We start from the raw sequence: 288,358 nt of genomic DNA, 5'->3' as shown, positions 1-288,358 counted from the left end.
CCACTGTTGAAATCAGCAGTGCATTTTGCATAGGAAAATAATGTTATAATATGCTAGTTATGCCCCTAGACCAGTTGGACAGACCTGAAGCAACTGAAGTCTGAGGGTCCTGGCCCCTCAGGGCCAGTAGTGCAGAGGCTGCTGTCACCATTGTCCCTGTGTCTCATTTGCTGCCACTTCTCCCCGCCATCCCTCCCACCGCCATCTCACCTCTGTCATGCCTCCCTGGTGTGACATTAATCACAGCATGCCTAGTGGCTTTCTGGAGAAACCACACTCTATGAAATGTAATTTATGACCTCAATACTGTTAACCGCATGGCATCTTTTATATTATTACAACTGATTAGGCAGTAGCCATAATGAAACTATATATAAATTTAAAATATATATAACATATATATACAAATTTAAAAATATATAACTTAAATATATGTAAATTTAAAATATATACACATAAATATGGTGTGTGTGTGTGTGTGTGTGTGAATGGAATAACTTTTTTTTTTTTTTTTGAGACAGAGTTTCACTCTTGTTGCCCAGGCTGGAGTGCAATGGCGCTCACAGCAACCTCCGCCCCTCAGGTTCAGGGAATTCTCCTGCCTCAGCCTCCCGAGTAGCTGGGGATTACAGGCATGCGCCACAGGCCTGGCTAATTTTGTATTTTTAGTATAGATGGGGTTTCTCCATGTTAGTCAGGCTGGTCTCGAACTCCTGACCTCAGGTGATCCGCCCGTCTCAGCCTCCCAAAGTGTTGGGATTGATTACAGGCGTGAGCCACCGCACCCAGCTGGAATAACTTATTCTTATTTGAGTTTCCCTTTTATCAAGGCAAAATGATCACTGGCCTCCTCAAATGCGATTATGTTTTTTTTTTTTTTTTTTTTTTTTTTTTAGACAGCGTCTCACTCCATCACCCAAGCTGGAGTGCAGTGATGCAATCACAGCTCACTGCAGCCTCTACCTCCTGGGCTCAGATGTGTGCCACCACACTTGGCTAATTTTTTTGCATACTTTTGTAGAAATGGGGTTTTACCATGTTGCCCAGGCTGGTCTTGAGTTACTGAGCTCCACCAATCCACCCGCCTCAGCCTCCCAAAGTGCTGGGATTACATGCATGAGCCACCCTGCTCAGCCAATATATTGTTTTTTTCTCTAAGACATATAACCAAATTTTCTTCCCTCTAAAAGTCTCATTTAATAGTTTTCCTCTGACTCAATATCCAAATAATGAAGCCAGAGCTGAAAGGCTCAAGGACCTTGGAGATGGTGGTTGGTGATGACAGAGATTGAATCTAAGCTCACATCAGCCTATTACAAGAACTGGAAGACTTCAGTAAACATCATTAGCTTTGTTTTAGCTGTTCCCTGAAGGTGACAGTAGAGTCAGTTGACAATGAGAATGTAATGCAATTTGGGCTGGAACGGGATCCTAAATGAAAAGCATTGATGTGAAAACAGGTGATGCTAAGTCCTGTTTAGGAATCAGGTTCAGGTTTAAAGAACCCTCCTCCCCACTGTAACAGATTTAGGCTGAGCACATCCTTGAAGACTTGGTCCAGACACCATTCATAGTGCAGATGACAGTCAGTTCTTCCACTATGCTTATTAGCACTTACCATCTCAAACGGTACTCATTTGTTTTTGCAGTCTCTCTGCTCCCACTAACCTTTGATATCTGGGAAGGCACAACCCCCACTGACCATAACTTTATGGCCTAGTTTAAAGCCTGGTGTACAAGGTGCTCACATAGAAGCCGCATGTTTTATTGATGAGCAGAGAAGTAACTCAGCAGGGTTTCCTAGGAAGATTTAACCTTCTTTTACATTTGTTTCCTCATTAAGAGAAAGCTTTGCCTGGGCATGGTGGCTCACGCCTGTCATCCCAGTACTTTGGGAGGCCGAGGTGGGTGGATCACGATGTCAGGAGTTCGAGGCCAGCTTGGCCAAGATGGTGAAACCCCGTCTTTACTAAAAATACAAAAATTAGCTGGGTGTGGTGACAGGTGCCTGTTATCCCAGCTACTCAGGAGGCTGAGGCAGGAGAATAGCTTGAACCCAGGAGACAGAGGTTGCAGTGAGCTAAGATTGCACCACTGCACTCCAGCCTGGGTGACAGAGCGAGACTTCGTCTCAAAAAAAAAAAAAAAAAAAAAAAAAAAGAAGAGAGAGAGAGAGATAAAGCTTTTTTATTATGGAGATTTTTGAAAATACACAAACTAGATTATTATATTATACATCCACTCAAGCTAAGCCTAACCAATCCACACCCCATCTTCTTCCTCCCTCACATTGCTTTTTTCCCCATAAGTTATTGGGGGTACAGGTGGTATTTGCTTACATAAGTTCTTTAGCGGTGATTTGTGAGATTTTGATGTACCCATCACCAAAGTATACACTGCACCGTATTTGTAGTCTTTTATCCCTCGACTCCCTCCCACTCTTCCCAAGTCCCCAAAGTCCACTGTATCATTTTTATGCCTATGTGTCCTCATAGCTTAGCTCCCACATATCAGTGAGAACATACAATGTTTGGCTTTCCATTCCTGAGTTACTTCACTTAGAATAATAGTCTCTAATCTCATCCAGGTCATTGCAAATGCTGTTAATTCATTCCTTTATATGGCTGAGTAGTATTCCATCATATGTATTTTTCATAGTTTCTTTATCCACTCACTGATTGATGGGCATTTGGGTTGGTTCCACAATTTTGCAATTGTGAATTGCCTCTCATTGCTTTTTCTTTTTATTTTTTTGAAATAGGGTCTCACTCTGTCACCCAGGCTGGAGTGCAGTGGCACAATCGCAGCTCACTGCAGCCTCTACCTTCTGGGCTCAAGCGATCCTCCTGTGTCAGCCTCCTTAGTAGCTGTGACTACAGGCATGCACCACTATGCCCAGCTAGTTTGTTTTATTGTTTTTTTAACTTTATTTTTTGCACAGATGGAGTCTTGCCATGTTGCTCAGGCTGGTCTCTAACTCCTGGCTTTAAGTGATTCTCCCACCTTGGCCTCCCAAAGTGGTGGGATTACAGGCATGATGAGCCACTGAGCCTGGTCTGTTCACATTGTTTTGAAGCACTTACAGATATCATATGACTTCATCCCTAAATATTTTGGTTTGGGTCTCTAAAAGATAAGGACAGATTTTAAAAAATGCCCACAATAACCTCCATCATCACATCTAAAACTAAAAACCTACAATCCTACAATTTCTTAATAGCATCAACTATTGAGCCAGCGTTCAAATCTGTAGTGTCGTGTGTTTTTGTAGATTGAATCAGGATCCCAATCAGATGCACATATTGCAATCTTTTCTATTTCTTTTATTTTTAACTTTTTGAGATAATTGCAGGTTCATATGCAGTTGTAAAAACTAATGCAGAGAGATCCCTATGCCTTTCACCCAGTTTCTCTCAATGTTAATACCTTGCCTAAAAGAAGTACAATATCACAACCAGGAAATTGACATTGATATAATCTACCAACCTTACTCACATTTCAACAGTTCTACACATGCTAATTTGTATATGTGTTTAGTTCTATGCATTTCTAATCATGTGCAGATTTGTGTGACCACTACCACAGTCAAGACACAGAACAGTTCCATCACAAAGGTCCCTCCTGCACAGGCACCTTCTTCCTGCCTCTCCTTCCTAACCCATTCACCTGTTCCCCATCTCTATAATTTTGTCATTTCAAGAATGTCATATACATGGAATCATGCAGAACATAATCTTTCAAGATGGACCTTTTTCACTCAGCATAATTCCCTGAGATCTATCCAAGTTATAGCATGTATGAATAGCTTGTTCCATTTGATTGCTAAGTAGTATTCCATGGAATAGATGTATCACAGTTAAACAGTCAACCATTCACTCACTGAAGGACATCTAGGTTGTTTCCAATTTGGGGCTATTATTAACAAAGCTGCTATGAACATTCATGCATAGGTTCTTGTGTGAACATAAGTTATTATTTCTCTGGGATAAATGCACAAGAGTGCAGTTGCTGGGTTGTTTGATAAGTACATATGTTGTAAGAAATTGCCATATTCTCTTCTGAATGGGTGTACCATTTTACATTCCCACTAGTAATGGATGAGTGATTAGTTTCTCTGCATCCTTACTAGCATTTGGTTTTAGTATTTTTTAGTTTAGCTATTTTGGTAGGTGTGTAGTGACATCTTGTTGTAGTTCTTTTTTAGTTTTAGTATAAAAGCTCACTTTTGTCCTAATAGAAAAGTTTATTGTAAAAAACATGGATAACAAGACAATCATAAAAAGCAAAATAAAAACCATCCATAATTCTCTTCATTCAGATATAACTACAGTTAATATGTTAGTATATATTTTTCTAGTATTTTTCTGCAGACTTATCTATTCATCTAGCTATTTACATTTGATGAAACTAGAAACACAAGATACAATTTTGCATTCTATTCTTTCTCATAACGTTATGTGGGGAATATTCTTATGTATTCTATGGAATATTATTTGAAAACTTTTTTTTTTTTTTTTTTTTTTTGAGACGGCATCTCACTCTGTTGCCCAGGCTGGAGTGCAGTGGCACGATCTCGGCTCACTGCAAGCTCTGCCTCCCGGGTTCACGCCATTCTCCTGCCTCAGCCTCCCGAGCAGCTGGGACTACAGGTGCCCACTACCACGCCCAGCTACCTTTTTTTGTAATTTTAGTAGAGACGGGGTTTCAACGTGTTAGCCAGGATGGTCTGGATTTCCTGATCTCGTGATCCACCCGCCTCGGCCTCCCAAAGTGCTGGGATTACAGGCGTGAGCCACCGCACCCAGCCAAAAACATGTTTTTAATGTCTGTATGACACTCTATTTTATGGGGCTAATTTTTAACTATTATTTTTGGACATTTATGTTATTTTCAATTTGGATATTATAAATATTTCTTTGAATGTCATACATATACATGGATTTTAACTTACATCTCTAGTTAGTTCTTTATAATAGATTGTATAACTGGGATTATAGGTCAAAGTGTATAAACATTTTTAAGACTTTTGGCACATACATACACATGTCCAGAGTGCTTTCCAGGAAGATTACATTTTTTACTCACCAGAGTGCATATCTCACCAGATCCTCAATAACAGTAAACATTTTTCAACTTTGCTTTTGTCTTTTTAATTTTGTTTTTAATCTTTTTATCTTTGCCAAGTTGATAGAGAAATTAATTTGCATCGTTTGTTAGTAAATGAAGTTGAAATCTGTTCATAAATTTTCTTATCTATTTGTATTTCTTCCTTCATTGTCAGTGTTTGCCCTTGGCCTGGTTTTCATTGGTATGTTCATCTTTTTCTTATTAATTTGAAAAAAATCTTTATATATTATGGATAGTAATTATTCTTTTCTTGTATTTGTAGAAAATATTTTTCTTTGTTGGTCAGTTCCCATTTTTCTGGCTGTGAGTTTTTTTCATTCATTTCTTTATTCTAGAAGCATTTATTGGATGTATTTTACATGCCAAAGAGTGTGCTAGTAACAGAATTTTTTTTAAAAAATTGAATATCAAAGTTCACATCCTCAGGGAATTCAGAATTTAGTGAGAAACACACACACATAAATAAATGTTTTCATTATGCCTATTTCAAAAGGAATAGATATGGAATTCCATGGGACACAGAAAAAGGATATATAACTGGGCAGGCTTCTTAGAGGAGGTAATGTTTCAGTTGGACCCAAAGAATGAGCAGGAACTGGCTAAGTGCAGAGGTGGGAGAGGAAGTCCCAGGCAGGAGGAGCATATGCATAAAAGCACAGAGTCAAGATGGTGCCTGGTGGGAGCAGTGTAGCTGAGCAGGGATGGGAAATGAGATAATGAAAAAACTCATCTTGTTTCTGAAAATACAGAAACTAAAGATATTGGAGCAAAACAGGAAGTTATTCTACATCAAGGATCTGGTCAGGGTCTGTGTTTTTCATCTGTGGAGTAACAAGCCCAAGGGAGACTTATTGCCCAGGAACAACCCACTTCTGCGCTCACCCCCACACCCCACCTTAGCCAAGGGGGTCAAGGGCTGAAAAGCCCCGAAAGATCTTGCTAAAATCACAGCAATAGGCTCTGCTGCATGGCCTTCTCTTTCTCTCATGGTTAAAGGATTTGGGATAGACTGGAAGATGGATAATGGGAAGGTGAAATGGAATCTGGCTATGGGTTTCTTCTCGAATGTTCCTACTCTTGGCCACACACCTGCCTTGAACTCAGGTTGAAGAACCCTAGAGGTTGCTGATCTTCATAAGTGCAATGAGTGGCAGACATGCTCTTTCTCTGGTGACAGCTGAGACTGTAAGTAGCTAGGCTGTCTCAATCCTCATTCCATGGTGAAGCATTCCAGAGAAGGCAGGACATCTGAGGGGCGTGACATCCTTGCCTGCTTGCTTTCTTCCTGCTTGTAGCCTGAAGCTCAAATAGGTAGCCTGATACCAAAGATGTCAGCATTCTCTCTTTCCTCTAAATTAATTCCTTTATAAATCAAGGTGGAGCAGGTTAACATTGGCAAAAACAAAAACAAAAACTACACTGATCCAAGCTTGTTATTCTGTATGGCCAAACATAAAGGGTATATTCAAAGTATTAAAAATATACAGTATCTATCTCTGCTTATTTCATGTCTTTGTCCTCTGTACTCAGACATGTCAAAGGTGACAGCATTCAGGATGTTAACGAAGAGAGCCAGGAGAGGAAAAGGTGGATCAACTCTCAACAATCCACTTGTTAGAATCAACAATCCTTTCCTGACCTCCTTGTCTCATCTACCTTTAAAAAATCTTCAGGATTCACCCAATCCACTGTCCTCGATTTGAAGGTGACTTTTTTAAAGTTGCCCTTTCTATGGTTTTTAGACATCCAAGTAGCTGTAACTGTTTATCTGGTGATTTTTTTTTCCTATGGCAATGGTCACACATTGATAGACTGGCTCTTGAGTGGGCAGATTGCTGAGTGATATTTACCTGCCTGGTGGATGATTCTAACATATTTTGCGTGTACATCTCTTGGGAATCTGGAACTCAATGTATCTATCAGAGAAATTGGCTAGGGCAAGGGAGCACTGCATAATCTCTAAACTCACCCCCACACTCCCCCAGCTTCCCCAGCTCTAACCATTCTCAGAATCTGTGAATCTCAATGACGGCTTTTTCTGGGAACTTTTGGAAACATAATGCTATCTCACAAAAGCCTCCAGGGATGCCTATTGGAGCTCCTTCACTTCAAAGGAGAGGTCCTTGGTCATTTTGATAACAGTTGAAAAAGCACACACCCAGCAGTTTCAGGCTTTTCTCCTTTACAGTAGCTATGTTTTTAGACCACTATCCTTCTCAGAAATTTAAACGCAGGATGTCAATTGCAAGATGGTGGAATAGAAAGACAGCTGCATTGAAATCTGGGGTTTGAAAAATAATCTAAGGTCTTTTTCTCTCTCTCTCTTTTTTTTTTAAATTTGAGTTTCCCCCTGAGAAACCTTGGCTTTTGAAAATAAGGCCTCCTCCCATGGAATGTTGTTTCATAGGTGGGATGCAGCCCTCATGATTCTTCACTGAAAACATGGAAAGCAAATAGGACAATCCCAACAGCTCTGAATTGGAAACAGTAATTCAACGTGTTGGTATTTCTGGAGCTTATGAGAAAGAAAATCTAGGCTGAAGGAAGAAAAGAAACAAAAAATATAAAAATTAGCCCAGTGTGGTGGCACATGCCTGTAGTCCCAGCTACTTGGGAGGCTGAGGCAGGAGAGTCACTTGAACCCAGGAGGCACAGGTTGCAGTGAGCCGAGATCATGCCACTGCATTCCAACCTGGTCTACAGAGCCAGACCCTATATCAAAAAAAAAAAAAAAAAGTTAATTTAGATGAGAATCATGTGTGCTAAAGAAAATTTAAAAATAAAAACTAAGTCTCTTCACACGTGTAAAGTTATCTAATAGTTTTCTGCTTTGTATATTTTAATTTTTATACAATTTTTTTGTCCCAATCTATAAAGGGTTTTAAAAGATTGTGCAGGTGATGATGGCTTCTGAGGAGACTTTAAAAGTTCCTTTAAATTTGTGATAAAAATGTATTTATTGGCAGTCTTTGTCATTGTCATGTTTTTAATTAAATTTTTTAATTAAAAAATGTCCTAATTGAAACAAAAATAAGGACGAGTTAAAGGTATGTGACGTGAATGTTATTCTTAAGGACACATTTTAGTTTGATGACCATTTACTTTATTTTTGGATATTAAGTGTCTGTCTATTAAACTTTGGACACTAAGATGGTAATTCATGGATTTCAAAAGTTTCATAGAGATTTTAAAATTCAGCATTAAGAATATAAACCAGGCTGAGTAGTATTCAATGGGACATATGTCTCCAAAGAGTAGATAAAGACAATGTTGTGTATATATGTTGTGGGCATTTGGGCTGGTTCCACATTTTTGCAGTTGTGAATTGTGCTGCTATAAACATTCATGTGCGATGTATTTTTCGTTTAAGGACTTCTTTTTCCTCTGGGGAGATACTCAGTAGTGGGATTTCTGGATCAAATGGTAGATATACTTTTAGTTCTTCAAGGAACCTCCACACTGTTTTTCATAGTGGTTGTGCTAGTTTACATTGCCTCCAGCAGGGTAAAAGTGTTCCCTTTTCACCACATCATGCCAACATCTATTATTTTCTGATTTCTTGGTTATGTCTATTCTTGCAGGAGTAAGGTGGTATCACACTGTGGTTTTGATTTGCATTTTCCTGATCATTAGAGATGTTGAGCATTTTTTTCCTATGTTTGTTGGTTGTTTGTATATCTTTTTTGAGAATTGTCTAGTCATGTCCTTAGCCCACTTTTTGATGAGATTTTTTTTTTCTTGATATGCTTGAGTTCCTTGTAGATTCTGGATATTAGCCATTTGTCAGGTGAAGATTTTCTCCAATTCTGTGGTTTGTTTGTTTACTCTGCTGATTGTATCTATTGCTATGCAGAAGCTTTTTAGCTTAATTAAGTCCCACTTATTTATCTTTGTTTTAGTTGCATTTGCTTTTGGGTTCTTGGTCACAAAATCTTTGTCTAATCCAATGTCTAAAGTTTTTATGGTTTCAGTTCTTAGATTTAAGACTTTGATACATCTTAAGTTGATTTTCATTTAAGGGGAAAGTTGAGGATTCAGTTTCATTTTTTTATATGTGGCTTGCCAGTTACCCTAGCACCATTTGTTGAATAGGGTTTTTTTCCCCCCACTTTATGTTTTGGTTTGGTTTGTAAATGCTCAGTTCACTTTAAGCATTTGGATTTATTTCTGTTCTCTATTCTGTTCCATTGGTCTATGTACCTATTTTTATACCAGTACCACACTGTTTCAGTGACTATGGCCTTATAGTATAGTTTGAAGTTGGGTAATGTGATGCCTCCAGATTTGTTCCTTTTGCTTAGTCTTGCTTTGGCTGTGTGGGTTCCTTTTTGGTTTCATATGAGTTTTAGGGTTTTTTTTTTTTAAGTTATGTGAAGAATGATGGTGGCATTTTGATGGGAATTGCATTGAATTTGTAGATTGCTTTTGGCAGTATGGTCATTTTCACAATATTGATTCTACCCATCCTTGAGTGTAAGATGTGTTTCCATTTGCTTGTATCATCTGTTTCTTTCAGTAGTGTTTTGTTGTTTTCCTGGTAGAGGTCTTTCACCTCCTTGGTTAGGCACTACCATAAAAAGGAATAAAATAATGGTGTTTGTAGCATCCTGGATAGAATTGGAGACCATTTTTCTAAGTGAAGTAACTCCAGAATGGAAAACTAAACATAATATATTTTCACTCATAAGTAGGAGCTAAGCTATAAGGATGGAAAGGCATAAGAATGATACAATGGTTTTGAGGGACTTGAGGGAAAGCGTGGGATGGAGGTGAGGAATAAAAGACTATACACTGGGTACAGTATACACTGCTCAGGTGATGGGTGCACCAAAATCTCAGAAATCACCACTAAATAACTTATTCATGTAACCAAACACCACCTGTTTCTCAAAACCTATTGACATAAAAAAAAATTCTACGAACACCATTTAGTTACTGTCAACAAGAAATTCACTTGTTTTTAAAAAATCCAGGGACACGTGTGGTAGCTCCCACCTGTAATCCCAGCACTTTGGGTAGCTCATGAAGAGGATGGCTTGAGCCCAGGAGTTTGAGACTGCAGTGAGCCATTATATATATACACACACACACACATATATATATATATACACACATATATATACACATACATGTATACACATATATACACATATACACACACACACACACACACATATATATATATATACAGACACACACACAGGCTAACTGCAATTGCAAATGTATACAGGCTAACTGCACATGTAGCTGGAATTAAATCTGTTGTATTGTGTGCCCTCCTTACCCAGCACTTTCATGCAGGTTATAACGAGCATCAAGCACAACTTCGAATTTATATATAAAATTTCTAAACATATCTGATTGCCTGCAATGAACATGATCTATTCTATGTGCTTAAGATACAAAGATGACTAAAACAGGATCCCTGCAGCCTGAAAGGTTCGTATGAGAGAGACAAAATTTGAAATCTTTCTTTTCTTTCTTTCTATGTGTTTGGAGCTGATAAGCAATGAATGAAAAAGGAGACAGAGAAAGGAAAAAAGGACTAACAAAGGGTAATTAATTGCATGCTTGTGGTTGCATATTGTTTTCATAAGCAATAAATAAAAGACCCACAATCTTTTTCTCTTCAATCAATTTTGCCGTTAGGAAACTTGTTGGCAAAACTTGAGACATTGCCCAACCCAAGGTTAAAGCAAGAGGAGATGAGTAAGGGATAACTTCCAAAACATACATAGTTGATCCTTGAGCAACAAGGGTTTGAACTGTGCGGGCCCAGTTATTTGTGGAGTTTTTCAGCCAAATGCAGACCAAAAATACAGTATTTACAGGATTCAACATCCATATATTTGGAGGGCCAGCCTTTCATGACTGTGTATACCAAGGGACAAGTAGAGTGTACCTCACCTTGACTATCTTTCTTTGCACCCTACCCGAGCTAAATAGTTGCAAGAGACGAATTGACACATGGTTTAAACCACTCCAGACTTAAGTTTCAAATGACTACTGTGGTGCCTTGGGCAATAATTAATGAAGTTTGGAGATTTACAGAATAAATGGAAAAAAACCAGGTAGAAAAGTATGGTCATGATGTTTTGGATCAACTTGTGAGACACTCTGTTTCTTAAACCAAAACCAGAAGAATGAATTAGTTAAATTATATAATTTAACATAGGGGACTAATAACAAATTCTAGCTGTGATATTATTATTTTATACTCTGTACCTATAGATTTTAACAATTTGTCTCATTATTTTACTTAGTTTAGATGAAATTTGGAAATCTGCTTTGCTGCAACTGAAGAATACAAAATTTAATTTATCAATTTTTTTCTAAAAAGTTCATACAATACCAACTTACTCAATGAGTCCAAAAGGCAGATAAAATAATAACTACCTGCCTGTTTATATTTAGCCAAAATTCATCTCTTTTAAATTTAGAAAATCTTTCACAAAAATTGGAAAATTTATTTTTTAATATTTTAAATTTCTGATTTTATTTCCTCAGTGTTTTTCTTAATGTGTTTATTGCTGCCACATTAGAAAGAAAGGCTAGAACAGGGTATTTTTTAATGAGATAAAACATTTTATCCATGGAGACTTAAACCTTGAACACATAAACACTGAAAATTCATCACTGTTTAGTTTTGGGACAAACCATTCAATATGGCTTTAATTAGCTTTCAAAGTTTCCGATACAAAATAGAGTGGTAGCAGAAAGAAATTGTTTAAAGGAAAAGTACAGACTGTGCTAAAATGCAAAGCCTAATCTTCAAAAAAATGCTATATTCTAAACACAACATAGTGTTGTCTTCATATGGCCTTTGTCTCATTTTGATTTAAAAATGTGTTTCTTTCATTTTCCATAGAATATAAACAGATTTAGAAATTTGGTTAACTTTGAAAGTTGTAGCCAACAATGCTTTTTCTGCAAGAGTTCAAATGTGTTATTTAAAGGAAAAGAGAGCTCATAAAAGTTTCTTTATCACTCATCAAAATCTTTGCTGTGGTGTTTATTCACAAGTTATTGAAAATAGGGTATAAGGATGTGAATCTCAAATGAAAAAACAGTGCTATCAAGAGGACTGTTGGTCATCTCCACATTGGATCTAAGGTGATGTCCATCTCTAAATATCCATGTTGAAAAGGGCAAATAACATTGGGAGCTTTGATTAAGAAAAAAATGAAACAGGTGCTTGAAGAGTAATTGAAATATGCTTTAGAAAATCATAGGTTTTGGTTTGTAGATTTGTATGAGACTATCTATCTGATTCTCTTGCATTGTTCCTAAGTTTATGAAGAGACAAATATGCCAAAAAACCCAGTTGGACTGGAGAACTTTGTGGCCATAAGGATATTAGGTAGCCAGGTGAATGGGACAGGTTAATACAGGAACACCTTTCAACAAAGATCTGTAGTAATTGAAAACTCAATTATTTAATTCACTTCTGAGAAATGTTTTTTGTGACTATTATGACTTAAGCTTTTCCTCAAGCTATATAACTGTCCTCTGAGACACAGAAAAACTGTATTCCTCTTCTTCCCCTATTCCCTATTAGTTTAGTTATATATCTCAGCAGTCATACTGTCATATTATAAATTACACATTTTAATATTTCAGTAAAAATTTGACATGTTGCACAATTTGAAAGCCTCTGCACTAGCACTATTCAGTCCTGATTTTTAAAAGTCTGATAAATGTTACTATATATTGGTGAAATTATACTGCAGTGGGCTTACTCCCTTTCATATCAAGTTGTCTATGATCATGACTAAGAAAATTATTGTGTGAATTTTCTATATTGTTATATCTACTTCAAATCTAGGATAAAATCTTACTATGTCATTGGAAGAATATTTCATCTCATTTAAAACACAAGGGACAAAAGATACTGTATTACAACTGGGAAGCAGAAAGTTAAAGCTCCTTCAGTATCATCTGAATTAAAACAGAAAGATAGCTTCAATAATTTAGCATTTTTCACTATTTTTAAAGCAAAATAAGATCGTGATGCTAGAAAATTATATTTGAAAATCTATTTACATAGCATATGCTAAGCATATATTTTGAGTTATATGAATTTACTTTATTTAGAATTCCTGTTTGGGAATTATTATTAGACTATCAGTGTTCAGTTACTTTTGCCCCCCTTGCTAATTGATGAGTCCCATAAATATTGAACCACATGAATTGTACTGATTATAGACTCTGTGCTCAGAATTTGTACTCTTAATGAAGTGATGAGGATCATAAATTTTGGACCACAAATTGTCCAGGAAGACAAAGTTTAGAATATTTATCAACCAATCACATCTTTTAATTTATTTTCTTGTTTTACGAAATGAAATGTGGTTTCTATATGGCTTTAAATGTGATAAATACAGAATGTTTGTTAGTTTGGCCTTCTTTGCTTTTGTAAGCACTAATATTTTGAAAGATGAATAGTACTTGGTGCTTCATTTACTTTGATTGTTTTTAATCTCAAGATACTTTAGAAAATTTATTATGCTATAAACCCTGAGTTAGCTACAGCTTTCCTATTCTGATCCAAATAAATAACAATCATCAAAACTTCCATAATTCAGAAACACGGTGTCATGGTTATAACAACAAAATCATTTCTGACGAAACTAATTATTGATTATCCCTAGGGCTTCTGAGATCAAGTATGCCTCAGTATAGCTAATTATGCCCTCAGCCCTGCAGTTTTTGCAATGGCAGGTTCAATTTACTTAGTAAAAGTATTGCCATGTAAGATTTGCACATGAGTCAATTAGACAGTCATTAATTAGGTGGCCGTGGGAAATGTGGTGTTACGCAGTTGGGAAATGGTCTACTCCAATGACTAATGTATATTAATGCCAGCATTAATGACCTTTGAGTCCTTCCCCATGTATCTACGGGAAAACAAATTAAAGAACCATTCAAGGAAACATAGATTTTGCTGAACTGCTATATTTTCCAGGAGAAAGATTAAAATTGTTCATTAAGTGTACTAAAACCACAAGTTTTCAGAGTAACATAAACAGATATCTTTAACTGAATAAAACTAAATGCTAGAAATGCCATAAGAAATTTTCATAGTGTTGTATTTTAAATATTTTTAGAGCAAGTTTTTTTTGCTAATAACCTTAAAATTATTAAAAACAGAATGATAGCATTTCCCAGTTTTAAACAAATTATATAAATAGTATTAAGGAGCTTACAGAAATAAAACATCTAATTTCTTACGGGTTAATTGGAAAATTAGAGAATGTTTACTTTTCTTCTTGGAGCAAATAATAATTAAACTAACAGAATTATGCCATGTCCTTATTTATGAAACTTATCCCAAATTGCTAATATACTTTGTTGAGTAAATTGTAATCTCTATATTACCAATACTAATTTAAATTAGCGTGGAAGTAGCATTACCTCACTTTCAAGAAAAATCTATGTATTTAGTAAGCTTTATACAAAGATTTTTTTCAAGAAAAACCTCTGTATTAGTAAATCTATGTATTTAGTTTTGATTATGTAGTTTGGTTAAGAGAATCATATAAAAAAAGAGTTAGAAGAAAACACATCTAGATAAAAATTTGGCAGCCCGAAATACAGTAAAAATTGACTTAAAAAAATCCACCCTGTGTGTCTCGCAATCTGTGTTAGTCCCTTCTTACATTGCTATAAAAAATACTGGAGACTGGGTAATTTATAAAGAAAAGACATTTAATTGGCTCACAGTTCTGCAGGCTGTACAGGAGGTGTAATGCTAGCATCTGTTTAACTTCTGGGGAGGCCTCAGGAAACTTACAATCATGGTGGAAGACAAAGCAGGAGCAGACACATCACATGGCCAGAATGGAAGCAAAAGAATGAAGTGGGGAGGTGCTACACACTTTTAAACTACCAGCTCTCACGAGAATTCACTCACTATTGCAAGAACAGTCCCAAGGGGATGGTGCTAAACAGTTCATGAGAAATAACCCGCATGATCCAATCAACTTCCAGCAGGCCCCACCTTCTTCAACATTGGGGATTACATTTCAATGTGAGATTTGGGCAGGGACACACATCAGGATCTTTATTCCTATTTCTTTGTGGGATGTAAAAGAAATAATTTTCATATACATGATCCAGCAATCTTATATAAATCTAATATATGTTACACCCTCACATGGGTAAAAAAAAATTAGAAAATTTAGAGCACAATATATGATTGAGTCAGTATTAATGTCTCATGAAAATCATTTATGCTGAACGGACAGAGAATCGAGACACAATCTCCCTGCATAAAGCAAGGTCTACCTAATTGGTCTGAAAGATTGTTCCTAACATCATTCATAATTTCTTTAAGATTTTATTTTTTCCTCATAGATTCCAAATCTATCAGATTTATAGCAACCCTGATAAATTTTGCATCAATGTTTCCTGAAGTATGCTCTATTGAATGCTAGTTCCAAGAATAAGTGATGGAAGAAAATGATGTATTCAAATACGTTTGAGAAACATTTACTGTAAAATAATCAAACAAATTTATGTACAGAAGGGCTTATTCAGGCCTATGCAGATGTGTATTGAGAATAATCAACAAGGAGATATGTTGGATAGTCTATCACAAAATGATTTGGTCCTGTAACTTTTTGTATTTATCATGTACATTTCTTTATAAAAGTGTTCCAGGGAAGATATTTTGAAGACAACATGAGGTTAATTTTGAAGGCCTATTTTAACTGAATGTATAGAACTCAGCTCATGACATTAACCCATGTCCCTAGAATCTCTAAAAGTTTAAATTGTGGGTAATTTATAGAATGTTTGTTACATAGTAAATATTAAAAACAAAGCATAATGTGAGTTTTGAAATGTAATAGTAAAATGAACTTTTGTGAATTCACCAGTCAGATTTAGAATGCAAATACTGCCAATATACTATATCTAACAGTATGCTCCATCCTTATCGCATTCCCTGCTTAATCCTGGAGATGAATCTCCTGACTCTAATGCCACTTTTTTCTTTTCAAATTATTTTTTACTATACATGCGAATAAATGATATATTATTTTCCTTTTTTTTTTGCTTTACTAAAAATATATGTGGACATTTAAGACAAAATCCTTGATCATTATTTTTAAGACACATAAATGTTTCTGTTGTGTATCTATAATTTATTCCTTTTCCTTGTTATATAGATTCCATTGTGAGAATAATTATTCTTATTTATCAGTCTTCATATCTTCAAATCTTGAGCTATCCACATTTCTTTTAAGAATATTAAAGGCAGGATTTTGTTTAATTACTTTATATTTCCTACTGTTTATAAATGGCTTTATTGAGAGTATAATATCAGATGGAACAACAAATATATCCTTCCTGAAGGATCCTATAATTTTGTAGACAATAGTGTCATGCTGATAATTGGCATGATATAATGGAATTTCTCTCTTACCTGCAGTACCATGATGGAAGAGTGATTTATTCTAATTTAAGAAAAAATAAATAACAACATGGCAGGTGAGCTCAATCTTAAAGAGAAGTTGCATTATACCAGATGGAAAAGGATGAAGTAAATAGACGATAGGAAGAACTGCGATTAGTTCTGTAGAGCGGATAGCTAGACAAGTTGTGAAAGATAAATTGGAGTGGAGATAACTCAAAAAGGAAATTGTACTCATGAGAGAAAGCACATGTAAAACAACACTGAAGCCTTTAAAGCACTATAGAAACTAATTTTTGTTGTGATTCTAATATAAAATAATTTTACTAATCTTTAAATTTAAATTTATCTTAGTCCAGTGTTTCAGCCTTGGCACTATCAACAATTTGGGTCTGACTTTTTTTTTTTTGCGGGGGGGGGGGGTGGCATACAAAAACCTATCTTGTTGATTATATTGTTTTACAGAATGCTTTGCCTCTATCCACTGTATACCAGGAACACCCTTTTTCCTCAGTTGTGACAAGTAAATGTATCCACATCTTGCTAAATATATACCATTCTTGGAAAGACATAATTGCCTCAGTTGATAACTGAGAAATATTTGAACATAGCCTTGAAGGAAGGATAGAACTGACCAATTCATATATGTAAATAGAGGGATATTTGTATATCAACTTCCAGCAGGCCCCACCTTCTTCAACATTGGGGATTACATTTCAATGTGAGATTTGGGCAGGGACACACATCAGGATCTTTATTCCTATTTCTTTGTGGGATGTAAAAGAAATAATTTTCATATACATGATCCAGCAATCTTATATAAATCTAATATATGTTATACCCTCACATGGGTAAAAAAAATTAGAAAATTTAGAGCACAATATATGATTGAGTCAGTATTAATGTCCCATGAAAATCATTTATGCTGAACGGACAGAGAATCGAGACACAATCTCCCTGCATAAAGCAAGGTCTACCTAATTGGTCTGAAAGATTATTCCTAACTTCATTCATAATTTCTTTAAGATTTTATTTTTTCCTCATAGATTCCAAATCTATCAGATTTATAGCAACCCTGATAAATTTTGCATCAGTGTTTCCTGAAGTATGCTCTATTGAATGCTAGTTCCAGGAATAAGTGTTGGAAGAAAATGATGTATTCAAATAAGTTTGAGAAACATTTACTGTAAAATAATCAAACAAATTTATGTACAGAAGGGCTTATTCAGGCCTATGCAGATGTGTATTGAGAATAATCAACAAGGAGATATGTTGGATAGTCTATCACAAAATGATTTGGCCCTGTAACTTTGGCAGAGCCAAAGCCAAAGCCAGCACAATCTACAGCTAAAGTGTACCTGACATATACTTGAGTCATTCAGGCCTGTGAGACAGCAAGGGTGTGAAAAGGATAGTAGTTGAGACCACTGATGTCATGAACGAAAACCACATAGGGCATTCAGGTCATTGCAATGACTTTGGCTTTTACTCTGTAAGCAAGGAAATGCATTTGGAAGTTTTGAACAGAGCAATGTGATGAGCTGACATATTTCAGTAGAAAATGCTGTATCGAGAATACTATGGGATAGAAAAGAGTAACAACATGGACATAAAAACGTGGTAGTCTAGGTGAGAGCTGTTGATGAATCAAGCCTAGGTAGTAACAGGGGAATAAATAAGGGATAGTTAAATTCTGAATAGATTTTTATCATTCAGAAACTATCATTCCATTTTACACTTTAATTAGCTGACTGGTTATATGTTTTAAATTATTTTTATTAATTTCAGTGGAGATTACAATATACATCTTTAGTTTATTAAAGTCTACTATTAATTAGCAGTGTTGTTGCTTCTCAGACTTAGAGCAAGGACTTAGAACTATTTAATTCCATATATTACCTCCTATTATTTGTCTAATGTATTTATGTATTTTATTTTACATATATTTTAAACTTTCAAAACATTATTATTGTTTTAATCAATGTTCTTTTTTTTTTTTTTTGGACACAGTTTCACTCTGTCTCCCAGGCTGCAGTGCAGTGGCTTGATCTTGGTGCACTGCAACTTCCGCTTCTGGGGTTCAAGCCATTCTTTAGCCTCAGCCTCCTGAGTAGCTGGGATTACAGATGCCTGACACCACGCCCAGTGAATTTTTGTATTATCAGTAGAAACAGCATTTTGCCATATCGGCCAAGCTGGTCTCGAACTCCTGACTTTAAGTGATCTGCCTGCCTCAGCCTCCCAAAGTGTTGGGACACAGGCGTGAGCCACCGTGCCCGGGCAATGTTACTTCTTATTTGTGTCTTCTTTCCAGTACTCTTCCTCCCTTCCTGCATTGCCATATTTTCACCTGGGATAATATTCCTTTTGTTTAAGAATTCCCTTAGATATTTCTATTAAGTCTGTTGTCAGAATAGTCTTTTGGGTTTTTTAGATCTACAAATATCTTTACATAGTTATCATTTTTGAGGAATAATTTTCAAGAAATTTAGAAGCTAAGTTGTCAGGTATTTTCTTTCAGGACTCACTCTACTTTCTTTTGATTTCCATTGTTTCTATTAAACAACCTCTAGTTTTACTCTTCTTATTAAACAGTATTATTCCTTGATTTTTCTTTGGCTGCTTTTAATTTTTAACTTTGTCATTTTTAGCAGTTTTACTGATATATCCAGGAGTGGAAATCTCTTTATATCCATTTCTTGTTTTTATAGAGCTTTCTTAATTTGTAGTTTTATCTTTTTATGAAGTTTTGTCAATTGTGACAATTCCTAGTTTCTTTTCTAATATTGCTCCTGCCTTTCTCTTATCCCCTTCAAAGACTGAAATTACACATACATACGTTACAACATTTGCCCTTATCCCACATATTACTTGTTTCTCATACTTCTTTTTCTTACTGTGTTTCACATTACATATTTATACTGAACTAAAGACTAGTTTACAAATGCTAAATTTTACTGTGTCATATGTATGGATAAATCTATATTTTTTAGTTGTTTACTGCAATTATTGTATTTTTTGTTCCAGAATATTGCATTTTATTTTTCAGTACAGTTTTTATTCTCTGGTGAGTTTCTCTATCCTGTCATCTATTTTATTGAAGATAAAGTCACAATCATAATCATTTTAAAATCTAATTGTGATAATTCAAATACTCGAATCACTGGAAAACCTATTCGATTCATTTGGATTTTGTCATTTGTTTCTGTTTTTTGGTTGGTTCGTTGTCATTTTTCTTCTGTGTGTTTGTATGTGTATGTTTCATGCCTGGGAAGTTTTTACTACATGCTAGACATTGTGGTGGAAAAATTTAGATTTACCATAATGTTATCTTCCTCCAGAAATAACATAATTTCTGTTGGTTTGTTTGTTTCTGTTATGCAGTTAGAGAAAAGCAGATCATCTTCATCCAGTCAGGATTTAATATGACTGGAGACTGGATTTCAGACATCCTGGGATTTGTCTGTTTTCAATGTGACTTTCTTTTTAGAGGACTTTAGGATTCTCAAATAAAAATCAGTGGTGTTTCCAAATGTCTCTTATTGGTAGGCCTTAAACACATTTTTGCTTCCCTTCCTTAAACTGATGAAATTCCCCCAAATTCTGAGCTGCTGTTTTCTGTTTGTTTCTTCAGCCCCTTGAAAGAGATGTAGACCTGAGCCATCCATGTAGATGAAGGATTAATATTCCAGGTAAAGCCAAAGCCAGTGCCAAGACAGTAAAGCTTAAGTGTGCCTGGATTCTATCTAACTATATTTTGTACCCAATAAACTATTCCTCTTTATTACCCACTTTCCACTACACTTCCCAGCTTCTGGTAACCACCATTTTATTTACTACCTCCATGAGATCAAGTGTTTTAGCTCCCATATGTGAATGAATACTTGCAACATTTCTCTTTCTGTGACTTTTATTTATTTATTTATTTATTTATTTATTATACTTTAAGTTTTAGGGTACATGTGCACAACCTGCAGGTTTGTTACATATGTATACATGTGCCATGTTGGTGTGCTGAACCCATTAACTCATCATTTAACGTTAGGTATTTCTCCTACTGCTATCCCTCCCTCACTCCCCACCCCACGACAGGCCCCGGTGTGTGATGTTCCACACCCTGTGTCCAAGTGTTTTCATTGTTCAATTCCCACCTATGAGTAAGAACATGCAGTGTTTGGTTTTCTGTCCTTATGAGAGTTTACTCAGAATGATGGTTTCCAGCTTCATCCATGTCCCTACAAAAGACATGAACTCATCCTTTTTTATGGCTGCATAGTATTCCATGGTGTATATGTGCCACATTTTCTTAATCCAGTCTATCACTGATGGATATTTGGGGTGGTTCCCAGTCTTTGCTATTGTGAATAGTGCCACAATAAACATACGTGTGCATGTGTCTTTTTAGTAGCATGATTTACAATCCTTCAGATATATAGCGAGTAATGGGATCGCTGGGTCAAATGGTATTTCCAGGTCTAGATCCTTGAGAAATCGCCACACTGTCTTCCACAATGGTTGAACTAGTTTACACCCCCACCAACAGTGTAAAAGTGTTCTTATTTCTCCACATCCTCTCCAGCATCTGCTGTTTCCTGACTTTTTAATGATCACCATTCTAACTGGTATGAGATGGTATCTCATTGTGGTTTTGATTTGCATTTCTCTGATGGCTAGTGATGATGAGCATTTTTTTCATGTGTCTGTTGACTGCATAAATGTCTTCTTTTGAGAAGTGTCAGTTCATATCCTTCGCCCACTTTTTTGATTTTTTAAAAAATTTTTTTCTAGTAAATTTGTTTAAGTTATTTGTAGATTCTGGATATTAGCCCTTTGTCAGATGGGTAGATTGCAAAAATTTTCTCCCATTCTGTAGGTTGCCTGTTCACTCTGTTGGTAGTTTCTTTTGCTGTGCAGAAGCTCTTTAGTTTAATTAGATCCCATTTGTCAATTTTGGCTTTTGTTGCCATTACTTTTGGTGTTTTAATCATGAAGTCCTTGCCCATGCCTATGTCCTGAATGGTAATGCCTAGGTTTTCTTCCAGGGTTTTTTAGAGTTTTAGGTAAAACATTTAAGACTTTAATTCATCTTGAATTAATTTTTGTATTAGGTGTAAGGAAGGGATCCAGTTTCAGCTTTCTACATATAACTAGCCAGTTTTCCCAGCACCATTTAGTAAATAGGGAATCCTTTCCCCATTTCTTGTTTTTGTCACGTTTGCCAAAGATCAGATGGTTGTTGATGTGTGGTATTATTTCTGAGGGCTCTGTTCTGTTCCACTGGTCTGTATCTCTGTTTTGGTACCAGTACCATGATGTTTTGGTTACTTTAGCCTTGTAGTATAGTTTGAAGTAAGGTAGTGTGATGCCTCCAGCTTTGTTCTTTTTGCTTAGGATTGTCTCGGCAATGCAGGCTCTTTTTTGGTTCCATATGAACTTTAAAGTAGTTTTTTTCCAATTCTGTGAAAAAAGTCATCCGTAGCTTGAAGGGGATGGCACTGAATCTATAAATTACCTTGGGCAGTATGGCCATTTTCACAATATTAATTCTTCCTGTCCATGAGCATAGAATGTTCTTCCATTTGTTTGTGTCCTGTTTTATTTCATTGAGCAGTGGTTTGTAGTTCTCCTTGAAGAGGTCTTTCACATCTCTTTTAAGTTGGATTCCTAGGTATTTTATTCTCTTTGAAACGATTGTGAATGGGAGTTCACTCATGATTTGCTCTCTGTTTGTCTGTTATTGCTGCATAGGAATGCTTTTGATTTTTGCACATTGATTTTGTATCCTGAGAGTTTGCTGAATTTGCTTATCAGCTTAAGGAGACTTTGGGCTGAGAGGATGGGGTTTTCTAAATATACAATCATGTCATCTGCAAACAGGGACAATTTGACTTCATTTTTTCCTAATTGAATACCTTTTATTTCTTTCTCCTGCCTGACTGCCCCGGCCAGAACTTCCAACACTATGTTGAATAGGAGTGGTGAGAGAGGGCATCCCTGTCTTGTGGCAGTTTTCAAAGGGAATTCTTCCAGTTTTTCCCATTCAGTTTGATGTTGGCTGTGGGTTTTTCATAAACAGCTCTTATTATTTTGGGATACATTCCATCAATAGCTTGTTTATTGAGAGTTTTTAGCATGAAGGGCTGTTGAATTTTGTCAAAGGTCTTCTCTGTATCTATTGAGATAATCATGTGGTTTTTGTCTTTGGTTCTGTTTATATGATGGATTACGTTTATTGATTTATGTATGTTGAACCAGCCTTGCATCCCAGGGATGAAGCCAACGTGATTGTGGTGGATAAGCTTTTTGATGTGCTGCTGGATTCAGTTTGCCAGTATTTTATTGAGGATTTTCACATTGATGTTCATCAGGGATATTGGTCTAAAATTCTTTTTTTTTTTTTTTTTTTTTTTTTTTTGCTGTATCTCTGTCAGGGTTTAGTATCAGAATGATGCTGTCCTCATAAAATGAGTTAGGGAGGATTCTCTCTTTTTCTATTGATTAGAATAGTTTCAGAAGGAATGGTACCAGCTGCTCTTTGTACCTCTAGTAGAATTTGTCTGTGAATCTATCTGGTCCTGGGCTTTTCTTGGTTGGTAGGCTATTAATTATTGCCTCAATTTCAGAGCCTGTTATTGGTCTATTCAGGGATTCAACTTCTTCCTGGTTTAGTCTTGGAAGGGTGTATGTGTCCACGAATTCATCCATTTCTTCTACATTTTCTAGTTTATTTGCATAGAGGTGTTTACATTATTCTCTGATGGTAGTTTGTATTCCTGTGGGATTGGTGGTGATATCCCCTTTATCATTTTTTATTGCATCTATTTGATTCTTTTCTCTTTTCTTCTTTATTAGTCTTGCTAGGGGTCTATCTGTTTTGTTGATCTTTTCAAAAAACCGGCTCCTGGATTAATTGATTTTTTTAAAGTGTTTTTCGTGTCTCTGTCTCCTTCAGTTCTGCTCTGATCTTAGTTGTTTCTTGCCTTCTGCTAGCTTTTGAATGTGTTTGCTCTTGCTTCTCTAGTTCTTTTAATTATGAAGTTAGGTTGTTGATTTTAGATCTTTCCTGCTTTCTCTTGTGGGAATTTAGTGCTATAAATTTCCCTCTACACACTGCTTTAAATGTGTCTCAGAGATTCTGGTACTTTGTGTCTTTGTTCTCATTGGTTTCAAAGAACATCTTTATTTCTGCCTTCATTTTATTATTTACCCAGTAGTCATTCAGGAGCAGGTTGTTCAGTTTCCATGTAGTTGTGTGGTTTTGAGTAAGTTTCTTAATCTTGAATTCCAATTTGATTGCATTGTGGTCTGAGAGACACTTTGTTATAATTTCTGTCCTTTTCCATTTGCTGAGGAGTGCTTTACTTCCAACTATGTGGTCAATTTTGGAATAAGTGCAATGTGGTACTGAGAAGAATGTATGTTCTGTTGATTTGGGATGGAGAGTTCTGTAGATGTCTATTAGGTCCGCTTGGTGCAGAGCTGACTTCAAGTCCTGGATATCCTTGTTAAGTTTCTATCTCGTTGATCTGTCTAATATTGACAGTGGGGTGTTAAAGTCTCCCATTATTATTGTGTGGGAGTCTAAGTCTCTTTGTAGGTCTCTGAGGACTTGCTTTATTAATTTGGGTGCTCCTGTATTGGGTGCATATATATTTAGCATAGTTAGCTCTTCTTGTTGAATTGATCCCTTTACCATTATGTAATGGCCTTCTTTGTCTCTTTTGATCTTTGTTGGTTTAAAGTCTGTTTTATCAGAGACTAGTATTGGCAGCCCTGCTTTTTTTTTGTTTTGTTTTCCATTTGGTTGGTAGATCTTCCTCCATCCCTTTATTTTGAGCCTATGTATGTCTCTGCATATGAGATGCGTCTCCTGAATACAGCACACTGATGGGTCTTGACTCTTTATCAAATTTGCCTGTCTGTGTCTTTTAATGGGGGCATTTAGCCCATTTACATTTATGGTTAATATTGTTATGTGTGAATTTGATTCTGTTGTTATGATGTTAGCTGGTTATTTTGCTCATTAGTTGATGCAGTTTCTTCCTCGCATTGATGGTCTTTACAATTTGGCATATTTTTGCACTGGCTGGTACTGGTTGTTCCTTTCCATGTTCAGTGCTTCCTTCAGGAGCTCTTGTAAGGCAGGCCTGGTGGTGACAAAATGTCTCAGCATTTTTTTGTCTGTAAAGGATTTTACTTCTCCTTCACTTATGAAGCTTAGTTTGGCTGGATATGAAATTCTGGGTTGAAAATTCTTTTCTTTAAGAATGTTGAATATTGGCCCCCACTCTCTTCTGGCTTGTAGAGTTTTTGCCAAGAGATCAGCTGTTAGTCTGATGGGCTTTCCTTTGTGCATAACCTGCCCTTTCTCTCTGGCTGCCCTTAACATTTTTTCCTTCATTTCAACCTTGATGAATCTGACAATTATGTGTCTTGGGGTTGCTCTTCCCAAGGAGTATCTTTGTGGTGTTCTCTGTATTTCCTGAATTTGAATGTTGGCCTGCCTTGCTAGGTTGGGGAAGTTCTCTTGAATAACATCCTGAAGAGTGTTTTCCAGCTTGGTGCCATTCTCCCCGTCACTTTCTTTCTTTTTTTTTTTTTTTGTTTTTTTGAGATGGAGTCTTGCTCTGTCGCCCAGAGACTGGAGTGCAGTGGCGCCATCTCAGCTTACTGCAAGCTCCGCCTCCCAGGTTCAGGCCATTCTCCTGCCTCAGCCTCCTGAGTAGCTGGGACTACAAGCGCCCGCCACCACGCCTGGCTATTTTTTTGTATTTTTAGTAGAGACGGGGTTATAACGCGTTATCCAGGATGGTCTCGATCTCCTGACCTCGTGATCTGCCCACCTTGGCCTCCCAAAGTGCTGGGATTACAGGCCTGAGCCACTGTGCCCGGCCTCCCCATCACTTTCAAGTACACCAATCAAATGTAGATTTGGTCTTTTCACATTGTCCCATATTTCTTGGAGGCTTTGTTCATTTCTTTTTACTCTTTTTTCTCTAATCTTCTCTTCTCTCTTCATTTCATTCATTTGAATTTCAATCACTGATACCCTTTCTTCTACTTGTTCGAATTGGCTACTGAAGCTTGTGCCTGCATCAGATAGTTCTCATGCCATGGTTTTCAGCTCTATCAGGTCATTTAAGGTCTTCTCTACACTGTTTATTCTAGTTAGCGATTTGTCCAATCTTTTATCAAGGTTTTTAGCTTCCTTGCAATGGGTTCAAACTTCCTCCTATAGCTCGGAGAAGTTTGTTATTACCAATCTTCTGAAGCCTACTTCTGTCAACTCATCAAAGTCATTCTCTGTCCAGCTTTGTTCCATTGTCGGCAGGGAGCTGCAATCCTTTGGAGGAGAAGAGATGCTCAGGTTTTTAGAATTTTCAGCTTTTCTGCTATGTTTTCTCCCTATCTTTGTGGTTTTACCTACCTTTGGTCTTTGATGATGGTGACCTACAGATGGGGTTTTGGTGTGGATGTCCTTTTTGTTGATGTTGATGCTATTTCTTTCTGTTTGTTAGTTTTCCTTCCAACAGTCAGGACCTTCAGCTGCAGGTCTGTTGGAGTTTGCTGGAGGTCCACTCCAGACCCTGTTTGACTGGGTATCACCAGCAGAGGCTACAGAACAGCAAATATTGCAGAACAGCAAATGTGGCTGCCTGATCCTTCCTCTGGAAGCTTCATCTCAGAGGGGCACCCAGCTGTGTGAGGTGTCAGTCGGCCCCTACAGGGAGGTGCCTCCCAGTTAGGTTACTCAGAGGTCAGGGACCCACTTGAGGAGGCAGTGTGTCCATTCTCAGATCTCAACCTCCATGCTGGGAGAACCACTGCTCTCTTCAAAGCTGGCAGACAGGGACGTTTATGTCTGCAGAAGTTTCTGCTGCCTTTTGTTCAGCCATGCCCTGCCCCCAGAGGTGGAGTCTACAGAGGCAGGCAGGCCTCGCTGAGCTGTGGTGGGCTCCACCCAGTTCGAGCTTCCTGGCCACTTTGTTTATCTAGTTAAGCCTCAGCAATGGTGGACAGCCCTCCCTCAGCCTCGTTGCCACCTTGCAGTTAGATCTTGGACTGCTGTGCTAGCAGTGAGCAAGGCTCCCTGGACGTGGGACCCGCTGAGCCAGACAGAAGATATAATCTCCTGGTATGCCATTTACTAAGACTGTTGGAAAAGTGCAGTATTAGGGTGGAAGTGTCCTGATTTTCCAGGTACCATCTGTCATGGCTCCCCTTGGCTAAGAAAGGGAATTCCCCAACCTCTTGTGCTTCCCAGGTTAGGCGATGCCCCGCCCTGCTTCAGCTCACATTCTGTGGGCTACACCCAGTGTCCAACCAATCTCAATGGGATGAACCTGGTACCTCAGTTGGAAATGCAGAAATCACATGTCTTTTGTGTGGCTCACCCTGGGAGCTGCAGACTGGAGCTGTTCCTATTCAGCCATCTTAAAACCACCCCAGCCTGTCTTATTTCATTTAACATAATGTCCTCCATTTCCATACTGCAAATGACAGGATTTTATTCTTTTTGATGGCTAGGTAATATTTCATTATATATACCCATACCACATTTTCTTTATCCGTTAATTCATTGATGAACACTTAGGTTGATTTTATATCTTGGCTATTGTGAATAATGATGCAGTAAACATGAGAGTACAGATATCTCTCCAATATCCTAATTTTCTTTCTTTTAGATATATGACTAGTGGAATTGCCCTATCCTAAGGTAGTTCTATTCATAGTTTTTTGAGGGACATCAATACTGTTTTCCATGGTCACTGTACAAATTAGCATTTCCAACAAAAATGTCTGAGTGTTCCTCTTTTTTTGCATTCTCACCATCATTTGTTAGTTTCTGTCCTTTTGATTGTAGCCATTTTAACTGGGGTGGAGTGATAATGTCAATATAGTTTTGAATTGTGTTTCCCAGATGATTAGTGATGGTAAACATATTTTCATATGCCCATTGGCCATTTGTATGTCATCTTTTGAGAAATGTCTATTCAGATGTTTTGCTCATCAATATTTAATTAGAATTTAGATAGATAGGCAGATAGATGATAGATAGATACATTGCTGTTGAGTTTCCTATTCTGTTATTCATCTCTTGTCAGTTGAATACTTTGCAAATATTATCTACTATTTTGGGTTTTGTAGATGTCCTCTTCTCCTGTTTGATTGTTTCCTTTGCTATGCAGAAGCTGTTTAGTGTGGTGTGATTCCATTTGTCCATTTTGATTTGTTTTCCCATGCTTTTGAGGTCTTACTCAAGAAATCTTTCTCAAACTAATGTCCTAAAACAATTCCTGAATGTTTGTTTCTAGTATTTTTGAAGGTTATACATCTTAAATTTAAGACTTTAATCCACTTTGATTTGATTTTTGTATATGGTAAGAAATAGGAGTCTGGTGATCTAGAGTGGTAAAATAGGGCAATTGTGGTTATCAATAATTTATTATAAATTTCAAAATAAGTGGAAGAGTAGATATGGAATATTCCCAAGACAACAAAATAATCATTATTGTGAATATCCAAGTACCCAAATCTGATAATTACATAGTGTATGCTTGTATGAAAATATCATATGTACCTAAAAGATATGTGCAATTATTATGTATCTATTAAACTAAAAACACAAAAGTAAAGTATGCATGACATGTACATGTGCCGGTCAGGACTATAAGGCAAGAAAATGTAAAAAAGAATAGTAGATGAGACCATTATGGCAATGAGTGAAGATCACATAGGAACTGCAAATTGGCTTTTTTATGTTTACAAACTTGCAGATTCCTCAAGATAAATAATGCAATATTACGTTTCCTTTTTTGGAGGAATCTTAGCTTCTCTCTCAGATTCCAGCTGACTTAGTTTGCTGTGAAGCCTACTTGTGTATGTTTGTTTGTGTGTGTGTACATTCTGTTTTTTATTATGTTTTTAGTTGTTATTATTGGAAGCCATCATCTATTAAGTTGTTATTATTGGAAAGGTTATTTTATGATATAAGCTACTTTTTCATAGCTGGGAGAAGCCAGTTTGGGGAATATTTATAATGTAAATCCAACAAGGCTTGATATTGGTTTGGAGATAGAGTGTCAGAAAGTAAAGGAATCAAAGATGATTTTAAGATTTTTGGCTTCAGCCACTTAAAGAATGGATTTACCATTAAGTGAGATGGGGGAAAACAGCAGATGCTGAAAGTTTTGAGAAGAGAATTTATTATATAAATTCCAAATCAATATTGGGAACTGGAAAATAGACATAAATAGAAGAGTCATTAACCTATACAAATATTTTAATACATGTGGCTAGTCCAAGATCAGATGGGTATAGATGTGTGGCATTATTTCTGAGGTCTCGGTTCTGTTTCATTGTCCTATATGTCTATTTTGGTACCAGTACCATGAAATTTTGGTTACTGTAGCCTTGTAGTATAGTTTGAAGTCAGGTAGCATGATGACTCCAGCTTTGTTCTTTTTGATAAGGATTGTCTTGGCTATGTGGGCTCTTTTTGGTTCCATATGAAATTTAAAGCAGTTTTTTTCTAATTCTGTGAAGAAAGTAAATGTTAGCTTGATGGGGATAGCATTTAATCTACAAATTACTTTGGGCAGTATGGCCATTTTTGTGATATTGATTCTTGCTATCCATGAGCATGGAATGTTTTTCCATTTCTTTTTGTCCTCTCTTATTTTCTTGCTCAGTGGTTTGTAGCTCTCCTTGAAGAGGTCCTTCACATCTCTTGTAAGTTGTATTCCTAGTTATTTTATTCTCTTTGTGCCAATTGTGAATGGGAGTTAACTCATGATAAATACAAGCAATGGGTAAAGGATTCCCTATTTAATAAATGGTGTTGGGAAAACTGGCTAGCCATATGTAGAAAACTGAAACTGGATGCCTTCCTTACACTTTATACAAAAATTAACTCAAGATCGGTTAAAGACTTAAACATAAGACCTAAAACCATAAAAACCCTAGAAGAAAACCTAGGCAATATCATTCAGGACATAGGCATGGGCAAAGACTTCACAACTAAAACACCAAAAGCAATGGCAACAAAAGCCAAAATTGACAAATGGGATCTAATTAAACTAAAGAGCTTCTGCACAGCAAAAGTAACCATCATCAGAGTGAACAGGCAATGTACAGAATGGGAGAAATTTTTTTGCAATCTATCCATCTGACAAAGGGCTGATATCCAGAATCTATAAGGAACTTAAACAAATTTACAAGAAAAAAACAACCCATCGAAAAGTGGCTAGAGGGTATGGATACTTCGCAAAAGAAGACATTTATGCAGCCAAAAACCTTATGAAAAAAATCTCATCATCACTGGTCATTACAGAAATACAAATCAAAACCACAATGAGATACCATCTCACACCAGTTAGAATGTTGATCATTAAAACGTCAGGAAACAACAGATGCTGAAGAGGATGTGGAGAAATAGTAACGCTCTTACACTGTTGGTGGGAGTGTAAATTAGTTCAATCATTGTGGAAGACAGTGTGGCAATTCCTCAAGGATCTAGAATCAGAAATGCATTTGACCCAGCAATCCCATTCCTGGGTATATACCTACAGGATTATAAATCATTCTACTATAAAGACACATGCACATGTATGTTTATTGCAGCACTATTCACAATAGCAAAAGCTTGGACTCAACCCAAATACTTATCAATGATAGACTGGATAAAGAAAATGTAGCTCATATACACCATGGAATACTATGCAGCCATTAAAAATGATGAGTCCATGTGTTTTGCAGGGACATGGATGAAGCTGGAAACCACCATCCTCAGCAAACTAACACAGGAACAGAAAACCAAGTACCACATGTTCTCACTCATAAGTGGGAATTGAACAATGAGAACCCATGGACATAGGGAGGGAACATCTCACACTGGGGCTTGTCATGGGGTGGGGGCTGAGGGAGGGATAGCATTAGGAGAAATACCTAATGTAGGTGACAGGTTGATGGGTGCAGCAAACCACCACGGAACGTATATATCTATGTAACAAACCTGTATGTTCTGCACATGTATCTCAGAACTTAAAGCATAATAAATAAATAAATAAATAAATAAATAAATAAATAAATAAATAAATAAAACGTGGCTAGAACAGATCACAAATGATGTAAGGATAAATAGGGAAGGGAAGAGGAACACAGGCTGAATTCTGGGGCACCCCAATATTTATAGGTTAAGGAGTAAAGATCATGAGAATGAGCACCAAAATGAGAAGATAAATAGAATGTGGTGTCTAAGACACCAAATGTGAAAATATTTCAAGAAGAGAATGAATAGGATTAAGGATTAATGAGCAGAATTAAGTGCTCTTTCTAGGTAACAATGATGAAAACTTTGTCATTGATTTAGAAACATAAAGAATATTGATGACCTTGACAAAAGCAGTTTCAAGGGGAAAAAACTTTATTTGAAGTGGGTTTTAAAAAGAAAAGACAAATTATTTGGAGACAATAAATATAGATGATCTGCTAGGAATTTTGCCTCAATAAGAAACGAAAGTAATCTAAGCTATGACAAACAAATACAGATGGACTAGAAATAAAAATAATGATAAAGTCGTATGTGGGCCAAAGGGGAACAGTTTGCTTTTTAAATAGGAGAAATAAAAACATGTATTGAAGCTAATAATAGTGTAGGAAAAAGATAATGTTAGACAAGAGAGAACTGCTGAAATAATTCCTTATGGAGCTTTTTACAGACATAATGTTTACTTATTTAATGCTCAAATGAGGTCTTAGCATCATTATTATTTTCTAATTAATAATGATATTATTATTTATTATTACTATTACTTCAATTTTATATATGGGAAAAGAGAACTTTTAGTAATTTATTCAAATTCTACAGGTTCATTTGGAAACTACATTTGAGCTTTGAGAGCCCAGCCTGCCTCCGGAGTCCACCATTTTAAACACCAATTCCACATTGAGCTCACTTTCACTCTTGTTTTCATTTATTCCTGTCATAATTCCTGGAGGTTCTATGGCCACTTAATTAGTGCCTCCATGATCTTTTATTTTCTTGACCTCCTTTTCTGTAATGATCTTTTTCTTAACAACATTTTAGTGACTTACTCCAATGGTCATGATCTAGACATCAATATTCTCAATCACTCTCCAGTCCATAATCTTATATTCAAGCTTTCTAGCCTCTGGCAACCCCTCTTATCTCTCCAGCTCTCATTCTTAGAACTTTAACTCCCACAATTATCTGATATAAAAGCGACTTACTCTTATGTTCTTAACCAACAATTTTTTTAAACTTTCTGTCAATCTTCATGTTCTTCCTTCCCTCACTCCCCATCTTAGATTCAATAGTCCACTATTTCAATTATTCCCACACATGCAACCTCTATTTCCTTACATTTCTCAACTCAGTAAGAAAAATCTCATCCATGATTAAATCCAGCTTTACAACCTTTAATTTGCACCCTCATACCTATATATGGCTATAGAAAAAATGCAACCATAAAGATTAACCACAGTTTAAATTACTGAAACTTAAACTTAAGTGGAATCTCAAGTTAGTCCAGTAATACTGTTACAGTTTTCTATGACATTTTCTCCTTCATTCTCTGAGATAACCATTTCTTACTTTATCCCCTCAAATATTAAGCATGCCATTCTTTCTCCTCGTTTTTAGTTAATGATCTAATTTCCTATTTCACTGGGAAAAGTAACAGAAATCAAATAAAAACTTCCACACTTTCCTACCAACAATTATTTCCTGTTTGTTTCTGTACTCATACAATCCACAATCCCTTATTTTCCAACTAATGGATTACACATGCCTTGAAATACAAAGGACTCTATTTGTGCACTGAATTCCAGCACTTCTAGTCTTTCCAAGAATATTCCTATAGAATTGTCACTGTAATATCTCTATATCATCAGGGTTATATTTTCTCTCTCTCGTGTCTCATTTATCCTCGCCATTATTCAAGTAATATGATATTCCTTATCTTAAAAATTATCTCAACTCACACACTCCAGCAACTATCGTTCAATGTGTTATGTCCTTTCTTCTTTATAACAAAATACCTTGAAAGAGCCCTCTATATTCATTGTCTATATTTCTCCTCCTATTCTTTCCTAAATGCTTTCTATCCTTCAACATTTCATCAGGAGTTTTTTTGAGAAGATCAGCAATAACTTGGATATTGTGAAATTCAAAGATTAATTCTCAGTGTCTGTGTTATTTGGCCTATCTGGAAAGCAGGTCTCAACTTTTTGAAGTCCATTTTTTACCTGGCCTTTGGAATCTCATTCTCTCTTCATTATCCTCCACCTTCACTGATTAGTGTTAGTGCTTGCAGTTTCTTTTGCTGGCTCTTCATTTCTAATCAAATGATCTGGTCTTACTATTCATCCTTCTTCTCTTCTAGTCTCCCATTTAAATCACTGCATACATCTAGGTGTAGGGAGCAGAATATTTCATTTACACTCCTTCATGGAATGCCAATGACACTGTTGAACTTGCTACTCGTGATGGCTGACTCAGCGCAGTGCCACTATAATCTTGGTAGGCCTTTTGTCCACAGACTGACTGGATATGACGCTTTCTTCCTTTGGGTAGAAGTTGCATTTCCCGTGGTTCCCAACGGCTTCTTTGAAAAAGATTTTAATTGGCAACAAGGAACTTTTTTAAGAACGCAAAGAAGACAATAAGTTAATTTCCTCTCTGTCTATATTTTATTTTACTAAACTATGAAAATGGATATAGGAAAGAAATGTAAATTGGTAAGGTAAATTGAAGGCACTACTTAAATTTCTTAATTATGGAATTTTTCTTTGAAAGTGCAGAAGCATGAGCTTTAGGATTGCACTTTTTTGAAGGGAGGATGATGTGTGTATAGTCTATGAGGGATTGTGAAATAGCTTTGAGTAAATCTTCTAGGGGTGTTATAATTTTTATACCTCATTGCTCACAGTGGTTGGTGCAATAGTTTATTTTTTATGGCACTGCATTTATGGTGGCCCAGAATAAAATTTTCAAACTTATCTTTTCTCCTAGCGGATTTTTTCTTTATAGCTTAGATTCTTAAATACAATGCTCAACATTACAGTCATTTACCATGCTTTTTCTTCTGACATATGAAAAGTCTGGTATTGTAATCATATTTAACAGTTATAAGTTTTCAGTTATTAACACGCTCCTTATTTAACCATGTATAACGTAACAAATGGTTGGATGAAATTTGTGTGTTTTTAATATGTAGCTGTTTTCTTAACAATGTATTTACCTTTTTATTTTGACTATGTCTTTACCTGGTTTTATAATAGGTACAGCTGAACAAGCATGCCCGAATGAACACACATACCAATTGATGAAAAAGCTTTTCACAGCACACATGCCCGAACTATGCTTGTTTCAGTTAGATAGATTTGGCTATTCATGCAACAGGTCACTATGCAATTTAGAAGCAATTAAAAGGTAATGAATGTGCTGAACTGAACACTCTGCCTAGAAGGTTTTTTCTGTGTATACTGAGAAAGTAGATTTGCGTGTCTCTATTGTCCCCTGCGGTAATATTTTCAGCAAAATTTCAATGTCAAGAGTCTACAGACACCTGCCTAAAATAAGTAAAGGGCAATCTTGATTTTTTTCTGCAATGATTATTACACAGAGAGTTGCAAATATTTCATTGGTGCAATAGCATGAATCATCCTACAAATAGTTATTGGGCGTAAGCTAATGTAAAAGTCAAATTTCCATTGTGCATATATATATATATATTTTTTGTTCTGAGAAATGTTAGGACATTTATTCATTTACTGAGAAAACTTATCAGCTTTGCCTCTTAGAAAGTGTATCTTTGGACATATTAATTTTCACACAGTGATGAATACAGAGTAATATTCTTTTTTCTTTTGATAAAATAAAAACAGTAAAATGCAATGCTTGAGAGCATTAACATTAATGATCTTGACAGAAATTAATTTATATACCAAGTGTTTTAACCTCGCCAAATTGAATTTCTTCATATGAAAGATAGAGACAATAATATTTATAACTCATAGGGGCATTAGAAGATTAAAGAAGTTAATAAGTTACATACCTTGTTCCTGATAACTTTTATTGTTCGTTTGGTGTTATTATTTTCATCTGGAAATAAGTGGCAGCTGGGCGTGTTGTTGTTGTTGTTGTTGATGGAGTCTTCGTCTGTGGCCAGGCTGGAGTGCGGTGGTGCGATCTCGGGTCACTGCAACCTCCGCCTCCCGGGTTCAAGCTATTCCCCTGCCTCAGCCTCCCGAGTAGCTGGGACTATAGGCGCGCGCCACCAGTTAGTAGAGGTGGGGTTTCACCATGTTGGCCAGGATGGTCTCAATCTCCTGACCTCGTGATCTGCCCGCCTCGGGCTGCCTTTCTCTTTTAATACTACATGCTGCATACCTCCTGCTGTGCATATTATTTCATCAGACAAGGTACTATCCAATTGTCATAGGTATAGTTTTGAATGCAATTGGTCAGTGAGTTAATTTCCCCATACCTCACCTGCTCATCTATTTTGTAATGTACAAATCTTCAAAATTGTTCTACGAATTCCTGTATAATATGGTTTGGGAAGAAGATATCTTCACCAGGGTGCTTAGTCCAAATAGAAATCCTTATCCAACTAAATCTGAAAAAATTCTGAAGTTTATTCCTGCTTTAGAATGACACAAAATGAAGTAGCATAAAAAATATTTGAAAAGTCCAGAAGAAAGCTTTTTTTACACTTTATTAAAGTTTTTGATAACTAGAAATGAGCTGGTTTGGGGATTATTGACCTAGATTGAATCATCGAAGTGTGCTTAACTTCTCTTGTCCTCAACATCAAATATTACTTAGCTGATGTCCTTTACTGAAATCCCCAGAATTATGTATCTCTAAATTAAGATATTATATTTCTAAAGAATATTAGTTAAAATGCAAATATTTACTTGAAATATTTCCTTTAGTAAGCATTTTTATTATTATTTTTTAGAAAGCAGCAAAGCCATTAAATATTAACACATTTGGTTTCTCAGAATGGAAATCTGGGATTTATATACAATTTTTTTCTATCAACACTGTATTCCATCGACCTCCACATTTTATTGATTGCAACTCAGAAATGTCTAGTGGTGCTCTGGAGTTGGTTGGTATGAGCTCAGGAGAGCTGACTGTGCACATCTCTTCCCAATTTTGCATTCAGTGATAAAAGCATTGGCAGTTTGAAATTGGCCGTGGTAGGAGCATTCATATACCACAGATCTGGCAAATGGTACTCATCAGGTACTGTTTGTTTTGAACTAGATGTGAAATATTTACCAGCATATCACTATAAATACCTTTGCATGTTGATCCCCCTTTATATTCTTCTAGCTCAGTGTTAGTTCTGGCCACCTGATTTCTTACCTGGAATATTGCAACTTGGACCTGATCACTTGAGTATATTCTCTACATAAGTGTCATATGTTGCTTCACAATAATATAATAAATGAATAAATAAATACATAAATAAAACATGTCTTAATATTTTTATATTCTGTTTAAACTCCTCAATCTCCCTGTAGTCTGCAGATAGTATGTAACTTGCTTTATAGGTCTTTAGAAGGCCCTTTATATTCTGTTAATTCATTCATTTCCAGTTTTGTAATTTTCTTTATTGACTTTGAAATTCTCATCATTCCTGAAATGGCCCTGCTTGCTTTACATATTTCTCCAACAGCAGGATTTTTATCTTTCTAAAAGCTTGAAATATCACTTTTCTGTGAAATATTTTCTAAATAGCCTGATTGCCTTAGTTAAAATCGTCTTTCTGTCTCTACAAATTTATATATAATTTTAACTCTCATATAAAATTGATTACACTGAATCAGACTTACCTATTAATATAGTTGTCCTTTACACTAGTTTCTGGGTTTATTGACACCTTGATAGGTGTTTGCTTTTAAATTGATGATTTCAAAAACAAGCTGAGGGTAGTAAGCTGAAGACACAGAGAGGAAGTGCAGAGGACAAACCTGAGGGAGCTCTCTACAGTTTCATCCAGTACTCTTTACACCACATGATGAAACACAGAAAATGTGGACCATCAAACATTCCTTCATAAAATAAGCAATCTCATTTAAAAGCATAGGCATTTAAACATAGTTTATGAGAGATTGTGAAGTGAGAGTTATTAATGCAGAACCAAATTACTTTAGAGCAGGCAAAACAGTGGATGCTTATAATGGATTCTTCCACTCATATGTCATTTGAAAAACTCATATTTTCAAGAAGAGAAGGGAAAGTGGGCTGGAGAGAAAATTAGGAATGGATTTCTCTTTTTAATCCAGAATTAATCCCATTGTATGGCTAGGATATATATTATAGCACATGGATATTGATTCATAACCCCATTTAATGTGATACGACACACATGTTTTTAAAAGCCATTTATTTTAGCTGCTTCCACAAGCTGCCTGAAATCCTATTAAGAAAGAGAGCTCTGAAGAAATATGTCTTACTTGTTGTTAAGGGCTTACAAATACAGATATCTCAGAGTAATCCTGCCTTTACAACAAATGTTATCTGTAATGCAATGTTATGCTAAATAGTCATAATCTTTTTTACCTTCAATTCTACAGAAGATATATTAAAAGAAATGCAGTATACCTGTGTCTGTGATACTTTTGACTAAATACAAAGTTGTGTATGAAGAGAAGAAAGATCATTATCTACAGTTATGCTCATTCATCCAGTAAATGTTTACTTGACACTCCTGTTAAGCCTGATAGTGTTTCAGGCCCTTAGGATAAAATGGTGACTATAAAGAGACAGAATTCTTACTCTCTCTGGGAGACAGATATTAAATAATAATGATAAAGATGCCCTAGGAGGAAAATAAGGATTCTTTGAAGGCAAAAATAGACTTAGGTGTCATAGGCCTGAAACTATTGTATTAATAATTTGACAGTCGTTTCAAGAAAAAAAAAAAATACAAAGTACAGGTACAAACAAAACCTAAGGTAAAGGAAATTAGAAGGCGTGCCAGGAAGTGAGGGATCTCAAATCTTACGTTTCATCCACATCACTATCCACCACTGTTTGAGTGTTTCTTTGAGGCCCTCCATATCGGATTCAACCAACCAGATAGAAAATACAATTGGCCCTTGAAAAGCACAGGTTTGAACTGGACAGATTCACTTATACTTGGATTTTCTTCCACCTCTGCCACCCCGGAGACAGCAAGACAAACTCTTCTTCTTCCTTCTCCTCCTTAGCCTACTCAACCTGAGACATGATGAGGATGAAGACCTTTATGATAAACCAATTCCACCTAATGAATAGTAAATGTATTTTCCCTTCCTCATGATTTTATTAATAACATTTGCCAGCTTTCTTTATTGTAAGAATATCATATTTAATACATATAACATACAAAATGTGTGTTAATTCACTGTTTATTTTATTAGTAAGCCTTTCAGATAACAATAAGATATTAGTAGTTGTGTTTTGGGGGAGATAAAAGTTGTATGCAATTTGTGACTGGGCCCCTAAGTCCTGCCTTGTTCAAGGGTCAATTGTCTTCCAAAAATACAGTAATAATAATATTAATAATACAATACAAATTATACAAATTTTAAAATATAGGATAGCAACTATTTACATTGCATTATGTATTATAAGCAATATAGAATTTATTTAAAGTATATGGGAGAATGTGTGTAGGTTATATGCAAATACTATGTCATTTTATATTAGGAACTTGAGTGTCCACATTTTGGGATCTGTAGGGGTTGGGGAAGAGATGTACAGGAAGCAAACCCATGTGGATACCAAGGGACAACTGTATGTAACAAAGCAACTGGAATTAGAGAGTATCACCTATTGTACCAGGGACGGTATCAGGAAAAGTATCCCTGAGAAGGTGACTTATGATCTGAAACAAAAGACATATATTATGTTTAGTAGTTAACTAGTTAGCCTGAAAGAGAGAGAAGGGTTGAACATTCCAGAACATGCAGCTCAGGCAAAGGCACTATGATATTTGAGATCATGGTATTTTCTGATAACTAATTATTGGACAATTTGACTAGGCCAGAGAGAGTAGAGGAATGGTACTGCCCAGGGAGCTGGAATACAGACAGTGGCTGAAACATGGCATCCTAAATTATAGCATCATTTCTAACTCTTCAGCCTACTCTTAATAACGTTTGTTTAAAATATAACTGGTGTAGGCATAAGCAGGCAAGATGGTTCATGCTTGTAATTCCAGCACTTTGGGAGGCCAAGGCAAGAGGATTTGTTGAGCCCAGGAGTTTGAGACCAGCCTGGGCAACATAGGGAGACCCTGTCTCTACAAAAAAATTTAAAAATTAGCAGGTTGTGGTGGCACCCGCCTGTATTCCCAGCTATTCAGGGGGCTGAGGTGGGAGGATCACTTAAGCCTTAGAGGTCCAAGCTGTAGTGAGCCATGTTCCCGCCACTGCACTCCAACCTGGGCAAAAAAAGAAGAAAAAAAGCGGTTTAAGTCTCTACTTCTCTGTGTCCCTTTCTTTAATCCCCAGGTATGTAGATGTTTTGAATTGCATTTTTTCTTTTTATTGAGACTGAGTTTTTTGCTCTGTCGCCCAGGCTGGAGTGCAGTGGCGCTATCTCAGCTCACTGAAACCTCTGCCTCCTGGGTTCAAGTGTTTCCCCTGCCTTAGCTCCCCTGTTTCCCCACCACCCTGGCCTTGAGTAACTGGGATTACAGGTGCCCGCCACCATGCCTGAATATTTAATTGCATTTTTCTTTTTTATTCTTTCATTCCTATTTTCATTTAAGTGATTATGTGTGTGTGTGTATGTGTGTGTGTGCACCTTTTATACAAATTTGGCTTGTACTGTTTGAAGAATATTTTATCTTGATATCAGTGGTTTTGATGCTCATATTTTCTGATCATTTTCTGACTTAGTAAAGTGTCATTTATTTTCATTCTGTAAGTTTCAGAAAAATGAACTTCACCTTCCTTGATAGAACAAAGCATTATGACTTATCCATTTAATTCCCTAACTACTACTGTTTGAAAAAATAGGCATAGATTTAGTCTCTCCCTATAGTAGTGAATTTAAAGTTAAATGATTTTATTTTCATATATCCTGGAAATATCCTCTAACTGTAATAGTTATCAGGATTATTTAAACTGCACAGCTTTTTTTTTTTTAACTCAACTCTTAAATATGAGCTTTTCTTTTTTTTTCTTTTTTTGCTTTATTATTATTATTTTTTTCACTCCCAGGCTGGAGTGCAGTGGCACGATCTTGGCTCACTGCAACCTATGCCTCCCAGGCTCAAGCCATCATCCCACCTCAGCCTCTCGAGTAGCTGGGATTACAAGTGTGTGCCACCATGCCTGGCTAATTTTTCTATTTATGGTAGAGACAGGGCTTTGCCATGTTACCCAGGTTTGTCTGGAACTGCTAGACTCAAGCAATACACCCGCCTTGGCCTCCCGAAGTGCTGAGATTACAGATGTGAGCCACCACACCCTGCCCAAATATGAGAATTCATAGCTTCCAAACACTAAAAGGGTTTTGATGAGGTTCAATGAAACTAAACCATTCATTCAATATTAGTGAAAAGTTATACATTTTCTTTTTACTATGTTACATAGAATTGAATACATATACTCTAAAAATTATTGTGTTGTATGCCAGTAATTTTTTTAAATGCTTGCAATTATAATTTTAAGATTTTACTAAATGCAAAAGGCAACCATATTTTAGAGATGTTAGAACGTGAAAATAATATAGCATACAGTAGATGTAATAGTATACTATTGGTTTCTGGGATATAAAAAACAATGCCTTACATTTTTGATGCTTGCATAGCAACATCCTAGATTCAAACTGAGCCAGTAATTGTCCTCAAAACCAGAGATTACAATGAAGGGATTTAAAATAAAACAAAAATGCAAATTTATTTAAAACGCCTTTTTTAAAAAGCTAACAAATTTATGTACTCTATATGTATATGACCAATAACTAAATACAGCAGAACCAACAGCAAAAACTGAAGAGGTAAAGGACGTTTGGTGGGAATGGTCAGGGAAAGCATAAGACAGATCTTGGAAATTATATCAAATATGCACATCCAGAAGGAGATGGCCCAACACTGAAGGAAAACTGATATGAAACAAACAGAGTACAGGTAGAGTAGTAGGCAAAATCAAGATATGATTGGGCTAGAGATGGAGATGGGGAGCAGGTTCCTAGGGAGCATGGACATGGTAAATTTAACAAACTACCACTTATGAAAGAGAAGTTCCATCCTTTGAAAGTGGGAATAGTATCCCTTACCGTCTCTTCAGTGGTCAATCATGAAGAACTCAGACAATTTCCAACCCCTGAGTAGAAGCTATCATTAGCTGTATTCTGTCCTGAGAGAATCAGAGGTGGCTTGGCCACACAGAAGCACCGTTTGCAAAGAACCTGTTCCTTATTTTAGCTACACAAAGAGCCCATTTGATTTGCCAAGAGATGGCACAAACTGCACTGTTCCTTTACTCACTTCTCAGGACTTGGCGTTGCTTAATAGGAAGATCCACCTTCGATATAAGTGACAAAAAAGCCTAAGGAATGTTTCAATCAAATATACTATTAATACAAGTAATATCCAGAAGAAAAGGGGGGATAACTAAGTAAAGGCAGTAAAATACCTCTGACGATGACAAATTCACCTAAGAAAAAAGTGACACAGGAAATTCATGAGCCAAATATACACCACTTTTTATTATCTTAATATTTCAATAAAAAATAAAGAAAATCAGAAAACAGAAAGAAATTCCACAAGCATACAGCAAAATATGGCCAGATAACATAAGACTGTGGCCAAATGTTGAACCTGGTAGAACTGGTTAAATTTTGATAGAAGTAGAAGAAAATACAAAGTAATTGGAAAGTAAAGGCTAAGCGACAAAGAACAAAATGAAAAATAGATGCAAAAAATGTGCAAAAAAGAATGTAAAATTTATAATAAAAATTATGATCAGAATGAATCACAAAGAGACATAAACAAAATTTTAAAGCAATAGCTAGATAAGACCTCAGAGAAGTGGCAACATATTCATATTAAAATCCCTGCAAAAGATAATCAAAACTAAATGTTCAAAAATAAAATTCAAAACACACTTTATAAAATAATAGAGAATATTAGTGTACGTGCTTCAAAAATAAAATACATTGCATTCCAGGAAAAATTAACCCAGAATGAAAATATTTTAGTAAACTGGTTGGATTATAAATAAAAAGAAAAAAAATCCTTTGGCGGTCTAAGTAAAAGATCTTTTTACTTTAAGGAGAATAACTCCACATTTTGGTTGTCCTGGGCCTTTGCTGATTTATACTTTGAGTGCCATCCAAATTTTTTTCTTATTTTTTTCTCTCAAAAGAGTTTCCCCTTGGAAATAAACTGTAAAATCACATTTCTCACAACTTCTAATGTCTGTAGAGAGTAGAAATCTAGTTCTAAGAAGTCTATTAGAAGAGCGAGCCCAGTGTTTTATATTCAGTAAAGCTCTTCTAGTGTGAAGCTTACAAACACCTCATTTTGAAGTTCCAGGAAGTCAGAGAATATATTTATTATAATGACTTTCTGACTGGTTTCCAAGATTATGATCAGCAACATGTGGCCTGCAAGCTAATTCAGGTCTCTTGTCTATTTTTGTAAATAGTTTTATTGGAACATACATTTACATATTGTGTATGGTTTCCTTTGCAATACACCACGAGAGTTAAATACTTACATCAGACATTATATAGTTGACAAAGCCTAAAAGATTTACTATCTAACCTTTACCAAAAAAAATTTTCCAGCTGCAACAGAATAGGACCACTATTCTACAGTATTCTATACTAATAGCTTCACACTAGCATTCGGGAATCCTTGAAGTGAGTTGAAAGTAATCTTTTAAAATATTATGTTAATCAAATAATTGTATTATTCATAATCTTGAATAATCAGAATGTTAACTACCAAGCCATACAAAAATTATACTTTATTAGCTTGTAAGGTTGTGCACAATATAGTAATATTTTCTCTTTCTAATTTGGTATAAACTCATTTAATTGTATTAAAACATTGAAATGCATATTTTACCACAATCTGATACAATGGAAGTTTCCTTAAAGTTAAGCCTCTTTCCAAAGGTTATAAATTGGCTGAACAGCTGCTGCCAAATGATGAAAAGCAATTTTTGTTTGCACTCCCACCAATTGCGAGACCAAAAACAAAGCTTCAAAAATCAAAATCAAAATAAAGCAAAACAAAAATAAAGCTTCAGCAGCAGCAGCATTATCACCTGCTGGCTCAGGAGTAGAAAATAGGTTTTAGTAAATATCTCCCATCTAAGCTACTTTATGCTAGGACCAGCCTGCTGAATCAGCTTCAAGAATACATGTTTTATATAACCCTTAAGTTTTATGTTTCAGCAATAGTGTATGAATAGTAACTTAACTTTCCAAAATAAATATCTTGAGCATATCAAAGTGCTACATTTTCTTATTATTTTTCTTTTTGTGTTTATGATATAACTACATAAAACCAAGGTAGCACCTCTGTATTAGTCTGTTCTCATACTGCTAATAAATGCATACCTGAGATTGGGTAATTTATAAAGTAAAGAGGTTTAATGGATTTACAGTTCCACATGGCTGGAGAAGCCTCACAATCATGGTGGAAGGTGAAGAAGAATCAAAGGAATGTCTTACATGGTGGCAGGCAAGAGAGCATGCGCAGGAATACTCTTCTTTATAAAAGCATCAGAGCTCATGAAACTTATTCACTATCATGAGAACGGCATGGGAAAAAATCTGTCCTTATGATTCAATTACCTCACAACAGGTTCCTCCCACAACATGTGGAGATTATGGGAGATAAAATTCAAGATGAGATTTGGGTAGGAACACAGCCAAATCATATCAACCTCCTATTCAAAACTGAGTCACCATTTTAAAGTGGTCTTCTACATTTGATTGTAATACAGGGAACACAGAAAGTGTCAGTATCATGCCTTGGAATAACAAACTTTGAGCTATCAGATGAGAGGCAAAGAGAACCAAAGTTTTTAATTTAAAAGATAATTTTAAACTTCTTCAAAAAATTAGAATTTCTAGATAAAATTTAGAAAAATTCATTTTCCCTAATTTCCATCAATATGAGCTTTATTGTTTCTTTATGGTGGCCTTTGTTTTTAATAAACATATATGTGGCTACTTGTATCATGGAATTATTACTCAACTTGTAAGTGTTTTATATATAAAAAATTAAGAGTATATTTCTATTAGTTTTTGAGTCTACCTTACAAACAAATTATACTATTCTGTTTGGAAATGTAAACCTTAAATAATTATTTAAGCTAATTAAATTTTGTTATATATTAAGGTACATTAAATAGTTAAGGACATATATTGTTTGTCTAAAAATTAAATTTTCCAAAATATGACTTCTCTAAATTGGATATATTAAATTATAAATATGAAAAATATTTTTCTTTAAATTTTTGATATTGTTTCATACATAAGTTAGAAATTAAAAAGGTAAATTAAAGTTAAGAAACTAATCAATTAGATATTCTAACATGCCAAATTATTTTTTTAAATCATCGTCAGTTAAAATAAATATGTAACATGAATGTCCTCCTTAGAATATTTCCATAGTTAACATCTCCTTGACAGCACAGTCCAACTCTTTTGAGTTCATGTGAAACACTTACCTAATATTTTGTGTGTAATAGCCACATTTCATAGAATGTAACTCTCTCAAGATAACATCTTAAGCCAGATCAGAAGAAATATATAATTCCATTCCCAAATCTCAATATGAGTTGCACAACAAAATAAATGTTACATACAAAATGTAACTTGTAGAAATTGGAATCATGTGCCCTGAAAAACATCTTTCAAGTACCAATAGATATCCTCTCAGCTGTCGAGCTGACAATATTAACTTACTACTAACCACAATATTAGCACTAATGACAATATTGCTAACTACAATATTAGCACTTTGATTATCAAGAAGCAATATTTTCGGTGATCAACAAAATTTTCCCCATTTTATCCTACTATGACAGTTTATTATTTATACCTAAGTATGTCCTGTGGTTTAACCAAGTTTTAAGAAATTTTCAGACAGCATTGGGTTAATAGGCAGTACACTACAATAGGGTCTTATTAGAAATAATGGGGCATACATTCTCAGTTATTCTTTTTATGTAGGACATGGGATTTCAGGAACAGATCATTTGAGTTTCAATGAAAGAGCCTGTGTTCATTTCTTTCATCATGTATACCTAATTACAAGCATTCTCATGGTAAAGGCATTTTTTTCATAAGAATAACATTATACTTTCCAAGATAATTGGGTTTTCTATGCTAAGCAAATTTGAATTTATTTTCACAGTTGATTGAGGTTGCTTATTAAAAAAAAATTGGTCAAGGAATGAATTCTAGAGGCACAAGGGTAATTATAACATTCAGCCCCTTTAAAAGGCTGTAAATGAGGTTGGCAGGACAGTCCAAGTCTCTAGAGTTCAAGTGACGTCCTTACCTAATTCCTGGGTAACTTCCTTCAAATTCATGTTCTGTATTAACCTGAGAAAACTGTTATTGTTAATAACAAAGAAATAATAATAAGAAAGACATAGTACTGAAACAGTTTTATCAAATTATAGACAGATAGAAATTTGTTTAAAGTGAAATGAGTAAGAATGGAGTATCATACAGTTACATGGAGGATCTGAACCACTTTGACAGAGAAAAGCCCTCAATTTTTAGACCATGTTTAGAGCTTTAGAAAAGGAGTTTCTAAACCCAATACTGTATATCTAGTTTACTTTGTAATTTCTTAATGAGTATACTTCTCAGCCAAGGTCTGATGTGCTACGTTTTCACACAGCCCAGTCACACATTGCACCTATCAAAATACTGCTTTGTTTAGATTTTACCTGAATTCCACTCTTCCCCTTAACACTATGAGGTGATATCTTTGTTTGTGAAGTAGAAGACATTCTAGATTAATGCCAAAGAGTTTTAGAAGATGAAATTCTGTGATATATTTACTGATTACTTCACCACTTGATTGAGCTCAACTATATTTAAATTTGATTATTTTCTGCATTTTTTACGTTTTTCTGAAAACAGTACAGTGTTTACCAATATTTAAATTACACTCAATTGAATTATTCATATTTGCTAAGTTAATTGGTTTTAGAATAAGATATATTTATGGTCATTTTAAGAGTTCTCTGTAATGAATTTAACAAGTTATTTTAGCAAACGTCATTTAACGTATATTGAACATATGGAAGGCACAGCTTTATATATTTCACGTACATTTAAAAGAGTGATTATTTTCAACAAATAAATTTTAATTTGTGAATATAGACGCAATCTGATGAAAAATTAAGACGCAGTTCTTTGAATAATTTTAATGTTGTTCTTTGAAATAACAAAGTAATAGTAAGTTTAAGAATTAAAGAAAAGAACACACTTAAATCCAAATTACTATTAAATCATGGAACTTACCTATAGCAGAAAAACTGGCACACAGATATACAGCATTCTCATTAATTAATTCATTTATTTACCTTGAATAACTCACAGCTAAGTTTTAATTCTTAACATAAATATTTTCAGAAAAACTAGCCCTTTTTTGTCTTGCATGTTGCAAAGAATTAGTAAGATTATAGCAATAATAAATTATAATTTATGTTCAATTTTATTTACTGTAATCACCACTTATTTATTTTTAAAGGGACTTTTTATTAAAAAATAATATTACTACCTCATAATGATTAGAAAATCATAAACAGAGTATGGCTTATATTGTTTTCAATAGAGAAATACTATTACTATGAAAATTACTAAAATATGAGATAAAATTGTCATTAATACCTATGTTACATAACACTGAGAGATACCTGAATGGCTGTGATTTTTATGCTGTTATGGAAATTGCAATGCCCCAAAGCCTTAATCTGTTTTAGTCACAAGAGTTGACCTGGTACTGCTTCTGTCACAGGTTGATTCAAGTAGAAGAGTCTGGTCTGCCAGCTCTTTTCTTGTTCGAACTGGAACATATCAGAGAATGAATGGTGAATTCTTCATCCATCAAATGTGTCTCCATCCCTGTATATGAAACTGTGAGTGTGCATTTTAATGTATTCTCTACAGTGTACTGTAAACTGTAGACATATTTTATAACATGCTAGCAGCCTAGAAGAGAATATAGTTGCTGAAGTGAGAATTTTTTGTGGAAAATTATGCTTAGTTCTCTGTATTACCATTTCCATCAACCTTAGGGAAGGAAGTAAATTGTATTTAACCCTCTTGAGTCATTCAGTATTAATCTTACAAAAACATGATCCTCCTAAGAGAGAAAGGAACACACAGCTTATGAAACAAAAGGCTTTGTCTCTCTTTCTTTTAAATTTATGCTCAAAGCATTTTTATTAAAAGTAGAAAAACATTAATAGGCATCATTGTAAAAATATCATGTTATGCCAAATGCCTGAACTTTTATTCAGATTATTTTGTGGAACGTGACTCATTTTTTTTCCTAAGATTTCAACTTGATTCTTCTTTCAAAATACATCTGTACAAGACAAAGTTCTTATTCAAACATGTAGCTTTGTAAGGGTCATCATTTCCTTTTTCAGTTGAATCTCAACTATCATGCAGCTCTTCAGAGAGGATTGTCTCTAGCACATTACTTTCCTAGAACAAGACAACCTTATAATATCACCACTTAACCATCAGTTAGATCTGTAACAGAGTCTGATAGGGCATTAATGGCTTTAGACATTTTACTTAGATACTTTGTATGTACAAGAACTTTAAAATTTTTTCTAGTAGAAATTACATTAGAAAATCATAGATTTTTATATCTAAACACATTTTTAAAAAATATTAAGACATGGTAAGAAAATGATATGATTGAAATTTCTATTCTTGGTTAATGTTTTGATTTGCACATGCCTAGCCTGTTTCATTTAGAATTTCCATAAAAATTATATCCTCATGCAATGTGCTTAGAATAATGCATTTAGTGTAGTTAGTGGTAACTCTGAAAAAAATGAAGATGACTAACATTTAAAAAGGAATAATGGAAGCTTCAAGGTGAATGAATGCATTTATGAGCTGGGAGGTTGTTATGCCCCGACTCCATGGGAAAATAAGCTCCTGTGCTTGAGATTCTCCCAGATCTTATTCCACATAACTCTCCATCTGGCTATGTGACAGATGTCCCTATGTGACACAGTAGTGGACCTGGAAAAGAAAATATATGATATTTTAAAAATTAAGTTAAAAAGAAAATATTAAAATGTCAGTGCTATTAAGAAAAGAAGGAGATTGGCATAAAGAATTATAAATTTGTGGATCCCTGCATATGCTTTCCTACATGTATATAAACAGTTACTAACTTCTTAGAACTGCCACTGAACAATGTTTGTTTGAAGTGACATCAGCAACATGGCACATGAGAAGTTGCAGCCGTCATCCCCTTGAAGAAACACTAATGAAACAATCTCAAAATACCTGTATGTGAACTCCAGAATCCATTTTAAAAGTTACAACCCTTCAGGCAAGCACCAAACCAAGAAAAATGACTTTGAAAATGCATATAAAGAACAGTTTGATTTTATTTATGTTAGTGCCTCTTTTAAGCTGACACAGCTTAGCACCTACTGAGATCCAGGCTTGGGATGTCTCTCTTGGGAGAAAGAGTGAGGGCAGCATGCCTCTTATATCCCTCAGCATTTCAGGGCATTATTCACCAGTTCTACTTTTGTCTCACCTCACTCAGAACACTGAGGCCAGCAGCATATGAAAAACACCATGGGGCAGCTAAGAATGAAGGGAGGGGTCAGGGACCCTCAGCAGCCTGCACAGTGCTGCAGGATTGAGAGAAGATGTACAACTCTAATATTCTTACTTTAAGAAGAAGGGAGAAAACTGTAGCTTGGATTTAGCCTTTCAGCATTCTGGTACACTTTCCTAAGGAAAAGGGGAAGGGGGATGAATCTGCTTCATTGAAAGAAGGTACACAATCCTGAGAGTTCTCCTTCAGGAGGAAGAAACGTAAGTGAAACTTGCACCTAATGTCCTGGCATTTCAGTCCCTGCCTGAAGGAAATGGGTGAGCAGCTCTTAGCAGCTGACAAAGCTCTGCAGGATGAGGGGAAGAAGACAGGCAACCCATAAACTTATCCTTCAGGAGGAAGAAAGAGAAGTAGAGCTTGTGTCCAGTGTCTCATAATTTTGGCACACTTTCACAAAGTAAATGAAATGGAGTTTTATGGAGGTTCACATAGCTGTGCATGATTGGAAAAAAGGCACACAACCCAGACATTTTCCTCCAGCAGCAAGGCAAAGCAATGGAATGTATATGCAGTACTCAAGCCTATCAGTGCACTGCATTTGGGTAAAGATGAGGGCAGCATGGCTCTGTGATATTGGGAAAAGGCATATGACTATGAAACTTCTCTCCCATGAGGGAGAGACAGAAGTGGAACAGAAAGCTTATCTAAAGAAATAACATTCAAAACATCATAAAAATGGGTACCAAGATTATTGAAGCTTTATTTTTTTTTGAAACAGGGTCTTGCTGTGTTGCCCAGGCTGGAGTACAGTCACACAGTCACAACTCATTGCAGTCTTCACCTACCAGGCTCAAGTGCTCCTCCCACCTTAGCCTTCTGAGTAGCTAGAGTCACAGGCACACACCCCAACACTTAGCTAATTTTTCTATTTTTTGTAGGATGGGATTTTACCATGTTGCCCAGGATGGTCTCAAACTCCTGGGCTCAAGTGATCTCCTGCCTTAGCCTCCCAAAGTGCTGAGATTACAGGTGTGAAGCACTGCACCTGGCCTTTTGAAGATTTAAAGACCCAGATAAGGACCTAATGAAATCCACATGGAGACATATTATATCAAATTGTCAAAAGTCAAAAATGAAAAAGATAATTTTGAAAACAGCAAGAAAAAAATGACTTATACTGTAGAAGAGAGCCTCTCTAAGCTAATGAGTGGATGTATCAGCAGAAACCTTGTAGACCAGAAGAGAGTTGAATGATGTAGTCGAAGCACTAAATGAAAACATCTGCCAACCAAGATATTATATTTGGCAAAATTGTCCCTCAAAAATGAAGGAGAGATAAAAACTTTCCAGGATAAACAACAGCTAAAAGAGCTCATCACCACTAGACCTGCTTTACAAGAAATGGCGAAGTGAATTATTCAATTAAAAATGAAGGACTACTAACAGCAAGTCAAAACATTTCAAAGTATAAAACTCATTAGTAAAGGTAAATTTATCAACAAGTACAGAATAATGTAATACAGTAATGGTGGTATGTAAATCACTTAAAAATTCTTAGAATAAAAGTTCTAAAACAAAAAATTTGGGAATAACTATAAATACAAACATTTCCTAATGTATTCACTATATTAAATGATGCAAATTGTGACATCAATAACATGAAGCATGTGTTGGGGGAGACGTAATAGTGTAGAGTTTTCATATGCAATTAAAGTCATCAGCTTAAAATAAACCATCATAATTATAAGATGTTTAATATATGTCTCTTGATAACCACAACAAAAAGAATACTAAATACAAATAAACAAACAAAAAACAGACAGAAATCAAAGAATACCATTACAAAAACAATCTAAGAAGCATAAAGAAAGACAGGAGAAGAGGGGGGAAAGAATTTCAAAAAAGACAAAAAAAATTAAAAATGGCAATGGTAAGTCATTTATACCAGACAAAACAGACTTTAAGCCAAAAATAGTCACAAGGGACAAAGAAGGGCATTATATAATGATAAAAAGTTAATTCATTAGGAAGCTATAACAATTGTAAATACATATGTACCAAACATCAGAGCATCTAAATAAATAAAGCAAATATTCACAGAATTAAAGAGAGAAAAATACAACAATACAAAAATGGTAAGAGATATCAATCACCCACTTTCACAAATAGAATATCCAGACAGAAAATTAGTAGGGAAACAATGAACAACCTAATAGACCAAATAGACCCAAAAGACATATAAAGAATATCTCACCTGAAGCAGAATATGCCTTCTTCTGAAGTGCATTGGAACATTCTCCAGTATACTTCACATGATAAAACAAGTCATAAAAAATTTTAACATTGAAATAATACCACATATTATTTCCAACCAAAAGTGTATGAACTTAGAAATCAGTAATGAGAAGAAAATTGAAAATCTTATATATGGGGAAATTAAACAATACAACCCTAAACAATCAATTGATCAAAGAAGTGACAAAGAAAGTCAGAAAATGTTTTGAAACAAATGAAAACACAACACACCAAAATATATGAGATACAACAAAAGCCTACTAAGAATGATGTTTACAGCAATAACACAAACATTTTTAAAATGACTTCACATAAAGGCCGGGCGTGGTGGCTCATGCCTGTAACCTCAACACTTTTGGGGGCGAAGGTGGTTGAATCCCTGAGGTCAGGAGTTTGAGACCAGCCTGGCCAACATGGCAAAACCCTGTCTCTACTAAAAATAAAAAAAAAATAGATAGGCGTGGTGGCAGGCGCCTGTAATCCCTGCTACTCAGGAGGCTGAAGCACGAGAATCACTTGAACCTGGGAGGAGGAGGTTGCAGTGAGCAAGATCGCGCCACTGCACTCCAGCTTGGGTGAGAGGGTGAGACTCTGTCTTGAAAAAAAAAAAAAAAAGACTCCACATAAACAACCTAACTTTACACTTCAAGCCAGGAAAAGAAGAGAAACTAAACTCAAAGTAGAATAAAGAAGATAATAAAGATCAGAACACAAATACATGAAATAGAGACTAGAAAAACAACAGGGGCAAAAGAATGAAACCAAGAGTTTGTTTTTTTGGAAAGATATACAAAATGAATAAAACTTTAGCTGCACACACGCACAAAAACGGGAAAACGCACATAAGTAAATAAGTTCAGAAATGGAAGAGTAGAAATTATAACTGATGCCACAGAAATGCAAAGGATCATAAGAGATTACTCTGAACAATTTATACCAAGAAATTGAATAACCTAGAATAAATGGATACATTTGTAGATACATACAACATATCAAGACTGAATCATGAAGAAGTAGATACATTTGAAGGGATCAATAATGACTAATTGATTAAATCAGCTTTCAAAAACTTCTCAACAAACGAAAGCCCAAGACTAGACGACTTCACTAGTGAATTGTTTGAAGCATTTAAATAATTAACAACAATGCTTCTTAAATCCTTCCAAAAATTTAAGAGAATACTTTTAAATTCATTTTATGAGGCCAACATTATTCTGATACGATAGCCAGAAAAAGACATTACAATAAAAATTATAGTCTAATATCCCTGATCAACACAGATGCAAAACATTCTCATCAAAATATTAGCAAACCAAATTCAACAGCACATTAAAAATATGATTCACCATGATGAGTAGCATTTATCCCTGGGATGCAAAGATGGCTCAACACATGCAAATCAATAAATGCAATACATCATATTAACAGAATTAACATTAATATAGCATGATCATCTGAGAAGCTGTGAAAAATGCACATGACAAAATCCAATATTAATTTATGATAAAATTTCTCAACAAATTAAGTATAGAAGGAATGCACCTCAACATAGTAAAGGTAATATATGACAAACCCTCTGCCAATATCTTCTTCAATGGTGAAAATTTCAAAGCTTTCCCCTTAGACCAGTGAAACTCTAGCCAGAGCAACTAGTTGAGAAAAATAAATAAAAGGAATCCAAATCAGAAGGAAATAAATAAAATCATTTCTGTTTATAGATGACATATTCTATATGTAGAAAACTTTGAAGACACCGTAAAACCCTGTTAGTAGTGAAAAAATTCAGTAAAGTTATACTATACAAAATCAAGATATAAAAATTAACTGTTTTTATACACCAACAACAAACCATCCAAAAAGGCAATTAAAAAAAAACTCATTTAAAATATAAAAAAGGAATAAATTAAAACAAGGACGTGAAAGACTTATACACTGAAAACTACAAAGCCAAACCAAAGCACTGATAAAGTATGTATAAAAAGAAATAAAAGAAAACAAAAATAAATGAAAAGACACAGTGTGTTCATAGATTAGAAGACAATATTGTTAAAATATTACCAAGTTGATCGACAGATTCAATGCTGTCTCCATAAAATGCCAATGAGATTTTTTAACAGAAATTAAAATAAAACCATTTTTAAATTTATGTGGAACCACAAAGAAAGAAGAACAAAGCAGAAGGCATCACATTTTCTGATTTCAAAATATATTACCAAGTTACAGAAAATAACTCAGTATGGTACCAACTTAAAGAAGATGTGTACACCAATGCAACATAATAAAAGCCCCAGAAATAAAACCATGCATATAAAGTCACCTAATTTCCATCAAAGCTGCCAAGAATACAGAATAGAAAATGAATAATGTCTTCAACAAATAGTTTTTGGAAAACTCTATATCAGCATGCAAAAACATAAAACTGGACCTCCAATATTAAACCATACACAATATTAACTAAAAATAGATTAAAGACTTAAATGTAAGAACTTAAACTGTAAAATTCCTAGCAGAAGGATAAAAACCCCTAGTTGAAAACAAGGAAACAACTTATTGACATTAGTTGAAGCAATGAAATTTGGATATGACCTCAGAAGCAGTTAACAAAAGCAAAAATGTACAAGTGTAACTACGTCAAACTACAAAGCTTCTCAGCAGCAAAATAAACAATAAACAGAATGAAAAGGAAACCTTTGGAATGGGAGAAAATATTCTCAAACCATATATCTCATAAGGGGTTAATTTCCAAAACATAAAAGAAACTCTTACAACTCAACAACACGACACCCCCCCCCAAAAAAAAAATTGGCAAAAGACTTGAACAGCTATATCAAAGAAGACATACAAATGGCTACCAGATATATGAAGTGATACTCAATATCATTAATTATCAAAGAAAGAGAAATCAAAACTATGAGATACCTCTTTACACCTGTTAACAATGGTTATTATAAAAAATAAAACAAAATAAAAGAAATCAAGTGTTGTCAAGGATGTGGAGAAATTGAAACTCTTGTACACTGTTGGTGGGAATGTAAAATGGCACAACGGATATGTAGAACAGTACTGAGGTTCTTCGAAAAATTGAAAATACGGGCCAGGCACGGAGGCTCATGCCTGTAATACCAGCACTTTGAGAGGCCGAGGCACGTGGATCACGAGGTCAGGAGATCGAAGCCGTCCTAGCTAACACGGTGAAACCCCGTCTCTACTAAAAAATACAAAAAATTAGCCATGCGTGGTGGCACGTGCCTGTAGTCCCAGCTACTCGGGAGGCTGAGGTAGGAGAACTGCTTGAATCTGGGAGGCAGAGTTTGCAGTGAGCCGAGATCGCGCCACTGCACTCCAGCATGGGCGACAGAGTGAGACTCCATTTAAAAATATATATACATATATATAGAACTATCATATAATCCAGTGATTTCACATATGGATATATATCAAAAACAATTGAAGTTAGGATTTCAAAGATATATCTGTATTTCCTCGTTTATTGCAACGTTATTCACAATATCAAAGAAATGGAAGTAACTCAAATTTCCTTTAACAGATGAACAGATAAGAAAATGTGGTATAGAGGGAGAAGAAAATATTGCTCGGTCTCAAAAAGGGAAGAAATCCTGTCATATGCACAAAATGGATGAACATAAAGGACATTTTGTAACACAAAATAAGCCAATCACAGAAGAACAAATACTGCATGAGTCCAGTTATCTGAGGTATATAAAATAGCTAAACTCTTAGAAGTATACCATATAACGGTGGTTGTCGGGGGCTGACAGTAGGGGAAATGGGGAGTTATTCAATGGATTTGAAGTTTTAGTTATGAAAGATAAGTTCTAGAGGTCTGCTTTACAACATAGTGTCTAAAGTTATATTATATATTGTGCACTTCAAAATTTAAGAAGGTAGATCTCAAGTTAAGTGTTCTTACCACAGAAGATAAAACAAACAAACAAACAAAAGGCACAAGGAAGTTTGGGAGGTATTGGATATGTCTTTTACCTCAATTGTAATGACAGTGCCATTGATATTTATATATGTCCAAATTTAGCAAATTTCATATATTAAATGCACGCAGTTCTTTGTAAGTCAATTATACCTCAATTCAGTGGCTACAAATAAATAATAGATAAAAAAGAAAGTGGAGCATGGTTTCAATCAAAATATTAATACTGACAGTTTCCCAAAGCAACAACTGTATTACACATCTTACTGTTTCTCTTCCTTTATCATCATCTAGAAATTATTTCATATCCCAAAGCTGATTTTTGATTCAGCTCACAAATCATTTCCTAGAAGACCCTGACCATACCATACGCGTATTATGGGAAAAAAAAATAAAATAATATATACTGGTGCCTTCTGCCGGCATTTACTATGCTAGGTGTTTTATATACATTTTCCTGTAGAAACTTTACCATCTTCTAGCCATCCTATGAAGTTGTTTGTATCTATTCTTTGTTTACAATGAGTCAATAGAGTCACTGGTGGTTTAAGTGACTAGTCCATGATTTTGTTTAGTAACTGATCTAAATCATAACGATGTGTCTATTTAATTTCAGAGGTATGCTCTTTATACTGTTCTCAGTGCTGAGCACATACTAAGATGATGGAGACACTGTACACGTATATCCAAAACAAGCCTTTTCTTTTTCAGTTAAACTGTGCATTATGTAGAGTAAATGAGTGAATAAATTAATGGAAATTCTATACATAATGAGAATATTTTTTTCTTTTTCAATTGGTCTGTATGGGTATCTGTTTTTGTTAATTCCCAGTGTCTTTCTAACTCTGGGATGTTACCTGGCCCTTTACAGGCACTTTTCTTGCAAGATGAAATCTTGCTAGGCAACTGTGTTTCCCATAGTTTTGGATTGTTAAATGCCTGAGTTCGTAAAGTTAACTTAAATCTCCCATTTCTACATTGCCCCATTGGTTGAGTTATTCTATTACTTATTGTATTTAGACTGGCCTTTGCTTGGGTAATTTCTGAAACAGATCATTTATCTTTAACCCCAAGAACTTTAGAAAAATTCTCCTTTTTGTTTATATAAACACATCTGTGAAGACTACAGATTTCTCTGAGTTGTCAGCTCCTAATTATCATTGCATTTCCATGTTACTAACTACCAAGCTTTGGTTGTAAATGGTTCATGCTATCACTATTAGTTGTTTATTCTGCATAGTCTTTTTTGCATTTCAACAATTGAAAACCCTTTAATTTGGGGATAGTTTGACATCATTGTTTGAAATCCTGCTGTATCATTTAACTTGTTACAACAGTGAAAGTATCTTGACATTTTTTGCTTTAATTGAATGGTTCAAAATATCATGGTACAATAAGTTTTACTATTTTACTGACCATTGTCTGAATATCTAACTTACATGTTATGCATTATCTTAACTTTGATCAAAATTAGTTAATAGGTACTGAAAGCTAACAAAATTGGATGCAAACAAAGACCATTTTTAAAGCTAAACATTCCTGCTGGAGAATGGAAAAACAAAGGGACTCTCATAAAAGATAGGTGCATCATTTCTTGAACATGCATCACAATCCTCACTGTATACTTGGATACCTTTACTATGGTGGCATATTTCATTCAATGAAAAAGAATTAAGGCCCATGGGCTTTGAGCTCACTGAGCTTATATTCAAGACAGAGAGATACACAGAAGAAAGAGAAATTACATATTCATGTGTGTGTACATGTGTATGTGTTCAGATATATTTGTGATGATTATTGTGAAGTTAAATAAAAATAAGCTAGAGAGTCTCTGATAGTTAATGATAATTCCTAATAGTCTTGCTACTCTTTAGATAGATGATCTAACTAATCTGTCATATCACAAATTGTTATAATTACTTTTCATAGAAGCTTGAGGAAAGTTTGTTAGAAATGGCATTGTTACTAAAAGGCTATTGGTAAAAACATAAACATAAATTTCAACAACAGCAAAAACAAAGTCACTAATATTTTTTCAATAATTTTCTCTAGTTCTATAACTGCCTACAAACATAATAAAAGACATCTTAGCAATACAAATGGGTGTTTCAACTTGCTAAACTAGCATATGAATTCCAGCTCTGCAGCTGAAAGATGGAAGAATAATCTGTTATGAAAGCTAAAATTCATTCATTAACTTTTCAGATTTATGTCTAGATAATTGGGGAAAATAATTTTAATAACACAAAATTAGAGGTTGATTTTTTGAATTTAAGGACTGAATATATCAAAAAATAATCGCCATTGATTTTCCTTTCCAAGAAATTGAACACTCTAAAAGTCATATCTATTATTCTTATCATTTTGAGGGCTATCACTGATTGGATCTAAATCAACATTTTTTGTTTGTTTGTTTGTTTGTTTGTTTGCTATGGTGTCAGGCACTGTGCTCATTTGTAGTAACACATGACTCCTGTCCTTTCTGAGTTCAGTGGAAGACAATATGTAAACTAATAATTATAACACGATGTGATAAAACAATAATAGAAATGCCTGTAACCTGATGCTTCCCTTCTCACCTGCCTCCAAAATTATATAAAATTTATTACAGAAGCAGAACTTTCTGATGATTACTTTTAATGGCAAATTCATTACAAATGGAATCTACATCCTAGAAAAATTCTAGTCTTCTCAATTCTGTTAATCAATAACAGAAAACCTCCAAATCAATCATAACAAGTCACACTCTTTCTATCCCTTATGAGCCTTTCAGTTCCCATGCTTATGAGGCAACAGTGGCACAATTTCAATCCCCCACTGTGTTCCAGAATGTAACAAATACATAGAAAAGAGGAACAGTGTGTTAGTAGTTTTAAGCATTAACAGTAGATCTGGGAAAAACTGGTACGTCCACTTGTATAAAATCTGAAATGCGTTATATTGTATTAACACGTTGATATGAATGTGTATTATATTGGGCATGATGAAATCACCCAAAGGCATTTATACTCTCATAACAATGCCAGGGACATAGTAGATGCTAATTACATTCTCCTGGAAGTAAATGTCATTTCTTTCTGCATTGATTTAACTGGACCTTGTCCTGATACCATGCCTTCTAAAATGGTTGTATACACACACACACACACACACACACACACACACACACAACATATACAAAGAGAGAGAGAGGGAAAAATTGATTCATACAGAATCTTTGAACAGAATAAAATTATATGATTGGAGAAAATAAACTCCTACCTTATAATTTGTTTTTTATTGTTTAATAGGTCATGCTATTTTATCCTATGGCAAAAATAAAATCTCCAGAGGAAATTTATATATAATAAAGGAATGTATATGCCTTATTCAAGAAGTCATAAAAACCTTTTACTAACATATCTAATTTTTTTGTTCTGTGTCCTGAGTTTAAATACATTTTTTAACTCAAATAATGTTTGTTTAACAACTCTTTCTTTGATTCTTTCATGAAAATAAGATGTTTACTTATGGGACCGTACAGTGAGCAGATAACCAAAACCACAAAACAAAACTGAATAATAAATTGGCCTATGGAACTGAATAGAGCACTAGTTATTCTGCTGTGGATATAACTGCATAATAAAAGTAAAATGCCAGGGAGGCTTTGGAGAACAACTTCATTATTGAACATAGGAGAGAAAATTCAAGCTTAGTAGTTGAGAATTATTTTCAGAGCTGCAGGTAGCCACCATGCAGCAATGTCAGTCATTTTTATTATGTTTACACATTCCTTTAAAGATTTCCCTGAAACCCCATTAATAATTTCTATGACCAATATTTAATTCGTTTTTATACTTAATAATATTTTGTATTTATTGATTTGATTTTGCCTTAAAAATTGTGTGTGTATATATATATATATATACATATCAACACAAGATAATATAAATATGCATCTACACATATATGTCAGATTTCTGACTTCTATTTTATTGGTTTTATTTTCATTTTTGGAGAAAAGAAACTTAATCAGGGTTAGCAGACATTTGGTGTTTCATCAAAGGATGTTTATGTGCATTTTCTCATTTGACAGAGATGAACTCTTATCTTCCTCATCCAGAGTTCTGTGTACTCTGCACAAAGCAGTGAGAGGCTGAATGCTGTCATTGCTGTGTATCTCTGCCTTTGTATTTTGTCACTTTTACAATTATGTTATCAAATCAATACAATCTTATCAAAATGTATTGCTAGTATGATCATAGTTATAGATAAATAGGCACCGTGTACCACCAGATAGCAAGTGTTATTTATTCTTGAATAATGAAGATTATAGTATGTGTCTGTCTAATGTTCTTTATAAGTCTGCAGAGTTGATGTGTTTATATAAAGGAATTAGTCAAGAAGACTATGTTCTCCAAAGTTAAAAATATTTTATGCCCTGAGTATAGGAAGGCTGTTTCTTGGCTTCCCATAATTCATAATAAAACCTTGTTATACTTACTACTATAAATAAAAAGTAATTCATTTCCTTAAAGTCACTAATTATGTTAACACTAAGTATAGCCTAAAATACATGGTTCACTATTATATGGTTGTTTTCTAAGCCAAATCAATTTTTTGTTGAAATATTTATTTTATAATAAGATTGTATACTGTTTGATTTTAGGTAAGAGGTTAAAAAAACACAGTCACAAGAAAAAAATCATATCTGTCCCTATAATTTTTTTAATTTTGAGATTTTTCATTCTATATGTTATTGATATCTATAATGTATACATACAAAATTTTTCTCCCTTAAAAGCATCAAACTATACAAATGTTCTAAAAATTGCTTGTGTGGTTAATAATATACACACTTTTATGTCAATAAATATTCTTTTACTTTATTTTAAAAGCAAAAAAACATTCTCCAAAGACATGGGCTATATTAGTTTCTTCCCTCTGTGGTGTTTCTCTTTGCCTTTATTCCTTCCTTCCTTCCTACTTCTTTTCTTCCTTCTGTTCACCTCCTTCCCTTCCTTTCTTTCTTTTTTTCTACTTTATTTATTTATGAAAACGTGAACATAATATAAAAATCAAAAGAAAAAAGAGGAAAACTTAAAAAGCTCTGTTTCACAGCCTTTTTCCTTAGCCTTACCTGTGGTAACCACTCTTCCAACTTACTGCAAATCCTTTTAGAGATATTATTAGCATTTACATATATTTATGTATATTAAAGACAATTGCACTTACTTGGGTAGAATAGTATATGAATTAACAGCATGGACTCTAGAACAAGACTGACATCAATATCCCATTTTCCACAATGAACAGATCATCTAGGCATAAAATATATGAGGAAATAATGGAATCAAATAGTACTTTAGACAAAATAGACCAAAAGTACAACTTTCCATCCAACAGCAGCAGAATACACATTCTTTTCTTGTGCACAGAGAACATTCTCCAGGATCGACCATGTAGTATAGTACAAAACTAGTCTTAATAAATTAAAAAAAAAAAAACTCTGAAGTTATATCAACTGTTGTTTTCAAACACAATGGCATGAAACTGGAAATCAATAACAAGAGGATCTCTAGAAACTGTACAAATATATGGAAAGTAAATCCTTGAAAAACCAATGGGTCAATTTAGAAATTAAAATTCCTTTTTAAATAATCCCCTAAGGACAAATGTAAATCATAACAGAACATGCAAACACCCACAGGATACAGTCAAAGCAGTAATCAGAAGGAAATAAACACCTACATCAAAAAAGAAGAAAGATCTCAAACAACCTAATGTTGCACCTCAATAAATTAAAAGAACAGGAACAAGATAAACAAAAAATAATATAAGGAAACAATGAAGACCAAAGCAGAAATAAATCAAATGAAGCCCCTCTCCAAAAATAATAAGACAATAGCACTAGAATAAGACAAAAATGCCCACTTTCACCACTTCTATTCAACATAGTACTGGAAGTTCTAGCCAGAGCAATCAGAAAAAAGAAAGAAAGAAATAACATCCACATTGGAAAAGAGGAAGCCAAACCGTTGCTGTTCATTGATGATATGATTGTATACCTAGAAAACCCTAAACTGATCCAAAAAGCTCCTAGATCTGAAAAAATGAATTCAGTAAACTCTCAGGATACAAATCAATGTACAGAAATAAATCAGTAGCACTACTATACCCCAAAAACTACTAAGCCGAGAATCAAATCAAGAACTCAATGATATTTACAACAGCTGCAGAATATAAATAAGTAAATAATTTACAGGCAAGCAAAGGTTGAGAGATTTTGTCACCACCAGGCCTGCCCTAAAAGAGCTCCTGAGGGAAGCACTAAACATGGAAAGGAACAACCGGTACCAGCCACTGCAAAAACATGCCAAATTGTAAAGACCATCGAGGCTAGGAAGAAACTGCATCAACTAATGAGCAAAATAACCAGCTAACATCATAATGACAGGAACAAATTCACACATAACAATATTAACCTTAAATGTAAATGGGCTAAATGCTCCAATTAAAAAGACACAGACTGGCAAATTGGATAAAGAGTCAAGACCCATTAGAGTGCTGTATTCAGGAAACCCATCTCATGTGCAGAGACACACATAGGCTCAAAATAAAGGGATGGAGGAAGATCTACCAACCAAATGGAAAACAAAAAAAGGCAGGAGTTGCAATCCTAGTCTCTGATAAAACAGACTTTAAACTAACAAAGATCAAAGAGACAAAGAAGGCCATTACATAATGATAAAGGGATCAATTCAACAAGAGGAGCTAACTATCCTAAATATATATGTACCCAATACAGGAGCACCCAGATTCATAAAGCAAGTCCTTAGAGACCTACAAAGAGACTTAGACTCCCACACAATAATAATGGGAGACTTTAACGCCCCACTGTCCACATTAGACAGATCAGCGAGACAGAAAGTTAACAAGATATCCAGCAACTGAACTCAGCTCTGCACCAAGCGGACCTAACAGACATCTACAGAACTCTCCACCCCAAGTCAACAGAATATACATTCTTTTCAGCACCACAACACACCTATTCCAAAATTGACCACATAGTTGGAAGTAAAGCTCTCCTCAGCAAATGGAAAAGGACAGAAATTATAACAAATTCTCTCTCAGACCACAGTGCAATCAAACTAGAACTCAGGATTAAGAAACCCACTCAAAACCACTCAACTACATGGAAACTAAACAACCTGCTCCTGAATGACTACTGGGTATATAACGAAATGAAGGCAGAAAAAAAGATGTCCTTTGAAACCAATGAGAACAAAGACACAACATACCAGAATCTCTGGGATACATTCAAAGCAGTGTGTAGAGGGAAATTTATAACACTAAATGCCCACAAGAGAAAGCAGGAAAGATCTAAAATTGACACCCTAACAACCCTATTAAAAGAACTAGGGAAGCAAGAACAAACACATTCAAAAGGTAGCAGAAGGCAAGAAATAACTAAGATCAGAGCAGAACTGAAGGAAATAGAGACACAAAAAAACCTTCAAAAAATCAATGAATACAGGAGCTGGTTTTTTGAAAAGATCAACAAAATTTATAGAACACTAGCAAGACTAATAAAGAAGAAAAGAGAGAAGAATCAAATAGACACAATAAAAAATGATAAAGGGGATATCACCACTGATCCCACAGAAATACAAACTACCAACAGAGAATACTATGAACATCTCTATGCAAATAAACTAGAAAATCTAGAAGAAATGGATAAATTCCTAGACACATACACCCTCCTGAGACTAAACCAGGAAGAAGCTGAATCTCTGAATAGACCAATAACAGGCTCTGAAATTGAGGCAATAATTAATAGCTTACCAACCAAAAAAAGTCCAAGACCAGATGGATTCACAACCGAATTCTACCAGAGGTACAAGGAGGAGTTGGTTCCATTACTTCTGAAACTATTCCAATCAATAGAAAAAGAGGGAATCCTCCCTAACTCATTTTATGAGGCCAGCATCATCCTGATACCAAAGCCTGGCAGAGACACAACCAAAAAAGAGAATTTTAGACCAATATCCCTAATGAACATCGATTCAAAAATCCTCAATAAAATACTGGCAAACAGAATCCAGCAACACATCAAAAAGCTTATCCACCATGATCAAGGGGTCTTCATCTCTGGGATGCGAGGTTGGTTCAACATACACAAATCAAAAAATGTAATCCAGCATATAAACAGAACCAATGACACAAACCACATGATTATCTCAATAGATGCAGAAAAGGCCTTTGACAAAATTTAACAACTCTTCATGCTAAAAACTCTCAATAAATTAGGCATTGATGAGACATACCTCAAAATAATAAGAGCTGTCTCTGACAAACCTATAGCCAATATCATACTGAATGGGCAAAAACTGGAAGCATTCCCTTTGAAAATTGGCACAAGACAGGGATGCCCTCTCTCACCACTCCTATTCAACATAGTGTTGGAAGCTCTGGCCAGGGCAATCAGGCAGGAGAAGGAAATAAAGGGCATTCAGTTAGGAAAAGAGGAAGTCAAATTGTTCCTCTTTGCAGATGACATGATTGTATATCTAGAAAACCCCATCGTCTCAGCCCAAAATTTCCTTAAGCTGATAAGCAACTTCAGCAAAGTCCCAGGATACAAAATCAATGTGCAAAAATCACAGGCATTCTTATACAACAATAACAGACAAACAGAGAGCCAAATCATGAATGAACTCCCATTCAAAATTGCTTCAAGGAGAATAAAATACCTAGGAATCCAATTACAACGGACTTGAAAGACCTCTTCAAGGAGTACTACAAGCACTGCTCAATGAAATAAAAGAGGATACAAACAAATGGAAGAACATTCCATGCTCATGGGTAGGAAGAATCAATATTGTGAAAATGGCCATACTCCCCAAGGTAATTTATAGATTCAATGCCATCCCCATCAAGCTAGCAATGATTTTCTTCACAGAATTGGAAAAAGCTACTTTAAAGTTCATGTTCAACCAAAAAAGAGCCCGCATCACCAAGTCAATCCTAAGCCAAAAGAACAAAGCTGGAGGCATCAGGCTACCTGACTTCAAACTATACTACAAGGCTACAGTAACCAAAACAGCATGGTACTGGTACCAAAACAGAGATATAGACCAATGGAACAGAATAGAGTCCTCAGAAATAATGCCACATATCTACAACTATCTGATCTTTGACAAACCTGACAAAAACAAGAAATGGGGAAAGGATTCCCTATTTAATAAATGGGGCTGGCAAAACTGGCTAGCCATATGTAGAAAGCTGAAACTGGATCCCTTCCTTACATCTTACACAAAAATTAATTCAAGATGGATTAAAGACTTAAATATTAGACCTAAAACCATAAAAACCCTAGAAGAAAACCTAGGCAATACCATTCAGGACATAGGCATGGGCAAGGACTTCATGTCTAAAACACCAAAAGCAATGGCAACAAAAGCCAAAATTGACGAATAGGATCTAATTAAACTAAAGAGCTTCTGCACAGCAAAAGAAACTACCATCAGAGTGAAAAGGCAACCTACAGAATGGGAGAAAATGTTTGCAATCTACTCATCTGACAAAGGGCTAATATCCAGAATCTACAATGAACTCCAACAAATTTACAAGAAAAAAACAAACAACCCCATCAAAAAGTGGGCAAAGGATATGAGCAGACACTTCTCAAAAGAAGACATTTATGCAGCCAAAAGACACATGAAGAAATGCTCATCATCACTAGCCATCAGAGAAATGCAAATCAAAACCACAATGAGATACCATCCCACACCAGTTAGAATGGCAATCATTATAAAGTCAGGAAACAACAGATGCTGGAGAGGATGTGGAGAAATAGGAACACTTTTACACTGTTGGTGGGACTGTAAACTAGTTCAACCCTTGTGGAAGTCAGTGTGGCGATTCCTCAGGGATCTAGAACTAGAAATACCATTTGACCCAGCAATCCCATTACTGGGTATATACCCAAAGGATTATAAAACGTGCTGCTATAAAGACATATGCACATGTATGTTTATTGTGGCACTATTCACAATAGCAAAGACTTGGAACCACCCAAATGTCCAACAACAATAGACTGGATTTAGAAAATGTGGCACATATACACCATGGAATACTATGCAGCCATAAAAAATGATGAGTTCATGTCCTTTGTAGGGGCATGGATGAAGCTGGAAATCATCATTCTCAGCAAACTATCGCAAGGACAAAAACACTGCATGTTCTCACTCATAGGTGGGAATTGAACAATGAGAACACATGGACACAGGAAGGGGAACATCACACACCAGGGCCTGTTATGGGGTGGGGGGAGGGTGGAGGGATAGCATCAGGAGATACACCTAATGATAAATGACGAGTTAATGGGTGCAGCACACCAACATGGCACATGTATACATATGTAACAAACCTGCACGTTGTGCACATGTACCCTAAAACTTAAATTATAATAAAAAAATAAACAAATAAATAAAAATACTTACGAATATACTTGCCCAAGGAAGTGAGATATCTCTACATGAAAAACTACAAAACACTGTTGAAGGAAATCATAGACGATACAAACAAATGGAAACACATCCCATGCTCATGGATATGTAGAATCAGTATTGTGAAAATGACCATACAGCCTAAAGCAATCTACAGATTCAATGTAATTCCCATGAAAATGTCATCGTCATTCTTGAGAGAACTAGAAAAATAAATTTTAATTTTATATGGAACCAAAAAAGAGCCCACATGGACAAAGCAAGACTAAGCAATATGAACAAATCTGGAGGCATCGCATTACCTGACTTCATTACTATGAGGTAATAGTTACCAAAAAAACATGATACTAGTATAAAAATAGGCATGTAGATCAATGGAACAGATTAGATAACCCAGATATAAAGCCAAATACATACAGCAAAGTGATCTTCTACAAAACATACAAAAACATAAAGTGGTGAAAGTACACTTTATTCAATAAATCATGCTGAGAAAACTGGCAAGTCACATGTAGAATTAAACCTAATCCTCATCTCTCACCTTATGCAAAAATGAACTCAAGGTGGATCAAAGACTTGAATCTAAGATTGAAACCACAAAATTTCTAGAAGATAACATTCAAAAAACTTTTCTAGACATTGGCCTAGGCAAAAAAAAAAAAAAAAAGAACTATGACTAAGAACAAAGAAACAAATGGAATAAACACAAAAATAAATGGGACTTAATGAAACTAATAAGCTTCTACACAGCAAAAGAAATAATTAGCAGAGTAAACAGACAATGCACAGAGTGGGAGAAAATTTTTGCAAACCATGCATCTGACAAAGGACTAATATCCAGAATCTACAAAGAATTCAAATAAATCAGAAAAAGCAAATAAACAATCTCATCAAAAAGTGGGCAAAATACGTGAATAGATAATTCTCAAAGGAAATATACAAATGGTCAACAAACATGAAAAAAATGTTCAACATAACTAATTGTTAGGGAAATGCAAATTAAAACCATAATAAAATACCACCTTACTCTGGCAAAATTGTCCATAATTAAAAGGTCAAAATATAATAGATGTTGGTGTGGATGTAGTGAAAAGGGAACACCTTTACAATTCTGATGGGAATGTAAACTAGTACTACCATTATGGAAAACAGTATTGAGATTCCTTATAGAACTAAAAGTAGAATTACCTTTCAATCTAGCAATCCCACTACTGGTACTGGATATCTTTCCAGATGAAAAGAAGTCATCATATGAAAAAGAAGCCTGCACATACATCTTTATAGCAGCACAATTCAAAATTGTAAAAATATGAAACCAACCTAAACGCCCATCAACCAATGAGTGGTTTAAAAAAATGTGGTATATATACACATCACAATCTATTCAGCCATAAAATGAAACAAAACAATGGCCTTTGCAGCAACTTGGATAGAGCTGGATGCCATTATTCTAAGTGAAGTAACTCAGGAATGAAAAACCAAATATTGTATGTTTTCACTTATAAGTAGCAGCTAAGGTAAGAGGATGCAAAGGCATAAGAATAATATAATGAACTTTGTGGACTTGGGGGGAAGGATCAGAGGGGGGTGAGAAATAAAAGACTACATATTGGGTAGAATGTACACTGCTCAGAAAATGGGTGTACCAAAATCTCAGAAATCACTGCTAAATAACCTAACCATGTAACCAAAAACTACCTAAAAACTATTGAAATTTTAAAAAATTAATAAATGTTGAGGTGGCACATATGCTAATTACCTTGTGTGAAAAGAAAATAAATTTGGGGGCACCCAAATCACTAAGCTAAAGGAAAATGTCAAGCTGGGAACTGCTTACAGCAAACCTGCATTCCATTCTATTCAAAGTCACCTCTCTTTTCACTCAGATAAATGCAGACCTGAATGCCTCCTTTGGACAGGCTAAGCAGAAACTCAAAATAATGCAACCACTTCTCTCACCTATCTGTGACCTGGAAGCCCCCTACCTGCTTTGAATTGTCCCACCTTTCTGGATGGAACCAATAACATCTCACATGTATTGATTGATGTCTCAAGTCCCCCTAAAATGTATAAAACCAATCTTGTTCCTGACCATCATATGCCTATGTCATCAGGCTCTCTGAGGCTGTGTCAAGAATGCACTTTCTCCACCTTGGCAACATAAACTTTCTAAATTAACTGAGTCTGTCTCAGATATTCAGGTTTCACACTTGATTTGATCATTATATATTGTATACAGGCATTGAAATGTCACTCTCTATCCCATAAATATGTACAATTATTATGTGTCAATTAATTATATAGTAAAAAAATTCTATGAAATGAATAGCTGGATTTTTGAGAAGATAAACAAAAATGACAAGCTTTAGGTCAGACTTACAAAGGAAAAGCAGGAGAAAATTCAAATAAAATCAGAGATGAAATAGGAGACAGTACTGATTCAGAAAAACAAAGGATTATAAGAGATTATTGTGAATGACTATATGCCAACACATTGGAAAACCTATAAGAAAAACAAATTCCTGGACACGTACTGCCTACAAATTCTGAATCAAAAAAGGAAATATAAACAGAATAATAATAAGTAATAAGATTGAATCTGTAACAAAATATCTCCCATCAAAGAAAAGCCGAACACCTAAAATATTAATTGTAGAATTCTACCAAATATTTAAAGAAGAACTAACATATTTTTTCTCAAATGTTCCAGAAAATTAAAAGGAAGAAAACCTTTCAAACTTATTCTATGAGGCCAATATTATTCCAATACCAAAACCAGACAAGAAAAAAAGAAATTTATAGGCCAAAATATCTGATAAACATTGATGCAAACATCAACAAAATATTAGCAAACTAAATTTATTTAACAAAATGTTAAAAATAGCATTTACCATGATCAAGTGAGATTTATCTCAGCAATGCAAAGATGGATCAACCTATGCAAATCAGTAAGTGCAAGTCATTACTTTAATAGAATGAAGGGCAAAAACTGTATTATTTCAATAAATACAGAAAAAGTATTTGATATTATTCAACATCCTTCATAATAAAAACTCTTAACAAGTTAGGCATAGAAGGTACATACCTCAACACAATTAAAGCCATATGTGCCAACCTCACAGTTTGGGGAAAAGTTGAATGCTTTTCGTCTAAGATCTGGAATGAGACAAAGATTCCATTTGCATAACTTTTATTCCATAATACCGGAATTCCTAACAAGATCAATTAGGCAAGAAAGAGAAATAAAAGTCATCTGAATTGAAAAAGAGGAAATCAAATTATTCATATGTGCAGATTACATAATTTTATATATAGAAAACCTTAAAGACTCCATCATAAACAGTTAGAACCAATAAACTTGGTTTATTTACAGTATATGAAGTAACATGCCAAAATCAGTAGTGTCAGGCCTCTGAGCCCAAGCCTGCAAGTATACTTCCAGATGGCCTGAGGCAACCAAAAACTACAAAGGAAGTGAAACAGTCAGCTCCTGTCTTAACTGATTGACCACCCTTAGGACATTCCATTATGATTTGTTCCTGCCCTGCCCCAACTGATCGATCCACCTCGTGACATTCTTCTTCTGGACAATGAGCCTTATGATCTCCCCACCATGCACCTTGTGACCCCCCTCCTCTTCTGACAATAGATAACCACCTTTAACTGTAACTTTCTACTGTCCCAGTCTTATAAAGCTACCCCACCCCCATCTCCCTTGGCTGACTCTCTTTTCGGACTCAGCCCACTTGCCCCCAAGTGAAATAAACAGCCTTGTTGCTCACACAAAGCCTGTTGGTGGTCTCTTTACACGGATGTGCTTGACATTTGGTGTCATGACTTGGATCAGGAGGCCTCCCTTGGGAGATCAATCCCCTGTCCTCCTGTACTTTGCTCCATGACAAAATCCCCCTATGACCTAGGGTCCTCAGATCGGCCCAAAAAACACCTCATCAATTTTAAATCGGGTAAGTGGTCTCTTTTTACTTTCTTCTCCAACCTCTCTCACTATCCCTCAACCTCTTTCTCCTTTCAATTTCAGTGCCACCCTTCAATCTCTCCCTTCCCTTAATTTCAGTTCCTTTCCTTTTCTGGTAGAGACACGTTTTATCCATGGGCCCAAAACCCCGGTGCTTGTCATGGACTCAGGAAGACAGTCTTCTCTTGGTAATTAAGCACTGCAGGGACACCTGCCTGATAATTCACCCACATTTCAGAGGTGTTCGATCACCGTGGGGACACCTGCCTTGATCCTTCACCTTGGTGGCAAGTACCACCTCCTCTGGGTGGCAAATACCACCCCCCTCTCTCCGTGTCTCTACCCCTCCTTTCTCTAAACTTACATTTTTACTATGGGCAACCTTCCGCCCTCCATTGCTCTTTCTTCTCCCTTAGCCTGTGTTCTAAAAAATGTAAAACCTCTTCAACTCTTGCCTGACCTAAAACCTAAGCATCTTATTTTCTTCTGCAACACTGCTTGGCCCCAATACAAACTTGATAATGGCTCCAAATAGCCAGAAAACAGCACTTATGATTTCTCCATCCTAGAAGATCTAGATAATTTTTGTCAAAAAAATGAGCAAATGGTCTGAGGTGCCTGACATCCAGACATTCTTTTACACATTGGTTCCTCCCTAGCCTCTGCTCCAATGCAACTAGTCCCAAATCTTCCTTCTTTTCCTCCTGCCTGTCCCTTCAGTCCCAACCCCACATGCTGCTGAGTCTTCTGAATCCTCCTTTTCTGAAGACCCCTCTGACATCTCTCCACCCCCCCAGGTCAATCCTTGGCAGGCTGAATCAAGTCCCAATTCTTTCTCAGCCTCTGCTCCCCTACCCTATAACCCTTCTGTCACCTCCCCTCCCCACACTTGGTCCGGCTTACAATTTTGTTCTGCAGCAAATATTCCCCCACCTGCCCAACAATTTCCTCTTTGAGAGGTGGCTGGAGCTGATGGTATTGTCAGAGTGCGTGCATGTACCATTTTCTCTATCAGACCTTTCCCAAATTAATCAATGCTTAGGCTCCTTCTCATCAGACCCCACTAAATATATGCAGGAATTCCAGTATTTAACCCAGTCCTACAATTCAACCTGGAGTGACTTAATGTCATTCTAACTTCTAAGCTTTCCCCAGATGAGTGGGATAGAGTTTATACCCTGGCCCAATCTCATGCTGACACCCACCGGTGTCATAAGCCAGACCTTCAAGAAGACATGAGGGCAGTTCCCCATAAACATCCCCAATAGGAATACCAGACAGGCTCCCCAGGTATAGCTAGGCAAGATTATATAATTTCCTGCCTAGTTGAAGGGCTTAAAAAGGCAGCTTACAAAGCTGTTCATTATAACAAACTTAAAGAAACTACCCAAGGTAAAGACGAAAACCCAGGCCAGTTCATGGCTCATTTGGCAGCAACCCTGAGATGCTTTACTGCCCTAGACCCAGAAGGGCCAGAAGGCTGTCTTATTCTCAATATGCATTTTATTACCCAATCTGCTCCCAACATTACAAAAAAGCTCCAAAAATTAGATTCCTCCCCTCAAACCCACAACAGGACTTAATTTACCTCGCCTTCAAGGTGTACAATAATAAATGACAGCGAAGTGCAACATATTTCTGAGCTGCAATTACTTGCCTCCTCTGTGAAAGAAATCCCAGCTGCATCTCCAGCACACAAGAACTTCAAAACGCCTAAACTAAAGTGGCCAGACATTCCTCCAGGACCTCCTCCCCCAGGATCTTGCTTCAAGTGCTGGAAATCTGGCAACTGGGGCAAGGAGTGCCCGCAGCCCAGGATTCCTCCTAAGCCATGTCTCATCTGTGCAGGACCCCACTGGAAATCAGACTGTCCAACTCACCCGGCAGTCACTCCCAGAGCCCCTGGAACTCTGGCCCAAGGCTCTCTGACTGACCCCTTCCCAGATTTTCTCAGCTTAGCAGCAGAAGACTGACACTACCCAATCACCTTGGAAGCCTCCTGGACCATCACAGATGCTTTGGGTAAGTCTTACAGTGGAGGGTATGCCTATCCTCTTCTTAATCAATACAGAGGCTACCCACTCAACATCATCTTCTTTTCAAGGGCCTGTTTCCCTTGCCTCCATAACTATTAGTGGGTATTGATGGCCAGGCTTCTAACCCGATTAAAACTCCTCCACTTTGGTGCCAACTTGGACAACATTCCTTTATGCACTCCTTTTTAGTTATCCCCTCCTGCGCAGTTTCCTTATTAGGCTAAGACAGTTTAACCAGATTATCTGCTTCCCTGACCATTCCTGGACTACAGCCATGTCTCATTGCCACCCTTATTCCCAACCCAAAGCCTCCTTCACGTCTTCCTCTTGTATCCCCCCACCTTAATCCACAAGTATAGGACACCTCTACATCCTCCCTGGCAACCAATCACAAGCCCATTACTATACCATTAAAACCTAATCACCCTTACACCACTCAAAGCCAGTATCCTATCCCACAACAGGCTCTAAAGGAACTAAAGCCTGTTATCACTTGCCTACTAGAGCATGGGCTTCTAAAGCCTATAAACTCTCCTTACAATTCCCCCATTTTACCTGTCCTAAAACTGGACAAGTCTTACAGGTTGGTTCAGGATCTGTGCCTTATCAACCAAATTGTTTTGCCAATCCACCCTGTGGTGCCCAACCCATACACTCTCTTGTCCTCAATACCTCCCTCTACAACTCACTATTCCATTCTTGATCTTAAGGATGCTTTTTTCACTATTCCCCTGCACCCCTCATCCAAGCCTCTCTTTGCTTTTACCTGGACTGACCCTGACACCCATCAGTCCCAGCAACTTTCCTGGGCTGTACTGCCACAAGGCTTGCAGGACAGCCCTCATTACTTCAGCCAAACTCTTTCTCATGATTTACTTTCTTTCCTCCCCTCTGCTTCTCGCCTTATTCAATTCACAATTGATGACCTTCTACTCTGTAGTCCCTCCTTTGAGTCTTCTCAAGCAGATACCCTCCTGCTCCTTCAACATTTATTCTCCAGAGGATATTGGGTATCCCCCTCTAAAGCTCAAATTTCTTCCCCATCCATTACCTACATTGGCATAATTCTTCATAAAAACACACATGCTCTCCCTGCCGATTGTGTTTGGCTAATTTCCCAAACCCCAACCTCTTCTACAAAGCAACAACTCCTTTCCTTCCTAGGCATAGTTAGGTACTTTCACCTCTGGATACCTGGTTTTGCCATCCTGACTAAACCATTACATAAACTCACAAAAGGAAACCTAGCTGACCCCATAGATCCTAAATACTTTCTCCACTCCTCTTTTCATTCTTTAAAAATAGCCCTAGAAACTGTTCCCCCACTAGCTCTCCCAACTCATCCCAACCTTTTTTCATTACACTTAGCTGAAGTGCAGGGCTATGGGGTCAGAATTCTTACACAAGAGCTGGGACCACACCCTGTAGCCTTTCTGCCCAAACAACTTGACCTTACTGTTTTAGGCTGGCCCCCACATTATTCCTGATACCACACCTGACCCCCATGACTGTATCTCTCTGATCCACCTGGCATTCACTCCATTTCCCCATATTTCCCTCTTTCCTGTTCCCTATCCAGACCACACTTAGTTTATTGACAGCAGTTCCACCAGGCCTAATCATCACTCACCAGCAAAGGCAGGCTATGCTATAGTATCTTTCACATCTATCGTTGAGGCTACTGCTCTGCTCCACTCCACTACCTCTCAGCAAACTGAACCCATTGCCTTAACTCAGCTCTTCAGTCTTGCAAAGGGACAATATGTCAGTATTTATACTGACTCTAAATATATCTTCCATATACTGTACCACCATGATGTTATGTGGGCTGAAAGAGGTTTCCTCACTATGCATGGGTCCTCCATCATTAATGCTTCTTTAATAAAAACTCTTCTCAAGGTCACTTTACTTCCAAAGGAAGCTGGAGTCATTCACTGCAAAGGCCACCAAAAGGCATTAGATCCCATTGCTCAGGGCAACCCTTATGCTGATAGGGTAGCTGAAGAGGCAGCTAGTGTTCCAACTTCTGTCCCTCATGGCCAGTTTTTCTCCTTCTCATTGGTCACTCCTACCTACTGTCCCACTGAAACTTCCACCTATCAATCTCTTCCCAGACGAGGCAAATGGTTCTTGGACCAAGGAAAATATCTTCTTCCAGCCTCACAGGCCCATTCTATTCTGTCATCATTGCATGACCTCTTCCATGTAGGTTACAAGCTGCTAGCCCTCCTCTTAGAACCTCTCATTTCCTTTCCATTGTGGAAATCTATACTCAAGGAAATAATTTTTCAGTGTTCCATCTGCTATTCTACTACTCCTCAGGGATTGTTCAGGCCCCCTCCCTTCCCTACACATCAGAATTTGCTCCTGCCCAGGACTGGCAAATTGAATCTATCCACATGCCCCGAGACAAAAAACTAAAATGCCTCTTGGTCTGGGTAGACAGTTTCACTGGGTAGGTAGAAGTCTTTCCCTCAGAGTCTGAGAAGGCCACTGTGATCATCTCCTTGATATATGACATAATTCCTCAATTTGGCCTTCCTAGCTCTATACAGTCCAACAATGGGTCAGCCTTCATTAGTCAAGTCACTCAGGCAGTCTCCCAGGACCTGGGCATTCAATGGAAATGTCATGCTCCTTATCGCCCTTAATCCCCAGGAAAGGTAGAAAGAATTAATGGTCTTTTAAAGACACACCTCAGCAAACTCAGCCTCCAATTTAAAAGTGACTGGACAGTACTTTTACCACTTGCCCTTCTCAGAATTCAGGTCCTCAGGATGCTACAGGGTACAGCCCATTTGAGCTCCTGTATGGATGCTCCTTTTTATTAGGCCCCAGTCTCATTCCAGACACCTGCTCTCTAGGTGATTATCTTCCAGTCCTCCATCAAGCTAGACAGGAAATTTTTGGAGCTGCTAATCTTCTTTTGCATACTCCAGATTTCCAGCCATATGAAGACACTCTAGTTTGACAGTCAGTTCTTGCTAAGAATCTGACCCCTCAGACTCTACAACCTCAGTGGACCGGATCCCACTTAGTCATCTATAGTACCCCAATGGCTGTTCATCTGCAGGAAACCACCCCCACACCACACCCACACTGGGTTCATCATTCCAGAGTAAAGCTGTGCCCATCAGACAGCTAGCCCGATTTCTCTTCTTCCTCCTGGAAGTCGCAAGTACTCTCTCCTTCTTCCCTTAAACTCACTCACATTTCTAAAGAACATTAATAAACCTTATGAGCGTAATACATCCCTTCATTCTATTAGATCTATTCATCCTTTACCCTACTTTTTGCAACAGGACTTTATGCAGTCAGCCCCACTAATTAGACTGTGCCCTGAAAACTTGTCATCCATACTATCTTCTGTCTAGTCATACTCCTATTCACCATTCTCAACTACTCATAAATGCCCTGCTCTTATTTACACTTCCAGTTTCCAATGTTTCTCCAAACCATCACAACTGATATCTTCTTGTGCTATCCTCAATCTGCCACTCTTGACTCCCTCTTGGAGTGGATAGAGGATCTTTGCTGGCAGGGGACCCTCCAATACTTTCACCCTCGTGAAGTCCTATTCTTTACTTTTATACTCACTCTTATTCTCATTCCCATTACATGCCACCCTCTACCTCTCCCCAGCTATCTCCACCACACTATCAATCTCACTCACTCTCTCCTAGCCATTTCTAATCCCTCCTTAGTGGACAATTGCTGGCTTTGCATTTCCGTTTCTTCCTATGCTTACACAGCTGTCCCTGCCTTACATACAGACTGGGCAACATCTCCTGTCTCCCTACACCTCTGAACTTCCTTTAACAGCCCTCACCTTTACCCTCCTGAAGAACTTCTTTACTTTCTAGACAGGTCCAGCAAAACCTCCCCAGACATTTCACATCAGCAAGCTGCTGCCCTTCTCTGCACTTACTGAAAAAGACTTTCTCCTTATATCAACTCTACTTCCCCCATATTTGGACCCCTCACAACACAAACTACTATTCCTGTGGCTGCTCCTTTATGCATCTCTCGGCAAAGACCCACTGGAATTCCACTGGGTAACTTTTCCCTTCTCAATCCTCCTTCACTCTTCCTCTCCAAAGTTCAACTACACACATCACTGAAACAATTGGGGCTTTCCAGCTCCATATTACAGATAAGCTCTCTATCAATACTTACAAACTTAAAAACATTAGCAGTAATTATTGCTTAGGAAAACATTTACCCTGCATTTCACTCCATCCTCGGCTACCTTCCCCTTGCTCTCCAGATTCTCCTCCCATGCCCTCTTCTTGTTTACTTATACCCAGCCCTTTAAATAACAGTGAAAGATTGCTCATAGATACTCAATGTTTTCTCATACACCATGAAAACTGAACCTCCCCCTCTAGGCAGTTACCCCATCAGTCCCCATTACAACCTCTGATGGCTGCCGCCCTAGCTGGATCCTTAGGAGACTGGGTATAAGACACCTCTTTTACTACTTCTCATCTTTTCACTTTGCATTTCCAATTTTGCCTTGCACAAGGCCTCTTCTGCCTCTGTGGCTCCTCTGCCTACATGTGTCTACCTGCTAATAGGACAGGTACATGTTCACTAGTTTTTCTGATTCCCAAAATTTAATTTGTAAATGGGACTGAACAACTTCTTGTCCCTCTAATGACACCAACCAGACAAAAAAGAGTTATTCCTTGAATCCCTCTATTTGTAGGGTTAGGACTTTCTGCTTCCACTATCGCCCTTGGAGCTGGAATAGCAGGCGTTTCAACTTCTGTCACAACCTTCCACAGCCTTTCTAGTGACTTTTCTATTAGCATTACAGATATATCACAAACTTTATCAGTCCGTCAGGCCCAGGTTGACTCCTCAGCCACAGTTGTCCTCCAAAATTGCTGAGGCCTTGACCTACTCACTGCTAAAAAAGGAGGACTTTGTATATTTTTAAATGAAGAGTGTTGTTTTTACCTAAATCAATCTTGCTTGGTATATGACAACATAAAAAAAACTCAAGGATAGAGCCCCAAAACTCGCCAACCAGGCAAATAATTACACTGGACCCACCTGGACACTCTCTAACTGGGTCTCTTGTCTCCTCCCTATTCTTAGTTCCCTGGTCCCTGTGTTTCTCTTTCTCTTATTTAGGTCTTGTGTCTTTTGTCTGGTTTCTCGATTCATACAAAACCACATTCAGATCATCACCAGTCATTCTATATGACAAATGCTACTTTTAACAACCCGACGATACCATCCTCTGCCTCAAGATCTCCCTACAGCCTAAGTTCCTCTTCCTTGTAACTCATTATAAAATTTTCTTTAAGGTGTCCACACAGACCCTAATCCTGCTTGAAGCAGCCCTGAGAAACATTACCCATTATCTCTCCATACCACCCCCAAAAATTTTTGCTGCCCTAACACTTCACCACTATTTTGCTTTATTTTTCTTATTAATATAAGAAGACAGGAATGTAAAGCCTCTGAGACCAAGTTTGCATCCAGATGCCTGAGGCAACCAAAAACTAGAAAGGAAGTGAAACAGCCAGCTCCTGTCTTAACCGATTGGTCAGCCTTACAACATTCCATTATGACTTGTTCCTGCTGCAACTGATGGATCAGTCGACCTTGTGACATTCTTCTTCTGGACAATGAGCCTTATGATCTCCCCACCATGCACCTTGTGACCCCCCTCCTCTGCTGACAATAGATAACCATCTTTAACTGTAACTTTCTACTGCTTGCCCCAGTACTATAAAACTGCCCCACGCCTACCTCCCTTGGCTGACTCTCCTTTGGGACTCAGCCCACTTGCACCCAAGTGAAATAAACAACCTTGTTGCTCACACAAAGACACAACTTGGTGGCTCTCTTCACATGGATGTGCTTGACAAGTAGCATTTCTACATGCTAATAGTAAACTATCTGAATAAGAAATAAAGAAAATAATCCCATTTACAATAGCTATAAAAAATAAAATTTCTAGAAATGTATTTGCCCAGGGAAGTGAAACAGCACTACATGAAAATTATAAATCATAAATGAAAGAAATTAAAGAGGACATAAATATATTCCAAGTTGATGAATTGGAAGAATTAATATTTTTAAAAAGTTTATACTGCCATAGCAGTCTGCAGATTCAATGCAATCACTATAAAAATACCAATGGCACTCTTCACAGAAACAGAAAAAAAACCATCCTAAAATCCCATGAAAGCACAAATGACTGTGAATTATGAAAGTAATTATGGAAGCAAAAAAAAATGAAGCTAAATGCATCACACTACCTAAGATTTGGTGTTAGTCACAGACTAAGACAAAGATTTGTATGACAGGCAAAGCTACAGTCATGCCAACAGCATAGTATTGTTATAAAAAGAGACACACAGACCAATGTAATAGAATAAATGCTTCAAAAAAATGCATCTACAGCCAACTAAGTTTTTCCAAAGTTGTCAAAAACTCACATTGGAGAATGAATAGTCTCTTCAATAAATAGTATGATGGAAATTTGATATCAACATGCAAGAATAATGAAACTAGACACCTATTGACTCAAATTAAAAACTAAAATGTGAGAATGAAAAGTATGAAACTACTAGAAGACAACGTAGGGAACACACTTCGTGACATTGCTCGGCACAAAGACTTTTTAGATAAAAATCTCAAACATAAAAGCAGCAAAAGCAAAAATAGACAAAGGATTTCATCAAATTAAAAAGCTTCTGCACAAAAAAAGAAAACAATCAACAGGGTGAAGTAAAGCCTACATAATGAAACAAAATATTAACAAACTATACATCTGATTATCTGATAGGAGTTTAATATCCAAAATATGTATGAAACTCAAATAATTCAGCAGTTATTATACTTCAATAAAAAGTAGGCAAAAAACCTGTATAGACATTTCTTAAAAGAAGATATACAAATAGATTGTGCTGGCAGAACAAGATGGTGGAATAGAAAGCTCAACTGATCATCTTCCCTGTGAGGACACCAAGTTAACAACTATGTATACAGAAAACACACCTTTAAAAGCACTAGAAATCAGGTGTGCACTCATACTACCTCATTTTAACTTTACATCACTGAAAGAAGCACTGAAGAGATAGAAAACACAGTCCTGAATGGCTGACATTAACCCTCAGCAGAGGCAAGGTGCAAACAGTATCTCTGGGTGCTGGGGGATGGAGAACACAGCAATTGTGAGACATTGAACTCAGAGTTGCCCTGTTACAGCAGAAAGAAAAACCAGACCAAACTCAGCTGACTCCCAGAGGGGAGCCCACTGCCCTAAAGTGTGATCTCAGGCCAGACAGTGTTCACCACAAGCTGATGTAAGAAACCTTAGGCCTTAAGGGAACATCAGCAGTAGTCTGGCTGTACTCCTCCTGGCCTGGGTGGTGGTAGCTATGAGTTGAGGCTTCTCTGCCTTTGGAAAGGAGAGGGCAGAGTGGGAAAGACTGTGTCTTGTGGTTTGAGTTCCAGTTCAGCCACAATACAAGAGAACTCCAGATAGATTCCAGGTAGATTTTTGATTCTGGCCCCTGACTTCCTGCTGGCACTTGAGGACCCACCCGGGGCCTAGGGTACCTCACAGCCCTAAAAGGAAAGACACAGACCTGGCTGGTTTTGCCATTTGCTGATTGGAGAGCCTCAGGCCATTGAGTGAGCATAGGCAGTCATCAGGAACTGGTTACAACAGGCCTTGGGAGAGACCCAGCACTGTGCTGGCTTCATGTCTGATCCAGTATAACCATAGTGGTGGTGGCCACAGCGGTGCTTGTGTTACTCTATTTCCAGCTTTAGGTGGCTTAGAACAGAGAGGCAGACTCTGTATGTTTGGGACAATGTAAGAGAAGACAAAAAGGATCTATGTGGTAATACAGAAAGTTTTCCCAGATCTTGTCCAAGACCATCAAGGCAGTACCTCTATGAGTCTGCAAGAACAGCATTACTGGGCCTGTGGTGCCCCTAAAATAGACACGGCTTAGAGGAAAACACCCAAGTCCTTTCAAATACGTGAAAAGCCTTCCAAGAAGGACAGCTGCAAATAAGTTGTGACAATAAAGACTACAATATATACATAAGTCTTCAATGCCAAGACACTGAAGAATATCTACTAGCATCAACAGCATCCAGGACAACATGATTTCACCGAAGGAAATGAATAAGGAACCAAGGACCATTCCTGGAGAAACAAAGATATGTGATCTTTCAGACAGAATTCAAAATAGATGTGTTGAAGAAATGCAAAGAAATTCAAGATAATACGGAGAAGAAATTCAGAAATCTATCAAATAAATTTAACAGAGAGATCAAAATAATTTTAAAAAATCAAACAGGAATTCCAGAGCTGAAAAATGCAATTGGCATACTGAAGAATGCATCAGCATCTTTCAATGGCAGAATGGATTAAGCAGAAGAAAGATTAGTGAGCTTGAAGACAATCTATTTAAAAATACACAGTCAGAGGAGACAAAAACAAAACAAAACAATGAAGCATGCCTACAGGATCTAGAAAATAGCCTTAAAAGGACAAATTTAAGAGTTACTGGCCTTAAAGGGAAGGCAGAGAAAGAGATAAGGATAGACATTTAGTTAAAAGGATAATACCAGAAAACTTCCCAAACCTGGGGAAAGATATCAATATTCAAATACAAGAAGGTTATAGAACACGAAGTAGATTTAACTCAAAGAAGACTCCTCAAGACATTTAACAATCAAGCTCCCAAAGGTCAAGGATAAAGAAATAATTCTAGAAGCAACAAGAGAAAAGAAACAAATAACATACAACTGAGCTCAAATATGTCTGTCAACAGACTTTGTGTAGAAATTTTATAGCCGAGAGAGGCATAACATAAAGTGCTGAAGAAAAAAAAAATTCACACTACAATAGTATATGTGGTGAAAATATTCTTTAACCATAAAGGAGAAATTGACTTCCCCAGACAAACAAAAGCTGAGGAATTTCATCAATACCAGACCTGTCCTACATTAAATGCTAAAGGGAGTACTTCAGTTAGAAAGAAACGCACATTAATGAGCAGTAAATAATCACCTGAAGGTATAAAACTCACTGGTAATAGTAAGTACACAGCAAAACACAGAATATTATAACACCATAACTGTGGTGTGTAAACTACTCTTATCCTCAGTAGAAAGACTAAATGATGAACCAATCAGAAATAATTATTACCACAATTTTTCAAGACTTAGTACAATAATACATGAATAAAAACAACAAAAAGATTAAAAGTGGAGAAATAAGGTTAAAAAAGTTTTTATTAGTATTTTTTTGCTTGTTGGATTATGCAAATGCTGTTAGTTGTTATCAGGTTAAAATAATAGGTTATAAGATAGTATATGGAGGTCTCATGGCAACCTCAAACCAAAATAATAATAATAATAATAATACAATGGATACACAAAAAAATACAAAGTGAGAAACCAAATCATGTCACCAGAGAAAATTACCTTCACTAAAAGGAAAACAGGAAGAACAGAAAGAAGGAAGACAAGACCATAAAGCGACAACTAAACAAATAACAAAATGGCAGGAGCAAGTCCTTACTTATCAATAATAACACTGAATGTAAATGGACTAAACTCTCCAATCAAAAGATATAGACTGGCTGAATGAATGAAATAACAAGACCGATTAACCTCTTGCCTACAAGAAACCCACTTCACCTGTGAAGACACACATAGACTGAATATGAAGTTATGGAAAAAGGTATTTCATGCCAATGGAAACCAAAAGAGACCAAGAGTTACTATACTTATATCAGACAAAATATATTTTAAGACATAAACTATAAGAAGAGACAAAGTCACTATATAATGATAAAAGGGCTAATTTAGCAAGAGGATATAACAATTTTAGATATATCTGCACCCAACAGTGGAGCACAGAGAGGTATAAAGCAAATATTATTAGAGCTAAAGAGAGAGATAGGGGCCGGGCGCGGTGGCTCACGCCTGTAATCCCAGCACTTTGGGAGGCCGAGGCGGGCGGATCACGAGGTCAGGAGATCGAGACCATCCTGGCTAACACGGTGAAACCCCGTTTCTACTAAAAATACAAGAAATTAGCCGGGCGTGGTAGTGGGCGCCTGTAGTCCCAGCTACTCGGGAGGCTGAGGCAGGAGAATGGCGTGAACCCGGGAGGTGGAGCTTGCAGTGAGCCGAGATCGCGCCACTGCACTTCAGCCTGGGCGACAAAGCAAGACTCCGTCTCAAAAAAAAAAAAAAAAAAAAAAAAGAGAGAGATAGGCTCCAATAAAATAACAGCTGGAAATTTCAACACTGCACTTTCAGCACTGGACAGATCTTTCAGACAAAAATCAGCAAAGAAACATCAGCCTTAATCGTAACTACAGAGCAAATAAACCTAGTAGATATTTACAGAGCATTTCATCCAACAGCTGCAGAATACACATTATTATCCTCAGCACATGGATTATTCTCAAGGATAAACCATATGTTAGATCACATCAGGTTTTTTTTTTGAAGTGCATACATCATTTGAAGTGCCTACATCAAAAAATAAGAAAAACTTCAAATAAACAACCTAAGAATGCATATTAAGTAACTATAAAAGCAAGAGCAAACCAACCCCAAAATTAATAGAAAAAAAATAGCTCAGAGGAGAGACAAATGACATTGAAACGAAAAAAGCAATACAAAAGATCAATGAAACAAAAAGTTTTTTTAAGTCAACAGAAGTGACAAACCTTTAGTCAGACTAATTAATAAAAAAAAATTAAGAAAGAGAAAAAGAAGGAAGACTCAAATAAATAAAATCAGAGACAAAAAAGAGACATTACAACTCATACTGTAGAAATCCAAAGGATCATTAGTTGCAACTATGAGCAACTGTCTGCAAATAAATTGGGAAATATATAAAAAATGAATAAATCTCTAGACCTATAAAACTAACCAAGATTGTACCATAAATAAATCCAAAAACTGAACAGACTAATAACAAATAATGAGATTAAAGCCATAATAAAATGTCTCCCAGCAAAAAGAAGCCCACGACCCAATGGCTTTATTGCTGAATTCTATCAAATGGTTAAAAAAGAACGGCATGATACTGGCATAAAAACAAACACATAGATCAGAGGAACAGAATAAGAACCCAGAAATAAATCCATATGCTTACAGTGAACTCATTTTGGACAAAATTGCCAAGAATATACACTGGGAAAAGGCCAGTCTCTTCAATAAATAATTCTAGGAAAACTTCATATTCATAGGCAAGAGATGAATGGATAAAGAAAAGGTGGTACATATACATAACGGATAACTATTTGGTCATAAAAAAGAATGAGATCCTGTCATTTGCAACTACATGGATAGAATTGGAGGTAATCACGTAAAGTTAAATAAGATAGGCACAGAAAGACAAACTTTGCATGTTCTCACTTATTTGTCGGAGCCAAAGGTTAAAACATTTGAACTTGTGTAGATGGAGAGTAGAAGGATGGTTACCAGGAGCTGGGAAGGGTATTTGGGGGATAGGCAGGATGTGGGGATGGCTATTGAGTATAAGAAATAATTAGATAGAATGTATAAGACCTAGTATTTGCTAGTACAATAGGGGGATTACAGTAAAAAATAATTTAAATCTACATTTTCAAATTACTGAAAGGATATAATCGGATTGTTTGAAAACAAAGAATAAATGCTTGATGTGATGGGTACCTCTTTTGCCCTGATTTAATTATTATGCATGGCATACCTGTATCAAAATATTTCATGTAATTCATAAATATATACATCTACTATGAGCCCACAAAAATTAAAAATAAATAATTAATTAAAAATAAAAATAGGATCACCATATGATCCACCAATCTCATTGCTGGATATACATTCGAAGGAAATTAAATCAGTATGTCAAGGATATCTGTACTCCCATATTTATTGCGACACTAATCACAATAGCCAAAATATGGTACCAATGAAAGTGCCCATTAATGCATAAATGGATAAACAAAAGGTTTTATAAATTGTGACACTATTCAGCCATTGAAAATAATTAGATAATGTCATTTGTGACAACATGGATGAACCTGGAGTACATTATATAAGTATGATATGTCAAACACAGAAGGACAAATGCCACATAATCTCACCCAAATGTAAAATCTAAAAAAGTTAATCTCATAGAAATTGAGAGTAGAATGGTGATTTTTTAAAAAATTGTATTATTATTATACTTTAAGCTTTAGGGTACATGTGCACAATGTGCAGGTTTGTTACATATGTATACATGTGCCATGTTGGTGTGCTGCACCCATTAACTCGTCATTTAGCATTAGGTATATCTCCTAATGCTATCCCTCCCCCCTCCCCCCACCCCACAACAGTCCCCGGAGTGTGATGTTCCCCTTCCTGTGTCCATGTGTTCTCAATGTTCAATTCCCACCTATGAGTGAGAACATGCAGTGTTTGGTTTTTTGTCCTTGCGATAGTTTGCGGAGAATGATGGTTTCCAGTTTCATCCATGTCCCTACAAAGGACATGAACTCATCATTTTTTATGGCTGCATAGTATTCCATGGTGTATATGTGCCACATTTTCTTAATCCAGTCTATCGTTGTTGGACATTTGGGTTGGTTCCAAGTCTTTGCTATTGTGAATAGTGCCGCAATAAACATACGTGTGCATGTGTCTTTATAGCAGCATGATCTATAATCCTTTGGTTATATACCCAGTAATGGGATGGCTGGGTCAAATGGTATTTCTAGTTCTAGATCCCTGAGGAATCGCCACACTGACTTCCACAATGGTTGAACTAGTTTACAGTTCCACCAACGAATATGGGACTACGTGAAAAGACCAAATCTATGTCTGATTGGTGTACCTGAAAGTGACGGGGAAAACACTCTGCAGGATATTATCCAGGAAAACTTCCCCAATCTAGCAAGGCAGGCCAACATTCAGATTCAGGAAATATAGAATGGTGATTACCAGAGGCTGGGGAGCGTAGAAGAGAGGGGAGAAGGCGAGAGGCTGTTTAACAGGTACAAAGTTAGTTAGGATATATTAATTCTATTGTACAGCAGAGTGAGCATAGTTAACGATAATGTATTTCACATTTCAAAATACCTAGAAGGATTTTGAATGTTCTCACCACAAAGACATAAATGTTTGAGATGATGAATTTGCTAATTACCCTGATTTGATCATTACACAATGTATACATGTGTCAAAACATCACATTATACCCCATAAATTTGTGCAATTATTATGTGTCAATTAAAAACAAAATGAAACTTTTAAAAACACAGATATATAGGAGAAATATAGAAGTTTCTCTGACAATGTATAAATATATTTTTTATTTTCTAAATTTTGTGACCTTTTGTATTTATCAGCATTGTAGTTTGTAAATTTTTATCTCATTCTAATAGAGTACTCACTGTTTAATCTAATTATGTACTTATAATTTTATATTATTGCTCTTCAAGAGAGCACCTTAAAGTACATAAATTTTTTGATTTATAATTATTGACCTATACCTGTCTATAGGGAGGGTTCAACCTCTTAACTCTACCCATTAACCCCCAGCACATAAATCCACATTTTTAACTTCTTCAGATAATTCACATTGACTTATATGTAGGAGAATTTCAGTCATTCAGAGGAACAGAGCGGAAAAAGAATCTGGAAATCTGAATGCCTTGCAAAGCTATTTTCTCATATTCTTTTTTTTTCTTTCTAAGAAGCCTGATTATCATGGTCACTACTTCTTTCTGACTGTAGTAACAAACTTAATTTTCTTCCTTGTTTTAGCTTCATACCATGTACTTTATAGAAAGAAGGTATGGAATCTAAGTAGCTAAATAACAGACAAATCTTGACATGTAAACTAGGAACAGCTCCAGAGGAAAATTTACTTTCTAAAAGTAAATATTTATGTTAAGATTGAAAACAGTCTAAAATTTGTAGGATTCACTGAAATATGTTTGTTTTTTGAGCAAGAGCTTGGTATCAGAAACAATGAAACTTTATGAAAATATTAACTCTCTAGCACATCCTGGCTTCCTTAATCTATTGAACCAGAATGGTTATGGGTCCCCTCACTGTATTTAAAGTTCTCAAAATGAGACAGGTACAACCTCTTCCAATGTGTATTCTGTAAAATCTAACCTAGTAGTCCCCTGTCTATACAATGTGTTACTGAATCTCTGAATTAACCCCCTAGTTGGTGAGGTATGTCCTATTATCTTTATTAGTCATTATTGTAAGTATAAGCCTCTTGATTGACCCAAAGACTATTTGTTTTAAACTTTCTCTTCTCAATTATTTTTTAATATTTATTAAGAAACTGTTGCTAAATACTGTGCAAGAAAATTTAATCATATTTTTCTTGAGCCCTTATTCCAGCTCTGTTGTGGATTGAATTGTCTCCCCAAAAAGAATATGTTGAATTTCTAACCCACAGTATCTCAGAATGTGTTCCTATTTGAAGATACAGTCATTGCAGATGTAATTACAAGTCTGACTCAGACCACCATGATAAAGTAAATAACACAATAAAGCAAGCAACACCAATTTCTAGGTTTCCCAGTACATATAAAAGTTGCTTTTATACTATGTCTTCATCTTTTAATTGTGCAGTAACATTATGTCTAAAAATGTACATATATTAATGAAAAATTACATTATTGCTATAATGCTAGCTGTCATCAGGGCCCTCGGTGAGTTGTAATCTTTATTGCTGGTGTAGGTCTTGTCTCAAATGTACATAGCTGCTGACTGATCCGTATGGTGGTAGCTATAGGCTGGTGTGGTTGTGGCAATTTCTTAAAATAAGACAACAATAAACTTTGTCACATTGATTGACATCAATCCTTTCCAATTCTGACACGGCTTTATCAACTAAGTTCATGGGATGTTCTAAATCATTTGTTATTTTAACGGTATTTACAACATCTTTACCAGTAGTAGTTTTCATCTCAACAAACCAGTTTATTTGTTCATCCATAAGAAGCAAGTCCTCATTAATTCAAGATTTACCATGAGATTATAGCAATTCGGTTATATCTTTAGGTTCCAATTCTAGTTTTCTTACTATTCCCGCCATATTTGCAGTGACTTTCTTCACTGAAGTTTTGCACCTTACAAAACCATCTATGACAGTTGAAATGAACATGTTCTAAACTCCTATTAATTTTGATATTTTGACATCCTCTCGTGAATCATGAATGTTTTAATGGAATCTAGAATGGTGAATGCTTTTTAAAGAGTTTTAAATTTACCTTACCCAGATCCACCAGAGGAATCACTATCTATGGCATTACAACTTTACAAAATGTATTTCTTAAATAAGATTTGAAAGTTAAAATTACTTTTCATCCATGATCTACAAAATAAATATTGTGTTAGCAAGAACAAAACATTCATCTTCATGTACATCTCCATCAGAGCTCTTGGGTGATCAGGTGTATTGTTAATGAACAGTAATATTTTGGAGGGAGATTTTTTTTTTCTTAGGAGTAAATCTCAACAATGGGCTTTGATAAGGTTTGGCTCTGTGTCCCCATCCAAATGTCACCTTCAATTGTAATAATCTTCATGTGTCAAGAGGGGAACCTCGTGGGAGGTGATTAGATCATGGTGATGGTCCCCCATGCTTTTATCATGTTAGTGAGGGAGTTTACAGGAGTCTGATGGTTTTATAAGGGGCTTCCCCACTCTTCGCTCAGCAATCATTTTCTCACGGGGAACCCCCCTGCTTCTTTGTAAAGAAGTGCCTTCCACTCTGATTGTAAGTTTCCTGAGGCCTCCCCAGCCAGGCAAAACTGTGAGTAAATTAAACCTCTTTTCTTTACAAATTAGCCAGTCTCAGGTATTTCTTCATAGCAGTGTGAGAGCAGACTGATACAGGTTTAAAACTCTTTGAACATTGCTCTAAATAGATGCACTACCATCCAGGCTGTGCTTAATTTATGGAGCACAAGCAGAGTAAATTTAGTATAATTACTAAGGGCCTTAGGATTTTTGGAATGTTGAATGAGCATTGGCTTCAACTTAAAGTCATCAGCTTCACTAGCTCCTAAAAATGTTGTCAGCATGTCTTCGAAAGCCAAACATTGACTTTTCCTCCTTAGCTATGAAAGTTCTAGATGACATCTACCAGTAACAGAACGTTTTGTCTACACAAAAATCTCTTGTTTAGTGTAGCCACTCTTATCAATGATCTTAGGTACATCTTCTGGATAACGTGCTAAAGTGACTACTTCACGACTTGCTGCTTCATCTTGCAATTTTATGTTACAGAGACAGCTTCTTTCCTTAAACATCATGAACCCACCTTTGCTTGCTTGAAACTTTTCTTCTGCAGCTTCCTTACCCCTCTCAGCTTTCAAAAAATTGAAGAGATTTAGGGATTTGCTCTGGATTATGCTTTGACTTAAATATTGCATCTGACTTCTTGTTCTACCCAGACCAAACTTTCTATTAGTAACAAGGCTTTTTGCTTTTTTTTTTTTTTCTCATTTGTGTGTTCTGGAGTAGTACCTTATATTCCCTTCAAAAACTTCCTCTTTTCATTTACAACTTATCCAACTGGTGCAAAAGGTCCAGCTTTTAACCTGTCTAAGCTTTTGATTTGACTTCTTCAATAAACCTAATCATTTCTAGTTTATGATTTAAAGTGAGTTCCTGGGATGCATCCTTCCACTTGAATACTTACAGGCCAATATGGGGTTATTAATTGGTTTAATTTCATTATCATGTGTCTCAGGGAATAGGGAGGCCTGAGGATAGGGAGAGAAGCAGGGCAATGGTTGGTTAGTGGATCAGTTAGAACACACATTTATCAATTAAGTTTCCTGTGTTACATGGGCATAATTTGTGGTGCCCCAAAACAATTATAACAGTACCATAAAAGGCCATTGATCATATATTACCATAACAGTTTTAATAATAAAAATATTTGAAATATTGTGAGAATTATGAAAATGTAACACAGAGACATGAAGTGAGAACATGCTGTTAAAAAAAAGTCACTGATAGATTGGCTGGATATAGGATTGCACAAACTTTCAATTTTTAAAAAGGGCAGTATCTGGGCCGGGAGCTGTGGCTCACCCCTGTAATCCCAGCACTTTGGGAGGCCGAGGCGGGCGGATCACAAGGTCAGGAGATCGAGACCATCCTGGCTAATGTGGTGAAACCCCGTCTCTACTAAAAATACAAAAAATTAGCCAGGCATGGTGGCATGTGCCTGTAGTCCCAGCTACTTGGGAGGCTGAGGCAGGAAAATAGCTTGAACCTGGGAGACAGAGGCTGCAGTGAGCCGAGATCGCGCCACTGCACTCCAGCCTGGTGACAGAGCAAGACTCCATCTCAAAAAAAAAGTGCAGTATCTATGAATCAAAACAAAGTAAAGCAAACTAAAAGAAAGGTATGCCTGTAGTTAAAATGAGGTAATTCTTGAATAGAGTGGGCTCATATTGCAGCGTGACTGGTGTGCTTATCAAAAGAGAAGAGACACAGAGACAGAGACACAGGGAGAATGACATCTGCAACAGAGGCAGACAGTCCAAATTAAAGAAGCAGCATTGCTGGCAAGCTTATAAAAGCTAGGAGAGAGGCAAGAAATGATTCTTTCATACAGGTTTCGGAAATAGTATGGCACTGCTAACACCTTGTTCTTGAATTTCTGGCCTCAACTGCTGTGAGATGATAAATGTTTGTTGTTTTAAGCCACGCTGTTTTTGTTACTTTGTTGCAGCACACCTAGAAAACTAATATAAATTTTGTGAGAAAGATTGTCATTTCTATCAGGGGCTTAGAAAGGTTAAATAAATTATCCAAGTTTACCATATTGATGGTAAGTAATATTGTCTGTGTCAAACCCAGTGTTTTTTCACTGTATTTCTTGTTGTTTTAAAAATCACATAAAACTTATGTATAACTCATGAAATCTACTATGATAAAATATGATAAAAACAAATATTTCATAACGTCTTTGACTGGAATCTAGTGTGTATTCTTCTCTCAAGAATAAATAGCAGTAGAGTGTTTCCTTTTTTATGAGTAAAAGAGGAAGTACTGATATTCTCTTGTGTCTCTAATTGGATGCCATATGTTGAACTCTGTCAACCCTTTTCATCCTTCTGCCCTCTGTGACACCCCTTGAAATCAATAAGAATGCTAAATCAGACTATATGTGTTGAGAGAATCATAAAATCTGTATAATCCAGATACTCTGGTTAATGACTGAACACATGAAAAGAACAGTAGAACTCTATTTATAAAAAACCAACATTTGTCCTCATTTGTAGAAGCAACCTTTAATGTCTTTTCTGTTAACATCAGTTTTGAGGAAATGTTTTATATCCATCATTTTTAGAAACATTTCTCAGTTGCAGTTTGGAATAGAAATGAAAGCACTCATAGAATTGTTTTGCTGTGTATGCATGCAGATACAAAGTGATATTTAGAGAGAAAAAAATGGAAGTATATAGTTTAGCAAAATAAACTTTTGAGAACATTTTATTTCAGTTGGTTTATGCAATGAAATACATTTATACAAGAGATCCTTATAATGAGACTACTTTGGAGTTTCAATTACTATAAGCTAATGTCAAAAATGTTGTAATAAAATTCTCACCTATAAACGGTGTGAGATACAATTATCAGTGACAATGTGAGATTTTATTTTAATTAATTTAATCTTTAGTGTATTTGATGGAGTAAATTGAACACACAATTTAGCAGTATTGGTAGTCTACATATTCTGGACCTTCCCATGGAATATTGAGTTTCTTAAAATAACCTAAATATATTTAAGTTCTGGATCACATATCATCTCCTGAAAGAAAATGAAATCCCATGGCTAATATAATCATCAAAAGAAAATTTGTGCTACAATTGCATCATTTTAATTTCATTACCTGCTATGTCTCTAAGACTTTTTTGTAAAAGTTTTGCATCTTTTAAAATGAATCTATTCAATTTTCAATGTATTCTAAAATGAAAAATGCCAAGCGATTAGACAAAACACAAACTAAGTCTGCAAGTTCATGTGGAAAGGTCAGCTGAACTGAGTGAGATTTTTAGAGGTCGACTGGCTAGTGGTCGATATGCAAGTGTGAATATCTGTGAAGTTAAATTTTCAGACTTAGTTTCCTGCCCTATTATTGGCTAGGAGAATGATAACACATTAAAACTAGTCCAGTTAATGTTAAAGTTAGAGAACAAATTTAATGAATATGCCCCCTTTTTGCAGAAAGGAAAAAAATGTAGCAATTAAAAGTTATAATCTCATGGAATGTGTAGATCTGCTTCATAGTATATTGCCTAATGAAACAAAGAGATAATCTTCCCTTGTGGTTTTTGAATACATACATACTTGCATATATTCTTGCCAGTTATTTACCTTTTACATCACTTGTTTTCTGCTTGGCTCTTAAACAAAATTCCAAACAACCCTGAATTGTGTCTGAGTGTTTATTTTAAAACTCCTTGAATGTAGACAAGTGCTTTGAGCTCTAACCTAACTCATGTTGTAACATTTTCTTAATTCAACATTTGTTAGGTGGCTTCAGGCCAGGTTGAGAGTAATTTTGGTACCAGGTATGTAGGCAAACATCTTAGCCTCTCTGATTGAGGTTGATTCTAAATGTGAAGGGTGTCTTTGCACTCATAAATCAGCTGAAATCTCTTTATGTAGAACTATAATATGTTAAATATGTATTTCTAAATTTTCATAAGATATTTTAGTATCTTCTTGAATGTTAGGAAATTATGTCAAATGTCTGAAGTCCATAACTTGAGCTGCAGGATTGCTAAAGAGAAAATATCTTGTCAGTACATTCCTTTAAAAAGATCCACGTTTGGGACATTTACATATAAATGGTTTGGAATAAGCTCTAGTTATTGTTTGATATCGGGTTTAACTAAACTGGACACAATGCCAAATTTGCCATGGCTGGAATCCTTTATTATCACATTCAATGGTGATTATGCTTGAAGGAGAGAATGAGAAGACGTCTGCACCAGAAGTCTGCCCAGGGGCACCCTTATAGAGTAGGTTGAACGTCTACAAAAAATAAATTTGCACTAACTTCTGTGTCATTTGATTCATTACCTAACAACAAAGCAAGATAGGAAGGTGATGTCTTAGGAATGCTTCAGAAGCAAATTTTTAATTATTTATTCTATTTTTAAATTTAAGAGTATTTTTCTGATTTTATTTTTTCTTTTTTTTTGTGAATTATCATTTATGTTTTGTTTAAATTTACTTAGCTTCCCCTGTAAATCAACATAAGTAGCCTAGTGCAGTTTTGTCACAATATAGGCAATGAACTCATGTGTTTCTGAGACTCAGGTTTTGTCTATGTGAAGCTTCCTCAATAAAATAACTATTTACTCACAAAAATTGGTCAACAAATTTCACCTCTCAAGAGACTCTGAATTTTCGTGGTAATAATGTTTATACACAATATATTCATAAGCTTTTCTCATGCCCCAATATTTAAATTCACACAAACATTCAAATTAAACATGACTTACACATTGAATTATCTTTGACATGGGAATAATATCGACACAAAATATTTTTAAATGTTTCAGAACACATTAAAGTTTTTCAAACTTACTTCTTATTTTTAACATTGATTAACTTATAGTTTATCCAGTCAAAGCATTCTAGGGACTATAACTACTGTTGTTAAGAACATAGACATTAAAGGCAAACTACATGGCTTGATACTGAAGTTCTACTGCTAGTTTGGTGACCTAGGAAATCACTTAACATACTTGTATTTCAATTTTCTTGTGTATGAAATGAAGTTACTAGTATTTATTCGTTTTCTTATTTTTTTCTTTCTTGTTTTTCTTAGAGACCAGGGTCTGTCTCTGTCATCCAAGCTGGAGTACAAGGGTGCCATCATAACATATTGCAGCTTCTAACTCCTGGGCTCAGATGATCCTCCCACCTCAGCATCCTGAATAGCTGGGATTTAACAGGTGTGTGAGACCATGTCCAGCTAATTTGTTTATTTATCATTATTATTGTTTTTTGTATTGATGTGATCTTGCTGTGTAGCCCAGGCATGTCTCTAACTGATGACCTCAAGCAATCTTCCTGCCTTGGGCACCTATTTGTAAATAATAAATAAATGCTCAATGGGGAGAATGAAAAAAAAAAAAAAACTAGTCTCTTTTTTTCTACTTTTGTCAATTCCTGCTTCTTAAAAAAGGGTATTTTTCATGCTTTTAGCTGTTTCCTTTGTTTCTTAATATTATAAAATTACATGTTAAATATGCTAAATATTATATGCTAAATATTATAAAATAATATGCTAAATATATGCTAAATATATTAATTTAAATATTAGTATACAAATACTATATGCTAAATATTATAAAATAAATATGCTAAATATTATAAAATTACATGTTAAATATGCTAATATTACTAATTTTAGACTGACTTCCTATTGGGAAAAAGGAAGACCTATGCCCCTCATATTATCTCTCTACCATAAACACAGAGACATATATTTCTTCTACCACATGCAAAACAACTTTATAATAGTTTTGTTTAGATCAACATTAATGTAATTATACAAGTATTATTCAAAGCTGAGTCAGCAAATAAAATAAAATTACATTTTCTTCTCAACGCAATTTGCTTTTTTTTCCTGAAGGAAATGAGTATTTTTGTTTCTTTTGTTTTCCATTTGCTTAGTTTCTTCTAAGTACTTATGATTAATTCACGCCAAAAATCTGCCAGAAAATTTCATTCAATATGTTAACAAATACTCAAATTACTAACCAATTATAAATAGTGGTTCTCAGTAGATCTGATGTAGAAGTGATTCTCTTCTTACTATCAAATCAGGGTTTCTTTTTTTTCTTTCTTTTTTCCTTTCTTTTTTCCTTTCTTTTTTTCCCCCTTTCTCTCTTTCCTGCACTGATTTCCCTATTTGCTGGATGCTGTTTTTGTTTAAATTCTTTTTGATGAAATGCTTCCAGTAGTTTCTGAGAAATTGTGAGCAAGAAGTGAGTTTTTGGAGGCCACACATGTCTGAAAATATTTTTACTTCAATATTACATTGATAAAGTGGATAGATATAGAATTCAATGTAGAAAAAGAGAAGACTTAAAAACTAAAAAATGCTTTCTAGCTTCCAGTTTAGCTTTTTAGATTAAAATTACTTTCCTTTTTAAAATATTTTAAGAATGTCATAATTTGTATATGTTTGAAAACAAAACATTATCAAATTCACATTTTTATTTCATCCAATATTCTAAACACTCTATGGTTAATAAAGTTTTGAGAAATTTTCTGTGTTATATTTTGTTGATCTTTTTCCCCATCCATACTATTATTCCAAGCTTTCTGGAATTTCTAGTTTGGATATTAACCTCCCTGAACTATATCTCAAATTTTAAAAATTTATCTCTGATAATTTTTGTAATTCATTTAATTTTTTTCATGCTCAGCTTACTGTGAGAATATTCTCAAATTTATATTCTAACTTTATGATTGGATTACTTCATACGCAAAGGCAGATACACCCAGACACAATAATTTTTGTTCTCTTCATGTGACTTTTATATTGTATTGTTGTTATTTCATGGACATAACATCTTTTCTTATTACATATATACTCCTTCATTATGTGTTTAAGGCTTTACTATGCTCTTTTTTCTCTGATTTTCTGATTTATAACTGCTTTTAAAATTTTGATTTATAACTCTACTTGTTTTATGAGGTTTCATAAAAATTCCATCTGTAGACATTTAAAACAATAAAACCTGTCCAAAATATCAATATAAGCATGCTCAAACTTTCAGTGTTAGATTTTATAGTAAGAAGAGCCCATTTGTTTGATTAGCAGAGCTGAAAATTTCAGTATCTGTTGATTTATGTTTTTGTATTTGCCATTATACCCACAGAGATATTTTAGCATTTTTAATAGAGAAGTTTCAAGTATTTTTACAGTATTAAAGACAGATAAATGCTCTTTAATTCAAAATTTAATTTAATTATTTTTAGTGTGTTATTGTGGCTTCCCGTAGAAATTTAGAGTCATTTTAGTTCAAATACTTTAATGATCATCTGCAAGGGTGCTCTTTAAGTACTTACTGAACGTACTGTGGTACACATCCTTACTGACACTGAAAGATGGCCCAAACTTATCTTGTATACTTCTTGAACCCATCCGAGAATTGTATTTAGTGAACTCTGGTTCTTTTAACTGGAGAATGGAAACTAAGATCCAGACCCTTGTTGGGTTACCACGGTGTCATTATTTCTAGACCCTCTCAAAAGGTCCTCTAGGCCCAGACAAAACAAGGCATAGATACATACACAAATACAGGTGTGTATACTAGTATGTGTGCATACGCATTTCTGTAAATATTTTTTGTTACCAATTTTTCTATATCAGACTAAGCAAATTCATACTAGTGTCTCTGACTCTAATCCACTATTATGTGAATTGTTCTGCCCATCTTCTTTTGCTTACCTGTAACTTCCAACTCACACAGTGAGAAATCTGACTTCTATCATTTGCCATCCATTTGCCTAATTGTTCAATTCCAGTATACATGTAAGAGTATTCAAACTTTTTATCCAACCCCTGTGGTAAACTATTTTATTAACCAGAATATAGTAGCTATGTACAGTTCTTTGCCTTTAGTATTACAAACTCTATTGGAGTTACTATTCCCTCAACCTTCTTTAGTAAGGTTGTTTCATACTTTTTTTTTTTTCCTTTGAGATGAAGTCTCACTGTTGCGCAGGCTGGAGTGCAATGGTGTGATCTCGGCTCACTGCAACCTCCGCCTCCCAGGTTCAAGGAATTCTGCTGCCTCAGCCTCCCAAGTTGCTGAGATTATAGTCGCCTGCCACCATGCCCAGCTAATGTTTGTATTTTTAGTAGAGACGGGGTTTAGCCATGTTGGCTAGGCTGGTCTCAAACTCCTGACTTCAGGTGATCTGCTCACCTCGGCCTTCCAAACTGCTCGGATTACAGACTTGAGCCACGGCGCCCAGCCAGTTTCATACATTTTGAACACAGTCACATTGTTTTGTCATATTCCTCATTCCACAATTGAATCATTACACCTCCTACATGATATTTTAAAAATTTGCATTCATTAAGGTTCATATTTTTGTGCCATATAATTCAATGGATTTTGACAAATGCAATGTCATGTATCCCACTATAGTATGGATGTTTGCTTCCCAGAACCTCATGTTGAAATTTGATCTATGGTGTTGAAGGTGAGGCCTAATGGAAGGTGTCTGGGTCATAGGGGCAGAGTCTTTATGAATAAATTAATCCCCTCCCTGTGGTGATGGGGGGGCCTGAGTGAGTTCTTGCACTGTTAGTTTCTATGAGAGCCCATGGTTAAAAATAGTCTGCCCCTACTCCCCCTTACATGCTTCCTCTGTCACCGTGTACTCTGCACATACAGGCTCCCCTTTGTTTTCTGCCATGAATGAAAGCAGCCTGAGGCTTTTACCAGAGGCCCGGTGTTCAAACCAGCAGCACAGTCAGCCAAATAAATCTTTTTTTCTTTATAAATTACCCAGTCTAAGGTTAACCTTTAAATAGGAAAAAAAAAAAAAAATTCCTTGTGCTTCACCTATCCCACACTGCCTGCCCAACCCAAACCCCTGGCAACCGCTGATCATTTTATACTCACTACTGCTTTGTTTTTCCAGAATTTTATATTACTGGTATAATACAGTATGTAATCTTTCAGACTGCTTCCTTGTACTTAGAAATATGCATTCAACAATATTCATGTTGTTTCCTTGTTTGGTAACTCAACCTTTTTAATGTATAATAACATTTAAGTGTATGGTTGTACTGTATTTATTAATTTGTTTATAGAAGGATATCTTGGTTGACTCCAGCTTTCAGTAACATGAGTAAAATTTCTATAAACATTTGAATTTTTGTGCTGACCTTGTGTCCGGAATTGGTGGGTCCTTGGTCTTGCTCACTTAAAGAATGAAGCCGCGGACCCTTGCGGTGAGGGTTACGGTTCTTAAAGATGGTGTGTCTGGAGTTTCTTGCTTCTGGTGGGTTCGTGGTTTCGCTGACGTCGGGAGCGAAGCTGCAGACCTTCGCAGTGAGTGTTACAGCTCTTAAAGATGGCGTTCATTCTTTCCGGTGAGTTCATGTTCTCTCTGGCCTCAGGAATAAAGCTGCAGACCTTCCCAGTGAATGTTACAGCTCATAAAAGTTGTGCGTCCGGAATTGTTCCTTCTTCCTATCCAGAGTTGTTCGTCCTTCACGGAGGGTTCATGGTCTTGCTGGCCCGAGTTGTTGTCCTTTGCAGAGAGTTCATGATCTTGCTGGCTTCAGGAGTGAAGCTGCAGACCTTTGCCCTGAGTGTTACAGCTCACAAAAGAAACACACACCCAGAGTGAAAAGCAGCAAGATTTACTACAAAGAGCGAAAGAACAACGCTTCCACAGCAGGAAAGAGGACGCCAGCAGGTTTTCGCCGGCAGCTTGGGCACCCTGCTTTTATCCCTTTATCTGACCCCACTCACATCCTGCTGATTGGCCCATTTTACACAGAGCTGATTGGTCCATTTTACAGAGAGCTGATTGGCCCATTTTTTACAGAGAGCTGATTGGTCCATTTTGACAGGGTGCTGATTGGTGCATTTACAAACCTTTAGCCAGACACAGAGTGCTGATTGGTGCGTTTACAATCCTTTAGCTAGACACAAAAGTTCTCCAAGTCCCCACTAGATTAGCTAGACACAGAGTACTGATTGGTGTGTTTACAAACTTTTAGCTAGACACAGAGTGCTGATTGGTGTGTTTACAATCCTTTAGCTAGACACAAAAGTTCTCCCACCCATCCCAGAAGCCCAGCCGGCTTCACCTCTCACTGACACTCCCCACCCGACTTTGGGGCACCTAGCCCAGGAACTCTGGCAGCTCAGAGGGAGCTCATCCCCCCATCAAGCCCAGGCAGGCGCCAGCTGGCCCTGCTGAGTGTGGGACTGGTGGAGCCCGCACCCACCCAGAACCCCAACTCCCATCCGTGCCTCTCCCTCCATACCACCCCTCGAGCAGAGGGAGCCGGCTCCAGCCTTGGCCAACCCCAGAGAGGGGCCCCCACAGTGCAGCTGACACAGAGGCAGAGGAGGAACCAAGAGCGAGCCAGGGCTGCTAGCATGTTGTCATCTCTCAACATCAGCTTTCAAAATTGTTAAGTCAATACGCCAGGAGCATGATTGCTGGATAATATGGTAGATAACGTTTAGCTTTTCAGGAAACTGTAAAGCTGTTTCCAAAGTGGCTGTACAATTTTGCAACCCACCAGCAATGAATAAGTGTTGCTATAGCTCCACATTCTCAGTAATATTTAGTATTGACAGTTTTTTTCATGTTTACTATTCTAACAGGTGTGTAGGGTTTCACCTGGTTATTTTGATTTTCAATGCTCTAATTAGAAGCAAACTAAAGCATCTTATGCCTATTTTCCATCTTTATATTTTTTAGTAAAGGGTCAATTCGTGTATTTGTGAATTTAAAAAATTTATTGTTTTTCTTTTTATTGTTCAATTTTAGGTTATTTTTATATGTTGAATCCACATTTTTCATCAGATATGTGTTTGGCAAATATATTCTCCCAATCTGTGGTATATCTATTTATTCTCTTAACAGTATTTCATGGAGGAGAAGTTTTCAATCTTAATAAAGTACAACTTATCAATTTTTTATGTCATGCTTTGAATGTAATCTTAAGATCCATTGCCAAACTCAAGATCTCATAGCTTTTCTCCTATCTTTTCTTCTATAAATTTTTTTTTTATTATTATACTTTAAGTTTTAGGGTACATGTGCACATTGTGCAGGTTAGTTACATACGTATACATGTGCCATGCAGGTGTGCTGCACCCACTAACTCGTCATCTAGCATTAGGTATATCTCCCAACGCTATCCCTCCCCCCTCCCCCCACCCCACAACAGTCTCCAGAGTGTGATGTTCCCCTTCCTGTGTCCATGTGATCTCATTGTTCAATTCCCACCTATGAGTGAGAATATGCGGTGTTTGGTTTTTTGTTCTTGCGATAGTTTACTAAGAATGATGGTCCTTCCAATATTTAAAACGTCATTCCACTACGTTTTTGCTTGTATGGTTTATCATGAGAAGTGTGCTGTAATTCTCATATAGCTAAGGTGTTTCCTACTCAACTCCTTCCACAGTCTCTTTCGGGATATTTTCTTTGTGTTAGTTTGTCTGCCGTTTGAATATAATATGCCCAGGTGTTTTGGTCTTGTCTTATTTTGTTTTCATATTTGTTTCCTTATTTTTTATATCTGTTATGTGTTTTTAATTGGGAAAAATCCACAGCTATTATTAACTGAATAGTTCTGCAGCTCTGTTCTGTCTTCTATTTTTTTTAGATATCACTAATATTAATGTGTGATACCTTTGGAAATTGTCCCAAAGTTTGTGCATATTTTATTTCAAGATGTTTCCTCCACATTTCAGCTTTGGAATATTCTATTGATCTATCTTTAAACTCAATGTTGCTTTTTCTTCTGCTGTGTCCAGTCTTCTGATGACACTGTCAATGCTAGGCTTCATATATGTTATAGTATTTTTGAGATATTCTTTAGTTCTGTTACAATATTTTTATTTCTGGCTTTTCCTTTAGAATCTTTCTTTGAGTTTCTATTGCTCTGCTAATGTAATCTATTTTCCTTACATGTTATCTATGTTTTCATTAGAGCCATGAAAATATTAATAATTATTATTTTAAATTCTGTCTAATAATTTCAATATCTGTGTCATATCTGAGTCTGGTATTGATTGCTTAGTTACTTCAGATTGTATTTTTCTTGGCTTTTAGCATCGTTTATGATTTTTGTTGAAAATCAGAAATATTGTATTGAGTAATAACATCTGTGGTAAGTACACCTTTAGTGTGAGGGTTTATGTAAATCTGAATAAGAGTTGTGCTGTGTTTAATATTTTCTATAACTGTAGTTACCAGAGGTTTAACTTTTTTCTAATGTCCTGGTTTTGTCTTCACTTTTGACTTTCTACTTCCCTATGTACTCTCCTCAGAAAAAATTTGCCTCTTTTCCCGCTTTCAGATGCAATCTACTGTAATTACACTAAAGTACCTGTTGGTTTGATGTTAATATGTGAAGATGAGGAAGCAGTCTAAATCTTACGATTAAATCTCAGTCTTTTAGTAATCCTATGTCTCTGAACTGTGACATTCACCACTCACCCCAGTGCTGTAAATTTTTTTCCCTCCTATGTAAGAAAGAAATGTTAAGAGGTGCTAGAGTGTGAAGAAATGTCTTCCTGCAACTAAAGACATATTCTGATAAAATGTTTCCCTCTGGAGAGTAGGTCTTTTTAATAGATAATGTTCTGAACATATTTCACAATGCTTAATTTCCAGTCTCCCTGCCAGTCTGTCAGTGGATATTTCTTAGCTTTACAATATGAGAACTGGTGGGATTCCAAGAGGTAACCACAAAAACATGTGTTGGCGCCCATATACTAGAGCCCTTGGAGTTTCTTACTCTTTTTCCAGTCTACATTTAAGCTCTAGCAATTAATTATAATGAACATTTTAGTATTCCTACCAATCTGTCGCTCCAGTAACTTCTGCTCCAGGGTATCAAATCATGGCTGAGACCCTCTGGACTTCTTATCTCCATATTTTCAGGGTGGTGGTTTGCACTGCAAATTCAGTTTACTGATAGTCCAAAAAAAATCACTGATTTTTAGTTTACTCATTGGTTTATTTTTTCTAAGAACAGGAGAGATTTTCAAGGTTTCATATGTCACATTTGAAAAAGGTGGGTTTTTTGATATATTATTTTATTTTTTATGTGTTTTATTCTGGAATTCTACATGTATTTCAGTCTTTGGGCTATAATTCTCTACTCTGATTTGTCTAATTTGCCATTAAAGTATACCTTTTATCTTAATTTTATCTTTTGTTTCCAAGTTGTAATATTTCTATTTGATTCCTTGTTATGTTGTTATTTTTTTGCTAAAATATTTCATCTTGTCGCTTAAAATTTTTTAACATAACACATTTATTAAAATAATATATATACATATTAGCCCTAATATCTGAATAATGTTTGCTGTCATTACTATTGCTATTTTATTTGTTTCTTGTAAATTCTTGTCATTTTTACATAATTTAATTGAATGCTAAAAATTGAATTAAAAAATTATCATGATTTGAAATTCTTAATCCTGTTACCTTTCTTCAGAAATAATATATTCTTGCTTTCCAGGGGTTGATTAATTAGGCACAGATAACCTTTAATCAAATGACTGGAAGATATACTTCAGTCTTGGTGATCTCTAGATTTTGACAATTTCTTTTATCACTAAGGCCTATTCCTTTCTGTTCCCTAACAGTCATGCTTGACTTCTTTGTTGGACATTAAACTTCAATGCTTCAGCCACTGTTTATGTGACTGTAAAAAGCTCTGCCAAATGTTTTGCTTCTCAGCACCTATTTTAAAATTGAAAAATGCTTCAAAAGGCAAAACTTATCCAGATCACTACTTTTTGCGTGATCTTTGTCCCTCACATCCTTTTTTTTGCCTTCCAAATATAGGTTTTTTTACTTGTCTTCACTGAGACAGTTGTTTTCAGTTAAGCTGTTCCTCTGTTGCTGGGAGCAGAAATCCTGTAGTAATTATTTATACAAACTGCATGTTAATTGTTTTACTCATTAAAAATATACACAAAGTAATATTAAAAATTAATGAGTGAAAATTTGTAAAAATGTAGTCAAATAATGAATATTAAAGAGGGAATTTTTAAAACATAAATATCAATAAAGAATAAACTTTGTTTAAAATATGTATTAAAATGTTTGAAAACTTTGTTAACAAGACCTGTCTTATTGATGTGAATTTATATAAAAACTAGAATACCATTATGTTTAGAGCAGCACAAAATGTTTCCTGAAGGCTTTGGATACGGCTTTTGAAAGTGCCTCACTTTTTTTTTTTTTTCTTGTATGCTCTTATTTCTCTAGGACATTATCATTTGTTTCAGAGGTACTATATTCCTTCTTATGAATTTCTCCTGAAAGTAATAATTCCAAGAAATATTGGGAATATCTATCTAAAGTGTTCAACAATGAGGGAAATTAGATCTTAATGTAAATGTTTGCATGGTATGTTTTTTATATTCAATGAAAATAATATAATTTAAGCCACTAGGCCTGCAGCAATATATCCTGAAGGATATAATCTAATCTCTAATTTTCAATCAATGTAAATGATGATAATTATAATGTGAATGATACAACAAACACTCATAAAAATGAGAATGGTCTCAATAACATTTAAATGCTTTTTTTCTCCCCACTATCTAATGATGATGTGCATTTGTTTTTTGACAGCCTGGTAGATGCTTTCTTGGATAATGTTTATATATTAAGCTGTAAAATAAGTGTATATGCCTTGTTAGAACTGTCCTGTAGTATTATGTGAATAGTTTTGTTACATATAGAAAATGTTGGCCATAGCATTTATTTCTGTCATTTCCTCTATTTATTTTTTTTGTTAAACCTACCCCTGCTCCAACAGCTCTTTGCCCACCATTTTCCATGAGAGTAATTTGTATTTTGTTTTTTAGCATAGCAAAAATTAGAATTATTCTTGTCTCTTCTCTTTGGACCATCCAACTGACGAAAGTCTTCATTTTAAAGAACTGATATCAAAATAACACCTCAGAAGAATTTTCATGATGTCATATGTACCTTTCTTCTAATCTTTAGTAATTTCTACTTGTTATAAAAATTAACAATTTTTTATTCATATCTATGTACATAACTTTTATCATCTTGTACCCATTTAACACATTAAACCAAAAATATACCTTGTTTTTTCTGCCCCTTTTATTGTCAGTCTTGCTCCTATCTTAACTACAGTTCACTGTGAAAATAGAAGTATGAATCATCAGAATACTTTAAAATATATAGCCAATATAATTCTAAAGTATATTTTACCTAATTTATAAAAAAATCATGGATATAATAAATCAAAAAAGCACTATAAAAAATAAAATCCATGAGCTAAATAAATTGAAAAGGGAGGTGAATAAAAATGTAAATTTTTTTGAACATCTATGATGATAAAGTCTGAGAACTTAACACTGAGTTTCTTTTAAAAGAAGAAGAAAATAAAAACGCCATGAAGTTTTTATTATCTAATAAACAAAGCATACTTTTTTTAAACCGTGGGCTTGTTTTACTTATAGCTCTAAATTCTGAAAAGAATATGATGAGCTGCTTTTCATATTCGAGACTTTAAAGCATATATAAAAATGATTTATTTCCGTTGTCTTGAAGTTTTATGTACACTGATTGCAATTCTTAAGAAAATCTTCAATAAAACTTAAATGCAAAATTTTATCGTAATCCTTTATGGGTAATAATGGGAATTAGAAGCTGATATATACTATCTAGGAGTGTAGTTTTACGGTATTAATAATGAGAGATGATAGTCAACTCATGTCAAAGTACTGATTTATAACTATTTCTGTTAGTTTCATAGTGAAATTCATGTTGGATAATTCAAAACAGAAATACCAAAAGAGTCTTGATGGACAGATATTGTTTCTTTACATGAAAGAAGATACATGGTAAATATATGGGAAGATACCATTTTATAAATGTGCAACTTATGAATATTGCATCAGCTGTCATTTTATTAATAAAAAGTAGAACCCTTACACAAAAGGTGAATTGCAGTAATACATGCAGACAAAAACAACTTTTTTTTCTTAAAAAGGTACTCTGGGGTTATAATATGCTTTACTATAGCCAAAACGTTCCAAATCTTTCATTAAATTTTGTACATTATATCATGGGTTCTTTCAGGCATTTGGTATATCAGGCAGTCCTACCTTTCATGAATTTCCCCCCTGAAGTACAACTGGCAGAAAACCAAACTGAATTTAAAAAAAGGGAACTTCTATATATCTGTGAATAATAATTCTGTAAATTCTTAATGAGGGACTATAGTGCTCTAATTTTTCAGCAATTTCTGTTCTGCTTCGTTCAATAGAAGGCTTTTGGAGTTGAGTTTAGAGCTCAGGAGAAATTCCCCAAGTCGCCACAGAGTAAGAAACAGGAACAGTTTCAGCAGCCAGAGGAGAAATGCCTGAGTGTAGAAATCTGATAAATGCTGATAAGAAGTTTCACCCAATTTACCCTTAGAGGCTCTGGCTACAATTTTGAAGACTGAGATCTATCTAAGAGTAGAATTCAGGGGCTGTTCTAAGTTGATTAACAATGCTGGAGATAGTAAAATTTAGTTACATGAGAGGAGCTGAGGTTAATTTGAAGTAGGAGACAAACCTGAACATGCTAATCAAAGGAGGGTTAAAATTTACAGTTAGGCATTGGCAGAGGCTTCTCATTAAAACAAATAAACAAAAAGGGCAAGGTGAAGTCAGGAGCAGAAAATTAAACTGGACAGATTATAGAAGCCCTTTTCAAGCTGAGGTCAGAAACTTGAGATTGGGAGACAAAGTTGAGGAAATAGCATTACATTTGAGTCCACTCTTCAAATTACTGCAACCATTTATCTTGCACCAGCGAGAGGTTCCCCAAACATCTCTAACTTCAATGTTGGACTACCAAGGTTCTGGGTATCCTTTGCTGTTTCTCACTCTTTTTGTTTTGTTGTTTTTCTCTGGCAATACTGTCTTCTGGGCTGAGAAGTAATACTTATCTAGGTTTGGTTAGAAAGTATTAGTTTTTCAAAGCTTTAACTTTAGATTCTTGCTTAAGCGTCTATAATTGTGGCAAATGACGGTGGGTGGATTTTTCTGGCATTTGTTGTCAGTTCCAAGCCAAACCCACTTGATCTCTGATACATTTGATCTGTTTTCCTCATTTATCAATAACAATCAAATCTGTTTTCTATTTGAGGTTGATTTTAACCAGATTATTAAATTAATAAAGATAATCACTGTTATGATGTTTATGTCAACACAGCAGCATCCAGGTGATCCACAGGGGAAGCATCTTTAGGAGAATATTATTTTAGTTTCTGCCCTCCTCCATTAACCATTTTTACTATTAAGTAGTGAAAGAAACCTGTACTAAGCCTTTTCTCTTTTCTCTATATTCTGTCCATAGAACTTAGTAAAATTATGAAAATTTTTGCCTAGGAATTCAAAGTAAGATGACTCTATTAATCTGTTCTCACAATGCTAATAAAGACAAGTGCAAGACTGGGTAATTTATAAAGATAAGGGGTTTAATGGACTCACAGTTCCACATGGCTAGGACGCATCACAATCATGGTGGAAGGCCAAGGAGGAGCAAAGGCAAGTCTTACATGGCAGCAGGCAAGAAAGCATGTGCAGGGGAACTGCCCTTTATAAAACCATCAGATCTTATGAGATTTATTCACTCTTATGAAAATAACATGGGATAAAACCACCCCTATGATTCAATTACCTCCCACTGGATCCCTCCCATGACATGTGAGGATTATGAGAACAACAATTCAAGATAAGATGTGGGTGGGGACACAGCCAAACCATATCATTCTGCCCCTGGTCCGTCCCAAATCTCATGTCCTCACATTTCAAAACCAATCATGCCTTCCCAACAGCCCTCCAACGTCTTAACTCATTTCATCATTAACTCAAAAGTCCAAGTCCAATGTCTCATCTGAGACAAGGCAAGTCCCTTCCACCTACGAGACTATAAAGTCAATAGCAAGTTAGTTACTTCCTAGATATGATGGGGGTACAGGCATTGGGTAAATACACCCATTCCAAATGGGAGAAATTGGCCAAAATAAAGGGGCTACAGGCCCCATGCAAGTCCAAAATCCAGCAGGGCAGTCATTAAACCTTAAAGTTCCAAAATAATCTCCTTTGATTAAAATTAAGAACTTCAAAAACTAAATAAATTAAATTAAATAAAATATTATAGACAATTACCATTTTACAGAATACAGATTTTAATATTCTTTGTCATTTATATCAATGGTTATGCTTATTCTTGTTCATCAGTACAGAAAGATATGTTCACAATAGGGGCAAAATTATCATAATGCTAATGTTTCTGCATTTATAAATATATCAACAATATCTGCCAACCCTCATTTGTTGTATTGTGTTGATAATTATAAAGATATTGGTACTATTCTAGCATACTGTCAGTAGAATAGAGGCCTAGTGCAATTTTCTCATAGATATTTATAGAAACATTACATGTTCTGTTTTACCAGCAATAACTGTATAATTGATAAATTCCTGCATTTTTAAGTTATTGGAATATTTTTAATGTGAAGTGACCTTTGGCATTAATTTCCAATTGCTCTGGAGCTTGCTATGAAAATCACTAAAAGAATTAATGACTTCTCATAAATTTTACCAAGCAGGGTGTTGCTGGCTGTTTAGATCTTTTCAAGATGATTAAAACAAATTATGGTCCGACAGAAAGATAATGAAGAAAACACAAATGAAATAATAGATGGCTTTAAAAAGTCAACAGTTTCCTATTTGGTGAGTATATTAGATCACAAGGAACAAGCATCTGCTCTAATATTCTAGATATTTATTTAAATTTCATCAATTTACATGGAATATTTTACATGATAAATTTTGAGTAATGATGAATATAGCCTGTAACCATACATTACTATTTTATTTAGAACACTTTAATATATTTCTTCACATTGCATCTTCTATTTCAGACATCATTAACATCCCAACATAAGAAATGAGGCTATGGCACCTGAGTCACTTATTTATTTGAGCAACAAAAACATATACTTTAAAAAGCACATTTTAAAACTCTTCAGATTTGCAGTGCCATGTGAAACTAAAAGTATAGCTATAGCATTCTGAGGTTTTTGAGATTAATCTTGTAATTATTTACTGTTTTACAGTAGCATATCCAACAGTTCTGTAATTCCTTATTCTAATAATCTTTTGTTACTCTTTTAAAAAATAACCCACAAACTTTTACATTACTTTTTCAATTTATGCTGACTTTATTTCCTGAAACTTTCTATTGTATTTTGCTGTAACTAAAAGGCTTGCTTTCTTTTGTTTGTTTCCTATGGATATCTTCTTCTATTTTCTCTCTTTCTTTTTCTTTCTTTTCTCTCTCTCTCTCTCTCCCCCAGCTAATTTTTGTATTTGTTTTGTTTTGTTTTGTTTAGTAGAGATGGGGCTTCACCATGTTGGCCAGGCTGGTCTTGAACTCCTGCCCTCAGGTGATCCACCTGCCTCAGCCTCCCAAAGTGCTTGGATTACAGGCGTGAGCCACAGTGCCTAGCCTAAATTTGGCTTTCTTTAAAAATGTCTCAAGGATCTAATCATGAAATATCTTTAAAATACTTGTTTCCTGTTTATAAATGTTCATATTAAACTTTAAAAAATCAATGTATATGATAGTAGTTTTTTTTGTTTTTTGTTTTTTGCAAATTTAGTATGTAATAAATCTTGCCATTTCCATAGATGCTATTTTAGGCAAAAACCTTGAAACGTACTAATATCTAACTTTAAAATGTGGTGTTCTAATTTATTGTAGCCTTCCAAAATTTTTTGAGAATAGTACTTATGATTTTATCTGGTGACTGTCCTCACTGAGCAACAGAAAAGAACATGATATCAGAAATTCTCAGTATTTTTACTTAGTTCAGTACAATTATGCTAAACTAATTATGACATAAAAATAGCTTTTGAGTTAATTACTGCTTATTTCAAAGGAATATTAATCAACACAAGGTAACTGACACTAAATTGGTTCAAGATTTATGTACTGTGTTATAAAGTAAAAATGTATATTTAATATTTATAAATATATTAAGGTGCTTTAAATGACTTGAAGAATCAATAAGTATTGTAAACTTAAACTGCCACTTTATTATAATTTCCATTTGGTCACTTCTCAAGTATTTTTTTTTAATTCTAAATTTTGAAGTATTTATGAGCACAATTAAGGGGGAAAAAAGATATGTTGACATTCGGGCTTTGTTATTTCATTTACAAAGCACAGGCAGAGTAAATTTAGTGTAATTATTTAGGGTCCCAATATTTTCAGAAAGGAAAGTGAGTATTGGCTTCAACTTAAAGTCAGCAGCTGCTTTATCCCAGAACAAGAGCGTGAGCCTGTTCTTTGACTGTTTGAAGCCAGGCACTAACTTCTCATCTCTAGCTATGAAAATCCTAGATGGCATCTTCATCCAATAGAAGGCTGTTTATTCTACACCCAAAGTCTGTTGCTTAATGTAACTATCTTTACCAGTTTCCTAGCTAGAGCCTCCAGATAACTTGCTAGAGTTTCTCTATCAACACCTGGTGCTTTACTTTGCAATTTTATGTTATGGAGGTGGCTTCTTTCCTTAAACCTTATGAACCAACCTCTGCTTGCCTAAAACTTTCTTCTCCAGCTTCCTCACCTCTTTCAGCCTCCATAGAACTAAGGAGACTTAAGGCCTTGTTCTGGATTAGGCTTTAGCTTAAGAAAATGTAGCTGGTTTGATATTCTATTCAGATCACTCAGACTTTCTTCATATCAGCAATAAAGCTGTTTTGCTTTTTTATCATTTGTATGTTCATTAGAGTAGCATTTTTAATTTCCTTCAATAACTTTTCCTTTCCATTCAAAACCTGGCTAAGGGACCTAGCTTTCAGTCTATTTTAGCTTTTTATGTGCCTTTTTCACTAAGCTTAATCATTTCTAGCTTTTGATTTAAAGAAAGAGATGTATAATTTGTTTCTTTCATCTGAACACTTAGAGGCCATTGTAGGATAAATAATTGACCTAATTTTAATATTGTTGTGTTTCAGGGAATAAGGAGGCCTAAGGAGAGGGAGAGAGACAAGGGAACGGCTAGTTGAGGAAGCAGTCAGAGCACACTCATTTATGATTAAGTTGGCTGCCTCATATGGATGTGCTTTGTGGTGTCCCATAACAATTACAATGTAACATCAAAGATCACGTATCGCAAATTAACATAACAGGTATAATAATAAAAATAAAAACTATAAATGTTAGAAATATTGTGAGAATTATCAAAATGCGATATGATACAGAGAAACCAAGTAGGATATGCTGTTGGAAAAATGGTGCCAACTGGCTTGCTGGATCAGGCTTGCCACAAATCTTCAATTTGTTAAAAGAACACAGTATCTGTAAAGTTCCATAAAACAATGTGTGCCTTTAGCCATTTTAAGTTTATCATTTTTCAATTGATAGTTGATGATGATTTGATTGTACAGAATGTATCAAAGAGTTCATAATTTGTTGATCTAACAATATAGAGATACAAGAATAATTGTGTTTAAACAAGGCCTGTTTATTAGTGTATTGATATTGTACAAGTCTACTTAAATAATATCTAAAACTGACTTTCCTGATTAATCAACACCACATTTGCTTCATAAAGCACACTACAAAACACAACATTCTTTGAAAGATAAATGCTTGTGAATATTTGACCAATCTCTTTTCTACCAAATGCATGTATATTTGATTCAACATTTCAGTTTTATGCTTAACTAGTTATGTTTGTTTTTAAGCTATTTATGTCAGTTATTCTGTTTATGTAATTACATGAGGTATGTTATGCGTATCATATATAATTATATATTTATATATTTACCTATTATTTATTAATACACATGATACTATTATATAACATATAATAGTATGTTATATATGTCTCCACATATATAACATTATGTCTCCACATAATATAACAATGATACAATAACATTATGTCTCTACATAATACAAAATGAATATATTATTATATATACATTTTAAAAACAAAGCATGTAAGTGGAGAAATAAATATGAATATCATGTTAATGAAAGTAGGTTGTCATATTTCTGAAAATGTGAACTAAGACAAGGTTACACTTTTCTGAAGCAAGCTGAGAATATATTCTCAATCTTTTTATTTCTAGTCCAAACTTTGTCCCACCCAATTACTCTACTACTCACTTATTGTAATGAGGGTGGAGCTGGCTGATCTACTTGTTTTTCATGCATTGCATATGGGAATAAGTTTCAAACTCTTAATGTTTTGATTATTCTCAAAGCTTTTCTCATCGTAGTTCTGTCGTTATTTTACTAAAAGACATCTTGTATACTCAATCTGTATATTTTATGGTATTTGTCTAGTAGGAGGTGAATCAGTCTGTTTTATATAAAACACAGATCTATATATTTGTATATATGTGTAGATGTGTGTGTATATATATATCTTAATTCATTTTATATTGCTAAAACAAAATATATCAGGCTGGTAATTTATAATGAAGCTTATTGGCTTACTGTTCTGAAAGCTGGGAAATTCCAATATTAAGGCACTGAGATCTGGAGAGGGCTGTTCTGCTGCATTATCCCATGAAGTCTTTGCCCGTGCATATGTCCTGAATGGTATTTCCTAGGTTTTCTTCTAGGGTTTTTATGGTTTTGGATTTTACATTTAAGTCTTTAATCCATCTTGAGTTAATTTTTATATAAGGTGTAAGGAAGGGGTCCAGTTTCACTTTTCTGCGTATGGCTAGCCAGTTTTCCCAGCACCATTTACTGAATAGGAAATCCTTTCCCCATTGCTTATTTTTAATCAGGTTTGTTGAAGATTAGATGGTTGTAGATGTGTGGTGTTATTTCTGAGGTCACTGTTCTGCTCCATTGGTTTATATCTCTGTTGTGATACCAGTACCATAGTGTTTTGGTTACTGTAGCCTTGTAGTATAGTTTCAAGTCAGGTAGCATGATGCCTACAGCTTTGCACAGCCAACAAACATGAAAAAAATTCAACATCACTGATCATCAGAGAAATGTATATCAAAATCACAATGAGACACCATCTCATGCCAGTCAGAATGGAGATTATAAAAAAGTCAGGAAACGATAGATGCTGGTGAGGCTGTGGAGAAATAGGAACACTTTTACACTGTTGGTGAAAATATAAATTAGTTCAACCATTGTGGAAGACAGTATGGTGATTTTTCGAGGATCTAGAACCAGAAATACCAGCAATCCCATTACTGGGTATATACTCAAAGGAATATAAATTATTCTACTATAAAGACACATGCACACCTATATTTATTGCAGCGCTATCTACAATAGCAAAGACATGGAGCCAACCCAAATATCCATCAGTGATAGACTGGATAAAGAAAATGTGGCACACATACACCATGCAATACTATGCAACCATAAAAAGGAATGAGATCATGTCCTTTGCAGGGACATGGATGAAGCTGGAAACAATCATCCTCAACAAACTGACACGGGAACAGAAAACAAACACCACATGTTCTCACTCATAAGTGGAAGTTGAACATTGAGAACACATGGACATAGGGAGGGGAACAACACACACCACAGCCTGTGAAGGTCGGGGAAGAGGGGAGGAAACCTAGAGGACGGGTTAATAGGTGCAGCAAACCACCATGACACACATATACCTATGTAACAAACCTGCACATTCTGCACGTGTCATGTTTTATTTTTAAAAGAGAATAAAGGAAAAAAAGAAATGGAAAAAAGTCATTCTCAAAAGGCTACATATGGTATCACTTCAACTATTCTGTAAAATGAAAAAGAGTAAAAATATCCATGGTTTTCAGGAGCTAGAGGGAAGAGAGAGATGAATAGGCAGAGCACAGATAATTTTTAGGTCAGTGAAATTACTTTCTATGACAACATAATGGTGGATGACATAAATTTGTCCAAACTCATAGAATGTACAACATCAAAAGTGAACCCTAATGTAATGTTGTGTCAGTGTAGATCCATAAATTGTAACAAATGTATTACTCCGATGAGGAATGCTGATAAGAAGGATGCTTTAAACATGTAGGGGAAACAGGTATGTTAGAAATCTCTGTACCTTCCACTTGGAGTTGCTTTTTTTTTAGAATCTAAAATTGTTCTTAAAAATATAGTTTATTTAAAAAGTAAAGTACTTTCACATGCTATAACATGTGTGAACCTTAAAAACATTATGCTAAGTAAAAGAAGCCAGACACAAGGCACCATATATTGTACAGTGATATTCACATTAACTCAAGATAGATTAAAGATTTACTATGTGAGAATTGAAACTATAAAAATACTAGAAGAAAAGCTAGGAAAAAGTCTCATGGATATTGATCTAGGCAAAATATGTGTGACAGATTTCAAAAGCACAGGCAACAAAAACAAAAACAGAAAACTACTTAAACTAAAAAGCTTCTTCATAGTGAAAGCAATAATCAGTAGATTGAATAAGCAACCTGCAGAATAGGAGAAAATATTTGCAAACTATTCATCCGACAGGGGACTAATATTCAGAGTATACAACAAACTCAACAGGAAAAAAATCCCATTAAAAAATAGCCAAAAGACGTGAATTTTGGAGACACATTCTCCAAAAGAAGACATACAATTGGTTAACAGGTATGTAAAAAATGCTCAACGTCACTAATCATCACAGAAATAAAAATTAAAACCACAATGAAATATCGTCTTATCCCAGTGAGAAGAGCTATTATTAAAGAGACAAAAAAGATGTTGGCAGGGATGCAGAGAAATGGGAACACTTACATACCATTGGTGGGAGTGTAAACTAACAAAGCCACTATGCAAAACAATATGGCGATTTCTCAAAAAGTCAAAAATAGGATTACCATTCAATCTACCAATTTTGTTGCTGTGTATTTATTTATCTAAAGGAAAATAAATCAGTATATCAGAGGGATACCTGTACTCACGTGCTTATTGCTGCACTATTGACAATAGCAAAAATATAAAACAACCTAAGTATCCATCAATAGATGAATGAATAAAGAAAATGTGGTATATATACACAATGGAATACTATTTAGTCATAAAAAGATTAAACCATGCCATTTGCAACAAGTTGGATAGAACTGGAAGTCATTATCTTAAATGAAACAAGTCAATCACAAAAAGATAAATATCAAATGTTTTCACTTACATGTAGGAGCTAGAAAAATTGAACACATAAAGGTAGAGAGTGGAAAAAATAGATTACAGAGACAGGAAACGATGAGTCACGGGTAAAGGGGAGGATAAAGATAAGTAGGTTGAAAGGTACAAATAAACTATAAGATTAAAGTAATAAATTTAATGCTTAACAGCAGAATATGGCGACCATACTTGAAAAAAAAGGTTTGTACTCAAGTGATGGGCACTGTAAATGCTCTGATTGGGTCACTATGCATAATACACACATGAGAAAATTTCTTGTGTACCCTATAAATTTGTCCAAACAGAAATTTAGAAAATTGTAAAGTTTAAAAAGAATATGGCACATACACACAAAAGCCATTTTATACTTAAGAAAATTATAAGATAGATGACAGTTTCTACCACTTTTTATAACTTTAGTATACTCAACGAACATTTTTTCTTGAATTTTTGTATTATTAACTTTATTCTAGGTAAATGTATATAAAATAACAATACTATGTAAATATTTATAAATGTGGAAGTAAACATCTCCACTTAACTAAGGCACTTGACTTTCTATTACTTCTGCCACTTGTTCACAGATAATTAAATTTGCTACTACAGTAACTGCACAAAGCTTCAAAGCTTTAGATTTTTCTCCCTTGCATTTTTCTATATAGTGATAATAATATTTAAAAAGTTGCGATCATATTGTAAAATATTGCATAATATAATATTAAAATATTGGAAAGTTCCAAAACTGAATTCTAGATTATCATTTTGATTTTATTTAAATATATACAGTAAAAATAAGTAAAAAACAAAGTAGATAAAAATTGTTATCGCTTAAAATAATCATTACATGGAACTTTTTTTGAATAACATTTTTCTTCTGTGGACTGCCATATATGAAATAAAAGCTGATTCTTACATAAATTGAGTGGAAGCCTTAAAGGAGAAAACTGTTGCTAAATTAAAATAGCCCATCATTTGTATGTTTCTTTAAAATTCCATTTCGTGTAGCTTTTTTTTTCTTTGATGAAAATAGTATCACACCAGGCTATGGCATTTCAAGCTATATATTGATAATTTTCACAATAAACTCTTTAATATAAATTACTTTTGGAGTTTAACAAATTGATATGTTATTTAAGAAAGAAATTTTTTTATTTTTATATTTTTTATTCAACAAAGATGCATGTGAATATTGCAGATATGAAGTCTGAGTATTATTTTAAATAGGAATTTTATATGCCATAATTTTGAAACCTACATTTATTTAAACATAAATGTACTCATGCATATGTGCTAGAAAACCTCACAACTATAGGAAGCTATAATAATGAAAAAGACTCAGGAGCTCGTTAGTCATCGAGGATTCAATAAACATAGTTGGTACCATCAAGCGCTATATCTAAGCCAATGCAACCAGGGTATGTCTGTGATTAGATATATTTATCTCTCACTTGAGAGTTCAATTTAAAGATAAGGGTTTTTTTTTAAGTTTGCATCAAAATATACCACTATTTTGGCCATACAGATATATACCTTCTATTGCCAATTTAAATGTTTAAAGATTTGTAGGCTTAGGTTAACGTTTTTAGTAACTAAAAGACATTTAGGTTACAATTAACTAATTATTGTTCTATATAACAGTAAAACTATATCTCACTAAAAGTACAGCACAGAATACATAGTTTTATTTCTAAGTAATGTGATTCTTCTTTATAATAACATGTTTATAATTTTAATTTTAACTTTGTACTTAATATAAAACAGTATTGAATAGTACCAAGAGAATTTGCGGGAATATGGTTTACTCTCATTATCAAAATTGTTTAGAAATGATATGTATAAAATAGGCCAGTTATGAGAAAAAATATTAAGATCTCAGGAAACAATATTAATTCGCTATTTGTTTTACAGATATTTGGGTTTAGGTTCAATGAGTGATTTTGTAAGAGTAGAAGTTAACAACAATCTTCCTGAAAGTGATTTATTCTTGCTTTATTTTATGAACTTTTTTATTTCTAGAGCCTGGTATGTGGGTAAAATACATAATAATTTGAGGAACTAGTATTATGATAACTTTCTAATTGTTAAAATGTAAAAGAAAGATTATTGGTCTCCTTTTTTGCTATGAAATGTTACAGGCATATCATTAAAACTCATTTTAAGCAATATAATGAATCATCATAAACCCACAAAACAGCTTAAGCAAAAAGCACTTTCAATACTGTTGAAGTCTCTGTATACACTCTCAATTTTTCTTCTTTCTCATTTTCAGAATGAAACAGAATCCTAAATTCCTAGTTTATAATCTTTATTCATTTATCAATTTTTATTTATATATATTACCACCTTAACTTATTTCTATAACACTGAATTAAATTTTGATTGACAGTAATAAAGAGATAAACAGAGTTTAGGGTAATAGAATTCTTATTTTACGGCCAAAACTAAATAAGTAGAATGTCAATGAAAATATATACTTCAAATAGAGAAATAGGGTCACATGGCAGTAGGTAACACCTAGAAGAAATTCAAAGGATTTAATCTAACTGTAAAGACGAAAAAGAATTTAGCTATTCCCCTGGTTTAGGCCTCTAATTTCCAGGCTGAAAACTTAAATCCCTTCAAGATCACATGACTCATTTAAGTGTACCAGGATAAGCACCCAGATGTATCTCGAAAACCAAATCTTAAAACTTACTATTTTAAATAAACCAACACCAATAGGACTATACAGTATCAGAAAAATTATTTACACATACAATTTTTACTTATCTTTTATAAAATTATGAGAGTTGATTTTGTGACTTAATAGTTTATGAGCCACAACTAATTGTATTATAAAAAGATCAGCATGAAATCTGTGCTTGATTCCTACTTAGCTTTGCTTTGTATTCATTCGTTTCATAATCACTTATTGATGTTTACCATGGGCCAGGTACTGTTTACTGCAAGGCATTTAATGATGAATGAAACTCAGTTCTAAAACAACTTATAGTCCAGAATTCAAATAAGAATTTGAATAAATATCATTTTAAAATATATAAAAATCTTTATTTGAAGATTTTAAAAACTGTATATGGAAGAAAAAGATTTTGTTTTGTTTTGTTTTGTTTTGTGTGTGTGTGTGTTTGTGTGTGTGTGTGTAATGAAAGTCTATAAAACTTTGGGCCTAAAGCTTCTCACACAGGTTAACTCACAGAGTCTGTCCTTCATAAGAATCCTAAAATGAAGCATGATATATTTATTTGGTGATGTCATAGAGGCTAGGCCACTTCATTAAACACTGTTTATAAAGTAGGAACCTGGTACTTGTTTTTATGCTAGCAATAATATAATGATGCAGATGAAATTATAAATAAGTAAAAATTTTAGCTAGCCTTCCCTGGGACAGTTTGATTGTCTTTTTCAGAAATGATTATGGCATCACAGTTGCTGAAACTTTAAGCATTGGTTTGCAAGTGTCCCTCTGAAAAGAAATGAATTCTTCCTGCCATGAAGGGTTTTATGGTCTCTTTCTTCAGTGCTTTAGTTCATGAATTTGAAGCTCACTTTCCAGAGACAATGCAACCCATGTGGTAAGTTTAGAGAGAAAGAGAGCTTCAATATCTCAAAGTCATAGCTATGATCCTGCAGGGAATATTGGAGAAAGAAAAGCTTCTCATATAAATTAATTTATAGCCTTGATGCGCACACATTAATCTTTGAGCATGTGAATGTAGAAAGACTAAGATCCATTATCGATGTCCCTTAGGTAGGCAGTGGGTACCACGGCATAGAGCAGAACTAGTAAAAATAAGTGGAAAAAAGGAAGAGACACAAGAGGGTGTGTGTGTCAGTTTGCCTAGAGCTACATTTTAATCTTTACTATGAAGATTGTCACATTATATCTCAGTGGGGAAACCAGAGTATTCTATTAGAGAAGAAGTCACATACTCTAAAATGTATAAATGTAGATTGAGTGCCTAATACAGATTTTATTTTAGAGTATAAGTTTAATTATGGGCAACATACTCTTTTATTTCTTTAGTAAGTCTCAAGTTTAAAAACCCCACTCTAAACATGGCCAGCAGATCCAGATTGTTAAATTGATAGTGCTTTGAATAAACAAAATCAGGCAAATAATTTTTATTTTAGCAGAAATATTTGTAAGTATAGAAACTGGTGCTCTAAAAACACAAAGAAATAAAATACTTTGGAAGGTGTTCCAGAGAAGGGGACTCTAAATTGTTCTTACATCCGTTTTATCACGAGGTATGTATGTATTAGCATGATAAAAGTATTGTACATTAAATGTTGATGCATTTCAAAGCATTTGTCAAAAATAAAAATAAAAGGCAGAGCTAAGTTGATGGCATATTCTGGCTCATTTTCAAGACAAAGGCAATAAACAAGATATGTGAGCAATAATATCACCATCACTTTTTGTGTGGCAATGCTGGAGATGTTTTAAGCGGGTCTTGACTTTTGAACAATTTTAATAGGCTCCCTCAGAGCTTCAATTAGCTAGAGACCCAAATAGTAGCTGACAGCTAGCAGAATCTCTTGTCTTGAGTTAAAGTCAAATTAATTAAATTCGAAAAGGCAATCATTTTCTTCCTAGCATCCTTAATCACTCATCCTTTCTTAGTTTAAAAAAATAATAAAAAAGCAAACAATATGAAGTATTATGGCCCGACAAAAATATAAACAGGCAAGTTTGTAGCCATGAAACTATGATGAACCAATTTTTTCACATGTGAATTTGGAATTTTTTAAGCCAATCTTCATTAGGCATATACAGTTTTCCGTAGAAAATAATCCATTTTGCCGGGTGCGGTGGCTCACGCCTGTAATCCCAGCACTTTGGGAGGCCGAGGCAGGTGGATCACGAGGTCAGGAGATCGAGACCATCCTGGCTAACAGGGTGAAACCCCGTCTCTACCAAAAATACAAAAAATTAGCCGAGCATGGTGGTGGGTGCCTGTAGTCCCAGCTACTCGGGAGGCTGAGTCAGGAGAATGGCGTGAACCCAGGAGGCGGAGCTTGCAGTGAGCTGAGATCGCGCCACTGCACTCCAGCCTGGGCGACAAAGTGAGACTCCATCTCACAAAACAAAACAAAAAAATCCATTTTACAACAGGTATAGCTCAAGGAATTCAGCAGTGATTTTGTTAAAATTCTAGCATAAGGTTGATGTTTTGTTAGCTATGTGATGCCTATCTTTCTCTCTCACTCACTCTCTCTATATATATTACATATATATTCATATATATTATAAATGTATTATATAATTACTGATATGTAATTGAGCATTAGGCTTACGTGAACATGTGCGCAAATAGCAAATTTTCTAGATTTCTTTTAAAACACCAGTATCAAAGATGATAACTCACATTCATATTGGTTATAATATTCACAAAATATACAAAGATTTTTAGAAAAATAGGTAGCTATCCCATAAGAACACAGAGTAAATCTTAAAGAGTAAAATTTAGGTTTTTTCAAATAACTGCTTTATAGAATCACTTGTTTATGAAAAGAAAATTATATATCTTTTATTTAATGTTTGTAGTTACACAAAAAAAGATTCACTATTAAAATTACTCAACCGTATTTTGCTGTGGGATATCTTTGGCAATCAATCTGGGATTCTGTTCTTCTGAGCCCTGTTGAGCAGGTAACAGTATACTGGGATACAGTGCTATAGCCACAGTTGGGCTGAGAAGATTTGCAGTCTGCCAATTAGGGTGCCTAGCTCAGACACTCTAGTTGTCAGCTTGAACTAGAAATTGATATAAGATTTAAGCTATGAAAGTCGCATTGGGGTCTTGGAAAGAAAATCAAAAACAAGAACAGCAGCAAAGTGATCTGCAGAGGAATAAAAGGATCTTAAAGGTATATGAATCAAACCACTAGCCACATGTGGCTACTGAGTAACTGCAGTGGGTTAAATCCAAATTCAGGTGTTCTGTAAGTGAAAAATGCATACCTAATTTTGATGACTTGGTAGCAAAAAAATGAAAAAAATTCTAATAATTTCTACATTGACTACATGTTAAAATAATAAACATTTTGGATATGTTGGGTTAAAATACATCAATTTCAAAAAAATTTTGGAGTGGTGATGAGAGAGATAAAGAGAAAATGAAAGTAGCGTTTTAATAATTCTTTTTTGCCATTCTTCAGAACTTTTACTGCCTTCCTTATTTCTTCTTCTGGCTTTTGTTCAGTACCTCTATCTAATCTACGTGTCTATGTATCTATGTATCTGTCTATGTATCTATCTATGTATCTATGTATGTATGTATATATGTATGTATGTATGTATGTATCTATCTATCTATCTATCTATCTATCTATCTATCTATCTATCTATCTATCTCCTTTCTATCTATTAGCTATCTGCTTGGTTTTTACTTTCTTCTAATGTTTGCACTATTCCAAAAAAAAATAATGACACATAGACTATATTTTTGTTGTTGTTTCTACTCTTCTCAGTTAAATGTTTTCTTAAATATTATTTCCCTTTGTGGTCAATGACCTTCACTATTTGGAAATAAACAACCGCTTAGTACTACAATATACCAAGAATTGTTATGAAAACTAGAAATACAATGGCAAAATAAGACATTCTCTGCCTTTCTCAGTTTGAATTTTCCCCATAGTAGAGCCTAAGAGAAAGGACGGAGTGTGGGCAGTTTAGTTGCAAGATGAATCTAGAGGTAGATTAGGAAGTGAAGAGAGTCAGAAATATAATGAAGAAAAGAAAAAATGAAGGCATTCTAATAACAGGTTTGTTCTGAATAGTCAGAACTAAAGTATTCTGGAATCTTAGAGAAAGATATAGAATATTTTCCAATATTGTCTTTCCAAAAACAACCCTCAATTGCCCATCAATTGAGAGTTTATCCCAGGGGTTGTATCTTCCCCCATCAATTATGGGTTTCTCTTGGTGATAAAATGAATGGTATTCTATGGTTATGGAGAAGGCTCTGAAGAAATAACTGGAAAAAATGCACAGTGATAACTTTAGTTTCTAGGAACCTGAGTTTATAGAATCAGCTGTAACTGCAGCTAAAATCATGGTGAGCTGAAAGGATGTGCGAGGGGGTAGGAAAAATGTCTGCCACAATCCCCATCAATAAATCTTCTCTCTCATAGACCCTTCAAGATGCAGGAATCTATGAAAGGCAACCTTTAGTAGTATGGTAATGGAACAAACTAGTCCTTTTTATTTGTTTCAAAGAAATAAATATTATTTGTAATATCTTTTATATATTTAGTTTTTTAATTTATCATGACAGAACCTCACTCTGTTGCCCAGGCTGGAGTACAGTGGCATGATCACGGAACACTGAAGTCTTGAACTCCTGGGTTCAAGCGATCCTCCCACCTCAGCCTCCAGAGTAGCTGGGACTACAGATGAATGCCAACATACCCAGCTAATCTTTTGTATTTTTTAGTAGGAATGGGGTTTTGCCATTTTGCCCAGGCCTGTCTTGAACTCCTGACCTCAAATGATCCACCCTCCTTGGCCTCCCAAAGTGCTAGGTTTACAAGCATGAGCCACCATGCCTTGCCATTCATAATCTTTATTTTGAATTTTGTTTAGTTTTTTAGTACTTCTGCCAGCCTAAGCTGTAGATTCTAAGTCCTCAGCTTCTTGTTCATAGCAGATCATTATTATCACCAGGCAGAGAAACACAAAGACAGCTCTACAAATTCAGTGAGTTCCAGACTACTCATCCCACTCCTCATTGTGTAGCAGCAGCCTTAGCTCCACATCTTCAATTAACCCTTTCAATACAGTAATTTCATTCTTGGTCTCCTGGTCCATCAATGCCCATTCACTGGAGCTTACTGTGTCCTCACATAGTGTCTTGAAGAATGCAGTCTCCCTCAGGATCTTTAATACGGTAAGATTTATAGTTTGGGAGACTAAATCACAAATTAATAAGTAGAAGTAATGTTAAGAGGGGTCACTGGGAGTAATGGTAAGAGGGGACAATCCGAATCTGGCCCATTTTTCCCAAGATTTGTGCATTCTAGATATTAGGAACTCAACATCATATATTTGTTGTATGTCCTATGCATCAACTCCATTAGGAAAGCACCCTAATCTCTCAGGGTATTATATCTAAGTTGGGGTTTTATCTGAAACTTTAATAGACTATTTCAATTTTCTATTAGAATGACTGCTTCTGAATGAGGATGTACAGAGTCATAGATCTTGTGGTCATGCACAGTTTTGCACTTCCAATTGTCAGAAAATATATCTCTTGGTTGATGGTGAAAATCTCATTAATGTAAATTCCACCTGAGATCCTATGAGGAACCTATGAATGAAAGTCAGACATTCTGTAAGCCTTAAGCGGGAATTTTGGCAGAGAATGGGTGGTCAGACACCCATATCCAGAACAGTGTAAATTCCAATAAAGATGAATCACTGAGTCTTCTAGAGTTGAACAGTACAGATGTAATTAACTTTCTAATAAATCACAATCTGTTTTTATCACAAGATTGCATCATATGAGGTAACTGGAATCCTTCATTGCTACTGACAGGATGGGCATTCAGCAACAGCAGTAGTTAAATCAATCTCCATGTCATAGGAGCCACTCAGCTGAATGCTTTCATAGCCTCTACCCTCACTACCATGCTACCCCACTTGTGGCCTCTTGCAAAAGCATTGTCATACCCAAGAACAGAAGTCAACCAAGGACTTCTAATTCCACCTAGTTGTTGAGTAATTCCCCTGCCGTGGATGCTCTCTGGAGAGCTTTGATGGTGAGATGAAAAAACCCACAGGCTTTTTTACTCACTTCCATAGGTCCATCCACTTGCTTTTTACCCAGCACTGTTTGTGATCTTCTAATCGTGTACTTTCTAGGTGCCTGATCAACCAGCCAAGCCATTTACTGTCATCCTTGATGTACATATTTCCTTATTTCAGACTAGTTCGTCTCCATACAAAATAGAAGTACCACGTGTACTGCTTACATCCCTGTTTGCTTGAATGAGCATCTTAGGGCCTGTCAGAGTCCTTAGATGCAGCAGAACCTCCTGGGCCTGAAGGCCCCAAGTAGATCTGGGTGAGTGTATTCTGCAGATAATGAGAGTCTATGGCCACTGGTCAGAGGGTTCTCCCAGTGCCCTGGTGATATGTATGGCTTGAGATCTTTGCCCAGCTCTAGGATGGGAAGCTCAAAAATAACTGAAGTTAAATTTCTCACCATGATGGTGGGACAGTAGCAAAAAGTCTGCACTTTGCTTTAAAAATTAGAATTAAACGCGATTATTTTCAACAGTTCCATGATGTGTCATATGGATGTCTAAGGTGAAAGGAAAAATGTGCCCCTGGCTTTCATGGGAGCAAACTCATCAATAAAATTTTCAAATCTACTTACTTGATTACCTTGTTTTCAATTGAGATAACAGGATTACCCTGTTTTAAAATTTATCTTGACCGGCCAGGAGCAGTGGCTCATGCCCATAATCCTAGCACTTTGGGAGGCTAAGGCAGGCGGATTGCCTGAGCTGAGGAGTTCGAGACCAGCCTGGGCAACACGGTGAAACATTATCTCTACTAAAATCCAAAAAATTGGCCAGTCATGGCAGCATGCACCTGTAGTCCCAGCTACTCGGGAGGCTGAGGCAGAAGAATTGCTTGAACCCAGGAGGCAGAGGTTGCAGTGAGCCGAGATCGTGCCGCCGCACTCCAGCCTGAGCGACAGAGCAAGACTCTGTCTCAAAAAAAATACATAAATAAAAATAAAAATAAATAAATAAATAAATTTTCTTGACCAAGTGATGATCTAAATAAATTTTAGTTAAATTGAAGTAAAATCAGAATTCCTTTTGGTACAGATAAAATATATTTAAACTTAATGTGGTAATATACCTACTCTTTAATTTTTCAATATTTTTCTACCTATGTTAATGTTCAGGGAACAAATTGACCATTAAAAAACCACATAAAAACATGTATACAGAGGCATACATTTTTCCATTTGCCTTAGGCTCCAATCTGGATCAGATAGCATTGGTTTTCATTTAAAATTTTGATATTTTGTTCAATGTAGATTCTTTACATTAATTGGGTTTTTAAAAACTTATTGCATGTAGAAAGCTGAAACTGGATCCCTTCCTTACACCTTATACAAAAATCAATTCAAGATGGATTAAAGATTTAAATGTTAGACCTAAAACCATAAAAACCCTAGAAGAAAACCTAGGCATTACCATTCAGGACATAGGCGTGGGCAAGGACTTCATGTCCAAAACACCAAAAGCAATGGCAACAAAAGCCAAAATGCACAAATGGGATCTAATTAAACTAAAGAGCTTCTGCACAGCAAAAGAAACTACCATCAGAGTGAACAGGCAACCTACAAAATGGGAGAAAATTTTCGCAACCTACTCATCTGACAAAGGGCTAATATCCAGAATCTACAATGAACTCAAACAAATTTACAAGAAAAAAACAAACAACCCCATCAAAAAGTGGGCGAAGGACATGAACAGACACTTCTCAAAAGAAGACATTTATGCAGCCAAAAAACACATGAAAAAATGCTCATCATCACTGGCCATCAGAGAAATGCAAATCAAAACCACTATGAGATATCATCTCACACCAGTTAGAATGGCAATCATTAAAAAGTCAGGGAACAACAGGTGCTGGAGAGGATGTGGAGAAATAGGAACACTTTTATACTGTTGGTGGGACTGTAAACTAGTTCAACCATTGTGGAAGTCAGTGTGGCTTTTCCTCAGAGATCTAGAACTAGAAATACCATTTGACCCAGCCATCCCATTACTGGGTATATACCCAACGGACTATAAATCATGCTGCTATAAAGACACATGCACACGTATGTTTATTGCAGCATTATTCACAATAGCAAAGACTTGGAACCAACCCAAATGTCCAACAATGATAGACTGGATTAAGAAAATGAGGCACATATACACCATGGAATACTATGCAGCCATAAAAAATGATGAGTTCATGTCCTTTGTAGGGACATGGATGAAATTGGAAACCATCATTCTCAGTAAACTATCGCAAGAACAAAAAACCAAACACCGCATATTCTCACTCATAGGTGGGAATTGAACAATGAGATCACATGGACACAGGAAGGGGAATATCACACTCTGGGGACTGTTGTGGGGTGGGGGGAGGGATAGCATTGGGAGATATACCTAATGCTAGATGACGAGTTAGTGGGTGCAGCGCACCAGCATGGCACATGTATACATATGTAACTAACCTGCACAATGTGCACATGTACCCTAAAACTTAAAGTATAATAAAAAAAAGAAAAAAAAACTTATTGCATTAAAATATTATTCACTTTGTTTACTTTTTGCATCCCCTTAATTTTACACTCAAGGTGAATGCTTCACTCAACTCACTCCAGTTCTAGTCCTATTTCTTGAACATGTAACTATGGACTGAGAATCATCCCCACTATATGGAGAAGTAGCCAGAGGTGTAAGAGAAATCCAGGAGTATAGTGTCATCGGAGTATTTCCAAAAGAGAGAATCATAAAGGGTATCAAATGTTGCTGAGAAGTCAACTAAAGCTAAAACTAAAACATACACTTGTTGAGTGATCTGAAGGTCATTGGGAACATATTGTGAAAAGCCTGAGTGGGGTGATGGGGTGGAATTGGGCTGAAATGGATGAAAAAGTGAGTAGCAAGCAGGGAAATCAAAACTTTGACTATGGACAACTCTTCTGAGAAATTTGGCTCTGAAGAAGAGGAGAGGGATAGACAGGGCAGTAGCTAGAGAGAGAATTCAAGGGGGTGGGGAGGTGGGTTAATTGTATTTTTATGTGATCCAAGTATAAGAAAGAAACTTTAATATACAAGAGGGAAACTAGGGTCAATAGTAGAGTCCTGAGAAGACTGAAAGGAGATGAGATCCTAGCCAGAGGGGAAAGGATCGGCATTCAACAGCAGGTGAAAGTGTTCTGTATTGCAGCCTGTGAAAGGAGGAGGGTAGGCACAGATGTAGGTGGGTTTTTATATTCGATAGCAGCAAATTGAGGAAGCTCCTTCTGAAGCCCTCAATTTTTTTCTTCTTAGAGGGAGAGAAATCCCTGAAGACAGGTGGGTAGGAATTGGGCACTGACGTTTTCAGGGAGGGGAAAAGGTTTGAGAGCTGTAGTTAGGGACTTGAGGTTGGTAGGCAGAGCACTCATCAAAGCTCTTCTACATTCTGAGTCAATAAACACTGGTATCTCCCCTCTATGGAATCTATACAGTTACATAAAACATAAGGAAGCACTCTAAAGAAAGAGGAAATGATCTCCAGTATATACTGTTAAGTGAAAAAAACAAGATGTAGTCATCTAGTATAATACCTTTTGGGTAAGAAAAAGGGAAAATAAGAATATATCATATTAGCTTGTATTTACATGAAGAAACAGGAAAGAATACAGGTATTCCTCATTTCCTAGCACATTGCTTTATTGTACTTTGCAGATATTGCATTTTTTACAAATGAAGATTTGTGGCAACCCTGCCTCAAGCAAGTGTATTTGGTGTCATTTTTCAAGAGCATGTGCTCACTCTGTGTCTCTGTGTCACATTTTGGTAATTCTCACAATATTTCAAAGTTTTTCATTATTAGTATATCTGTTATAATGATCTGTAATCAGTGATCTTTATGTTACTATTGTTTGGAGGAGCTGCATGCCACACCCATGTCAGACAGAAAATTTAATAAATTGCCTGTCTTTTGACTGCTCCGTTGACTGACCATTCTTCCCGCTCTCTCTATCTCATCTTGGGCCTCTCTATGTGTTCAACACACAACAAACTAGGCCAATTAATAATCCTGCAATGGCTTCTAAGTGTTCACATCAAAGGAAGAGTCTCATGTCCCTCACTTCAAAAAGCTAGAAATGATTACACTTAGTGAGGAAGGCATGTCAAAATCTAAGACAGGCCACAAGCAAGGCTTCTTGTACCAGTTAGCCAATTTGTGAATGCAAAGGAAAAGTTCTTAAAAATATTACTCCAGTGAACACATAAATTATAAGAAAGCAAAACAGCCTTATTGCTGATGTGGAGAAAGCTTTAGTGGTCTGGATAGAAGATCAAACCACCCCCAACATTCCCTTAAGCCAGAGCCTAATCCAGAGCAAGGTCCTAACTCTCTTTTGTTCTATTAAGGCTAAGAGAGGTGACAAAGCTGCAGAAGAAAAGTTTGAAGCTAACAGAGGTTGGTTCATAAGGTTTATGGAAAGAAGCCATCTCCAAAACAGAAAAGTGCAACTGCTGAGGTAGAAGCTGCCTCAGGTGATCCAGAAGATCTAGCTAAGATAATTGATGAAGGTGGCTACACTGAACAACAGATTTTCAATGTAGACCAAACAGCCTTCTGTTGGAAGAAGGTGCCATCTAAGACTTTCATAGCTAGAGAGGAGAAGTCAATGCCTGGTTTCAAAACTTCAAAGGACAGGCTGGCTCTCCTCTTACGGGATCCAGCTTGTGACTATGCTGGTGATAGTGCAGCAGTTGAAGCCAATGCTTATTTGACATTCTGAAAATCCTGGGGTCCTCAGAATCATCTCTGATGGAGATGTACAAGGAGATGAATGTTTTTTTCATGCCCACTAACACAATATCCATTCTCAGCCCATGGGTTGGGGATTGATTTTGGCTTTTAAGTCTTATTATTTAAGAAATACATTTGGTAAAGCTATAGCTACCACAAATAGGGATTTTTCTATGGATCTGGGCAAAGCAAATTGAAAACCTTCTGGAAAAGATTCACCATTCTAAATGACATTATGAACATTCATAATTCATGGGGAAGAAGTCAAAATATCAACATTAATAGGAATTTGGAAGAATTTGATTCCAACTCTCATGGGTGACTTTGAGAGGCTCAAGACTTCATTAGAGGCAGTAACTGCAGATGTAGTGGAAATAACAAGAGAACTAGAATTAGAAGTGGAGCCTGAAGATGGGACTGAATGGCTGCAATCTCATGATAAGACTTGAACAGATCAGGAGTTCCTTCTTACGGATGAGCAAAGAAAGTGGTTTCTTGAACAGAAACTACTCCTGGTATAGATGCTATGAACATTGTTAAATGACAACAAAAGATTTAGAGTATTACATAAACTTAGTCGATAAAGCAGTGGCAGGGTTTGAAAGGATTAACTCCAATTTTGAAAGAAGTTCTAATGTGGGCAAAAGCATCAAACAGCATCACATGCTTCAGAGAGATCTTTAGTGAAAGGAAGAGTCAAAGTGGCAAACTTCACTGTTAGCTTATTTTAAGAAATTGCTACAGCCACCAACCTTCAACCACCACCACTGTGTTAAGTCAGCAGCCAGCCACATCGAGGCAAGACCCTCCACCAGCAAAAAGATTATGACTCACTGAAGGCTCAGATGTTTGTTAGCATATTTTAGCAATAAAGTATTTAAAAAATAATGTATGTATATTGTTCTTAAAGACATAATGCTATTGCACACTTAATAGACTAAAGAATAGTGTAAACATAACTTTTAGATGTACTGGGAAACAAAAACATTTGTGTGACTCACTTTATTGTGATTGCCTGAAATTGAACCCACAATATATTCAAGATATACCTGTATATTTTACAAGCAACTTATAGAAAATGGTACTATAGAAAGCAGGGGATGAGAAATAAGGTAAATGGGACAGGTGGAAAAGAGACTCTCAATGTGTATCTTTTTATTTTTATTTTTACTTTTTGAATTATGTCAATGTATTGCCTATTAAAAAATAAAACTAAAAAATTAGAAAAATTAAGTTCCTATACATATAGGCATGCATAATTTACTCAGAATCTGTTTCCAAGACAAGTCCAAGTTGTCAAGCACCCTGACAATGTTTCAAAATGACTGCCCCATCAGTAGGATTATAACATTTCTATATCTTCTGGAAGGGAAATGTTGAGTTTAAGGTGTCAACAGGGCCTGACAGTTGTTAGGAGGATCAGAGTCATAAGAAAAGTTACTACTTTCACTCTCGAAGTGTTCTTTTACTCACTGTTTGGAGTAGACAGAAGTCCCCCAGGGTCTGCCTTTAATGCTCATTCCCCATCTACTTCCCCTCAGTTAGCAATCTCATTCACTCTCCCTATTTCACCTGGACTCTATAATCTATATTTCCAATCCTAATCTCTCTTCCAAATTCTAGACGTGAAATCCAAATGGCCAGACCAACATGGTATATCACTCAATGTCTCAACAGGAAACAGATGGCACATTTAAATTGGGATAATTCAGAGAGGGTTTGTTTGCAAAGAGACTACTTAAAAAGGTTTGGGGGAGAGGAGAACCATGAGGGGCTACTGTGAGCTGGGCTTTTACTAGCCCTAAATCTGAAAGGATAAGAAGAGGAAGAAATTACCAGAACCAAGAAGGAGAGAAAGTTGGGAAGAGTAGGCTGCTTTGAGAGAACTGTAATTTCCTCTCAGGGGATGCAGCCAGCCTGACGGTGGTCTCGCTGGGAAGAAACCAGAGAAATAAATACCCAGGCTCCATTCTTCCCCCTTCTTATTTCCTGCTAGGCTCCCCATTGGCTAAACTCAAACAGAAGCCAGAGGGCACAGGAGGCTACGGCTGTAGCCCTTCAGATCAGTACTCCTGGGGCCCAGGGCAGAGTGGGGAAGGATGGAAAGCAGATCTGGAGGCGAAAACTGAATATAGGTGACAAGCATGGCTCCACTGATGTCCTGTTAGCACCTTAAACTTAACATCTCCCTAATCAACCACAGCATCCTTTCTTCATTAACCCAACCTTCCTCCTGGGTTCCTTAGTTACCTTGGTTAAAGGCACCACTACCTTTCAGTGCCATCCTCAATGCCACCTCCCCAGCCCTGCACATGCACACATGCACATACACACATCAAGTCTTTCTCTTCCCTTGGCTCATGAACCCCTGTAGGTGGGGCCCATGAGCCTGGACTAGCAAATATCTCATGAATTATAACAAATAACATTTATCAGGCACTGCCATATCTGGCATAATATTCAGTATTTGATTTGGATTGTCTTATTTCATCTCTCAACATAATAGCACCTACTCCGTGAAGTAGGTCCTATTATTATCCCCATTTTACAGATTAATAAACTGAGGCTAAGAAAGATTAAATAATTAACCCAATGTCACATTCTTAAAAGAGGATATCTGACATGGGAGCCCACCCTCCAGCACTATGACCTTTGTTTGCCCTCATTCAGGGTTGAATGAACCACACACTGTGATAGCACAGTGCTTTGTTTATTGAAAAAAAGAGTCAGATGTTGGTCAAATGATATAATTCAGAGAAAGCAAGGGTTGGAGCTAGGGTTTGAACTTGTTGCTGAATTTTAAAGGATAGAGGGGGAAAAGAGGGCATGCCAGGCAAGAAGGCCGAGGAACAGCTAGCAGGGATTATAGTTTGTGGGCTTGTGTAGAAAAGGCCTTGACCACATCAGAGAATAAATATTCAGAACCAATGAGATAAAATTGAGGCCAGGCACTGTGGCTCATGCCTGTAATCCCAACACTTTGGGAGGCCAAGGCGGGTGGATCACCTGAGGTCAGGAGTTCAAGACCAGCCTGGCCAACATGGTGAAACCCGGTTTCTACTAAAAATACAAAAATTAGCTGGGTGTGGTGGTGCATGCCTGTAATTCCAGCTACTTGAGAGGCTGAGGCAGGAGAATTGCTTGAACTCAGGTGGCAGTGGTTGCAGTGAGTCGAGACTCTGCCATTGCCCCCCAGCCTGGGCAACAAGAGCAAAACTCTGTCTTGGAAAAAAAAAATATGTATATTGAGGAGGAAGTAAGGGAAAACAGATCACAGAGGGTCTTGAAGTCCATGAGCTGTTGAGCCTCCCTATAGAGGAAAGTGAAAGTGGTGTTTGGGGTAGATTAATTTGCCACTTACAAAGTACATAAGATGGATTAAAAGTGGAAGATTATGTGCTGCTGGAAGGACAAGCTGGAAAGTTGTTCTAATGGTCCAGAAACAAATCAGAGAAGGTCTGGATTAGAGTGAGGCAATGAAAATGAAGAATAAACATCAGATTCCAGAAATACTTCAAAGCAAAATTACCTACAGCACATACAGACTGATTGCCATGGGAATGAAAGAGGCTTGGACTTCAGTTAAGATGACTTCAGTTTCTAGCCTTTGCTGGTAGTCTTGCCATTATCGACTGAGAATTTGGAGTTAGATGGGACAGAAAGGATTAGCATAAGTTCAATTTTAGGTATATTGAGTTTGAGGTGAGGGCCTAAGTGACCTGTTTGTAATTTCCAATTTTGTCAATTTAGAGATCTAGTCTTACTATACTAAAAGAAGCAATAGTTGGGGGTCATATTATGGTTTTCCACATTTTTACCTTTTAAAAACTTTTGTTTCTTAAGTTTTTGTCTTTTCAATTCTTCTCTCTATTAATTTTCAGTACACATCTAGCCTCTGAACACATCCCTTCCTGCTGTGATGTGTGTGCTGGCGGGGGGAGCAGGGTAGAGCTTGGATATCATAACACACCAGGGTACTGAAGCCCTGTGATTCAGGACTAACATACTGTGCCTCTAATTGATAATATTTTCTGCTTCACAGTAGCTGAGCTGAATTGCACAGACTTGGAGAAGTAAATGAAACAAGTGTTTTATGAAACACCAGGCAAACCATTTAAATCTATACTATGCTATGTTTTTTGCTTCCTTGTCGACGATGGAATGTGAGTGGTGTCTGAGCCACACAGTGATTTCCTTTCATGTTTGCAAATAATACCACAAATGATATTATATCCTTGCTCTGGCTCATAAGAGACTTAAAAGGCTGAGTTGACAAAACAGGAAAGTTAGGATGTAAACAACCAGATTTTCACCATCAACACTATCTTCAAAATGCTAGAATAAAAAAGGAGTTCATAGAAACCATAAATGTTGGTCTTTTGATCAGAGACAAAAATTCAAAGATAAGACCCTGGTTTTTTTTTTGTTTTTTGTTTTTTTTTGTTTTTTTACTAAAAAGAATACCTCTCTGGCTTGGTCTACAAAGTTTTGCCACCTCTAAAATATGTAGATGATCCCAAAGTTTAGAAAACCTTAAAAATTGGAATTACACATAAAAGAGCTTCTAGAGTTTGACTATGAAAATACCACATGGTATTTATAGTTTACTTTAAAATTTTACCTAAAGAACAAAGACTAAATGTTTAGGTAGATATCTGCAGATACTTATGTTGTTTAAAACAGCAGCATAAATAAAGGACTTAAAGGATGGCAGGAAAAGTTTTTACTAGTAAGTCATAAAAATAGGTAAAGAGGTCAGGTGCAGTGGCTCACACCTGTAATCGCAGCACTTTGGGAGGCTAAAGCAGGAAGATTGTTTGAGCCTAGGAGTTTGAGACCAGCCTGGGCAGCATAGCAAGGCCCTCTCTCTAAAAATATTAAAAATTAGCTGGGCATAGTGGCACGTTCCTATAGTTTTAGGTGCTTGGGAGGATGAGGTGGGAGGATCACTTGAACCTGGGAAGTGGAGGTTGCAGTGATCTCTGATCTTGCCACTGCACTCTAGCCTAGGTGACAGAGTGAGACTGTCTCAAAAAAAAAAAAAAAGTAATGAGAAAGGAGCTGCAGGTATATGTGACAAATTTATACTATAAAATAGCAGAACATTTTTTAAAAATATGGTACAATAACACCTTCACACATTACCTTACCTTGGGACTCAGTTATTTTGTTCAGTTCTGGTTTATGCAGCAAAACTGTTCAAATAAGAAGGGTTGTTATCCTGGTGTAATTAGTACTAGTATCCTCTTTCATTTGTGTCCAGATTTTGGTAAAAAGGAATTTGAGGAACAATAACAGAAACAAAAAAAAATTTTAAGTGTCCAAATTTAGACAACATGTGGTCATCTGCACACAGGTATCATGATGCAATATGCATAACTTTCAAAATCCAGTGCTTTATCAACTTTAATTCATTCAAAAAGTATTCATTTTATTTGTTATTTACCTCCTATCTGCAAGGAATGATTGAGATACAAAGATGAAAATATTGTTCCTGCCCACATGGAGCTTACATAATGCAATGTGAAAACTGCACCTGTAAACAATAAACATGTTTTAGTTCTTTCCTGAGTAAAAACTATATAACTGTTAACTGAATGATTGGATTAGCCTGACAATACAATGGTGATAGTGGGCACCTTGTTCTTTTGTTTTGTTTTGTTGTTTTGTTTTTTGCTTTTAAAATGAAGGACTCTGGTATTTCACTCTTGAACAGTAATTTCTCTGTAGCTGTGGTTTTGAGATTCAGGGTTTTTCTATTTGTTAGGGAGAAAAAAGAGCCCTGAGCGAGTTTGATGCCAGATTGCCTGGATTCAAATTCTGACTGTGTCATGTCATAGATGACTGATCTTGGGCTTCCTATTTATTCACTCTTTATTCCTCAGTGTCCTTATTTATAAAAATTAAGGTAATCGGTGCCTGCTTCATAGCTTTTTTTTTTTTCAGGATTATAAGTGTTAATACATGTAAAGGATTTAAGAATAGCACCTGGCACATGGTAAATACTTCTCATGCTTTAGCTATTACCATTTAAACATATATGTTTATACATTGTCTTAGTGAGCTCTGGCTGCTATAACAAAATACCATACACTGGTCACCTTAAACAGACGTTAATTTTTATAGTTATGGAGACTGGAAGTCCGAGACCAGGGTGGTGACAGGGTTGGGCTTTATCTGTTTAGGCTAAACTAGAGAATGAAAACTGTTCTAAACAGTAAGGAGAAGGTATTAGATGTGACTTAGCATTTTGCTAAGAGTTATGAAAATGAAATGAAGGTGCTTGTTTAAAAGATGCTAGATTTTATCTGGCAAGAGCAGGCTTAAAATTTTTATTCAAAAGATGACAAAGAAGCTAAATATTTCTTAAATTGAAGAAATCAACTCAGGAGCAGGGTTACCTACAGGGTAAGTTTTTAATGCTGACAAATGTTTTGTTTTAAAAACAGATTCATTTTAGTATGTTTATTAAAGTGAATTTACTCTTATTTATTTTATGCTATTTTAATTATTTTCTCTACAACTCTGAGGAGGATAACACCCATAATTGTTCAGGAATCACCTCTGTATAAAATTTCTGTCAGCTTATACCTCTGTTTCTTAAAACAATTTTCAACCCACTGAAAGGACACAGAGCACCTTGAAAGATGGACTGATTTCAGGGCTGTGGCAGGAAATTAAGAGGAGTCTCGGACATCTTGCTGTGCTGAAAAGCAAGGTGCAGGAACGAACAGGGGCAAGACATTGGTAAAGAAACAAAAAGAAAGAAAGAAAAAGGAGAGAGAGAGAAAATACAGCAAAATCTTGGTAATTGTTTAATCTGGTTGACAGATGTATGGGTTCATTTTATTCTTTTCTCTTGTATTTGTTTGAATTTTTCAATTATAAAATAAATGTTTACCTAATTTAGGGCTTCTTTAAAGCAAAGCAACACAAAGTCATACATTCTCAATGAAAGTAGACAACACAGATAAACACAAAACAGTGATAATTCTATTGCTCAAGAGATAATTACTCAACTACTGGTAACAATTTGTAATGCTTTTCTGACATTATTCATTACATATACAATTTATTTTAAAATGATTTCTTCTCCTTCAATTTCTCATATCTTTCATGGTCTAAAAGCACTACTTTGATTATTATATTATTCTATTCTATAATGCACCAGTGCATTCCATAATTACCAAATATAGTCCAAGTTTCTTCCAACCTTCTTTTCATAATCCTTTCTATGACCTTCTCTCTCCATAGACCTCTCTGCTCCAGGCACACTGGATATCCCTGGATTCAATCCAGATTTGTTTCTGCATAAAATGTCACAATTTATAATCCGAACGAACACTCAAGACCTTTAAAATAATATATTTTGGGGTTTCAAAGTTTATAATTATTTATACAACTAGCAACTTGTCCTAGCACAGAGCTTAATTTTTGTGAAAAGGCCAAGCTGTTACATAAGCATTTTGCCGAGATCCATGAAAAGAAATCAAGAGAATGCATTTCTGCCTCTAAGGGATGACATGAAAACTGAAAGAAGGTGGGAGAATCTGCCTCTACAGGTCACAATGCTTCCGCAGTATTTGTTTCTGCTCTGGTGGTGATGGAAGCAGCAACAGCATGCTTTCGGTTTAGCTGAGTACAGGGAGTATAAGGTCCCCAAAGGTCTGGGCATCACATTCTTCTAGAACTGGGAATTTTGGCCCCTTAAACAAGCTTGTCCCTTGTTCAACTATGCTGCATTCGCTGCACACTACTTCTGCAACTAGGAAAGGTTGTAATTTTGGTTATAAAAAGTATAACTCCATTGTTGTTTCTAAACTTCAACAATTCTATATGTCAATTGTTTTGTACTCTTGTTTTTCTACTCTTATGACTAGAAGGAATCTTATTCACGATAGGCGAGTATTTTCCTCATGTTTATTTTTACCAAACCTTTAAAAATCCACTAACTTGACATATACATTCAAAACTGAATTCCTGCTAATTTCCCAAGTCTTACTTCCTATTTATATTAGCTGTTCCTCTATTAATATTCTGTAAAACTTTGTTAAGATTCACGTTAAAACAACTTCCTTTTGATACAGATTAACGTCCTAGATCAAGATAAACATGGGCTAGAACCTCCTCTGCAAGCCACCTGAAACCTAGAAATCAGTTGAACCCCAAATCTCTCCAAAAACCAACAATGATGGAATTTCTGCTAATAGGTCTTGTTCTAGTAAATTTAACAGGTCCATTTTTAGCTTCAGACAGGTAGCATGCTGCTTTGGTATGATCACGTTTTTCCATCGCTGTTGATTTATCCTTCATCTTCTCTAAAGCTAATAACATGAGGTAAACTCTAATATCTTACCAGCATAAACTACCTTTAAGAAACAGAAAATTCCCTAGCCTGAGTATCTCATACCCGAAATAGTCCGGTTTTGAAAGGTTAATCTACGTTAAAAACATTGAACTAAGGCTTGGACGAGATTCGAGACTAGTAGAGAGTTTTATTTATTCAGCACACCATCTGTAAGACACAGGGCTAGGTGATGCGGGGACATGTAGAAGTGGAGGTCTTGATTATTTTTCTTTTTCCTCTACCACTTGCTCTTCCCTCTCCCCCAACTCCTCCCTTTCACTCCACGTCCCCCCTCTTTCTTGAACATAATGTTTTCAGTTTCATGTAATGTATATACACTTAGTGAAAATACTACTACTAATACTACTACTAATAATTCACAGTGCAAAGGGCATTTTGTGAAAAAACATTTCTCCTTTCCAGTCTCCTAGTCACATTGCCCAGAGACAACTACAGCCATCAGTTCTTATATATCCTTCAGAGGAACATGGGCATGTACATGCAAATATGTATATCCACTATTTTCCCCTTTTTATTCCAAATAGGAGCAAAAAATTCTATACCTTTAAAATATATTTTATGTAATCTTTCCACATCAGCATGTGAAGCTCTACTTCATTCTGCATAATAGTCTGTTGAATGTATACATCACAATTCATTTAACCAGCCTCTATTCTAGACATTCTCTACTACATGCAGTGCTACAATGTGCATGCTAGTATATGTCTTTGAAAATTCCTAGTAGTGAAACTGCACTGAAAATTTAAAAATTTTAATGCTGGCATGTTGCCCACCAAAGAACTATACTAATTTATAGTCTCATCTCAGCAACATATTATCAAACTTTTTGATCCTTGCTAATCTGTTAGGTAAAAAATGGAATTTTATTATTATTTAAAAATGAGGCTGATGTTTTCTATATGTTTAAAATCCGTTTTTTTCTATAATCTCATTTAGCCTGTTTTTCCACTGGATTATTTATTTTGTTTTGCTTGCTTATTGATTTATAAGTGTTCCTTGTATAAGAAGAAAATTGCCTCTGTCAACAATATTATAAATATTTGTTCCAAGATTGTCATTTTTACTTATTTATTTCATAGGTCCAAGAAATAAAAGGTATGTCATTTATTTTTAAACTTTGTTTATGGTAATTATTTGGTCATATATACATTTAAATTTTTTGTAATCAAATTTAATAAACTTTTCTTAAGATTATCCTGTGTTCTGTGTCTTGACCAGAAAGACTGCCTTCCTCCAATATTGTGAACTAATTTTAGCATCTTTTTTCTAGTACCGTTTGGGTTTTTTATATTTAAATATTTGATCAAGTGAAATTTATTTTTAAGTAAGGAATATGGTACGAATCAAGGATCAACATTTTTTTTCATGGCTAACCCAAGGATCAACATTTTTTTTCATGGCTAACCAGGGTTCTGTAACCATTTAATCCATTATTTCCTCATTGATAAATACTATTCATTTTAAAAACTCTCTCCATTGATATATATATCTACATATATATCTTACATAGTACAATGTATAATCTTAAGTGTACAATCAGATTAATTTCCACATATGTTTATACCTCTGTAAAACACACCCAGATCAGATATAGAACACTGTCAAAACCCTAGGAAGGTCCCTTGTGCCCCCTTCAGTCAATACTCCCTCAAAGGAAACCATTACTCTGACCTCAATCACCATATATTAGTTTTGCCCATTCTTGAAATTCATATCCATGGAATCACATAGTGATCTTTGTGTCAGGTTTCTTTTGCTTAAAAATTATGCCTGTGATAGTTATCTTTTTGTTTTGCTTTGTTTTGAGACCGGGTCTCACTCTGTAGTCTAGGCTGGAGTGCAGTAGTGTGATCATGGCTCACTGGAGCCTCAACCTCCTGGGCTCAGGTGATCCGGCCATCTCATCCTCTCAAGTAGCTGAGACTACAGGCATGCCCCACCATGCCCGGCAAATTTTTTCTATTTTTGTAGAGATGGGGTTTTACCATGTTGCTCAGTCTGGTTTTGAATTCTTGGGCTCAAGTGATCTGCCTGCGTTGGCCTCCCAAAGTGCTGGGATATTTATCCATTTTATTATGTGCAGATTAGTTTTTTCTTACCTTGCTGTGCGGTATAGTATATACTATCGTAAGAATATCCCAAGATTTATTTAACCATTCTAGTCATAATGAACACTTGGATTGCTTCCAGGTTCAGGCTATTATGAATAATTCTTGTATAGATCTTTTGGAGGATATACGTATTCATTGTTGTTGGATATATACCCAGGAATAGAACTGATGGGTCATAGAGTACACATATGCTAACTTTAGTAGAATCTACCAGTTTACCAAAGTGGTTGAACCATGTTACATTCTTATTAGCAGTGTATGGGATTTCCCAAGTCTACATTTTTTGCTAACACTTAATAGGGTCAGTCCTTTTAATTGTAACCATTTTGATGCAGTTGTAATGGTGATCACTGTTTCTTAACCTGGGTATTTTGATGTTTTGTTCCACTATGAAATGTCTTAAAATGACTACCATGATATAGGAAAGAAAGCTAGATGTGGAGCATAAATATCTGAATGCAAGTTTTGATTCACACTTAATGTTGAGAAACCTGTGAGTGACTATATTAAGCTTTCTGACCCACTACAAGTAGGCATATAATGATTACCTCATAGGATGATTATAGATTGAATTATTTAAAATCATGAAGTTTCAATTACCTAGTATAGCTAAAATGTCTGAAAGTACTTGGGTAAACAAGTATTTATTGAGATCCTTCTATGATCTAGGCACTCTTCTAGACATCAGGAACAAACCGGTGAACAAAACACAGATTCCTTCCCTCTTGAAACTTACATTCTAGAGTAGAAGCAGACAAAATAATAGATATAACACATAAATTGTATAGTATATTAGAAAGGGTTAAATGCTGTGGACAAAGAAAAGAAAAGCTAGAGAGGGCTGTATAAGGAGGGTTAGGGGTTGGGAAAATGTTGCATTTTGAAATAGGAAGGTCAGAGTACAGGCCATGGAGAAGTGACATCTGACCAAAGACTTGGAGGTGAGGGAATCGGCCATGCAGATATCTGGGGGAAGAGCACTCCAGGCAGAGGGAGAGCTTAGGCAGAAGCATACCTGCATGTAGCATGAATTATAAGAAGGTCAGGATAGTTGGGCTGGAGTCAGGTGGGAGAATAGGGGGCAGTAATGAATGAAATTAGAGAGATACATGGATAATGGCTGGGGATGAAAATGGTCCACATCAGGTAGGGCCTGTTGGTCACTGTAGGAACAAAGGCTTTTACTCAGAGTGAAATGGTAACACAATGCAGTGTTAAGCAAAGACAGACAAGATCTCACTCATTTTTTGGAAAGGATCACTCTAACTACTTATGTCTTAGTCAGCTCAGGCTGCCATAACAAAATACCATGGACTAAATGGCTGACATGACAGAAATTTATTTTCTCACAGTTTTGGAGGCTGGAAGTCTGAGATCAGGGCGGCAGCGTCGCCAGTTTCTGGTGATGGCTGTCTTCCTGGCTTGTAGACAGCTGACTTTTTCTCTGTGTCCTCTCATGGTGGGAGGAAGAGAGTGGGGGAAGAGATGAGATTAGAGCTCCACCCTTATCAGCTAATTTAACCTTAATAACCTCCCAAAAACCCTATTTCCACATTGGAGATCAGGGCTTTTGACATATGAATCTGGGGAGGATGCAATTCAGTCCATAGCAGCTTGCAACTTGAAAATTTCAATCTCTTAACTCTTAAACATTCTCAAACACACCAAGGCTGAAAAGGCAAACTTGAAAATTAACCATGTATCATTTGTATGAATGGTTCTGAAGGCTTGCTGTTGATATACTCTGTCACTTTCTTTGTCCAAGTTGTGCCTATCAGACTGTGGCTGGACAGTTATTGTATATTTAAATCCGCTAAGATTAATTTTGGGTTCTAAGCATAGAAGCACCTCATCAGAACCCATGTTACCTAGAATGTTGCCCTGATTCTGGACTGAAATTCATCTCCCTCCCTCATCCCAAACCCAGAAAGATCACTTTCTATTAAAAGAGATTATTGAATTTTGACAAGTTATAATTGTATATATTTATGGGGTATAAAGTGATGTTATGATATGTATATATATAATATGTATAGAACACACACACACAGCCACACACACTGGAATGATTGAATCAACCTAATTAACATATCCATCACCTCAAATACTTATCATTTATGTCCTGCCTAACTGAAACAGTGTATCGTTTGACCAACATCTCCCCATTCTCCCCACCCCCCAGACTTTGGGAAACATCATTCTGCTTTCTGACTCTATGAGTTTGATTGTTTTATATTCCACATATAAATGAGAACATGTGGTATTTGTTTTTCTGTGCCTGGCTTATTTCACTTAGTATAATGTTCTACAGGTTCATCCATGTTGTCACAAAGGACAGAATTTCCATCTTTTTTTTTAAGGCTGAATAGTATTAACTCATTATCTATCTATCTATCTATCTATCTATCTATCTATCTATCTATCTATCTATCTATACACCATATTTTCTTTATCCATTCATCTACTGATGAACACTTAGGTTGATTCCACATCTTGACTATTGTGAACATTGCTGTAATAAACATGAGTGCAGATATTTCAAATCCTTTGGATATACACTCAGAAGTGGGATTGCTGGATCATGTGGTATCAAATGGTAATTCTATTTTTTGGTTTTTTTTTGAGGAACCTCCATACTGTTCTCCATAGTGGCTATACTAATTTACATTCCTATCAACAGTATACAAGGGTTTTCTTTATATCCTCACCACCAACGCTTATTACCTTTCATTTTTTTTTTTTTTTTTTAGATAGGATCTCGCTCTGTCTCCTACACTGGAGTGCAGTGGCACAATCATGGCTCACTGCAGCCTTGACCTCTTGGGCTCAAGTGATCCTCCCACCTCAGCCTCCTGAGTAGCTGGGACTGCAGGCTCATGCCACCATGCCTGGCTAATTTTTAAAATTGTTTTTTGTAGAGACAAGATCTAACTATGTTGCCAGGCTGGTCTTGAACTCCTGGGCTCAAGAGATCCTCTGACCTCGGCCTCTGGAAGTGCTGGGATTATGGGCATGAGCCACTGCACCCAGCCTCATCTTTTTGATAATAGCCATCCTGACAGGTGTCAGGTGATACCTGATTGTGATTTTAATTTGCACTTCTCGGATAATTAATGATGTTGTGCATTTTTTCACATAGCTGTTGGGCACATGTGTGTTTTCTTTTGGATTACTCTTTATTTTTGAATGAAGGCCAATTCAGTATAGACCTTACTTTGATTCCTTTTTAAGTACAGATGCTCTTTGACTTGTGATGGGGTTACGTCCTGGTTAAACCCATTGTAAGTTGAAAATATGGTAAGCTGAAAATGCATTTAATACACTGAACCTACCAAATATCATAAGCTCAGCATACCCTATCTTAAACATGCTCAGAACAGTCATATTAGCCCACAGTTGGGCAAAATCATCTTACACAGAGCCTATTTTACAATAAAGCATTGAATATTTCATGTAATTTATTGAATACTGTACTGAAAGTGAAAAATATAATGGTTGGATGGTACTTGAATTATGGTTTCTACTGAATGCATAGTCCTTTTGCATCGCTGTAAAGTTGAAAAATCATACGTGGAAGCATCGTTAAGTCAGTAATTGTTAGTGTAAGAAAGACCACAGTATCCTGTCTTTGAATGGAGTGTGTTTACTTTAAGCTCATGTGGTGTTTTTCCAATCATATTTACTGTGAAATTTTGGGAGTGTGTGTTTGGAAGCACTACACCTAAGTTTAGCCAAGTAAATGAGAATTTTCCTTCTGTTGAAGTAAAGGAGCCTCAGTTTGTGCTTTCTATTGGAATCTGCCACAGGCACTATTGGCTTCCAGTCTGCAATGGGAAAATAAGACTCAAAAATTTGAAGTTTTCTAACTAGTCAAATAACCTAAATGATTTTATATGGTGTCAGAGCTGTTTTAAAAAACTAGGCTTGCAAGTTAGTTTATAATTTAAGAAACAAATTCTACTTCATATAACACATTCTATAGAATAAATGTTTCAAAAACTTTAAGTCATCATGTGCTTTGAGTGGATGTTACTTTCTTAAGAGATTAAACAAAAACCTTGAAATTAACATTACATCTCTCTGGAAGCTTTTCTGAATAAACGTAATAAAACAAAGAACCTGTATAAATTTAAACTTAATTAAGAACTTTTCCTAACTTTTTACTTTCTATTGTTCTCCTCGTTATCTTACTGGGACAGGACATTTCAACAAAACAATTACACTCCACAAAATTCCTTATTACGTACAATTGTAATGTATGTTTCTTTAGCTATGATCAGTCTAGAAAATTAAAGCTATAATTTCTGGTTTCCACAGTGCCTTCAACAAATTTTCATCTGCATTATTTCTACCCTGGTCCAAGCTACTGTCATCTCTCAGTGGGTTCTCATTCTGGGTTTCTATCTGCCTTCTCTGTTTCCACTGTCACCCCCAGCCATCCTTTTCAACATAGCAATTAGAATCATAGCAATCAGACCTAAAATGTAAACCAGATTATGTCATTCCTCTCTTTAAAACTTCTGTGCTCAGAATAAGTTCCAAATTCCTTACTTTGACCTAAAAGCTTTATGTATCTGGCCTACCTCTCTGATTTCATTTCCTACCTTCTCTCCTCCATAACCCCACTCCAGCACTCTTTCTGTTCCTTACATTCACTCAGACAAAGGCCTACCTAAGTTCTTCGTGTAGGTCTGGAACGTGCTGGACTTGTATCTTCATATGGCTCACTTTTCCTTGTCATTCAGGTCTCATCACAACTGTTACTTTTCCTGAAGCCCTCTCTCTAAGTCCTCTATCTAATGAAGCCTGTGTCTACTTTTAACCACCCAATCACTTACACTTATTCTGTTTCATATTCTATTTTATTTATATTTATTACTACCAGAAATTATCTTTTTTTTTTTTTTTTTGAGATGGCGTTTCACTCTGTCACCCAGGCTGAAGTGGAGCGGCCCGATCACACCTCACTGTAGCCTCAACCTCCCATGGCTCAGGTGATCCTCCCACCTCAGCCTCCTGAGTAGCTGGGACCATAGGCATGGGCCACCATGCCTGGCTAATTTTTGTATTTTTTGTAGAGACGGGGTTTTGTCATCTTGCCTAGGTTGGTCTCAAACTCCTGGGTTCAAGTGATCCACCCACCTTGGCATGAGCCATCATGCCCGGCCAACTACCTGAAATTATCCTGATAATTTACTTGTTTCAGGTTTACTGTCTTCTTCCTTATGAAAGGAAGGACCTTGTAAATCTGTTCATTGCTGTAAATGAATGTGTGCTAACTATACCAAAGACAAAGCGCCCAGCTCAATGAGAGATACATAAATGAACCAAAAAGAGATCTTGCCCTCAGGGATCTTGAGGTCTACTGGAAAAGATAAAACACATAGATAGAAATAACACTGGAGAAGGAAGAGATGACATCCACCTATAGGAAATCCAGGCCAGCCTTGGGGAAAAGGTGGCCTTTAGAAAGATGGGCATTTTGGCATTTTCCATTTCTTTCAATGTTCTCTTTGTCCTGTTTTGTTAGACAAACTTGACACCTAACTGCTTAACTAACTACCCTTTCCAAAACATGTTGGCACTGAAACTGATTTTCTTTTGTTTTTAGATGGAGTCTTGCTCTGTTGCCCAGGCTGGAGTGCAATGGCAGGATTTCAGTTCACTGTAACCTCCACCTCCTGGGTTCAAGCGATTCTCCTGCCTCAGCCTCCCGAGTAGCTGGGATTACAGGTGCCCGCCACTACGTCTGGCTAATTTTTGTATTTTTAGTAGAGACAGGGTTTCACCATGTTAGTCAGGCTGGTCTTGAACTCCTGACCTAAGGTGATCAGCCCACCTCAGCCTCCCAAAGTGCTGGGATTACAGGCGTGAGCCACTGTGCCTGGCCAAAACTGATTTTTAATGTTCCTGTTGTTCTCTGAATTTGGGCTGGATTCATTTGGTCATTTGTAGGTAAGTGCACCTATGGGTAAAAATGCATGTTTATGTGTGAAACACAGTAATACTGATTTTAAACAATGAATTAGTTTATTTAACTGAAATAAAAATTTCCATGTTATTGCTTTTGTAATTGAGCATACTTTAGCATTGGCATACAAATTGGCCCATAACCTAGGCAAATAAAAACACTAACAAAATATAAAGTACAATAGAACATTAATACTGAATTTGGCTAAGCTCTTAATATTGGACTACATTACATATATTATTTCCATTATATGTGTAAATATAAATATTTTCTAACCCAGTGAAAGATTTTGTGAATCAGAATTTTAACAACTTAAGATGATTTTATTATAATTATCTGCGGGAAAAAAACGGGACACATTTTCTTATATTCTGTATAAAAGGCGCATATTTGTTCCATCTGTCCACTCCACCTTTTCCCCACCCTCTGTCACCTCAATAGTTGAGAATGACTTCATCTACATAATGATGGTTTGATTTATTCTTACTAGAAATTCAGGTTTCCATGAAACTAGTGAGAATATAAATATAAACGAAATCTAACATTTGCCCCTCCATTTGTCTTGCTTTGGCACAGAGCCATGAACAACTCCAGGGCACTACTCACATAGACTCTGAATTGCACCACCATATGAGGCATCCCTGATTGTACAAAGAAGTAACTAAGTATGGGTCACTTCCCAAAATGGGAAATTTATACTTCCACTCTGAAGTTTTCTACTTAAAGGAGTGGGTTTTTTGAGATGGAGCCTCACTGCAATGCCCAGGCTGGAGTGCAATGGTGCAATCTTGGCTCACTGCAACCTCTGCTTCCCTGGTTCAAGCGATTCTCCCACCTCAGCCTCCTGAGTAGCTGGGATTACAGGTGCCTGCCACCATGCAGGGCTAATTTTTGTATTTTTAATAGAGACAGGGTTTCACCATGTTGGCCAGGCTGGTCTTGAACTCCTGACCTCAAGTGATCCGCCTGCCTTGGCCTCCAAAAGTGCTGGGATTACAGGCCTAAGCCTCCGCGCACGGTCAGGAGTGGGTTTACTTACTAGAAACATTAGGCACAACATTATGAAACAAAACAAACTTTCCACCTTGCTTAAAAAAAATTATTAGAAGCAAATCAATGCAGTGTACACATGGCAGACACTGTGAGTTGCTTACCCAAAAGCTAATCTCCCCTCCCTGTATTTACTAAGAGACCCCTCCCCGCCAAGTTTTGTCCCTATATGGTGCAGCCAAAGAGGCAGGGCCACCTTCAGAGTACCAGAGGTGACACTGGATAAGTAATAGGATATTTCATTACCCTTGGCAAAGATTCATTTAGTAAAGGAAATTTGGGAAACTGTGGCCAAGAAGCTAGAGGAGAAGTCTTGCTGGAGGCCTCTCGGGGAAAGGCTTCCTTGATCTACAAAAAGGAAATGAGGAAAGGAAATATCCTTTTCCCTCCTTTCAGTCTTTAGCCATTATTGTGTGTGGATGTGATACTTGGAGCCTCTGCAGCCATCTTGGGACTGAACTTGTAAAGTTTCCATAGTGAAACATATTGATATGTTTTGGATATTTGTCCCCTCCAAATCTCATGTTGAAATGTGATCCCCAGTGTCGGAGGTGGGGCCTGGTGGGAGGTGTTTGGATCATGGGGACAGGACAGATCCCTCATGAATGGCTTAGTGCCGTCTTCTTGGCGATGAGTGAGTTCACACCTGACCTGGTTGTTTAAAAGTGTGTGGCACCTCCACCCTCTCTTGTTCCCACTTTCACCATGTGATGTGCCTGCCACTGCCGCACCTTTCACCATGACTGAATCCTACCTGAGGCCTCACCAGGAAGCCAAGCAGATACCAGGGCCATGCTTGTACAGCCTGCAGAACTGTCAGTCAACTAAACCTCTTTTCTTTATAAATTACCCAGCCTCAGGTATTTCTTTATAATGACACAAAAATGGCCTAACACACATAGCTATCTCTAGCTCTATAGATTAGATAGATTAGATAGGGATAGCCCAAAGAAACCTTGGAGATCACCAAATTCAATTGCCTCATTTATTTTTATTATTTTTGTTCCATGTTGTTTGGTTTATTAATATTCCCCAATGGAAATCACAACTATTAAACCAACCATTATTTTTGGAAAGTCGTGATAAACATGAATACAATACGATTATTTAATTAGGTGTCATTTTAGAGACAGAAGCTTAAAATATGACCCCTTTATGTAATAATTGCCAAAATAATATCCTACCAGAATTAATTCAATAGCATGGGTAGCTTATTTCTAGAATATTTTAAAAACTGAACCAAAGCTTACTAAGATGGGTGAATTTAATACAATGTTTTTAGCTTTGTCAAAGATAGTACAATTTAGCACAAACTAAAATAAAAATTTACTGTTTGCTCTATGCTGCACCCTATGTTATCAAATAGCTTGACTCAAATTACTTGACTCAAATAGCTTCATACAGTTCTCACGACAACTCAGGTAAACACTGTCATCAAACCCATTTTGTGGATGAGGAAATTGAGGATAGGCAAGGTTAAATAGCTTGCTCAAGATCACAGAGCTAGTAAGTAGAAAAGCTGGGATTTGCAGTAAGTAGAAAAGCTGGGATTTGCAGTCTGATTTGCTCAAGCTCTGAACCACTGCAGTTTTCTGCCCAAGAACGAATACAACTTATTCATGGTTGAGGCATGTGGCAAACACTGTTGGATGCCTACTTAGCAACTATTTCCCCTTTTCTGCTCTCAATCAGAACACTCATTTTGTTTAGGGGTGACTTGTGATCAATTTAATGAACTGTGGCCAATCCTATCCCTTTTTGACAGTGACTGGTCTGATGTGGCATATGACCATTTTCTGGACAATAAGGAAGATTCTAAAGTCTGGGAAATATTTTTCTCCTTCATAAAAATGGGGCACAGCACTTCCTTTTCTTCTGTTCCTGCTCTGTGCAGTGACCTCTGTGGATGTGATGTCTGGAGCTATGGCAGCCACATTGCAATTAAGAGGTGACAAACCTGGAGACAAAAGCTCACATGCATGTGATGGCAGAGAGCAAACACAAAAAAGAGCTTGGGTCCTTGATGGCATGATTGTGCTGCTCAACTAACCCTGAAACTATCTGCACTTAAATTTATATTGAAGATATAGTAAATGACCTCATGCTTTCAGCTACTGCCAAATATTCTGTTCCTTGAAGCCAAAGGCATTCTAACAGATGCAATCTAGACACAGAAAGATGCTTTCCCAGAGTTCCTGCAAAAACAGATGATGTGTAGGTTATGAAGATTTTATCCAGGAATCCATTAGTATAGGTAGTAATTTAGAAAAAAAATACTCCAAGCTTTGTCTCAGATATGGTTAAATCTGAGCCACCCACATGGTGTCTGTGCTGAATATTTTCCCCTCAGATGCACTGTTTCCTTTTCTGAAACTGACTGATATGAACTATATCAAAAGCCTCCCTTGCCCTCTGGCTTCTGGTTGGACTTGGCCATTGACATGCACCAGCAGGAGACTGGAGGAGGGTGGTGAGTTAGATATAAATCCCCCAGGTACTTTGCTGGGTGTTTACTTAGGCTGACTGCATCCGTTGACTGAAGGTCACAGACTCCTGTCAGGTGGCCCTCTGTGTCTGGATTTTTCGGTAACTGTTCTTTCCCCTGATTGGACAGATCTAGGAGCTGTAGCCTCAGGGTTCCAGCTTCTCTTGTGGTTTCCCACACCCTGCCCACATCTTTGCAAAATGCCATTTGTTTCCTGCCAGGACCCTGACTGATACAATGGTGTCAACGAAATCACTGCAGCTATTGAAACTTGGTCCAGTCTATCTGAGGTGTGGAGTTAAATAAGGGCTTTCACCTACTATTAAAGGGAGACAGGAGACTACACAAATAAATGTCATGCTGCAAAAGTGAAACAAAGATCATAGCTCAGAGAAAACACTTTCCACTTGAGGGCAAGAAATCAGAGAAAGCTACCTGGAAGAGCTGGCATTTGGGATGAGGACGGAGAGGAGTTTTAAAAGAGATGAGATGAAGGGCATTCCAAAGACAGGGAAGAGTGTAAGTCATGCCGGGGAAGAGAGAAAGCTCAAGTGAAATTTCTGAAAAATTAGAGCTGGAAGGGATCTACGATATCTTTTATTTAATGTTCGTTCTCCCTTCACCTCCTTTAACTGAGATTTGGCCAAGGTCAAACAGCAAGTAAGTAGCATGTCAGGACTCCAACCAGATCTGCTGGCTACCAGGTTAGTTCTTAATAATCCACCTTCTACCTCCACCCCACTCCCTCACCTCAGGCAGTCTGCTTACTTCTCAGTCTCTCCCACTAGACTGTAACCTCCTCAATAGCGGGGCTTCTGTTTTCTTCACCCTTGAATCCCAGTACCTAGCACAATATCTAACACAAAATCGTCATCGTCATCATCATCAGCAGCAGCTACCAAACTTTAAGAGGCATCCACCCACTGTCAGGCACTATGCAGTTATTTTGTACATCTTCTGTAATCTTCACTTTCCACTGAGGACGCTGCGGCTCAGAGAGGTTGTCTAATTTGTCTTAGGTCACACAGCAGTGCCGGACTCTATTTTATATCTTTCATCAACCGGACTCCTAAGCCCTGCCTCAGTGGGCGTTCAGTAACATTTGTTGAATGAACGAATGAACAAGCTATATCCACTCAATGCAAACTATCGGCTGTAACAGGCCACCCTAAAGGCCCCGGAACCTCGGCCGGCTCAGGACTCCGCACGTTGTCTTCCAATCTAAGCACACCAGCCCCTCTCTGCGCCCCGCACAGGCTCAGAGGCTCCGCCCGCGTCTCCGCCTAACTCGCCGGCCACGCCCCCACTTCGGGGAGCTCGGTCCCTCTCGGATTCGAGTTTTCCTCGGCTCCAGCCGCCGCGCAGAGGGCCTCTCCCGGCCCTGCGACCTACAGCCCGTTCCACTCCCCTGCTCCTCCTCTGCGCCCTCCCTCACTCTCCAAACTTCTTTTTTCCACCCTCTCTAAACTTCAGTCATTCTAGTGCCCGCCTCCTCCACTCGCACCGACCAACCAGTGGTCCCCATTCTCGTTGGCGGTCCGCCTCCTGCCTGCCGGGGGCCAATCCCTGGCGCGAGAGTCCGGTGCCGGGGCTCCTTCCCAAGCGCCCAGCCTGTGACGGCAGCGCGCCGGGCGCCGCGCGGCGGGAGGGGGCGGGGCTCTGGATGAGGGATGGGCGAGGGCAGGGAGAAGGGAAAAGGGAGGAGGAGGAGGTTGCGGTTGGTTTGAAAGCGGCAGTTTCCTGGCAGCTTGGGCAGGCGTTGGTCTCCGCGCTACAGCTCCGCAGCGGCCACGATCGATCCCGCGACGGGTCTACGCGCGCTTCTGCGCGACCCCGACGGGTTTTTCCCGTTCCCGGCTCTTCCCCCTTCACCTCACCGCCTCCCCGCCTCAGCCTTTCCCGCCGCTCGGGCGCTGAGCCCAGGGACCAGCCGGCGGCAGTGACCCCACCCGAAGCCCCTTCTGGAACCTCCTGGGGACAATTCCCTTTTCCTTTCTTCAGCCTAACCCGCGGTGGCCCTCGCGGAGTCCGGTCAGCCCCGGGGAGCGCAGCCGGGAGGGGCGTCCGAGGGGCGTCTCGGGTCTGGAAACGGCCGGGCCCCCAGCGGGCTGTGGTCGCGGGGTGGGGGCCGGAGCGGCGAGGCCCCCCTTACCGGGCTGCGCGGGCCGCCCAGGGCCCCCGGGCTGAGACGGGGCCGGAGCGGCGCCCCGGCCGCCCGCGCGGGGTCTCCCCCATGGTGCAGCGGGGTTCGGGATGTCGAAGACGCTGAAGAAGAAGAAGCACTGGCTCAGCAAGGTGCAGGAGTGCGCCGTGTCCTGGGCCGGGCCCCCGGGCGACTTCGGCGCGGAGATCCGCGGTGGCGCGGAGCGTGGCGAGTTCCCCTACCTGGGGCGGCTCCGCGAGGAGCCCGGCGGGGGCACCTGCTGCGTCGTCTCGGGCAAGGTGCCCAGCCCAGGCGATGTGCTGCTGGAGGTAAACGGGACGCCTGTCAGCGGGCTCACCAACCGGGACACCCTGGCTGTCATCCGCCACTTCCGCGAGCCCATCCGTCTCAAGACTGTGAAACCAGGTACGCCGGCCCTGCATATCTGTCTCGGGGTGTTGGGGAGAGGGGCTTCAGGGTGGGCGTCCTGGGAGCGGCGGCACCTCCCCACCGCGTATTGTCCCGGGTAATCTTAGACCTCTAGGGTGTGCCTGACTCGTTGACGAGGGGGACGGGTGGCGTTGGTGAGTCCCATTTTGCCGATGGGAAAACTGAGCTCTGGCTTGGCGCGGTTGCTCTGCTAGCTGTGCTAGCTGTCACAGAATTGCGACTAGAACCTGGGTTTCCTACATTTGTAGCTCCATCTCCCCCCGCAGACAAGAGTTTTTGACTAGAGAAAGCCAGCCTTTTCCTCTCTGTGTTGTGCAAAAAGGCCCTTAGGATTGTAGCATTTTCTTTGGAACGATCTTACGCATCTTCTAACAGGGAAAAAGGGACTTTACTATAGAGGCACTTGGTGCCAAGGTTACCACCTGGTGTACCTGGAAGGGCTTAGCTGCTTCAGTGTTTCTTGCACTCTAGCAGACATCTCAGAGCTGACAGCCTAACTCTGTCAGTCCAGGTGGTTCAGGTGTCTGAGTACCGATGACGGTACAATATGTGATATGTGGCAGACTGGTGTGTTCTTGCAGGGAGCTGTTGAATAGAGTCTGGGTTTTGAAGGAAGACCTAGGTGCCTAGCGGAGTGAAAGCTTCTGTAACGCTTTTGATTTTACAGAATTTTGTTGAAGTGGTAGGTTGAAGGAGCCTCTGTTGCCCTCGTATCTTTCATGCTAGTAAAAATTGCTGCAAAGCACGTTATGTTTATGGCATACTCGTCAGTTTCAAAGCATTGATCCGAGACAGCATACAGTGAGATCTGATAGTATGTAGTAGTTCCTATGAATTTGTTATAGACAGCATTGTTGGTTTTGTTTCAGCATAGATAGAATGTGGTTCTGTCGTCTTAGATGTTTGTGGGAGAGAGAATTGTGATTGTAACATTATTAGAAACCAAACTGTTGGCCGGGCGCGGTGGCTCACGCCTGTAATCCCAGCACTTTGGGAGGCCGAGGCGGGTGGATCACGAGGTCAGGAGATCGAGACCATCCTGGCTAACACGGTGAAACCCCGTCTCTACCAAAAATACTAAAAATTAGCCGGGCGTGGTGGCGGGCGCCTGTAGTCCCAGCTACTCGGGAGGCTGAGGCAGGAGAATGGCGTGAACCCAGGAGGCGGAGCTTGCAGTGAGCCGAGATCGCGCCACTGCACTCCAGCCTGGGCGACAGAGCGAGACTCCGTCTCAAAAAAAAAAAAAAGAAACCAAACTGTTTTTCCTGAATGTGCTCTACTGAGTATACGGTGCATCAAAATATAACGGGCTAGTTAATTGTTACCTGGGCTAGGTAGCAGTCCATCCCTTGATGGCAAAATGCTAGAAAATTCTGGATAAAAATTTAATATGTTATCTCCTTCTCATTTCTTTCTCAGCAGCTCGCTTTGGAAATATTAATATATCTTTAATAGTCCTTGAGCTTAATGGGGCTTGATGGTTTGTGGTGCAGTTTACATATGTCTGTGTATTGTGGATATGTATACACACAGACTCACATGCTCCTAAGGTCATAATTAAGATTTTCTTTCTATAGCGTATTCCATCGTATTCATTTTAAGTGTATGGGTTTATGTGGTGAGGTTTTCTTTTTATTGTTGTTAATTTTTTAAAACTTTGGCAGACTTTAAACAGCTTTTTCTGTATAGTTTTGAGAATTTGTAAATTTTTTTCTTAACTCTAACTTTTACAGCCATGTGTGAAAGGCAGAGGAAAGACTTTTGGGGCTGTAATTCAGCTAGTCAGGCACTGTCTGTAATATGCAAAAGGCTATATAGACAGCATTTACTAGTCTAGCTGCCAAATCTTAGTTCAAATCCCATTAGTTAGTGAATAGTGAGAACATCTGCATCATTTCTTTGTGTTTTGTTTTGATTCGTTAGGGCATAGATGAGAATATAACTTATTTTTAGAAATTTTAAAGTTGATATATTGACATGGAAGCTGGTGTATTCTAAATTATTGTGATCTTTTTTAGAAGACTGAAGAGATGGCTATTTCGTAACATTAGTCTAATCTACCTGTTATACATTTTTCTCAACCTCTATATTATATTTAACAATAATTCAAGATTTAGAGCATTAGTAATATTAACTGTGTGGAATAAACATCCAATGCCCCCGTATGTAGTTGACATTATTAGAGTAATACAGTTTTGCCCTCTTGACAGCCACAGACACTGTTCTATTTTAAAGATTTAGCCAAAATAAAGGGAATAGCGTATTAACGGCCACAGAACATTTTGTAGTCATTAGTAATAAAGTTCTGAATACTACACTTATTTTTTGAAGAGACACTTTGTGTCAGTAATTTCTCAAGATACCATTATGTCTGTGTTATTTGAGATTAATATTGTTTCTAAGCAGGTTGTAATTTAAAATTTTTAATCTCTTTTAAAAATAGTATTCTTAGCTTCTTAATAGCCTCATGTTAGGTATTATATTAAATGGCTTTCTTAAATGGCTTTGCTTAAAAGCAACATTTGTTATAAAATAGCAAGATTTTTGCAGGTTAAACACAAGACTTTAAATACTAGAAATTAAGAATTTGAAGAGGTTATCTGTAGAACTTTTGAGTTTGATTAAAAACAAATATTATTTTCAGAAGAGACAAAGATTCTTTATTGTGATTCATTTTGGAAAGGATGAAAATAGAGTAAGGGAATTTAAAAAGAAACTTGCCATAAACATTGTTTTATTTTTTGCTTTTATCTAAACTTTGTGACAGAAATTGATTTTTCAATTTAATAAGGTATTGTAAAGTGTACTTAGCTCTCTCTTGTCTTGACTATTTGCTTTTTATTAAACCATATTCATAACATGACATTTAGAGACTAGCACAGTGAAAGAGTAAAATTTAACCATTTTTGTAAGATGTAATACTAATCGGAAATGTTCTCATATTGTCTTCTGACAAAGTCCATGGCAGAAGGATGAGCTGGGTTGTAGAACATGGCTTTTGTAGCACTGATTCTTCCTAGCCTTCTTTTCACTTAGGTGCTAAGGGTCGCCCTCCCAAAGCCAGTACTATCAGCCAGGTGACTTAACATCTTTCTGGCAGCTACTGTCTTTAGCTTTGATTTTTTTCCCCTTTTTTTGTTGTTATAATCTTTAATAGAGAATTGAAAGTTACTCTTTAAAATACGGTTTCTAATCTGAAGCTTTTCCTGAATCAATTAGGTAATTTCTTATTGTTTTAGTGTTAGTGTAGTACTTAGTAGTCAGTACTTTGCCCGCTTATAGAAGAATCTTTGGTTTCACCTATTGCTTGGCTCAATTAGTTACCTGTTTCTTAATTATGACCCTGTTGTTTATTTTTCTGCAAAGAGAAAAGTTGTCATTTGAGTTTGAACTTTGTCTTTTCCCAGTAGTAAAGTTGAACTTTGGACCTCTGGTGAAATTGTTTTGTGATATACTACTATGACTAGGTTTAGTTTCTTTGATTTTACTACAGAGTATATATTCTTAAACCATTTCTATTCTGATTAATATACAAGTAGTGAATTTTGTTCTAAAATTCCCCAGACTCTAATTGTGCAGAGTTTTATGGTTCTTCATACACCTTTAAGCTCATATTTCAGCAGTTTGCTTTCAGTAAGTTTCAGTAAATTGTGTGTATTTTATTCCAGAGATTAAGTATCGGTACAATAAATACATGAAATCATTGTCTACTGCCATATGTACACATTACATTCAACTACCCTAAGCAAGTAGTGTATCCAGGGATGGAAATCATAGGAAACAGTGTTATAGTTTGTTTAAATAAAAACCAAGTTGAAACAGTTCCTGGGTAATGTTAAAGGTAGGTAAAAGTCTTCACTGCTGACTCTTTGGGACATCCAATTTGTAAGGGAGTTTTGTTAAAATGGGCTAATTCCTAGAAATACACTTCCTGTTGGTGAAGAAACATTACTGGATGCTTTAAAATAAGAAATATTTATGTTATTCAAATAAAAATAATGCTGTGCCTTTCTTATCTCTTGAATCTTTTTGTTAGTTGTTTTTTTTTTTTTTAAGTGGGAAATTTGGGATTTTTGATGAGTTTTGTTTAGGTGGTTGTAATATATGAAGATGGGAAAGGTAAGAGAATTTAGAGTTAATTGTTAGCCTCCCAGGCTTACAATACATTTCTTCGTACCTTTTTTAAAACAAGAAAATCTAGAGACCTAGAGATTATTTTAGAAACAATAGAAAAAGAAGCAAGCCAAGCCCCTTTGCTAGGGAAAGTAGCATTACATTTTGATAAACCTTGTAGTTGAAAATTTCCTATTTCAAATTTTGGTAGTTTTTTTTTCTTTTTTCCCTAAAGCTCTTAATAACTCAGGGGTTCAGGTTTTGGATTCTGTTCATTGACACCTTCAATTCATATGAGTAATGGGCTTACACCTTGGCAATTGCAAGCTGATTTGCTTGCATGATATTTGATGACTTTTATTATATCATTAACATCTTTGTACTTAAAAAATATTTTCTCTCCATCATTCTCTAAGAGTACTATATCCAAATATCTCAGTATGTATATATGTATATACGTGTGTGTATATATATATTATATGCATATATGTATATGTATATACACACACACATACTTTTGTTAACTTTTCTCGTATATCATTTTCTAGTATATCATTTTGGGTACTTTATTGATCCTGCCCTCACCCCCAGACTTTTATAATTTAGTTTGTAAAACTTTATTTTCCTAGGTTGAGGCATTTTAATAATTCTTTAATTTCTTGCTATCTTACTGGTACAAACAAATACTTAACATTTGGCCATTTGATTTTTAGATGATTTTAAATTTTATTCAGTTTATTGCTAAAACTGATTTTCATGTAACATAACTCTGTGTTCCTGGGACGTATACATTATTTTTCCTCTGAGATCCTGGGACATACTTTATAAAACCTTTTGTTTTGAGAGACAAATTTTTGTGATTTTTTTTCTGCTAATTTATGTAAACTGGCGGCAAAACAAATCTTCTAAATTCATTCAAGTGTCTGACTTATGAAGTCAGTGCCTAATCTTCTCAAGTGATAGTTTCATACAGAGTCTTTACTATGTAACCCCTAAGTGCTTTGTAATTTTTGGGGGGACTTAGTGTTTTGGGAGTATGTTGAAAGAGAATCTTGTTTTTATGGATTACTTCAATATTATTTACCAATTTCAAAATCTGTGAATGTCAGGGTTGTGTGTGTGTGTGTGTGTGTGTGTGTGTGTGTGTGATTTGACAAAAGATAAGTGTTTTGGTATTGAAGACTAGAACCGTTTCGCCTTTAATAAATTATTTTTTGTCTTCTGAAATTTTGAGCAATAATTTTCTTGAAATACTACATTTTGGTAGATAGAGTGAATGCCCTGAATTTAAAACTATTGTCTAAAGTAAGAGTTTCAGAAACTTAGAAGCTGGTGTTATGAGACATGTTTGTAGGGAAAGAGGCCATTCATTGCTCTTCTAGCTAATTTTGCTAACAAAATATCTTGCTAATATTTTGTTTTTGAAGAACAACTATTATTCAGAATGTTTTCCAAGAAAAGATGCATATTTTATTTAATACAGAAAAAATAAGAAGTCCTATTACTGGCATGCATTCATTCCCTCAGCAGATACTTAGTGGTGCACCCACCAAGTGCCAGCGTGGAGCTAGCACTGGCGATATAAACATGAGTCAGAAATTGTGTGTCTTCAAGAAGCTGGCAGTTTAGTGGGAGCTTAATGACTCATTGGTAAGGAATACCTGTAGTAAGGGTTTTGCCTTTTTCACTTTTCTGCCAGTGTTTAAAACTCTTTAGGTAGGTCTTAGTATGAATTTTGGTGAAAATGAGACTAACTGGCTGCATAGTGTGCTATTCGAAAAAGTAGTGGAGCTGCATTTTAGAAAGGATTTGGGTTCTCAAGTCATCACAAAAAGAGGGAAATCAAATATAAGCAAAACTGTCTTTTCAAAAAGCCCTTAAATTGTGCATAAAATACTATATTGTACTGTTTGTAGGATGAGTCCTACATGCCACTTTTCCACCCATGTTGGAACCAATTGCAGTTTTTTGGTCGAATACCAGAAGAAGTAATTTGCTTGCATTAAAAAGATATGTTTTACAAAAAAACTTTTAATTCTAAGAAATTATCCTCATCTAGGTATGTACAGTGAATTTATGGAAATTAAATGTGTACATGAAGTGAAAGAATGATTTCTTTTCTTTTTTTCTTTTTAATATCTTGGTAGGATCCACGCCATCTGCCCTTGCTTTCTGACTTGAGTGGTTGAGGAATGAATTGTGAATAATTTTGAACTTGTTTGGGTTTTGAAAGATGACAGATTTTGGTTGAGTGGAATTAGGATCTTTCCAGTAGTAGGTAAGAAGCAGAGGAGGAGAAAAACACAGGGCAAAAACGTTCCATACAGAAAGGTTTACAGTGTGGTCCATCTCAATAATTTTGTGTGTGTTTGTGTACAAGGGCACAAAATCCACATTATAGAATAATTGGAAATTATTTTGTACAAGGGCACAAAATCCACATTATAGAATAATTGGAAAATAGAGGGAAGATCATATTAATTGTTTAAATGTGTAGGTAGTTCCATTATGAATAGTCTCCTGTAAGTTTTTTTTAAATGTGTTATCTCCTCGAAATAATGCTCTAAGGTGCTTAATGCTATTTCTGCCTTCAGCCTCATTCCACTCATAATGTTATACTATGAATATTTTTATTTAACGCTTAATGTACCATTAGTTCTGTTCTTTATGGTTAATAGCCCTATTTGTGTTGTTTTGGAAGTCTAGCCAGTTTTATGGGAAAACACAATTTGCTAGCCTAGGAAAAAGGGAATTGAAAAATATATTTTCATCTTAATCCCGCCTTCCCTTTTGTTACAGCCACAGCCGATTGGCTTCCAGTGAGAAGGGTGGCATCATTATATCTCCATTCTTCCTTGAACCCTAGCAATTTATCCTGATGCAGCCACTCAGCTGCATTGCAGTGGTTTCCAGGAGCAACCCACTTACCTGCAGCCCCCACCCATTTCAGTCATCCCAACATGGCCAGGGGAACATAGATTACATTTTGAGGAACATAATTTGACTTATGACATATCTAAATACCTGAGAAAGGACACGCTGTCCTTATAGGTGATTAGGTACTTGTTTTATTAACACATACTGAGAGATATTGTTTTAGAGACTCTGTATGGGTTATGAAGGGTTAAACTTTTTTGCCATAATTTGTTTGGAGTTTAGGGTTTGGTTTTAAAAAATATCATGCAGTGGTAATTGGAAAAAATTTTGTTTCAAATTTATTAATAATTAAGATCTTTTCTATTTGGAGGCTTCCCTTTTTATTGTCTTGGGTATACAATGTGAACGGTAACCGATCTACTTAATTAAAACTTTCTGGCATTTTAGCCTCTTTGCTTTTGCTGTTTTTTTTGCACATAATTTGAAACACATAATTATTATTTTCTGGCTTCAGGGGAGTTTGTGAGAGGCAAGCCTGTATCTCATTGTTGTTCTGATTGGGAATTACACATGACTATGAAAAATGGGATTTTACTATACATAATGGCATTTAACAGAAGTAGTTTTATGAAAGGAAAATATCCTACAAGGTAGGAAAAAAACAAGTATTTATTAATGCTTCATTTTCTGAACTTAAATAGAATTAAGCTAAATTGGCTTTGCTTTTTCCTCCAATAAAATAACTTTTAAAAATTCACTTTAATGGAGTAATTCCAGAGATATATTACTCTTTGGATATGGTTATCTAGTTTGCAGCAAGTATCTTGTGATATATAGCTTAGATCTCAGCAGGAAAGAAAAAAATCTTAATTTACATATCAGTTTCTGTATTTGTAAGAATTCTGTAGCAAGTGACAGAAACGCTGTTGAGATTAATGTAGGCTAAGAAGAAATTTATTGACTTACATACATTAAAATCCAGGCATAGATCAGTAACAGCTAACTTCATGTTCTCAAGTGTTGGTCATTAGAATTATTATTTGGTTCTCTTTTCTTCTGGGTTGGATTTTTTCTCAGCTAGACTGTCAGTGTAGCAGTGAAGGTAGCTCTGAACCCCGAAGTCATACGGGGTCCTTAAAGCTTCTCATCTTTTTGGAGTCTAATAACAAATCTCATGCAGGGACTTTGGCCCTGTGCCCATCTCTTGGACCAATTATTGTAGAGAGAGGAGAGGACAATGAAGTGCCATGATTGGTCAGGCGTGGGGACATGTCTACCCTTGCAGCTGGGTATAAATAGCATAATATGATTAATAACTGTAGCAGAACCCCAAGACGTAAGGGAGGGGGAGTTCCTGAAAGGGTGGGATGCCGAGGAATCAATACTACAGGAAATGATCTCTTTTAAAACATTTAATCTCTCTTACTTGGAGGCCAGCAGTAGTACACAGTTGTCATAAAACTATCATTTTTAGAAAAACAGATATTGGCTGTAAACCAAAACTGATTTGATTTCTAGGCACTGCTTTTACTCAAATATTTAAATAAAAAATTGCTTTTATTTAAAAGTTATTTCTTTAAAAAATTGAAATACTGATACCTTAATGTGCACAATTTAAAAGTATTTCTTGTAATTTTTATTTAATTTTCTTTGAAAAATCAAATAAGATTCTCTAAAATCAATGCTGTTGATTTTTAGGGAGATGGAATACTTTGGAAGATTAACAGTCTTTGGCATTGAGAAAAATATTATTAGCCTAGTTAAACAATTATGTTTTTAAAACAATTTTATTCTACCATTTTGAAAATGAAATTCTAAACGAATTACTTTCCAAGGTGTTTTGCTTTTAAAACAATGGTCTTTTTAGACACAAATTGAGACAATGTCATTATTGTAGTATTTCTGAGGGCTCCCTAATAATACTTTTTAACCATGATTTCGTGGAAATTATGTGAAAGGAACTACTTCACTGACTCTTATATAAAATGGGTATATAAGAGTTTTGAAACATTACTTAAGTATGGTGTCATGTGGTACCTGTTTAATTACCAAAAATGTTATTTGGCAGATATTGCAGGATAAAATCTGATCCCCTTTTTAAAGTTTTTTATAGCCTCCACTGGGAGAACAGAGGTACTCAGAGCAGGGGTAGACAGTTGAAAGAGAGGGGTGGGTGCTCCAAATAACATTTCATACTATTTTTATATTCTATTACTGTATCAATGTCTTCAGCTTTGGTGCCATAAAAATAATAATTTTAGTAATAACTTTGAGTTTATATATGCCATGCACAGTAGGAGTTTTGTAGTTTTGCCAAGTGTCATCTGGTAGTTGGATCTTTAGTGAATATTAAATGTTGGTAGATTATTGGTGAATGCACTTATTGTACATAAAAATGAACATTCATGGAATTGGGTGTGATTTGCCAGTAAGAATCATCATAGCAAGTACTTTGTATTGTTAGATTAGTTTGGGCACCCTTCGGATGACTTTAGACCATATTTGGAAAATTACTGCTTCTACTTCAAAAGCCTGTAATAATTAGAGTTCTCCAATATTAATTCCATATATTGATTAATTAAGCCATGAAATCTAGTAAAATGATATAATCTTTATTACCTCTGTTCACAGAATTGTATCTCAATCCAACTTGGTAGCTTTCAGCAGAACACTTTGTCAAAATATTATTAATTTTAGCTAAGAATTCTATTCACTAATTTCAGTGTTTAAGTTAGAATGCACATGCTAGTGAAAATTTTAATTTCCTTTGAATAGAATTAGATTTGCTAACTAGAGCAATCTCACAATGTAATGCTGATGACTGAAATGACACTTCAGCCTCCCTTGGGTGACAACCCTAAGTTCAGACAGCCTTACTCTAATAGGAATATTGAGGACTTACCACAACATATTAGCTGTCATTTAGAGTAATAACTTCCGTGTCAGGGCATTTTATACCTGCCTTATTTGGTTTATAAGGATGTATATATTAGCACTCATGTTTTCTTATAAAGAACTTTATATATTTTTATTCTCTATGAGTCAGATATTATCATCTTCCTTTACACATGAGAAAATTGAGTTAGAGAGATTAACACGTGAAAGTTCACACAGACTCACAGGAAGAATTATGAACTGAAACAGCGTTGAGTCTTTCTTTACTTTCTGGATAGAATATTAGTTCATTATATCCAAAAAACCTGTCTTCCTTTTTCTAGTAAAAGGAAAAAGCACAATTCTCAATTGTTTGCGTGGGTGTTAAATGCAGTAAAACACTGGGCAAGTACTTACAGTAAAGGCTTCACTGCTTAGTTCTGTTTCAAAACAGAGTTTGTGGCCGTGCAGTTTAATCTGTACAGCTAAGCTGCATGATAAAGTAGTTATTTCCAAGAATTGCTAATCAAGCAGAAAGTTAGTATTCTTGCTACATTTGTAAGAGAATATTTTCAGCAGAATATTTTTATTGCCGAAAATATTCTCTATAATATGTAAAAGCCCAGATAAATATATTAGATACATATTTTAGGATAAATATACTTGGGAAAATTGCATATTAGAAATAATATTTTGTTCTTGTGTTTCCTTTCTACTTCCTCTGTAATTCACTCACCAGGAAGGTGTTAGCACATTTACTGAGAGCCTAGAAAATGTTCTGGTGAATGTAGAAAGGAACGTACTTTAGAATTAGGGATCTTTTGTAAGTATGCAGACCCTTCTCACAAAAGTACACTTTGCTTGAATAAAATTTAGCTAAGCTAGGTAAAAGAATAACTCATTGCATTTAAGTAGACCTTTCTCCTTCTAGACTTCGAGTATTGCACACCTAAGATGGATCCTTTGAAGAGGCAGGTAAAGCAGGTTGTGGATTGTTGGAACCTCTTATTCTTTAAGTGTTTGCGCTGTTATGTTTTCTCTCTGGGCTAAAGTCAGTCACTTGAGTGGAAGGAAACACAGCAATCCAATCTTAGTATATGGATAAACAATTCGAGGCTTAGCAATGGCAGAAGTCATAGCATAAGCATGGTAGAGCAGAGACTAGAACTCAGATTGTTTAGTTCCTTTCATTGTTCTAGTTTCTGGCATAAGAATTTGTGTAGAAAATTGGCGAAAAAAGGACCTGTTAAACATATTCTGTTTCTTTATGAAATCTGCATTCTCTTGGAACTAAGTGTAATGTGCTAGACTCAGTTTGTTAGGCCATCAGTGTGCATGAATGTGGTTAGAGGCAGTGGTATCCCCGAACCTGCAGCACAGGAAAGAATTTTAATCATTATATGCCATGGATTTTCAGGGCATTTTAAGCCTTTATAATGGTGTAACTTATGATTAAGATTTACACAGTCAAAATTGTTAGCTGGTATAATAGCTGAATAGTTAAGTATTTATTTTGCTTAGTTGCTTTAGCTTTAGCTTTGAAAAATCATTTTTCCTATCGGAGATTCTTCACAATGCTTTCAGTAAAATGTTTCTGAATAGTTCCTGCTATATGGTAGACTGCTAACACTGTTTCTTGCTCTCTCTGTGGGGCTGATGCTACAAGTCTGATTTAGAGTCAGCTGTGCTTTTATTTTTTTTCCTTGAGTGACTAGGGGATGCATTGGGGGAAGATAAATTTTAGGGCAAGAGGACACTCAGAGTTGTGGGAGATGAACTGTCAAGGATACCTTTGGCTCACTGTCCTCAAGCTTGTTCGGCTGCAGTGATGGCATAACTGAGAAGAGGGATTGTGCTCTTGCTGGGTGCGGGACAAGAAGATGTCTCAGGCCACGTAAAGCTGGCCACAGCAGAGGACAAGGTATTCCCTGTGAGGCAAAACTGAAGAAAGGGGATTGAGGTGGCAGTTCTGGGGAAACTATGTTTGTTAGGTAGACTAATGGGAATGATGGAGTCTCGCTTGGGCTCTTTGTAGGTCTGTGGAAGAACAGCATGAATGTGGACATGAAAAAATCTTTCTGCAATCCATTTACCACATACTCCTTTGCAATATCAGTCAGGGTTCAGTGCAGGAAACGGAAAGGGATATAATGCAGGGAATTAATTGCTTAGGGAATCTTTTGAAAGGGCTGGAGGGCTGGGCTCTAGACTGAGCCTCTGAGAATGATTTCCAGGACACCTTGAAACAGTCCGCAGTGGGAGCTGCCACCTCTGCTTGAGTCAGGAAAGTGGCAATCAGGAGGTTGCTACTGAAACAGTGGCAAGAAAATGCTACTGTAGCTGTGATCCAGGTGATCAGGGCAGCCACTGCTGTTAACATTGTAACTGCTGGAAGTCTGGAATGTAGGATCTGGCCATTGCTGTGACAGCTTCTCCTTGATGCTAGTGAACTGGTGACTAGATGCTGTTATGATGAATCTGGTCCCTGCTGCCTTTGCCATTGTCTGTAAAATAATTAGAAAATGATTAATTATGTTTTTAATATAATTTAATTGTAATTTTATGCAACTAAATTCTTAATAGTGGCTGTGTTTGACAACTGATTTGTGAAATTCATAAAAATTTAATAATTGGCCTTGCAAGAGAGTACAGCCAACTCCATTGCATCACTGTAAAACCTCCTAGCTGACGGTTCTACTCCTTAATTGAAAATGCTCTCTTTTTTGTTTTAGTTCAAAGCTGGAGACTGGATACTGACATGTTCTTGACCTTGTGTACAAGCTGAAAGCTGCTGAAAGCTACAGGCCAATGGGGCTCTGCTTTACTTCTGCCTTCCATATCTTGTGTCCTGCATCTTAATGGCGGAATCAGATTTGCATCCAGAATACTAGCTATAAAGGAGTCTGGAAAAGACAGTTTTTAGTTTTCCAACTTCTGCATTTCAGGAAGGCATACTACAAGGAGGAAGTCGCTGAGTGATAGCTGATCCTTTCCCAGGCAGTCATCTTCTTAAACATAGTATATTAATTACAATTTAGCCCATTCTTGATGACTCATTGTCATTTCTGTGAGCTTCTCTTTTCATAATGGCCTGTAGTTGGAATAATCATAGGGCCAAGGGATTTTAACATCTGTAGTAACTTTTTGTCCTAGGTTAGCTTGTATCTCTCCCACCTCCCATAACTGCTGCTGAGACATCTATGTTTGTTATCATTTGATGTCAACCTCCCCTGCAAGCCACAGGTGGGGGGAGCACCTCACCCAAAGCAGCCAGTTTATTGGCTGGTCAGCAACCTGTGATTTCTGTAGCTTAAAAAGATGAGTGGGGCTTATTGTCTTTTGAACTAAGACAAAAAGGAAAGAATTTCCAATTAAGGGTGGGAGCTTCAGCTGAGAGGTTTTGAAGTGAGTTGGCTGTATTCTTTTGCAAGACCAATTGTTAAATTTTCAAGAATTTTGTGAGTTGTCAAACAGCCATTTTTAAGAATTAAGTTGCATAATAATTTAATAAAAACAAAGATAATAAATACTCAAAACAAATTATTTCCTATTTGCCCACATTTTACAATTATCTATGCTTTTGAATTTCTTTATATCTACTATATCTGTATGGTAGAAACACTATATAGTGGTTTGCTACTGTGCGTATCTTCCCAGCTCCCTTTTCACTGTTATCACAGTTGACTATGGTGGTAGTTGTTGGCATTTCCTGAACATATCACACTGATTGTGGGGGCGGGGAGGGAGAATCAAAGTTGGAGAGGCCATGAGAAACCATGTACAAACTAAAATTATGGGAGAAGAAACTATGAGTGAAACGATGAGAAAAACCTAATGCATGATGTAGAACTGAGTGGTGTTAATAGCAGAGCACTGGAGGGAAGGGCCACAAAACTCTTCACCCCAAGGTCTAGAATCATTCTAGAATCATCCTACAAGCCTAGTTTTCATGAGATTCAGCCCATTTTATTTCTTGCTCTTGGAATTATATGAAATTACGAATTTCTGTGTGTTGCCAGCTTTAATAGAATACCCTGGAATTTTATTTACTTTTAATTTTGTTTATTTATTTATGCTTATGTGCCATCTTCTCATGAAAAAGAGGCAGTATGTTAAAAGTTTGAGTTCAGATTTTCTGATGTAGATAAATAAGCTAAAGAAGGCGGGGAGAAGTGTGATATATGAGAATTTCCAGAGCAGGGTATTCGTAACTTGTAAGTATTTAGTCCAAGTTCCCTCTCCCAACACATTTTACACTAGAATAAGATTGAAAGGCCAGATGTGGTGGCTCACGCCTGAAATCACTTTGGGAGGCCAAGGCAAGTGGATTGCTTGAGCCCAGGAGTTCAAGACCAGCCTGGGCTACATGGCAGAACCCCATCTCTACAAAAAAATACAATAAAAGGTAACTGGGCATGGTGGTGTGTGCCTGTATTCCCAGCTACTTGGGAGGCTAAAGTGGGAGGATCACTTGAACCCAGGCAGGTCGAGGCTGCAGTGAGCCATGCTTGTACCTGCATACTGCCTGGGCAACAGAGTGAAACTGTCTCAAAAAAAAAGACTGAAGGCTGTCTTGAGGAATGCCACTTATAAATACATTTTTAAAAATTCAGTAATATTTTTCATGTATAAACATTGTGGAGACTATTGTAGTTGCTTGTACAATACTGGGGCATTGGTGATATCTGTCTCTTTACTATTGTAGCTCCTGCCTACGCCTTTAGTACTGCTAAGGTGCAGACTGTAGATCTGGACTGTCTGTGTCTGTGGCTCACAACCTCAACTTCTCTGCTGCCTTTGATTTGCTCCCTCTGCAGTTTTGTTTTCTCTGTACTCCGATTGCTTCTCCCATGCTTCTCTGCTTTCCAAAGAAAAAACTGACCTTGTGTAGATCCTGTCAGCTGATTGCAGTGCTCTTAACTTCTCCATTGTGAGTTGTTCAGTCTGAGGGGTTAGGTATAAACCCAGAGTGGTATTCTCTTTTCTGTTGTGTTTGGTTTTGCTTACATATTCAGGAGCTGCTCTTTACCCCCAGAACATCGGTATATATGTTTTTTTCTGTTTCTAGATTTAAAAATATTCCAGAAGCCTGGCCTCAAGATAGATAATATTTTACTTTTAATTTGGTGCCCTTGTTTTAGAGATTTGAACTGGATTGCATTTAGTAAACCAAACCCCATCTTTAAAAAAATCATCTTAAAAAAAAATGGTGGACCGGACATGATGGCTCACATCTGTAAATCCCAGCACTTTGGGAGACTGAGGTGGGAGGATTGCTTGAGCCCAGGAGTTTGAGACCAGCCTGGGCAACACAGTGAGACCTTTTGTCTACAGAAAAAAAAAAAAAAAAATTAGCCGGGTGTGGTGGCACATGCCTGTAGTTCCAGCTACTCAGGAGGCTAAGATAGGAGGATCACATGAGCCCAGGAGTTGGAGGCTGCAGTAAATTATGATCGTGCTACTGTACTCCAGCCTGGATGACAGAGCAAGACCCTATCTCTAAGAAAAAAAAAAAAGGAAAAAAAAACTGGTTCAAATTGGATTTTTCTATTCTTTCATAAGATGATAAATGAAAAAAAAAGAAAATAGATTTTTGAAAAGCAAATAATCTCTTGGAATTTGTTATTAAAGTATAAAAAATTATCTAATTGAGGCATGTTAATCCAATATTAAAGTATTAAAGGCTGAGTGTGGTGGCACAGGCTTATAGTCCCAGCTACTCATGAGATTTGAGACCAGGTGAACTGCCTGAGTTCAAGACCAGCCTGAGCAACATAGTGAGACCCTGTCTCTAAAAACAGGTAAATAAAAAAAAAAATTTCCTCTGATTACAGGAGATAGGTAGAAAAAATGTGTTACAGTGCAGATGAGAATTTCCTTAGCACTTTTAATGTGAAGTTTATTTAGATTGGGTGGCCAGGGAAAGCATCCCTGAGGGGGGGACATGTCCATTGTGAGTTGAATGACTGGGAGGCAGGCATCTGCCCTCTGAAAATTTTTTACTCAGAGAGAATTGTAAAACACAAATATGAGAACCTGGTTCGATATAGGAATAGAAAGGCTGATATGGCTGGCACCAACTAAATGAGGGGTGAAAGTGAGAGGGATCAGATTGAAGAAGTAGACAGGGACCAGTGGGGGTCTGTTAGCCACAGTAAGGGGTTTGGATTTTATTTATTCTTAATGCCACTGGAAAGTATAAAGTTGGAGAATGATTGGTATGTATGTCAAAAAGTCATTGTTTGTGATGTGGAAGGAGGGCAAGAGTGGAAGAAGGGAAACCCTTTAGTTTGGATGAAAATAAAGATGGCTTGGACTTATAAGAATAGTGGCAGTGAAATGAAGTGGATAGATTTGAGATATGTTTTTAAAGAGGAACTAAATAAGACTTAACTGATTGATTGCAGGTAAGGAAGGGAGAGGACTTCAAGAGAACCTCTAGGTTTTTGCTTTGAGTAACTGGTGGTGGTACTATTTCCAGGAATAGGAAAGACAGGAGGTTGGGTGGAGTGATCAGATTTTTTGTGTGAAGGAGATATATCTACCACCAAGATTATTTTCTTAACTTTTTACTGTACTTGCTTTATTATACATTAACCTATTCCTCCATCCATCAATCTGTCTTTTTTTTTATGCCTTTCAATGTAAATTGCAATGCATTTCCACAAGAAAGGCTTTTAAGTGCCCAGTTTTTCTAATTTTACAGATGAGAAAACTAAACCTTGGAGAAAAATATGCTGAGGGTCGTATAGCTAGTTACTGGTGAATCTAGGATCAGCATGCAGGTTACCATTAGTCCAGGACTCTAATTTGATTATATTTTAGCTTGTAAGAATAAAAGTGAAATTTGGAAATGGGACAGGTTTTCCCACGAACTCGTTTATGTGCTAAAATATCTTAGACCCAAATTTCTATGACAAAAATGCAAAAGATGTAGTACTACAGTTGCATTTGACTGGATTACAATGTTAGCGCGGCACTTAGGACTTGTTGGAAGGTACCTTCTAATGTTGTAGAATTGGAACATTTTCAGATGTTTGGTTCAGGAAGGTAGCTTGGGATTCTTCCAAGCATTAATCCTCTTATTGGCAAGGCATTTGGATTTTAATTAGCAAATGTGCCTTGCATACCTACTATGCACTAAGCCCCATGCAAGGCCCAGATACCATAAAAGAGAATGATTCAAGTTCCGTACTTCAAAGTAATTCAGCCTTTGACTTCTGTGTCTATTTTCTGAAATTTCTCTTTTTTTGCTGTATGTTTGTTTAAAAATATAATAAAAACTGAAGTTCAGAAAGGAAGAGAAGCTTATTCAATCTAGGCAAAACTTCAGCCTCCTTGTTAAAATTTTATGCATATGACTGAATTGAATCAATAGCTAGTAGTGTGAAGGGCAAACAGATTTTTCATTTGCTTTGTGTAAGCACTTTATTTTCTAAGGAGTGAAAATAAGCTGTTTTAGTTTCTGTCCTATGGAATTAACTAGCTAGGTTATCAGTTAAGTTGGTATCCAACCTGGAAGTTAATGACTTAAGTTGGTACAGAAATATGAGACATGTTTGTCTTTAAAAGTCAAACTAATTGTCTGTCTTTAAAAGTCAAACTAATTGTCTCATATTGATATTATTTTTATGCTTTCTTGTAAAATAAACATTTTCACTATTGAGCTCTGAGAATTTGGATTTTGAGGAAATTAACCCAATAGAGCATTATGTTCTTTCCTTGAAGTGGTCATTCTCTGTTCTAAAATTTAATATCCTCCAACAACTCTCTCAGCTCATATCTTCCCAAACTCATTTCCCATTAGTACCTAATATGAATACTCAGTTACAGCCAAAGTATTTGTTACACATCTTCAAAATCCAGTCCTAAATTTATTTCCTTCAGAGATTTTTCTAGGATTAATCTATTACTTTTTATTTCTGTATTTTTCACCCCCAGGATACCTAAATAGTTCTGTACTTTGCCATATATTATTATTAATTTTATAGCTATTTAGTGCAGTAATTTAGACCTACCCAGCAGACTGTAGTGATAAAATTGATCTATTTATTACTGATGCCGAAAAAATCTTACCAAATTTAAGTTAATCTGTAAACACTTTCTATACTGGAAGGCGTCTTTATACCTTTGAGAAGAAGAGTTTCTCTTTGGTGGAAAGTTTCAAGAGGAACACACATGGGTTAAAAAAGGATCTGTTCTTTTTTTTTTTCTTTTTTTTTCCAGTTCACTCTCCCAAATTTGACAAGGAAAAAGAGAAATGGAATGGAATTTAGTTCCTTGTTAGTAAGAATTAGAAAAGTATAAAGGTAGAGGAGACCAAAATTGACATCAATTTGAATTTATTTGGGATATATCTTTCAACTAGAAGTTTACTTTTAAAAATCTTCTCTTTTTGGCTGGGTGTGGTGGTTCACACCTTTAATCCCAGCACTTTGGGAGGCAAGCAGGAGGATTGCTTGAGTCCAGGAGTTCAAGACTAGCCTGGGCAACATGGTGAGACCCTGTCTCTACAAAAAATAAAAAAATTAGCCAGGTGTGGTGGTGCATACTTGTGGTTTCAGCTATATGAGAGGCTGAGGCAAGAGAATCACCTGGGCCCAGGAGGTCAGTGCTGCAGTGAGTCATGTTCAACATAGGTAAGATTGTAAAGTGAAATTAACATTTGGTACCTTGTTACTTTTTTTCTCCTATCCCATTCTCATTTTTACTTCTTGGTATTACTTTTCTGTGTCTGCACACTGTCTCCTGACTGTCTAGTCTCAGCATCCTTTCTTATTGGCACACACTATCACTTGGCATTTTTCCATTGTGTAATAGGTGGGTGTCAGGAAAGTTATTTGATTAATCTGTTCTATACTAGGTTATACTATACTGATGTGAGGAATTATCACTGCTAAACCTACTCAAGGATATTTTCCTCTTAACTTCCTGTGTGACCCCAAATAACAGAATTTCAAGCAAGGCTGTAGGAACTTTTCTGCAAGTCACGCCATTAAACGTATTCTGCCTAATGTAACTGATTCTGGAAAGTATGAGGAAGATGTTAGTGGTTCCTAGCCTCGTCTTTTATCACCACATTTCTTCAGGCGGCTCCACTTCTCTTGCCTGAAGATGGTCTTTCTCCATGTGTTGTTTTTCTCTGTGTTCTTACCAGAGTCCTCTGTAACAGTATTTTGTTGTTCAAAATAAATTCATTACGGAATACCCTGCATTTTGAGATTCTTTGTATATACTGAAATATAAGTCAGCTTCATCTTTTCTGAGTGACAATTCTTTTGAGGCATTGGGAAGCCTCTTATATTAGAAGAAGGTCTAGAGCCTGGATTTTGGTTCTTAGTCCTAAATTTGAATCCTAGGTCTGCCACAGTTCTGTATTCAAAAGTTCCATAAAGAATCAGGACAAAAAATTGCTACTAACCATTTACCACCCAGAAGCCATAATAATAATTAATTTTATTTTTCTTTTACTATTTTAAATTATTTTGGCTGTGACCGTCCTAGACGTGTGAATACATGGTCAAAAAATGTGAACTTTTTGGGAGATCTTGATAATGTTACATTGTATCTTTCTGGCTCTAGAGCTCATACATTTTTCATACTAAATTGTCTCAGTCTTTGGGGCTTTATTATTATTATTATTTTATTAGGCAGTGTTAGATCTTGTAGCCAAAAAAAGATTTTTTTTTCTCTTTTGGTTCCAAATAGTCATCTGTTATTTTGGATTATTTGCTGGATTGTTAACTATACAGGAAACTTCCAGGCCTCATCTCACAGCAATGACTGTCATGTTGATAAACAATTATGATATCCCAGGTTATGTTAACCCTGCCTAAGTAGTTACATGGCCCAGTGAGGATGCCTAGTAGCTATAGGTGATTGGTTCTGTTTTGGCTCCTACACCTAAAATTTTGCCATAGGTAACTGTTTTGATAAACATAGGATAGCGTCCTTTTATTCTGTATGTAAAAAAGTACTATATGTAAAAAAGGAACTTAACTCCTCACTACCCTGTTTCTGTCCTCTAGACAGCCAGATGGATCTTGTGTAAAAGTAGAAGTAATCTTGGCTATAGAACAAGAACTGTTGATATTTCCATTTTAAAAAGTTGAATCAGTCTTAAGTTTGAGTTGGTGAGTAAAAAAAAACCAAAACCAAACCTGGGATAAGCTACCAATAAGTTACCAAAGTATTTAAAAACTTGACAGATGTAAAACATTAATATATAATTTATTCTTAGCAACTTAATCTGTTTATTGAGTGGCAGTGTTTCAGTAATAAAGCTGAGCTATTTGGATACACTGACCTTAATCTAGTGGAAAACAGGAGGCTTTTAAATTGGCACATACACAAATCATCTTAGGATCCATAAAATGCCTTATTGTTAAATTACTGTTTTTAAGTCTTATATTTTCTCTGACTACTTCTGATAGTATTAGTAGGCATCTCTTACTGTATTTTTTTTTTCAGAAGGCAAATTTAGGCCGTTTTTATAAGGTGAATATAGGTAGATTTTCATATGTATTCTGGTATATTGGGAATTACTGCCAATGATTACTTCCCAGATAATCCATTCTAACCATCGAGTATCTAGAAATGATATGTTTTAAGTCACGATGATTATTAAAAAACTGCTGAATTAAATAAGCTACACATTTTGCTGGAAATTAAACAAAACTTACTTGCTTCTTTGAAGGAAATTGATTTATTCCTTGATTTCTTCTCTGAATCTTGAATACAAATTAATTTTTTGGTTTTTTTTTCTATAAAAGTGAACTTGGAGACCAGTATAGCACAATATAAAGCAAGGAAAGTTAAAATCAATTAAGAATGCTTTGTTTAAAAAGAGAGAAGACAGAAAATGTACAATTTGTTTGTGAAAGAATTCCATAGAAATAAGTTATTTATTTATTTATTTTATTATACGTTAAGTTCTGGGGTGCATGTGCACAATGTGCAGGTTTGATATATAGGTATAAATGTGCCATGTTGGTTTGTTGCACCCATCAACTCGTATTTACATTAGGTATTTCTCCTAATGCTATCCCTCCCCCAGCCCCCCACCCCCTGACAGGCCCCAGTGTGTGATGTTCCCCGCCCTGTATCCAAGTGATCTCATGGTTCAGTTCCCACCTATGAGTGAGAACATGCAGTGTTTGGTTTTCTGTCCTTGTGATAGTTTGCTGAGAATGATGGTTTCCAGCTTCATCCATGTCCCAGCAAAGTTCATGAACTCATCCTTTTTTATGACTGCATAGTATTCCATGGTGTATATGTGCCACATTTTCTTAATCCAGTCTATCATTGATGGACATTTGGGTTGGTTCCCAGTCTTTGCTGTTGTGAATAGTGCCGCAATAAACATACGTGTGCATGTCTCTTTATAGTAGCATGATTTATAATCCTTTGGGTATATACCAAGTAATGGGATTGCTGAGTCAAATGGTAATTCTAGTTCTAGATTCTTGAGGAATTGCCACACTGTCTTCCACAATGATTGAACCAATTTACACTCCCACCAATAGTGTAAAAGTGTTCCTATTTATCCACATCCTCTCCAGCACCTGTTGTTTCCTGCCTTTTTAATGATTGCCATTCTAACTGGCATGAGATGGTATCTCATTCTGGTTTTGATTTGCATTTCTCTGATGACCAGTGATGATGAGCATTTTTTCATGTGTCTCTTGGCTGCATAGATGTCTTCTTTTGAGATGTGTCTGTTCATATCCTCTGCCCACTTTTTGGTGGGGTTTTTGTTTGTTTTTTTTCTTGTAAATTTGTGTAAGTTCTTTGTAGATTCTGGATATTAGCCCTTTGTCAGATGGGTAGATTGCAAAAATTTTCTCCCATTCTGTAGGTTGCCTGTTCACTCTGATGGTAGTTTCTTTTGCCTTGCAGAAGCTCTTTAATTTAATTAGATCCCATTTGTCAATTTTGGCTTTTGTTGCCATTGCTTTTGGTGTTTTAGACATGAAGTCCTTGCCCATGCCTATGTCCTGAATGGTACTGCCTAGGTTTTCTTCTAGGGTTTTTATGGTTTTAGGTCTAACATTTAAGTCTTTAATCCATCTTGAATTAATTTTTGTATAAGGTGTAAGGAAGGGATCCAGTTTCAGCTTTCTGTGTATGGCTAGCCAGTTTTCCCAGCACCATTTATTACATAGGGAATCCTTTCCCCATTTTTTGTTTTTATCAGGTTTGTCAAAGATCAGATGGTTGTGGATGTGTGGTATTATTTCTGAGGCCTCTGTTCTGTTCCATTGGCCTATATGTCTGTTTTGGTACAAGTACCATGCTGTTTTGGTCACTGTAGCCTTGTAGTATAGTTTGAAGTCAGGTAGCATGATGCCTCTAGCTTTGTTCTTTTTGCTTAGGATTGTCTTGGCAATGCGGGCTCTTTTTTGGTTCCATATAAACTTTAAAGTAGTTTTTTCCAATTCTGTGAAGAAAGTCATTGGTAGCTTCATGGGGATGGCATTTAATCTATAAATTACTTTGGGCAGTATGGCCATTTTCACAATATTGATTGTTCCTATCCATGTGCATGGAATATTCTTCCATTTGTTTGTGTCCTCTTTAATTTCATCGAGCAGTGGTTTGTAGTTCTCCTTGAAGAGGTCCTTCACATCCCTTGTAAGTTGGATTCCTAGGTATTTTATTCCCTTTGTAGCAATTGTGAATGGGAGTTCACTCATGATTTGGCTCTCTGTTTGTCTGTTAATGGTGTATAGGAATGCCTGTGATTTTTGCAGATTGATTTTATATCCTGCGACTTTGCCGAGGTTGCTTATCAGCTTAAGGAGATTTTGGGCTGAGACGATGGGGTTTTCTAAATATCCAATCATGTCATCTGCAAACACGGACAATTTGACTTCCTCATTTCCTAATTGGATACCCTTTATTTCTTTCTCTTGCCTGATTATCCTGGCCAGAACTTCCAACACTATGTTGAATAGGAGTGGTGAGAGAGGGCATCCCTGTCTTGTACTGGTTTTCAAAGGGATGCTTCCGGTTTTAGCCCATTCAGTATGATATTGGCTGTGGGTTTGTCATAAATAGCTCTTATTATTTTGAGATACGTTCCATGAATACCTAGTTTATTGAGAGTATTTAGCATGAAGGGCTGTTGAATTTTGTCAAAGGCCTTTTCTGCATCTATTGAGATAATCATGTGGTTTTTGTCATTGGTTCTGTTTGTTTGATGGATTACGTTTATTGATTTGTGTATGTTGAACCAGCCTTGCATCACAGGGATGAATCCAAGTTGATTGTGGTGCATAAGCTTTTTGATGTGCTGCTGGATTCGGTTTGCCAGTATTTTATTGAGGATTTTCGCATCGATGTTCATCAGGGATATTGGTCTAAATTCTCTTTTTTTGTTGTGTCTCTGCCCAGCTTTGGTATCAGGATGATGTTGGCCTTATAAAATGAGTTAGGGAGGATTCCCTCTTTTTCTACTATTGAAATAGTTTCAGAAGGAACGGTATTAGCTCCTCTTTGTACCTCTGTTAGAATTTGGCTGTGAATCCGTCTGGTCCTGGATTTTTTTTGTTGGTAGGCTATTAATTATTGCCTCAATTTCAGAGTCTGTTATTGGTCTATTCAGCGATTCACCTTCTTCCTGGTTTAGTCTTCGGAGAGTGTATGTGTCCAGGAATTTATCTATTTTTTCTAGATTTTCTAGTTTATTTGCGTACAGGTGTTCATAGTATTCTCTGATGGTAGTTTGGAATACAAATTAATTTTTAAAGAATGTTGAGTCTTCTATTTTATTTTATAAAAATTACAAAACATGATATAAAAATAAAAAATAAAATAGTTACATTTACTACTTAGTATTAATAATAAAACTGTTTGGTGGGTTAATTTATTTCAATCCAAGCTAACATATATTACTAAAGCAGATTTAAATAAATGATGCTTATGTGTAAGACACTGCTGGATATTATAAAAGACTTTAGAGTTCCTTTTATACCTGTAACACTAATTCCAATTATTATGTGAAATTTGGTATATAATTTTCCTAATGAGATGACATTATTATCATTACAAGTTTCACAGTATTTGTATAAATGTGTTACTAGACCAAATAGTGTAAATCTGAGGCAAATCTTTGCATTTATAGAAACTAGAGCAACTTTAAATCCCAGATCCTCTTCCCTATAATGTTTTTAGTAGCTTTCTTCTAAGTGCTTTGCCAGTAGGACCTTTAGTAGCAGAAGTAATACTAATAAAGTAAGCAATTATAGTTCAAGCAGTCTTTCTGCCAAAAGTTCATTCACATTTAAAGGAAAGTAGGAATGTTGGGTGTTTTTGAATTGTCTATGCCATTGCTTTCCAGACTGATTAAAACTGGCAGAAATTACTCAGATACTGTGAGGATGAATTTTGTAACCATCGCCATTCCCCACGCCTGATAGAACATCTAACACTAATTGGCTATTTTCAGAGGTTTGTGTATACCAGCAATAGTTGAGAATGAATAGTTTCTCCTTTTTTTCCTATCACTTTCTGCCTAGATTGCTTTGTGATGGCTGTGATCTTCCTTTGCCTCTCTTTTCTATTTCTCCGCTCCTATTATACTCCAGCCCCGATATGATTCTTGAGCATCACTTTTGCTTAGTCGTTCCTGTTTTTTTTCAAATCCATGATGAAGTCTCCTATTGCCAACTAAAATCTTCAGTTTAGCATGCAAATCTTACAAGTGTGGACCCAGCCTACTCTTCCAGCCTCACATCCAGTTATTCTCTCCTACACCAATGGCAATGGTCTGTTTCTCACCAGAATATGCTTTGTACTTCTTTTTAAGCTTCAAAAGTTTTAGTATGTTATCTCCTTACTCCCTCTCCCAATAGCTGCACCTTCTGTAGTCTTTAAATGAGTGCATTTTATATTTATAAAGTCGTACTGTATATATAGTATTCGGTCTGATTATGGAGGATTTGAAAGCTAGTCAGATCCTAAAGCTAGTGAAAGTAGCCAAATGTTTTTGAGCAGGGGTCAAAAACATTTATATATATTAATTATATATAATTAATAAGGGAATATGTGATTAATCTGGCACTGATGTGTAAGAGACACTAGAAGAGTTAAAGATTAGCGTGGAAACCATTAAAGGAAGAGTCAAATTTCCCAGGATAGGTAGAACTGATGCCTGGGATGAGGAAGAGATATCAGGTATCAAAGTTAACAAATCTTGAGATACAGATAATGACAGAATAAGGGAGATTATGAAGGAGAGCTGGTTTTAGGGAGGAATATGATTTAGATTTTAAATAGGTTTGGTTGCAATGATGATATAAATATGGACTTCAGATTAGAACCTGAGCATTAAGACTTATTTCTCAAATTCAGAATGGAATGCTTAGAGTTCTATTCAAATAAAAATGACAAAGTTGCATATTTATTAAGAAAGTATTTGTTGCTGGGAGAGTGGTTATAAATAAAGTACTATAAATAGTAAGGGTGATATTAGCATATACTTTGTTTCTAATATAATATTAAGTAACTATTGAATCACCTTTGACTAATTGTCATTGAATTAGCAATTAGTAATTGATTTTTTAAAAAACTTTTGTTTTAAAATTTCATTTATTTTCTTTTTTTCACTTCTCCATTGTTCTTTTAGACCTTTTTTAAAGTGTCAGATTTATTGGGTATAATTTACATACAATAAAATTCATCTATTTTAGGCATATGGTTCTATTAGTTTTGATGAATGTATAGAGTCATATAATCACTATCCCAATCAAAATACAGATTTCAAAAATCCCCCATAAAATTCCCTGGTTCCCCCCTGTAGATTGGTGATCTTTTGAGAATGCAATTTCACCTTATAATGTATTTCAACGAAATAAAAGTTTTCAGTTTTAAACAATCAAATTATTATAGAAGTGGATTTTGGAGTATAGCCACGTCTTAAATTGGGGACCACATTTATTGATTTCTGATAGATTAATTTTTATTTTCAGAGACAGGGTCTTGCTTTGTCACCCAGGCTGGAGTGCAGTGGTGACATCACAGCTCACTGCAGTCTTGAATTCCTGGGCTCATGGTAGTTTAATTTGAATTTCTTGTATTTAACTGAGCAATTTAAGAACGGGACTTAATGTAAATCTACACTTTTACTTTCCTACTCCCTCCTCCCCTATCCTTTTTCCCATTTAATTTTCTGCCTAAAATCAGTTTCTTCTCATGATCTCTGTGTTGGGCTATGTATTCCTCCTGTATATGTTTCTTCCCTCATTCATAGCATTTATCACACTGTTATAACTGATAGTTACTTGTCTGTCCCGTTAGTCTGTAAGTCTCACTGAGGTGCTTCATTGTCTTGATCATTATTTGATCCCTATCATCTAACTCAGTGATTGGCATAGTAGGTAATAGATATTTTCTGAATGTGTTTTTCTTGTCACCTAGACTCAAATACTTTAGAATAATATTAGACTCTTTAAAGCCTCTTCCTAAAAGAAAGAAAACCTAATTACCAAGTTTTATCAATTTTTCTTTCTTTATAATATTTTTTATATCCTCATCCATTCATTTTTATTTTCATATTCACTTCCTTGTCTGGGCTTTTTTGACCTAAGACCTGGGGTCCTTGGTTTCAGTCTTTTGTTTTTGTTTTTTATCTTGTATACTACTGCTATTTCAGTTTTGTGTAAATTTTTCTCTTATTCAGAAAGCTCAGTGGGATCTGTGTTGTTTACCACAGAAAATGTAAGCTTATGTGTCTGGCATTCAAGACCTTTATCATTTATTTAAAAGGTTTTGGTGTCTGATAACTTCAAATGCACTGTGATGGGTGATTTGTTAGGCTGTGTAGTTTGTCCCCAACCCACTTTTCCTGTTATCTTTTTCTACTTCCCTACTTAAAATTTTCCACAGTGTCTAATTTGGTTGCTTACTTTTCTCTGAACATGCTTTTTGCTTTCCAGCCATTACTTGTGCTATTTCACTAATCTGGTATGTTCTTCTCTTCCATTTCTTTCTGAGTCTTACCCAAATCAAGTCCCACCTTCAACATCTTTGACCATTCTATTCCATAGAGCACTCCCTTTTGACCTCGTTTAGGGGATTTAACTATTTATGCTATTCATTTGTAATACTGCCTTGTAGTCTTCTTCTTTCTCTTTTTTTAATTTATAAATATGCCATCTTCTTACACAAGATGGAAAGCACATGGAGTTTGAGGACCATTTCTTACATGTGCTTGAATCTCCTGCTGTCTTTAACATAGGGCTTGTGCCTAGTGGTCCTCAATAAATATATATTTGATTAGAGTATTTAGACACCTGTTTGCACTTATGTATAGAAAATTAATGAGAGAATATGATAGTGAATCATTTTATATCTGATAAAATTCCAAAATATAATGACTAGTACACTAAACTTTAGCATCTATGAACAGAAGTGTTGTAGAACAACTTTAAAGATTTTAAAGTGAATTTTACAGGAACAATATATATTACAGTACATTTATCAAACACTTTATTTTTTTGCTACATCATTGTTTTCCTGGAAGAAATTAATGTTGGCAGATAAAGCTATTATATAACTAAATATTTTGTAAAAACATTTGGCTTAACTAATGCAGTACTTGTTTAATTGATTTTTGATTTTTATAATTCTTATAATGTAAATAGTTTACATGATAAGTAAAAGTAAATATAGAGTTTAGGGGGCCCATTTTTAGGAAATTTTAATCATACACATTATATAGGGATTTTCTACTTTTATCTTCAATATCCACATTAGCTTTATTAATTAAGGAGTCATATGACTGAAAGTCTCAATTGAGAAGTCATTTATCGAATCTACATTCTGTACTCTTAAATCCTTATAGATGGGAAAAACCTGGGGACTCTACAGGTTAACTTATATTTTTATTACTCAGTTTGGGAGGAATAGAGGAATGAGGCATTTTTATCTTTTAGAAGATCAGAACTGTTCAGAGTTCTGAACAGTTGTTTCATTTCAACTTGATATTGAGCAGTGAACTTTGTGATTATGCTTGGTGAGGGCAAGTAAACCAAATGGATAGGGCTTTAGGCATCTTTGTTGGAGAGAAAGTGTAAGAGGCTCTTTTGGGCCGGGGGTGTAGAGTGCAGGGCTAGGAGGAAGAGAAAGCATGGAGTTTTAGAAAAAAGAAAGATTGGGAGTATCCCAAGAGCAAGACCTGTATTTTTGGAGAGTGGTTGGAGACATCTTTTTCTTCTTGGTTTGCAAAGAAAGTGATTGGTTTCCATTACTGCTGTAACAGATTCCCACAAATTCAATGGCATAAAATAACATAGATTTATTATCTTACAGTTCTGGAGGTCAGAGGTCTAAGTGGGTATGGAGGGCTGCATTCCTTCTGGAGGCACTAGGGAAGAATCCATTTTCTTGCCTTTTTAAGTTTCTAGAGCCTGCCTGCATTCCTTGGCTCATGGCCCCTTCTTCCATCTTCAGAGCGTTATCAGTCTAGCCTCTCCTTCCGTTGTCACATCTTCTCTCACTTTGACCCTCCTACTACCCTCTTAGAAGGATCTTTGTGATGATACTGTGCAGTCCAAAGGGATAGAATTAGAATTTGTGGGTGGAAATTACAGAGACAGATTTGTACTCACATTAAGGGAGAACTTTCTAACCATCAGCTGTAAGGATGGAGTGGGCAGTCTCAGAAAGCAGCAGCATGTCCTAGACATTGGCAGTGTTGAATAGAGGATGAACAACCTCTTCCCAGAATTGTTGTAGATAGGATCTATAAACATTGGTGGGTCTACACGAGCCTTAGACCCTTGCCAACCCTGAGATCAAATGATTCTCTATGCATAGCTCAGTGCTATTATAATTTGGATATGAAACAATCCCTGCCTTAAGGAATTCAACTTTTACTCCATTAGTTGCTGTATTGCTTTATTGCCCCCTTTCAATACAACAGTAAACATAAGGCCTAAAAGAAAGACTGAAAACAAGGGCTGTAGATTTAGGAACCTACTGCTTAGACAATCAAACCTACTTTTGTTTGATGAAGTTCTTTTGGGTTAAATATATTTTCACTTGTTTTGAATGACTCATTCTTCCATTCAGGTGAAAAATACTCAGACTTTTTAACAATTTGAATGGATGGCATTCCTAAAAAGTTATGTGGAAAGGAGTTTGAATATTTAATCTTACACTTTTCCAAATAGGAGAAAAAAAATTTTTTGGAATTTAATAGGCCTATGTGAAGGCTTTAGGTGAGGAACATAGCATCTGTTCATCTGTGTTGAATATTTCATGGTTTTGATTATAACCAACCAATGTGAACCAATTTCAGTAGTTTTAGTTGAGAGATCTAGTTAGTAGTTCACTTTCAGGTAGACTCAAAAAGCTTTTCTGTATCTCAGGGAATACAAGTCAAATGTCTGTACATGGGGGGAGTGGCTTTTATAAGCTGGTAGTCAGTGAATATTGCATTGGGAGAGCTGAAAAAGTTTATGTACTTTCAGACACCTCATAATGTATTATGTAGCAAATTTGTTTTCTCCATACATTTTTAATGACCTTATAGATTAAAACTTTTTTTTTTTTGAGAGGGCTAACTGTATTTTTTTCTTGAAAGGTATTTTTGCTGAAACAGAGTGAAATTGAACATATTTTCTAACCAGTCTGGCATAGTGCAGCATCATGGTATTTACCTTTTTTCCCTGAGGCTGTTGTGCCTCATGTTTTCTATTTAAGTATGACTTACTAATGATACACAAAAAATTTCCATGGTTTCTGTAGCTTCTTCCTTATACTTCAAGCCTGTCCCACATGGTAAATATGCTTAAGGGTCCTCTTAGATAAATCCAATGTTAAGTTAAAAATTTTGTGCTATTCATTTGACAGTGAAAAAGAGATAGTCCCATTTGAGGATATGACCAGAGTATAAATCATTAAGTAATAGTATTAGAAAGGGCTTTGACAAGTTGTCTCATCTAACTCTCTGCTTTAAAGAGGCAAGTGACCTAATTCGTTAGTTTCCTCAAAATGCAGACTCTAAACCAAGGTTTCATAAAATCCAGGCTTTAGAGCCTTCAAGAACCCTCTGAAGCTGCATGCAAAATTTCTGTGATTGTGTCTTTTTATGGGATGAGGGTCCATCAACTTTTATGTATTCATTCATGAATTATTCCCTACCTTTCTTCAGTATTTTAATAAATGTTATGTGAAGCTTGTACCAGGTACTTGGACCATACTCTTAATATATGATTCTTCATAAACTTGATCTTTTGTTTTATCTACAGCCAGTAGGAAGTAGCCAATCTTAAAACAAGGAACCAGATATAAGGGACTATGGCTCTGTAATTACTTCTGTATTTGCTTTGAGGTGTATTTCTGGACTGCTCTTGGATTCTTGCTATACGCTAATGTCTGAAACCACCTTGATTTTTTTTTTTCAATCTATATGTGTTTGGATTTGGCTTTGCTTACTGATTGTCTGATGTGGAATTTGGTGACCTGGATGCTGGACTGAGTGCTTTCTTAGAATTCATGTTGTTTTTGGAATTTCACCTCTTATCATTAGTGTGAACTGACTTTAAAACTTTATGTAAAACATGCCCTGCCCATCTCTCTCTCTTTACCCTTTTACTGACTGTAAGGGAGTAAGCTTAGATAGCAATTCTTGTTTTTTATTTAATTGGAACTTTTATTGAGCTAACTAAATTCACATGTAGTTATAAGAAATAATAGAGATCTTGTATACCTTTCCCTTAGTTTGCACCAATGGTAACATTCTTACAAAACTACAGTATAATATCACAGTCAGGATATTGACATTGATACCACCAATCTTAACAGATTTCCCTAGTTTTACTTCTATTCATTTGTGCATGTGTATGTGTGACAGCATCCTTAGGGTGTTGCTTCACTAGCCGGAAGCTTCTGTGCCAGTGGCACCTCTACTTGAGTTTTGCTCGCACCTGCTGGGCTCGTTCTGCCCACTTGGCCTGGCAGGCTGCGTTTGGCTCATGATGCCTGCCCGGATCCCATACCTGCCAAGGGTGAGCCAGGACAGAGCGGTGAGGGGCATGTGAGTGAGCGAGTGTGGGGTCTGGCCACTGCGCACAGACAGGCATGCCAGCTGCTGTGGGGCGGGGTGGCGGGGCAGGCAGCTCCCGGCGCTGGCACAGGCGCCTGCTCCGTGCAAGGGTGCATCTATACCAGACATACCACAAGCAGCTTCTGCTGCGGGCACTAGTGTCTGGATAAGGGAACGTGGTGGCGCCTGAAAGCTGAGAGATACCAGGAACAGCAGAACCCTATTGCCCTCAGTGTGGCGAGTGGGGGAGGCGTGTTTCGGGGGGCATGTTTTGGCCCAATTGTGTTATAGCTCTTTCAGTCTCACTACCCAGCTCTGGCTTGCAGCTCCTGGGCTGATCCGGCCCCACTGCTACTTCCCATTGCATGTGTGGCTGCCTGGTGCTGGTGGAGGGCGGGAGGGCTATAGTGTTACAGAAACTCTGGCTTGGGGAATCCTGAGGTCTGGGCCTCCAGAAGGGTTGCCACCCTTCACTTCTGCAGTCTGAGAGTATGTCACTGCCCACAGCTTGGTGAGCCGAGCAAGAATGTGTTACATACCCCTTTGGCTCCTGCCATTCAGTAGGTCCTGAGTTCTTGTCCCACATCCAGGAAGAATGAGATTATGTGGACAACTAGAGGATGAGCAAGGCAGAGAAGAACTTTATTGAGAACAGAACAACTCTCAGTGGAGAAGAGACCCAAAGCGCGTAGTTCCTATCTGCAGGCAGGTTGTCCTGGTAAGTATTCGTTTGTTTTTTTTTTTTGGGGGGGGGTTGTTTTTGTTTTTGTTTTTGTTTTTGAGACGTAGTCTCGCACTTTTGCCCAGGCTGGAGTGCAGTGGCCTGATCTCAGCTCACTGCAAGCCCCACCTCCCGGGTTCACGCCATTCTCCTGCCTCAGCCTCTCGAGTAGCTGGGACTACAGGCACCCGCCACCACGCCCAGCTAATTTTTTTGTATTTTTAATAGAGACGGGGTTTCACCATGTTAGCCAGGGTAGTCTTGATCTCCTGACCTCATGATCTGCCCACCTCAGCGTCCCAAAGTGCTGGGATTACAGGTGTGAGCCACTGGGCCCTGCTGAGTCTGGGGGTTTTTATAGGCACAGAAGGGAGAAAGTGTGTGCTGATTGGTCCATGCGCAGCCATGGGTAGGCCTGGAAAAAGCACCATCCCATTGGCTAAAAGGCATCAAGGAAGTTCTCACTCCTAGTCTCAGACTCCGCCCGGTACTGGCAGCCCGGCCTCCAGGCTTCAGGCCTTCCCTTGCTTGAAGGTGAGGTTTCACCAGGGACCGTCCCTTTCCCGCCTGGGAATCTGTCTGCCAGGAGCCTCCCTTCCATGCTTGTCGGCATCCAAAGTTTCAGCCTCAGAAGCAGTTTCTGGAGGGGACTGAGGTGGCGGGTGGGGTGGGGGCGGGGGCTGGTGTGTCAGTGCCACCCCAAGTGCTTGCACACCCGGCCTAGTTGTGAGCCTGGGCAGGGAGAAGCCAGGGAGCAGGTGCAGGCACTTCTGAGCCCACGGGGGCAGGGGGTTTCCCGCCCTGCAAGAGCGCAAGGATACCCAGTCTGGAGCTGCTGCTGGGCGGCACCTGCACTAGGGAGTGCGGGCTCCCACTTTGCCAACTCAGTAGGGCGCAGGACTCCTGCTGGGATCACCTGTTCCTAGCCCCTGCCAGCTCCAAGGAGTGTGCAGCTCCAGCCACCCCCGCCTCCTCCCCCCCCGCCCCCCGCTGTAGCTGGCATCCTCGCAGTGACCACTCCACGTGGGCCGCCACTGACATCATATGTATATTTAGTTCTGTACAATGTTACCATTTTTGTAGGTTTGTGTATCTAGCACCACAGACAAGATACAGAACAGTTCAATCACCAAAAGCGTCCCTCTTATTACTGCTCTTTTAGAACCATACCCACCTCTTTGCCACCCCTCCTTCCTACCCCACATCCAGGAAGAATGACATTATGTGGGCAAAAACAAGAGCAGTCTAGAAATACACCTCAAAGTAACCACTAATCTGTTTTCTATTTCTATAATTTTGTCATTTCAAAACTGTTATCTCAATGGAATTATGTGATATATAACCTTTTGGGAATGGCATAATCTCCTTGACATTCATCCAAGTTGTTGCATGTAGCAATTATACCAATTTTTCATTACTGAGTAGTATTTTTGTTTAACATTCACTTGTTGAAAGACATAGACTGATTCCAGTTTTTGGCTATTATGAATAAAGCTGGTATGAGCATTCATATAAAGGTTTTAATGTGACCATAAATTAAAAGGTAATATTGGCTCATGAGTTGGGAAATGTTCCCTCTTTTTCTGTTTTCTAGAAGAGATTAGCACGTTATGTAAATCTGGGGCCAGGCGTGGTGGCTCACGCCTGTAATCCCAGCACTTTGGGGGGCCAAGGTGGGTGGATCACCTGAGGTCAGGAGTTTAAGACCAGCCTGACCAACATGGTGAAACCCCGTCTCTACTAAAAATACAAAAAATTAAATAAGTAAATAAATGAAAAATTAGCCGGGTGTGGTGGCAGGCGCCTGTAATCCCAGTTACTTGGGAGGCTGAGGCAGGAGAATCACTTGAACCTGGGAGATGGAGGTTGTAGTGGGCTGAGATCGCGCCATTGCACTCCAGCCTGGGCAACAAGAGCAAAACTCCGTCTCAAAACAAACAAAAAACTGGTATTAATTTTTGTTTACATGTTTGGTAAAATTATCCAGTGAAATAGGCTAGGCCTGGAGATTTCTTTTTTCAAAGCCTTTAAATTACAAGTTCAATTTTTTTTTTTTTTTTTTTTGAGACGGAGCCTTGCTCTGTCGCCCAGGCTAGAGTGCAGTGGCGCGATCTCAGCTCACTGCAAGCTCCGCCTCCTGGGTTCACGCCATTCTCCTGCCTCAGCCTCCCGAGTAGCTGGGACTACAGGCGCCCGCCACCACGCCCGGCTAATTTTTTTGTATTTTTCAGTAGAGACGGGATTTCACCGTGTTAGCCAGGATGATCTCCATCTCCTGACCTCGTGATCTGCCCACCTCAGCCTCTCAAAGTGCTGGGATTACAGGTGTGAGCTACTGCGCCCGGCCTACAAATTCAATTTTTAAAATGTTTATAGGACTATTCAGATTTTCCTCATCTTGGTTGGGTGGTTTTTGAGGAATGGTCCATTTCTTCAAAATTATTGAATTTATGAGTATAAAATTGTTCATAATATTCCTTTATTATCCTTTAAATGACTGCAGGATCCGTCGTAATAGACCCTGTTTCATTCCTGACATTGGTGATTTGTATTTTCTCTATTTTTGTCTCTATTTAGTCTTCCTACATAGAGGTTACTAAATTTTGATGTTTTTAAAAACCTTCCAAAGAACCAGCTTTTTGTTTAATTGATTTTTTATTTCCAATATCATTCATTTTGCTTTTATCTTTATTTCCTTTCTTACGCTTTTTTGGGTTTATTTAGCTCTTCTTTTTCTAGTTTCTTGAGGTAATAACTTATTGATTTGAAACCTCTTCTTGTTTCTACTATAAATTTTTAATGCTATAAATTTTCCTGTCAGCACTGCTTTAGCTACATTCCACATATTTTGATTTTATATTTTCATTTTCATTCAATTCTGTGTATTTTTAAATGTTCCTTTGAGACTTCCTGTTTGTCATATGGATTATTTGCAAGTATGTTGATTAATTTTCATATGTTTAGAGATTATTCTATTGTCTTTCTGTCATTGACTTTTAGTTGGATTCCATTATGGTCAAAGAACACAATCTATGATTTCAATTTTAAAACATTTGCTGAGGTTTGTTTTCAGGCCCAAGATATGGCCTTTCTTGATGGATTTTCCATTGGTGCTTAAAAAAAGGTATATTCTGCTGTTGTTGGGTGGGGTGTTCTATTTATGTCAATTAAATTGTTAGTTAATTTTGCTGTTCAAAATAACCTTGCTGATTTTCCTTCTAGTAGTTTTATCAGTTGATGAGTGCGGCATGTTGAAGTCCCCATCTATAATTGTGGACTTGTCTGTGTCTCCTTTCAAATCTGTCAGGTTTTGCTTCGTGTATTTTGAGGCTCTGTTATTTGGTACATACACATTTAGAATTATTATGTTTTCCTAGTAGATTGACCCTTTTATCACTGTGTAATATTCTTGTTTGTCTCTAATAATTTTCTTTGCTCTGAAATCTACTTTAGCAGATGTTGATTTAGCTAATTCAGCTTTTTAAAATGTTTACATGATATAATTTTTTTAATCCTTTTACTTTTAGCTTACTTAATGTTGAATTTGGACCAAGTTCTTGTAGACAGCCTATAGTTTGTTCATCTTTTTTGTATGCATGCTGCCAATTTTAGTCTTTTAATGAGTATCTTTAGACCATTTACATTTAAGGTAATTATTAATATGTTAGAGCTTAACTCTGCCCTTTTATTACTCTCTCTCTATATATATATCTGTATCTATCTATCTATATATATATGATCATATATATGTCTCTCTCCCCCCCTCTTTATATATTTGTGTATGTATACATGTATTACTTGTTACAGACAGTCACCCTGTTTAGGTTTAGCATGAAATCCTGCCACATTTTGTGGGCTGTGATTTCAATGATGTTTAAGTCCCAGAGTCTTTGTGATGTTATTTTGATCTGTGAAGTTTATCTGATACCACTGGGGCTCCCATGGTTCCCTCTTGGTACTGCCAGAGGAGGCAGAAGGGTTTTGCCCAGGTTGGGCCACCTCTGGGTGAAAAGGGAGTCTCAGGCCTTTGAGGCCAAAGATGCATCTCAGGAGAGACGCTTTTGAAGGAATCCCTCTTGCCAGTGCCATCTGGCCCCCTAACCCAGTCTCCCTTTGTGGGACAAGAGAATCTCAGACCTTGTGGGAGAAGGAGATTGCTTCCCCTGGCTGCTTATTAGCAAGCTTCCCAGTCATAAACCCTCTTGCCTTTGGCTTGTCAGCTTTACCTGGTGTTGTTGAAAGTATTCCTGTTCAATCCTGGGGAGGAATGAGCCTACCTGGACTGCCTTCTGTACCAAATTGGGGGTTGGGACATGCTGAGACTGGCTGTCTTTCTTCTGTAGAGTAGAGGGCACATATAGTCCTGAAATCCCAAACTAGTTTGCTGTCCTCTTACTACTGTACCTTCCAAAGTTTTCTTTTGGCTGTCTCTTGCAGTATTTCTTGGGTTTATAGTTGTATATACAGGCGAAGAACAAGAGAAATCAGTCTAAGCTAGCTTGTCAGGACTGAAAGTCTCAATCATGTTTTAAAATATTTTATTAATTTTAATTTGAGGGTAACTTTTTCCAGCGCTGCCTTTTTTTTTGAGGATAACTCAACAACAAGAAATACATGTATATAACTATTTTTAAAATGAATCAAAATTGGCTCACTAAAATTTTGTTTCTTGAATGGGTAAACTTTAGTTACTTGAACTTTTTCTTAAGTGGAACATATTAACAGGAAAGCAATAGTCAAATATTGAGGCATTAAAGTATATACAATGAATGTGTTCTGTGTGTGTGTGTGTCCCCATTCCGCATATTCTCCATTTTTTGTGCTTTCTCTGCTCTAATGGCTTTTTTCCTCACTCTGGCTTGCCTTTTCACTCTCTTAATGGTATCTTTTGATGAAGAGAAGTTCTTAATTTTAGTGTAGTTCAACTTGTTGTTAAAAATGATTAATACTTTCTGAATTCTGCTTAGAAATATCTGGCAAGCCCAAGGTAATGAAGATACTCTTTGTTTTCTTCCAACAGCTTTATTGCTTTGACTTTCACATATAAAATAGATACACAGTCTATCTGGAATTGGGCATTTTTATTTATTATGTGAGGGCTCAAGATTCATTTTTTCCCCATATGGATTTTTAGTTCATTCAGCTCTATTTATTGAAAAGACATCCTTTGCTCACCACATTTGCAGTATTGCCTTTCTTATAAATCAGGTCTCTATATGTGGAACTCTTTCTGGACTCACTATACCAGTGGCAACTAGTCCAACTCTTTCTGAACCACTATAGTGTTCAGTAGAAATATAATGCAAGCCGCAAATGTGAGCCATATGTGTAACTTTAAATTTTCTAATGACCATATCTTAAAAAGTAAAAAGAAATTTATGAATTTTATTTAATAACATGTTTTATTGAACCCTACCTGTGAAAATATTAACATGTAATCAATAGGAAATTATTAATGAGATATTTTACATCTTTTGGTACTATGTCTTTGAAATTGGGCATAAATTTAACATGTGTGGCACGTCTCAAGTTAGACTCTAAATTTTCACCAGAAATACTTGATCTGTATTTAGGTTTCATACAATCACAGTTGAATAAGTAGGTTCATATGCCCAAATTTGTCCAAATCATACTTCAGAGTTTTCCAGTAACTGAATCACTTATCAGTTCTTGAATTTAAATTAATTAAAAATTTAAACATTACAAATTCAGTTCCTTAATTACACTAGCTACATTTTAGGTGCTCAGCACTCACATGTGTCTTGTGGCTCTTATATTGGACAGTGCAGCTCTATTCTATTCTATTGTCAGTCTTTACTTTAGAACATACTTTTGTAATTACTGTCACTTTATCATAAATCAGAGTGGTAGTATAAGTCCTCCAAGTTTGTTTTTGGCTGTTGCCTCAGCTATTGCTAATCATTTAAATTTTCATATAAATTTTGGAATCACCTTGTCAATGTCCACTAGCATTTTTTCATCACAGTTTACTACTGTTTACATTGTTAGCTGCATACGTGACAACAAGAAATCCAAAGTGATATTGAGCTATAGTTACCAGTGGAGGGTGCCCAGGCTCTTGGCATTTTGAACAAAGAATTGGACAAAATGCACAAAGCAATGGAAGAATGAAGCAACGAAAGCATGTAGTTATTGAAATGAAAGTACACTCCACAGGGTGGGAGTGGGCTCCAGGAGGTGGCTCAGGAGCCCCTGTTACAGAATTTTCTGGAGTTTAAATACCCTCTAGAGGTTTCCCATTGGTAACTTGGTTTACACCCTATGTAAATGAAGTAGTGGCCCACAATCAGTCTGATTGCTTGTGAAGGTGACCAATCAGAGGCTGAAGTGAAGTTACATAGTTACACCCTACGCAAACGTGTGATTGGTTGCGGAAAGTGACCAGTCAGAGGCTGAAGTGAAGTTACAAAGCTGTACTCCTATGCAAATGAAGACTGGGCCCGTGACCAGTTTGGTTGCAGGAAAAGACCATTCAGAGGTACTTTCATTTTTCATCTGCAACTGCAGAAAAAGTAGGGGTATTACAAAGGGAGTAGCCTCTGATCCCTTTGTTACTTGGATGTGGAGAGGTAGGGTGTTCCTTTTAATTCAGTTCTGGGAAGTCAGCATGAATTGGCCTTAGGTTCCCTGCCTCCAGACCCTATTCTCCTGCCTCACCATGAAGGCTGGATAGTTGACTTGGTTCTTTTCCTAACTAAACAACTGGTTCTGAAACACTGGCCTTAGTGTTTCAGAAACACTAAGTGAAACACTTAGTGAAACACTGCCATTCCTTTATCTGCACCCTGCAAATAAGCTTTTCCAGATAATTCTGAATATCAGTTATTCAGGCCACAAATGCAAACCACAGGGTAGGATTTTAACATATAATATAGAAGTAAGGGGGAAAAAAGTGAATAAATACATTTCTTTTTTTCTTCTTATTTTATCAGAGTGGAGTCTATGAAGGTGTTAGGACCAGGGAAGAGGTTGGAGTAGCTGCTGATTTTGGAAATTACATACTGCTCTATCATTTCTAGTACTTAGCACAAGGCCTGGCACATACTAGGTATTCAAATTTTTGGCAAATAAATGGAAGCATTATACTTAACAGAACTCATTGATCAGGTATGGAGCCATTGTTCTTGTAGTTCATGAGTGAGGCCCTCTATTACTGTAAATTGAGACTTTTTGGCTGAAATGTCTGAGTAATATTATACAAAGTCATATATGGCATTTGGCTTTGTGACTTTTTTTAGAATATGAAAAGGTGTTTGGGGACATAATTACAATAGAATTGCTGTTTAATTTGGTATAACTCATGATGCATGATATATGACTGGAAAGTGAATTGTTCTGATTTAAATAGAACACTATTGAAGTAAATCATCTCATGTTTTTAAAATAGTTCTCAAATTGTGTTCGTACTAGATCAGTTATCTGGCTGATTGTTCTAATAGAAGTATCTCTACATTTAAATGTCTTTGATTTCTTCATCAACCAAATGAACTGACTTATTAAATTCTTGTTCTAAAGGAATTTTCCTGTTGGAATAGACTATCCTAAAGTAACTTCTACAACAGTTGTTTTAAGCTAGGACATGTTCAAAAGCTTCATATGACTTATGGCATTAGGTTGAACAGTCAAGAAAACATTAATTGGATTTATTTTTCTGATAATATGGCTCACTGAATCAGTTATAAAACATTTAAAACATATTTGATTTTAAAAGGCATGACAACAAAGGGTCATTTTAAATGAATAGATAACTACAAAAATGAATGAGCAGGAGACTAGGGAAGCCAGCGAGCTTTGAAACCACTGGATAACCTGGGGACATACACAGACCTAGTAGGTAACCTGGAAACTTGGAGTAAAAAGGGGCTGGGGCCTGGGCGATGGAGTGAGACTTCATCTCTACAAAAAAATAAAAAAGCATTAACCTGGCATGGTGGTGTATGCCTATAGTGCTAGCTACTCAGGAGACTGAAGCTGGATCATTGCTTGAGCCCAAGAGTTCGAAGTTACGGTGAGCTATGTTCATGCCACTGTGCTACAGCCTGGGTAACAGATACTTGCCTTCACTATTTCTATTTTATATTAGACATTAATATATAACTTATTTGTAAGTTATTTAAAATATATCTTCAGTTGGAAATTGTAGCCAGTGTAATGACACAGGGCAGAGAGATGAAAGGTATAAGAGTTGGAAAGGAAGAAACAAAGTGGTATTATTTGTAGATGATACTATTGTCTATGTAGAAAAGTCCAAGGAGTCTACAGAAAAATCAATAGTTTAGCATAGTTGTTGGATATAAGGTAATGATTAAAAATAAATAGTATTTAAGTAAACCTAAAACCAAAATCTATTTTAAAAAAGACAATATTTATAATTTCACAAAAGTATATCGAGATGTAAGTGTGAACAGACGTGTAAGATCTTTTCAGAGAAGGTAATAAGATTTTATTGAGTGAAAATTAAAAATCTTAAATGGAGAGAAAAAATATTTTCAGATAGGGCGACTGAATATCATAATTATGTCATTTATTCACAAAATGATTTGTAAATTCATGCAATTTCATGCAAAAATTCCTGTGGTTTTTAAAAATGAAATTTGGAAACTTATTTTAAAATTTGCAGAGGTTAAATTATCCTGGAAACTTGGAGAAGAACAAGTTAGGGAGCAGGCACTTGATCTACACTATGTAGTATTATATTACTGATGTCAATAATTTATAATTTTATGGAATGGTAGCTTCACAGAGATAGATAAATAGACTAGTGAAGCAGAATATAGGCACAGAAGCAGACCTTTATGGAAACTTAATGTATGTCAGAGTGACACTGCAAGTTTGTGGAAAAAGAATAAACTGTTCACTATATATTGCTGGGACAATTGGTTATCTACATGGGAAATAATGAAGTGGAATCTCTACTTCCCACCCTATATAAAAATCCATTTCAGGCAAATTAAAGGCTTAATAAAAATAGCCAACACTTATGTTGTACATATCGTATTATTGACCTTGTTCTAGCACTTTATATACATTTACTCTTTTTATCATGTTAGTTACCTTCATTTTTTAAAATAAGGAAACTGAGGCAAGCACAGAGAAGTCAAGTAATTTGCCTAGGGTCACAGTAGCAGAGCCACATTTTAACCAGGTAGTTTGGCTCCAGTGTCTATGCTTTTAACCACTATGCTATACTTTTTCACTTAAATGTGCGGAACGAAACTAAAATTTTCGATATAAGGGCATTTGTTTATGACCGTAGGATAGGGAAGGGTTGTTTTTAAATTTTTGTTAATTTTTTTTTAAAATAATTGGGTCTTTATATGTTTCTGAGACAGGACTGAAACTCCCTGCCTTCAAGTCATTTTCCTAAGTAGCTGGGACTATAGGCTGTTTCTTTTTTTAAAGGAAGGATTTTATGTTTATCATGAAGGAAAAAAATAAATTTGGCTAACTTAAAGAGTTATTTATCAGGAGACACTATTAAAAAAAGGCAAATCAGAAATTTGGAGAAGATATTTTTAATACTGATAATAAGACAGGATTGTACCCTGTAACCATAAATATGTAGAATTTCTACCATATCAATAAGGTATAAGTTTCTGTTGCTCCACATCCTCTTGCACGGTTGGTATTTTAGACTTTTAAAATTCTTCTGCCAAGCACGGTGCCTCATGCCTGTAATCCTAGCATTTTGGGAGGCCAAGGCAGATCACTTGAGGCCAGGAGTTCAAGACCAGCCTAGGGAATATAGTGAGACTCCATTTCTACAAATAATAATAATAAATAAACATTATTATTGTTATTATTCTGATCCTGGTGGTCATAGAATGGTATATGTATGGTTTTAATTTGCATCCCTTGATTTTTAATGAGGGTAAGCATAATTTCCTCTATTAATGGCCATTTGTGATATTTTCTTCAGTGAAGAACCTGTGGGAGATGGAACATGGGGCTGACAGTTGGCACTATGTTGAGCTTGTGAGAGGTGATGTGATTCTACCTTCAGGTACTACTGGGTCTGTGCATTCTATAAAACCAGAGAGGCAACTATGATCAGATCTCCTGCTCTGGCTGATTTTTTATTTCTAGGAGATTTTTCATTTGTTTGTTTTCATTTAGAGCCGTACTCCTGAGTCATTAAATAGAACACTATAAATTTGCTGGTGCAGTTCATAACATTTGAAGGGATTAACATTTGGTTTATTCTCTCTAAATCCATAGCTATTAGGAAATAACCTAAAACTTCAGGATTTACTTTGCAGAAATGATTTCCTTCTAATGTATGCTCTCTCAAAGGAATTTAGAATCCTGTTACATAAGAGGCTATACAGCTTTAATCCCATTCATTGATATTTAGTGACCAGTTAAACTTCAAAACAATTTTTAAAAATTTCCCTAATTTAAAAAGTAATAATAATTATGTGAAAAAATTTTGGAAAATACAAACTCATAGATAATAATAAACCATTTAGAGAACTGTGACTTAACACGGTATATTCTTTTGTCTTTTTTTTGTAACCTTTGCATACGTAGTTGAGAATAACAGCCCCATTTTAAAAGAGGAGCTTTAAATTCTTATTATGCCCCATTAAAAACCCCACAGGTAATCATAATTATTTAGAAATTTAATCACACAGACGTTGAGTCACAATTTGTGATTTAATTTGATTACTTATGTATTTTCTTATTTTTGTTCTTATCTCTTTCCTGGATGTGATTTTTTAAAAAGTTGTGGCCACTTTAAAGTCTTTTGAGAGATGAAATGGGAGCATATGCCAGTTACCAATTAATTGCCTCTCAGCTCCAAATTCATCCTTCATTGCCCTGATTTGTGATATTAGAGCTGTACCCTGGTAGCTGTACTGTGCTACCCAGAAGATACCAGATTATCTTCTGACCACAAATGCATAAATGAACCTAGCCAAAACCAAAAGAACCACTTGCTGAATCTAGTACAAATTGTCAACATGAGCTAAATGGTGTTTGCTGTTTGCCACTACATTTGAGGGTTGTGAGTTAATCATTAAAAGCACACTGATAGGCCAGGCAAGGTGGCTCATGCCTGTAATCTCAACACTTTGGGAGGCTGAGGTGGGAGGATGGCTTGAGCCCAGGAGTTTCAGATCAGCCTGGACAACATAGCGAGACCTTATTTCCACCACCACCACACACACACACACAAAGCGTACTAGTTATACTACTCTATTTTCAGTGCTTAGAACAACACCTGTTACTTAGTAAGCATTCCCTAAATAATTTGTGAATAAGACAAATCAGGTCAGCCCAAATTCAAGGGATGGAACAAGACCATTCAGTTTTTACAGCTGCTCTCTTTATTGAGAGAATCTCCTCTGTCCTCTGTGCCTCTCTATTTTATAACACACTGTATTATAACACTGGTTAATGTTGAATTGTGATTAAAAATTTATCTCCTAAGTAAGGTGTTTGAAGACAAGGATCAGTTTCTTATTTATCTTTTGCTGTTCAACAAATATTTATTGTATGCCTACTGTTTCAGTCACTGTGCTGAAGTAAACAGAACAGACAAGGAAGGTTCTTGCATTCATGAAACTTACTGCAAGTGCAGTATTTTTAATCATACTGCTTTTTAGCAAGTTTAGTATCATTCTGCTTTTTAGCAAGGCCTTGTTTTTTCATTTTGGCCCCAAACCATTTTTTATCCATGAGCCTTTTAATGTTATATTCTTGCAAAATTTTTATCTTTAGTCATCACTTTTGATTTTTATAGTTACATATTTTGTTGTTATGCAATATGTATGTTTTACATACCAAGTATGTTTAAGTTAATATACTATTTTCCTTAGTAGTTAACTCTTTTCTTGGTTATTCACTTTTGTCCCCCGTTAGCAGTATGTCTTACATATTTTAAGATTCAGAGTTGAAATTCTAAATTCCTTTTACTCACGGGAAATTAGATTTTAGTGTTTTGCACAATGCCAAATACATAGTGGACACTTAATAAGCGTTCGTTTGTAGTAATAGCCTCTTTGGTTTTCTATTTCATAGAATTTCACCAAAGATGATTATTTTTGACTGACTTTTAAATGGCTACATGAATTCTTGACCCTCAGCCTAAGTAAATTTTTTCATTGTGGATCACAATACCTACTTTCTCTTTTCCTTCTTCATTTTACTCTTAAAAATATTAATGTGCAAATTTGGAAGTGTCAGTTTCACAATTGCTAACCTACTTGAGGTGTTTTGAAAAATGAAATTAAGGAAAATTTAGAGAAGTGATTTATTACCTTAAAATAATTAATAGCAAGATTCTTCTTAATATATTATGTCATAGTCACATCATTTATTTATTTACTGATTCATTCTTGGTTCAGCCAGTCATCCATTTAATAAATGTGTTTCAGTCCTTATCATATGTGCAAGGTGCTAGTATTATGAAGAGGAATTCAACACAGCTGATATGTGGAGGGATGTCTTTAATTTATATTTAAATCTCTGTGTGAGATTTGAAATATTACAAAAGACTAGAGTATAAATCAGGTGGAAAAAGGGACAGCAAAGAACTGCAAGGAATTTAACCTTTTCTAGCATCCAGCTTGACCATTCTATAAAATATATTTAGCAAATAATATTCTGATATTTTGATTTGAAAGCATGAGGCTGTAGCTCTTTCATAAATGAAAGATTTTTAGAGGTACTTATAGCATCTGCTTATTACTCTAAATCTTTGTGTCATATATTGTTGCAGTGAGTTTGTGAGGATTGAATTCAGTATTTAGAAATAATGATTATTGAAAAACATGAATACAAACATTTGCATCTTAGGAAAGTTATGTCAGATGAATTAGTTAATACCTGAATAGTTCAAAATGATGAATAATTGTTAGAATTATAACATATTATAAATTATCTTGACTACAGATATAGGGATGTTATAATTTGATAATTCAGAAAAGGGCTGAATAACAATCATTCTCCCATTAATCTCTTTACAATTCCAGTGTGTTTTGTAAGAAATAATTTTCCATGAGTGAAATAATGTAATTGCCTTCTCTCTCTCTATATATATATATTTTGTATATAGATGACCAGATTAAGACATGAAAACATTAGTGAGATAAAAACCAAAGATTTCTCTAATGGGCAGTTTGTTTGTAAGAATGATGGAGATGATACAGAGTAGCTCATATATTTACATGCCTAAGTGAATTTTATTCTGTGTTTTTATTTAAACATGAATAATAAATGAATCTGTAGATCAGCAAGGAGGTTTAAAGTATTCAAAAAGCAAAAGTTAGGACATTTGGGGTTTAATTTTTTTCATTTACTTAAAATGGAAAGGATATTATTTAACCATTGAGCTGGGTAATGTTAATAGTTCGCGGAGGATGCAAAATGATTCTTTTTTCTCTTTTGGTGCTCCTTTAATGAATAAACATCATTTTTTTTAATACTGTCAAAGCACTTTGGAGAATGGAATTGTAGCTGCACAACTTATATTAAAGTGAAGTTACTCTTACAATTCTGTTATTCTGTTTTCTTTTTTTCCAAATTTTATTTTAAAGACAGTCTTTTTTTTTTTTTTTTTTTTTTTTTTTTTTTTTTTTTTGAGACGGAGTCTCACTCTGTCGCCCAGGCTGGAGTGCAGTGGCACTGATCTCGGCTCACTGCAACCTCTGCCTCCCAGGTTCAAGCAATTCTCCTGCCTCCACCTCCAGAGTAGCTGGGACTACAGGCGTGTGCCACCACGTCCAGCTAATTTTTTGTATTTTTAGTAGAGACAGGGTTTCACCGTGTTAGCCAGGATGGTCTCTATCTCCTGAGCTTGTGATCCGCCTGCCTTGGCCTCCCAAAGTGCTGAGATTACAGGCATGAGCCACCGCGCCCGGCCTGGAAAATATTTTTTATCTCCCTTTATTTCTTTGATTATCTGCCCCACTCCCATGCTTAGCCTAGTTTTTACATACTTTTATTTAATATTAATATTTTATAAGTTTTAATATTTATTTTCAGTCTTTTCTTTCCCCTTCCCCCTCCAAAACAGGCTTGGAACTAAACTCATCTTTATCTATTAATGTTAAATGAGAATAGTAAAGTTGGAATTAGAGCAAGTACATGTTATTTTTAAACTGATTACTAATTCAGTAATTCATAACTAATTAAATGTCTTTATTTTTCTAGACCCTTACTCTCCTCCTTTTTTCTTTCTTGCCCATCTCATTATCTTATGAGTAATTTGTGTTTTTAAGTTTTTTTCTCCCTAGATACTAGAAAGGGAAAGAAGGTAGAACATAAATAAGGATTACTTAATAATTTTTCATTCAGTTATTTAGCTGTGTTTGCCACTGGCAAAAATATTTCTCTACTATCTTTGTATATATTGAATAATACATTATTTTTAAACTATATATATCAGTTACTCTTATCAGTCCAAAAGCTTATAGAATTAATCCTCCTCCTCCTTTTCCTTTTCCCCTTCCTCCTCCTCATCTTCCTCCTTCTCCTTCTTTCTTCTTCCTTTCCTCTTCTCCTTCTTCATTTTTCTTTCTTCTTCCTTCTTTCTTCTTCTTCCTTCTTTCTTCTTTTCTTCTTCTTCTTCTTCTTCTTCCTCTTCTTCTTCTTCTTCTTCTTCTTCTTCTTCTTCTTCTTCTTCTCCTCTTCCTCCTCCTCCTCCTCCTTTTCTTTTTTGAATATATAGAGACAGGGATCTCTCTATGTTGCGCAGGCTGGTCTGGAACTCCTGTGCTCAAGTGACCCTCTCACCTGCGCCTCCTGAGTAGCTGGAACTACAGGCATGAGCCACTGTGCCTGGCTCTGCAAGACTGATGTAGCAATCTTTTTGTTTGGGGCTGGGGGGACAAGGTTGTTGCTATGTTGCCCAGGCTGGCCTCCAATTGCTGGGCTTAAGCAACAAGCCCCCTTCTCTTATCACTCCCCATTACTAGCTCCAACTGTTCCTAATTACTTATAGTCCTGAAATACAGTAGTCCCCCTGTATCCTGAGGGGATATGTTCCAAGACCCCCATTGGATGCCTGAAACTGGGCATAATACTGAATTCGATTGCTGGCAATCAGAACACGTTTCTGTTCACATCTTCTACCCATAAATTTAATGCCTTTTCCATCTTAACTAAGCACTTATCACATACTATGGCTGTAACTTTTGCAGTTTGAGGTGCTATATTAGTCCATTTTGTGTTGCTATAAACGAATACCTGAGGCTGGGTAATTTATAAAGGAAAGAGGCTTTATTTGGCTCACAGTTAGGCAGGCTGTACAGCAAGCATGGTACCAGCACCTGCTTCTGGTGAGGACCTCAGGAAACTTTCAGTTATGGTGGAAGGCAAAGGGGGAGCAGATGTGTTGCCTGGTGAGAGATCAAGAGTTGCCAGCCTCTTTAAGGCAACTAGCTCTTACGTAAACTAATACAGTGAGAATTCACTTGTTACTCATCACCTCCCACTAGGTTCCACCTCCCACATTGAGGGTCGCATTTCAACATGAAATTTGGAGGGGACAAACATCTAAACTCTATCAGGTGCAGTAGCAGAATTAGTACAAATATCTTTTTCCTTCTTCACAATCTCACAGATAGAATATTCATTGTTACTGTAGATCTTGGCAGCCTCAGCATTCAATTTCTTTTTCCCTTGTTAAGTTGAGAACTTTTACCTTTTCACTTAAGAGGAAGTGCTTTATGGCTTCCCTTTGGCATATCCAAATTGCCAGCATCACTATTCTTGAGCTTTGGGGCCATTATTAAATAAAATGAGGATTACTTGAACACAGGCACTGTGATACTGTGACAGTTTATCTGATAAGAGAGCAAGCTACTAAGTAACTAATGAGTGAGGAGCATATACAGCATGGACATGGCAGACAAAGGGATAATTCACATCCTGGGTGGGATAGAGTGGAACAGCATGAGATTGCTACTCTGAGCAGTGTGCAAGTTAAAATTTATGCATTATTTCTAGAATTTTCCATTTAATATTTTTGGACCAATATTGACTTCAGGATAACAAACTGGTAAGCGAAATCATGGATAAGCAGGGACTACTGTATTTCCAGATTTCTTTTCCCTCTGTGCCTTTGCACATACTGTTTCCTCTACTGAGAGCATATTTCTGCTATTGCCCTTCCCTTTCTTATCACCTGGCAAGCTCTTTTTAGCCTGCTCAGAGGTTATTTCCTGAAGCCAGTTTATTACACTTCCTCCTTTTCTGTATTCCTCCTATAGCATCTGATGTATGCCTTTGAGATGACTATACTGTAGTGTTTTATCACCTCCCTTGACTTTGAGCTCCATGAGAACATAAATGGATTATTTCACCTCTCTTCATGATTTGGACAGAACACTCAATTGTTAGACTGGAAAGGAGAAAGGAAACTAAAGTTTGAGTGTCTCTTATGTGCCAGGGAATGTGCTTAATTGTGTTGTTTTAGACACAATGGAATAAATTCAGTTGCCACAATAAATTTTGTAAGAACATACTATCATAATTAGTATATATTTTTATTACATATTATCTCCATCTTATAGTTCAGAAAACTGAAATTAATTGATTTCCCCAGTTATTAAATACTAGAGCCAGGACTCGAACCAAGGCCTGTTTTGACTCTACGGTCTCCGGTTATTTCATTTTACCGTGCTGTTTCTTTACTACTAGTGTAATAACTGATGATATGATCTTGTGTAACGTAAAGAACATGGACTTGGACATCATACAGACCTGGATTTGAGTTCTAGTTTACCATTTAACTAATGTTGACAAGTGTCTTAATCGCTATAAATCTCTGTTTCCCCCCTTTAAAAAATGTGGTTGTTATCATTATTTACTTTAGAGGATTATTGTGAGAATTAGCTGAAATAATGTATTAGAGGGTTTTGTGCAGTGCTGGGCACATGATACATGCTTTATAAGATGCTAGTTGTATCTTATCTGATCAGCAGATAAGTTGATCAACAGGTAGTTGATCTTATCATAGCTACAAGCAACAGAAAAACTTACAGTGGCTTACAGTGGCTTAGCAAAAAAACTTTTAAATGGCTTCACATAATAAAAAGTTTGGAGATAGTCTTCAATGACTTAAGTTTCTTTCTTTCTTTCTTTCTCATAGTCTTAGGATATCTGTGAAGTTGCAGGTGTTACATTTAAAGCAGAAAAAGGAATGGTATCATCTGTGTCTATATCTTTTATTAGAAGAGAAAAAACCCTTTCCAGATGTTTCCTTTGTGTCTCACTGGCTGGAATTGGTTACATGGACTACTGTAATAGCTTAGCTGCTCTCCTAACTCCAGTCTTGCCATTATCTAAGCTGTGAAAAACACTGGAAAAGTGGAGAACAAGTTGATTGTGATTAGATCAACAATTATTCTTCTACTAGGGATGAGCACATTGCTCCCTCATATAAAGTTACAGAAGTGTCTTGTACAGTTCTGGTGGTGGTGGTGATGATGATGATGCTATGTGATGACATAGCACTGAAAACCATTGCAAGGTATGCTTATCATTTCATTAGTCTGAAGCAGTTAATAAGTAAGCATTGTGCATTGTTTTAATCCATATCACATAAAGACTAAGAGTAGCTCAGCTATGTCCTTATATTTAAGTGCTAACATTTTACAAAATTGGCTTTACAGGCATTTTCTTATCTCATTAGCTTAAGAATGCTTAAAAAAATGCTGCTTCTGTTACTTCTGATTGTTCCTACCCTCCTGACACACACATCAAACAACAAAACCAAGTGGACAACCGCCACTACCAGATATATAACAAAGAAACCCCTTAACATTGCTGGAGTCCCTCTGATAGTTTTTTGTCTCCTGCTCTTTTTGGAGATCTATAGCTTCAATGTCAACTTCCGGAAGATGATAGTATTCTTAAGGCCACTTTTTCTACCCCTAATATCTCATGTTGGGATTTCCCCTTTCACTCTTACCAGACTCAGTGAAAACAAAGGGATCTGCTATAGTTCTACCTTCTACCCCTCAGCTTCCTATTATTGGAGCCTTCCACAATTATTAGATCTCCTTCTGCCTTCTCACCCTGTTGATTTTGGGCTGATTGGGAGAGAAGAGGAAAACTGAACTGTGAAGCTCTTGCTGCGTTGCCAGTGATTGGGAGGATATTACCCAATGCTCGCTTGGGTTCTGGAATGAATTTTGCCATAGAAACTGGTATAATGGATGTTTGGGTTGTGTACTATTATTGCTTCTCTAGTTCAACTACATTTTGGCTTTGGAGGACTGGCCTGAGATCTATAAAATACCACTATATATGATTCCTTTAGGGAAATACTTTGACTGCCAACCAATTTGAAAACAAACATTCAGAGTAGAATATATTAATATCATGAGTTGAATGACCTATGTTTGGGTTTTTACCATTCTGTACCTTGATAGGATGCTAGAGTAATACACACTCATCCCCAGTAAAAAGGCAGAAGCTAAGGACATGGATAATTAGTTGCCTGATTAGTCCCTCTATAATAAAAAAGTTAAGAACATGGAAAATCCATCTTGGTTGCAGAATGAAGTATGTTCTTTCCTATGGGTACTTCATATGTATTAATTTTCTTTTTAATATTTACATGTTGAAGCAGTTATTTTTCCATTAGGTCTTTACTCAGAGAGCTTAGAGATCTATATGTGTAGAGAATTAACATCTGATTATTGCATGATTTCATTCTTTGGCTTAACTAAATTGTTTTACAAATCGAATAATTGTTTACTTTTGTATTTTAAAAATTTTCTTCCAGTGTTTTCTCAAGCAAATCAATGTTAATGCCAGATTTTCTAGATCCTTAGATTTACTAGATGGTTTTTAGTCATTCAGAAGCCACTTATAATTTAGTAGAGTAATAAACATAATAATGATTATCAGGTTCAGCTTCCAAATATTTGAGAGAGAGCATATATATACTTTACTGTGACAACTTTTAGAAACTGTTTTGAGATAGATGAAGAAAAGGCGGAAGATATGTTGAGAAGCAGATGTTGTATGACGGAAGTACCCAGCTGTGCACTAACAAAATGAATCTCATGCCGATTAGTTAACAATTCTTTGGCAGTCAGAGACATATGTAAAGCAGTGAACACAGCATGGAGAAATAAAAAAAAATTAAAAGCATTTTCTAAGCCTAAAACATTGGCAGTATCTAGTCTACCATATGTGTTACTGAAGAATTGGTTTTATTGTGGATAAGTCATACCAAGGTCACTTGCAAAAAAAATTGGTTAACCCATTAGAGTCTTCATTCTCAAAAATATATATGTATATATATATATGATCATTATGTATTTCATATATATATAATGTACAGGCATATTATATGTCATGTATACAATGATCATATATATAATGATCATAGCAGTGAGTTTATATATGTATTATATACCATACATATATATATATAAAACTCCTGGGCTCAAGGGATCCTCCCACCTCAGCCTCTCGAGTTGCTGGGATTACAAGCTACTGTAACTGGCTCCATAGCCTTAGTTTAGATTCTTCATCATCCTTATCTTGACTATTGTGTTAGCCTCACAGCTGCTAGTTTTGTCTGATACAGTAGATAGTTTAGATTGTTTAATGATTTCTTCATAACATATATGTTAAAGTATAAGATCCTCAAAATGTATAATTTGCCCTCAGTTTATATTAGCTGGGCATTTCCATCTTGTATTATATTGTAAATTGTTTGAGTGGAGCCTAACATCTTTTTATTCATCACTATGTTGTGGACATAGTAACTACTCAGCTAATAGTTGTTGACTTAATGAGATAGACCTAGGCAGATTCTTGGCTTAGCAATTCAGTATGCCTTGCTCAAATTAAAACGAATTATTCTGTGTAGTAGGAATAATAACATTATTTTAATATATTAATAATTCACACATAATTTTACAGTAGTAATTTATACAGCCCGCTGGTTCTGTTAATTTGAATTAGTAAGATGTTAAGCTATTATGTGCAATGGTTCTGAGTTCCAGTAGTTCTGATTAGAGTTGAAAATTTTTAATGCACAGAATATAGTAATGTCTACCTTCTTGAAGACTAGCAGGAAGCTTTGTTTTGGTTAGAATTACTTTCTTTTTCCTAGAAGGGAATTAATGGAATTGAGTAATAACAAGAGCATACACTAGGTTTTGGATATTTATTGTGGTACAGAGTAAAAATTAGCAGACGACTCCTCATTAGAAGTTTTACTCTTGATCAGAAGTTTATAAAGCTTATTTTAAAAGTTTATAATCTTTACCTTGTATAAATAAGTCTTTAACCAAGATCATTTATGATGCTTAGAATGTACCAATGATTCGTTACTTACCCTAATGGAATATTGTGAGTAACTGGTACAATCCCATCCGTAGTTTTTGTTTTAGTTTGCAACTTTTCTTTTTAAAGTCCCTTTTAACCTAAAGTTTGATTAATACATTGAAATGTGATAAAAATTGTTGGTTACCTGTTGTGACATTGTTTTTAAGAAAAGTGTTTATATCATGAAAACAAGTTTCTTACAGACAGACTATATGTTTTATATATTTATTCATTTTGTAAAAATTGAGGTATAATTTACATATGGTAAAATTTACCCTTTTATACTATGCATTTCAGTGGTTTTTAGTGTATTCACAAAGTTATGCAACTATCAGAAGAGGATTTTGGTAAGACGGAGTGGGAAGCATCAGAAGGTCTTACCTCACCTAGACAATAACTGCACTGGCAGAATCTGTCTGATATAACTATTTTGGATCTCTGGAGTCTACTGAAGGCTTTCACTTTCCAGGGAGAAGGTTTGGATCTAATTGTGGTTATTTTTGGTCAGTTACAGCTCTTCGCATGGTAGCAGCTACCCATCCACTACCCCAGCCCCATGGCAGGCAGTTGTGCCAACAGGTGTTCCAGAAACAGTTTTCACACAGCTCATGGGAGCTAGAGTGGGCAAAAAGCACCTTGTCCTCCAAATATTGGGGATCTGTGCTCTGATTGCTATTTCTGCTCACAGAGGTGCAGAGAGAGGATGGCAGCCTTTGTTGTATACCTACCCCCATTGTTGCAGTCCCCTCCCCCTTCAGCTGAAGTGATTTCCAGGGGATTTAAAGGGTTAGCACCTTTACCTCCTCATTTTTCTCTTTTTGGGAGCAGACATGAAAGGCTAGAATATTCAAAAACAATGGCATATGTGAGGAAAAATTAGAAAGTGACTGTGCATGCCCAGGGAAAGGCACAGGTTTGGAAAAGACCTGGGAAAACCTTAAGTTTACATTTCAGGCTGATCATTGGCACAAAGACAATACCAATCAAGACAAAAACAATAAATAGAAATAACAACAAAACCCAGCAAACCCTGAGGAAAGAGGAGAGTCTGATTTCCAGAGTAACCATATTATTAGATTCTAGTTTTCAACATAAAAATGACAAGGCATACAAAGAAACAGAAAAGTATGGCTCATTCCAAGGAAAAAACTGAATCAACAGAAACTGTTCCTGAAAAAGACCTCATGTCAAATCTACTTGACAAAGACTTTGAACAACTGTCTTAAAGATGCTTAGGGAACTAAAGGAAGACGTGGGGAAAGTCAAGAACATAATGTATGAACAAAGTGGAAATCTCAATAAACGGAAAACCTAAAAAGAAACCAAAAAGAAATTCTGGAGCTAGAAAATAAAATAATTAAAATGAAAAATCCATTAGGAGAATTTAAAGGCATATTTGAGCAGGCAGAAGAATGAATCAGCAAACTTGAAGAGAGAATAATGGAAATTATTGAGTCTGAGGAACAGAAAGAAAAAATACTGAAGAAAAATAAACAGAGCTTAAGGAATCTGTGTGACACTATCAAGTGGACCAACATAAACATTGTTGGAGTCCCAGAAGGAGAAGAGGGAGAGAAAGGGGAAGAGGGAATATTTGAAGGCTTAATGCTGAAAACTTTTCAAAGCTGGTGAAATACATGAATATAAACATCCAAGGAGTTCAATGAACTCCAAATAGTGTGAATCCAAAGAGACCCACACCAAGGCACATAATCATACTTTGACAGCCAGGTGTGGTGGTTTGTGCCTACAGTCCCAGCTACTCAGGAGGCTGAGGTGAGAGGATCATTTGAGGCCAGGAATTCAAGGTCAGCCTGGGCAACATAGTGAGAACCCACCTCTCTAAAAAATAATAATAAAAAAAATGAGTCAGGTGTGTTGGCATGCACCTGTAGTCCCAGTTACTCAGGATACTTGGGAGGCTGAGATGAGAGATTGCTTGAGCCTAGGAGTTTGCTGTGATTATGCCACCACACTCCAGCCTGGGCAACAGAGCAAGACCCTATCTCTTAAAAAAATCATATTTTTGAATGACAGAGAATCTTGAAAGCAGTGAGAGAAGCAACTTATCACATACCAGGGATCCTTAATATTATTATTGGCAGATTTCTCATCAGAAACTTTGGAGGCCAAAAGGCTGTGGGCTGGCATATTCAAAGTACTAAAAGAAATAAACTGTCAGCCAATAATTCTATGTCTGGCAAAACTGTCCTACCAAAGTGAGGGAGAAATTAAGACATTCTCAGATAAACAAAAGATGAGGGATTTCATTACCACTGGATCTGTCCTGCAAGAAGTGCTTAAGGGAGTACTGCAGAGTGTAATGAAAGAAGACTAGACAGTAACTCACAGCTGTATGAAAAAATAAAGATCTCAATAAAGGTATATACATGGGTAATTATGAAAGCAAGTATTATTGTTACAACAGTTTGTAACCCCACTTTTTTTGTTTTCTTCATGATTTAAGAGTAATACATTAAGAAAAACAATCATTAGTCCAAAAGCTAGTATTATTGTCACTTTGGTTTGTAACTCCACATTTTTTTCTACATAATTTAAGAAACTATCACATTTAAAATAATTATTAGTTTTTGTTTTTGGCCACACAGTGTCTAAAGATATAATTTTTTGACATCAACAGCCAAAAGGGGAGGAAATGAAGCTGTTATGGGAGCAGAGTTTTAGTATGTTGTTGAAGTTAAGCTGGTAATAATTTAAATTAGAATGTTTTAACTTTAGCATGTTAAATGTAATCCCCATAGTAACCACAAAGAAAATAGCTATAGAATATACACAAAAGGAAATAAGGAAGGAATTTAAACATTTTACTACAACAAAGTCAGTGAAATACAAAGAAGGCAGTAATGCAGGAAATGATGGACAAAAATGTATAAAGCATATAGAAAACAAATAGCAAAATGACAGAAGTATATATCAATAAACGCTTTAAACTTAAATGCGTTAAACTCTTCAACCAAAAGACAGAGATTGGCAGAATGGATTAGAAAAACATGATTCACTTATATCCTGTCTACAGGAGGCTCACTTTAGATCCAGAGACACAAATAGATTGAAAGTGAAAGGATTGAAAAAGATACTCCATGCAATAGTAACCAAAAGAGAGCAAGAGTGGCTATACTGTTATCAGACAAAATAGGCTTTAAATCAAAATGTTGTAAGAGACAAAGAAGGACATTATATATTAATAAATGGTTCAATACAGCAAGAGGATACAACAATTAAAATCTGACATATGCCACAACATGGATGAATCTTCAGAACATTATGCTGAGATAAGTCTGTCACAGAAAGACAAATACTATATGGTTCTACTTATGCGGTATAGAGTGTAGTCAAAAATCATAGAGACAGGAAGTAGTATGGTGGTTGCCAGGGGTGCAGTGGAGGATAGAATGCAGAATTAGTATTTAATGGGTACACAGTTTCATTTTGGTGTGATAAAAATGTTTTGAATAGTGATGATGGTTGCATGATGGTGTGAATGTATTTAGTACTACTGAACTGTACACTTAAAAATGATTAATATGTTTATGTTATGTGTATTTTACAACTATGACAGTCTATTTTGTGCTGCTATAACAGAAAACCTGAGATTAGGTCATTTATAATGAATGGAAATATATTTCTCACAGTTTTAGAACTGGGAAGTCCAAGTCAGGGACTGGCATCTGGCAAGGGCCTTCTTGCTGCATTGTCCCATGGCAAAAGGGCAAAGAGAGGGCAAGGGAAAGGAAAGGGGATCAAATTCATTTTTTATGAGAAACCTACTTCTGAGACAGTAGCATTAAATCATTCATAAGGGCACAGCCCTCATGGGCTAATCACCTCTTAAAGGTATCACCTCTTAATACAATTACAATGGGAATTAAACTTCAACATAACTTTGGGAGGGGATAAATATTAAAAACATAGCAATCACAATAAAACTGGGAAATTAAAAAAAAATTGTGCGGCTGGGAGCGGTGGCTCACGCCTGTAATCCCAGCACTTTGGGAGGCTGAGACAGGTGGATCACCTGAGGTCAGGAGCTGGAGACCAACCTGGCCAAAATTGTGAAATCCTGTCTCTATTAAAAATACAAAAATTAGCCATGCGTGGTGGCATGTGCCTGTAATTCCAGCTACTTCGGAGGCAGAGACAGGAAAATTGCTTGAATCTGGGAGGTGGACGTTGCAGTAGAGCCGAGATCACGCCACTGCACTCCAGCCTGGGTGACAGAACAAGACTGTGTCTCAAAAAAAAAAAAAAAATTGTGCAACTATCATCAATATATAATTCCAGAACATTTTTATCACCCCAAAGGAAACCCATATTCATTAGCAGTTACTTTTCTGCTTAGCCCCTGGCAACCACTAAATGACTAAAAATAAAAGCTGAAGCTATGATAGGAATGTCTTATTCTAATTTTGGTAATATTCATTATATTTTAAGTAGACAGATGTAAATAATGGGCAAATAATGCTTTTAATTATTTTCTTTAACCTGTCTTAGAGCCAAGAAGCTTCTTTCAAGGCAGTAGTACATGGTGGAGGCTATCAGAGTTTCTAGAATAATTATCTAGGCTGAAAGTCATATCTGGGCTTTTTGGTGATCTTTCTATGTGAGCACGTACAGCTAATTTGACTAATTCTCTTCAAATATTTCTTGAAGATGTATGTTACAACAAGGCTTAGGTTATAATATTAGAATAGGCCTTCTCTTTTGAGTGGAGTAATATGATTATTCTAATAAAGATCCTTTCTTGAGGGGAGGAGCCAAGATGGCCGAATAGGAACAGCTCCGGTCTACAGCTCCCAGCGTGAGCGACGCAGAAGACGGTGATTTCTGCATTTCCATCTGAGGTACCGGGTTCATCTCACTAGGGAGTGCCAGACAGTGGGCGCAGGCCAGTGGGTGCGCGCACCGTGCGCGAGCCGAAGCAGGGCGAGGCATTGCCTCACCTGGGAAGCGCAAGGGGTCAGGGAGTTCCGTTTCCGAGTCAAAGGGGTGACGGACGCACCTGGAAAATTGGGTCACTCCCACCTGAATATTGTGCTTTTCACACCAGCTTAAAAAACGGCGCACCACGAGACTATATCCCACACGTGGCTCGGAGGGTCCTACGCCCAGGGAATCTCGCTGATTGCTAGCACAGCAGTCTGAGATCAAACTGCAAGGTGGCAGCGAGGCTGGGGGAGGGGCGCCCGCCATTGCCCAGGCTTGCTTAGGTAAACAAAGCAGCCGGGAAGCTCGAACTGGGTGGAGCCCACCACAGCTCAAGGAGGCCTGCCTGCCTCTGTAGGCTCCACCTCTGGGGGCAGGGCACAGACAAACAAAAAGACAGCAGTAACCTCTGCAGACTTAAATGTTCCTGTCTGACAGCTTTGAAGAGAGCAGTGGTTCTCCCAGCACGCAGCTGGAGATCTGAGAACGGGCAGACTGCCTCCTCAAGTGGGTCCCTGACCCCTGACCCCCGAGCAGCCTAACTGGGAGGCACCCCCCAGCAGGGGCACACTGACACCTCACACGGCAGGGTATTCCAACAGACCTGCAGCTGAGGGTCCTGTCTGTTAGAAGGAAAACTAACAAACAGAAAGGACATCCACACCGAAAACCCATCTGTACAGCACCATCATCAAAGACCAAAAGTAGATAAAACCACAAAGATAAGGAAAAAACAGAACAGAAAAACTGGAAACTCTAAAACGCAGAGCGCCTCTCCTCCTCCAAAGGAACGCAGTTCCTCACCAGCAACGGAACAAAGCTGGATGGAGAATGATTTTGACGAGCTGAGAGAAGAAGGCTTCAGACGATCAAATTACTCTGAGCTACGGGAGGATATTCAAACCAAAGGCAAAGAAGTTGAAAACTTTGAAAAAAATTTAGACGAATGTATAACTAGAATAACCAATACAGAGAAGTGCTTAAAGGAGCTGATGGAGCTGAAAACCAAGGCTCGAGAACTACGTGAAGAATGCAGAAGCCTCAGGAGCTGATGCGATCAACTGGAAGAAAGGGTATCAGCAATGGAAGATGAAATGAATGAAATGAAGTGAGAAGGGAAGTTTAGAGAAAAAAGAATAAAAAGAAATGAGCAAAGCCTCCAAGAAATATGGGACTATGTGAAAAGACCAAATCTACGTCTGATTGGTGTACCTGAAAGTGATGTGGAGAATGGAACCAAGTTGGAAAACACTCTGCAGGATATTATCCAGGAGAACTTCCCCAATCTAGCAAGGCAGGCCAACGTTCAGATTCAGGAAATACAGAGAACGCCACAAAGATACTCCTCGAGAAGAGCAACTCCGAGACACATAATTGTCAGATTCACCAAAGTTGAAATGAAGGAAAAAATGTTAAGGGCAGCCAGAGAGAAAGGTCGGATTACCCTCAAAGGGAAGCCCATCAGACTAACAGCGGATCTTTCGGCAGAAACCCCACAAGCCAGAAGAGAGTGGGGACCAATATTCAACATTCTTAAAGAAAAGAATTTTCAACCCAGAATTTCATATCCAGCCAAACTAAGCTTCATAAGTGAAGGAGAAATAAAATACTTTACAGACAAGCAAATGCTGACCGATTTTGTCACCACCAGGCCTGCCCTAAAAGAGCTCCTGAAGGAAGCGCTAAACATGGAAAGGAACAACCGGTACCAGCCGCTGCAAAATGATGACAAAATGTAAAGACCATCGAGACTAGGAAGAAACTGCATCAACTAACGAGCAAAATCACCAGCTTACATCATAATGACAGGATCAAATTCACACATAACAATATTAACTTTAAATGTAAATGGACTAAATTCTCCAATTAAAAGACACAGACTGGCAAGTTGGATAAAGAGTCAAGACCCATCAGTGTGCTGTATTCAGGAAACCCATCTCACGTGCAGAGACACACATAGGCTCAAAGTAAAAGGATGGAGGAAGATCTACCAAGCAAATGGAAAACAAAAAAAGGCAGGGGTTGCAATCCTAGTCTCTGATAAAACAGACTTTAAACCAACAAAGATCAAAAGAGACAAAGAAGGCCATTACATAATGGTAAAGGGATCAATTCAACAAGAGGAGCTAACTATCCTAAATATATATGCACCCAATACAGGAGCACCCAGATTCATAAAGCAAGTCCTGAGTGACCTACAAAGAGACTTAGACTCCCACACATTAATAATGGGAGACTTTAACACCCCACTGTCAACATTAGACAGATCAACGAGACAGAAAGTCAACAAGGATACCCAGGAATTGAACTCAGCTCTGCACCAAGCGGACCTATTAGACATCTACACAACTCTCCACCCCAAATCAACAGAATATACATTTTTTTCAGCACCACACCACACCTATTCCAAAATTGACCACATAGTTGGAAGTAAAGCTCTCCTCAGCAAATGGAAAAGAACAGAAATTATAACAAACTATCTCTCAGACCACAGTGCAATCAAAGTAGAACTCAGGATTAAGAATCTCACTCAAAGCTGCTCAACTACATGGAAACTGAACAACCTGCTCCTGAATGACTACTGGGTACATAACGAAATGAAGGCAGAAATAAAGATGTTCTTTGAAACCAACGAGAACAAAGACACAACATACCAGAATCTCTGGGATACATTCAAAGCAGTGTGTAGAGGGAAATTTATAGCACTAAATGCCCACAAGAGAAAGCAGGAAAGATCCAAAATTGACACCCTAACATCACAATTAAAAGAACTAGAAAAGCAAGAGCAAACACATTCAAAAGCTAGCAGAAGGCAAGAAATAACTAAAATCCGAGCAGAACTGAAGGAAATAGAGACACAAAAAACCCTTCAAAAAATCAATGAATCCAGGAGCTGGTTTTTTGAAAGGATCAACAAAATTGATAGACCGCTAGCAAGACTAATAAAGAAAAAAAGAGAGAAGAATCAAATAGACACAATAAAAAATGATAAAGGGGATATCACCACCGATCCCACAGAAATACAAACTACCATCAGAGAATACTACAAACACCTCTACGCAAATAAACTAGAAAATCTAGAAGAAATGGATACATTCCTCGACACATACACTCTCCCAAGACTAAACCAGGAAGAAGTTGAATCTCTGAATAGACCAATAACAGGAGCTGAAATTGTGGCAATAATCAATAGTTTACCAACCAAAAAGAGTCCAGGACCAGATGGATTCACAGCCGAATTCTACCAGAGGTACAAGGAAGAACTGGTACCATTCCTTCTGAAACTATTCCAATCAATAGAAAAAGAGGGAATCCTCCCTAACTCATTTTATGAGGCCAGCATCATTCTGATACCAAAGACGGGCAGAGACACAACCAAAAAAGAGAATTTTAGACCAATATCCTTGATGAACATTGATGCAAAAATCCTCAATAAAATACTGGCAAACTGAATCCAGCAGCACATCAAAAAGCTTATCCACCATGATCAAGTGGGCTTCATCCCTGGGATGCAAGGCTGGTTCAATATACGCAAATCAATAAATGTAATCCAGCATGTAAACAGAGCCAAAGACAAAAACCACATGATTATCTCAATAGATGCAGAAAAAGCCTTTGACAAAATTCAACAACCCTTCATGCTAAAAACTCTCAATAAATTAGGTATTGATTGGACGTATTTCAAAATAAGAGCTATCTACGACAAACCCACAGCCAATATCATACTGAATGGGCAAAAACTGGAAGCATTCCCTTTGAAAACTGGCACAAGACAGGGATGCCCTCTCTCACCACTCCTATTCAACATAGTGTTGGAAGTTCTGGCCAGGGCAATCAGGCAGGAGAAGGAAATAAAGGGTATTCAATTAGGAAAAGAGGAAGTCAAATTGTCCCTGTTTGCAGACGACATGATTGTTTATCTAGAAAACCCCATTGTCTCAGCCCAAAATCTCCTTAAGCTGATAAGCAACTTCAGCAAAGTCTCAGGATACAAAATCAATGTACAAAAATCACAAGCATTCCTATACACCAACAACAGACAAACAGAGAGCCAAATCATGAGTGAACTCCCATTCACAATTGCTTCAAAGAGAATAAAATACCTAGGAATCCAACTTACAAGGGATGTGAAGGACCTCTTCAAGGAGAACTACAAACCACTGCTCAAGGAAATAAAAGAGGATACAAACAAATGGAAGAACATTCCATGCTCATGGGTAGGAAGAATCAATATCGTGAAAATGGCCATACTGCCCAAGGTAATTTACAGATTCAATGCCATCCCCATCAAGCTACCAATGACTTTCTTCACAGAATTGGAAAAAACTACTTTAAAGTTCATATGGAACCAAAAAAGAGTCCGCATCGCCAAGTCAATCCTAAGCCAAAAGAACAAAGCTGGAGGCATCACACTACCTGACTTCAAACTATACTACAAGGCTACAGTAACCAAAACAGCATGGTACTGGTACCAAAACTGACATATAGATCAATGGAACAGAACAGGGCCCTCAGAAATAACGCCACTTACCTACAACTATCTGATCTTTGACAAACCTGAGAAAAACAAGCAATGGGGAAAGGAGTCCCTATTTAATAAATGGTGCTGGGAAAACTGGCTAGCCATATGTAGAAAGCTGAAACTGGATCCCTTCCTTACACCTTATACAAAAATCAATTCAAGATGGATTAAAGATTTAAACGTTAGACCTAAAACCATAAAAACCCTAGAAGAAAACGTAGGCATTACCATTCAGGACATAGGCGTGGGCAAGGACTTCATGTCCAAAACACCAAAAGCAATGGCAACAAAAGCCAAAATTGACAAATGGGATCTAATTAAACTAAAGAGCTTCTGCACAGCAAAAGAAACTACCATCAGAGTGAACAGGCAACCTACAACATGGGAGAAAATTTTCGCAACCTACTCATCTGACGAAGGGCTAATATCCAGAATCTACAATGAACTCAAACAAATTTACAAGAAAAAAACAAACAACCCCATCAAAAAGTGGGCGAAGGACATGAACAGACACTTCTCAAAAGAAGACATTTATGCAGCCAAAAAACACATGAAAAAATGCTCATCATCACTGGCCATCAGAGAAATGCAAATCAAAACCACTATGAGATATCATCTCACACCAGTTAGAATGGCAATCATTAAAAAGTCAGGAAACAACAGGTGCTGGAGAGGATGTGGAGAAATAGGAACACTTTTACACTGTTGGTGGGACTGTAAACTAGTTCAACCATTGTGGAAGTCAGTGTGGCGATTCCTCAGGGATCTAGAACTAGAAATACCATTTGACCCAGGCATCCCATTACTGGGTATATACCCAAAGGACTATAAATCATGCTGCTATAAAGACACATGCACACGTATGTTTATTGCGGCATTATTCACAATAGCAAAGACTTGGAACCAACCCAAATGTCCAACAATGATAGACTGGATTAAGAAAATGTGGCACATATACACCATGGAATACTATGCAGCCATAAAAAATGATGAGTTCATGTCCTTTGTAGGGACATGGATGAAACTGGAAACCATCATTCTCAGTAAACTATCGCAAGAACAAAAAACCAAACACCGCATATTCTCACTCATAGGTGGGAATTGAACAATGAGATCACATGGACACAGGAAGGGGAATATCACACTCTGGGGACTGTTGTGGGGTGGGGGGAGGGGGGAGGGATAGCATTGGGAGATATACCTAATGCTAGATGACGAGTTAATGGGTGCAGCACACCAGAATGGCACATGTATACATATGTAACTAACCTGCACAATGTGCACATGTACCCTAAAACTTAAAGTATAATAAAAAAAAAAAATTAAAAAAAAAAAAAAAAAAGAAAATGTGGCACATATACACCATGGAATACTATGCAGCCATAAAAAATGATGAGTTCATGTCCTTTGTAGGGACATGGATGAAACTGGAAACCATCATTCTCAGTAAACTATCGCAAGAACAAAAAACCAAACACCGCATATTCTCACTCATAGGTGGGAATTGAACAATGAGATCACATGGACACAGGAAGGGGAATATCACACTCTGGGGACTGTGGTGGGGAGGGGGGAGGGGGGAGGGATAGCACTGGGAGATATACCTAATGCTAGATGACGAGTTAGTGGGTGTAGCGCACCAGCATGGCACATGTATACATATGTAACTAACCTGCACAATGTGCACATGTACCCTAAAACTTAAAGTATAATAAAAAAAAAAAAAAGAAAACAAAAAAAGAAAACATTGGAACCAAAGTCCACATCTCAGTCATGAGATCTTTTCAATAAAGGTGTTTAAAAAAAAAAAAAAAAAAAAGATCCTTTCTTCATTGAGGCTACTGTTTGGGAGTTGAAGTAACTGGGAAATTTGAACCTACCCTTCTCCTTTCACATTATATCACCAGTATAAGAGCAGAATTGTCAGATATTCCGTTAAATATTGGATATGAAATGTTTTTTAATTGATAATTTGTGTGTGGCAGTATTTCTACATTCTTGTCCTATAAACTAATATCAGAGTTCTTTGGTTGCTGTGACATGCCTCCTCAGATTAATAGTGAGATTTCTTCCTGTAGGTAACCCTAATTTCTTTTAAAGCAATGATTTATGGTATTATGATCTAAATGCCTTTTTTTTTAAGAGATGGGATCTCACCATGTTGCCCAGGCTGAGCTCAAGCTATCCTCCCACCTCACATTGGCTTCCCAAAGTGCTGGGATTACAGGCATGAGCCACCATACCTGGCCCTCGATGCATTTTTAATGTTACATTAGTTGCTAAAAAATAAAACATAAAAAAGAGGCCGGGCACAGTGGATCATGCCTGTAATTCCAGCACTTTGAGAGGCAAGGTGGGCAGATCACCTGAGGTCGGGAGTTCAAGAGCAGCCTGACCAACATAGAGAAACCCCATCTCTACTAAAAATACAAAATTAGCCAGGCATGGTGGCGCATGCCTGTAATCCCAGCTACCTGAGAGGCTGAGGCAGGGAAATTGCTTGAACCTGGGAGGCAGAGGTTGTGGTGAGCCGAGATCACGCTATTGCACTCCAGCCTGGGCAACAAGAGCAAAACTTCATTTCAAAAAAAAAAAAAATATTTTGCAATATCAGGGGGCAATAATGTGATATACTGGATAGTAAAAAGTTAATGAGGACATAGATGCCTAGTCTAAGCAAAATAGATAAGAAGTTGCTGATCGTAATTGATGATGAGAATGACGTCATAGTGGAATAGCAGATAATGCATGAGTGGTGAATTTCCTCATTTAGTCTTACTTTGAGGCAGCAAATAAATCCTTTATAAGTGTTGCATTACTTTTATGGTGTGTGTGTGTGTGACAGAGAGAGGCTTCAATCCTTAAATCATGTAATATTAAGAAAAAACAAATGAATTCACTTAGAAGATTTGGGGCTGGATCTATATTTTTTCATCATTTTAACATTTGGGGGTTAAAATTTCCAGACCGTTGGAGACGACATCCATCCAGAACAGAGTAGATCCTGGAGATTCTGGATAAATTATCTGCAAGTGCATTTTTTTTCCAATAGATTGAGTTTATTATCAACATTCAGTTTGCTGATTAAAAAATTTTTCAGTATATCAATATTGAACTCGAGTTGGAAGAGGGCGAGTCTGGTCTCAAAATGGAGGGCCATGATCCAAAGGAACCAGAGAAGTTGAGAAAACTGTTTATTGGTGGTCTGAGCTTTGAAACTACAGATGATAGTTTAAGAGAACATTTTGAGAAATGGGGCACACTCACAGATTGTGTGGTAATGAGAGACCCCCAAACAAAACGTTCCAGGGGCTTTGGTTTTGTGACTTATTCTTGTGTTGAAGAGGTGGATGCAGCAATGTGTGCTTGACCACACAAGGTTGACGGGCGTGTAGTGGAACCAAAGAGAGCTGTTTCTAGAGAGGATTCTGTAAAGCCTGGTGCCCATCTAACAGTGAAGAAAATTTTTGTTGGTGGTATTAAAGAAGATACAGAAGAATATAATTTGAGAGACTTCTTTGAAAAGTATGGCAAGATTGAAACCATAGAAGTTATGGAAGACAGGCAGAGTGGGAAAAAGAGAGGATTTGCTTTTGTAACTTTTGATGAGCATGATACAGTTGATAAAATTGTTGTTCAGAAATACCACACTATTAATGGGCATAATTGTGAAGTGCAAAAGGCCCTTTCTAAACAAGAGATGCAGTCTGCTGGATCACAGAGAGGTCATGGAGGTGGATCTGGCAATTTTATGGGTCGCGGAGGAAACTTTGGAGGTGGTGGAGGAGCTATGGTGGTGGAGGTGGTGGCAGCAGCAGAGGTAGTTATGGAGGAGGTGATGGTGGATATGATGGATTTGGAGGTGATGGTGGCAACTATGGCGGTGGTCCTGGTTATAGTAGTAGAGGGGGCTATGGTGGTGGTGGACCAGGATATGGAAACCAAGGTGGTGGATATGGTGGAGGTGGTGGAAGATATGATGGTTACAATGAAGGAGGAAATTTTGGTGGTGGTAACTATGGTGGTGGTGGGAACTATAATGATTTTGGAAATTATAGTGGACAACAGCAATCAAATTATGGACCCATGAAAGGGGACAGTTCTGGTGGAAGAAGCTCGGGCAGTCCCTATGGTGGTGGTTATGGATCTGGTGGTGGAAGTGGTGGATATGGTAGCAGAAGGTTCGAAAAACAGCAGAAAAGGGCTACAGTTCTTAGTAGGGGAGAGAGCGAGGAGTTGTCAGGAAAACTGCAGCTTACTTTGAGACAGTCCTCCCAAATGCATTAGAGGAACTGTAAAAATCTGCCACAGAAGGAACGATGATCCATAGTCAGAAAAGTTATTGCAGCTTAAACAGGAAACCCTTCTTGTTCAGGACTGTCATAGCCACAGTTTGCAAAAAGTGCAGTTATTGATTAATGCAATGTAGTGTCAATTAGATGTACATTCCTGAGGTCTTTTATCTGTTGTAGCCTTGTCTTTTTCTTTTTCTTTTCATTACATCAAGTATATTGCCTTGTAAATTGTGGTAGTGGTACCAGGAATGAAAAATTAAGGAATTTTTAACTTTTCAAAAAAAAAATTTTTCAGTATATCTGCATAAATGAAATTGGTCCATCATGTGTATTAGAGGAAGCTATCCTTACTCCGTTTGTTATCAGGATTATGTTAGCCTGAAGAATGGACTGATAAACTTTCTATAAGGCTTATTACAGGCTTTAACCTGTAAAATTGATCTCATCGTAAACAGCTTTGAGAGTATATAGATAGTTGACTATTTTTCTTCTCTGGTTTCTTCAGATACTCTTCATCATCTTGGATTTGTTTTAATAATTTATATATGTTAAAGAAAATAATCAAAACTGTGCAGATTTATAAATCTTTAAAATTGTACACAATATTATATATTTTAAAACTCCCTACATATGCAGTTTTATCACCCTTCTCATTTATGGTACACCATAAGACTGACTTTTTGATGCCAAGTGTTCTCGAAAATGTCCTAAGGAAGGTCATTGCTGGAACAATGTTATTTTTTAGACTTTGTTTCCTTATAAGGAAATAGACATCAATTAAGGAGGGAATTTTTTTTTTGGAGGTGGAAATGGGTAGTATGGTCAAGCAACTATATGTATATTTCCCTGGGGAACACGGCATTAAGAAGAGAAAATAATCCTAACTATTAACAATTTCATCTGTGCAGTGGTTTTTATTCTGCAACATTGTCTTTTCTATTTTTGTACATGTTTTCTAGAAAAGGTAAACATGTAGTAGAAATAAATGTGATGTTAATTGCTATGGCAGTGTGTCTGTACACATTACTTTTTTTCTCCTGTCTACCCACCTTCCATTGGCAATCACCCAACTGGTTAGGTAAATGAGGGTGGATGGATAATAAATGTTTCTTCACAATTACTTCCTTAGCTCTCAAAAGGGATTCTGAAGCATTCCGTTATAAGTGCTGCTTACAGACATGCTGAAATGACCACTTTTTGCTCTAGAGTGATATTCTTTGCTTAATAAAGAACAAGAGATCACAATAGCTTTCTTTCCTGAGCAGAAGCAGGGCAAACTGTTGATTCCTTTTTGTTTTTTTCCTGCAAAGAAAGGACCTTGCTTATGTCACCCAATTTCCCCTTTCAGGAAGGGGAAGTAATTTTTAGTAAGTCAAGGTATGTAGTAGCCATAAGGTCTTCTGTTCAGGATTAAGGTTCAGTGAAGTCATTTGGCATTCATTTATTTTTGGAGTTTTGATCCGAAAGCTGCTTCATTGCAGAATTTTAGTCTGAATTATGTTCTAAAGATTGATGATCTCTCTATGGGACTTCACTGTAACTATTCCATTAGGACATCAGATTTAGCCAAGTATTTATGTGTTAATTTTGTTGGATTAACTTATGTGCATAGACATACAAACACACACACACACACACACACACACACACACACACACACACACTGAAGCCTCATTGTTCCCTTAAATTTTAATTTTTATTTGATATCTTTTCATAATCTATTGAGGAAAGTTACGATGGGAATGCAGTACTGTGAGTTTGCACTGACAATAAAGGTTGATGTATGACAGCCTCTTAGAAGCAACTACTTTAAAATATTTTATAGTGGGAAAAAACCCCACAAATGCAGTTGTTGTTTTGTATACTTTTTTCTCTGTTGACCTGAATAGGATTAAATAACCTCTAGGGTGATTTGCCCATTCAGCAAAGTGGCACAGGCCAAAAAGTAAGGAGATTAAAGTAGGATGAGGGAGAAACAAGGAAAACATGACAAAGGAAAACCCAAGATTAGAAAGACTCAGTGAAGAAATTTTACTCAAAGAAATAAAGAGGTTTTTTCTTCCTTCACCATCCCCAAAGCAATATAGCAGGAAATCTTACTTTGATTATCCATCAACAAGCAAGAGTGGAATTAATAAGTTGACCAGCAAATTGATACATTCCACTGTGCACGCAAAAGTCAGACCCTTATAAGTAAGCAGTTGCATGATATACTTTTTAAGTATATAAGCATATATGTTACAGGTTCTTCATGGGAAAGCAGACCAGCTCAGCCTAGCCTGAATGCCACCTAGTGTTCTCTTTTATGTATAGGATACAATGGAGCCAATGGTTGATTAATTGAAAATGACAATTAAGGTAGGGAATTACATAAATTGATATAAATTTTCATGAGCATTTGATTTTTAACTTAAAGCATATACTGACTGGAGACTGCTATCATCTTTCTTGCATAAACAACATATAATGCTTGTCTCCTGTTTCCAATTCAAATTTCCATAAAGTAGAACAAGAGCTTAGCAAACTGAGTATGGAATCCTACTCGATTTTTATATTTTTTATAACAATTTTTCTTTTCTAACATTTTGAGATTTATCTTTCCAAAGCTTTCAGTGTTTTCCCAAAACATTTATCTGTTTTCATAGAAACACCCTTTTTGTACTCATATTTCATAATATTTAATTAAATATTAAATTGCATAATCACAAATTGGCATAAAAGCAGTGAGAATGAACATAACTTGGTAAAACAGAATGTGAAGACATACTGCTATTGGAGTAGTCTGTTTGATTTAGCTTGCCTGTGGGCAGCTGCATGTTTTAAACAGGAAATGTAGAGCTAGCCATTACATAGTGGAGATAGCCCATTTGGGGAGTTTCTGCTCTGTTTGATTTGGCTGATGCCTGTATTCTTCTTTAGGGATAATTAGCTATGATAGGCCTTTATGGCTAAGACTTTAAACAATAATACTTGGTGAAGTGAGTTGTTAAGGAGCTAAATATACACATTAGTATGAGAAGAGAGCAACACGCAATCTGATTTCAGAACTGGTGCACTTAACCATCATGCTATCTACTGCTTCCCCTTGTGGGAAGTATTAGCACGCCACTCTATGTCCATAATATAGCAAGTAGATAAGAAATGGTGCATAGGAAATAGTATAATTATGCCGACCCTTTTCTATATTAAACATTATTCTCAAAAAACAGAGCATATACCTCAGATATCTCTAGAAGAGTTACCAAAACTGATCTTCTATTAGGTTAACAGTATGCCACTAAATGAGTAAGAACAGGAATTATGCAAGCCATTTATGTAGATGAAATTCAAATAGAATTATAAATAACAAAACTGAAAAAGCCATTTGGTTGATAATTATTATTTGGGATGCATATTTTGCTTGTTTTAAATTAGTTTTCAGGGTCTTCTTCCTTTAGGGGTAGCTTAGCTCAGTCTTTAGCCTGATTCAGTTCAAGAGAAGAAAGGGTAACTACTTTTTACCCATAAGAGGCAGTGCAGCTTACTCTCTGGAATCAAGCTAACAAGTATGACCTGTCCGTACATTTTAATTTCACTTAGTAGCTGTGTGACCTCGGGCAAGTTACCTTACCTCTCTTGTCTCAGTTACCTCATTATAAAATAGGGATTAGTATCTATTACACAGAATTTCTTTTATTTATTTATTTATTTTATTATACTTTAAGTTCTGGGATACATGTGCAGAATGTGCAGGTTTGTTACATAGGTATATACATGTCATGGTGGTTTGCTGCACCCATCAACCCATCTCTACATTAGGTATTTCTCCTAATGCTATCCCTCCCCTAGCCCCCCATCCCTCGACAGGCCCCGGTGTATGATGTTCCCCTCCCTGTGTCTATGTGTTCTCATTGTTCAACTCCCACTTATGAGTGAGAACATGCAGTATTTGGTTTTCTGTTCTTGTATTACACAGAATTTCAATGAGAATTAAATGGATTCATGTGAAGTTCTTACAACAGTGCCTGGTGTATAGTAAATGCTCAGTAAATGATAGTCATCATCATCCTTATCAACCTTGAAAAAGGGAAATAGTGATATTATTGTTGAAAATATAGCCAGAAACATGAATCTGAAGTACGTAATATTGGAGATTAGGTACAGAATAAACAAGAAGTAGAACCAGAGAAGGCATACGTGAAAAATTAATGTGTGGTCCAGAATAGATGTCATAGTTCTGGGCGTTACCTCTTGTTCATTAAAAGATAAATAGTGGGTCAGGGTGGAAATAAAAAAATAAGCTGGAGGAAGGAAATAATAAAAATGACATAGAAATACAGTAGGATAAATTCGAGAGTGGACTTTCTGAAAAATCCCAATAATATATGAGTACCTACAGCAAATCTAATTGGAAAAGAAAAAGAATGGGGGAAACCGTTTAAAAAGTTAAAAAGAGGATCAGGAAGAGATCCTAAATAGTGTGAGAGACTGCTATGCAGAGTTGTGCGGTAATAGATTTGGAAATCTTGATGAAATCTAAAATTTCCTAGCAGATATAAAAATCAACTAGAGAAATAGAAGACTGTGATTATGTCATTCTTCTGCTTGAAATTCCCCTAAATAGCTTCCCATTGTTCTCAAGATAAAGATAGATACTTTCAACTTGTCTTCCAGTCCTCCCTGATCTGACCTGTTTCTTGCCATCCAGGCCTTGCATTCTTTTCCCTTGGGCTCCTGCACTCTGGCCATATTGATCTTCTTTCTGTTCATCTAATACTGTTCTCTTTTGCACCAGGACCTTTGCACGTCCTGTTTGTTTTGTGTGTTTTGAACACTTAATTTCTATTAATCCTTAGATTTCTACTCAAGTTTCATGTCATGGGGAAACTGAACCTTACTCTTCACAGACTAGGTTTGGGTCCCTGTGCCATCTGCTCTCATAGCTCCTTATACTTTGTTTTCATACTTAACACTGTTAACAATTATTTCTGGGTATTTATGTCTCTTTCTCCCCAAGTATATCATAATTTCTTTGATGGTAGAATTGATGGCTGTTTTGCTTATTCTTGCCTAGCACAGAGAGAGGTACTCAGTATTTTCTGATTAAATAAGGACTTGCATAGTCAAATAACCTTTTCCGTTTTTTCTTTTCTCTCTCTTTTTTTTTTTTTTTTTTTTTTTTTGGAGATGGAGTCTTGCTCTGTCGCCCAGGCTGGAGTGCAGTGGCACGATCTCGGCTCATTGCAAGCTCTGCCTCCCGGGTTCACGCCATTCTCCTGCCTCAGCCTCCCGAGTAGCTGCGACTACAGGCGCCCGCCACCATGCCCGGCTAATTTTTTTTTTTTTTTTTTGTATTTTTAGTAGAGACAGGATTTCACCATGTTAACCAGGATGTTCTTGATCTCCTGACCTCGTGATCCGCCCACCTCAGCCTCCCAAAGTGCTGGGATTACAGGTGTGAGCCACCACGCCCGGCCCCATTTTTTCTTTAATAGTGAGATTTAGAAACCCATCCTCTCTCTCTCTCCCTCTCAAACATAAAAAACAACCTAAGTGGTTTCACAGACACATTCTTGTAAGCTTTCTAGGAAATAATTTTCTATATTCAACTGTTTTGTAACATACCCATATACATATGGAAAGCTATCCAGTTCATTTTATTTCAATCTCAAATTTGATAAAGTACCAAAAAGTAGTAATACAGACCTAGTTCAGTCATGAATATGGATGGGAAAAGTCAATATAAAATTCTAGCAAATCAGATTCAGCAGGATATTAAAAGAACATTTCATAACATAAGTTATACGTTGAATTTAAAAAGTAGGTGAATATTAGATTAAAAATGAAAAACCACATGGTGATCTTAATGCCACAAAAGAGTTTGATAAAACTCAATATTCATTCTTTATAAAGTATTTAATGGTTTGGATGAAGACTTCTTCAGTTAAAGAAAAACAAAGAAGAATTTCTATCCCAACCAATATCCCAGTATCTTGCTATATAATGAAATGATAGAGTCATTTCTGTGAAAATAGGATAAAATAAAGAGGCTTGCGGATACAGCCTTTTTTTTTCTTCCCAAGTTCTAGACAATGCAATAAAACATAACAGAAATTAGAAGCAGGGCTTTTGGAAAAAAGGAGATACAGTTCCCATTTATTTGCAGGCAGATTGGTTATACCTAGAAACCAAAGAGAAAATTAAAAACTTTTGGAATTAGTAAGAATAGGTATGAATTAATATGAGAGTTGGGTTGGATACACATGTTTTTGAGCTGATTCATGCAAAGGCTTTCCAAGCTCCTTTGTGTTTTACTAGGTTGTGTTTGCTTAAAGTTGGCTCGCTAGTATGCAGTCATGAGTCAGGGGAAGAGAAGGAGCCTGACTGGCTCCTATATTGTTCTGAGTCATATTTCTTTTTTTCAATGGAATTAAACCAACATGGTTGTTGAAAGAGATCAAAATTTGACAGGTTTTCATTTGCTTGATATTTGTAAACAGACTTTTCTTTCAGGAAAGGAATTTGGAGGAGGGCAGAGCCATCATTATCTCTTTTTTACAAATCTACAATTTCCCATTTGACCCTTACAATTAATCTGAAAGTCAATTTGCGTTTGAGATTATACGACAGTAACAGGTTGATAAGCAGACATTTCTATGTCTTATTCAGTAAGAAATACTGAAGTAAGTTGGAGAATGGAGGTCATGTGCTGCCCCGTACATTTCTCATCTTGTCCTCAGCAAGGACTATATGGTAATTTTCATAGACTTTGTCAATTAAATGACCGATATTTGAGTACCTTTTAAGTGCTAGTTCCTGTTCTTGGTGGTAGGATTGCAGTGGTGAAGAAGATATTTTCTGTTCTTAAGAGGATTACATTGCAGAGGGGATAGATAGATAATAATCTGTGTATAAATAAGATAAATTTAATTATAAATAAGATAATACTGATATAGAGAAGATAAAATAGGTATTGACCAATTATGAATGGCATACTGTATGGCAAGAGCTTTTTAGATGGAGTCAAAGAAGTCTTTGCTGAAAAGGTGACATTTGAATTGAGTCATGAAGGATGAGGAAGAGGAAGCCATGAGGGCACCTGTTCTAAGAGCATTTCCCAGCATAAAGAACTATGTGGTGACAATAAATTCAGGGACAGAAAGGAGGCCAATGTGGCTGAAGAACAGTGAACTAAGTGGGAGAGTCAGAAGAGGTAATGCTGGAGAAGTAGCCAAAAACCAGGTCACTTAGGAACTTGTGGGCCATAAGAAGGAGTTTGGATTTTTGGAAATGTGATGGAAAACCTTTAGATTGTTTGTTTGTTTGTTTTTCAAAGTGAGATGTTTATGATCTGTGTGGAAGACAGACAAGAAGAAAACAAAAGTGGAAGTAGAAAGACCAGGTAGGACATCGTTGCTTGTGCTGGTGGCTTGGGTCCAGGTGGGTGCAATGGAGATTCAGGGCAGCAAGTAGAATTTGACTGATGGATTGGAGTGGTATGAAAGAAAGAGTAAAGGATGGCCCTAATTTTTTGATCTGAATAATAAAGTGCATAATGAATGCTGTTTGCTGAAATGGGCAACTCTTGAGATTGGAAGTGAAGCTATGAGTTGAGAGCATTTTCTCTGTTTTGGCTGTGTTAACTCTCAGTATCCCCCGGAAGTCATTATTATCATTTGCCATCTGAATCCATTATACCCTGTTTACTTTCAATTTTTATGTTTTTTACTTTTATATATTTTTGGAGACAGTATCTCACTCTGTTGCCCAGACTGGAATGCAGTGGCATGATCATAGCTCACTGCAGCCTTGAACTCTTGGGCTCAAGTAATCCTTCCACCCCAGGCTCCCAGGTAGCAGCTAGGACTACAGGAGTGTGCCACTGCACCCAGCTAGTTTTAAATTTTTTTATTGTTTTGTGGATACGAGGTCTTACTATGTTGCCTAGGCTGGAATGCAGTGGCACAATTATAGCTCACTGCAGCCTTGAACTCCTGGGCTCAAGTGAACTTCCTGCCTTGGCCTCCCAAAGTGCAGATATTACAGGTGTGAGCCACTTTGCCTGTTCATTTTCTAAGTTATTTTATAAATAATTAACATAAATAAACATACAGGAATAATGAAAAACAACCTTATTAGAAACTTTAATAAGAATTTAACCATAGCAAACCCAATTTTTTTTATCCTGTAAGTTCCTGGTTTTGAAGACACATACATATTCAAAATGAGAAAAAGTCCTTTGAATATAATCATCAATTGCTATATACAAACCTGTAACCTATACATTATATAAATACTGATTTCCAGATTTAAAATGAATCTCTTAATATGTTCTGGGTTTATCATTACTTCTGGTTTTTGCATTTTATTGTCAAAAGGCAGTATTTTTGAAAACTTTGATGGCTAAGATTTTGTTGAAGAAAGGATAAACACTTTCAATTGAAAAGTATTTTTGTTTTTTAGATGTATCAACTAATGAGAATGATCGATTTAATGAAATTTGTTATTTCTACATCAGTTATTTTTTCTCCACACTTTTTATATAGATACTTATCATCAGCATTTGTCTACCTATGAACTTCATCAAGTAAATTTAGCTTCATAAACATCATAAAAAGATCAATGAATACTACCACATATTCTTTTAACTAAATGGGATGGTCTGGGATCTTGTAACATATTGCACAATGAAGTTTCCTGTTGAATGACTGTCTGGCTAAAAGTACCATAGTTCCTTCTTGTCCTTAAAAATCATATTGTACATTCATTCCTTCTTAAGTTTCAGAAAATTTATCTAGGATATCATCATCTGAAGATTCATAACCTGAGATTTCACTACTACCTGCCTCTTTACATTCACCATCTAATAACTGTGAAATATCTTTCTTTGTCAGTTTTCTTCTCTTTGCCATTATGGGTAGAAAATGAAATATTCTGAATTTTCAACCGTGTTTACTGAAACCCTCAAAAATACAAAGATGGGATTTCCAGCCTTCTTTTCAAAAGATGAGACAATACCACCAACCAAAAAAAGCCTGGGACCTGATGGATTCACAGACAGATTCTACCAGATGTACAAACAAGAGCTGGCACCATTCCTACAGAAACTATTCCAAAAAAACTGAAGAGAAAGGACTCCTCCACAACTTATTCTATGAGGCCAGCATCATCTTGATACCAAAACCTGGCAGAGACACAACAGAGAAAGAAAACTTCAGGCCAGTATCCTTGATGAACATTGATGTACAAATCCTCAACAGAATACTTGCAAACTGAATCCAACAGCACATAAAAAAGGTAATCCACCATGATCAAGTAGGCTTCATCCCTGGGATGCAAGATTGGTTCAACATACACAAATCAGTAATTGTGATTCATCACATAAACAGAACTAAAGACCAAAAACTACATGATTATCTGAATAGATGCAGAAAAGGCTTTTAATAAAACTCAACATCCCTTAATGTAAAAAATTCTCAATAAACTAGGTATTGAAGGAACATACCTCAAAATAATAAGAGCCATCTATGACAAACCCACAGCCAACATTGAACTGAATGGGCAAAAGCTGGAAACATTACCCTTGAAAACCGGCATGAGACAAGGATGTCCTGTCTTACCACTTCAATTCAACATAGTACTGGAAGTCCTTACCAGAGCAGTCATGCAAGAGAAAGAAAGAAAGGGCACCCAGACAGGAAGAGAGGAAGTCTTCTCTGTTTGCAGATGACATGATTGTATATCTAGAAAACCCAATAGTCTCAGCTGGGCACGGTGGCTCACGCCTGTAATCCCAGCACTTTGGGAGGCCGAGGTGGGCGGATCATGAAGTCAGGAGATCAAGACCATCCTGGCTAACATGGTGAAACCCCATCTCTACTAAAAATACAAAAAATTAGCCGGGCGTGGTGGTGGGCGCCTATAGTCCCAGCTACTTGGGAGGCTGAGGCAGGAGAATGGCATGAATCCAGGAGGCAGAGCTTGCAGCGAACTGAGATTGCGCCACTGCACTCCAGCCTGGGTGACAGAGCGAGACTCCATCTCAAAGAAAAAAAAAAAAAGAAAACCCCATAGGCTCAGCTTGAAAACTCCTCCAGCTGATACACAGCTTCAGCAAAGTTGCAGGATACAAAATCAATGTACAAAAATTTACTAGCATTCCTATACACCAACAACAGCCAAACTGAGATCCAAATCAGAAAGGCAATCGAATTCCCAGTTGCCACAGAAAGAATAAAATACCTGGGAATACAGCTAGCCAGGGAGGTGAAAGATCTCTACAATGAAAATTACGAAACACTCCTCAAATAAATCAGAGAAGACATAAACAAATGGAAAAGCATTCCATGCTCATGGATAGGAAGAAACCATATCATTAAAATGGCTATATTGTCTAAAGCAATGTACAGATTCAATGCTATTTCTATCAAACTACCAACAGCATTATTCACAGAACTAGAAAAAACTAGTTTAAAACCCTTATGGAACCAAAAAAGAGCCTGAATAGCCAAGGGAATCCTAAGCAAAAAGAACAAGTGCCAGAGGCATCATGTTACCCAACTTCCAACTATACTACAAGGTTACAGTCACCAAAACAGCATGGTACAGGTACAAAAACAGGCACATAGACCAATGGAACAGAAGAGAGAGCCTAGAAATCAGGCCACACATCTGATCATCAACAATGCTGACAAAAACAAGCAATGGGGAAAAGACTCCCTATTCAATAAATGGTGCTGGGATAACTGGCTAGCCATATGCAGAAGATTGAAGCTGGATCCCTTCCTTGCACCATATATAAAAATCAACTCAAGATGGATCAAAGGCTTAAATGTAAAATTCAAAACTATAAAAACCCTGGAAGACAACCAAGGCAATACCATCCTGGACATAGAACCGGCAAAGATTTTATGACAAAGACACCAAAAGCAATCACAACAAAAGCAAAAATTGACAAGTGAGATCTAATTAAACTTAAGAGCTTCTGCATAGCAAAAGAAACTATCAACAGAATAAACAGCCGATCTACAGAATGGGAGAAAATATTTACAAACTATGCATCTGACAAAGGTCTAATATTCAGCATCTATAAAGAACTTAAGTAAATTTAGGGGAGAAAAACAACCCCATTTAAAAAGTGGGCAAAGGGCATGAACAGACACTTCCCAAAAGAAGACATACATGAGGCCAACAAGCATGTGAAAAAAATCTTAATATCACTGATTATTAGAGAAATGCAAATTAAAATCACAGTGAGATACCATCTCATACCAGTCAGAATGGTTATCATTAGTCAAAAAATAACATGCTGGTGAGATTGCAGAGAAAAGGAAACACTTATACACGGTTGGTGGGAGTGTAAGTTAGTTCAAGCATTGTGGAAAGCTGTATGATGATTCCTCAGAGACCTGAAAGCAGAACTACCATTTGACCCAGCAATCCCATTACTGGGTATATACCCAGACCAATATAAATCATTCTACTGTAAAGACACATCCATGCGAATGTTTATTGCAGCACTATTCACAATAGCAAAGATGTGGAATCAACCTAAATGCCCTCAGTGACAGATTGGATAAAGAAAATGTGGCACCTAAATACCATGGAATACTATGCAGCCATAAAAGAACAAAATCATGTCTTTTGTGAGAACATGGATGGAGCTGGAGGCTATTATCCTTAACAAACTAATGCAGGAACAGAAAACCAAATACTGCATGTTCACACTTACAAGTGGGAGCTAAATGATAAGAACCTACAAACGAAGAAAACAACAGACACTGGGGGCTACTTGACAGGGAGGGTGAAAGGAGCAAGAGGCGCAGAAAATATAACTATTGGGAACTGGGCTTAATACCTGGGTGATGAGATAATATGTACAACAGACCCCCTTGACACATGTTTACCTATGTAACAAACCTTCACTTCTACCCCCAAACCTAAAATAAAAGGTGAAAAACAAAAGATGAGGCAATACTTTGAGTAATGCAATAAGAAAACTGAAGGAGGGTGTAGTAGTACAGCATCCTTTTAGGCAATTCTATTATTCTTACAATTTTAGATTTTTAAAAATATAGTTGGGAATAACTGATAAATAATGATGAAATAATTTTCAGGATGATGGATTACCGAAAGATTTAAGATATAGGAAAAATAAGATCACTGAGGCCCTGTAATATATCTTAGATTTATGAAAGAGTCCAATGGACCCATATGGTAATTGCAAGACAAAATGAGTGTGTTTTAAAAACAAGTAAGAGTTCTGTTTGCTCTTGAATACCTCTAAGAAAGAATAAATTCATGAAATATCAATCCTTACAAATAGAACTGCCCAGAAACAAATTTAAAAAACAAATCTCCAGTCTAGTGGTCCCAGATAATACCAAGGGATAAGTTTGAAGTGTGTATTAAATATCCCATTGGAGATGTAGAGTAGTGGTTGTCTCCAGAAATCTAAACCTCAGAAGAGAGGTCTAGACTAGAGGTTTCAGTCTGAGAGTCATCAACCATTTGAAGCTTTGGATCTAGATGAGATCACCCAGGAAAGAGAGGATAAATTGGAAAGAGAAGAGGGCCAAGAATAGAGCCCTGTGGCACACTAGATTTTAGAAATCTCATTTAGGAGAAAGATACTGAGAGGGTGCAACCAGTGAGGTAGAAACCTGTGATATAACTTGGAGAATAGTGTTTTAGGTGGGGAGAAGTCAATTGGATCAAAAGATAAGAGTAATTTTTTAAAAAGTAAGGTCAGAGAAGTTTGATCATTGACTTTTTTAAGAATAGGGATCTTTGATGACCTTTAGGAGAGCTGTTTCATTGAAGTGATGAGGCTGAAAGCCTGTTTGTGATGGATTAAAATGAGGAAGTAGAGATAAGCAATAGAGGCAAATTTTACAATAAATTTTGCTGTGAAGGCGGGGGAGAGATGGTAGTTGGTGATAGTTTCTTTTAACCCACTTTAGAGGATTGAGAGGAATTGGTAGAGTACCTGGAATTGGGGATGTCAATCAGGGAGATATTGGTACCTTAAATTAACATATTAAGGCTTGACATTAATACTCTCACATTAATACTGTATAGAATAGAGCAGAATTCTTCTCTCTCCTTTTCTCTTTTATGGATGTATAATAGAGGTACATAGTTTGGGGGTACATGTGAAAACATATTCGTATAACTTACAGAGATCAAATCAGTGTTCTTGGGATATTCATCACCTTAAATATTTGTCTTTTCTTTATGCTATAAACATTCAAATTATGCTAGCTATTTCAAAATGTACAATAGATTAAGTTATAGTCACCCTACTGATCTATCAAAGAGTAGGTCTTATTTCTTCTATCAAACCATATATTTGTGCCTATTAATCAACTCCTCTTCATCTCTTCCTTGCCCATATACTTCCTGGCCTCTGTTAACCACCAATCTACTGTAACTTTATGAGATCCACTTTTTTGGCTCCCACATATGAGTGAGAACAAGCAATATTTTTCTTTTACTGCTTGGATTATTTCTTGACATAATTACCTCCCGTTTCATCCACGTTGCTACAAATGACAGGATTTCCTTCTTTTTTGTAGCTTAACATTATTCCATTGTGTATACATACTACATTTTCTTTATCCATTCATCTGTTAATGAGCACTTAGGTTGATTTATATCTTGGCAGTTGTAAATAGTGCTGCAATAAACATGAGAGTGCGGATATATCTTTGATATATTGGTTTACGTTCATTTGGATATATACCCAGTAGTGGAATTGCTTGATCATATGGTAGTTCTATTTTTTATTTCTTCAGGAACTTCTATACTATTCTGTGTAGTGATTGTACTTATTTACATTCCCACCAACAATGTATAAAGGTTCCCCTTTGTTTCCATCCTCACCAGCATTGTTATTGTCTGTCTTTTTGATAAAAGCCATTTTAACTAGGGTGAGATGGTATCTCATTGTGGTTTTTATTTGCATTTTTCTGATGATTACTAACAAGGAGCATTTGCTCACTTACCTGTTGGCCATTTGTATGTTTTATTTTCAGGAATGTCTGTTTAGATCTTTTGCCCATTTTTAAATCAGATTCTTTGGCTTTTTGCTGTTGTGTTGTTTGTGCTCCATAAATATTCTGATTATTAATCCCTTGTCATATGGATAATTTGCAAAGATTTTCTTTCATTCTGTGGGTTGTCTCTTTGCTTTGTGGTTGTTTCCTTTGCTGTCCAGAGCTTTTAACTTGATATAATCCCATTTGTCTATTTTTGCTGTGTGGCCTGTGCTTTCGACATCCTACACAGAAAATCTTGGCCCAGATCAGTGTCCTGGAGCATCTCCCCAGTGTTTTCTTCTAGTAGTTTTTCTTCAGTTGTTTGAGGTCTTAGATTTAAGTATTTTATCCATTTTGCTTTGATTTTTGTTTGGTGAGAGATAGTGGTATAGTTTCATTCTTCTGCATATGGTTAATCCAGTTTCCCCAGCAGCATCTACTGAAAATACTGTCTTTTCCCCATTGTATGTTCTTGGTACCTTTGTCGAAGATGAGTTGGCTGTAAATGCATGTATTTATATCTGTGTTCTTTATTCTGTTCCATTGGTCTATGTGTCTGTTTTTATACCAGTACCATGCTGATTTGGTTACTATACCTTTGTAGTAAAGTTTGAAGTCAGGTAGTGTGACCCTTCCAGCTTCATTCTTTTTGCCCAGCATTCCTTTGGCTATTTGGAGTCTTTTGTGATTCCATGTAAACGTTAAGTTTTTTTTTCTATTTTTGTGAAGAGCGTTACTGGTATTTTGTTAGAAATAGCATTGAATCTATAGATTGCTTAGGGTAGTATGGACATAGTAACAATATTAATTCTTCTAATCAATAAACATGGAATATCTTTCAATTTTTTTGGCATCTTCAGTATCTTTCATCAGTGTTACATAGTTTTCAACATAGAGATCTTTCAGTTCTTTGGTTGATTCCCAGGATTTTATATTCATTGTAGCTATTGTAGATGGGATTGCTTTCTTGGTTTCTTTTTCACTTTGTTTGCTGTTGGTGTGTATAAAGGCTACTGATTTTTGTATGTTGAGTTTGTATTTTGCAATTTTACTGAATTTGTTTATCTGTTCTAATAGTTTTTTTGGTGGAATCTTTAGGTTTTTCTGAGTATAAGATCATGTTGTCTGCAAACAAGACTAATTTGACTTCTTTTCCAACTTGAATGTATGTCCTTTATTCCTCTTGCCTAATTGCTTTGGCCAAGACTTCCAAGATTAAGTGGTATACAAGTGGTGAAAATGGATATCCTTGTCTTGTTTCAGATCTTAGAGGAAAGATCTTCAATATTTCCCCTTTGAGTGCAGTGTTAGCTGGGAGTTTGTCATATATGGCCTTTATTATTTTGAGATATGTTCCTTTTATACCCTTTGTGATGAGGATTTTATCATAAAGGGATGTTGAATTTTATCAAATGCTTATTTTATCTGTTGAAATAATCATAGGGTTTTTGTATTGGTTCTGTTAATTATCGCATTTATTGATTTGCATACATTGAACCATCTTTGCATCCCTGGGATGAATCCCACTTAATCATGGTGAATGATCTTTTTAATGTGTTGGTGAATTTGGTTTGCTAGTATTTTGTTGAGGATTTTTGCATCTATGTTCATCAGTGATATTGGCCTGTAGTCTTCTTTTTTTGTTGTGTCCTTATCTGTTTTTGGTATCAGGGTAATGCTGGCCTCATAAAAGGAGTTTGGATATATTCCCTCCGGTTCAATTTTTTGAGTAGAATTGATATTTGTTTGTCCTTAAATGTTTGGTAGAATCATCAATAGAGCCATAAGGTTCCACACTTTTCTTTGATGGAAGACTTTTGATTACAGCTTCAATTGTGTTACTTGTTATTGGTTTGTTGAGGTTTTCTGTTTCTTCATGGGTCAATATTGGTAGGTTTTATATGTGCAAGAATTTACTCATTTCTTGTAGGTTTTTCAATTTGTTGGCATATAGTTGTTTGTAATAGTCTCTAATGATTCTATTTCTGTGGTCTGAGTTGTTACATCTTTTCATTTCTGATTTTATTTGGGTCTTTTTTTTCTTAGTCTAGTTAAAGATTTGTCAATTTTGTTTATCTTTTACAAAACCAACTTTTTGTTTCATTGATCTTCTGTATTGTTTTTTAAGTTTCAATTTCATTTATTTCTGCTCTAATCATTATTATTTATTTCCTTATAGTAATTTTGGGTTTGATTTCTTTTTGCTTTTCTAGTCCCTTAAGATGTATCATTAGGTTGTTTATTTTAAGTCTTTCTACTTTTTGGATATAGATGTTTATTGCTATAAACTTCCCTCTTAATACTGCTTTTGTTGTATCCCATATATTTTGTTATGTTGTATTTCCATTTTATTTATTTCAAGAAATTTTAAAATTTTTTCTTCTTAATTTCTTCATTGATCCTTTGGTCATTCCAGAGCATATTGTTTAATTTCCATGTGTTTGTGCAGTTTCTGAGGTTCCTCTTGTTATTGATTTTTAGTTTTATTACATTGTGGTCAGAAAAGATACTTGATATGATTTCTACTTTTCTAAATTTGTTCAGAGTTGTTTTGTGGCCTAAGATATGGTCTCTTCTGGAGAATGTTCCATGTGCTGATGAGAAGAATGTATTCTGCTTGTGTTAGGTGAAATGTTCTGTTAGTTAGACCTAGTGTGTAGTTTAACTCTGATGTTTCTTTGTTGGTTTTCTCTCTGAATGATCTATTACTGAGAGTAGGGTGTTAAAGTTCCCTACTATTTTTTCTTTTTAGAGACAGTGTTTCACTCTGTCACTCAGGCTGGAGCACAGTGGTATGGTCATAGCTCTCTGCAGCTTCAACCTCCTGGGTTCGAGTGATCCTCCTGCCTCAGCCTCCCAAGTAGCTGGGATTACAGGTGCATGCCACCACATATGGCTAATTTTTAAATTTTTTAAGTAGAGACAGGGCCTTGTTATGTTGCTCAGGCTGGTCTTGAACTCCTGGCTTCAAGCAATCCTCCTGTCCTGGCCTCCCAACATGCTGAGATTGCAGGCATAAGCCATCACACCTGGCTCCCTCCTATTATTGTATCGCAGTCCATCTTTCCCTCTAGATCTATTAATGTTTGCATATATACGTCAGAGCTCCACTGTTGTATATAAATATTTATAATTGCTATATCCTCTTGCTAAAATGACCTTTCTCATTATATAGTGACCTTGTCTCTTTTTATAGTCTTTGATTTGTAGTTTATTGTATCTGATATAAGTATAGCTATTCTTGTTCTATTTTGGTTTCCAGTTGTATGAAATATCTTTTCCACCCTTCCACTTTCTGTCTTTGTGTTTCTTTATAGGTGCTAAGTTTCTTATAGGCGGCATAAAGTTGAATCTTGTTTCTTTATCTGTTCAGCCAGTCTTTGCCTTTTAATTGGAGAATTGAGTTCATTTACATTCGGTGTTATTATTAATATATAGTGACTTAGTACTACCATTTTGTTGCTTGTTTTGTAATTCCTCTCTTCCTTTTTTACTGTCTTCCTTTGTGGTTATTTTCTTTGGTAGAATGTTTTAATTCATTGCTTTTTATTTTTGGTGAATCTATTACAGGTTTTTTGCATTGTGGTCACCATGAGGCTTACACAAAACATCTTATAACAAGGTATTTTAAAGAGATGACAACTTATCTTAGATCACAAAGAACTGAAGTTTTAATTTTATTTAATATAAGTTAAATGTAAGTAGCCACACGTGATGAGTGGATACTGTATTGGACAGGACAGCTCACCGCTTTTGTCATGTGCCAGTAGGTGAAGAAGGGAAGAATTGGGTAGATCAGAGTTTTTCCGGTAGCATCTGCATTGAGATATGCCGTAAGTGTAAAACACATGCTGAATTTCAAAGATATAAAAAAGAATGAATTTGTCGTCAATAATTTTAATTATTGATTACCCATTGCAATGATGTAATATGAATATATTTGGTTAAATAAATTATTAAAATAATTTCACCTATTTTATTTTACATTTATGTAACCACTAGAAAATTTAAAATTCTACATGTGGCTCACATTTGTAGATCTCATATTTCTGTAGGACAGTGCTATTCTGACAGTGAGCTCCTCATGGGGAAGGACCCTTTTCATTTTAATCTTGACTATTACTGTGTCTTTAATATAGTAGATACTTAATAGTTGTTGGATGAATAACATAGTCTCTAGAAATTGTGACCATAAGCCTTTTGAAGAATTGAGGCTTTGAATTAAAGTATATATATGATAGATACATACATAAACACACTTGCACATACAGGAAGAAACCTACATCTAGGAATACAAGAGTAATAGCACTTGTTTTGAGCCAAGTTCTATTAATAATTGAAGAATTAAGTTCTCATAACAGCATCTGTAAGCAAAATTCTATTAATATTCCTCATTTACAGGAAACAGAGACAGGGACATTAAGTAACAAAATGACACAGAAATATTAAGTGATAGAAATAATTTGAATTCAGGCAGTCTGGCTGTGTAGTTTGTACCTTTAACCAGTATGCTAAAGAAATGTCATGTCATTTTGGTCATCCATAATTATCACTTTCAAAATTGTGAAAGGGGGTGTATGAATGAATCCTGGGCAGTTTTGGACTTGGGGGACTTTTTGATGCCTCTTTTGCTTTCCTGGAATGAAGAAAGTTTACTTAGGCCTTACAATGTGCTTTTAATTGCTTTAAGATTTATTAAAGTTCAGCAAGCAAAGTCTTTTTTTTTTTTCTGTTCGGCATCAGCTTTTATGTTTATACTTCCAGTAATATTTTTTTCAGCTCTGGGAAAAGGATAAAGAAAGTGTTGCCACTGGTAGTGTATGAGTGAAAAATTATCATTTGACTTTTGGGAAAATGAAATGGTTATTTATATAGTGGTCCCAAGAATCAACTTGTCTCTTATATTATTAATAGGAGAGATTTCTGCTTGGTAATAGATTTATAATACTTTACTTTTGGGGATGAAGCAAAAAGGCAAGAATATAAGTTTATTTCCCTTCAGCTTTCTGTTAACATTTCCCACAGAAAGTTTTATTTCATATCTAATTGTAAATCCAGTATGTTATTATTCTGAATAAATCTTTTATAAATGAATAGTTATAAAACAGGAGGGTATAAGGTTCAAAGGAAAAGATGTATTCTTTTTCATTTTTAACATGCTGCCACAATTTCCCATATATGCTAAGTTTATCTGTTTTTTCTGTTTACGTGATTCTTTTCAGTAGTGGCATACCTTTTGCTAATTCACACACATTTGTAAGGGTATTCAGGAAAACTTAGCTTAAAAAATATGCCATCAAAAGATTGGAGATGGATTCTAGGTAGAAAAATGAATTTATTTGTAGGCATTATCATGTTGCATGCAGAAAATAGTCTTTTTTTTTCTCTCTCTTGCTTGCTCAGTCTGAGCTGACAGGCAGTTCTGAATATTGGGCAGCTCTGTTTCACACTGCCATCCAGGGACCTTGTTTTGTTTCTTCTCTCTTGTTCTACCATTCCCTAAGGTGTTGCATGTCTGCAGAGATGAGTCTGAATTGCCACCACCACCACATTCGCATTCTAGTTTGTGGGAAAAGGGGAAAAAAACAAGTGGAAAGCAAGCAGCTTTAGAAAAAGTATGAAGTTTAGAAAACTTCACAGTTACGCACAACACTTCATGCTATAACCTATGGACCAGAACTTAATCACATGGACACATCTATCTGCAAATGTGGCCATCACCTCACATGGTAACTATATTAAAAAAAAATTGAGAACATTTAAGATCTACTCACTTAGCAAATTTTAAGTTTACAATGCAGAATTATTAACTATGGTCACCATGCTATCCATTAGATTTCTATAATTTATTCATTGTATAACTGAAACTTAGAATCCTGTAAACAACATCTCCCCATTTCCCCATCCCCTGATCTCACTCAGTCCCTTACAGCCACCATTCTACTCTCTGCTTCTGAGTTTGAAAATATTCCATATATAAGTGAGATGGAGTATTTGTATTTCTATGCTAGGCTTATTTCACTGAGTATAATACCCTCTAGGTTCATTCATGTTGTTTCAAATGACAGGAATTTCTTCTTTTTAAAAGCCAAATAATAATCCATAGTATATAGCCTTTTAGTTTGATGCAAAGCTATTTGTTCATTTTTGCTTTTGTTGTGTGTGCTTTGAGCATCATATCCAAAAAACTCATTGCCCAGACCAATGTAAAAAAGCTCTTCCCTGTGTTTTCTTCTGGTAATCTTACAGGTCTTACATTTACGTCTTTAGTCCATTTGAGTTGGTTTTTGTTTATGGTCTGAAATGAGGGTCTAATACTACAGACCAAATGGACCTACCAGATATATAAATAACATTCCAGCTGACAGCAGAAAATACATTCTTTTGAAGAGCACATGGAACATTTTCCAGGAGGGATCATGTGTTAGGGCACAAAACAAGTTTTAACAAATTCAAGAAGATTGAAATCATATCAAATATTTTCAGCCACAATGGTATGAACCTAGAATCACTAACAGGAAGAAAATTGAAAAACTCACAAATATGTGGAAATTAAACAACATACTCCTGAACAACCAGTGGGTCAATGGAGAAATCAAAATGAAAATTTTTAAAAATTGTAAAGAAAAATGGAAACACAACATACCAAAACTTAAGGGATGCAGCAGAAGCCTTTCTAAAAGGGAAGTTCATAGCAGTAAACACCTACATCAAAAAAGACTACAGGAAGACCTGCTTGAGGCTGTTTTACAGTTACCATTTTTTTTTACAAGGAGAAGGAGTACACTCTAAAAACAATGATAAAAGTGTAATATAGTAGATACATAAACCAGTAACATAGTTTTTATTATCATTATCAAGTATTATTTACTGAATATAATTGTATGTGCTATACTTTTATATGACTGGCAATACATTAGGTTTTTTTTATACCAGCATCACCACAAACACCTTAGTAATGTATTACAATGTCTACAACATCATTAGGCTATAGGAATTCTTCAGCTCCATTATAATCTTATGGGACCACTGTTGTATATGTAGTCTGTTGTTGACTAAAACATTATTATGCAGTTCATGACTGTATTGCATTGCTGTTTCTCCTTTCACTTCTGTTAATACGTGCTTTGTTTATTAATATTTAGATGTTCTGGTCCATATGTTGGGTGCATATATTTTTACAGTTGTTATATCCTTTTGATGAATTGACTCCTTTATTATTACATAATGACCTTTGTCTCTTGTGATAGTTTTTGACTGAAAGTCTATTTTGTCTGACGTAAGAATAGCTACCTCTGTTCTCTTTTAGTTACCATTTGCTTGGAATGTCTTTTCCCATTTCTTCACTTTCAGCCTGTATGTGTGCTTAAAGCTAAAGTTCCTTGTAGGCAGCATATAGATAGATCTTGTTTTTTTTTTTTTTTTTTTTTTTTTTGAGACAGAGTCTCGCTCTGTCACCCAGGCTGGAGTGCAGTGGCACGATCTCGGCTCACTGCAAGCTCCACCTCCCGGGTTCACGCCATTCTCCCGCCTCAGCCTCCGAAGTAGCTGGGACTACAGGCACCTGCCACCACGCCCGGCTAATTTTTTGTATTTTTAGTAGAGACGGGGTTTCACTGTGTTAGCCAGGATGGAGATCTTGTTTTTTTAAGCCTTCAACCATTCTGTCTTTTAGTTGGAGAATTTAATCCCTTTACATTTAAAATAATTATTGATAGGTAAGTACTTACCATTGCTGTTTTGTTAATTTTTTTCTGAATGTTTTATAGTTTGTTTCCTCCTCTCTTTCTACCTTCCTTTGGAATTTGATAGTTTTTTTTTTTAATAATGATATGCTCTGATTCCTTCTTCTTTATGTTATTGTGTATCTACTACAGGTGTGTGTGTGTGTATGTGTGTGTGTGTATTTACCATGAGGCTTACTGATATTGTGTATCTACTACAGTTGTGTGTGTGTGTGTATGTGTGTGTGTGTGTGTATTTACCATGAGGCTTACTGAATACATCTTATAACAGTCTATTTTAAACTGATAACAACTTGACTTCAAATACCTACAAAAACTTTACACTTTAACTTTTCCTCCCACCACATTTTATGTAATTGATGTCACAGTTTACATCTTTTGTATTGTATATCCATTAACAAATTATTATAGCTAAGTTGTTTTAATACATTTTAAACTTTTATAGTAGAGTTGAAAGCAATTTACACACCACTATTATGGTATTAGCATATTCTGAATTTGAATTTATAGTAACTTTTTAAAATTCATGTATTTTCATGTTGTCAATTAGCATTCTTTCATTTTAAGTTGAAGAACTCACTTTAGCATTTCTTGTAAGGCAGGTTCAGTGATTACAAACTCCCTCAGCTTTTGTTTTTCTAGGAAAGTCTTTATCTCTCCTTTATTTCTGAAGGACATCTTTGCTAGGTATAGTATTCTTGGTTGACACATTTTTTTTTTTCTTCCAGTACTTTATTTATTTATTTTTTATTATACTTTAAGTTCTAGGGTACATGTGCACAACGTGCAGGTTTGATACATAGGTATACATGTGCCATGTTGGTTTGCTGCACCGATCAACTAACTCATCATTTACATTAGGTATTTCTCCTAATGCTATCCCTCCCCCAGCCCCCCCACCCCCTGACAGGCCCCAGTTTGTGATGTTCTCTGCCCTGTGTCCAAGTGATCTCATTGTTCAATTTCCACCTATGAGTGAGAACATGCAGTGTTTGGTTTTCTGTCCTTGTGATAGTTTGCTGAGAATGATGGTTTCCAGCTTCATCCATGTCCCTGCAAAGGACATGAACTCATCCTTTTTTTATGACTGCATGGTGTTCCATGGTGTATATGTGCCACATTTTCTTGATCCAGTCTATCATCGATGGACATTTGGGTTGGTTCCAAGTCTTTGCTGTTGTGAATAGTACTGCAATAAACATACGTGTGCATGTGTCTTTATAGCAGCATGATTTATAATCCTTTGGGTATATACCCAGTAATGGGATGGCTGAGTCAAATGGTAATTCTAGTTCTAGATCCTTGAGGAATCGCCACACTGTCTTCCACAATGGTTGAACTAATTTACATTCCCACTTACAGTATAAAAGCATTCATATTTCTTCACATCCTCTCCACCATCTGTTGTTTCCTGAATTTTTAATGATTGCCATTCTAACTGGTGTGAAATGGTATCTCACTGTGATTTTGATTTGCATTTCTCTGATGACCAGTGATGATGAGCATTTTTTCATGTGTCTGTTGGGTGCATAGATGTGTTCTTTTGAGACGTGTCTGTTCATATCCTTTGCCCACTTTTTGATGGGGTTGTTTGTTTTTTTCTTGTAAATTTGTTTGAGTTCATTGTAGATTCTGGATATTAGCCATTTGTCAGATGGGTAGATCGCAAAAATTTTCTCCCATTCTGTAGGTTGCCTGTTCACTCTGATGGTAGTTTCTTTTGCCCCGCAAAAGCTCTTTAGTTTAATTAGATCCCATTTGTCTATTTTGGCTTTTGTTGCCATTGCTTTTGATGTTTTAGTCATGAAGTCCTTACCCATGCTTATGTCATGAATGGTATTGCCTAGGTTTTCTTCTAGGGTTTTTATGGTTTTAGGTCTAACATTTAAGTCTTTAATCCATCTTGAATTAATTTTTGTATAAGGTGTAAGGAAGGGATCCAGTTTCAGCTTTCTGTATATGGCTAGTCAGTTTTCCCAGCACCATTTATTACATAGGGAATCCTATCCCCATTTCTTGTTTTTGTCAGGTTTGTCAAAGATCCGATGGTTGCAGATGTGTGGTGTTATTTCTGAGGGCTCTGTTCTGTTCCATTGGTCTATATATCTGTTTTGGTACCAGTACCATGCTGTTTTGGTTAAGTCAGGTAGCGTGATGCCTCCAGCTTTGTTCTTTTTGCTTGGGATTGTCTTGGTACTGTGGGCTCTTTTTTGGTTCCATATGAAGTTTAAAGTAGTTTTTTCCAATTCTGTGAAGAAAGTCATTGGTAGCTTGATGGGGATGGCATTGAATCTATAAATTATTTGGGCAATATGGCCATTTTCACAGTATTGATTCTTCCTATCTATGAGCATGGAATATTCTTCCATTTGTTTGTGTCCTCTTTTATTTCCTTGAGCAGTGGTTTGTAGCTCTCCTTGAAGAGGTCCTTCACATCCCTTGTAAGTTGGATTCCTAGGTATTTTATTCTCTTTGTAGCAATTGTGAATGGGAGTTCACTCATGATTTGGCTCTGTTTGTCTGTTAATGATGTATAGGAATGCTTGTGATTTTTGCACATTGATTTTGTATCCTGAGACTTTGCTGAAGTTGCTTATCAGCTTAAGAAGATTTTGGGTTGAGACAATGGGGTTTTCTAAATATATAATCATGTCATCTGCAAAGAGGGACAATTTAACTTCCTCATTTCCTAACTGAATACCCTTTATTTCTTTCTCCTGCCTGATTGCCCCAGCCAGAACTTCCAACACTGTGTCGAATAGGAGTGGTGAGAGAGGGCATCCCTGTCTTGTGCCAGTTTTCAAAGGGAACACTTCCAGTTTTTCCCCATTCAGTATGATATTGGTTGTGGGTTTGTTATAAATAGATCTTATTATTTTGAGATACATTCCATGAATACCTAATTTATTGAGAGTTTTTAGCATGAAGGGCTGTTGAATTTTGTCGAAGGCCTTTTCTTCATCTATTGAGATAATCATGTGGTTTTGTCGTTGGTTCTGTTTATGTGATGGATTACGTTTATTGATTTGCGTATATTGAACCGGCCTTGAATCCCAGGGATGAAGCTTACTTGATCGTTGTGGATAAGCTTTTTGATGTGCTGCTGGATTCAGTTTGTCAGTATTTTATTGAGGATTTTCACATCAATGTTCATCAGGGATATTGGTCTAAAATTCTCTTTTTTTGTTGTGTCTCTGCCAGGCTTTGGTATTAGGATCATGCTGGACTCATAAAATGAGTTAGGGAGGATTTGCTCTTTTTTTATTGATTGGAATAGTTTCAGAAGGAATGGTAGCAGCTCCTCTTTGTACCTCTGGTAGAATTCGGCTGTGAATCCCTCTGATCCTGGACTTTTTTTGGTTGGTAGGCTATTAATTTTTGCCTCTATTTCAGAGTCTGTTATTGGTCTATTCAGAGATTCACCTTCTTCCTGGTTTAGTCTTGGAAGGGTTTATGTGTCCAGGAATTTATCCATTTCTTCTAGATTTTCTAGTTTATTTGCGTAGAGGTGTTTGTAGTATTCTCTGATGGTAGTTTGTATTTCTGTGGGATCGGTGGTGATATCCCCTTTATCACTTTTTATTGCATCTATTTGATTCTTTTTTTCTTTATTAGTCTTGCTAGCAGTCTATCAATTTTGTTGATCTTTTCAAAAAACCAGCTTCTAGATTCATTGATTTTTTTGAAGGGTTTTTTGTGTCTCCATCTCTTTCACTTCTGCTCTGATCTTAGTTATTTCTTGCCTTCTGCTAGCTTTTCAATATGTTTGCTCTTGCTTCTCTCGTTCTTTTAATTGTGATGTTAGGGTGTCAATTTTAGATCTTTCCTGCTTTCTCTTGTGGGCATTTAGTGCTATAAATTTCCCTCTACACACTGCTTTAAATGTGTCCCAGAGATTCTGGTAAGTTGTATCTTTGTTCTCATTGGTTTCAAAGAACATCTTTCTTTCTGCCTTCATTTTGTTATTTACCCAGTAGTCATTCAGGAGCAAGTTGTTCAGTTTCCATGAAGTTGTGCAGTTTTGAGTGAGTTTCTTAATCCTGAGTTCTAATTTGATTTCGCTGTGGTTTGAGAGACAGTTTGTTGTGATTTCTGTTCTTTTACATTTGCTGAGGAGAGCTTTACTTCCAATTATGTGGTCAGTTTTAGAATAAGTGTGATGTGGTGCTAACAAGAATGTATATTCTGTTGATTTGGGATGGAGAGTTCTGTAGATGTCTATTAGGTCTGTTTGTTGCAGAGCTGAGTTCAGGTCCTCGATATCCTTGTTAACCTTCTGTCTCATTGATCTCTCTAATATTGACAGTGGGGTGTTAAAGTCTCCCGTTATTATTGTGTGGGAGTCTAAGTCTCTTTGTAGGTCTCTTAAGGACTTGCTTTATGAATCTGGGTTCTCCTGGATTGGGTCCATATGTATTTAGGATAGTTAGCTCTTCTTGTTGAATTGATCCCTTTACCATTATGTAATGGCCTTCTTTGTGTCTTTTGATCTTTGCTGGTTTAAAGTCTGTTATATCAGAGACTAGGATTGCACCCCTGCTTTTTTTTTTTTTGCTTTCCATTTGCTTGATAGATCTTCCTCCATCCCTTTATTTTAAGCCCGTGTGCGTCTTTGCACATGAGATGAGTCTCCCGAATACAGAACACTGATGGGTCTTGACTCTTTATCAAATTTGCCATTCTGTGTCTTTTAATTGGGGCATTTAGCCCATTTACATTTAAGGTTAGTATTGTTATGTGTGAATTTGATCCTGTCATTATGATGTTCGCTGGTTTTTTTGCCTGTTAATTGATGCAGTTTCTTTATAGCATCGATGGTCTTTACAATTTGGCCTGTTTTTGCAGTGGCTGGTAGTGGTTGTTTCTTTCCATGTTTAGTGCTTCCTTCAGGAGCTCTTGTAAGGCAGGCCTGGTGGTGACAAAATCTCTCAGCATTTGCTTGTCTGTATAGGATTTTATTTCTCCTTCACTTATGAAGCTTATTTTGGCTGGATATGAAATTCTGGGTTGAAAATTCTTTTCTTTAAGAATGTTGAATATCGGCCCCCACTGTCTTTTGGCTTGTAGGGTTTCTCCTGAGAGATCTGCTGTTAGTCTGATGGGCTTCCCTTTGTGGGTAACTCGACCTTTCTCTCTGGCTGCCCTTAACACTTTTTCCTTCATTTCAACCTTGATGCATCTGACAATTATGTGTCTTGGGGTTGCACTTCTTGAGGAGTATCTTTGTGGCGTTCTCTGTATTTCCTGAATTTGAATGTTGGCCTGCCTTGCTATGTTGGGGAAGTTCTCCTGGATAATATCCTGAAGAGTGTTTGCCAACTTAGTTCCATTCTCCCCATCACTTTCAGGTACACCAATCAAATGTAGATTTGGTCTTTTCACATAGTCCCATATTTCTTGGAGGCTTTGTTCATTTCTTTTTACTCTTTTTTCTCTAACTTTGTTTTCTTGCTGTATTTCATTAATTTGACCTTCAATCACTGATACCCTTTAGTCCACTTGCTTGAATTAGCTGTTGCAGCTTGTGCAGGCGTCATGAAGTTCTCGTGCCATGGTTTTCAGCTCCATCAGGTCATTTAAGGTCTTCTCTACACTGTTTATTCTAGTTAGCCATTCATCTAATCTTTTTTCAAGGTTTTTAGCTTCCTTGCGATGGGTTCGAACATCCTCCTTTAGCTTGGAGAAGTTTGTTATTACCGACCTTCTGAAGCCTACTTTTGTCAACTTGTCAAAATCATTCCCCGTCCAGCTTTGTTCAGTTGCTGGTGAGGAGCTGCAAACCTTTGGAGGAGATGAGGTGCTCTGATTTTTAGAATTTTCAGCTTTTCCACTCTGGTTTCTCCTCATTTTTGTGGTTTTATCTACCTTTGGTCTTTGATGTTGGTGACCTACAGATGGGGTTTTGGTGTAGATGACCTTTTTGTTGACGTTGATGCTATTCCTTTCTGTTAGTTTTCCTTCTAACAGCCAGTTCCCTCAGCTGCAGGTCTGTTGGAGTTTGCTGGAGTTCCACTCTAGACCCTGTTTGCCTGGGTATCACCAGCGGAGGCTGTAGAACAGCAAATATTGCACAACAGCTAATATTGCTGCCTGATCCTTCCTCTGGAAGCTTCGTCCCAGAGGGTCAGCTGTCTATATGAGGTGGCTGTCGGCCCCTACTGGGAGGTGTCTCCCAGTTAGGCTACGCAGGGATCAGGGACCCACTTGAGGAGGCAGTCTGTCTGTTCTCAGTCTGTGCTGGGAGAACCACTGCTCTCTTCAGAGCTGTCAGACAGGGACATTTAAGTCTGCAGAAGTTTTCTGCTACCTTTTATTCAGCTATGCCCTGCTCACAGAGGTGGAGTCTAGAGGCAGTAGGCCTTGTTGAGCTGCAGTGGGCTTCACCTAGTTCAAGCTTCCCCAAGCCGCTTTGTTTACCTACTCAAGCCTCAGCAATGGCAGACGCCCCTCCCCCAGCCAGGCTGCAGTCTCTCAGATCAATCTCAGACTGCTGTGCTAGCAGTGAGCAAGGCTCTGTCGGCGTGGGAGCTGCCGAGCCAGGCATGGGAGAGAATCACCTTGTCTGCCAGTTGCTAAGACCCTGGGAAAAGCACAGTATTTGGGCGGGAGTGTCCTGTTTTTCCAGGTAGTCTGTCATGGCTTCCCTTGGCTAGGAAAGGGAAATCCCCTGATCCCCTGCGCTTCCCAGGTGAGGTGATGTCTCGCCCTCCTTTGGCTCACTCTCCATGGGCTGCACCCACTGTTCCACCAGTCCCAATGGGATGAACCACGTACCTCAGTTGGAAATGCAGAAATCACCCGTCTTCTGCGTTGATCACGTTGGGAGCTGCAGACCAGAGCTGTTCCTATTCGGCCATCTTGGAATGCCCCTCCCTTCCTCTTCTTCCTGTACTTTAAATATGTCATCTCATTCTCTCCTGGCATGCAAAGTTTCTGCTGAGAAATATACTCATGGTCTTAAAATCGTTCCCTTGTATGTGACTAGTCATTTGCTGCTTTCAAAATTCTCTCCTTGTCTTTGACATTTGAGAATTTGATTAAAATGTGTCTTGGTAAAGATCTCTTTATTTTTAATCTATTTCAGGTTCTTTGGGCTTCATGGATTTGGATGTTCATTTTTTTCTTCCAGATTTGGGATGGTTTTCATCATTATTTCTTTAAATAAACTTTATGCCCCTTTCTCTTTCTCTTTTATTTCTGTAATACATATATTGGTTCTTTTGATACTCCATAAGTGCCATAGACTATCTTCACTCTTTTTAACTCCCTTTGCTTTTTGTTCCTCTGACTGGGTAATTTTAAATGAACCATCTTACAGCTTGCTGGTTCTTCTTTCTGCTTGATCAAGTGTGCTGTCGAAAGCTCTCTATGGAATTTTTCAGTTCATTCATTGTATTCTTCAGTTCCAGAATTTCTGTTTGTTTCTTTTTTGTGGTTTCTATTTCTTTTTTTATTTTTTTTATTTTGTTCATGCATTGTTTTCCTGACTTCATTTAATTTTCTATCTGGATTCTCTTGTAGCTCACTGAGCTTCATTAAGATGTTTGTTTTGAATTCCTTGTCAGGTAATTTGTAGATCTGTATTTCTTTAGGGTCATTTAGTGGTGCTTCATTTTGTGCCTTTGTGGTGTCATATTTCCCTGATGATTCATGATCTTTGTTGCCTTGCATTAGTATCTGCCCATTTGAAGAAGTAGGCACCTCTTCCAGTCTGCATTCCAGTTGCAGGGAATGCCCTGCAACAGTCAACTATTTACAGATTTTGCTTAGGCCATTTTGCAGGGCCCATAGGGAGGGCTTGCCTAGTGCCTGGGTCTGTGGGGGCTGGCCTGGTACTGGGGGGAGTTCTACAGTTAAGGGCTCTCTGGCCGAGTGCCTGGGTCCACAGGGGCAGGCCAGGAGCCTGGTGCCATGAGAGCTGGTGTGGCAGTGGAATGGCCCTGGAATCTGGGTCCACAGGGGTTGACTTGGATGTTAGCTCTGTAGGAGTGGACCTGGAGCCTGGGGCTATAGGCATTGACCTGGTGCTAAGGTCTGTGGTGAAGTCATGTGCTCACATTACTCTCCTTGCCCCATACAAAGGGTATTTCTCTTTACACTGTGCTATGCAGGGTAGGAATGAATGATACAGGTAATGTGAAACTGTCCTTCTTACCGTCTTCAGTGTGCCTTCTTATTTCCATGCTTCACTGAGGTGCTATACTTTCTCACCTGGATTCCTCAGGTCTTGTGAAAGTTTTTTTTTGTGCATGGATTGTTGTTCAAATTGATGTTTCTATGAGGGGACAAGGGCTGGAAACTCCTGTTCTGCCATCTTACTGATGGCACTCTAGTGTGACTTTTGAATCCGCCAGTAGGAAACCTTTTATCATCCTAAGAAGCACAGATGTGTTTAGCTATTTTATTTGAATTTGGAAGGATAGTCAGAAGGACCTGGTCCACAAAAGCCAGAAGAAGGGACTTGATTCTCAATATACTACTATTTAATAAAGTCAGAATTGGAGAGCCTACAGATTCCTGTTTCATATTATCACTACCTCCATATTACTTATACTATGCATCTCTCTTCTTTCCTTTTCTAGAAGCATTCCTTTTAAAGGCTTGCTTGCTTTTTGTTTTGTTCCTAATTTTCCTAGTTTTCTTCAAAAATTTTCTGCCATTTAGTAATGCATATTGCTTTTCTAGAATTATGCATCTCAGCAAAGATTACATGAGGATTCAGAAATACTTTCTAGCATGACTTCTATTTCTTTTATACCCCAAATCTTAGAAACCTAGTTAGGTCCGCCTTTGTAGTTCACTGTCTAAATCTATTTTCTTATATTTTGATTGTTCAGGTAAAGGTTTTATTCTAAAATAATGAACACTATACATTGACAGAAACAAATGGATGAATTTCACCAGAGTTACTACATTCAATTATGTTAGCTATCTAATTCACTATATATATAAAGCTTGTAGCTTTGAACTAATTAGGGTTGTAGATTTTTACCTTTGTTTTTTTTTCTTTTTTGAAAAAGAGAAGCAAGCTTCTGTCTTGATTTTTAATTCTTTAATTTAGTGCAACTGTAACTGGTGGCATGAATTTGTTATTACTATTGGCAAATTTCTAAATCTTGTAACCCAAATTGCTCATTCTATTTTTTTCAGATCAAAGCCAGTGTTTACCATGCAATCCCATAAACAACTGCGTAATAAACTTAATTCTATTTTTGTATTTGTTTTTAGTTGATGCTGTAACAAATCACCACACATTCAGTGACTTGAACAACACAAATTTCTTAAATTATGGTTCTGCATGTCAGAAGTCCAACATGGATCTCATGGGGCCAAAGTCAAGATGTCACAGGACTATATTCCTTTCTGGAGATATTAGGGGAAAACTCATTTCCCTGCTCAAGGTTTAGACAAGCTCTTTCTCATTTCTCTTTCATTCTCTCTTTTTTTTTTCATCTCTTTCAATATGATTGTAATCCCATGAAACATAGTTCAGCATTCAGGAAGAAACAAACTTAAACTATGTAATAGTCATTAATTTATATAATAAACTTAATATAAAATTAAATTTAAATATTTAAGATTATAACTATAAGATAAAAACTGTGAGTTTTATCTAACTCACAGTATTCCAATTTTCTAATTATTTCTTTAATTGTGATACTCAGAAGACAGGAGAGAGAGACTTTACTGTTGATGGTGATGGTGATGGCTGTTATGATGTTGAACCTTTGAGGGTCTTAGTTTCCCTTTTATACACATGAAAGTCGTCTGGTAGTCTTTTGATAGTTGTCTTAGTTATTAAGATATTTGAGAGTTTCCTATTTAATTCAGTTTGTTCAGCCTATTTTTTTTTTTTCATTGAGACAGGGTCTCACTCTATAACTCAGGCTGCCACAGCCTCAATCTGCCAGGCTCAAGTGATCCTTGATCCACCTCAGTCTCCTAAGTAGCTGGGACTACAGGTATGCATCACCACACCTGGCTAATTTTTTTATTTTTCATAGAGGCGAGGTCTCACTATGTTGCCCAGGCTGGTGTTGAACTCCTAAGCTCAAGCAATCCTCTTGCCTCAGCCTTCCAAAGTGCTGGGCTTGAAAGTGTGAGCCACTGCACCAGACCTCAACCTACTTTTTTTTTTTTTTTTAACAACTGGAGATCTTATTTTCTGACTAAATCTAATAATTTTTTATGGAAAATGTAAGTATATTTGTGAATTGACAGTAGGGTTAAAGGCATGATGCCCTTTGGAATTGCTTTGTTAACATCAGAAGCAATATCTAAGATCCCCCTTTTTTTTTTTGAGACAGGATCTCTCTCTGTTGCCCAGGTTGAAATGCAGTGGCATGATCTTGGCTCACTGCAGCCTCAACCTCCTGGGCTAAAGCCATCCTCCCACCTCAGCCTCCTGAGTAGCTGGGACCACAGGCATGCACTACCATGCCCAACTAGTTTTTTGTGTATTTTGTAGAGATAGGGTTTTACCATATTGCCACTTTCTGTTTTCGAACTTTTGAGCTCAAGAGATCCACCCACTTTGGCCTCCCAAAATACTGGGATTACACATGTGAGCCAATGTACCCATGCAGATCCTTTTCTTACCTTTTAAAAGATTACTGGAAAATTTGAACATGCCTCAACATTTTAACATATGTGAATGCCATTTTGATATGAATGCAAACTGGTGCTGATATTTACATATGGGATCTATCCGTAGTAACTGACTTTTGATGCTCTTTCTTTTTAGAGGTTGCTGTGGACTGAATGTTTGTGTCTCCCCACAATCCCTATGTTGAAACCTAATCCCCAATATGATGATATCTGGGGATTAAGGCTTTGGGAGGTAATCAGGTAATGAGGGTAAAGCCCTCACGATGGGCTTAGTGCCATTATAAAGAGAGACCCAAGAGAGTTTGATTTCTCTCTCTGTCCTCTGGCTTGTGAGGGCACAGCAGGAAGACAGCAAACCAGCAAGAGTCATCACCAAATGTGACCATGCTGGTACTGATTTTAAAGTTTCCATCCCCCGTAATTGTGAAAAATAAGTTTCTGTTTAAGCAACCCAACCTGTGGTATTCCGTTATAGTAGCCCAGACTAAGACAGAGATGTTTAAATTTTATTGTGCTATTAAATAAAAGTACCGGAGCCTCAAAGCTCTGTTGTTTAGATCTAAAAGATCTAAAGATATGAAATAAATATTGTTGAGGCAGGATGAGGTGGTTTTGTTTTGTTTATTTTTCTCCAACTTTTATTGTGAAAAATTTCACACGTCGGAAGAGTTGCAAGAATAGAACAATACAGTACAATAGTACCAGTGTGTCTTAATTATTATTTTGCTGCAAAAGCACACTTGTAATTTTTCTCTCTAATGTGATTGTGTGTGTGTGTGTGTGTGTGTGTGTGTCTGTGTTTATCTGTTTTCTTCCCTGACCCATTTGAGAGTGAGTTGCAGATATTTTACCTCCAAATATTTTAGCATGTATCCCATTTAGGAAGTTTAACATTGATACAATATTATGTATCATATCGTTCATATGCAAGTTTCTCCAGTTTTCAGATTTAGAAATAGCAAATGATTCTAAAAGGGCATAATTACTTTGAAAAATTGAAAATCACTTTGAAAAATCTGGAGTTTTAAAGATGATTTACCATATGGGAAACTGTGGCAAATTTTAAATGAATATCCTGAAGTATGATTCTAATCCAGATTGAATTCAAGCTGTGAATTTTTGTTTTATTTTCTAAATTTTTTTATTTCAGTAGATTTTGGGAGGAATAGGTGGTGTTTGATTACATGAATAAGTTCTTTAGTGGTGATTTCTGAGATTTTAGTGCACCCATCACCCAAGCAGTGTACACTGTACCCAGTGTGTAGTCATTTATCCCTTGCCACCCCTCACCCTTTACCTCCAGTGCCCAAAGTTCAATATATCATTCTTATGCCTTTGTATCCTCATAGCTTAGCTCCTACATATGAGTGAGAACATACGATGTTTCGTTTCCCATTCCTGGGTTACTTCACTTAGAATAATAGTCTCCAGTTCCATCCAGGTTGTTGCAAATACCATTATTTCATTATTTTTTATGGCTGAGCAGTGTTCTATGAGATCTATCTATCTATCTATCTATCTATCTATCTATCTATCTTTCTGCCTTCCCTTCCCTCCCCTCCCCTCCCCTCCCTTCCCCTCCCCTCCCCTCCCCTCCCCTCTCCTCCCCTCCCTTCCCTTCCCTTCCGCAGAGCCTCGCTCTCTCACCAGGCTGGAGTGCACCAGCGTGATCTTGTCTCCCTGCAACCTCTGTGTCCCGGGTTCAAGCAATTCTTTGGCCTCAGCCTCCCAGGTAGCTGGGACTACAGGTGTGCGCCACCATGCCCAGCTAATTTTTTTTGGTTTTGTATTTTTAGTAGAGATGGGGTTTCACCATGTTGGCCAGGGTGGTCTTGATCTCTTGACCTTGTGATCTGCCGGCTTTGGCCTCCCAAAGTGCTGGGATTACAGGTGTGAACCACCACACCTAACCCATATATACCATGTTTTCTTTATCCACTCATTGTGATGGGCATTTGGGCTGGTTCCATATTTCTGCAACTGCAAATTGTGCTGCTATAAACATGCATGTGCAAGTATCTTTTTCTTATAATGACTTCTTTTCCTCTGGATAGATACCTAGTAGTGGGATTGCTGGATCAAATGGTAGATCTACTTTTAGTTCTTTAAGGAATCTTCACACTCGTTTCCATAGTGATTGTTTGCATTCCCACCAACAATGTAAAAGTGCTCCTTTTTCACTGTATCCATGCCAACATCTATTATTTTTTGATTTTTTTGATTATGGCCATTCTTTCAGGAATGAAGTGATGTCACGTTGTGGTTTTGATTTGCATTTCCCTGATGCTTAGTGATGTTGAACATTTTTCCATATGCTTGTTGGCCGTTTGTATATCTTCTTTTGAGAGTTATCTATTCATGTCCTTAGCCCACTTTTTTTGATGGAATTGTTTGCTTGGTTTTTTTTCTTGCTAATTTGTTTATTTGTAGATTCTGGATATTAGTCCTTTACCAGATGTATAGACTGTGAAGACTTTCTCTCAGTCTGTGGGTTGTCAATTAACTCTGCTGATTATTTCTTTTGCTTCGCAGAAGCTTTATAGTTTGATTAAGTTTCATCTACTTATCTTTGTTTTTGTCGCATTTGCTTTCGAGTTCTTAGTCATGAAGTCCTTGCTTAAGCCAATGTCTAGAAGGGTTTTTCCAATGTTATCTTCTAGAATCTTTATGATTTCAGGTTTTAGATTTAAGTGTTTGATCCATCTTGAGTTGATTTCTGTATAAGGTGAGAGATGAGTATTCAGTTTCATTTTTCTACATCTGACTTGCCAATTACCCCAGCACTGTTTGTTGAATAGGGTGTCTTTTCCCTACTGTGTGTTTTTGTTTGCTTTGTCAAAGATCAGTTGGCTTTAAATATTTGGCTTTATTTCTGGGTTCTCCATTCTGTTCCATTGGTCTTTGTGCCTATTTTTATACCAATACCATGCTGTTTTAATGACTATGGCCTTATAGTGTAGTTTGAAGTCAGGTAATATGATGCCTCCAGATTTGTTCTTTTTGCTTAGTCTTACTTTGGCTATGCGGGCTCTTTTTTGGTTCCATATGAATTTTAGGATTGTTTTTTATGGTTCTGTGAAGAATGATGGTGGTATTTTGATACTGCATTGATATTGAGAATTGCAATTCCAGTTTGATATTGGGAATTGCATTGAATTTGTAGATTGCTTTTCTTTTGGCCATATGGTCATTTTCACAATATTGATTCTACTCATCCATGAGCATGGGTTGTGTTTCCATTTGTTTTTGTCATCTGTGATTTCCTTCAGCAGTGTTTTGTAGTTTTCCTTGTAGAGGTCTTTTACCTCCTTGGTTAGGTATATTCCTAAGTTTGTTTGTTTGTTTGTTTTGCAGCTATTGTGAAAGGGGTTGAGTTCTTGATTTGATTCTCCGTCAAGCTGTGAACTTTCAATATATTTTTGGGCATGAAAACTATCTTTAAATGGTGTGAGGACTTACTATGTATATTTTGATGTTTTCTTATAGTTTATATACTTTCTTGTGAAGACAAAAATAGGGGGTCTTCAAAGTCTTTTTTTTTTTTTTTTTGAGACAGGGCCTTGCGATTTCACCCAATCTAGAGTGCAATGGCATGATCATAGCTCACTATAAACCTGACCTCCTGGGCTTGAGTGATCTTCCCATCCCAGCCTCCTGAGTGGCTAGGACTACAGTCATGTGCCACCACATGGCTTTATTTTTTATTTTTTTGTGGAGACAGGATCTTGCTATGTTGTGCCACCACATGGCTAATTTTTAATTTTTTGTGTGTGGCAACAGGGTCTTGCTATGTTGCCCAGGCTGGTTGCAAACTGTTGGCCTCAGGCAATCCTCCTGCCTTGACTTTCCAAAGTGCTAGGATTACAGGCATCAGCCACTGCCCCCAGCCTACAAAGTCTTGAGGTACGAATTAGGGGAAGGTTTCTTGTCAAGTTTTCTTTTAACTCTAAAATTCTATGGCTTTCAATAATTTAACAGATATTTAAACTATTAAATATGTAACATTGTATTGGGTGCTCTAGGAAATGTAGATAATCCGTGATCACCAAGAATTCAAGGGAATTAAGAAATTATATACAAATACATGCATGAAAGTAAACTGTATATGAAGAGTTGTAAGAAATATTTTAACAAAGTGCAGTGAAAATTCAGAGATAGAAGAAACTTGGCTGGGTGGTAAGAATAGAACAGATAAGCTTCATTGGATTGTAAGTACTTGTTAACAGAAATCCAGGATCTCTACTATAATTTTCCTGTGTATACAATAATTTTAACTGGAATTAATTGTATTAACCCATTTATGCCAGAGGTTGCAAATTTTTTTTTGTGAAAAATCAGATCTTGGTGATAACCTTGAGCAGTAGGATAAAAATAACTCCCACAAGCTTAGTGTTCCAGTAATGGAACACTAGGCATAAATGTATTAATAAGCATGAGGTATGCATAATTCAATTAGATTAACCAAAAATAGGGGAATACTTGTGTTTGTGATATATTCCAAGTAAAAATTATTGAAATTTTTATTGAAAATAATACATTATAACAAATTTAAGTGTAGTAAAGTAGAAATTAAAAAGAAAAATGTCATCTATAGCCACCTCATTCATAGATAATACCTATTGACATCTCTGTTTTTTTTTCATTTTTTCTATATTGTGTGCATGTTTATATTTGATGTTGCATTCTGCTTCAAATTAGTTGATAAAATAATTTTTTTTCACTTTAGTACCACACTTTTGCAAGCATTTTTATTGGCAGCATAATATTATATTGAGTAGTTGTGGCATGATTTACTAAAACATTTTTCTGTTGTTTAACAAAATAATTAATTCTTTGTAGGAACAAGCAACTGTAGAAATGGTAAAGTTATGATAGAGAACAAACTTGTTCCAAGATCTCTTGGAAGGATCTTCCTTAATTTTTTATCCTGACAATTTAATACACCAAATATTTTACATGATTTTTTTCTTGCTTATTTTTTTACTACTATTTTAACTTACCGTTATTAAATTATTTATGCTTTTCATTACATCTAGTTTAGAAAATTTAGTGTTTCATTGACTATTTGGAAAGATTATTCTGTATATGCTCAGAGAAGTGGTAGAAGCATCAAGCCAGCTGATGTGGAGCCCAAAGGGTTTGGTGCAGGAACATCTGTAGTGGTGCATGGCCAGGGACAGCCATCCCCATAGGCTCAACTTGCTCCTATAGGAGTCTTTAGTGCTAGGGGAACTGTCAGCCCTCAATTCTGCAGGATGGTCTTGCCCATCAGATGAGGCAGGTCCAACCTGAGCACCCCTTGGTCTGCTGACCCCTCTCAGGCCCCATTCCTGCTTGCAGGGCAGCCTCAGGTGCCCTGGGGGGCCTGCAGTAGTACTAGTAGACCATGGGTGATCAGCGGAGAGTTTCAGCAGGGTGGTTTCTATGGGCATGAACCAGCCTGCATACTCCCTCCCTATGTTGCAGTTTCCCCTAACCCATGGCAACTCACTCAGCTGGCGTGTATCTGTGTGGGCGAGTTTAGCTTTCCTTTGCCACACCAGTGTGAGGGAGTACAGTCCGACCCCCTCCACCCACCAACTGCCATTGCAGGCAGAGCCTTGGCAGACACAGCCAGCCTTCTCCAACCAGCAGCCTGCCCTTGCACTAACACTGCTGTGGGAGTCAAACTAGGCACAGAGAACAGCAGATCCTCCCCAGCCCTGAGTGACAACTCCTGCTTGCAGGGCACAGAGAAGGCACCCAGACCTACACCTGCCAGTACCCCGCCCCTGAGCCAACACCATTTCTAGCATGACTGTGCACACAGTCACCAGCAGGGGCCCCCTGCGCCCTGCTCCAGCTGCATTCCCTTCACTACTCTGGTGAACACCCACACGGAGACAGGCACCCTGGCACCTACTAGCACTCTGCCACAGCTGCTGCTACCACTGCTGCTGGCACGTGCAAATGAGGATGGATCCTGCTGTCATTGCACTATGAAATGCTTTCATTCACACCACCTATCAGAGTGTAGTGACCAGCGGTCTGGGAACACCTTAGGCACCCCCCCTCCCGACCCCAGCACAGTGGATTTCTAACCTCGAGGAGCCAGAGAACAAAGAGCCAATGCAAGTCCGCCAGAGTTAGAGCACACAGTCCAGGAGTTGAGAGCTGAGCAGTGGCCCTCTAACACCTTCCAGAAATGAAGCCAGTCTGCTGAATTCACCTATACCACAGTCAAACTCTTATGGTCATCAAATAGGATAAAAGGAAAAAACAAACACCCAAAGGTCAGCAACCTCAAAGATTGAAGGAGGATAAGCCCACAAAGATGAGAAAGAATCAGCACAAGAACCCTGACAACTCAAAAAGCCAGAGTACCTTCTTTCCTCCAAATGGTCACATCTCCGTTCCAGCAAGGATTCTGAACCAGGCTAAGATGGTTGAAATCACAGAAATAAGATTCAGAATGTGGATAGGAACAAAGCTCATTGAGATACATGAGTATGTTGAAACCCATTCCAAGGAAGCTAAAAATCAGGATAAAACAATGCAGAAGCTGATAGACAAAATAGCTAGTATAGAAAAGAAGGTTACAACCCAACAGAGCTGAAAAACACACTACAAGAATTTCATAATGCAATTGCAGCCATTAGTAGCAGAATAGACCAAGCAGAGGAAGGAATCTCAGAGCTAGAAGACTGGCTTTCTGAAATAAGACAGATAAGAATAGAGGCAAAAGAATGAAAAGGAAGGAACAAAACCTCCAAGAAATATGGAATTATGTAAAGAGACCAAATTTATGACTCATTGGTGTTCCTGAAAGAGATGGGGAGAATGGAACCAACTTGGAAAACATATTTCAGGATATCATCCATGAGAACTTCCCCAACCTTCCTAGAGAGGACAACATGCAAATTCAAGGGTTGCAGAGAACCCAAGTAAAATACTTCACAAAGAAGATCATCCCCAAGATACATACTCATCAGATTCTCCAAGGTCAAAATGAATGAAAAAAATGTTAAAAGAAGCTAGAGAGAAAGGTCAGGTCACCTACAAAGGGAAGCTCATCAGACTAACAGACCCCTCAGCAGAAACCTTATAAGCCAGAAGAGATTGGATGCCAGTGTTCAACATTCTTAAAAGAAATCCCAACCCAGGATTTCATATACAGGCAAACTAAGCTTCATAAGTGAAAGAGAAATAAGATCCTTTTCAGACAAGCAAATGCTGAGAGAATTCATTACTACCAGACCTGCCTTACAAGAGCCCCTGAAAGAATCACTAAATATGGAAAGGAAAGACTGTTACCAGCCACTACAAAACACACTGAAGTACACAGACCAGTGACATTGTAAGGCAACTACATAACAAGTCTGAAAAATAACCAGGGTCTGTGACAGTGTCAGGTCCAAACATACTAATACTAACCTTGAATGTAATGAGCTAAATGCCCCAATTAAAAGGCAGAGAGTGGCAAGCTGGATAAAGAATCAGACCCATTGGTATGCTGTCTTCAAGAGACCAGTCTCACACGGAGTGACATACATAGGCTCAAAATAAAGGGATGGAGAAAAATCTATCAAGCAAATGGAAAACAGAAAAAAGCAGGGGTTGCAATCCTAGTTTCAGACACAACAGACTTTAAACCAACAAAGATCAGAAAGATGAGAAAAGACAAAGAAGGGCATTACATAATGATAAAGGGTTCAATTCAACAAGAAGTGCTATATCCTAAATATACGTATATACACCCAACACAGGAGCACTCAGATTCATAAAGCAAGTTGTTAGAGACCTTCAAAGACAGATTCCCACACAATAATAGTGGGAAAGTTTAATACCCCACTGACAATGTTAGATAATTGAGCCAGAAAATTAACAAAGATATTCAGGACCTGAACTCAGCACAGGATCAAATGGACCTGATCAACATCCACAGAACTCTCCACCCCAAAAAAACAGAATATACATTCTTATCATTGTCACATGGAACATACTCTAAAATTGATCACATAAGTGGAAGTAAAACACTCCTCAGTAAATGCAAAAGAACTGAAATCATAACGAACAATATCTTGGACCACAGCACAATCAAATTAGAAATCAAGACTAAGAAATTCACTCAGAACCATACAATTACATGGCAATTGGATAACCTGCTCCTGAATAAACTCTTGGATAAATAATGAAATTAAGGCAGAAATAAAAGAAGTTCTTTGAAACTAATGAGAACAAAGAGACAACATACCAGAATCTGTGGGATACAGCCAAGGCAGTGTTAAGAGGGAGATTTATAGCACTAAATGCCCACATGAAAAAGTTAGAAAGGTCTCAGCTTGTCAACCTAAATCACAACTAAGAGAACTAGTGAAATAAGAGCAAAGAAATCCCAAAGCTAGCAGGAAACAAGAAATAACCAAAATTAGAGCGAACTGAAGGATATGGAGACGTGAAAAACCATTCAAAAGATCAGTGAATCCAGGAGCTGGTTTTTTGAAGAAATTAATAAAATAGACCATTAGCTAGGCTAATAAGGAAAGAGGAAATCGAAATAAATGATCAGAAATGACAAGGGTGATATTACCAGTGACCCCATGGAAATATAAATAACCATCAGAGAATATTATGAACACCTCTGTGAACATAAACTAGAAAATCTGGAAGAAAATGGATAATTTCCTGGACCCATATACCCTCTCAAAACTGAACCAGCAAGAAATTGAATCCCTGAACAGACAAATAACAAGCTCTGAAATTGATTCAGTAATAAATAGCCTACCAACCAAAAAGAGCCCAGGACTAGACAGATTCACAGCTGAATTCTACCAGATGTACAAAGAAGAGTTGATACCATTCCTACTGAAACTATTCCAATGAAGTTAAGGAGGAGGAACTCCTCTCTAACTCATTCTATGAGGCCAGCATCATCCTGACCAAAACCTAGCAGAGACACAACAAAAAAAGAAAACTTTAGGCCAATATCCTTGATGAACACTGAAGCAGAAATCCTCAAGGAAATACTGGCAAATCAAATCCAGCATAACATCAAAAAGCTTATCCACCATGATCAAGTAGGTTTTATCCCTGAGATGCAAGGTTGGTGTAACATATGCAAATCAATAAATGTGATTTATCACATAAACACAACTAAAGACAAAATCCACATGATTATCTGAACAGATGCACAAAAGGCTCTCAATAAAATTCAATACTACTTCATGTTAAAAACTCTCAATAAACCAGGTATCAAAGGAACATACCTCAAAATAGTGAGAGCCATCTATGACAAACCCATAGTGAACATCATACTGAATGGGCAAAAGCTGGAAGCATTCCCCTTGAAAACTTGCACAAGAAAAGGATGCCCTCTCTTGGCATCCTTTTTCCATTCTCTTGGAAAAGAATACCACTCGTTTTCAACATAGTTTTGAAAGTCCTGGTCAGGGCAGTGAGGCAAGAGAAAGACAGAGCATCCATATAGGAGGAGAGGAAGTTAAATTATCTCTTTTTGCAGATGACATGATCGTATACCTAGAAAACACCCCAGTCCCAGCCCAAAAGCTCCTCCAGCTGATAACACAAATTCAGCAAGGTCTCAGGATACAAAATCAATGTGTAAATATCAAACTTTCTTATATACCAACAACAGTCCAGCTGAGAACCAAATCAGGAATGTAATCCCATTCACAATTGCCACAAAAAGAATAAATACCTAGAAATACAGCTAACCAGGGAGATGAAAGATCTCTATGAGGAGAACTACAAAATATTGGTTAAAGAAATCAGAGATGACACAAACAAATGGAAAAACATTTTATGCTCACGGATAGGAAGAATATTGCTAAAATGGCCATACTGCCCAAAGCATTGTATAGATTCAATGCTATTCCTGTTATACTACCATTTACATTTTTCACAGAACTAGAAAAAACTATTTTAAAATTCATATGGAACCAAAAAAGAGCCCAAATAGCCAAGGTGATCCTAATCAAAAAGAACAAAGCTGGAGGCATTATGCTACCTGACTTAAAACCGTACTACAGGGCTACAGTAACCAAAACAGCATGATACTGCTACAAAAGCAGACAGATAGACCAATGGAATGGATTAGAGAACCCATAAATAAGGCCATACACCTACAACTATCTGATCTTCAACAAACCTGACACAAACAAGCAATGGGGAAAAGATTCCCTAGTTAATAAATGGTGCTAGATAACTGACTAGAGATTTGCGGAAAATTGAAACTGGACGCCTTCCTTACACCACATAAAAAAATTAAGCTGGATTAAAGACTTTAATGTAAAATCCCAAACTATAAAAACCTTGGAAGACAACGTAGGCAATACCATTCTGGGCATAGGAGTGGGCAAATTTTCATGACAAAGATGCCAAAAGCAGCTGCAATAAAGGTAAAAATTGACAAATGGGATCTAATTAAATGAAAGAGCTTCTGCATAGTGGAGGAAACTATCAACAGAGTGAACAGACAACCTACAGAGTGGTAGAAAATATTTGCAAATGATACATCTGTCAAAGGTCAAATATCTAGCATCTGTAACGAACTTCGATTTACAAGAAAAAGCAACCCCATTAAAAAGTGGGCAAAGAGCATGAACAGACAGTTTTCAAAAGCAGACATACATGCAATCAACAATCATGAAAAAAGACTCAACATCACTAATTATTAGAGAAGTGCAAATCAAAACCACAGTGAGATACTGTCCCACACCAGTCAGAATGCTATTATTAAAAAGTCAAAAAACAACAGATGCTGGTGAGGTTGGAGAGAAAAAGGAACACTTATATGCTGTTGATGGGAATGAGTGTAAATTAGTTCAACCATTGTGGGAGACGATGTGGCAATTCCTCAGAGACCTAAAAACAGAAATGCCATTTGACTCATCAATTTCATGACTGGGTATATATCCAAAGATTTATAAATCATTCTATTATAAAGACACATGCACTTATATGTTCATTGCAGCACTATTCACAATAGTTCGCAAAGACATGGAATCAACCCAGATTCCCAATGATAGAATGGATAAAGGAAATATACACCATGGCATTCTAAGCGGCCATCAAGAAGAACGATCATGTCCTTTGCAGGAACATGGATGGAGCTGGAGGCCATTATCCTTAGCAAACAAACACAGGAACAGAAAACCAAATACCACATGTTCTCACGTACAAGTGGGAGCTAAATGATGAGAACACGTGGACACAGGGGAACAACACACGCTGGGGACTATCGGAGGATGAAGGGTGGGAAGAGGGAGAGAATCAGGAGAAATAACTATGTGTACTAGGCTTAATACTTGGGTTACTAAATAATCTGTACAACAAACCCCTATGCTACAAGTGTACTATATAACAAACCTGCATGTGTACCCTTGAACTTAAATTTTTTAAAAGTTTATTAAGGTGAAAATGGTTATTGAAAAATCTTAATCTCTGAATTAGTAACAGTTCCCACATGCTAAATGATGTATCACAATATCTCTTTATTTAAACTATAAAACTAGGCAGAAACTGAAATTATTTTCTAGTAGGAGAGTCTTTTAAAAGGTAGGATTCATAAGTGTTGTTTACATATTATGCATGGGTCACTGACAATCAATGTGTCTGTAAACAACTCTGTTGTAGTTAGGGCTCTTTTCGCTTTTGAATTTTGATTGCTCAGCCAAGGGTTCTTTGTTGATAGCTGGTTTGAGTACTTTTATATACTATACTTAATTCAGATTAATGAGCTTTGTTAATACTGATTTGAACTAGCTAGATTTTATTTGTTTACTTGTTTTTGTTATTTTTAAGAACGACCAATTCCAGATCTATGCTAATTTAAATATGTCCTCAAAAAGGGGGCACATATTTAAAAAAACAAACCAAAACATACATTTATGTTGGAAAAATCTTCTTAGTTCATTGTTAGTACCCTAATTTTTGTAGGTTTTCATAGGAATTAATTCTTTCAGAGCACCTTTTAGACTATGTTGTCGGCAGCTAGATGCGCCATTTACTTCAAGAAATGCAACAAAATTGAAACCAGTTTAACTGCTAAGTGATTCGAAGTAATGCAAAGTACACGTACTACTAAATCATAGAGGATCTAATTTTTTTTAAAAACCCATTTGTTAGGCTCTCATATAAATATAACACTTAAAACAATAAGCACATATACTGTTATATAGTTCAAGATTTTTAGCTTGTAGACTTCCAAAGAATGTGGCATTTTGTTTTAGTTTTTGAAGTACCTTTCTCTTTTTTTTTTTTAATTTCAGTAGGTTTTCGGGGAATGGGTGTTGTTTGGTTACATGAATAACTTTAGTGGTGATTTCTGAGAATTTGGTGCACCCATCACCTGAGCAGTGTACACTGTACTCAGTGTGTAGTCTTTTATCCCTAACTCCTCTTCCACCCTTTCCCCCGAGTCCCCAAAGTCCATTGTACGAAGATACTGTACCTTTCTTTTAATGCCAGTTTATAATGCATGTTCGAACTTTTAACTTCACTAAGTCTATGAAGGTAAGATATACATAGTAAGAACTAAACCTGCTAAAGATCATCCTGTTTATGCAACATCATTAATTTAACAAATAAGCAGAGTAATGCATTTAGGACAAAAGTTTATGTTTGTTATTAGGGATATAAAGTCTGTTATCCCCAGGATCTTAGAGACTAAGAGAGTAGTATAAACAAATATTTATAGTAAACTCTGTAATTACTATAGAAAATATCACAGAAGCACAACAGCTCAGCTAACTCTGCCATATTAAAGTAGAGCAGTATTATGACTGAATAAATCAAAACAGCTGACATCATTAGACCTGCTATGATTGATAAGAGGTTTTTCTCTTTGACAAGTGGTTGTGATATATGTAAGAATTCCTAGTTTTTCTTTAATATGATAGATAAACCTGACTAATGATTTTGAAGCATTTAGTGGTTGAAATCTTTCTGTGAGCTTTTTGTTTATCTTTTATTTTTAGCCCGATAGTCTGATAAAGGAACTGTGCTTTAATTTGCTTCTTTTTTGCTTGTTGCTAATGCTTTTTATGATTTCCAAATATTTCAACTTCATTGTTGAAAAATGAACATATTTTCAGGTAGATATTATATTTTAATGGATTACAACTTAGATTTTAAATTTGCTGAAATTTTTCTTTGCCAGGGGTAAGGTTTCTGGTCAATATAAATAGAATCATCATGTGTTTTTGTCTCCAAAAAATTAGCTGCGTATTTTCTGAATTTGAGGTTTGAATTAAGAATTGGGAATGCCAATTGATAGATGGATGGATAAATGCTTATGATAGCTCACTGTCTATGAAATCCTATATGTGTTTGTTAAATGTGACTGTCAGCACTAAGTAAATCAGTAAATAGATTACTTTCCCACCCTAAGGATCTACAGAGTGTCTTAGAATTTCACAAAAGGAGCAAACCTCTGACTTGATGAAATAAATTTTGATAATCAGTTTCTTGTTTGTTTCTAGCATTTTGTTTATCTGTTTATTGATCTGTTTCTTAGTATAATTATGATTGCATTTTATATTGGACTTTTTTTTTTACCTTTTTAAAAAAACCACATTCAGCCAATTTTCAATTGTTTAAACTTTCAGCATGTTTAAATATTTGTGTTTATAGTTTTCAGAATTTTTGCTCAGTTTTGGAATAGTACCGATTACCTAAGGTAAACCTGACCCTTAATGAGCAAGTAAATTTGTAGGCTGTATACATTTTTTTAAAGTAATTGTTATCTAGGCCAAATTAGCCTTCAAGATACATTGTCTATTGACTGAGGCTCCTTAGATCTCTTATAAAATGCATTATATTGCCTGACTTGCATATTATATTATCTAGGTAAAGCAATGTAATTAAAGCTTAACTGAGGTCATGGGTGGTGGCTCACACCTGTAGTCCCAGCACTTTGGGAGGCGAAGGCAGGCAGATCACTTGAGGTCAGGTGTTCAAGACCAACCTGGGCAACGTGGGGAGAGCCCGTTTCTACAAAAATACAAAAATTAGCTGGGCATGATGGCGCATGCCTGTAAGTCCCAGCTACTTGGAGGCTGAGGTGCGTGGATCACTTGAGCCCAGGAGGTGGAGGTTGTAGTGAGCTAAGATCACACCACTGCACTCCAGCCTGGGTGTCAAAGCGAGACCCTGTCTCAGGGAAAAAAAAAAAAAAAAGCTTAATTGATTGAACCAGATTCAAGAAAACAGTGCTAAATTATAATTTTCTCAATACTGTAAATATCTTTTTCAATCTTCAGCTTCATTAACTTCTATAATTTGAAATTATCCCAATTATTACCTGACATGTACTAAAATTCCCTAAAATGGATCTTGAGTAACATTTTCACAGTACGATAATTTTTCTCTCTGTATATATTTATTTAGTCACATATATGCACATACATTATACAAGCATTACTTGTCTATAACTGTAAGGTCAGAATTTGAAGTTGTGTTTTCTTTATCTTTTTATTTCCAATACTTGGCATCAAGTTGATATTCATTGGAAGTAAAGGAGGAAGGAAATGAATAATCTTCAGATACTAAGAACATTACACTTAAATTATTAAATCTAATTTGCATTCTCATATATTGGCTTAGCTTGGTTATTTGTAACAAGAATATAAAAATATATGTGACTGGGAATGACATGAATAGAAACTTCTGGAAAATGGAATGGTAAGGTCTAGAGAAGTGGTAAATATTTCATCACTGGAAATGAGCAAGCAGAGGTTAGGTTATTCTTTGACATTGATATTGAAGCAGAGAGTCTCTATAATGGGTAGAAAGTTCAAAGTGACCTTTAGGATCTTTTATCTTCAAATTTCTATGAAAAGTATATTTACTTTAATAATAAGGTTAAGATGTTGGAGTGCATACAGTAAAAAACTAGAAAAGAACCAGATGTTAGAAAGGAGATTTCTTAACAAAATACGGTTAAAGAGGATTTCTCATATTTTATATGGAAAGAAGGAACTTTGATATTTAAGTAGGAACCATCTTCTAGGGGACCCTGTTGATTAAACAGGAAATCTAGAAACTAGGCAAAGAAAAAAAGAATTTGGCTATATGAAAGTTAAAACTTATATTGCAAAAGAGAACATAAAATTAATAGTCCAAATAAAATTCAGAAAATAAAATATTTGTAACAGAGATGCCAGATAACAAATTTGTATCTATAATATGGAAACAACTCTTATAATTTGTTTAGAAGATAACCCAATGGATAATGGGCAAAGGATATGAATAGGCAGTTTTGGAAGATCAAATTTAGATGGTCAGTAATGTTTCAAAAGATGCTCAGACTTATGAACTGTTAGTGATATGCAAATTAAAATAACACCAAACTATCATTTTACATGCATAAGGTTGTCAAAGATTAAAATAGTCAAAACACTTACTACTTTGGCATGGGGATGTGGGAAGTGATTTGAATACATTGCTGTTGGAAATGTAAGAGTTATTTTATCTCTTTTTTGGAAGGCAATCTGGCAATATTTATTAAAATGGAAAATACACATACTCTATGCTCCAGTAATTCCACTTCAGGAAATATATCCCTAAGAAATAAAAGTACTGGTATGTACAAGGATGTTTATTTCAGCACTGTTTATAATATCAAAAATTACAAACAGAATAATGCTTATTAATGGGATGGGTAAATTAATTATAGTATATTGCAGCACAGATCATTATATTACTATCACAAAAAGCACTATATGAATTAGAGGGACTTTCTGTGAGGTACTATTGAATGAGGAAAGAAAGATATACAGAAGTATGTATTAATATATCCAATTCTTTTGTAGAACAGTGACCAAAATCCTATGTGTGAGTTTATATATGAGTGTGTGAACCTACACATTTATATGTTCATATGGCAGGGCAGTATGTAGCAAAAAGAAGAATTCATACTCAGTGGTTAACATGTTTTTAGAGAGTTATAATAATACAACAGGAGTAGGAAGGAAAAGGGAGGTAGGCCCATACCAGGTAATTAGATGTGAGAATGGAACTCAAAGAGCAAGTCAAGACTCAAGATTTAAATTTGGGAGTGAACTATAGAGGCAATATTAGATGCTAACAAAACCAAATGTAATGGCTAACCCTTTAACATCTATCTGTATTTTTTGTCCTATATTTTAATCAGTTTCTGCTTCACCTTGGTCAGAAAAAGCTCAGCAATAGGTTTTGTAATATTTTCTGTTTTAACTAGCTCAGATAAACACATATTAATTGAAAACTTCTAACAGCTTTTATTTATTCAACAAATATTTCTTGATCACCTGCTTTCTGGCAGGCATTGTTATGGCCCCTACAACGACAAATAAGACATACCGGGTCCCTACATAATAAATAAATAAATAAATAAATAAATAAATATATAATGTCAGATCCCATAAAAGCTATGAAGAAAAAGCATTTTTTCAACGGATAAAAAGGGACAGAGCAGGGAAGGGAAAAGGAGAGGAGGCTTAACTATTTTGGATAAGGTAGTGAGGAAAAGTTTTTCTTTCAGAAGGTGAATTTGACAAAAGATCCGAATGAAATGAAGAACCAGGCCAACTGTATATCTGGGAGAAGAACCTTTCAGTCAGATAGAACAAGTAAGAAGACCTTGAGGCCTTGACTTATTCTAGAAACTTGAAGACCAGAGTGACTAAAGCATAGAGACATAGAGTGTGAAAAGATGAGTTCCAAAAGGTAGGTAGGGCCTGATCTTGTAGGGTGTCGTCACCCTTGTAAGGAGATAGGATTTTATTCTGGTTGTGATGGGAAGCTGTGGAGGATTGCAAGCACTGGAAGATTATGACATTGGAGGCTGTGCTAATTTGGATTTAAGAAAGCTCACTCTGATTACTCTGTAGGAAATTGATTATAGGGTATAAGAGGAGAAGCAAGAAAGACTATTGCTCTAGAGTAGGCAAGAGATGATGGTGACCCTATTAATTAGTAGAAGTAGTGAGAAAGGTGTCAGATTTCAGATACATTTTGAAGGTTAAGGGAGGGGTGCTTGAAGATCATGAGAGAAAGGACTGATATATTTTAGTCGAGTCCACTTTGGAATCACACAAAACTATTTTTAATTTCGAATATACTTTAGTGCCCCCAGCATTAATTATGCAGAACGTTTTAGGCTGTTTAAAAGCAAAGCAGATAAATTAAAAGGAGGTTAGTGGTTAAAACTTCTCTTTCCTGTAAATCTCAAAGCAATCACAAGACCCCTCCAAACCTCATATCCCTTTTTTTTTTGCTAATGGTCGTAGATCACACCAGTGTTCTACATTTCATATTCTCTCAGAACTTGCTTTGACCCTCAATGTCATTCTGTTGTAACGATAATGAAAGTTAAGGTAACAAAAACCACTTATTGTTTATCATGTGCAAAGTATTGGTTTAAGTGCTTTTGCTATATTAAATGCTTTTATCCTCAAACAACCCTGTTGTAACAAAAAACAAGTTCAGTAGCTTGCCACTCACAGAGTCCAATTAACAAGAGCAAGGTCTGGTATAAAGACAGCTACTTTTTATTCCAAAGGTAGCTTATAGGAAGAAGTATAGGCTTCCTGCCTTAAGGGTACCACTTCCCTTTTGGAGCAGAAAGAGGGTGCTTTTAAAGGGGTTGCCTGGCACACCAGCATGAATGGCATGCAGGGGAGAAAGCAAGCAGGTGGGGAGTCGATGTACTAGCTTTGGTGCTTTATCTACTGGGTAGTCGAGCTGGTGACTGCTGGCGCCTTCTTGGGCAGGCCTAGGTTGTAAAAAGCATCCCCAAACTCTCCAGATGGGAGAGAGATTCATAGTGGGCATGCTTTGGGTTGTAGATGGACTGTTGTCTCTTGAGGCAACCTCCTGATGAGTGAGAGTTCTGCTCTGGAGCTTCTAAGTACATAGTTAGATGAACTTGCCCTGTAGGAAATGTCTGGTAAAGAGGAAGTAAAATAGAGCTAAGTAAAAAGTTGGGGAAAGGAGGGAAGAGAAAAGAAGAGAGAGAGAAAAAAAACAATTAAACTATCTCTTGGAAAATTGGGATACACTATGAGGTAGCTGCTGTAGCTGTTTTACATGTGAGGAAACTACTAGTATATATGTACTGTAAGTGGCATTAGATAAACTCAGCACCTAAGCCTACTCAGCATGGCATATTATATTTTATAGTATCCTCTCCACTACTTGTAAGGGGATAGCGTTTATGTTATTTCACTAATCTTTTATATTTTTCTGTTTTACATGGTATTGAAAAACTGTAAGCAGAAGGTTTGAGGGAATAGATAATGCTTTAAAATTTTGGCGTCTGTAAATCTAACCTTTTCTCTTATACTTCCAAGTTTGAATATCCTGTTGATTTTTTTCTTAGACCACCCAAATATCTTGAAAATTACCTTGCTTTTGAACCTAAACAGTGTCTCTCAGATAACATTTCACCTCTAGAAGTTACACAAAAATCTTTCAATAGATAATGTCTTGATTTTTGATTGACAGAATATGGTCATTGTATTACCTTATCTTTGCATCCTCAGTGCCCACATAGCACTTGGCACACAGAAAATGCTTAGTGAATGTTTACTGAGTGACTGACGGGAGAGAACAGTTTCTCTGTATAATGTGATCTCATTTTTACCTACTAAAGAAAGACAGGTTTGCTTTCTAAGATGGGGAAATGTGATCACTGACTGCCCCAGATTAGACACTCCAGTGGAAAGAGAGAGGTTCTATCTTCCAGTATTCATGTCAACCTTATTGAAGAACTCTGGCCCTTTTGGGGGTCATGTGCCTGTTCTTTGGACCAATCATTACTGCCAAAAAAAATGAGCTATTACAACTGGCTAAGCCTAGGTCAAGTTTTCCTTTTAATGGCCGTGGAGGTATATTGCGTTACTGAAAGGAAAGCTATGTGGAGCTTGAGCAAACAAAGAATGGCAGCTGTAATTATCCACAACAAAAATTATATAGAATTAAAATTTCCAAACAAGTCTCAACTCTTGTTTGCAATTTTATGAAAATTATAAATTTATGAAAAAGCGCAAGTTAAAAAGAAAAGAAACATGGTATGTAAACATGGGAAATGTACATTTTAGTATTTTTGTTAAGTGGGAAGAGAAGCAGAGGTGAACTCTGTGAAGTGATTGAAAATAGAAATCTTAAGGGTAGGCACCTCTCTTTTCAAGTTTCCATACAGAGATTTTAATTCCTTCAGTCAAAAGGCTGCAATTCAAGTTGTTTTTGCAGGCCTGGCTCATTTTTCCACTGTTTTCCTCATGGGCTCAAAGGTCCGTTGAAGTGGTAAATAAACGTGCTTTGAAGCTATCACAACTCACCTTGTGTAGTTGAACTTGCTTAGGGGCCGTTATCACAGTTCCTAGTAAGCCAAGCTTGTTTCTGACAGCTACGGAGGATGTGAGAAAGAACAGAATTGGATAGAGAACCATTTGGGAAATGGGAGAGATGTGAGTGCTGATATGCTTTCCCCTCCATCGCTAATAATAAACTTCTAGTGCTATTCCTTGTTCTTTTAAATGTACCTATAGCACGTTTTGCTCTATGCAGGAAGTATTCCCTAATGAAAGAATGGGGTCAGAGCAAAAGGAAACATCTAAGCTTTATTGATCTGTGCTTATCTTGCATTGCTGCTCTCTGCTGAGAAATTGATTGATTTTTTTTAAAAAAAAAACTTCAGGAGCCTTTGTTGGATGTTGCCATTGCTGTTGCAAAATAGGAAAACAGTTATGCATAAATTATCTGGAGAAAATATTTTCCTTGATTTTTTTTTCTTTCTAAAAATGTGTGGGAAGAAATTATACAAAGTGAATAAATGGTGATATTATTTAGAAACCATTCTATTTTCACTTAGGCAACCCTAACATTAAGCAAGAGGATCTTTGTGGGGAATTTACTGTTAATATTGTTTGCATATTTACCCAAACAGCTTGATATAAGGGTTTTTTTGTTGTTGTTGTTCTTAAATTACCATTTTGAGATCTAGAAATTTTTCCCAGCCCAAATAACAACAAAATCGTTTACTCATTTTAAAACTTTATTATTTAAAAAAACCCCACTAACAACCCTAAAATGAATGACTCCGTAGTTATTTTTACCTTCTTTTTATGAATTCCCTCAGCTGAAATTAGGATAATGTTTTGTTTTTTTCATCACTATTGAATACTATTCAATTATCTTTTCATAGAAATGATGTCATTGTTATACACATGCAGTTTCTGTGGCATTGGAATGAGTGTGGCACCATAAAAATAATTCTTAAAGATTGTCAATGTAGTGTTTTCTATATCATTGTTTACGAGAGTTATGGTTTCTGTTGTTTTTAGTGCATAAAAAATGCAATTTTTAAGTATTTTTAAAAATCAAACATTTGTAAACCATAATCTCCTGCATATTGTTGGTACTGTAAGTGCTACTTAGGTAACAGAAATGTTATAAGTATTTGATAAGATGCTTCTAAACATTATACATAAGAACAGTAGGCATTTAAGATAAACAGAAGTGTAAAATACATTTAATCCTAGGCCTTGACTTTTTTTTTTTTTTTTACATTCTGGATAATATTATCTACTCCCATGACATTTCAAGTGGATTCACTTGTGTAAATGTGCACATGATTCAAAGCACCAAATATCTGTTTGGCCTTTTCAATAATTCTTCTTGGGTAGCTATCCCTTCTGCTAATAACTTCATCTTTCATCAAGACTAAAAATAAACTTTTGAGATATCGCCCTTAAGTTTTTCTCTACTTAGACTGTTTCTCTTTCACGCTGTTGCCAGATTATCTTTCTAAAGGCAAACTCTTGGTCATATGACGTTCCTGCTGAAATATCTCCAACATCTTATGTTGTATAGAGGAGAAATTCTAAACTCTAGCATGAACTTAGAGGCCATCAGCAATCTGTCCTTAGCCTAATTTTACTAGTTTCGTAGTTTGCCCAGTGATCCTCCTCTAACCACCATATTATTAAGCCACATTTAACTGCATGCTGTTTCCACACCTGCCTTTATGAACCCATCTTCACACGCACTGTTTGCCCTGAGTATCCTTATTTTGCTGCTCAAATGTCCCTTGATTTCTCTAGGATTCTGCATCCTTATAACACTATGCCTAGATCACTATAACATTAATACATTACATTATAGTTAATTGTTGAAGTCTTTCTCACTAGACTAGGGACCCTTTAAAAGCATGAACTAGCCAATATTTTTGTAAATCCCTTATCCTGTGCTCATTGTGGGGACTTGACATGTGGTAGGTGACATGCCTTTATATATTGTATTGGGTGCAGTTGCAGGGTTTAAACATTTTTTCCCTCTGAAAGAACTTGTTTGAACTGTAAAAGTGTCTAAGGAATATAGTACCTTTTTCCCCTATCACATTCTTCCAAAGTAGGACCTGTTAAGGATATTCTGGTAATTTAGTTGTGGGTAGGGGGAGGTAACCTTAAAGTATGAAATATAAAATCTTGTTATAATTCACTTGACAGTAAATATTTAAAACTAAGTTAAATAGCCCAAGAGAGTTATCTATACTAACACAAGTTAGGAAAGAATGAAAAGATGGTTGTTAGAAACAAATACTTCGTGCTGCAAAGAAGAATCAGCACTCTGGCAAAAAGCTTTCACAGCAAGGCCATTCACTTCTGCAGAAGGGTGCCACTCATACCTGGTGTGGTCACAAGAGCACACCGAGCAGGGTATGGCAGGGGTTTTTATCCCTAACAAAGTTCCTAGCACTTCTGTGTCCTTTCCCCATTGGCTGGGTTTGGACCTCACAATCTAAGCTAACTTGATTGGCTAAGGTTTAAAATTGAATACAGTTAATTTCCATGTATTAACTTTCTAGACAACCTTGAACAGGTCCTTGTACAATTAAAAGATTGGGTCAGATCATCTGGCAGATTTCTTATTGGGTAGTTACAAATGACTAGATAAATAGTAGTTCCATAAAATTTAATTTCTAAGATAGGACATTTAATGAATTTACTGAAGCTGATATTGGGCTATAACTTAAATGGTTTTGACTCAGTGAAAGTTGAGTTAATGAAGGAAAAAGTCACCTTTCAGGAGCATTTGCTCCCAGGGGTGGCAAATTAAACAGCATTATTGTGATTATGATCTTTACCTCTTCCCCCAAACTCCCTTACATAAAGAAGACTTCCTCTTAAGTCTTCTTTATTTCTCTTTAAATGTAGAGGTCATTTAGTTCTTTAAGGGGGAAAAGACAGTAATTTGAAAACGTTCAAATGCCAACTTTTTTTCACATTTAAAATAAGTAAAATAATTATTCTTAGGGCAAGACAAAATAGGTAAAAATGACTCATATATATTTGCAGGACTACGGGAGTCATAATAAAGCAAAACATTTTTTTCTGTATGTCCAGTGTTAGATTTATAAAATCAAAGTCATACAAAGACAGATGTTTAAGCACATTAATCTTCTATTATAATGTTTAGACCTCTCTTAGCTTGGCTTTAATTGTAAAATCGCAGGCCTTGAAGAGAGAATAATTAACTCTATTACTGCAGCAACCACTCAAAGATCTAAATATTTTGGAGTGTTCTATTTGAAAATTAGAGGGAGAACTAGTCACTACAAAACCATCTACAGATCTTTGTGTTCTTTTTATTCTTTCTCCTCAACATGTAGTTTGTTGCATTTGTAAGGGAGAGAAATAAAAATATGTTTTTGGGCATAAATTTTAAGATTTTTAAAGCCTGTTCTTTTCATTCTGTCTTCTTCAGAGTGGTCTGCTGACTGATGAGGCAAAACATTTGTACCCTTGGACATATCTCAAAATAATAAGAGCTATCTATGACAAACCCACGGCCAATATCATACTGAATGGGCAAAAACTGGAAGCATTCCCTTTGAAAACTGGCACAAGACAGGGATGCCCTCTCTCACCACTCCTATTCAACATAGTGTTGGAAGTTCTGGCCAGGGCAATCAGGCAGGAGAAGGAAATAAAGGGTATTCAATTAGGAAAAGAGGAAGTCAAATTGTCCCTGTTTGCAGATGACATGATAGTATATCTAGAAAACCCCATTGTCTCAGCCCAAAATCTCCTTAAGCTGACAAGCAACTTCAGCAAAGTCTCAGGATACAAAATCAATGTACAAAAATCACAAGCATTCTTATACACCAATAACAGACAAACAGAGAGCCAAATCGTGAGTGAACTCCCATTCACAATTGCTTCAAAGAGAATAAAATACCTAGGAATCCACCTTACAAGGGATGTGAAGGACCTCTTCAAGGAGAACTACAAACCACTGCTCAATGAAATAAAGGAGGATACAAAGAAATGGAAGAACATTCCATGCTCATGGGTAGGAAGAATCAATATCATGAAAATGGCCATACTGCCCAAGGTAATTTATAGATTCAATGCCATCCCCATCAAGCTACCAATGACTTTCTTCACAGAATTGGAAAAACTACTTTAAAGTTCATATGGAATCAAAAAAAAGACCGCGTCGCCAAGTCAATCCTAAGCCAAAAGAACAAAGCTGGAGGCATCACGCTACCTGACTTCAAACTATACTACAAGGCTACAGTAACCAAAACAGCATGGTACTGGTACCAAAACAAAGATATAGATCAATGGAACAGAACAGAGCCCTCGGAAATAACGCCACCTATCTACAACTATCTGATCTTTGACAAACCTGAGAAAGACAAGCAATGGGGAAAGGATTCTCTATTTAATAAATGGTGCTGGGAAAACTGACTAGCCATATGTAGAAAGCTGAAACTGGATCCCTTCCTTACACCTTATACAAAAATTAATTCAAGATGGATTAAAGACTTAAACGTTAGACCTAAAACCATAAAAACCCTAGAAGAAAACCTAGGCATTACCATTCAGGATATAGGCACGGGCAAGGACTTCATGTCTAAAACACCAAAAGCAATGGCAACAAAAGCCAAAATTGACAAATGGGATCTAATTAAAGAGCTTCTGCACAGCAAAAGAAACTACCATCAGAGTGAACAGGCAACCTACAAAATGGGAGAAAATTTTCACAACCTACTCATCTGACAAAGGGCTAATATCCAGAATCTACAATGAACTCAAACAAATTTACAAGAAAAAAACAAACAACCCCATCAAAAAGTGGGCGAAGGACATGAACAGACACTTCTCAAAAGAAGACATTTATGCAGCCAAAAAACACATGAAAAAATGCTGATCATCACTGGCCATCAGAGAAATGCAAATCAAAACCACAATGAGATACCATCTCACACCAGTTAGAATGGCAATCATTAAAAAGTCAGGAAACAACAGGTGCTGGAGAGGATGTGGAGAAATAGGACCACTTTTACACCATTGGTGGGACTGTAAACTAGTTCAACCATTGTGGAAGTCAATGTGGCGATTCCTCAGGGATCTAGAACTAGAAATACCATTTGACCCAGGCATCCCATTACTGGGTATATACCCAAAGGACTATAAATCATGCTGCTATAAAGACACATGCACACGTATATTTATTGCAGCACTATTCACAATAGCAAAGACTTGGAACCAACCCAAATGTCCAACAATGATAGACTGGATTAAGAAAATGTGGCACATATACACCACGGAATACTATGCAGCCATAAAAAATGATGAGTTCATGTCCTTTGTAGGGACATGGATGAAGTTGGAAATCATCATTCTCAGTAAACTATCACAAGAACAAAAAACCAAACACTGCATATTCTCACTCATAGGTGGGAATTGAACAATGAGAACACATGGACACAGGAAGGGGAACATCACACTCTGGGGACTGTTGTGGGGTGGGGGGAGGGGGAGGGATAGCTTTAGGAGATACACCTAATGCTAAATGATGAGTTAATGGGTGCAGCACACCAGCATGGCACATGTATACATATGTAACTAACCTGCACATGGTGCACATGTACCCTAAAACTTAAAGTATAATAATAAAAAAGAAAAACAACATTTGTACCCTTGTAGTTTTCTTAAACCACAAATCCAAATTCCAAACCTAGAATGTAACTCCAGGATATGAAAGATGGCAAAGAATAATACTACAGTGTAAAATTTGAAGAACAACTAAGAGAGGAATTTTCATACTTCACTAAATTCTCACATCTAGTAGTTCTGGGTCAGTGCCTTTATTGCCCTTACTTGACATTTAAGGCATATATTGTGCATCTTTGTAAGTAAATCTGTGTGGATACAATATAGCTTTTTGAATAGATGTTGATTTTGGTTTCTGAATAAAAGTTTCTCTCCTGATGAACCTCACAGTGGCAAAATGAAGATATGAGAAGGAGAAAACCATTTCTTGAGTGAAAATGGTAAAAAAAAAATTTTTTTTTTGATCTCACGGCAGCAAACTTCCAAAGGCCTTTGATGTTTGCCATTTTGTTGTGATAGTTGACTAATCTATAATGTTTGGGACTATTGAGTTTTTGTGATTTGACATTTGTTGTATTGGAATCTGATCTGTAAACTAGTAGCATGGCTTGATGTAGAGCTTTGACTAAAGAGAATGAGAGAATGACGACTAGGAAATAAATTTTTACTATCTCTTCTCAAATGTTTGTCTAAAATTAGTCAAGAACTTCATTTCATTAAAAAAGTTAAAAGTTTTTTTATTTATGTGTGACCTCCAAAAATGATCGAATATTTTTTGAATACAAATTCTGTGCCAGTCAGCACACCAGCTTTTTACATGATTATCTCATTTAATCCTTAAAACAACCTTATGGAATAGATGTTATCTTCATTTACAGATAAGGAACATTGGGTTCAGAGAGAGAAGTATTTTGTTCAAGACCATTTTTTCAGCTGTTAAATATATGACAGAGGTAGGACTCAAAATTCAGGTTTTGTCTGATTCCAAAGCCTGTGTGCTTAGTCACTATTACAAAAACAAACTCATAGTTCTTGAGTGAGGGAATTATTTAAGGCTTAAGTTACATTTACCTTTTAGTTTAAAAGACAGTATATGTAGTGACTGTGTATCATGATGATCCGTGGTACTGATTATTGAAATCATTCCATAGAGGTAGGCATGTGCAGGTTGTTGAATTGTACTATTATAGATCAATTGTGCCTGGCACTGTTAACATTTTGAACTGGGTAATTAATTTGTTGTGGAGGACTGTCCTGTGTACCATAGGATGTTTAGCAGCATCTCTGGCTACATTCACTAGATGCGTATACCACTCCCTTGTGACAATCAAAAATTGTCACGACTTTCAGAAAAATCATCATCCTTCTGTCTCCAACAGAAGAATGAACTCATGTTTAACTTCATGTAGGTACAGATGGGATATTTATCAATATGTATATAGTACATAGATTAATAGACACACATATTTCCTTGTTCTGTCAGCTGACAAGGTCTAGAAGCAGTGACTGCTCAGTAGCAGTAAGCAGACCTTACATTCAAATCTTGGTTTCTAATATTCTCCAACACAAGGAACCAGGACTCCTTTTAGAAATGGCAGGTTCTAGGACTGGGTTGGAAAAAACTACAAGATGAGCCTGGAGCATTTTGTAGTGCCAGAAACTAAGGAAGTTCTCACACACACACACACAAAAAGACAAAAATCCCCCACAATTATGAGTATGCCAAAGGGACACAGAAACTAACAGGAGAGCTCTCAACTGCCAAATCTGGAATAATTTATGCAAAAAAAATAAATAGAATAGTATTGGATTATAACCCAAAGTATAAAACAAATATCCATGAGCCCATATTGATATAAATAAATGATCTCATAAATTAATAAATTGAAGTGAAGTAGACAGATCTCCTGTGAGGAATTCCAAATAATTTATGTAACTACCTGCCCCCAAGGTGTGGGACATAACTCCCCACTCCTTAGGTATGAGCTACCCATAGTGACTTCCTTCCAAAGAGCACAATCAGTATAGGAGAGGGAAAAATAATGCTCCAGTGGAGAAATCTGATGAATACTACCTTAGCCAGGTATTTAAAGTTAACTTCAGCAGTGATAAATCATATTGATAGTGTATGTATCCTTAACATGAAGTAATAAGAATGGCACTTTACCTTACTCGTCTTCCTCTCAAAAACACATAACCCCAGTCTCATTGTGAGAAAAACATGAGACAAACTACAATTGAAGGATATTCTACAGAATACCTGTTTACTACTCCTCAAACTTTTCAAGGTCATCAAAAACAAGGGAAGTCTAAGAAACTGTCACAGATAAGGGAAGCCTAAGGAAATATGACAAGTAAATGTAATGTGGTGTTCTGGATGCGATCCTGGAAAAGGGGAAAAAAAACTTTAGGTAAAAAATTAGGAAATTTGAATAAAATATAAACTTTAGTCAATAATGTATCAATATTGGTTCATTAATTGTGACAAATATACCATAGTAATATAATATATTGATAATAGGGGGAATTGGTGTAGTATATGGGAACTCTATACTATCTTTACGATTTTTCTGTAAATCTAAAACTGTTCTAAAATAAAAGTTTTATTTATTTTTTAAAAAGGCCTCAAAACATTGCCATATGTCTCTAGGGAGCAAAATTTCACCTAGTTGAGAAAATCACCATTATAGTTAATACCATAGAGAAAAAAAGTATATTTCATTTTTGTTTCTGTTGAGTCCCTAGTGGAGAACTAACATTAATGGAAATGCCTAGGATACCTAGTAGGCACAAAGGTGCAAAGTACATATTTACTTACCTTTTCTAATCTCTCTCCCCTTCCCCCTTAAAATTTTAGTGTCCTTGAGGGTTTTATATTTTTGCTTTTCTTCTCATTCTGGTAGCTGTCTTGGATTACCTCATTTGTGCCTGTAGCTTCACATATCATCCATATGTTGATACTACCAATTCAAAATCTTTAGGCTGATCTTAGCTTCTAAGTCTAGCTTCAGAGTAAGCATCTATCTATATTTTTATGTCCCATAACATGTCAAATTCACTAGATTTGAGTCACAAAACCTGATATCTCCTGCATTCTCTGTCTTGTTCCACCAACTGAATATGTGGGAATCATCCTAGATTCCCTCTACCTTAAGGCCTGAATTATTGTACCCTCTTTCTCTCACTATGTCTTCCACATCTATGGGTTTAAAACAGAAATTTGATCCTCCTAATACCCTTTCTCTTAATCTTATAATGGTTCCTCATTGCATGTAAGAAACTTTTTTCTCCACTGTCATGTACTTCAGTATCTCTAAAATTGACCCCTTCCTGTTTTGAGCCCCTGAATCTATTTTACTGGTTTCTGTGGTAATACAAATAACACACCACTGACATTGCTGACCTGTCTCCCCTTCTACTCCACCTAAGCTCCTAGAGTGCAAAGAGTCTATCTTTCTGTTCCCATAGTGGTTCATTTATGATGACTGAATGAGTGAATGTGGTTTCAGATTTATGGTTATAGATTTTATTCAGTGTGTTCAACTTGACTGGTTTCCTGTGTTTTGATATTTCTCTGAGTATGGCTTTATAAATTCAATAGTAGTAATGAGATGTTTTTTATTTATATTAGCAGTGGCTTTCCATTGAATATTATGATTTACCTCATACTTAGTTCCTTATATACATTTTAGGAGTTGGGAAAAGCAAGGTAGTTAAAATCATATCAGAAAGGAACCTTACTGTTTTTTTGTGTCTACATATAGTACAATAAAAGCATAATTTTAGTATCTTTAATGTAGATGTTTGATTAGATATTGAAACCTTTCAACTATAATTAGATTAACAGATCTCCTGCTCCATCCTCATTCCCATTTATTAGTTGCTTCCTTTCAGACTGTGATTTAAAGTTTGAGTGATGCGCCTATTCTTTCTATACCTAACAGAATTGTTCCAAAGTGCAGTGCAGCTGCTACTGAAGCTCCTTAGGTCAACACATTTTTCTGTAATAGATAAACATGTGTATTGTGTTTTGTCTCCATAGGGATCTTAAATCTAATCCATTTAATTTAAAATAATTTTATTTATCTAGAATGTTACTTAATATTTTGTATAAAATATGCTTATTCTAAGAAAATGTTTAAGAGTTTTTGTCAGTGATTATTTTAAAATGAAAACAGGTAATGCAAGAGGCAGCTGGACAATTTTTGGATATATATTGTCTCCAAGTTATATTTCTTCAGAGGAATGAATAACAAGTTTGTTTCCCCCATTACTATGAACTACACATTATTTTTGGAGGGAAATAAAAGGGGGCACTGATGCTTTCTGACATCACCCTAATTCTCTCTATGAAAACAGAAACCAAAGCCTCAAGAATTTGGGCTATTAAAATGTAATATTTGAGCTCCAGAAACCTGTTCTTAGAAGTATGCCGATTGGGATTTATGTGAACTTGGGGGTGGGGGAAGAGGGGTGGAAATGAGATTTCTTAAGAATAATTCCATTACTTTTGAGGCTGAGACCTAGTTCATAGCTTCAAAGTATGATTGGGTTTCTCATAATTAATTATCTTTTTGCTTTCTTGCCCCATGAGGGAAGTCTATAGTAACTACTGGGTAGAAGTAATTATTGTAAAACATAGTTCAAAGTCAAAATCTTAATGACTCCTATTAAATTTCTTTTTGATATGACTTTTTATGGAAATCTGTTAAATGTTTGATAATTTTCATTACCCCAAAATAATGAGACTATTATCTGGTATGGCATACTGTGTCAGAGGTCTCCAAGACCACTTCCAAGTGTGGTGATTTGTTAGGATAACTCAGAGGGCTCAGTGCATAGTCCTACTAATAGCTTTGATTTATAGCAACAAAAGGAAAAGGCAAATGGTGCAAAGACCAAGGAATCCAGGCTCAAGCTCCCAGTGGAGTCACACAGGATGCCCTTAACTCCTCCAGTATTGAGTTGTGACAACACATATGAAATGTCATATGCCAGGGAAGCTCATTAGTGACTCAGTGGCCAGGATTTTTATGGAGGCTTGTCACATGGGCAGCCTTAGCCTAGCACATACCAGATTTCCAGACTCCCAGAAGAAAAGTAAACCACATTGTTTGCACAATTTAGGCAAAGTGAGATATTCTTATCAGGGAATAGTAGGAACTCTCCCAAAATCCAGAATCCCAGGGGCTAGCCAAGGGCTAATCTTTAATCTTGCAAGGAAGCTTTTCTAAGGATAGCATCTCAGCCCTGTTTTATTGTCTTTTCACTGCATGTGCAATGTAACTTGAATGCTTATAGGTAAAGTTTGTCTATCATAATTACTGCAGTTTTGGAAGGTGGTCATACATCCATGCCTGTTTGTGATGGCTAATATCCATAGTTTGAAATAAATATAAACATGGTCAGTTCAGACTTCAACACATCAAGCATGTTAACTTTTGGAACAGATGCTATTTTTTTAAATAGAAATAAAAAACTGCGTGTTACAAAATGATCACAATAGGAATGAATATATTGAGACTTTTTTTTTTTTTAGTTCTTCCTGTGTAAGTTCCATAAATGTGTTTAAATTCAGCAAACATTTGAGTGCCACTGTATGCCTATTTCTGTTCTAGATACTAGGGACATAGAAATGAATCAGGCATGATTCCTGCCATGAAGAAGCCCATATTCTAAGAAAGATGACAGGAATGTAAATAAATATATGTTTATAGATTAGTATAAGGAACATTATTTTGTCAAATTGTATTTTTTAAGAGATTTTAAAATAAGCTTACTTATACTGCTATTTATGTGTCAGTGTATATTCCACGGACACTGCTATGTAATCTTAGGGCTTTTAAAAAAAATTTTTAGTCTCCTGTTTTCTTACTTTCTTTCTTTCTTCTTCTTTTTTTTATGAGATGGAGTCTCACTCTGTCGCCTAGGCTGGAGTACAATGGTGCAATCAGCTCACCACAACTTCGGTCTCCTCGGTTCAAGTGATTCTCCTGACTCAGCCTCCCAAGTAGCTGGGATTACAGGCATAAGCCACCACACGTGGCTAATTTTTATCTTTTTAGTAGAGATGGGGTTTCACCATGTTGGCCAGCTGGTCTCGAACTCCTGACCTCAGGTGATCCACCCGCCACAGCCTCCCAAAGTGCTGAGATTACAGGCGTGAGCCATCGCACCTGGCATAGTGTCCTGTTTTCTTCAACTCTCTTGATTTTTGTGCTAGAGAAAGTGAGAGAGGGCATGCTTAATTATAAAGTGGTTTATCACAGTAAGTCACTGTGCTGGAACCTATTTAGGCTCTCCCTACATCAGCCATCACAAACATTTTAGTAACTGCCTTTAAGAAAAATTTTGCCATAGTGCTATTCTTTTTTTTTTGAGACAAAGTCTCGCTTTGTCACCCAGGCTGGAGTGCAGTGGCTCAATCTCGGCTCACTGCAACCTCCGCCTCCTGGGTTCAAGCGATTCTCCTGCCTCAGCCTCTGAGTAGCTGGGATTACAGGTGCCCACCACCACACTCAGCTAATTTTTATATTTTTAGTAGAGATGGGGTTTCACCATGTTGGCCAGGCTGGTCTTGAGCTTCTGACCTCAAGTGATCCACCTGGCTAGGCCTCCCAGAGAGCTGGGATTACAGGTGTGAGCCACCACGCCTGGCCAGTTAGTGCTGTTTTTTTTTGTTTTTGTTTTTGTTTTTTTTTAAGATGGGGACTTGCTCTGTCGCCCAGGCTGGAGTGCAGTGGCACGATCTCAGCTCACTCAGCTCTGCCTTCCGGGTTCATGCCATTCTCCTGCCTCAGCCTCCTGAGTAACTGGAACTACAGGTGCCCGCCACCACACCCAGCTAATTTTTTTGTGTTTTTAGTAGAGACGGGGTTTCACCATGTTAGCCAGGATGGTCTCGATCTCCTGACCTCGTGATCCACCTGCCTCGGCCTCCCAAAGTGCTGGGATTATAGGTGTGAGCCACTGCACCCAGCCACAGTTAGTGCTATTCTTAATGTCCAGTACTTGTAGTAGTCATATTTTGAATTTTATATAAAGCTTTATGCAAAAAGAAATCAATTATCATAATTTCCTGTTTCCCCCACGCAATCTGCCTTTTTATTCCTGCCTCTTCTTCTGAAATAACTGAATTATTAGTCAGTTTTGCTTTCTTTCATTTCTCCTTTTGATATGACTTCCTTAATGAGCTTGGAATTTGCTTTAGGTGGTTGTTCAGTTTATCTTCTAATCATGTATCAGAGCCTTCTATCATGCCCACAGCTCCACAAAATAACTCAAGAACCTGAGCTCTGGGTGTGGAGCTTTACTAACTCTTCTTCCCCTTTGCTTTAAATTTTTACACTAACACGTGTATTTTTTGGTCTGTCGTATATTTATTTATTTATTTTTTGAGACAAGGTCTCACTCTGTCACCCAGGCAAGTGCAGTGGCACGATCTCTATTCACTGCAACCTCTGACTCCCAGTTTCAAGTGAGTCTTATGCCTCAGGCTCCCAAGTAGCTGGGATTACAGGCCTGCGCCACATGCCCAGCTAATTTTTGTATTTTCAGTGGAGATGGGATTTCACCATGTTGGCCAGGCTGGCCTTGAACTCCTGGCCTCAAGTGACCTGCCTGCCTCAATCTCCCAAAGTGCTATGATTACAGGCATGAGCCATTGCGCCTGGCCTGTCATATACTTTTTTATAATTATTCATGTGCTTATCTTTGCCTTCTGTCCTCTCAGACGCTGTGCTTTTTTACCACAATTTATACAACCAGCTGTGTGACTTTGGGTAAGTTACTTAACCTCTTAATACCTCTGGCTACTCACCTATAAAACAGAGATAATAATACTTAACCTCACAGGGACCTTGTAAGGATTGCATTAATATATGTAAATATCTTAGAATGATGTCTCCAGCCCACTTGATAAATGTTATCTTCCCCAACTTTTTTTAAAAATTCAAACCTTCAAAAATGGTAAGAGTGAATAAGTATCCACATACCCTTTGCTTGAACTAATTTTTTACTTTATGCCAAATTTTCCTTATTTCTGTAAGTGTGTGTGTAATTTTTTTAAATGAAACTACTTGAAGGTGAACTGCATATATTATGATACTTCAGCACATATCTACTAAGAGTAAGGACATTTTCCTATACAAGCACACCCAGGAAATGTAAGAAAGAGACAATAAAAGTATTTACTATGCAGTCTGATATGGTTTGGCTGTGTCCCCAACAAAATCTCATCTTGAAATGTAACTACTACAATTCCCATGTGTTGTGGGAGGAAATTGAATCATGGGAGTGGTTCTTTCCCATGTTCTTCTCATGATAGTGAATAAGTCTCACGAGATCTGATGGTTTTATAAAGGGAAGTTTCCCTGCACAAGCTCTCTTTTCTTTTCTGCCACCATGTGAGACGTGCCTTTCACCTTCCGCCATGACTGTGAGGCCTCCCCAGCCACGTGGAACTGTAAGTTCATTAAATCTCTTTCTTTTGTAAATTGCCCAGTCTCTGGTATGTCTTTATCAGGAGCATCAAAATGGACTAATACAGTAAATTGATACTGGTAGATTGGGGCACTGCTGAAAAGATAACCAAAAATGTGGAAGTGATGTTGGAACTTGGTAGAGGCTGGAACAGTTTGGAGAGCTCAGAAGAAGACAGGAAAATCTGGGAAAGTTTGGAACTCCCTAGAGACTTGTTGAATGGCTTTGACCAAAATGCTGGTAATGATATGGACACTGAAATATAGGCTGAGGTGGTCTCAGATGGAAATGAGGAACTTGTTGGGAACTGGAGCAAAGGTGACTCTTGTTATGTTTTAGCAAAGAGACTGGCAGCATTTTGCCCCTGCCCTAGAGATTTGTGGTACTTTGAACTTAAGAGAGATGATTTAGTGTATCTGGTGGAAGAAATCTCTAAGTAGTAAAGCATTCAAGGGGTGACTTGGGTGCTATCAAAGGCAATCAGTTTTAAAAGGGAAACAGAACATAAAAGTTTGGAAAATTTGCAGCCTGACAATGTGATAGAAAAGAAAATCCCATTTTCTGAGGAGAAATTCAAGCCAGCAGCAGAAATTTGCATAAGTAACGAAGAGCCAAATGTTAATCCCCAAGTCAGTGGGGAAAATGTCTCTAGGGCATGTCAGAGACCATTGCGGCAGCCCCTTCCATCACAGGCCTGGAGACCTAGGAGGAAAAAATTGTTCAGTGGGCTGGGCCCGGGATCCCTCTGCTATGTGCAGTCTAGGGACTTGGTGCCCTGTGTCCCAGCCACTCCAGCTGTGACTAAAAGGGGCCAAGGTACAGCTCAGGCCATGGCTTCAGAGGTTGCAGGCCCTAAGCTCTGGCAGTTTCCATGTGGTGTTGAGCCTACAGGTGCATAGAAGTCAAGAATTGAGATTTGGAAACCTCTGCCTAGATTTCAGAGGATTTATGGAAATGCTTGGATGTCCAGGCAGAAGTTTGCTGCGGGGATGGGACACTCAACGGAGAACCTTTGCTAAGGCAGTGCCAAAGCAAAATGTGGGGTGGGTATGCCCACACAGAGTCCCCACTGGGGTGCTGCCTCGTGGAGATGTGAGAAGAGGGCCACCATCCTCCAGACCCCAGAATGGTAGATCCACAGGCAGCTTGCACCAGAAAAGCTGCAGACACTCAACACCAGCCCATGAAAACAGCCAGGAAGGAGGCTGTACCCTGCAAAGCCACAGGGACAGAGCTGCCCAAGATCATGGGAACCCACCTCTGGCATCAGCATGACCTGGATGTGAGACATGGAGTCTAAGGGGATAATTTTGGAGCTTTAAGATTTGACTGCCCTACTAGATTTCGGACTTGCATGGGGTCTTTAGCCCCTTTGTTTAGCCAATTTCTCCCATTTGGAATGGGTGTATTTATCCAATGCCTGTATCCCCATTGTGTCTAGGAAGTTACTAACTTGCTTTTGATTTTGCAGGCTCATAGGCAGAAGGGACTTGCCTTGTCTCAGTTGAGACATCTGACTGAACTTTTGAGTTAATGCTGAAATGAGTTAAGACTTTGGGGGACTGTTGGAAGACATGATTGGTTTTGAAATGTGAAGAGATGAGATTTGGGAGGGACCAGGGGCAGAATGATATGGTTTGGCTGTGTTCCCACCCAAATCTCATCTTGAATTGTAACTGCCACAATTCCCACATGTTGTGGGAGAGACCCCGTGGGAGGAAATTGAATCATGGGGGTGGGTCTTTCCCATGCTATTTTCATGATAGTGAGTCTTAATGAGATCCGATGGTTTTATAAAGGGGAGTTTTCTTGCACAAGCTCTCTTCTCTTGTCTGCCACTGTGTGAGACATGCCTTTCACCTTCCACCATGATTGTGAGGCCTTCCCAGCCATGTGGAACTGTGAGTCCATTAAACCTCTTTCTTTTGTTAAATTGTCCAGTCTCAGGTTATGTCTTTATCAGCAACGTGAAAACGGACTAATACACAGGCTGTGTTCACAATTTCCCAATTGTTCCTAAAATTTCCTTTATAGCTTTTTCCTTTTTTTTTTTCTTTCTCTCTCTGTTTAAAAACGTCTAGGAACTAAACAAGAATCACATTTGCTTTAGTTGTCCTGACTCTTCAGTCTGTTAATTTAGACCAGTCTTCCTTCCTTTTTTCCTGTCTTCTTGTGACTTTGACATTTTAGAAGACTACAGGGCAGTAGCTTGCTTTGTAACATGTTCTTTTGAAAACTGCACATACTGATTGAAAGATAACAGACTTTGTTAAATTATATTTCCTCTCTGTGGTCTTCATTGAACTAAATAATTAAATGATAGTAAAAGTAGCCTTCATTTAATAGTTAAATTATTTAAGTATTATATGAAATAATTTAGCTATTAAATAAAGGCTACATTTTATTATTTAATTATTTAATAACTAATGTGGTTTAATTAATTAAACTTTAAAGTTTTGAGAAGATAAATAAATAATGGAGATAATTTGGGTTATGTGAAAGATCATTAAAAATAAAATACATATTGGCCAGGTGTGTAATCCCAGAACTTCGGGAGGCTGAGGCAGGCAGATCACGAGGTCAGGAGATTGAGACCATCCTGGCCAACATGGTGAAACCCCGTCTCTAGTAAAAGTACAAAAATTAGCTGGATGTGGTGGCGCATGCCTGTAATCCAAGTTACTCAGGAGGCTGAGGCAGGAGAATCGCTTGAACTTGGGAGGCGGAGATTGCAGTGAGCCAAGAGTGCACCACTTCACTCTAGCCTGGTGACAGAGTGAGACTCCATCTCAAAAAAACAAAACAAAACAAAACAAACATAGTTTGAGTAGAATATTCCAAAAGATTAGGTTTATAAAGAAAAAAATTAGACCAAAAAAGTTGTTTTATTTGAAAAAGGCTTTAAAAATATTTCAGTCTCATTTTATTAATTCTTTAATATTTATTGAGCTCTTGCTAAGTTGTTCCTGTTCTCCTAATGTTTGAAATCCAGGGAGTGAGGCAAGCTGTTAGGAAAGTGTAGTACAGTGTGATAAGGCATGTGGGTATATGTGATGAGGAGCTTACAGAGTCCTAGGGGAGCAAATAAGAAGGGCAGCTAACTTAGAACTGGGAGATTAGAGAGACCTCTCCAAAGATATAGTATCTGTGTATAGACATATTAATGTAGATATAAAGGTATTATGAGACAACCAGACAAGGGGTTAGGGGAAGAGTGTTCCAGAGAAAAGGAACATCACATCCCAAGCTCTACGTATGAGAGAGAGAGAACCTAATATTTGAGGAATGTCAGAATGACGGTGGGTATGCAGTATGGAGAAGGAACTACAGGGTGGCAGGAGAAGAGGCTGAAAGGGGATGCTGGAGGTCTTATAAACCACATTAAGGGATTTGAAGGCTATTCTTAGCTCAATTGGATGGTTACGTACAAAAGTAGAAGTATGATATAAGCAGATTTGTACTCTAGGAAAATTGGAAAACAAAGCTGGTGGCAGGGAGTCCAGTTAGGAAGCTGTTGGCTCAATCAGGCTAAAGATGTTGGTGACCTGGATTAAGGTAGTAGTCATTGAAATGGAGAGAACTGAATGAGTTTGAGAAATATTTGGGAGATGGTATCAACAGTATTTGGTGATTGAAGAAGAGGTATAACATATTAATTAAGAAAAAGATTGTAGAGCCCAGACATCTGGGTTCAAGTCCTAAGTCTGTCACTTAGTAGCTTTGTAAATTTGGGGCAGTTATTAAACCTCCCTATGCCTCATTCTCCCCATCTGTAAAATGGGAAGAAAAACAGTACTCATTTTATAGGATTATTGTGAGAACTAAAAGAATTAATATATGTACAGAGTTTAGGACAGGTGCCAGGTACATAGTAAGTATCATATAAGTGTTCTATAATAGTTATTGTTGCAATTGTTAATATTATTATTACTGATTTGATATGTCAGTGAGGGGGAGAAAAAGAGCCAAGGCTAGCTCCTAGATTTTTAAAATGGCAGTTGAGGTGAATTGTGGCAGATTTTATGTGTGTGTGGGGGGGGGGCGGGCAGGGAGGAGGTATGATGAATTCACATTTGGATTTGCTGAGTTTGAGAGGCTTTTCCAGTTGGCATTGCTCAATAGGCACATGAATTTGGAAGTAGGGAGAAAGAGTTGAGGATATCAGTTTGAAAATTACTAGAATATAGGTGATAATTAAGCTGTGGAAATAGAATGAATTCACCCAAATGAAGAACTAGTTAAATAGGGAGAAAGGCATATAAAAGATTGTGTTATCTTTAAGAATTTATTATTTAGACCAGAAGCCAAAGTATAAAACTTGGTGCCAAATGGAAAGCTTAGAAAACTTTCAGCATTCAATACAACTTCATTTAAATTAGGTTGGTCTTCAGAGGATATTGAGCTGAGTAAAATGGGCAGCTAGATGAAAGAAAATCATTCATCTATTGAGGAAACTGCAGAGAAGTCACTTTGCTAACACAGGGGAGATGTTGCTGATTATTTTCTGTTTTGGATCTGACTTAAGGAAAAAAGATAAAAGATTCATTCTTAATTGGCAGAATAGCAAAGAATGAGTTAAGTCTTTCTATAAATTATTTGTCTTAAGTACCATTGCTAGAATTAGTTAATATTGTATTTACTAAGGAATTCTATATTTTTTCAACTATTATGAAAATTTTCAAGCATACAGAAAATTAGAAAGAACAGGACAATGAATACCCATATAACCACCACTTAGATTCCATACCCACCTATCTATAAGTATGTGTGTGTATGTGTACATGTCTGTGTTTAGTGAAACCATTTCAAAGTAAATTGCAAATTTTATGACACTTTAATCCTAAAATATTTAGCATGTATTCCATATTATACCTCACAACACCACTATCACATCTAAGAAAATTGACAGTAATATCTTAATATTAGCTACTATCCAGTTTATAGTCAAATTTTCCCAGTTATCACAAAAATGTTTTTTATGGCTTTTTTTCCCTTCCTAAACAGGATCCAACTGAAGTTCACATATTGCCTTTAGGTGTTATACCTCTTTAGTCTCTTTTGTTTGAAAATCTTCACCTCCCCCAACCTTTTTTTTTTTTTTTTTTTTGAAAGGAGGACAGACATTTTAAGAGAGCAGAATGTTCTAAATTCTAAATTTGTCTGATTGCTTCTTCATGGTATCATTTGTCTTGTTCATCTATCCTTTGTAATTCCTATAAACTGGAATGTAAACCAAGTTGATTCTATTCAGATTAAATGTTTTGGCAAAAATACTTCATAGATGACACTGTAAACTTCATATTGTATTGCATCAAATGGCTATCAGATTAGCAATAATAAGTTTGATCCTTTCTGTGTAATAAAATACTTTTCTCCTTTGAGATTAGCAGGAAATCGGTGGGAATAATTTCATACTAAATGGCTTAGCATTTATTGATGACTGAATCAGTTATTTCATTGGGAGTTGCTAATTCTATCGTTCCTTGTACATTGTTAGCTGGCATTCTTAGGTAAATAAGAATTTTGCACCTGGAAATGAACAACATGATTACTTATTTGCTTTATCCTACAGTACACAAAAATAGGTTTAAAATGACAAAACCCAGTGTTAATACTATAAGCATAATGTGAGGTTCAATATTTTTAATAGTTTTTATTGTCCTTAGAATATATGCCAATAAGAATGTAAGTCAGAATACTATGTTCAAAAGTGACTTGAAATATTTTTTGTTCTCATGTGGTTATGTTACTGATTTGACAAGCAATTAAGTTCATTTGTTTCTACTTGTTTTCAGTCAAAGTTTGCTTATTTAGATCTTATATTTAGTTTTATTCTCTTGAATTTATAAAACTTTTGTTGGTTCAGAAGTCACACTATATTATAAAGTATAGTTGGAGAAGTTTGGCTTTTATTTTGTACATCTACCCTCTACCTCTGTCCTTTTACCACCCTGTCATAGGTAAACATTTTTATTCATTTCTAGTTTAGCCTCCTAGTGTGTTTCTATGTGTTGTGATATAACTGTGTAACTGTCCTTGTTAATTAGCATTGCTATAATGAAAATTCCATAAACTGAGTGGTTCAAACAACAAACATTTATTTCTCACAGTTCTGGAGGCTGGGAAGTACTAGGTTGAAGGTGCCAGCAGATTTGATGCCTGATGAGGGCTCAATTCCTAGTTCAAAGATGTCCATCTTTTTGCTGTGTCCTTATGAGGCAGAAGGTTAAGGAGCTCTCTGGGTTCTCTTTTATTGGACGCTGTTCCCGTTGATGCAGGCTCTGTCCTCATGATCTAATCACCTATCAAAGGCCCCACCTCCTCATACCATTACACTGGGGATTAGGTGTCAGCATATGATTTTGGGGGAACATAAATATTTAGTCTGTGGCAGTACTACAACTCTAACTATCCTTATTTTTTCTTCTATACTGGATGTATCATCTTGTACTCCATAGTGGCATGCCTAGTATATTTGATGCCTAAAGCAGATAACTTTTTAATATATACCTCTCCTATATGACAAAATTATTTTCAAAAATAACCATGAAATAAAACAGAATATAATAATGGGTAGAAATGAGATATAAATATTTTATTTTATTTTATTGAATGTTGAATATATAATCATGCCAATAAAAATAAATTAAAAATAAAATAAATATTACAGTACAGAAAATGTTTATTAAAATATTTTCACCAGAAAATTCATCTTAAGTTTTTCTATTTGTTTTTTTAAAAAACTTCTGAAAGTTTTTCTTTTTCTGGAAAATGCAGAGAAAATGACTGTGTGATAGTGGGCATTGATGCTATTTGACCCACTAGTTTATAAGTGTGCATTCAAATAAACAGTGCCATTTGGTTTCTTCTAGTAATGTAAAAGCAGCATCTTTTGTTGTTTCCCTTAGCATTCTTCACATTTTTGTTCTTTTCTCAATATAAATGTCCATTTCCTCACATTTTATTTTTGCGTAATGACCATAGCCAGTTTCCATGTACTGTTCTTTAAATAACAGTTTTAAAGCTTTATGTTTTATTGTCCATTGTTGAAAGTTGATTCCGGCTGTCTGCAAACATTTTTGTGTCTGATTAGCTCATCTAAAACTTCCTACCAGAAAGGAAAAAAAAAAAAAAAGACAACGCAGGAACAGAAAACCGAATGTTGTATGTTCTCCCAAGTGGGAGCTAAACAAGAATACATGGACACAAACGGGAACAACAGACACCAGGGCCTATTTGAGGGTAGAGGGTGGGAGGAGGGAGAGGATTAAAAAAAATACCTGTTGGGCACTATGCTTATTACCTGGGTGACCAAATAATTTGTACACCAAGCCCCCATGACACGCACTTATATAACAATACTGCACATGTACCCAGAAACCTAAAATAAAAGTTAAAAAAAAAAAAAAGACAACTTAGAAAAGAGAAACAAGGCCAGGTGCAGCGGCCTTATGCCTGTAATTCCAGCACTTTCGGAGGCTGAGGCAGGAGGATTGCTTGAGCCCAGGAGTTCAAGACCAGCCTGGGCAACATAGTGAAACCCTATCTCTAAAAAAATACAAAAATAAGCCCTGGTGGTGTGCACCTGTAGTCCCAGCTACTCGCGAAGCTGAGGTGGGAGGATTGCTTGAGCCTAGGGGGTCGAGGCTGCCGTAAGCTGTGATTGTACTACTGCACTCCAGCCTGGGCAGCAGAGCAAGCCCCTGTCTCAAAAAAAGAAAAGGAAAGAAAAGAGAAAAAGAGAAACAGCATACACTGATCATTATTTATTTGGAATATATTATTTAAATGCAGAAATATATGGTGTCATAGGGGCTAGAGACATAAACTGTACTCAAAGGAAACTTGAATAATTTTGAAACATTACAAAATTAACTTCTGAAATAAGTAACTGAGTCCATGTGCATCAGAGGCTAAACTGTGAGTTCTCCACTTTCTTTTTTTTTAAGTTAATTTTCATATATAAATCAGTGTTTATTGAGAAATAAGTAATAAAAATCTGCTAATTTAAAGCTTACATACAGGTTATTAAAACTTAACAGTCACTGGAACAATTATTTAGAATTTAGAACACAAATTCTTTTTCAGGGAGTATTTTTATCACTGACATTGTTTAGAATTGCTGGCACTTGATGATAAAAAGCAGAATAATTTTTAGTTAGGTTTAATTTTTAAGTTCTCTATGTAGAATGCACCCCCTTGTTGTGGGCCTCAAGGGTGATCTGCTTCTACCACCCTACCTTTGGTATGCCACTGTATCCACTAGCAAAGTATGAGACTATCTGTTTCTTCCCAACCTCACCAACAGAGTGTTGTTGAATGTTTCATCAGTCTGATGGTGAGAAATCATGTTGTTTTAATTAGCATTCATCTTATGAGTGAAGGCTTTTATAAGTTTAAAGGTCGTGCATTTCTTTTTCTATAAAATGCCTAGTCATTTATTTTGCCATTTGTTTTGGTGGTAGTTTTTCCCCGACTCTATGTTTGAACATAAGTGGTATTGCGGGGGGTGGGGGGCAGGGGTGGGGGGCTGGGGCGGGGACAGGGTACCTTTCTCGAAACCTTAGTACTCAACATGATACACAACAGAAATCACCATGTCTCCCTTTAAGGTGGCTTATGCATACTGCAGCCACACTAAGGAACTAAAACAACTTCATATGTATGAGCCTAGGA

The 288,358-nt window shown here is 36.6% G+C and overlaps 1 protein-coding gene and 1 pseudogene across 1 annotated transcript; both read left to right on the top strand.

Moving 5' to 3' along the window:
- Positions 1-147,777: 147,777 nt before the first annotated feature.
- LOC134756439 (membrane-associated guanylate kinase, WW and PDZ domain-containing protein 3-like) lies at positions 147,778-273,504 on the top strand. Its single transcript, XM_063698865.1, has 2 exons — positions 147,778-148,202; positions 269,064-273,504. Exons 1-2 carry the CDS (start codon positions 147,887-147,889, stop codon positions 269,078-269,080), a joined length of 333 nt encoding a protein of 110 aa, XP_063554935.1. The 5' UTR covers positions 147,778-147,886; the 3' UTR covers positions 269,081-273,504.
- On the top strand, positions 211,963-214,309 carry LOC134757252 (heterogeneous nuclear ribonucleoprotein A3-like; annotated as a pseudogene).
- Positions 273,505-288,358: the final 14,854 nt, after the last annotated feature.

This window comes from Gorilla gorilla, chromosome 1, assembly GCF_029281585.2.
Source record: "Gorilla gorilla gorilla isolate KB3781 chromosome 1, NHGRI_mGorGor1-v2.1_pri, whole genome shotgun sequence".
Taxonomy (NCBI): domain Eukaryota; kingdom Metazoa; phylum Chordata; class Mammalia; order Primates; family Hominidae; genus Gorilla; species Gorilla gorilla.
The sequence above is the reverse complement of the archived record's forward strand: the minus strand, read 5'-3'. Positions and strand labels throughout refer to the sequence as shown.

Bases quoted from the DNA above. Each gene is read 5' to 3' on its own strand.
- LOC134756439 (XM_063698865.1), top strand. From the start codon at position 147,887: ATGTCGAAGACGCTGAAGAAGAAGAAGCACTGGCTCAGCAAGGTGCAG.